This window comes from Neltuma alba, unplaced genomic scaffold (assembly GCF_004799145.2).
Source record: "Neltuma alba isolate B1F8T4 unplaced genomic scaffold, ASM479914v2 tig00010855_pilon, whole genome shotgun sequence".
NCBI classification, from domain to species: domain Eukaryota; kingdom Viridiplantae; phylum Streptophyta; class Magnoliopsida; order Fabales; family Fabaceae; genus Neltuma; species Neltuma alba.
In genome coordinates, this window is record NW_021635649.1 from 103,521 (window position 1) to 367,328 (window position 263,808).

Here is a 263,808-nt window from a genome sequence, read left to right on the forward strand (position 1 = left end):
AGACATCCTCTAAATGTCTCATAGCTGATAAAAATGAACAAGCCATAAGTGCTTCTTGTTTTTTATAAAAAGAAACAGAGTAATTTTTTTTTCTATACTCTTCCTACTAATTATATATATTAAGGGGTTTATCATAAAAAAACTAAATACCTAAATTAACTAATTTTTTAAATTTCTCTAAATTAGCTATCTTGTTCCTACATTTAAAGGAAAATATCCACGCACACATTGAATTATGGTAATTAATCAACTTGAACATATTCCTCTCCTGATGTGGCTTTCTCTGGAGACACTCAACTAGCTAGGCAACAGTTAAATAAATGCATATACAGGATGTCAACCACTGATATGAATAATTAGATTCTGAATTGATAAGCTTCCTTTTCTACAGTTTGAATAGTACATGCAGATATATATGGAGAAGGGAATCTGGAATACATGGGGCAACATTAATTAATTGCAATATGGGATTCCTTAATTCTGTTTGTGACAGTGACTCGTAGAATCAATCTCTATATAAAGCCCACTTCTTCAGCTTGATCTTCTCACAAGTTGCAGTGAGAAAACAATATAGTTATTCCAAGAAAGACATTAAAGCTCTGCATGCAAGTTCATCAAAGGCTTCCAATATTGTGAAATATTGGAGCCTTTGAGAGAACTTGAGGAGCTTTCCAACCAACAACTCACAAACACATACCTCTGCTTCTGATTCTGATGCGTGCGTGCGTGAGCTATATGATCTTTCCTTCTATATATTCTGTTAATCATGAACAACACTTAGATTTATACACAAACATACACTTAGTTGTAGTTTACTTATATACAAAAAATTATATATTTTAATTTCATTGGGTTCAGAATATGCGTGTGCGTGTGGATATAAGTACGTCTATCAGGTGATTGCTAGTTTTATTTTGTGAATCAGATTATGAGTTAGATCTCTTCAGGTAAGTTAACTTCAAGATGGTTATATTTGAAACCTCACATATACATATACATATACATATACATATACATATATAAATTTGTCTTATACTGTTGGGGAAAAAAGAAAAAGAAAAGGGGAAAAAAGCACAAATTGAAGATCAGTTGCTTTGATTTTCAGCGCTTTTATGAATACAATATTGTTTATGGCACTGTGATGAACTTTTTCACATTTTATGGTTGTTTCTGTTGCTTAAGAATCGATTGCTATGCAAATTTGATATTTGGATAATTGGGAAGATGCTGCAGAGCAATGATATGTAATGAGCCATGCCAGAATATAGTACGTAGGAGATGATTTGCTGAAGACAAATTGCTCCAATTCCACATTGTTAAATATATTTTTTATATTTGAATTTATGATGCCAACTAGACATAAAGTTTCTTGGTGGCAACTCCAATTGATGCCAAGTAGGCATTCTTCGGTCAACTAATAGACAAAGTTAGTATTTATTAACTTTTGAGTTGCATTGCACTATTTTTTTTTAGTTTAAGAGAGACATTGCAAAACGCAATAGATTAGGATACTCAATGAGTTTAAGAGAGACATAAAGTCAATGGCTAATTACTCTAGTGGCAATACCACCCATCATATTTAGATAAGGTCTCGAATTCAAGCCTGATGTTGACATACTTGTGCACGCACGGGGTTTAATTGTGTTATATATATATATATATATATATATATATATAAAGAAATCACAAAGACTAAAGCGCACTTCAATCCTTAACATAACGATGCATTTACTATAAAAGATCTGATAATTTAAGTCATCATTGCAAAAGAGTGAAAAAGCTGCGATGTCCATTGTGAAAATTATCCTTCTGTGTGTGTGTGTGTGTGTGTGTGTAAAGTTTACGATGGTAACCCTTATGAAGAATGATAAGTGTTTTTATAAACATATCTAGTTTAAGCGGCAAAAATCCTCAATTTTGCCAGTAACTATTGGCACCCTAACATAAGTATGGTGCGTAAGTACTTTCAAACCCTTAAAAAAAAGGTGCAACCTTTCTCAATCAGTAACCTTAGCGTCATGTCCATTAAGCAGAAGCTACTGGTCCCTTTTGCTATGCCACATACAAATAGGATAGGGGGATAAAATATCCATAGAATATAAGAGTTAGTTTAACATTTAATTAGGTTCTAATTGATAGCCAGAGTTCTAGCAGTCGGCAACTATTTTTTTAAGGATTTTTTTAGGTCTAGTAATGTGATTAATAAGTTTTTTAATACTATTAACAAGTTTGGTATAGCAATTAACAAGAGGGTTTTAAGAAAATTCAAAAAATGATATTTTTACAACTTTGATAACATAGTTAATAAGTTCTATAACACTATTAACAAGTACGATATAACATTTAACAACAATTTTTTTGAGAAATTGAAAAGGTGGTATTTTTACAACTTCAGTAACCCAGTTAACAAGTCATATAACAATATTAACAACTCTCATAATGCTATTAACAACTCTAATAACAAATCATGTAATGATATTAACAACTTTCATAATCATAGTAACTACCTAATAAATGAAAAAAATTTGTTATACAACCTTTATAGGGAGCTAATATTAAAAACATCAACCTTTATAGGGAAATTTTGTTAATGGGACTATGAGAGTTATTAATATCATTACATGACTTGTTAACCGCCTTATCAACGTTGTAAAAATGCCAATTTTTCAATTTTCTGAAAAACCTGTTGTTAACTTATGTACCGAACTTGCTAACAATGTTATTGAAGTCATAAAATACCCTTTTTTAATTTCTTGGAAAACATGTTGTTAACTGATATACCAAACTTATTAATAGCGTTAAAAAACTTATTAATCACATTACTGGACTTACAAAAATTCTCAAAAAAATAAATGTCATCGTCAGAGCTCCGATGACCGATCGTTGGCTAGCCACCGAAGATCCGGTGATGGCGGCCCACCTAAACTCTAGTGGTTGCTGCTAGTACCGAAGCTCGAGAACTAATTGGCGATGAGGGTGATTGATGGCTTTTGTTAATCTATATATATATATATATATAAAGGACAATATGGTCATATCAGTAAATTTGCAAATCCCAATTTGGTCACCTATACATAAACTAGAAATTTACTTATTTAGATGACTATTTGGGGATTTTAAAATTTGCAAATAAATTTTTGTCATTTTTTTCTTTAATTTGGTTCTAAATATAAGACCTCAATTAATTTTTTCTTTCATATTTTTTTTTTTAAAGATAGTCCTCATAGTAGTCACATAAGTTAAATGTTTATCAAATAGTAGTTATAGCTAATATACATTATTAGCAAGAGTATTTTAAGAAAGGCAACACATTTATTACAAATAACTAACTTAACTCATTTTTAATCTACTAAAATATGTCAACTAGCTGTTATGTTAAAGATTGGTTGTAGTATATCACAAGTACATATACACATTTTTCAAAAACATTATCTGGAAGCTACCCCAACCTAGTTTGAATCCCTCCCTTCTTCTCTCCCCTCTCTCTCTCTCTAGTCGCAAGCTATGAAGGATGCATGGCAAAATAAAATGTTCTACTTAGGGTTTCTGCTAGTAAGGACAAATTTAAACACATGTATTCTGCATTTGTACTCGGATCAAATAAAATTTCAATATAGTCAACATTTGCTAACGTATGCCTTTTCTTTGAACTGAGATTTCCGCACCATTTTTCATAATTAAGGGCAAAATTACGCCGTAGTGTGGTACTTTATATTGTATCCCTTTTAAACGTAGCATATCATGTGGGACTCATATCTCTTGCTTAATGAATATACCTAGTTAAGGGATCGGTGAAGGGATTGCTTTGTTTTTTTTTTTTTTTGCAAGAATTATAATGAGGTTTTAAGGGGAAAAAAATAATCACCAATACGTAAGTTCAAACAATAAATGAACAGTTGTCATTTATTATTCTGAAACTTGTCATTACAAATTGCTTTGTTATTATTGAAAATTTTTAGTAATTTATTCTTTTATCTAGGACTTCATAGCAATTCTCTCTTGTTTTTTTAGGATCCAAGGATACTTTTGCATCATATTTAAGGATGTCATATAGCTCTCACAAAATACGTACTACTTAAGGGTTTTTTTTTTTGGGGTATATGTATCATTAATTCAATGATAAAACTATCGCAAAGATGTAATCGCAAATATTCCCAATTTTTTATTCAAAAAATTTGTAATTTTCCGCACAAAATTTCTAACACACGCGCACACACACAGAATGTCTAGCGCATAACACATAGCTTGTGGAGGAAATAATATTATTCATTCCTTGCAGATAGTGAATCTATTGATAAATTTTACATTTTATGTTGATATTAATATATATTAATGTTAATAAAAAAATTATTTTTAGATTTCTGAGCATAAATATATACGAAGGATTAATTGAAACTGTCGAATATTGAGAATAAAATGGTAACTGCACATAAAATAATATTGAGAAAATAAAAGACGAAGATAAGAACTAAAAGGATGAAATAACCCCCAATACTCTCCACCATTTACAAGTACATAAAGAGGCATGAAGATAAATAAGCTAACAATAATATTAAAGTTTAGATTTTTCTTTTAATGTACTCAATTAAGATTTAATTAAATTTTTAAATAGGATTACAATACGTAAGTGACATGCCCTGAACTTATTTAGTCTAAGTTAATCTCTGTATTATCCTTTGACAGTTTGACCAACAACCAAATACTACTCCCTTTTGATGTAGTATTTCATATAGGCATATAACTGGACATCAAATCCCTGATAATATGTTTAAGTAGTAATGATCTAATTACTATCTAGCTGCTTAATATATATAATATTCATTTTTTAGTTTAATTTTTTCATTGAAGTAAATTTTATACTACCTCCGGTCCTTAATATAAAAGTTAGTAAGCTAATTAGAGTGAATAAAAAAAAATTACTCAAGTCAATTATTTGTAATAAACAGGTGTTATCTTTCCTAAAATACATTTGCTAATCATATGTATTAGCTAAAAATATCATTTGATAAAACCTTTAATATGTGTAGCTATTACAAGGACTATTTTGAAAAACAGATAAATATGAGAATCAAAATCAATTTGGGTCTTATATTTAAAACTAAATTGAATATCAAACTAGTTTTTATATTAAGTATCAAAGGTAGTATTAAGAATTTGAGGTAGTATTTGCTAATTCCTAATCTTGTTGCATGCTGCTAAAACCATATCCTAATTTTAAATAGGAATTTTTATTTCGGATGCTTCTTTTTTATGGGCTCCATTTAATTTGTTGTAATTCTTCATCGATATTTGATATATTCTCTTCTTTAAACGCCTGGAATCTAAGCTTATAGCTTTTGTCGACCGGACTTTCCAGCTTACCGTCACCCATAGCCTGTTCGATTTCGTCTCTTCGCAATCTACAAAAATTAAATTTAAATAATCAACTGGCTCCAAGAAATTGTTCAAGATATTTTTTTAAAAAAAACACACTTCAATTGATGAGAACATAAATCATACACTGCCGTCCATTTCTAATTATATATAGGAATTTGTCAGAAAATCCATTGCAAAAAAAAATTGCAACTCATTTATATTATTTATTTATTTGCATAGTGCAACGCCTTTATTAATTTATGTAACAATCACAAATTCAATATAATGTGTTTCATTTCTTAAAACTCATGAAGTACATCATGAGGGCCTACTAGCTACTCAGATATAAATTTTTATAATAAATCATAGGATAAAGTACCATCATCCACGCTAATCTTATTTTCCAACTACATCCAGCCACCTGATCTTTTCTATAGTGCATTCGGCATACTGATGTTATTTTTTTTAGTGCATTCAGTACCCTAATCTTATTTTTATTTTATCAAAAACCAGATTAGGGTACTAGATGTAACTAAAAAAATAGAATCCGTGTGTTAGATACATCAAAACAATATGATAAAGGTGCTGCATACATGTAAAAAGATCGATGATGCTAAATGCACCTGAAAAATAAGAACGGGATGCTAGATGTATCTTTATCCTAAATTATATTGTTAATAAGTTATAAAGAACATGACTTACACTCAAACTCTCTGTAATATGATACCGAATTGTAACTTTAAAAAAGTCAATATATATAATGGAGCATAATATGAGTTGTGCACCATTGCAATTGGCCAACATATATTCATGAGGTACAAAAGTAATACATATATTCTCTATATGCAAATAGAGGGTATCTCAAAGACTTTGAAATGAATTAGGAAAAGAAGTCAATACCATAAAAAGTAATCCAATTAAGTTGCTCATTATTCATTTTCGTCAAAGCTACAAGTTGCTCGCTGTTTGCACTTTTTATAATGGAGTCCCTTGTCTAGCTACAACTTTCATTGGATCACTTCCAGAGTTAAGCATCCAGGACCTTTGGCTTTAATAGAGGATAACACACACACATACACACACACACTTCTAAAAGAGAAATTTTTTATATGACTATATAATTTTATCCTTAATTTATTATTGTGTTGATTTTGTTTTTATAAGGTATAATACATGCTAGATGGGGGGAACAGTTGGAAAGTTATTTAATTTTAAAGGAGAGTCAATAAAAGTTAAAGTTTTTTTTAGTTTATATGAAACATGTTGGAAGTAACTTATAAATAAAAATATAGAAGCATATATATATGTATATGTATATGAGAGTTGTGCATGATTACAGTTAACCAATATATTATTGGTGTACCGACTTGGTTATGAGCTACCATAAAATGTAATGCATATATTCTCTATATATGGGGAATCTCCAAAGACTTTGAAATTGGTTGTCGAAAGAAGTCAATATTATTTGGCACGTGGCTTAATTTCCTTGCAACATCTCAGTTGCTCATTATTCATTTTTGTCAACATGTTAAACTTTATTAAGCTTTATTTTATCATTTTATCAGAAATAAGATATTTTATTACATAAGGGTAATATGTGCTTGTAGTTTTAACTTGTGAGTACTGCTTTCCCTTTTCATAATGTTCAACGAAAAATATTATATAAGTTTGTCCATCAAAGCTATACATTTAAGCTATATTAATTCAATAAAACTATACTACTACGTGATGTCTTTTAAATAAAACATGGGAATATTTGAAACCTTTTAAGACATTAAATGTAATAGTTAGTAGGTTAGTTTGTTTTGTTCTTAAACATAAGTTTTTTATCCACTTTTTCTCTCAAATTTATAATTTTTTTCCTAAACTTTTCTTATTTATTGCACATATTAGAAAATTTTTCATTAAGAGAATAGTTTCCCACGCAAATGATTTAAAGGTGTATTTTAGGAAAATTAATATATATATTTGATAAATAGCTAATTTAACTAATTTTCTTAGTATCTATAAATTAGTTATCAAACTACTACAGCTCAGGACTGCAAAGAGTAATTAATTACACAAAATATTGCCACCTAATCACTAATAGATATTCCTTCCCTGTGTCAATATGAAGACATATCAAAAACTACAAAGAAAATAAATGTCAATAGATAATAAACGAATCTGGAAAATGTGGCAAATAGAAGATCTGTAAAAGTTAGATTCCTTTGTCACAGCCAAATCTCTGTATAGAACCCACTAGCTAGCTGGCCTCTGTTTCTCATCATCATATATGCCAATATGTTGATGAGGGATTAATTAAGCTTCCAACTTTTCTTATAGGCTCCCAGCATTATTACTATATTGGAGGTCGTTGAGGCGCCCTGAGGGACTCATTAATTAATGCAGAATAATTATTAGCAATACCATTAATTTTTTTTCCTCTGTACACATATTTGTATGACAATTATACCCTAGACAGTTATGAAATTATTAACATTGTTAAAGGGAGAACCACATTCTACCTGTTCATTTATCCAGAATGAAACTTATTTTATATCAAAATTCATAGAGAGAGCAACTGAGGGACTTATTGAAAGTAAAACCCTTAAATATAATTGAATAACTACCATGTAATATAAAACTAAGGACCTGTTTGGTTCAATCCCATTGCAATATGCAATGATAAAAAAAGATTGCTCTAGTAAATAGGATTGCACATTTTTTCGGTAATATCCATTTATAAGGGAGACCCTATGAATACTCATTAAGACTTGCAATTCTTTATAAAATGTCTATTTTATCCTCAATAACTTATATGAAAAGACAATATTTGCCCTTCAAAAATAAATCTCATTTATCCACAAATCCCTCGCGACGAGTTGCAACTTCATCTGATGAAACGTCCTCCTAATCCCTAATTGTCCCTTGCACGCTGGGTCTGTGTCCTTGCAATTCTTTACTCGGATGTTGTTCACATCAAATTATCGCTACCAAGAGAGCGTATTTCGTGTAATTCAGCTGTGTTCAATGGAGCCTACCTCCTAAATCAAGAACCTAAACCCTACTCTCTAAACCAAGCACAATTATGACTGAATTTCTATAGGTGAATGTCTGCAATTTGGATTTTAAAAACAATGTCATACGAAAATCTAAACTTTCTGCAAATATATTTTTTTGGGTTCCAATGCAATAGGCATTATGTTTCAGGAACTAATCATATCTAAATCGATTTAATTCAATAGCTTTCTTCAATACTCATTAATTTAATAAACACTAAGAACTTGGGGCGCTGAATAATGAAATCTTCAATCATGGCGTGCCACATCAGTATTGCACTATAGACTTGATGGAGGACCAAGACCTAGAGGAGAAACATAAGCGCCACAATTTAAAAACGAGGACGATGAGGAGAATCATAATGAGGACGAAATAGTCTTTCTATTATATATTAATTTTAAATTATTATTAAAATTAACTGATTGCACCTCTCTTGAAAAAAACATACCAAACGCCGTTATTGTAATTCATATTGCATTGCATTCCCATTGCATTGCACCTCACCTCACCTCAAGATCTAATGGGGTTAAACCAAACGGGGTCCTAAAGAAACATCATTAATAAACACTGCTCCCTCCTAGCCTTAATAATTTATGAGATAAATAATTAATTTGCAAAGATTAAAAAATTTAGTTAATTTAGTTGTCTTTAAAAAAACGTGTGTTAGTTTTCCTAAAATAATTTTTTCAATCATTTTGTATCGGAACCATACCTCTTAATAAGAATCACCTTAATATATGTGTATGTCCGATTAATATGGATAATTTAGAGAAAAATTTATACATTTAGAAGACAGTAAATTGAAGCTTTTACCCCAAAAAAAAAATTAAAGTCATATATTTAAAACCAAAACAAACCCTCTAAAAGGAAATAATTTCTTTGATGAAATTGAATAATCCATGTTAAGCCTCAACTTATAAGCATATTTGCAGCTAACTGTTAATTAACATGCACAAGTGTCATGCATTGCAGGTTTTTGCATACTAATTAAATAATCATTTTTAATTTGATGGGTCTTTAGGATTATAAAATAATTTAAACTTTGCTTGTGCAAAATTGAAAGGATCAATTTACAAATAATCTTTGGGGACTCTCACCTCCTTCGATTATAAAATATTTATAACTAACCTAATATCATGCATAATATTTATACACACTAAATGATCATTTACCATGTGGGCCTTTTGAGATTCACAATTTATAGATATAGCATAATATTTAATTTAAAAGTCTCAACAAGCAATAAATGATCCTTAGCTTTAGAGAATATTTCTCCCTAAATTTAATTTCCCCTTGCACAATGTACAACAAGGTCACCAACCTGTTCAAGTTAATTTTTCTGGATATTGGTATAAAGCTCTTCAAGACAAAGAACGAGAAAAGGGGGGGGGGGGAACTTCAAGCCTCTGTATATATGATCTCTAATTATTATTCCTTTTCTTTTTCCGAAGATAAAGACGAATCACAATCGATAATGGAGATCCCAAATCTGGAAAATGAGGAATCATACAATACTTGATTTGTAATTAATGAGCTGTTGATTGATTTTCAACAGAAAAAGAAAACTTTGGGAGCAATCCACAAATATTTGAACGAATGGCTGAATTAATATTTTAAATGTATTAATCAGTATTCATAATAATATTATTACTTATTACTCAATAGGGTTTTCCCCACCCTATTTTGGCCAAAATGTAGAGTTGTTTCTATATTTAGTTATATATTTATAAAATGTTTATATAATATAAAGAAAAATTCAATATTGCAATGAATCAAACCAATTAAATAAAGATCCTCCAATTCTAAAAATAATTCCAAAGTTGATTTATAATTTCCTGCCACGCCTTTGTTTTTCGAAAAAGGAAAAGACAGTATCTTATCCGTTTTGACAATCACGTATGTCTATATATATTTCAAGGAACAAGACACTAAGCCAGTAGTAGCAGTTTAAGGTTAATTGGTCAGATCAAAATCAATTCAGGATTAATAATATAATTTAATTAAAAATAACAAAATACAACAATATTAATCATTACTAATAACAAAATATAAAGAAATATAATAATAGTTTGATCGTAACAATAACAAAGTACAAAAACATTGAAAATTTTAATCTTTACAATTTATCAATAGCTAAAATTAATAATAATTGATACCAAAATCATGCTTAATTGAAAAACTTGAGATAATCATAGATAAAAAAACTTGATCATATATTCATATTTATATATTTCAAAAATAGCTTTACCCGGACAAAAATAGCTTTCTACGCCTACATTCTATATGTACATCGATTATAGAGCAATCAATGTAGAAAATATGATCAGGATATTTTTATAAATAAAATTTGTGAATTTTTATATTGGTTCAAAAATGAGTGTATTATTTTTTTTTTTTTAAGATAGTTTTATGGGTTGAATGGGTTGGCTCATTTAACCAACTTGATGAGTTAGCTAGGTTTTGATTTTCAACCCACCAAAAGATGAGTTAGAAGACTCAGCACAATTAACCCTACAAATTGTGAAAGGTCAGCCTGGTTATAAGTATCTTTAATGAAATCACATAAAAAATATTTTAATTTTTTTTGGGCAACAACAAACTATATTAATTTTATAATAGGAAGTCCATCTAATCTCTAAGACATACACACAGTCACATACACATTTACTCCCTCTAGTTCTTAATGTGAGAGTTATTTAATTTATTTTGGTAGATAAAAAATAAAATAAAATAATTAATTATAACAAATGTGAAGAGATGGTCTCCCTAAAATATTCTCATATAAAAAAAAAAGATAAATATAAGAAATAAAGCAGATTAAATTTTTATCTTATATTTAGAATTAAATTAACACTCAAATTAAGAACAGAAGGAAATGTAAATATATATATATATATATATATATATTCCCTCTATGATTCAGTGATAAGGACAAATCAATAAAACTAGAATTAAGCCAAATGCCACTAGATAAACGAATATAATATGGAAAATGAGGCAAATGTAGGATGATTCGAGACTTTGTAAGATATCATAGGATTAGATTCCTTCGTCATATCAATACCTCTATATAAAGCCCACAAGCCAATGTTATATTGAGAGATAACATTAATAAGAATACTAATAGTGGATTAATTAATAAGCTTTCAAGTTCTTTCAAGGGCTTCCAATATTATATTGGAAGCCTTTGAAAGAATTTGATGAGGAGCTTATATTTGGTTATATTTATTAGGAGATAGCCTCTGTTTCTCATCGCATTGTCAGAGAGAACAATAATCAATTACGAGTACAAATTAGAGGTGGGATTATTAAGCTTCTAAGCTCCTTCAAAGGCTTCCAATATTGTTATATTGAAAGCCTTTGATGGAACTAGTGGAGCTTACAAATGGTGTTTTCAAAAGTTAGATTGCTTTTGTTACTTTATTGTAAATACTACGTTAAAGTTAGCCATTATGTGACATTTTTCTGACCATTGAAGTATTATTGGGCATTATATATGAGCACTTCTTTTAACAAAAATTTGAATCCTAGTTTGACATGTTGTTAGGAATTACTCTTCCGGTCTAAATATAATATTTTTATACTAATATATATAAAAATCTTATATTAAGAATTAGAGGAGTAGTATTCTTCATGAAACTTAACGGGGTAAAAAAAGATCGAAGCTCTATTATTTGCGGATTGCCCCTAATCATAAGGACTGATAGACCTAAAGTTTTTGGCCCATAGTAGTGTTGCAGCGCAGTCCAGGCCCAATACAGAAAATTGGGATTCAAGCAGAATGACAATTGAGTCCTTCTGACCTTTTATTTTATTTTGGAAAATAATATTGAAGACCTGTTTAATAGGGGGCTTGGAATAAAAACCTAGTTTGATCTTTGTCGCTCTGATGAACTACACGAAACGCAGAAGCGGCCTTGAACTACTCGGAGAGGAGAGTTCAACGTGGTGTTGGCCGACGACGACGGGGAAGCCACCGAGGAAGTCGTTCGGGGAAGTTTTCGGTTCGCGAAGTCGGTTCACTCTTGCCGTTGACGCTTAAACCACAAGGTTCATGCTCTGTTCTTCTTGTCCTCCCTTTTCCTGTATCTACCGATATCACTAGGTTTCACTATTATTTTTAATTTTACGTTTTGTGTTGAATGCTGGGTTGAGTATGTAGGTAAAAGAGTTACTGTGCTGTGTATGGGAAAATCATAGTAAACTGAGTTTTTTTTTTTGTTTTGGCTTTTTTATTCCTCCTCCGCAAATGAAAGCCAAAATTTCTGTATGGTTTGTTTACTTATGTATATTTATCGTTTTAGACGTCGGTTTATTTTTATAAACATTTTATGTATCTGGTTTGCTCTTTTCGTTGCCCGCTATGATAATCTCCTCCATTGTATAAAAAAAAAAATGATAATCTCCTCCTAAGGTTTATGCTTCTTTTTACATATATAAAGAAATAAAGTCGGTTTGTCAAGTTTTTTTTGGCATTTCAAAATTCCGCAAGTATACTTGCGTATCCGTGGTAATTAACTTGGAAGGTTTATAATTTTTTTCTTCTGGAAAAATGGATTGATTCTATAATTTGATTTTTTTTATGCTTATAGATGTTTAATAAAATTTACATGTTTCTCCAAAATTACAGGTCACCAGGTAATTGTAGTTGTTTCGTCAACCATGGAGGAGAGTGCTAAGCACTCAAATAATGGTGATGGCAAGAAAGAGTAAGTTTCATCAACCACTGAGATTGATGGCATTGAAAACTGAAATTTATGAGTACTTAAATTTTTTGATTCCCTCACACATATATGGGGAAATGATTGGAGCTTTCTAGGGTTAATTTCTAGATTCTTTACTTTGATTTCAGGGACGCACCTCAGCTCTCTGCATTATTGAAAGAAATGAAAGAAGGACTTGATGCTGTAAGAAGAAAAATTCAATCTTTAACTGTCAAGGTATGGAAGCATCTGTATTGAGAAAAGAAGCTTATTTTTTAGTGCCTTTTTTCCTTGGATGCTTTTAATCTCTTTCACTTTATCACAAAATTGATAATGCTATCATTTTGGAGTGAACATATTCGTTCTTCCTCAACTTATTTTTCTTGGTACTTTTTCTACCTGTGCCCCTTTGTCATGTCTAAAGAAATGATTTGGTTCCTTGCCTCGTGTATCAGGTCAAACAAAAGGAATACCCTACTGCAGATGGATTTAGCTATCTTGAAGCTAAAAATTTGCTGCTCCTGAACTATTGTCAGTCCCTTGTCTATTATTTGCTCCGAAAGGCTAAAGGCTTCTCAATAGAAGAGCATCCTGTTGTGCGAAGTATTGTGGAGATAAGGTTATTTTTGGAAAAGGTTGGTTCAATTCTATCTCTTACACTTGAAGGTCATCTAGGGATAAATATTCTGGTTTTGACAAATTCCACATCCTCATCTACTGCAGATTCGGCCAATTGACAAAAAACAACAATACCAAATCCAAAAGTTAACAAAGGCTAGTGAGAATGTGAAGGGAAATGATATTCCAAGTGAGGAGCCAGTTGCACCCAATAAGAGTGAGGATGTATCAAAATATCGGCCAAACCCTGACATGCTTGTTAGCAAGTTAGACAACACATCGCAAGTGAGTGAATTCATTAATAGAGTTCAGTAATGGTGATATTATAAGAAGCTGGACATCCTGTTTTTTTCCTCTGACATAGTAACTTCATTCTTTAGGATGGTGATGCTGTGTATCGTCCTGTAAAAATTGCTCCTACTTCTATGGAGTTAGATAAAACGTCAAAGCAAGAACGAAATGCACTGAGAAGGGAAAAAGAGATTCTGAAGCAAGCTAAGCAGAGTGATTATATCAGGTCATTGATGAATGACATGGAGGATCGGCCTGAAGAGGTAACCTAATATTTTATTTTGAGGTTTGAATGATAATGATTCAATGAGTTTAGTTGCTGTATTGTTTTGGCTGCATATTGCACAGGTCAGAGATTTCATGGGAGCTAGCAGAGAAGTTGAAAACCATGTTGCCAGGATGGAGGAGCGTGCCCGGCAGGAGGAGGAGCTCTTCACTCGAGTTCCACTTTCAAAGATGGAAAGGAAAAGAGATAAATACTTGAAGAAATCAAGAAATGGGTATGAAAATTGCCTAGATTGCACTCTTATTATTGAAGCACACATAAAAATGTGTTGATTTTGTGAAGATATTTTTATTCAAGCATTTTCCCCCCTTATTGTTAACTGTCAATTTCAATGTTAATTGTTAACTACATTCCAGGTTGCAAGGTCTGACAGAGAGTTTCTTTGACGAAATCAAAACATTGCCCTTTGGAGATAAAAGTGGAGACCAAATCACGGTCTCTAGTAATGATGGTAGAAGGAAAGGTGGACTGAAAAAGCGAAAGGCATGCAACTTATACTTACTTTTTAAAACTCAATTTAATTGTTTCTTGATCCACGATTTATGCTTTATCTTTATTTGTTCATTCGTTGTCCCATCTGAATGGATTTAACAATGCTATAGCCTATATTTGTTTTTGGTTGTCTGAACATTCACCCCACCTTCTGTAATATTTTTGTTCTCTAGATGTCAGGGTGAGTCGATTGTCTCCTGTTATGGTCCTTTGAGAAGTATGTATGGAAACTCATTAGGCTTGGTCAAAATCACGTTTTGATTAGAGTCATGTTGGAGTAGTGTAGGGCTTGTTTAGATTAACCTTGGGAAAAGTGACTTTTATCTCAATTAACTTCTGCAAATTCAAGTTAGAGTAAAAATCAATTAATAATTATGCACTTTATATTTGTATAGGTTTTTGTAAACAATCAGTTAGACAGTAGCTTGTTTAAATGAAATACTGAAAAGTCAGTTTTAGAAAGTTAAAATCGAAGAAAAGTCAAAAGTCAGAAAAAATTGCTTCAAGTTCAAATTTGCTCTTGAGCGAAAAGTCAGTGCCATGCCAGACATCACCTCAAGTAGCTTTCTTTTTAAATCTCACGAGTCAGTTTGTAGCCTTCCAGTGGGATGCCGATTGCAAAAGTTGCCACTGGTTTCCAGCATTGAAACTTGATTAAACCTTATCAATTAGGGTTTGGGGATTGACATTTTTGGCTTCTTTGCAGAGGAGACATTGAAGCTTGTTTTCACCTCAAGGAAGTGGATGGCGTGCCTCTTGCCCATATTTCGCCTTACCATTTTGGATCATTTTGTTTCTCTGATGTATTCTTTCCTTTGTTAGTCAATAGAATTTGTTGGTGATATTTAGTCCTTGTCATCAAATTTTCAATATAATGTCTTCTTTATGATGTAATCTTTGATCAAATTCTTTTATCTCAAAATTCATTGATCATTGATTATCGGAGCTAATCCAATAGTATGATACAAAAATTTCTGAGGTGTTATTGCTTTTCCTAATTGCTAATTAAGCATGATTCTGCTTGGTCATTGAGATTGAACGAGTTTATGTTTTGAAGATGAAACCCGTCATTGATCTAGTGTAAGGTTTATTCGTATAATGTCGTCGTATATATAATAAATATAATGATAAAGCTAATACATTTTAGTTTTATTTATTAAAAAATTATATGTAAATTGAAGAAGTTATAACTGGTAAATTCTGTTAATATCTAGATTTAAATAATTTTCATCTACGATCACATATTGAACTCAAAATCATTTATTAAATTTTCATTAACTAAAGGGTTAATTAATCCGCAAGTTTTTATAGTTTTAATTAATTTTGAATCAGGTTTTATAGTTTTTTTTCCTTTTATCAGGTTCTTATACTTTTACTTTTTTTTATTTAGGTTCTTGTATTTATTTTTCTTTTAATTAAGTCCTTATAATTTCACTAAATTTTTAATCAAGTCTATGTAGTTTTAATTTTTATTTAATACTTAAATATAAGCTTAATTAAATAGATTAATACTGAAATAGAAAATATTAATAATTAAATTAAATTAATAATTATGTAATAAAAAAGGAAAATTTTTTAGAACAATTAATTTTTTTGCTGAAAAAATTAAAATCATTACAATAATTCAATATCTTTAGAATATTATTGTTTATAAACTAATATTAAATAATATATACTATTTTATGTTTATATAATAGTACTATTAGAATTTATAAAATAAAGAATAAAAAATTCAGGGACTTAATTAAAAATAAGGTGAACTTATAAGAACTTGATAAAAAGAAAAATAAATACAAAGACCTAATTAAAAACAGGTGAAAGTATAAGGACCTGATAAAAAGAAAAAAAATTATAAGGACCTGATTCAAAATTAGTTGAAACTATAAGGAGGTGTGGATAATTATCCCTTAACTAAATATATGACATTGGCTTTAATCCAATTTCGTTACGTATTTAGTTTCATTGAAAGGCGCCTGTGATACTTTGTACATTAATTTTTTAATGTGATTTAAACTCTTTAAAAACAGACGGAAAAAAAAAAAAGAAAGATGCATATGGGCATGTGGCCTGGGTATGATTATCCGTATAATGTACCGAAGCCCAAATGAATTGTGCGCGCGCGCGCATTATAATCAAAGGAAAATGAATTAGATGAAAATTTTGAGTTCAAAACAACAACAATAACAAGCCTTATCCCATTAGGTGGGGTCGGTTACATGAATCATACAACGTCATTGTGCTCTATCAACAACCCAGTCCTTAGATATGTTATTGACCAGGAGATCTCGTTTAATGATCTCATTAAGCATTCTTCCCAGTCTTCCTCTGCCCCTTTTCATAGGACTCCATATTGTCTGATCTAGCCTTCTCACCAAGGCCTCCAATGGCCTTTTTTGTACATGTCCAAACTATCTTAAGCGATTTTCAATCATTTTCTCTTGGATAGGTGTCACATCGACTCTTGCTCTGAAATTTTCATTTCGAATCCTATCTTTTCTTGTATGACCACACATCCATCTCAACATCCTCATTTCTGCTACCCCAACTTTGTGCTCTTGTTTTCCCTTTATTACCCAACATTCACTACCATACAACATAACTGGTCTTATAACAATCTGATAAAATTTTCCCTTAAGCTTCTCAAGTAGCTTCTTATCTCAAATAACTCAAATAGCCTTCCTCCACTTTAACCAGCCAGCTTGTATTCTATGAGAAATGTCTCCATCAATTTTTCCATCCTCATGTATAATGGATCCTAGGTATTTAAACTATGATACTTGAGGAATGATTTGATCCCCCATCTTCACCTCCAAATCCCCATTGCCTTGCCTTCCCTAAAATTACAATGCATATATTCTGTTTTGTTCCTACTTAAGCGGAAACTTTTCGACTCCAAAATCCTTCTCCATAACTCCGATCTAGTGTTAATCTCTTCTTTTATTCCACCATGAGAACTATGTCATCCGCGACGAACATGGACTTAGGGATTCTTTCTTGAATAGGTTAGGTTAGAACATCCAGAACAATATTAAACAAGTACGGACTCAAAGAAGATCCCTAATGTAGGCCAATCTTAATGGAAAAGTCCTTTGTCTCACCTCCAGACATTCTTACACTAGTAGTTACCCCCTTATACATATCTTGTATGGCTTTAATATAAGCAACCCGTACGCCTTTCTTTTCCAAAGCCTTCAACATTACTTCTCTTGGCACACGATCATAAGCTTTTTCCAAGTCAATAAAAACTATATGTAAATCCCTTCTTTTACTTCTATATCTTTCTATTAACCCTCTTAGTAAATAGATTCCTTCCGTTGTGGATCTCCGTGGCATAAATCCAAATTGGTTTTCCGAAATAGAAGTCTCCAACCTCAACCTCTATTACATCACTTTTTCCCACAACTTCATTGTATGACTCATAAGTTTTATCCCTCTGTAGCTTGCACAGTTTTGAATGTCTCCTTTATTCTTGTAAATAGGAACTAAAATGCTTTTCCTCCAATCATCCGGCATATTTTTAGAGCGTAAAATTTTAGTAAAAAGCTTAGTTAGCCATACCTCACCCTCATCGCCCAAACATTTCCAAACTTCAATAGGGATACCATCAGACCCAACGGCTTTACCATTGTCCATTTTCTTTAGAGCTACCTTAACCTCTCTGATACGGATCCTATGATAAAAAGTCAAATTCTGGTCATCTTCGTTGTCTTGAGTCGCATAATTGCTTTCCTCATTAAACAACTTGTAAAAGTAAGCCTCCCATCTATCATTAATATCACCATCAGTAACTAGCACTTTACCATCTTCATCCTTTATACACTTTACTTGGTCCAGATCTCTCTTTTTCCTCTCCCTTTGCTTCGCAATCTTGTAAATATTTCTTTTTCCCGTCTTTGTTCCTAACTCTTGATAAAACCCCTCATAAGCTTTAATACGTGCTTCACTCACTGCTCTCTTCGTCTCTTTTTAAGCCAACTGATACTTTTTCTGGTTTTCTATACTATTGCACAAATGTATAGCCTTAAAACAATCTCTTTTCTATCTGAGTTTCTCTTGCATACTCTTATCCCATCACCAAGTCTCCTTATCTCTCTGACCAGGACCTTTGGATTTTTTCAAAATTTGTTTAACTACCATACGAACCCTTATAGCTATCTCTTTCCACATTATGTTTGCATTTTCTTGCAACTCCCAAATCCCTTCCTCCAAAAAGGTCTTTTGAATAACTCCTGCTTCTCACCCTTTAACTGCCACCACTTAACCCTGGGTTTTACCACTTGATGGTACTTTTGCCTGGTACTCTTAAAACATACATCAATGATAAGTACTCTATATTGGGCAGTCACCCCATCTCCAAGAATCACTTTGCAATTAGTACACAATCTTCTGTCTAGATTCTTAACCAAAAAGAAATCAATCTATGATTTTGAGGCACTACTCTTGTACATGATTAAATGCTCCTCTCGCTTCTCAAAACAAGTATTGACAATCTTAAGATTGTATGCAAGAAAAAAGTCAAGAATATATTGTCTTCCACTATTAAGCTCCCCAAAACCAAAACCAAAACCATCATGAGCCCCGCCAAATTATCCTGCTTCCTTAACGACATATCCATTAAGATCCCCACCGATAAAATTTTTTTCTTCGAGTGGTGTGCTTTGAACCAACCCCTCCATATCTTTCCAAAACTTATCTTTAAGGTGTGCCTCTGCCCTAACCTGAGGTGCATAGATACTAATGATATTGATAGTATCCTTTCCAACAATTACTCTTAAAGATATTATTCTGTCCTCAACCCTTTTAACCTCTACCACATTTTTTTTTCCATGTTCCATCAGCGATGATACTAACACCATTCCTTGCACTCACCTTTCCTGTGTACCAAAGTTTATACTCTCCAAGTTCCTTGGCAACTTCTCCAGTCCATTTGGTTTCTTGGAGGCACAAGATATTAATCCTTCTGTCTCTCATAACTCGTACTACCTCCATAGATTTCTCATTCAGCATCCCAATATTCTAAGTATCAAATATAATCTTGGTCTCATGAACTAACTTCTTTAGCCACCTCCGTCCAAGAGAGTGCGGTAGCCCTCGCTTATTTAACACTACATTCGGACGACGATGCAACGGCTCTAGCTCACTTTTCACTGTACTCGAGCCATACAGCTCGTGACTTCTAAGCAACGATCTAGCATTAGCATAATTACTTTATTGATCCATGTTCATGAGATTCGACGGGTTTTTATGTTGGCTGTCGAGGACCTAACATAACCCTCCTCCTTTATCCAGGCTTGGAACCGGCTATACAATATAGGCAGAATTTTTGAATTCAAAAGAAATATTAAAAAAATAACATAAGAATATTAATCACAATTAGTAAAAAATTTGAGCTCTCTAAAATGTTAATATAAAAATTAATATGAAGATATTCATGATAAAATCATAAAAATGGTATTAAATTAAGATTAGCACCACACACACGAGAGGCAAGAATTATATTATTTAGAGCTGATTGAAAACAAGGATTTCATCATTTAGGTCCCCTTTATTTTACATTTTTAGTGAAAATATACTTATGCTTATTTTTGTAGAAAGAGTGCTTATAAAAATTTTATGATGTTTATATAAGTTTTTGAAAAAAAAAACTAAGAAAATAAGATAGGGAACATATGAAAATATTATAAAATTAAAAAATTATTAAATGTTATGAATATTATGTGGATGTTTATTTACTCCTTCCTCTTCATCTCCACCAAGTAACTTCTACTACCTCCACCATCCGTTACTTCTCCACTATCCATTACTCCTCCACTATCTATTCACTCTTGTAACTCACCTCCATTTATATTCATGGGATTGATTATTCACTATTTATCATTTAAGGACAATTGTAACCTATATGTAAGACTTTGCCTATAAATAGGGCAAGTCATTTGTGTTGTAGTGCAAGTGAAGAAATACAAAAGTTCCCCCATTCTCTTGTCTTCATATTTATCTATTCTACTTTTGTGGTTTCATTTTGGATCCATTTCATAACACGTTATCAGCACGAGACTCTACTATCTGAGTTTATGGCTTCTAGATGATACACATGAATGTTCTGTTCATTGACTAAAGATAGTTTGATCTAAGTAGTTTGGTAAGATTTTTCTAATTTATTTCATTGTATTGATATGTGAAAATTTTTATTTCTGTTTCTTACTTTTCTCATATTTTCATGATTCTACTATGCTTATACTCATTGATTTGCTATGAGGTTTATTTTTATCAATGATATTACTATATATGATTATCATCTCTAATATTAATTAATTATTGTCTTAGAAAGTAAAATGTTAAACATATAAATAAATGGCTAATAGTCATTGTACTCTTGATTTTGTGATTAGATGGCTAGAAGCCACATCATGTTTTGATGATTATTTGATAAAAGACCATCTCGTGGTAGTAATAAATGGCATGGCAAGATTGTCATAATTTGATAATCTATATCAAAAGTCCTAAAAATTAATGGATTAAAAAAATTAAACAATACAAAAGAACTTCTTAGTTTTGAAAATTTTGTTATGGTCCTGAAGACTAATATTTGAAAAAAAATGATAGTATGATATTGAAGGCAGGGAATATATCCATAAGAGTGATAAAAAGTATAATTATATTGTATCATTGAAACTGATAACTAAAAAGGCAATAATCTTGGGGCTTGACTATTGAATCATAACAAAAGAATTAATAATAACCCTATGATCAATATGATAAAATTATGAACAAATGTTATAATATGACCAAAAGTCATATAGACAAATATGTATCAATTCATTGAAAAGCAAAGGTTAAAAAAAATGGTTGTGGAATCAAAAAGACCATGTGATATTATGAAAATATCGAAGGTAATTCTAATGCCTGAAGACAATAAGTTGTGAAGAAAGATAGATGCCCAAAGTATATATAAAAATAGAAAACATATAAGTATATGCCTAGAAGGCTATATGTATAATGTTTAATTTTTATCAGTCTTTAAATTTATTGTGATTTGTGAGAAACAATTGTTATAAGAATTTGATATTGTGATATTGGTAAGTGTGTGATATAAAACTAAATAGATCAAATAGACCCAAAAGTTACTAGTTATATTTTGTATATTTATATCTTATTTATATGATCTGATTTAATATTAGTTTTGAATATTTTAAATGTCTATAGTACCTTGATTAATATTAAAAAGTTTTAAACTTTAAGTCTTATTTGTACTTTATTTTTAAAAGTTCATTTTAAATGTTTTTCATCATTTTTGTGTGTTGTCTATGTGTATTGCAAGTTAAATTTGTGATACTCATAATTATTTGTTATTATGTTAATAATATATTAAAATAGAGTTGTTTTTCATATTCCTCTTAAATTATATAGTTCCTGAAGAACTAGATGTAGTAGTATTAATATAATTCTAGAAGAACTAATACTAATTTTTTTATGAGCAAATAAAGTATTGATAGTGAAAAATATAACCCATAAATCTACATTACAGCTTTGGTTCTCCAAAGAATGTAAATGTTATAGTACAATTGGATTAAAGTCCGTAACTATATATGAACTAGGAAGTACTTGGGCTTCCAAGCGAAAGATAGGTTATTGGCTTTAACCTATTACATGCTAGCAACTATTTATGAAATATATAAATAAAGGAATCATGTTTGAATGAGTCAATCTTGAGAGGAAAAACTATTGGAATACAAGTATGAGTTGATATTGGATATATTTTTAATATCAATTTTATAAATAGATATCATCAATCATATATTATATTGAAAAATTTATTGTTGGTAATGAAACATGGTACAGTAAACCAGCATTTTACTGATATAATTAGATTTATTATTGGCATGACTTGTTTGATCATCTTAAACTATATGATGCAACAAATTATTGAAGATTGTGTATTGATATCCATTGAAGAACCAGAAGATTCTTCCGAATAGCCAATATTTTTAAGAATTCGTATGTGCTGCTTGTTCTCAAAGAAAATTGATTATAAAATATCACTAGTTATGTTTTGTTTTCGAATGGATCACTACATTTCTGGAAATATATATGGACCCATTTAGAAGCGCATAAGTCATACAAGTATTCAATATTTGATAGATGCATCTATATAAAATGGTAAGATGTGTGATTGATATTAATTTGCAACCTGAAGTTTGCAAGATTATTTAGATAAATATTTCCGGACTATGTGATTACTAAAACTTGATTTTAAAGATGCTAGTAAATTTATATATCGGGCTTTTAATGTTGAAAAGCCTGCTTAACAAATTGATCTAGCAAAATCATTTGTTCATGCCTCCGTGAATAGCTTGATCAATATTTATGAGAACAAATTTTTTTCATTTTAGTGTTGGCATATTTGATTTAATATATTGCAGCACTTATAGACATCAAGGCAACAAAAAGAATCTGGCTCCTGAACCAAAGCCAATTTTATTGGGAGAATTTTGTTGCCTTGATGTTTATAAGTGCTGCAATATATTAAATCAAATATGCCAACACTAAAATGAAAAAAATTTGTTCTCATAAATATTGATCAAACTATTCACGGAGACATGAACAAATGATTTTGCTAGATCAATTTGTTAAGCAGGCTTTTCAACATTAAAAGCCCGATATATAAATTCACATCTTGTGAATTTATATATCGGGCTTTTAATGTTGAAAAGCCTTCTTAACAAATTGATCTAGCCTGCTTAACAAATTGATTTAGCAAAATCATTTGTTAATGCCTCTGTGAATAGCTTGATCAATATTTATGAGAACAAATTTTTTTTATTTTAGTGCTTTCATGTTGGTGATGAACTATATCTTACTAGTAAATTAACTACAAATGATATATCAAGTCATATGTGACTAGCAAGATATATAAGTGCACCGATTGTACTAACATATGGTACTTCTTGACCAAATAGTTCTTCATCAACTTCTCAAAGTCTAAAAAGATATTTATTCACCTCCACAAATCTCACAACGAAGTACATAATGAATATGATTTATCTATATAAAACACTTTAAGACCTTTCTTGTATTAATTATTTGATACACAAAAATTTTCATTTCTCAGGTATTCAATTTGCAATCTGTGACAAAACTTTGTTATTCCCAAATTCTTCATTTCAAATTCTTTTTTTAAGCAATCTATAGCTTTTGTAAGCTCTTCAGGAGTCTTTCCAATTCCTTTATTTCAAATTCTTTCTTTAAGCAATCCTTAGCTTTTGTAAGCTCTTCAGGAGTTCCAATAATATGTATGTCATTAACATAAATAGCAATTATAGCAAACTTATTTTCATATCTTTTTATAAAAATACATGGGCAAGTTGGATAATTTTTATATCATTTCTTCAACCGATTTACTTAGTCGGTTATACTACATACGCCCTGATCGCTTTAATTCTTATAAAAACTTATTTATCTTAATTAAGTATTGTTCTCAAAAACTTGAATTGTATGCTTTTGGCAAGTGAAATCCTTCAGGGAATTTCATATATTTTGATCCAGCACTATAAAATAAATGATACATACTAAAATTATTTTAATCTTCGTAATATTTCATATACTAACAGATTTTTTTATATATGCTCCTAGCATATTTTGGATCCTTCAAGAATTATCATGTAAATTTCACTATTAATGATCCTAATCCATGAGTCATAATAATTTCTAATAGGTGCATTTCATAACTGCCAGACTATTCAAATATGTAAAATTATATCCACCACAAATTAATATGTCTCATCATAATTATTTGTGAAAATATCTATTTTCACATAAACGTCTATATATTCTATAGAAACTTTATATTTCATGTGTTGGAACTACAGACCCATTTTCACATATCGAAATAATATTTTCATCACGTCTTTTTCCTTTTCCTTTTCTTTTTGGCCAAATTTATATCTACTTTATATGATAGATCTATGTGTAAGATCCTCTTTTTGTCACGTGATATTCTTATAAAAATTATTGTCGATAACTTTACCTTTTTGGTTCCATATTTTCTTTTGTGACATAACTTGTTGAGATCTCTTTCTTCCTTGTCAGGTACCTGAACCTCTTCTGGAGTTTTACAATTAGTTATATCTTGACACTCTTCTAGAGTACATGCCTCCTCAATACAACTTCTAAGTTGTATACTCCTCTTTATTCAAGATATTTATATTAGAACCGATTAACCTCTCATGCTTCTGGCATGTCTTAATATTTATAATAATTAGAGTATTTTCAGCTGGAATAAGAGATTTAAAAATTTTCATTCAAGTCAATAAAATATTTTGTAGAATTTCATGAATGCATTGATGAACTTCTGGTCCATACTGATATATATGAAAATCTGTATTTGATAGTAATAATGCATTCCATGCATTCTCTTTTCTAGCTACTTAATTTCGCCCCCTCATGTTAGAAAAATTTTGTCGAATAACAGTCAACTAATTATGCAGTATAAGTCTCCTAAATCCATTTGTTTCTTTTAAGAACATTGTTTTGTTCCATTTAGAGACAAACAAGAAGAAGGAGGTTCTTACCCAACATATGTCTCAACTTTCTATTAATATCCATCTATGTGTATTGTGGTGGATTGATAGGAATAAATATTGCACATTTCAATTTTTTAATGAGTATTGTATTTCATAATGGTGGTGGATTTACTTCGCAAGCTTTCAACGTGTATTGTATGTCTCTTGGGATTGATGTTGAACATCCTGTAGCATATGTTCATACACAAAATAGACTTGCAGAATCATTAATTAAACGACTACAATTAATTGCAAGACCATTACTGATGAGATCAAATCTCCCAAATTCTGCTTGGGGACATGCAATTTTGCATGCAGCAACATTAATTCGTATCAGGCCAACAAATTATCTCAAGTCTTCCCCTTTACAATTGGTTTTTGGTCAGGAACCGAATATTTCCCATCTAAGAATTTTTGAAAGTGCAGTATATGTTCCTATTGCTCCACCACAACGTACTAAGATAGGTCCCCAAAGAAGGATGGGAATATATGTTGGATATGAATCTCCTTCTATAATAAGATATCCAGAACCATCAATAGGAGATTTATTTACGGCTCGATTTGCCGATTGTCATTTTGATGAATCAAAATTTCTAACATTAAGGGGAGAAAAGAAGCAGTTGGAAAAAGAGATTAGTTGGAAGAAACTTTCATTATCTCAACTTGATCCTCGTACAAAACAATGTGAACTAGAAGTTCAAAAGATACTTCATTTACAAAGGTTAGCTAATCAGTTGCCAGACGCTTTTACTGACCCAAAGAAAGTGACCAAATCACATGTTGGATCTACTAATGCTCCTATTAGAATTGATGTCCCTATTGGACAACCTGCTATTGTAAATGAATCTAAAGCACACATGAAGCGTGACAGGCCTATTGGTTCTAAAGATAAAAATCCTCAAAAGAGAAAAGGAGCTAAAAATGTAGATGGCCAAGTCGAGGATAATCAAGAAAAAATAGTAATTCAAGAGAAGTCATTAAATAATGCTAATGTCTCAATTTCAAAAGAAACTCAGGTACCTCAAATGTGCGAAAATGATGAGATCTCAATAAATTATGTTATGAATGAAATACGATAGGATTGAAATGAAGTCAACGTTGACGATATTTTTGCGTATAATATAGCGCTTGGTGTGATGAATGATGATGATGATCATGAACCAAAGTCTATTAGTGAGTGTAAACAAAGAAAAGATTGGCCAAAATGGAAAGACGCAATTGAGGCTGAATTGAATTCACTGGAAAAGCAGAAAGTGTTTGGACCTATAGTCCATACACTTGCAGATATAAAACCAGTCAGATACAAATGGGTTTTTGTGCGAAAGCAAAATGAAAATGGTGAAATTGTAAAACATAAGGCACGGCTTGTTGCCCAAGGATTTACACAAAGAACTGGTATTTATTTTGAAGAAACATACTTACCAGTGGTGGATATAACTACTTTCTGATATTTAATTAGTCTAGCAGTAAAAGAAGGACTCGATTTGCATCTGATGGATGTTGTTACAGCCTATTTATACAGATCACTTGACAATGATATTTATATGAAACTCCCTGAAGGATTCAAGTTGCCGGAAGCATACAATCCAAGTTCTCGAGAGCAATACTCAATTAAGTTAAATAAATCTCTATATGAATTGAAACAATCAGGGCGTATGTGGTATAACTGTTTAAGCAAATATCTGTTGGATGAGGGATACAAGAATGATCCAATTTGCTCATGTATTTTTATGAAAAGATCTGAAAATGAGTTTGTTATAATTGCAGTTTATGTTGATGACATAAATATCATTGAAACTCCTGAAGAGCTTACAAAAGCTATGGGTTGCTTAAAGAAAGAATTTGAAATGAAGGACTTGGGAAGAACAAAATTTTGTCTTGGATTTGCAAATTGAATATTCAAGAAATAGGATCTTTTTGTATCAAGAAACCTATACAAGAAAGGTCTTAAAGCGTTTTTATATGGATAAATCACATCTATTATGTACTCCGATGGTCGTAAGATCTTTGGAGAAAGATAAAGATCTTTTAGACCTCAAGAAAATGATAAAGAACTACTTGGTCTAAAAGTATCATACCTTAGTGCAATTAGTGCACTCATGTATCTTGCTAGTCACATACGACCTAATATATCATTTGTTGTTAACCTACTAGTAAGATATAGTTCTTCATCAACACGAAGACATTGGAATGGAGTTAAGCACGTTCTTCGTTACCTCAGGGGTACTATAGACATGGGGTTATTTTACTCAAATGTACCCAAAACTGACCTCATTGGTTATGCAGATGCTGGATTCTTGTCTGATCCACGTGTGGGTAGATCACAAACAAGCTATTTGTTTACATATGGTGGTACAGTCATTTCATGGCGTTCTATGAAACAAACCATATCAACCACATCATTTAATCATGCAGAAATTCTTGCAATACATGAAGCAAGTAGAGAATGTGTGTGGTTAAGATCGATAATACATCACATACGAACCACTTGTGGCTTGGCTTCCAGCAAAATGATCCCAACAATTCTGTATGAAAATAATACTGCATGTATTGCGCAACCAAAAGAAGGGTACATCAAAGGAGATAGAACAAAACATATTTCACCAAAATTCTTCTTCACTCATGATCTTCAAAAGAATGGTGAAATCAATGTCCGGAAAATCCGTTCCAATGAAAACACTAAAATAAATGTTGTAAATTCCTTTTTGATCCATATGTTGGTAATTCCAGATGAAGTATTTCATAATGTTCAAAAGATGGCGAAATATATATCTAGCAAATCCGTTCCAATGAAAATCTGGCAGATTTGTTCACCAAGTCACTTCCTTATATGATATTTGAAAAGCTTATTCATGGTATCAGATATCGTAGATTCAGAGATATCAATTGATGTTACCAAGAGAAGGAGTTAACACATGATGTACTCTTTTTTCCTTGACTATGGTTTTTATCCCACTGGGTTTTTCCTAGTAAGGTCTTTAATGAGACAGCACTTGATAGTATATCGATAAATGTGTACTCTATTTCTTCCTCTAGGTTTTTATCCCACAGGATTTTTCCTAGTTGAAGTTTTTTAACGAGGCACATATTTGTATAATGGACATCTAAGGGGGAGTGTTATGAATATTATGTAGATGTCCATTTACCCCTTTCTCTTCATCTCCACCAAGTAACTTCTACTAACTCCACCAACTGTTACTCCTCCACTATCTATTCACTCTTGTAACTCATCTCCATTCACATTCATAGAATTAATTATCCACTATTTGTCATTTAAGGACAATTATAACCTATGTGTAAGACTTTGCCTATAAATAGGGCAAGTCATTTGTGTTGTAGTGCAAGGGAAGAAATATAAAAGTTCTCTCATTCTCTTGTCTTCATCTTTCTCTATTCTACTTTTATGGTTTTATTTTGAATCCATTTCATAACATTAAATAATAAATCAGATTCCTCAACCAAAGGGCTGAAGTGGAAATGCTTCATCTCTCTAGACCTCATCCTTCTAGTCTCTATTGTCTTCCTTAATCCCTATTTTAAAAGCTAGACTAGATATAAAATCAAAAAGATGAATGGCTTGCATTTTTTATAATTCAACCAATAAGATTGACGGTCCAACCAGTAATGTAATAATTAAACAAGAAAATACTATGTGTACATATAATACAACAATATAAGAAATAAAATTTAAAAAGATTAAACAACACATATATACAAAATAAACAAATTACACCAACAAACATATTACATAAAAAACTATGATTCTATTCAATTTTGAGTAAGGTCCTTATATTTTTTCATTAGATTCTCTTTAATTTTTAAGTTATAGCCATTAGTTCATATACTCGTAATCTATTAAAAGGGAGATTAAGAGGCATATAGGTTTTCATAAAATACAAAATAAAAAAGAGATTTTTCAGACCACAAAAATAAAAGGCTTATTTGGTTTCTTGTTGTGAAAACAATTTTTTGTTTTTAAAAGCAGAAAAACAAAAAAACTTGTTTGGTAATTTATTTTTACTTAATTGTTTTAAAAGCCAAAAAACAATAACATGTTTTTAAAAACTAAAAAAATCAAAACAAATGTTTTCTTGTTTTTGTTTTCAAAAGTTTTGAGAAATCTTCTCCTCTTCTCACATACTATATACCACCTATTACTACTAGCCACAACTATTACCTACCAAATGTAATTTTTTATGATTTTTTTAAACATAATTTTTTAAATTTATTATCCAAACAAATTCTTCTGTTTTTTTTTCAAAAATTTTTCTAAAAAATAATTTGATAAAATTGTTTTGAGAACAGTTATGGATAAAATGATTGCCTTGAATATACAATTTGTAAGTTGGTTGACTTTGATTTTATTATGTAGTGACAGTGATCTAGGTATAATTTGAATGAAAGTCATCATGTCCCTAGTCACTAGTAGATTAATTTTTTGAAAGTAATTTTATAATGTTTGAGATAAATATATGATATGGGTTTTATTTCGATATGCATGAAAGTACTATTTTTAAGTGCTTGGAGGGTTCTCAAACTCCCAATAACAATGTTTTCCTTACAAAGTTTTCTCTCTATCCTTAATTTAAGAGCTACTTAATTGATGATTATAATAGAAAAAACTATAAGAATTTAATTAAAAAATTATAAGGACGTGATGAACTATAATGATAGGTGAATAATTTTTTTAAGATTTAATTATTTTCTAATTGCAAAATATTATTTATTTGATAATTATGAAATGGGAGGTAGAATAATTTACGGATGATAAATAGATAATATATAGATTGTAATTGAAAAACTAAATTTGATTTTTTTAGCTAACTGCAAAACTAAATTTGTGGCTGATAGAAACAATAATATGCTCCATCCAATCTTTAATATAAGAGTTAGTTAACTAATTTAAGTATATTAAGAAAATTAGTTAAATTAGTTATTTATAATAAACAAGTATTGTCTTTTCTAAATGGGAAAACCATTTTGAAGGTACCTAAACTTTTCTTCAATTTTTAATTTGGTACCTATACTTTTTTTGCTTTTTTAAAAATCCTTTAACTTTCCTCCGTTTATGCCGTTAGCCCTCATACTTTAGAAAACGCACTCAAGGGCTAACAGAAAGATACACAGCGTTAAAAGAGAAAAGGAAGAGGGAAAAACTTGAAGACGTAAACGCACAAACCATTTGAAAAAAGAGCATCATCTCCCCTGTTCTTAGATGACGAAGACAGCGCCATTGATAACCTGCTAGGGCTGCAACGCAATCTCTATTCCATTGAGTAAGGAGTTCGATTAGTGTACAACACAAAGTATTTTCATTATATTCTCTAATTTATTTTTATCTTGTATGAATGCGCTGGGTCTCTGTTCTTCCATCTTTTCATGAGGTATGTCTTCCTTTATGTGTGTGCTTCCTATAATGGGTTCCTTCTTCGTTGTTCTAACTCATTATTGCCATTTAGGTTTAAATATGAGTGTGTTTAAAGCATAAAAAAAAAAGACTGAAGATGATCACTCACATGATATTTTGTCTGCCGAGGACAGTGATGAAGCATAATTAGAGGATGATTATTTTCATCATTTTATCAAGGGTGATGTAGTTGAAGATGTTGGGCAAGGTAGTGGGGGTTCTTTTAATATCTCTAAAAATCAACTTGAGTGTTTAAAGATAGTTCCTGCGCCTAGGCAATTGGAAGATATGGTGTCTGATTTGGAAGATGATGAACTGTATGAAGACTATGTGTCAGACGAGGAAGAAAATAAAAAACTGAGAAAGAATATAAAGTACAATCCTACTATGATGTCTAAAGATTTTGAATTTAAGCTTGGAATGGAATTTACTTCAATTGAAGAGTTTAAGAAAGCTGTGAAGGAGTACTGCCTCATCCATGGATATGATATTAAGTTTTTGAGAAATGAGAAACATAGATGTCAAATTATATGTAAAAAGAAATGTGGTTGGTTAATATTTGCTAGTAGAGTTGGTGACTCATTGACATATATGTTGAAAACGTACAACCCAAAGCATTATTGCGGAATAACATTTGCTTCAAGGTTGGCTTCATCTGAGTGGATTGCAGAAAAGATAGTACCACATGTGAAGATGAATAAAAATATGAAGTTGGCAGATGTGGTTTCAACTATAAGAGAAGGTTATATGGCCCAACCATCAATTAATAAGGCATATAGAGCTAGGAAGCTAGCAAGGGAAATGGTTGAGGGAGATCACACAGAAGAATATCATGTGTTGAGGGACTATTGTAATGAAATTAAGGAAAGGATGCCCGGATCTACATTTTGCCTTGTTACTGATAGGCCATATGTAGACCAACCACTTGTATTTAGAAGATTGTATTAATGTCTTGAACCAATAAAAAGAGGTTTTAAGTCAGCATGTAGGCCAATCATTGGGTTGGATGGATGCTTTTTGAAGGGCCAATTTGGAGGTATATTGTTAGTGGCTGTAGCTCGTGATCCTAATGATCAATATTTTCCATTAGCTGTGGCTGTGGTTGAAAGCGAAAATAGGGATTCTTGGACTTGGTTCTTGCAAAACTTACTTGAGGATATTGGGAGCATGGCTGAAAAAAGATGGGTATTTATTTCAGACCAACAAAAGGTAAATATTAGTTATCTTTTAGGGATTTTGATTGTATGTAAATACCAAAAATCATGTTCAGATTAGATTTAGTTTACATGAATAATTTATATCAATAATAATAACTTGTGTGTAGAATAAGGAGTAAGCAGAGGCATCAGATTTTGTGCAGGTGTGTGAAGCAACGTGTATTACATAATATCTTTTAATTTAAAATTATCTGTGTTTGCTCCCATTGATTTTACTGATTATATGTTTTACTTTCATGGGTTAGTTCAAACATTCGAACACTTGCTTGAAGGTGCTGAACATAGATATTGTGTGAGGCACTTGTATGCCAACATAAAATCAAGATATGAAGGTGGAACTATAATAAGAGATCTGGTTATACGTGCAGCAAAGGCAACTTATAAGAGAGCATGGGAAGAACAAATGATGCAACTGAAAAATGTCTCTAAAGAGGCATATGATCACTTGATGAGTTTTAAACCATCTTGTTGGACCAAGTCTCATTTTTCAGAGTACTCAAAATGTGATATGATTATGAATAACATATCAGAGTCTTTTAATGGTAGATTATTGGAGGCAAGAGAACTTTCAATTATTAGTTTGCTTGATTGGATTAGAGCTTATTTGATGACAAGATTTGTAGAAAATTGTCTTAAAGCAGCAAAGTATCGTGATAAGGGGAGAGTATGTCCTCGACCTCGTAAAAGGCTTGACAAAGAAGTTGAAGGGTCCAAAAAATGGATAGCAATAGAGGCTAGAAATGACCTCTTTGAAGTATCGTGTAACTCTCATCGTTTCTCAGTTGATCTAAAACTCAGGAGTTGTGAATGCAATTGCTGGCAATTGACTGGAATTCCATGCAGGTATTTGTTTAGGTTACTCCCTAATTTCATGGTTATCATTATCAACATTAACAATATCCTATCATGTCTTGCAGACATGCTGTTTCTTGTATTTATGCTAAGCAACAAGATCCTCACAACTATGTTGATGCCTATTTGACTATAGAAAAGTACGTTGATTGCTATTCTCTTGTGCTGCAACCTATAAATGGAAAAGATATGTGGGTTAGAACAAATTTGGAACCCATTGATCCTCCAGTATACCATAAACGTCCTGGCAGGCCAACCAAAAAGCGAAAAAAGGAGAAAGATGAGCCACTACCTAAAAACAAGCTTAGAAGAAGCAATATAACTCTTAAGTGTAAGCTTTGTGGGAAAAAGGGACATAATCGAAGAACTTGTACTGAAGCACTCAAGCAAGCTTTGAATGCTAGCTCACAGGCTACTTGTAGCTCACAGCCTGCATGTAGCTTAGAAGGTGGAATTAGCCATCCTTAGTGCATTGATGGAAATGTAATCTTTTTGGACATATAGGCATAGTAAATGACTTGGGTAAATGTATTTTGTTGTTTTTGGATGTAGCTTTAGATCCCAAGTAGTACTTGATGGTTCTGCCTTTTTTTGTAAATGATTTGGGTATTATTTAGGATATGTTACAATCCCAAGTACTCTGTTGGATCTCTAGCCTTCAGCAAATGACTCCTTTTTTGTTGTATGCAATTTATGATTATTATATGGACATGTTAAGTGATTTTGTAAACAGAATGTGGCCCCAATCAAAATGATAAATCAGTAACAAAATGATTATTATATGTTCTGACAAAGTTAAAATCAAAATGTTTTTTAATCTTGTCCATGTTTATACATAAGGAGCAAAATGAGACAGCAAGTTGTTATTATAAATCAGTAGAAATATTATATTATGGTTGGTTCAGAAACTTTATTAGTTTCGTCCCTTTGTATCAGCAACAGAATGTCACAACAAGGTATTATATTATGATTGTGGTCCCAATCTTGTTTAATTCCATTATTTAGAAACTTTATATGAGGAACACAGCGTGACAGCAAGAAAAAAACTGTTTCATTCCATTACATCCACAAAGCCAATCTTCATTTCATAATAAATTTTCCTTCAATATAGCATAAATGGTTCAGAAAATTCACTCACATTATGTCACAGTACAAAATGCTCACTACATTTCATAAAATTCTCATCACAGTACAACAAATACACTAGAAGACAACTTCCCACTATCCTACAAATTCCAAAGGGCTGTTGCTTTATTGACATAACTTCTCTGATGGGATCTCCCAATTGTAACAGCAACCAGACAGTGAATACCTTCACTGTTTTGCAATGAATGTGCAATGGATGGTTCTCAACACCTAGTGCGCGGAAAAAAAGGCATGATTAAGGTTGATAAATCCTTGAACAACATGTGCTATATAATATATACATTATACTCAATAATTTGTCAGGGCATTAACATTATCAAAAAGTTTTACTGTAGATTCCGTAAAAACAACTGCAATAATCACACAAGAGTCCAAACCCCATAATTTCTGCTCAGAATTTGCTTTCGGATAAGGAAAAAAATAAAATTTTCATTGAGCAAGGAGACTTGCAACAATGGGAACAAACTTGGAGTAGCACTTTAAAGAGCACAATAATAACTAGCCTTATAATAGTATCAACAGACACAGGTCGAATAAGATGATTCTTAAAATCAAGGTTGACTGCTTTCTAAGCATTTTCATCCCCTATTCACATTTAAATACTTACATGCAGCTGGAAATATAGGTTCAAGCTAACAAACTAAAATTTAAAAGAAAAAAATTAAAGCAAAATCAACTGACCGAAGAACTTCTAAGACTTTTGAGATTGATCAATTCTATATTCTAACAATTGAAGATTCTATATGTTGATTAACAGTTGTGGCAAAAGGAGAATCAAATCGCATAAAAAGACAAATTGCATGATCTCACCCATTCCAATAGAAGCCACTTTCTCACAAAAGAGAGAAGCAAATTGCATGGGCTAGTAGAAGTCGAAACAGAGAACCCTTGCTCCCTCTCCAAGTCCATCGAAGAAAATCGCATAGTCCATCGAAGAAAATATCTTTGCGTAAGGTTTTGATTCCTCTCCAAGTCGTGTTGCGGATTGGACCCCTACATCTGTCGAAAACCCCCTCTGCGTTGAAGTTCAGTTTTGAACAAGAAATCCCATTTTAACAGTGTTAGTTCCTCCGTTGGCCCTTGATTGTGTTTTCTGAAGTATGAGGGCTAACGGCATAAACAGAGGAAAGTTAAAGGATTTTTAAAAAAGCAAAAAAAGTATAGGTACCAAATTAAAAATTGAAGAAAAGTTTAGGTACCTTCAAAATAGTTTTTCCTTTCTAAAATACCCTTGCTAATCAAATATATTAGCTAGAACTACCATTACTATAAGAACTATCTTCAGAAAAAATGAATAAATATGATAAATAAAGTGGATTGGTGTCTTATATTTAGGACCAAATTGAAAGTCAAATTAGCTCTTATATTAAGGACCATAGATACTACTGTGACATCCCAAATTTTAGGTCTAAAAATACTAGAATTAGGCTAAAATGAGAAGACTACCAAACCCCTTTTGGCAAAGGTCTCAAAGATTTCCTGGAGGGATAGAGGGATTCCCAAGGACTAAATCGCAAAATAAAAGTTTTCTGGGACTGAGAAAAGAGGAAGATGGAGACTCCAGTGAAGTCTCGAGACCTAGAAAAGAGAAGTGGAGATAAATGTAGGCCAAAGATTACATTAGAGACCTCAATGAGGTGAATTATGAGGTTAAGTCGAATTATGGGCAAAATCGTAATTTTATAAAGTTTCGGGTCAGTAAGGGCAAAAACAGAAATCATGTCCAAAAATTCCAGAAAAAATCTAGAAAATGGGAAATGGCATCTCAAGGCCTATATATAAAGAAAAATAACAAAAATGCCCTTGCATTGACTTTAAATAAATTTTAAAGATTATGGCTTGTTTTTAGGTATAAAACTAGATTTAATTATTTGAGCCATGAAGAGACTCAGAAATGTAAGTAAAAATGAGGATTTATGAGTTAAGAGGCTACAAAAAATTATAAAATTAGTCTCATCCCCAGAAGGCCAGCGGACCAGTTATGCCGAAAAAGAGCAATTTACGGGAAATTTAAAAAGAAATGCCTATGGATTGAGTTATAGCTCGAGAAAATTCACAGATTTTTTTTCATAATTTAAGAAATTTTATGATATTTTTGGATGAATTTTTGGAGCTCTGGATTGAATAAAATAATCTAATCAAATATTAAATAATTTTTGTCCCTTAAAAGGAGACAAAACCAAAGAAAATATCTAAAGGCGATCATGACAGTGATGAGTCGTCAAATGCAATCATAACACCTTTGAGTCAGCGTGTTGGATCAATAGGAGATATTTATGGACAACATAAAAATCAGAACGCAGTACGGGTACATTTTAGACAATAATGTCTACCCATTATAGTAAAATCTCTACTGTGTGACTCAATAAGGCTACTAGCCTGTCAGTAGAGCTAATTATTTTCTTCTATGCTCCTCTAAGATAACGCCATATGTGTACTTAATTAAGATGAGAAAATGGTGCCAGAACATGTCCCAGTAGTACAAGGTAAGTCAAGATCCCAAAAAGTACCTGATACGGTGCAGAATGGCAAAATAACTGGAGAAATACCAAAGGGCTATAATTTGTACGAATTTTATATTAATTCTCTCCCTATTTTAATGCTATAATGATGAAGGGACATGGATGAAACAAGTGTATGGTTGGATGAATAACACGTGTATGGTTGGATATAAAACACGTGTACTGTCGGATTAATGACATGTGGCTTGATGATGTAAGCATGATGTCATAGGACACATGTCATCACAAGATAAAAAGAGAAAATGGACGGTCAAGTTTAAGCCACGTATTTTTAAGATCAACGGCCAAGATTCAATCTTGTTTTCTATAAATATCCCTCCCCTCCCCTTATTTCGTCCATAGCTCTTGAAACCTTGGAAAACTCTTGCAAAATGAATTCTAGAGAGAGAAAGAAGAAGGAGAGAGAAAGCCAAGTGATCCCATGTAAAATCAAGCTCCAAAACAAGATATGTTCATGGTTTTTGATGTAGTTTTCACTATCCTTGTTGTTATTGAGCTTAGCTACAGATTTTCATAGTTTTTGGGAGCTTGAAACCCTAAGAGAACATGCTGCACGAAATTGTTAAGTGTGGGAGAAGATGAAATTGATGTTAGAATAATGTTTAAAGGCTTAAAAAGAATAAGAATTAAGTGGTTCTAGCTTTGTATTAATTGAATTCCATGAGTTTGGAACCAAAGAGGATGCCACGGTCTGATAGGTTCTTGTACCTAGGATATGATTTTGATGATTTTGATACTTCTAATGTGTTTAAATGAAAAATTGTGCGGGGATAAGATGAAATAATGAAGTTGAAAGCATTGAAATCAAAACTGAAATTTAAGTGGCAGACTTTGGTTTTGGCCTAGAACCAAGAGAAGGAGTCGAATTTTCATGAATCTAAACTCATATGTGGATTTCTTGGATAAAATTGTGTAGAATTGGCCTAAAGGAAAAATTGTTACAAAACTAGAACACTACGTTATAAATTAAAGAAAAGAGATTAAGTTTAAGGACACAAGTCTTCCACATTGTGTAGTTCTTGATCCTAGTGAGTAATATGACCCTTATAGCTATGATTAGGACCTCGAGACATTCAAGATAAGGTTTGGATGTGGTTGACCAAAAGCTACATGGTTGGTAAGCTTAGGGATCAAGTGAAAGAGCAAGAGAAAACTTATGATGCAAGGTAGTGAACTTACCTTTCTTGTGTACTTGATGTGATGCTTGTGTGTTAATGTGCATTATGTTGTTTGATGATGATATGAGATGCTAATGCTAGTATGATGCTCTGTTTCATTAATGTTTTCCATGGCCATGCATGTTTATGTGAAACATTGAACATGAGAAAATGTTATGAGCAAGCATGAACTAGATTAATTAAGCATATTATACACTTACATACATCTTGCATTCATAAATGGCAATGTTTGCTACTGAAATTCTCTCGAATCTCATTCTCCCTTGACCAATTATAATAGTTGATAATGATCAAGCAAATGATGCATGAAGGGAAAGTAAGGAAAGAGGAAAACAACTGAAGAAAGTTATCATATTACATTGCATAGATTGTATACTAATGCATGTGACATTGATGGTATGTGATGATAAGTGCTGAGGATGGCTTGTATAATTGGCTATGATGCTATATAGGAATAGTTTATGGATTGATGGAATGGTATTATGCAAGAAAAAAATTAATTATGAATTATTAATGAAGGTTAGGGAGATAAAGCATTTTTAAAGGAGCCACAAATTAATAACAGAGTGGACGTGACGCAAACAATTGATTCTGCCCATGAAATTTGGTATGATTAAAGTACACATTCTGAACTTTAAAACAAGTGGCATATCACTTAAAAATGGATGTGTGTGCTAAGAGTTATGCTTGATCAAAGTTAGGGCAGAGAAACTAGATTATACAGTTTTGACCAAATGAACAATAAACTGTACAAATTGACAAGGGTTAAGTCCAGTTTTATATTTTTTCCCTATAGAGAACTGGAAGAACTTCAAATAATATTTGAAGCACCTTAATATAATTTTTCTATAATTAGTTATGCATTTTTAAAGTTGGATCAAAAACTTAAAATTTTACCAGTGAACAGTAACCCAGGAACCAATTGCAAATTTTCAATCTACGGACTTGTTTCGTGAATCGCTTGAATCGTAACGCTTTTAAAAGTGTACTTTGAGGGGTTAAAGAAATGATGTTTCAACTATCTCGGATCATAATTATAAGAGCTAGTTAACTAATTTGAAGAGATTAAGAAAATAAATTAAATTAGTTATTTGTAATAAATAGGTGCCGTCTTTCTAAAATATCCTTACTAATCAAGTGTATTGGCTAGAGCTATTCTACTAACTTGGAAAAAAAATACATAAATACGACATACAAAATGGATTGAAAATCTTATATTTAGAACTAAAATAAAAGTCAATCAACGTCTTATATTAAGAACTGAAGGTAGTATTATTTAATTATTTATTACTACCTTCATTTCTTAATATAAGAACTCGTTTGAATTTTATTTTAGTTCTAAATATAAAACATCAATTTACTTTATCTTTTATATTTATTCTTTTTTTTTTCAAAGTAGTCCTTATAATAATAATTGTAACCAATATACTTGATTAAAAATTATATTTTTAAAAAAATAACATCAGTTTATTATAAATAACTAATATAATTATTTTTTAATTTATTTAAATTAATAAATTAGTTTTTATATTAAGGACAAAAAATATATGGATAAATTTGCACCCTCCATTTACGCGTGTCAGCGGCCGCTTCCGTCATCCCTCCATTGCCCAGCAAAACGGCGCGGACAGGCAGCAGACGGGGAGCGAGGGGAGACACTTTCTCCCTTTTCTTCCGAGACTCAAATCCGGACTAATCCTTCCCGACCTCGACCTCGACCTCGTATAGTCCTGGTTCCCTTCCTTCATTGACCTCGGTCTTGGCTTTTCAGGTGCTTCACTTGCTACGCTGTCACTTCTCAGCTTTGAAATCTAAATTGTTAAATTTGATTTGTTAATTTGCGTTGGTTGATACTTGCATTGATAGATAACTGTGAAATATGATTCTGGATTTCATTGTGAAGCTTGTTTATTAAAATTACAGTGAACTGAAGATTGAGCCAAACCAATCAGTTATATATGTTTCGTTCGATTAAAATTAGAGCAAGTTAAAAATTGAGTGAATTACGATGTATGATATATCAAATAAAGTTTATATTTCAGTTGGCGTGTTTCTTCCTATGTGTTGTGTCGGGGTTATTGCTGATGAACATCTGGAGATTATTTGAGAAGTTTTTGCTGATGATTATTTGAGAATTAGATTGCTGGCTTGAGAATCATAATTAAAAAAACGGAAAAAAAATTAGAAGGGGCCAATTTTGCTGGCTAGCTAACCAGCCCATATTTATAGCGTGCTAGCTTTCCTTCTTATGCTTAAAGCTTACATATAAACAAACGTTGTTTTCTGAAAAATAAAATAGAAACTTTCATTTAACATGAGTTACTGTTGCTAGGTATTCATTAACTTTTTGATTTGCCAAAGAACAAAGGTCTGAATATTTGTGGGAGAAAGTGGATGTATTTATTATGCTTTTTTCCTAATTTCATTGTAGCCTAATACTATCCCCATTTTAAGTTTATCCTCAATTTGTGCATGCATCCGGTTTCTGGAGCTTTGTTGATTTACACTGAATTTTGATCTACATTGTAGTTACCCTCCTCTCTTTTTGATTCTTGATTTGTGTTACTATTATCACGTGGATTGAGCAACTGTACAGCAATGAACTCCTGTTTTGCTCAAGAACCTTACTCTGTCACTTTGCAACATTCAGAACTGGAACTAACACCTGCTTTCTTTTTTAACGGTTGACACCACTGCAGATGGAAAATAGATTTGCTGAGGAACTTTACTCGGAAAGTTTGCTACTTTCAAGATCGGAACTAACACCTAGTGCCAGGAATCAACAAAATAATTCAAACGGTAAGAATTTGTCATGTTGAGTATATATGGAGCTTCTGTTACTGTATGCCTTAAATAGATTTGTTTAGTCTACCTGGTAAGTACAATATGATTTAGAAGATATCTGAAATATATTGTCTGTTAATGAAGAAAGCGTTGATGAAACATTGTTGTTCCTTAACATATTTAACAGAGAAAGTATGACCTTATATATGGCCATTCCTCTCTAATTGGACAAACCATAGAGTACCATAAACGGCTCATGGCCACTAAGTTTTGTCATTCTTTTTATTACCTAATCGTATAGAGTGGATTTGTGGACACTGATTCAAAGTACCATAATACACCCAATATCAGCCAAGAATACCAAAGAGCTTATTTCCCAGCTAACACTCTGCTGGATAGTGAAGAAATAAATGGGCGAAGTTTCTGACTCATCCCTACATTCACGCAAGTAGGGGGAAGAGTGCCATATGGGACCTTCAAACCTATAACATGTCATTTTTGTTTATCCCATTGAGTACAAAAATACAACCTCTAATGCCAGTGGCCTCCTTAGAACAATTGACCCCAGAGCTTAGAAGGTTGTTTTCTTGTACTCATTTATGTACTTTTGGGTTTTTTTTTTTTGGGGGGGGGGGGTTTCCCCTGTAGACGAATTTGTATGGAACTGAAAGTAATTGTTAAGAGAAAATGCATCAGAAGGGTCAAGATTCCAAGATCTCGAATCATGAATAAAGAAATAATAGAATCAATTAAAGACATGAGAAATTCCATCAGGAAAGCTACTCTCATTTGACCCCAACAATGTTCAAATTCGGATTAGCGATTCTGGATACCACAGTCATCACCAAAACAGACATGAGTGACTAAAGCTTACTACTCTATCATTCAAATGTATTTAGAAAAAATTGGAAATTCCAAGAAGATTTCGTAATTTCGCTTCATGTTTTTCATATTGTAGTGGACAGCAATTTCTTTCTCTATATATTCGGATGGAGGTCAAACTTCCCAAATATTCTTAACCAATAGTAGAGTTGTCTTGTAACTTTATGGAATGGATGAATGGAGCCACAGAAATCCCTGCTTTGAGTTATGTCTAACATTGAACTAACTGATAATAACGAGTGGCAGCTATCAAATCATCTAAATAAACATATCGGTTCGATGTAAAGATAGCCTCTGTAAGTGCCATTATTTTTTCAACTCTTTAACTATTATCGGAAATTAGAAATGTTTTTGTCTTCTGTGACCATATTTATTTTGTTCTATATGACTATATAGTTGAGCGTTATGATGCATTGACATTTTTCAACCATGCTTATTTTTTGAGATATGTAATTGCATGCTATGCTTTTAGATAGTGATGGCTATGATTTGAGCCATGAAGACGGGTCTCTGTCAGATGGTTTGGTTGAGGAGTTAGATAAATCATCAGAATTGGACAGGGAATGGCAGAGGCGGCATGACCAATTCCATGCTGTGAGTTTAGAGTCCTTTATTTTAGAATGTTTCCCTCTATAAAGTAATTTACTGTTAATTTTTATTATCTGTGATGCAATGTAGTTTGGATATCGTGATGGTATCGCGGCTGGGAAGGAAGCTTCTTCACAGGAGGGATTTAATATCGGTTTTAAACAATCAGTCCTTGCTGGTTACAGATGGGGACTTGTGAGAGGTGTTACCAGGTATTATGAAAGGGAATACTTTAAAGGAGATATGCAGTATCTTTAGATTTGTCTTTGTAATAGGCTTATTTGTTTATACTACTTCCGGTCCTTAATATAAGAGCTAATTTGATTTTCAATTTGGTCCTAAATATAAGACTCCAGTTTATTTTGTCTCTAATATTTATCCATTTTTTTAAAGTAGTTATATATATTAAATGTTCAATCAAATAGTAGTTTTAGCTAATATATGATTAGTAAAGATATTTTAGGAAAGATAATACCTAATTATTACAAATAATTAATTTAACAAACTTTCTTAATCTACTCAAATTAGTCAACTAGCTCTTATATTAAGGACCAGAGGTAGTATTTTTTAATAGTCTGATTTGATCTCTAACATTTCCTCGTTTTTCTTGTCTGCTTGCTATTTGCATCCTGTGAAGCGCGTTTGCTTACCTTCCAGAAGAATTGAAAGAAAAATTAGTGGAGGCACATGATAAGAGAAATGAATTACAAAGGTTTTATGAATCTGTGCATTTGCTGTCAACAAATGATGCTCTTAAATCGTTTCATGAAGATTTCATGGTCAAAGGAACTTCAGAACCAGGGAAGAATGTGGAAATGGTTCAGAACAAAACTGATTTGCAGGAGCAAACATCAGATTGCTCTCAGCTTGGGAGTTACCTTGGACAACTTAGATCTCTTATTCCTGAAAATTCTGCAATTGAGATGCATTTACCTGAACCCAAATAGATGGCTGTCTACCTTCCTAGATGAACAGTCTAGACCAGAATGCATTTGCCTGAAAATGCTTGAATTTAGCCTCCAATAGGATTAGATACCAGATAGTTATATAAGGAAAAAATTGTTTATTCTAGATTTCTACTTCATCTTCTGCTCTTTGGGGAGAGAGATGTATTTTATCGTTTATTGAATATTACATTTGAGCTCAAGAATGGAATCAGCATTTCTATATGCTCTGCCTCTAAATGTATTTGAAATTTTTGTTTTTGGGTCAAACTAAATGTATTTGAAATTAAAGAAACAGAGCAATGAGTGAGTCCTTTTTTTTTTTTTTTGAAAGTCCTCCATTGGCTTATTTATGTTTAGAAGTGTCAAATTAAATTAAAGCAGGTGAGTTGGATTTGATAAATTTATTCAGGCGTGTTCATTTGTGATAAGTGATATGATTTCCCATCTCATGCCTTATCAAATGACACTGAATTTCTAAGTATTGAAATGGAGCATCTCCCTATTCGCTAATTATAATAATAAAGAAAATAAAGTTAGAGTTCTTTATATTCTCAAAGTTTTCCCATCAAAGCATAATAGATGTCATTTTTTATTAAAAATATGATAGGTGTATGTATGCAAATATTATTATGAATAAAATCGAAAAATATGAGACAAACCCATCTATGCTGTCCCTACAAATTATATGTTCTATATAAAAGAAGTTATTTAACTATATTCATTGCTATATTTTGAATAAAATCGCACTCTTAAAGGAAAAAAGGGAATTAAAAATAAAATAATATTCAACTTAATTTACCAAAATAGGGACTGTTACTACTGAGTTCCGCAAAGAAGGATAATTGTAGAAGGTAAAAATTTTGTTTTATTTCGGTGAAGGAAAAGCAATATTCTCTTGATCTTAGCCAAAAGGCCGTGAAAGGTATAGCAATATTCTCCTAACATTGCACACTATTTTCTTCTTCCATTGTTTGTTGAGATCATGATGCAATACTTTTTATTTTGAGATTATATAAGAGTAATTAATGTCATATTTAAAAAAAAGTTAAAACATAAATTTGTTCCGAAAGTTTTCATTCAAAAACACTCGGCACTAATGGTTAACCATCAATATTACTTTTTAAAGGTAGAGAATAATATTACTATAATTTTAAATTTTTAAGACAAATTTGCACTTAAAAAATTTTCAGATGGTCAGCGTTTCTGATGGAAAATTTTTCGGAAAAATTTGTTTATGAAAGAAAAGACTAGGAGCAGAGATAGTTGATTTCAGGCTGACCAAACCAAAGAACAAATTTAATTTCACCAACAAAAAGTAGAATTATAAGCGGTGCAAATAAAACCAATATTATGAGGCATAAAATCTTAACAAGCCATGTAGTTTATTATTATCTTGATATTTAATGATTCATTTTTATAACTTATAATTAAAAGTTTTTACTACTCTTGGTCCTAACTATAAGAGCTAGTTGATTAATTTGAGAAGATTAAAATAAAAAATTAAGTTAGTTATTTGTAATAAATAGATGTTGTATTTCTTAAAATATCCTTACTAATCAAATGTATCGGCTAAAACTACTATTATTACTAGGACCACTTTGAGAAAAAATATATAAATATAAGAGACAAATTATATATAAATATAAGAAACAAATTGGATTAGAGTCTTATATTTAAGACCAAAATAAAAATCAAACAAGATCTTATATTAAAGATCAGAGCTAGTGTTTTGCAATATTTTGTTTCTAAATTCCTTCTAAAAGAAAAAAAAAGTCAGAATTAAAAGGAAAACAATGAAATATAAGCTTAATTAAGTCAGATCTGAATCCAAACATTATTTCAAGGTTTGCCGAAGCGACCATTATTGTTACTATTATTAGAATAATTAGAATGTTTTGTCTATGTAGGTGTACAATGAAAATGATAAAAGTTCAGCATTTAAAATTTATTCCATTCCCAAGCATTAAAAAAATAATCGTAGTTTTCATTATCAATGTCACTCGTCAATATAAATATCGGGGTACCCAGGAATACGAGTTGAAATTAGAAAATGTTTCAACTGATCAATGACAATTTTTTCCTCCTTCATAAAGAATTAAATCTGAGCAAATAATCAAATACATGAATGCATAATTTCTGTACAGAAATTGCTGTGTATGATGCAGCAGGCTATGGTACAAACCACCAAAACAAGAAGACAGCAAAACTCCCTGACAAACCAAAGCTGTTTGCGAGCCATATGCTTAACCTGGAAACATATTAACATAAAGGTGGAGGAGCTCTTAGATTATGATGATGAAAGAATAACAATGCGTGGGTTAAGGGTTTATATATCAGATGGAAGACAATTCTTGAAGTAGCCAGACAACATCTCTTATTCTTTATTTTTCATAACAAAATATTCAGGTGGAGTTGAGTTCCAGAGGCTAGGACACACATCAAAGTACAAAAAGTGCTTATTGAGGTACAACACATCATATTCTTTAGTATAAAAAATTAACTTTTGACCTGGGCCCAATTTCTTTCTTTCTTTTTTTCTTTTTAATTACATTGAATTGGGCTTTGTATTATTCAGACCCTTTCGACCAAGTAATTTCAATGCAATGCAGCCATGAAAATGATCAAATATAATTTGTGAGTTAAGGTGCAAATTTGCTCTGAAAGTTTTCACTAAGGAGCATTGGACACCCAGAATTCTTTTTGGGTGTAAATTTGCCCAAGAAGTTTAAAATCATAATAATGTTACCTCCTATCATTAAAAATGTTAACGGTCAAAGAGGCAATAGTGCAACGATTTTAAACCTTTGAGCCAAATTTGCACTTGAAGCTGCCTAATACTCCTAAGTGAAAACTTTCATAACAAATTTGTACCTTAATCCTAATTTATTCAAAGAGCAACAGAGAGAGAAGAAAAAGATTGGTATAAAGAAAGGAAGTGGGTCTCATACAAAGTTACATGTTTTTTCATCATTGTTTCTGTCCAAATATATGATACTGATTGTCAATCATCCAATATGAGCAGATTTTACAGCTCAATATATTTAGCATAAAATGAATGTTCTAGCAATTATTCATTCTTTGACTTTCTTAACTGCGGAGAAGTCCATAATGATAAACCAGTTTAAAAAAAAAAAAATCTCTTTTACGAAGATTTTTCCAATGATGGATCTATGCAGGCATTTATCATTATGATTCTATCTCTGCATTTATGACAGATTACAAATAATTACATTGGTATCGATTAATAAGAAAACACGACTAACAGACTAAGAGCCTTTCATTTTCAATTGAGCTTCATACGGATATATCCAAGTATTTAATTAATTACCTTCCTCAAAACAAATTTGTATAACTGCAAACTTACCTCATGATAATATGACAAGTCCAAGGTACAAAGATGCACATAGGAATGCAAAAGATATCATCCCCCTGTAAACGGAATGCATAAAATAAACTTACAATAACGAAAGGGCAAAATGATATAAAGGCTAATCAGTTTATTCACAGTGATAAGCCTCTTGTTTTATTAACGCACTTCCGCCCAGCTTTTGCAAACAATGAAAGTGGAATTTAACAAGACGTGGGTGTTTATATCAGCTTATTTTAAGTGATTCTGTGTTGTATTAGTTATGTGCAAGGAGTTTTGTTTCATATAGTGCAACAGAGATTTTTTTTAAAAAAAATTTTATTAATTGATTCTGGTGTATTGCCTCAATATTCAATCATAACAGCAGAGAGTGACAAAATAAAGAGTGCTCCAAGCATATGTGCATTTGGGTGTGTCTGTGTGTCGTCTTCTGCTTCTGCATTCATGCATTTTCCAATTCTACAAAGCTTACCATATAACTCCCCATCCGCACCCTGTACAACAGGGGCAAACCTCAGCGAATTTCTCAGCATCACTGGAATTTACTCTTCGAGATATTAAGTCATCATAAATATCTACACCAGACAAATTTCAATAGAAATGAAGTCAGAAACTTGGTTAAAAGAAACGGCATGTGGCACGGGTGAATGAAAAATTACCATAAACTGAGAACAAACTGTTCATCACACCTGAAATTAACCAAGTTATGGTTTAGTCACCTTTTGTTTCTTTCATGGAAATTACACGATTATGCATTGTCAACCAGAAGCATATTGAAATCACTTTCACAAAGATATAAAGAGAACAAGAACTTACCAATAAAGAGAATGACATAGCGAAGGATACGAACAGTTGTTTTCTCTTGCAGAACCCAAATTATGGCAATAAAGAAAATAAACCCTGTGATTTAGTTGTAAATAAGTAATATCAGGAATCATGTGAGTTTAATTTTTCCTTTTGTTCCATTGAAAGTGATCACAGAATACACACCAATACAGAGTCCTCGAAGTGTCCACTGTTTTTAGTCAAGAGTTCATAGCAAGACACCCAAAAGGAATAGAAGTCAGCCCCACAAATAGAATAGATTAGGAGGAAAAACAATTTGTATATCTGCATCTATAACTGCCTTACATTCTTAGCAATGAAGAGCACAACAACCAGAGCAACAATAAAACAACCAGCAGCAATTCTTGCAGTGAGAAGATTTGTCGAAGCAAGTATGAAAGCCATCCCCCAAAATGAAGAACCAAGATCTAGTTGCAAAACCATTTACAGAAACTGTGAGTGCATCAGAAGAAGCTATTATCAAAATTTAGTCAGAGCAATAAAATGGGCCGCACCCATGTATAGAACACGCATATGTTTCCAATTTACATGACTTGTGGACAAATTTCTGAATTTTCAAATCTTAACTAAGTTAGGGATTTGTTTTGACTAAGATACTTGTAACCTACTTGAATTTGATTTGTTAAAAGCTCATATTTATGTTGGCTGATATGTTAAAATGAATAAATCTAAACAACACAGTAGGGTTATCTAACTAACTAAATGAGCCGGGCATGAAAAATTAATGCTCAGCTTGTTAAGCTCACAGGCCACTTAGTAATTAATTGATATATATTAGACAAATTTGAGCTCGCTAGTTTTCAAATGAGCTCAGCTCAGATCAATTACAAATCCAGGTAAGGAATTGCTTCTCAATTAACCTCAAAATGTTTGCTTTTGCCATGTTATATCATATAAATAAAGAAGCCATTTAGCACAACATGAAGTACTAATCAGTGTTAACAGAAAATGAGAAGGGAGATGCATTACATCCGGCAGGAAGAATCACCCAGTATATGCCTCCACGTGTCTGTGTCAGCCCTCCCTCATTTGCATGAACCTGCATTCCCTCTACCTGTTGGCATCAAACTGACATGAATCAGCAAACAGAAGAGGATGATATAACTATGAAGAAGCATAAAGCAGAATCAAATTTCTAAAATTCCTGAGCCTCAATAAGGCCAATAGCGACCCTGCCAGCCTTCCTAAATTGTAGACTTCTAATGTAGCTGAATACATAAGTAACCGTATTAGATACAAGTTCACTTCATTGAAGGCATGCTGCATTAAATGCATTAGGTATTTAGGATCGGATATGAGTAAGATATGCAATTCACTAAATGACAAGATTTGCAATGACAATGATCCTCGAAAGATTTAAAAGCAGTTAAGATACTATGAACAAGAAAATGAGATCCAGAAAATCCGTCAGTGATAACTTATAAGCTGCATCAATGAAAGTGATAATTTAAGCAATTATTGTTGTTTCAGTTCTTCTAATTTGCTAATAAAGTGGCAACACAATCACCTCCTGAGAAAGAAAGTTATATAATGTCATGGCTGTACTTTAAAAAGAACCAGCTTGCAAAATATTTACCTTAAAGCGCATTAAAGTGAAGGAATAGGTTCATCCTTCATAACTAGCTAACCCAGTGAAATACAATTTCCATCTTTACATCACATTACCTGTTCCTTGTTAAAATGAGTTAATGGGTGAATACTAATTAAAAAGGAATAGGTTAATCATTCATAACTAGCCAACCCAGTGAAATAACTTTTCCATCTTTACATCACATTACCCCTTCCTTGTTAAAATGAGCTAATCGGTGAATAATAATTAAAACAGTTGGAAATGCAATAAATTATATCATCATATGAACATTGGAAGTTCAATATCTCCAGTCAATTTAGTTTCCAGAAGCAACATGCTTGACCAAATATGATCCATAAGAGCATCAATGACCAAAGAATTTGTTGGATTTCTCACAGTATCAAATTGGTAAGCCATAACCCATTTCCAATTTCACATGATAGCATTCCATTTATGTCATGGTTAAATACAAGCAGAAACTTGTAAGCCTCGGATGTCATATAGTTAAACACTCATAAAAAATAATTCTAAAAGAAAAACATTCAAACTTTATAAATTGTATTACCAAGGAACAAGAAGTTTGGACATTGACAGCATTACCTGACCGCAAGTGAGCTTGCAGGCAATTGCATGACTTGCTTCATGCAGAAACACAGTGATGAGCTTAAAAGGTGTAAGTAGTATAGTCCTCCATAGCTATAACCACCAGAACAAAGAATGTGCATTAGATGACCAGTTGCAGACAGACCAACTTGACCAATTGATGAGTGTGACATACAAATTGCCTGAAAATTTTCTTTATGGACCAAAAGCTACTTAGATATGATATGGGGGGGGGGGGAGTTTGTATTAAATCAAACAAAGGACTTCCTTCGGAAATATTTCTTTTGATTAGCGCATCCCAGCAGACTAATTTTGATCCCATCCATAAAGCAGCAAGTTCACACAAGACTACTTTAGAAATAAGTCAGGCACTTCAATGACATATATCTACAATCGTTTCCTATTTAACCATATGATTCTCTCAAGAAAAGTTTCTACTAAAGGAGATCTAGGATGTATGGCAGATGAATAGATAAAAATTTGTCATGGCAAAAGCATTTGATTGCATCTTCACTCCTGAGCATCTCACATTCATCTTGCTTTCCACACGTATTGTGCCTGTTGAACGTGCCAAACACTAAAATTACGCTTGCACAGTCTGGATTTTGTCTTATGTTCATTTTAAGCTGTTTTCAACTCTATGCATAGCCTATGGTCAATTTAAACCAACATTCAAGTAAAATTACTCAGAATATAAAGCTTCATTACAACAGAAGGAACAAGATGAAAACGTGATGTTGGATGGAAAAACTCGGAAGGCGAACTTATCATGAATTGTGAACTGAATCTCATAAAAACTCGGAAGAAGAATAATGGACCCCAGTTGAACTAAATCGTTGTTTGAACAATCGAGGATAATCGACTTAAGTTCAAGAGAAACGTTAGCAGTAATCCTAAATTGAGTTGCTTTTCATTCATGAGGACTAAGAAAGAAATGCGTACCGCAAGGATGACAACGGTGAAGGCTCCCACACAGGCCAAGAACACGACCTGGTCGTGCTGGCAACAGTTCTTGAGTTCCCAATTCGCCATTGACGGCGAGTATTAGCTCAAATACAACTTAATCGAAAGGCGAAGAAACGGCGGAAATCAGAATCTGCAGAATCTCAACCCAATAAACAAAATTGAATCTGTGTTGTAAAGCTTTTCTTTTGGCCGCCAGGAAAGCGAGAGAGAAAGTGGGTAGAAACTAGAGACTGAAAAGACCAATTTGAAAAAGTAAATAAAAAAGGAAGACAAAAAAAAAATGGACAAAAGGGCAAAAGAACAAAGAAGGCGTTGGCCAATCCAACGCGTAGGAGAAGGCGAACTGGCCAATCGTGTTTCTTGTTGGAACGTTATTCTTTGGATTTTGAATTTTCCATATGATCTTCTATGGCAGTATGTTGGACCTTGTCATCATTGAAATAATCTGTTTGTTTACTAAAGCCAAAGCGTTTCTCACCACCCAACCTCCGCAGTTTTCTAGACTGGGCAATTTGTTTTCGAATTCACCGATATTATAAATAATTAATTTATAAATATTAAAAAATTTAGTTAAATTAGTTATTTATAATACTATTTCAGATCTTAATTATAAGATCTCATTTATAAATTATAAATAGAGTCTCATAATTAGGATCGGAGGGAACATATATGTGTGGGTGTTATTAAAACATCATCTTTAATCATATGTATTAAAGTTATAATGTCATTAATATAAAAGTTAGTTAACTAATTTAAATAAATTAAGGTAGTTTGTTAAATTAGTTATTTGTAATATATTTAGAACCAAATTAAATGTCAAATTAGTTCTTATATTAAGGATCGGAAATAATAATCGACAAAAATTTTCTTAATATACGCAATCAATAAGCATACTTTAAAAAGATAAGGGAGAATGACAGAAAAAGAAACAGAAAATTACAAATCCTAAATCAAGTTTGATAGCACAATTTTATTTGGTATTAACAAGTTTAAATTTGTAAATGATAACAAATTTTTATTGACATTTCTTATTTGGCATTTACAAAATTCTAACTTCTTTTTTTGTCATTATTCCAAAAAATAATTATAAATTTAAAAAATCAAGTAGATTGAAATTTTATATTTAAAATTAAAATAATTTTCTCATATAGTTATTGCATTTACAACAGGAGGAAGTAGTTTTCTTGGTAGATTTTTTTTTTGTCAACCATAATTTTTTTGGGTAGATTGCGCATTGTTTTACTATAGTTTTTAAGTGAGATGGGGCGTAGGCCTTAATTATGATTAGAGCCGTTGAAGAATTTTGAATTTTACCCAAAAAACTATGGTTTTATAACTTTGAATTTTGAAACTGGACGTTGGGTCATTTTGAGCTACCTGAACCTCATTTTCCTTCAATAAACTCCTCAGTCTCTCTATCAGTCTAAGTAATTGAGGGGATCAAGTTATCGTTCCCTCTCTCCCTTTCTCCCCTAATTTTCTATTTTTAATGGATACTGCTATCCTATTTATAAAGTAGAGAGAAGATTTTTTAATCTATTTATAAGTTATATCATTAATTTTTAGTATAAATATACTATTTTATCTTGTAGATTGTTATTTTTTTTCAAAAGTATATATATTGTTAAATTTTAAGGTCGAGTTAATGAGATTTAAGATTTTTTTAAATTCTACTAAACCATGTTAAAAATGATTTTTAAATAGGACAGATGGGTAGTGAATAGATTTCTATGATTGTTTAGCTGTTACAACTATTTGTGTGCTTCTAGAACTAAATTATACTGGAATCCCCTGTGCCCTTCGTGTTGCTTGCTTGCTTAGCATTTAAGGACAAGTTCAAAACAGAAGTGGCTTGCAAATAAAGGAAGGAAAAAGTAAGGATACTTGAGCAAGAGAAAGGAAAAAGCCTATAGGTAAAAAAATTAGGAGGAAAGAAAATGAAAGAAGAGAAACTAAATAAAAAAATAAAATTGAAAAAAAAGGTTACTATCCTTCTTATTTTGGATGGAGGAGAGAAAATAGAGAGAAAATGAATAAATATATAAATAATTAAAATATCTTTATTCCATATTAAAATATATTATGCTTAAAATCAAATTAAATATCACAACGAAAAAATCATATTAACATTAACTTCGTCAAATAATTTAAAATCAAATTATTTGGAAAAGACATATTATCATGTTATTATATTTTGAAAACTAAAAATCGGTTAGTATAATATGATTTCTGTTACGGTTAGTATTTATAAAAAGTCATTTTTAAAAATTAAAACTTGTTTAAATAATTAATAAAAAAGTATACTTAGATGTAAGATGGCTAAAAATGACATGACATTTATCAAATAGTAGCATGTGAGATTATATGTTCTTACTGTGATAAAAGTAAAAAAAAAATCTAAAATTATTATAATAAAATAAAAATAAATTTTTTATAAAATTATAAAATAAAAATATTTGTTAACGTGAGAGAAGAGAGATAAGGGTAAATCTTGTAGATATAATTTTAAATGAGCATTAAATGCAATCTTAATGGTCAACGTGCCCAATATGAGCTCTCTGATTTTTTTTTTTTTGGTGAAGATATGAGCTCTCTAATTCTAACGCTGATGCAAACGCCCATTCCCCAGTTCCCTAGGCATGTTGAGTCGCACCCATGCTGATCCAAGCATTGCCAACATCAATGACATGATTTTATGAAGTAGTCATGAATAAAATTAAAAGGAAAAACTTACATGAAAGGCAATGCGAATTTGATAAGATGATTCACATCCCACAAGGAAAGGCAAATAAAGTGTGACTTTTTTATTTTATTTTTTTCTCTATATGTGAAAAGAAAAGACTAGGAAAATAAAATAGATCCCACGTTTCATTTTATCTTTTACTTTTCTTTCTTCTCACTTTTCCTCACATCCAAAATCGGGAGAAAAAAAAAACTCATTTCTCTCCTATCTTTGTCCTTAATTCCCCCCGCCCTTCCTGTTCACTCTCTATCCAAATAAGAGGTTAGTTCTCTTATCTTTAGGGCCTGTTTGGCAAACAGAAAAAAAAAATAAAAATATATTATTAACAAATTTATTTTTTTAAATTGAAATATATTATAAAATCTATCTATTATATAATTATCATATTAACTTTTATCCTTTTTAGTAATTTGTACATATAAAAAATACTTATGATAGCAATTATCCAAACACTCTCACTTTATCAAAATCACTTTTTCATAAAATTTATACTTCCAAAATCTATTCTCAAAAATAATTTTTTTCTAGAAGTTATTCTTCAAACCATGATTTGGTTTTATCGAAACATCTTTTTACTTTTCAATCATTATATCCATTCTCATTAAGAAGCATTTTGGAAGCAATCATTAAAAAAAAAAATTATGGGTTTGCTAGTTTGTTTGGATTTTTGTTTTGAAAACAATTTTTTGTCTGTTAAAAAAAACTGTTTGGTATTTTTTTAAATTAGTTGTTTTAAATAAAACAGTTTTCTGTTCTTAAAAACTAAAAACCCAAAATAATTTTTAAATGTTTTCTTATTTTTGTTTTTTTAAAAAATTTTAAAAAAAACTTTTTTCTCTTCTCACCTACTGCCGACCACTAAAATTAAAGTTTGCAACTGACTTTTACAAATTAAAATTAATTAAAATTAAGATAAAAGTAATTTGATATCTGTTTAGATAAGCTTTCACTAAAAAAAAAATAGTTTTACGAAAATTTATTCAAATGATATATTGAACCGTCAAATGATATTTGGAACCATCAGTTTTAGAAGTTCAAATATTAAAAAAAAAACAGAAAAAGTTACTTCAATTTTAAACGACTTTTGGATTTCAAATCATTTATGTATTGAAAATCAGATCAATTAATAAATTAGTCCAGACAATGATTTAAAGGTTAATTTTTCAACTAAGTCAAACCGGTCATCCAGAATAATATAATTTAATTTTAATATACAAAAATAATCATATATAATTCTAAAAGAGTGATATTTAAATAAAAATATGTTAATTCACAAGTAAATAAAATATTCATTTATAAACCACATATAATTCAACTTAAAAGAATTAATAAATCACAAATACAGTGGATTGCTATTTTTTAAACTGAAAACCATATTGTTTTAAGCTCAATAATAAAAGAAAAAAAATATAAATTCAACTCAGTTGATCAGTTCAAAACTCATAATCAAACCAATCATGACACTAGTTCATTAATTTATTGGTTTGACAAGTCAAATCAAATTGAGTTTTCATACTAGCCTCAAAATCATCAGAAACATGCTCGAAAACCCATTGGAAAACATATCTTTGTAACTTTTGAGGCAAGGCTACTCTCTTTATTTTGGTTAAAAGTAGTTTTGATGACTAAAGGAATGTTTGGGTAATCTCAAAATCACTTTTCAGAAACACTTTTCCGTAAATTGAGAAAAATTCCTTTACATATTTACTTCATATACAGCAAAAATACTTTTAAAATTATGATTTTATTTTTACCCTTACACTCCCTAAATGATGTAAGACAAGGTAGGAAAAAAGGGTAAGAGGGAAAGAGAAGAGGAAGAAAGAGACTAGAGGAGGAAGGACAGCAAGAAAGGAGGAAAAAATTAGAAAAATAAAAGAAGAGAACTCAAGGTGAAACTCAATAATATGTTTATTCAAATCACAAAATATACAAAGCAAACGAGTTGAGATGCCATTTATAGACCTCAATTTAACCCTAAGAATTAATGATAGAAAACTCTAAAATCCTAGAGTTGGATGCAAATAACAATTAAAAGATAACAATCAAATTAAAATTAAAGCCAAATATTTCCTAACAATGATAAACATCCCTAATATCTGGAAATCCTCATCAACCATGATTTCATATCCCACCATTTATTCCCTACTTGAAGAACTTGGCTCCTGACGAGTTAAAATAGAGACACAAATATGGGGAGGGAGTGGTGGGATTCTGTATGGTGCTTCGATCCGAAAATCCCTTCTAGTAAGTAAGATTAGAGCTGGGAATTAGGGCCGGCCCTTCAGAGTTGGCGGGCTTAAAAGGACCAGCCTTCCAGGGTTGAAATTTTAAAAATACCCCAATTTGCTAGGCCCGGCTCTTAAGCTACAGGGGCAAGGCCGGCCCCGACTTTTGACCCGTTTAAGAAAAAATACTATTTTTTATATTTATCATATTTTTTTATAAAAATATAAAAATAAACCAATGAAATTATTAATAAAAGACATAAATATGAATAAAATTAAGTCACAAATATAAAATATCATCATATATAAATATTCATCAACATCTAAGAACATCTAAAACATTCATTAACAACATAACAACATCTAAAAGTTTTATCTATAATGCAATTGTGCAATAAATAAACATTATCATTAATCTTTTGAAACTTCATCATCACTATAATTAATTACTTTTCTTCATAAGTATGCTTTTCTTTCGTAACAAAAATATCAATTTTTTCTTCTTTATAAGAATTTTATTTTTAAATTCTGCAATCTAACTATTATTTTACTTTAATGTGAGAAACATTGTTGTTGAAACTCATGAATTTCTAATTCAAATTATAGAATCACAAGTTATATAAGTATAAAAATATTTTATTATCAAATATATATATATATATATATATAGTTTAAAAATATCAACGCATATAATATAAATCAAATCATTATTAAAGTCCAAATTAACCCATCTTTTAAAAATTTAATTGGATAAATTATTGTCTAAAACTAAACGCCGTTTCACATTAATATTATATAAAAAAATTTAAAAAATAAAAAAATTATAAAAGGGTTTAAAAGGGCTGGCCCACGGCCCTCCAGGGCCGGCCCTTTTAAGCCCTCGGCCCTTTAGGGCCAGCCCTCTAAGGCTTATTTCTCATTTTAAAAGAAAAATATTAAGTCCGACCCTCATAATTTCAGGCCCTAAACGGGCCGGCCCGACGAGCTTGGCCCGTTTTCCCGGCTTTAAGTAAGATAACGAGAGAGAAAACCACGGGAAGCATGAGTAGCTTGAGTAAAGCCCAATACAATACTTCGGTATGGAAATCCTCTCCAACATGCCAGGCATCAAAACAGAGAATCATTGAGGAGATGACAAACTTGATCATTGAGTGTCCGGAAAGCCCTTCTAATAGACAAGAGTCTCATGGAGTGGCCCAATAAGTAGTGGATCAACCTTAGGAGGTACAACTTACAGAGGAGGTAGAGCTGCCATGTGATTAAGCCGATCCTGCATCGTAGGGCCACTTCAATTCCATCAGCAGGCTCCACAAGTGCTGGTAGTGCTTCAATAGGATTTAGGATTTGATCTTCTGGATTTGAAGATGGAACCTCAGCTTTCGTCAATTATTTGTTTTTTGCGATGGATTTTCGCTTTTCTTTTTCAACTCATTGATTTGACCTCGTATACACTCAAAAAGCTTAGTTATTATGAAATCCAAATGTTGGCATTCTTTAATAGCCTCACCGTCTTCTGCAGCCTTGGACCCCATATTGATCAAAATCTTCCTATTGACAGCAATTGGTATATTTATATTGTTGTTGCTCAGCATACCTTATATTGATGATATGGGCGTTCCTCATATTTATAGCACTGGTAGTTTTTATAGTCATGTCGATGCTAGGTATGTTGGGATAGGGTGCTATATTTATGTTGACATTTTTTATACATGCATCCTCTAAGACTATAATTATAACTGAACAACATACTTATTAGGAATTTAAGGGTAGTTCTAGAAACCTTAAAAAAAGTTTCCAAGTTGGCCCCACCTGTAAGGTAAAAACCCTATTTAACAAGCTTAATCCTTAGAAAACTCCACACCTCCACATAGATTACACTTAAGTGAAGTATTTATAGTAGCCTTAGTGGGTTCGAAAACCTCACAAGGAAACCGTTAGAAACTTGAACTAGCCTAGGGTAAATTTGATTTGGCCAAAGTGGCAAGTGGATAGTTTAGGGTAAGGCAAGTAATTAGCCAAGGCAATAAATAATATAAATTAAAAAAATGAAAATAAAAAGAAATAAAATTCAAAATTGGAGAAAATGATTTTTTTTTTCTTTTTGGCCTTCGATTTTTTTTGCTTTGCCTTTTTCTTCTTTTGTTCACTATCTTTGTTTCTTGGTTTTTTTTTTTTTTTTGCTTTTTTAAACTGTTTTCCTCTAATAACGAAAATGAAATCAACAAAATGAGAAAATGGTCACCCAAATAACAGTTTTGGATGATAATCTTCAAGAAACTTTAGTTTAAAAGTTCTTCCGTGTGATAATTCATTATTGGAGGAAGATTCAAAATGGAAGAGACCACACAAAACAATGTGGAACATGAAAGGCTTGTATGTGAGCAAGGGGAAAGAGGGAAGGGGAAATGGAAGAGAGAGACTAGAGGAGGGAGAACAACAAGAAAGGAGGGAGAAATTAGAAGAATGAAAGGAGAAGAGAACTCAGGGGTGGAGAAACTCAATAATGTATTTATTTAAATCATGAGGCACATGAAGCAAATGAGTTGAGGTGCTATTTATAGATCTCAACCTAACCCTAAAAATGAATGATAGAAAACTTTAGAATCTCATACTTGAATGTAAATAACAATTAAAAGATAACAATCAAATTAAAATTAAAGCCAAATATTCTCTAATAATAATAAAATCCTGAATATCTGAAAATTTTAATAAACCATGACTCCATATCTCATTACTGAGATTTCATACAAACTGAGACAAAACCCTTTCACATATTTATCTTGAACTTTATGAAATCACTTCTAAAGCTATTATTTGATTTTTACCTAAACAACCCATAAATTTCTCTTTGTTAAATCAAAATCACAATCAATATGTGTTGGCAAACCCAAGACCTTGCTCGGGTTGGGTTCATACGTTAATGGGTTCAAAATAATAAGGATAGTGAGGACAAAACAACATCTTTTTTTTTTTTGACCAGGGGTGAGGACAAAACTTAAAAAATTACAGTACCCATTTGTAAATTTGTATGAAGCTGACTGCATCAGAGGTCAGAACCACGTTGCATTGCCAGCATTATCCGCCGGGCCACCCATGAGCGTCTAAAGCGCAAACTCCAAACGATATTTGTTTGGATTCAAGGGACTTAATCTGAGCCATTAACTTTAAAATGATCATGGCCGTCAACTTTTATGGGGATTTAGGGATTTTTTTTCTCATATGCACGACTTGCAATTTGGTATTTGGAATTTGAATTAACTTCTTCAAAGATGTCTTTAGATTAACAGTCATTTAACTTTTACAAATATGAATTAGGATAAAAGTCAGTTAGTGTAATATGATTTATATTTGGATTGACGTTTAAGCTGACAGGTTGAAACTTATTTGAATGATTAACGGAAAAGTAAGTTTAGATGTAAAATGATTAAAAATGACATAAATTTTATTAAATAATACATATTTATATTAAATGTTTCTAATGTGATAATTACTGGAGAATAATTAAAATTATTGAAATTGAAAATTTTTGAACTAAGTAATTTTTCGGTTAAAAACGATGTAGTTAAATATTTTGTTTTATGTTACTTTCATTTCATTTCTTTTATTTCTTCTTTTTATTTGTTTCTTTTCTTTTCCTCTATCACATACCATGTCAATTGAGAATTTAATTGAGAATTTAAGTGTGTGTTTGGAATGCCGTTAGTAGAGATAAATATACATGGGAAAGTATGAAACCTGAGTTAGTGACTTATTTAATGGTGATGCATTGTTTGGATTCAAGTCAGAGGAAACGGGCTTAAAGCCATGGTGAAGCAAAAGCCAAAATTTTTGGGTATGTTTATATTTTATTTTTTTTGGAGCAAGGGTATGTTTAGATTTATAGTGACAAAACTTCTTTTATTTTATCTGACTTTTGCAAAAATTAATTAGGATAAAAGTTAATTAGTGTAATATGATTTATATTTGAATTGATTTTTTTATTATAAAAATCAATTTGCTAAATTAAAACTTGTTTGAATGAATAATGAAAAAGTAAGTTTATATATGAAATAAATAAAAAAGCCACGAATTTTATAACATATATCTCATATATATAATCTGATAAATTTGGGAAAAATAATCAATTAAAATACAAATTAAAAAATAAAAAGAGTTAATACGTATTTATAATGTTATTTATATAATGTGATAATTCCAATATCAATATTAAAATTAAAATTATGAAAATAAAAATGATTTATGCATTATTGTGAAAATTTTTAAAATATTAAAATACTTAAATTTTAGAAAAATTTGCAATATGAGTGTACAAAATTTGCAAAGCCCTACTACTCCGTGTGTATAAAAATTTATCAATTTTTCTCATCAATTAAATTTCTAATGACAACTTTTTCCCAATTTTCTCTGAATTTTATTATTTGATTTTTTATGTTTCTTTAGATATTTTCTTTACATCTAATATGCAAAATTGCTAAGTATAAAATTGTACTAAAAATATTTTAGGGTACTGAAACATTTTTTTCATATGTGTCTAGCACCTTAAATTATATTTTAGTGCATCCAACATCCGAAATTGTTATGTATAAATTTGCACTATAAAATATTTTAGGGTGTTAGATGTACTTCAAAAATATTTCTAAATGTTGGATGTATCTAAAAAAATATTTTAAGATATTAGATGTACTTTAACTTTTTTTATTTTTTTTCATTAAAGTAAAGTAGGACTCACTTTAACATTCTTCTTTTTCATCTCATTAGTCATTATTTTTCTCCCTCTCCTTTTCTCTTTCTACATTGGCTTTTGAGTTAATCCTAATGTGTAAGAGGAGTTTTATTTTAAGTAAAAAAATTTTTTTTTTTTTTTGGAAAAATCATTCTTGAGGCACCTATAATTTCTTTCGATTTTTAATTTGCTGCCTATAAATTTTTTATTTATAATAAATCATTTATTGTTTTTTAGCACAATTATTAAAACAAAGTTATAAAAAAATGCGCAAGCTTTTTATTTTAAAGCATTCCCAAAACGACGTCGGTTTGGAGAGACTTTAGGGACACTGTACCGAATCTATCATTCCAACATCACAGCCTTAATCGCACTCGTCATCGGAGCCGCCTCGCAGCGTAACAACGGCAGCACGAATCAGTACGGAGCTTCAGTTCCATTGGCAGATTCTCTGATAGATTGTGTTGTCCATTTTCGGGCTGTTCCAAAGAAAATCTCATCTCAAGTATCTCTTCGAAGTGACTGCTTGACGGGATAAGGAAGATTTTAAATGTAATAGTGTTGTTGTTTGGGTTAAACGGAATGGCAATGAGAATTCAGGTTGGGTTTATTTGGCGGCGTCTTTCTGGGGCGCTTACACTGTATGAATCAATCTCTTCGACATCACATCCAAGTTTTCAGCTTCGGAGTTCAATCTTTCGACCCTCGATCTCCGCCATTCTTCGCTCCTACACTACCGGTGCGTTTTCTTTCTTTCTTTCTTTGTTTTTTTTTTTTTTTTTCAGTTAACTCGGCGCTAACATTCTACTACTGTACTCTGACATTAGATAGGTAGACTAATCTATATTTTATGACGTTAAAGGTGTACTTGAACAGATTGGAAGTAGTTTCATTTTCCTGTTACTAGAAAACATGGTTAGTAGGCAATGACTGACCACTTTGATATGAGGAGAAGCCTGAAACACGGTGTAGAATTTGTTATAAGGAAAATCTTGCAATTTTGTAATTCATTCTATATTTATTTCATTTTGAACAGAAATACTTCCTCCAATATCTACGGACCTTCTAAAGATAATGGAACAAAGACTGTCAGCCATTGAGCACAGGAATGATTGTCTTCAGAATTTTCTAAACCAGGTGATCCTTTTTACTGTTTTCTTCAGTGTGTCGTACTCTCATTTCCATTGAGCACACATCTTTGCACCGCCCTCCTCACGTGTGTAAATAATCTTGGACGTCACTATTTTTTGTCTTTTGTTCAATTTTTGTTGTTTATTGAAGACAGCCAGAAGCATCACCAACGGAGTATGCCAGAGCTAATAAGGAACTTCGGAAGCTAAGTGGTTCCATGGCCCTTATCAATGAATTGAGAGCCAAACAGAAGGTAATGAGTTAATTGATGCAGACCCTTCGTACATTATATTAATTCGAAAGTTCAAAAAGGAAGTAGTATAACTAAGACATGAAACTGCATTTAGTTTATGATCTCTTAAAAATGTTTTAATGTACTGATAACAGAGGTTTGCTTTCATTGGATAGGAACCACTGAATTTTGTCGCTAAGGTGTGAAACAGACCTAAGTGTTTATTTTAATGAGTTAATTTTGAAAGTCTGCTATTTTTAACTTCATGATGAGAGTGTAGCCATGGGGCTTCCGAGAAGCCATACAGATTTTTCCTTTAGGCAGTTCTGCATGTCATTTGCTTATCTGTTGTAGAAGTGTACCTTTCCATCATGCACTAGTTACTATGGTTTTCAGTGTTTTTTTTTTTTTTTTGCCCCCTTTTTAATCTGATACAGGCTCCTCACTATCTGCAGGAAATAGATGGCTTGAAGTCATTATTGGCTGAATCTTCTGAAGATAAAGAGATGGTTAAGATGGCAACAGAAGAACTGGGCCAGGCCCTGGAAGAAGAAACAGGACTGCAAAAGTTGGTACTCAAGTCATTACTTCCCAGAGATGATGCTGATGAAAGGGACTGTATTTTGGAGGTGAGAGCAGGTAAAGTATCCCTGTTGGAAATGAACATCTCATATTGATGCTTATCAAACAGCCACTTCAACTTTTCTTATTTTGCTAAGGTGTCTATCCATATTGTATTTCCACCCTTCCCATTTCTCTGCATTTGTTTTTTTATCATTTTTCTAGACTAAGATGTTTCATCAGGTACTGGCGGGGAGGAGGCTTCCTTATTTGCAATGGACATCTTTAAAATGTAAGATTGTATGTGTTTCTTGGAACTAGCTGGAAACTGTTTGCTAAAGCTTTCTGACGAGGATATCGTGTGATGCAAAATAGGTATGAGAAGTATGCTCACAAAAAAGGTTGGAGGTTTGAAGTAGTTGATGTAGCTCAATCTGATCTAAAAGGATACAAGGTACATATTCGTCCTTCACTTTTGGTTATACTGTGTTGCATCGGTGGTTGATACTAAAATTGAATGTCCGCATATATAGCTGATATATTTTCTGTTTGGACCTCAAACTCTTAGGAGGCTAGTGCGGCAATTGCAGGAGCTGGCGTTTTTGGGAAACTTAAATTTGAGAGTGGAATTCACAGAGTGCAGGTTTAGTTATTACCTGTTATGTACAAGTTGTGACTAGTTTCATAAATTACTGACAATTTCGTTTAACAGCGTGTTCCTGTGACAGAAAAGTCAGGACGTGTCCACACCAGTGCTGTTTCTGTGGCCATTCTCCCTCAAGCTGATGAGGTGATTTTCTTACAGATCAATGCATCATGGTGTTGGGAAAAAAATAATAAGAGAAAAACAAGTGCGCTAGTACTGTGTATTGTGGTATTTTGAGACATTTTCCTTTATAAATAACAAAAGTTGACACCATTTTCTACTTAAGCTGTATCTTCTCTCTCTCTCTCTCGGTTCTGTTTAATTGGATTATGAAATTTATTATTTTGTATGTTCGCTTTGATACAATACACATTCCCTCTCTTTTTGCAGTATCTTACATTATAACGCGCCTTTGCCTTATGTAGGTTGATGTTCAATTGAAGAATGAAGACTTAAGAATTGATACCTATAGGTCCGGTGGTTCAGGTGGTCAGCATGCAAATACAACCAACAGTGCTGTTAGAGTAACTCACATCCCAACTGGGATGGTCGTGGCTATACAAGATGAGCGTTCCCAACATATGGTGAATATTGCTATAAGTTTTACAAAAATTACTAGTTGCCAGTCTTCATTTTTGTTTCAGTCCTAGGTTTAATTGAAGATAAAAGAATAAGCACGGGAAGTGATATTTCCCTTGATTGAATTTTTAATCTTGTTTATTGGCCTTATCAGTTACTTCTCCCTTGTCTGTATTTGGTAGCCAAAAGGGCAGTATAGATGTTGAGTTGTATGCTGTGCATGTTCTGTTTTTAACAATTTCACTTGGTCGAGTAAGCTTAGAGTGTAATTAGGAATACGCTTCTTGCTCATCTATGGCATTCGTTTAGAAAGTTTGCTTATGGCATGTTTACATTGTGTTCCGAAGGCTTTCTCAAATTTTGTTCATAGACCCACCTCCAGAGAGTCAATTGAAGGGGAGAATCTTTTTTTAAGATTTTATTTTTCACAGGTCTATTTTCCCTTTTCCAAACCATGTCTCCTTTGTCACCTAAAATGCAATGCAATGAAAAAGAGAACAGAATTGAAAAAGGGTGATGTTTTACATGGAAAATGGCACTTATAATCCTGGATTGAAAAATGTTTATGAAAAGTTGAGTGATAATAACAAGGACATACTATCTTCCCACCATTTGTGGCAAAAAGGGTTGGACCATGTGCAATTCCAGGACTTAACGGAAGGGAAGTCTAAGGATTACCATTTAGCTTGATAATCATCGCTGATTTTGTGTTTGCTGTAGTTAAAATTATTATGAAAATATACATCCTGACATTTGATTAGCAGATTTGGTTGATTATAATTACTGATAATGTCATTTTTCCCGTTTATATATGTTCTATATGTATTTTTTCTCCTATATTTATTGTCCTTATTCTTAATTTACATTCTATATTTGCCTTGCCGTGTCTGCTTAGAACAAAGCCAAAGCACTGAAGGTACTGTGTGCAAAGCTATATGAATTGGAAAGGTCCAGACTTCAAAGCAGTCGATCAAAAATTCGATCAGAGCAGGTGCGAAGAGATTTTCTCGCTAGCACTGTCAATCTTTAGACCATTATTATTGTTCTGTAAGTTCACATGAGCCTTGTGAAACTGGACAGATTGGTAGTGGGGACAGGTCTGAACGCATCCGAACGTACAACTTTCCTCAAGGCCGTGTAACCGATCACAGAGTCGGCATTACTCACCACTCCATTGATGATGTGATGCAAGGTGAGAATTTGGATGTCTTCATTGATGCTCTTCTGTTGCGGCAAGAAATGGATGCCATTGCGTCTTTCAGTTCTTCCCAGTAATGCCTGTGGAATCAGTTGCTTCTTGATGAGATCTTGTTTTGTCAATTCACCATTTACGGACCCTATTGAAGTTTATTGCTTCTGGTGATGTGCAATAAAGATGTTTCAAAGTGTAAACAGGAAAGCAAAAAGGGAGTCTTCTCATATAGAACCTAGCTCCACATTCATGTAGAAGGTGCATTCAAAGTAGAAATAGGAGGGGAACAGATCAAGCAGCAAGCCCTATGCATACTAATTATAAGATTTGGCTTTGGGCCTCAAATACAATCATGCTGTCTTGGGTCACTCTCTTTTCTTTTCTCTTGGTTTTTTTTCTTTCTTTTTTTAAATTTTAATTTTAATGGCAGGCTGCTTAGGTGGGGATTGAACCTTACATCTGGTACCACAAAGAGCAGATCTTCTGCATGTAGTTGATCACAATTGTTACCCACACTTTATTAACACAATGATATCATGCGTGGTTCAACTTGATTTTTCTATCTATAAATTTTGAACCCTTCACATTTTCTGTTTATAAAAAAAATTTCAAATATAATATATTTTATCCAATTATTAGTCTATGTATGGTTTTTTGGCAACATAATATTCTTCTGGTTTTTAATATAAGACCTATTTAACTAATTTGATTTGATTAATGAAGTTAGGTAAGTTAATTAATTATAAGAAATAAAATATTTTTTTTAAAATTTTATAATCATTTTTCTTGGTATCCTTCTTTTTTCTCATACTTGATCATAGTTAAAAGAGTATCAATAGAAGTAATTTAGAAAAAATTATTCTTATATTTAGAAGGAAGATTAACTCAATAATTAGGTCACACGTTAAGAATCAGGAGTAATATATATATTTACAACTTTATTAAGTTTTACTTTTTCGAATGAATTATATAATGATCTCTTCAAGAAGTAACTGATTTTCTTGGCATTACTTTAAAGATGACATAATGATCTCTTTAAATGAAAAGTAAATTCTAATAGCTTTTTGAATTTCGTTTAAATTGTACAATATTTGAGGAATGGCTTTCCACAGTTAATGAATAATTCAGCCTATCATAAATTTGAATAACACAACTCTATGTTGGAATTTAGTAATAAGTAGAATATAAATTGTCTGATTTTAATTTTTATCTTTATATACTAGATAATAATTTGCGAAGTTTTTATTTGCAAGACAACCAAATAGTACAATACTATATCATAGGAAATATTTACTAAAATACTGCACTTAAAATCATTCACAATTAGAACAAGTCAAAATTTATATACAAATGGCTCATATTAAGAACAACTCACTTTTATCATTCGGTTGCTAACACGAGAGTGATTATTACTTTTTTTTGTGGCACAAAATTATTACTTTAAATTATTGAGTATTACTAAAAAATATTCTTAATAAAAATGTAAAATAATTTTTTAGGTAATTTTGTTCTTAAAAATATTCTCTTAGCTTGACTTTCTAGCTTTCTCTTGAGCTGCTCCTTCTCGATGGAATAAAATATGTGCAAACATTAACAAATTTTGGTGACCCCTTCACGCTTCAGCGCTTCACTCTTATTTTGAAAAAAAAAAAAATGGAAAGCGGCTGAATACATGGGATGCGCCGCAGCATTTAACGACGTCGTTCCTCGGGGCGCCGGAGCCCGGAATGTGGACGCCCTCTCCACTCCAATCGCGCCCTCCTCGCCAACAATCTGTTCGCCGTCGCCTCTGTTCTTCGGCCTCAAACCAGTGACCTACACTCTACTATGATCGAACCAGTGACGCAGTCGCCGTCATCTCTTCTGTCTGTCCTCACTCCCTTGGCGTCCAGCGTTCGAAGTGTTTAAGGTTTGTTTTAGTCACCCATTCGCATCGAGCTTTGTTAACCTGTCATCTTTGCGCGGTGCAAGGGCTTTAGCCCGAGCCTGGAAGCTTTAGTCGAACCCAAAGTCTGGGTGATAATTGTCGAGGTTCTTCTCTTTGCTTGTTCATATTACTTTTGGAGCTTGGACATTTCTATGTATAGCCTACCCAAAAGAAAGACCCAACCGAGCCGAACCGATAAACGGAATGCTCACTCGGTCATTTTAACCCAAGCTGCAACGCACCGTTTTCAGTTTCCTTCTCTTCCTTGAGTACTTCATTTTTTCAGTTTGCACTTGGCAGTTCGTTCCTCCAAGGTGGTTTGGCTTCCTCGTACATCGACTTGTTCTCTTCTCCATCGATTTGCAGCGTCGCTAGGCCGTGGTCTCGTTTCTACTTGGAACTGGAAGGTGAGAATGCAGTGACTATTCTTCAGTTTTGGACTTTTGATTTGTGACTATTTTGTTCTGGTATGCAATGCGATTTTGGGGATTGGGATGCTAATTTTAGTTGGTTTTTCGCTAGGGTGTTTGTCGTTGCTTCCGAGTACCAACTTTGGCCTATGAGTGTGTCTGTTCCAAACTGGTTCCTCGAGTTAGCCAGTCAAGTATGGGTGTCATATTCTCCTACACCTCCGTCTTCGTTTTCATTTATATATTCGTCCTCTTCCTTCATAGAGCTAGTAATTTTTTGTTCCATCTCTTCTCTCAACACCTCACTGTTCATTCTTTTAGGTGCCCCCTACTTCCTCTCTGATCCCAATCACTTTACTTCTTTTTTTCTTCCTTTTTTCTAAAAACATGTACCAACTTTCTGCATAATATAAAGTTTTATTGGAAGTTGATTTCTTTTGAATATAAGGGTCTATAGTACATGCCAGTGGGTATTTATTGTTGTCTTATGTTTTACTGCAGTTTCCTGGATCAGTGTTAACCGCCAGTTGCCCTTTCCAATCCGTCTTTGGCCATGCCACCTTCCCTCATTCCATCCAAATTCGTCTTTGACTTGTGTACCCTCAAAATTTAGCTTACCTGCCTCTGAAGCTTCTGTGTTTTGAGACCAGTCTTCAATAATCCGTGCAGTTAATTCACTAACACACCTTATGGAGATTCTGAGCCTATGTCAATATTCATAAACCCTCTCTGCTCTACCTTTCTTTGCACTGGCCAAGCTATGCGCAAACCGAAGGACTCAAGGAAGAGAAGGGAATTGAAAACGGTGCAGTCTTATACATATTGATATTGATTTTAATGATAGGATTGATTATTTATATTTATACATATTGATATTTATTTTCTTAACAGATCCTAAGTGTTCATTCATGGAAAGTCCTTGTTATTCATTTTAATTAGGCACATCACAAGCTCAGATCCCTTTTTATTCTTCTATTGGTCTCTAGAGATGAAGATTTGGGTTCTTTGTTTGAAAATGTTGCCTTTGTCCGTTGTCTGGGGTGTAGGGTGCATTTATGCTTTTCTCCCTCCGATCTTTGCCATTCTTCCACTGCCTTCAGCTGTGTTTGGTCTATTCTACTCCAACTGCGTTTTCTTCTTCACGTGTGCGTGTGCGCGTAGGTTTAGGGTTTAGTTCTTGTTCCAACTCCTATCCCAAAATCTCACTGTTCATTCTTTTAGAGGTTCCGCTTGCTCTCTCTTTGTTCCCTATCAGTTTACTTCTGTTTTTCTTCCCTTTCTTAATATGTACCAACTTTCTGCATAATATAAACTTATATTGAAAGTTGATTTCTTTTGAATAGAAGAGTCTACTATATGCCTGTGGGTATTGATTTGTTGTGTTATGTCTTACTGCAGTTTTCCGGGTCTGTGTTAGCTGTCGTTTAAGGTTTAAAGTCTTCTTAGTGCATGCTAACCCCGCTATCAAATCCATTGATGGGTTCAACAAACTGCTCAAATGCAAAGAAGAGGAAGAAGACCCACCAATCTCCAGAGGCTGTGTTCCAATTTGAGCTCAATTCTTGTTCCAAAAACAAGGATTTGAGTGGTGCAGTCGCCCTATATGAATCTGCAATTTCACAGAAAATAAGAATTAGTCAACATCACTTCAATGCTTTACTCTACCTTTGTTCCAATTCTGTCACTGATACATCACTCAAAGACTTATCTCTGGATTATGGGTTTCGCATTTTTGATCATATGTTGGCTCTTGGTATCAATCCCAATGAGGCTTCAATCACAGCTGTTGCTAGGCTAGCTGCAGCAAAAGGAGATGGAGACCATGCCTTTGAATTGGTTAAGAGCATGGGAAAGTACAGTGTTGCTCCTCGATTGCGAACGTTTGATCCGGCTTTGTTCTGCTTTTGTGATCATTTGGAGGCTGATAAAGCCTATCAAGTTGAGAAAGAAATGGGTGCAGCGGGAGTAAGTTTGGAGGAGCAAGAGCTTGCAGCGCTTTTGAAGGTCAGTGCAAAGAAAGGTAGAGCAGAGAAAGTCTATGAATATTTACATAAACTCAGAAGCTCCATAAGGTGTGTTAGTGAATCAACTGCACGAATTATTGAAGACTGGTTTCAAAGCATTGAAGCTTCAGAGGTGGGTGAGCTAAATTTTGATGCTAGAAAAGTCAAAGATGAAATTGGACGGAATGGGGGAGGGTGGCATGGCCAAGGATGGATTGGAAAGGGCAATTGGGCTGTGCACAAAACTGATATTGATGCAAATGGACGTTGTTGCTGTTGTCATGAGCAATTGGCTTGTGTTGACATTGATGATGATGAAACAGAGAAATTCGCTCAGTCTATTGCTGCTCTGGCAGTGGAACGAGAAGCCAAGGCAAATTTTAGTGAGTTTCAGGTGAGTGAACTCCTGCTTGCAATTTCTCCCTTGTGTGTAAGACGATGCTAGATGTGGTAAATCTTTTCTGGAAATGAAGTTATCTGACTTTACGTCCCAACATGTTCTCTACTTGGTTTGGGTGGTTCTCTTCATTTGTCTTTCTGGCGTCTTCTATTTTAGGGCTGGCTCATGGAACATGCAGGCTTTGAAGCTATAGTGGACGGGGCAAACGTTGGGCTTTTCCAACAAAATTTTGCAGAGGGTGGATTTAGCATTTCTCAGGTTCGTTGAATAATTAATGAGGATCCTCTCACAACCTCTCTCTTTTCTTTTTTCTCCAAAAGAAAAGATATAATATCAGCTTTAGCTCATACATTAATGAATTATGTACTAATTCTGTTTATGTTCCCCGTTTTATATTCGTTCAGCTTGATGACGTTGTGAAGAAACTATATGATAGTAATAAAAAGAAATGGCCGCTAGTTATCCTGCACAACAAACGTATGAGAGGGCTTATAGAAAACCAGTCTAGCAGAAAGTTGGTTGAGGAGTGGAGGGATAATGGAGCTCTTTATACGACACCAAATGGCTCTAATGATGATTGGTAATTGCCCAATCAATGTCATGTGAAATGTCTTCATCTTTTTATGCGAGAAGCACATTTTTATTTCTCAAATTATCCGAATCTTTGTTCAACTTTTTTTATTATTCATCATATATTGTTTTTCTTTAGTTCTTGAAGGCACTAATTCACATATGTGGTCGAATTTGGGTTTGAATCTTTTGATCACTGTTATGTTTGATCTCTATACGTGTGGGTTTCAGGTATTGGCTCTATGCTGCTGTAAAATTAAGGTGTTTGCTTGTGACAAATGATGAAATGCGTGACCACATCTTTGAACTCATAGGAAGTAGCTTTTTTAACCAGTGGAAAGAAAGACATCAAGTGAGTTCCTTCTAAAATTACTCATAACATCATGACAGTTTTTGTTCTAATCTAATGATTGAATATGCATATTTGATTCTTTTATGGAACGGGGGAAACAGATGGAATTATGTTTAGTTTATTATTTCCATTTACATAAATAGAATATGATTGACATAGTAACTCATGTAGCTGTAAATTTGGTTTTTTTTTTTTTTCCCCCTCGGAAGAATTTTCTTAAATTGCTACTGTGGTGGGGTTAAGGCTATGTGGGGGAACATGCTGGTAAATGTGCCCATTATGGGTCTCAGTTATTATTTATACTTAAATAATTTTTAGGTGGCTCTTGGGCATTCTCGTGTCCAAAACCATTGCACTTTTCTCAAGCTGATTATATTTATTTTTACATACAGGTTCACTACACATTTGTTAAAGGAAACCTTAAACTCCTGATGCCTCCATCATATTCATGTGTCATCCAGGTAATATGTTATCTGGCACTCTGTGTTGTGCGTCAGCCAGGGGTTTTCAATATGTTGGGGTTTGATATGACGTTTGCTATTAGCTCTTTAGAAAACGAGAGGAGGAGATTTGCACTATTATCCGGAGCTCTGATTTTTTTTTCATTACATGCTTAAGTGCCTTTTTCTAAATAGCTACTAGTGTGGGGTGGTGCATGCTTCTTCCATTAAGACATTATATTTCAAAGGAAAAGTGTTCTTTCTGCGATGATGATTGTACTTATCGTTAGCATGAGAGCTGTACTTTTAAAAAAAAGAAAAAAAAAACAAAAGAAAAGAAAAACACTTGAGAGTTGTCATTTGATGCTGGCCGAAATAATGACCTTAACTCTATAAGTCCAAGCCAGCGTCTCTTTTTTTGAGTCCCAGTTTTGGGTAATTTAATCTGTTCGTAGTGTATGGACGGTTAAATTTCATCATTGTTGGGTATTCATGATTGTCATGCAGAAGATGACCATGAAATCCCATCTTTAGATCTGGCGGTCGAGAACTGTTAGTTTTGGGACAAACCTGAATTTATTTATTTATTTTGGGTTCAGGAATCAGAAAAAGGATTATGGCATGTACCAGTTGTAACAAGCAATAACAGTGAGGAATCCTCGAGAATTTGGCTTTGCATTACGCGGCCAAGTGCCGATGCTTCCAATGACGACAAGACTAGTGAAGATGGTAATCTCTGTCATCATAGTAACTCGTAAGATCATCGTAGCGAGTCAGAGGAATCTGCAAATAATGGCATTCACTACTCAGATTTCTCTCTAGTTGGAAAGGATCAGACAGTTACCCAATGAATCTTTTCTTTCAATGAGCCATTATTTGACATGCACGCAATAGGCCCTTGTGTCTGGGAGTTGTTTTTGTGGCCATAAAACAAGATGTTTCATGATATGAACTGGACGGCCACATTATATGCTTCATGGGTATCTGGTTTCTGCACTTCTGACGCTCGTGAAACTTGGAATCACAGATTTTGGAATAAGGTAGAAATTAGAATTTGTATGTTGAAATCCCTGTCTATTGGGGGAATATTTTAGTAGTTGGTGATCTGGGAGAGTGAAAGTAGGTATTGGGTTCTCATGTCATTTTTCTTTTTAATTATTTTTTGGGCTTTTCTTTTTAATTATTGTGTTTAAGTGGCCGAATGGTCACTCCCAGTAAATGTAACTGAATAGTAATTTTTTGGGTTTTGATTCATTAACTTATTAGTAGGGGCTAGCTCCTAAACCATGCATTCGGTCTCGCTGGTCACAATCTGTTTCAATTGAGTCAATTTTCTCAAATGCCAATTAGCATCAGTTAATATCTTGATTTTTTGTATAGCTGTAATGAAATCACTCGATTGGGTAAATTTGCTTGCTCCACTTGGAACTCCCCAAACGGAATTTTGGACCTTAAAAGCTAGTTGTAGCCTCAAAAAAATGCATGTTCGACATTTGACATGATTTTGGGTAACAAAGACTTTTTGAAAGGCGCGTTAAATTGAACCAGCTCGTTTTTTTAAAAAAAAAAAAAAGAGAAGAAAAAAAGAGATTTGAATCTTTTGAAACTAATCTTTAACATTTTGTTTTAAAAGAAAGAAAACAAAAGAAAATTTGATTGTCTTGTAAATAAGTACTTTACATATTTTTATCTAGTATTAAAAAATAAAAGTCAAAATCAGACTATTTAAATTTCATTTAAATAATGTAAAGTTGATAGTTTCTACTTCTTAATAAATTTCAACATAAAGTTGTGTTGTTTAAATTTATGATAAGCTGAATTATTCGTTAACCGTGGATAGCCATTCCTCAAATATTATAAAATTTAAACGAAATTACAAGTGTTATAATTTTCTTTTTATGTCAAAACATGATTACATAATTTAATGAAATTGTAAAAATGTGCATTACTTTATAGTAGTATAACATATAGTCATATGCTACTTTCAATCTTCAATATAAGAAATAATTAATTAATTTGAGTATATTAAGAAAATTAGTTAAATTAGTTATTTGTAATAAATAGGTATTGTCTTCCCCAAAATATCTTTGATAATCATATGTATTAGTTAAAACTACTATTTGATGAAATATTTAATATGTGTAACTATTACAAGGATTATATTAAAAAATAGATAAATATGAGAGATAAAGTGAATTAAGGTTTTATATTTAAAACCAAATTAAATGTCAAACTACCACATATAAAAAACAGGACGTAATTTATTGCTAAATTTATTAAAAGAAAAAATTTATGCACTTTATTTTTAAGTTAGCATTATTAAATATGTTAAGGTACATCTAGTACCCTGAAATATTTTTTAGGTGCAGTATATTTTCTGTCTTGGTGCTGGATGCACTGAAAAAATATTTTTGGATGTTGGCCACACCGACAAAAATATTTAAGGGTGTTGAATGCATCAAAAAATATTTCAAGATGCTGGATACACCATAAAATATTTTAGGGTACTGCATGCAACCAAGAAAATACTTCGAGGTGTTGGTTGCACTTAAAGCCTTATTAAAAAGTGGTGGCTTAATGAATGTTACCACAAAACTATCAAAAGTTAGACCGATTGTTTATATGTAGTAATGTACATAATTACATATACATGTATGTATATTACTATGTAGGGTAAGGAGTTAATTTATAATTCACAAGATAGTAATTCAAATCTCACTGTCAATATGAAGACCTTATTAGTGGACAATCTATAAGTATCTCTATGAATACTTTTTGAATCTGAAAACATGCCTTGACCCGCTTAACTCACAAAACTTTCTCATGCCAAAAAATATATATTTGATTTTTTATTTAAAAAAAGAAAAAAAAAAGTGGAGGGTTTAAAATTTATAGATAGAAAAATTAGGTTGAGGAGTTATCTTTTATTAGGCTCAACAATATTTAAACCTAATTGGAAAATAAATTCAGCAACATCAATAAGCCTATATATTAACCAACATCCAAGGTGTACTAGAAAGTGACTAGAAACGAAAAGGCTATAGAAACAGATGCTCTTCATGTAAAGTTCATAAGTTGATTCACATGGGCATCTCTCTTTTACTTCAATCACAGTCGCTAGTTTTGTTCCCCAATCACTTTGGGACTGTCCCCTCCTCCTTTTCCTTCCCTCTTCCTACCTGTAAGCCACCATCTCCCCTCCATGCACGTATCCCCTTTTGTCCCCGGTCTTCTTCAATGCAAGATAAAATATTATATATACACTCTGCACTCCCTCCAGTTCTATGCCACTTCAATGCTAAATATAAGTCATTTGTAGAGAGGAATTTTAGTTTTAAATATAAGTCACTTATAGTATATTTAATATTTATTTTCTAATTTTATCTTTATTTAATTTTCATTGAAAAAAGATAAAGAAGAAAAATGAGAGTGATTCGTAAATGTAGAGAAAGAAAGAAAACTTTAATGAGGATAAAATTAAATTTTTTTATCCATTTAATGTACTTGTTAGTGTGCGAGAATATGTTACAAGTGGCTTAGATTAAGAATTAGATAAGCAACAAATAATCAACATGTATATCAAAATATTAGTTAAAATTTGTTAAAAATAATAAATGTGTAAGAAATATAATTGTTTTCAAATATATCCTTATTTAGTAAGGATGATGAATGAGAGAGATAATGGGTGGGAAAAGAGATGAAAAAGAATCAGTCAGAAAAAGAGACGAAAAGGGCATGCAATTACTTGGGAATAAAAACGAATTAATACATTGAATATTTCGCACATACAAAGTGTTATTTATATATATAACCAACCCTTTGTAAGAGAATGTTGCTTATATAGGATCTGAAGGAGTATAATATGTATATATACAAATATATACACACATATATATGAAGCTGAGTTTTTTTAATTTTTATCCAAAAAGATAGAATTATCATGATGGCAAAACATCTTTTTGATTAAGGAGAATGCCAATCTGTATTTAAAATAAAGGACCCACAAATTCTTGAGTCTTCTTCACTCACTTAGGAATGGGATTTTGCTTTTGCTCTGCGACAGACACAAAATTAGAAACTATTAAGAAAAAGCTGCAATCAGTGGGGACGATGACAAGATTTAATGATGGGGTATCTTGTTATATTATTGGTTCATCTAGATTTGACTCTGGATTTTTCTGACACAAAATCATCTCTAAGGTCCACATTTTCAAATTTTGGATTAATAATTGCTTGGATTTTGATTTATATGTAAATATTAAAATTATTGTTAATTCTTTTAAGAATTATCTAGCCGACGCTACTAATTAATCTAGATTCGAGTCGCGATAACTTTCATATTCAATGAAGGGAAGCTCTTCTCACATATTTTTAATTATATATAAGACTCAAATTCATGACTTTAATTACTACAAACTAGATTTTATAATTAAATTTACATCACAAGTTAGATCCTATAATAATAGGCATCCTTTTTTATATACGTTTTTTTAATCTTGTAAGGAATGAAATAAAATTAGAGTGGAATTTGTATAAATACCTCTATTTTATGTGGGAAAACTGCCAAAAAAGATCGCCGAAATAAAAAAATTACAAATAAGAACCCATAACAATATTAGTATGGGTTTTGACAGTAATAATATGGGTTTTGATAATAATTTTTACAAACCGATCTCTATATGCAATTTTTCCATTTCAACGGTTTTTTTTTTTTGCCATTTTCCCATTTTATGTTTGGATTGGGGGTTTTACGATTTGCATTTAAATTTGGGCCAAATCTATTGTTTAAGTAAATAAAGCTTTATGGATTTAGATTTAGATTTGATCCAACTAAATTTTATTATAATTTTTTAAAATTTCAAATACTTACTCTAACTTGATTATTTCAAATGTGAATTATGATCTTTTTTTTTTTTTTTACCTTTATTTCTTGCCTAGACCAGAACGCTCCCTCACACCTTTAATCCCTCTTGGGCCTACTCGCTTACTCACTCTTAATGCAACATTGAGAGTTAGATATGACAATGACAAAAAAATTTTAATCATATGGCAAGTGGCTTAAGATGTTTGGATATGAAACCATTTTAAATTTCAAAAGGTGTGAGAAAGAGATGACAAGTATGTGGTGCTTGTTTCTTGTGGTCCCTCATTTTGACCTAAAATAAATGTATGAATAATCAACAAAATTCATTTTAAGAAAAGGTTGATCCAATAATTGTTTCTTAGGAATTCTCTAAGCGCATATTCATGTATTTAAAATAATAGCGGCCTATTAAGAACTTTTAGTTCAAGCGGCAACCCGAGAGATTATAGGATATAACCCTAAAATGAGTATGTAGGGGGTGTCTGTCGTACAAGGTTAAGCTAAGCTAGAGTGTGGATCTTTTTTAACAAAAAAAGACAAATTGATCTATAGATTTATAAAATAGATAATCCGAGGTTTAGGCCCAAAAATTAATTCATATTTAGTTACTATTACTCTTAGCTGGAACTAATTTAAAAAAAAAATAGCCATATTTTCCTTAACAATAATGCACAAGAAAAACATAACTATGAATTTTTTTTTTAAATTATACGGAAAAAATTTATATTTTATATGCTCCTTCTTATGAAATACAAGTCCCATCTTGGGAATATTCTTTGTTATCATGTATAAGTCATTTTGCATAATAACAAAAATATTTACTAGTAATATTTTCCTTTTAAAAACACTCAATTATTGAACTTAACTTCGAATTTTCATGGATTTGTTGGTTTTTCCGTGCATGACTAAATACTATATCAATTATGTAAGACAGGAAAGAAAAACATTTTCCGGACATCAACTTTTAATTATATTTATTGGTCTATGTGTATCAATATGGGTGTGTATGTGACATATATTTGATAATATATAGAGGGAGTAAAATATAAAAGAGGAAAATATTGGATATTATGGAAACGCAAACGGCCCATATATACTACTCTAATTAAATGTGTGAAGAACAAAATTATATGAGGTCCAATAAAATATATGAAAGAAATACTGAAAAAAAAGAAAATAATTGCATGGAACTTGAAAATAACTATGCCATTTATCCATGATAGATAAGATTTTATGTTTTATATTAAAATTCATAATTTAGTACATTATTAAAAAGCATTGTCGAAGAAAATGAAAAAGCACACCTTCCCATACCTACCGCTAAATCAAAAAGTTTATGAGCAATATCAATATCATTTGATGTGAAATATCCACTAAGAAATGGAAATAAAGTTGACAATTTAGTTAGGAAAAATAAAGTATCCCCACTTTAAGAAGTATGTAAGTGCATGAATAATTTTGAAGACATATCATCCTCATAGCGATAGAGAAAAACATTGCCTATTTATTAATAAAACACAAATATAACAAAATTATTCATCACTACTCATTTACTATTTATTAGATTGATTTTTATAGATACCAAAAACACTTTTTTTTTCATGAAATTGAAATCTCTACCTAACGTACGGGCAAAAATTTTGCTTTGACTACTATACTAAAAAAAATCCACTTGACTTCATATACAAAGAAAGATTCTTAAATGATATTCTGATGAAAAAAAACAGAAAATAGCAAGAAAAAATTATTAATATATAATGAATGTGACATGGAACAAATATTTGGTAGTACATTGTTAGATTACAACAAAGCCATGTGCGCAAGTGAAATGAAGCATTTGAACAACCAACATGGTGTCATGAAAATAGAATAAAAGCTTTGCTTTTATAAATATCAAAACATTTAAAGCAAAATCATGTACTCCGTTCTTAAACGATAAGATTTTAATGCACCCACGAGTGTTCATGAGATTAGGTGTCCGGACTATTTTGATATGGTCGAAAATATGGGGTGTCATTTTAATTTTGATTGCTCACAGATATTTTTTTTGTTGAAGAGATACGATTGGTATTAAATGTGAGCGTCTTTCTTCTACTAAAGATCTGAATCTTGATTCATCATGTTAGGAAGAACTAACCTTTTCATTAAATTTGACTTTCATTTGTGTCTATCATTTTATTTTAGATGGTACCAGAAGAGAATTTCTCAACTTCTTATCTCCATAGTTGGATCAATTTTTAATGGTTGGGATTCAATATTTTATAATAATATTATTATAATAGTAAATGGTGAAAAATATATTACTAAAATTGAAAACATTAAAATTTGATCTAAATAATTAGAACTGCAGAGGATAAAATGTAAAAAAGTTAAAATATTTTAATAAAAATATATACTTGTGAACTAGTTAGATAAATTAAAACAATTTATATTTATTTATATATTTTTATTATTTAAAATTATAATGATATTGTTATAAATATTAAATCTCAACCCATTAGAAATTGATCTTATCATAAAGATAAGAAGTGGAAAGGTTGTAGCATTGGACCAAAGTAATACTCGACTTGATTTCACCTATAAGCACTTCTAATTGCAATTATAATCTTCACATTTCTTAATTAGTACTATCTCCTGTTCTTACTATAAGGGCTAGTTGACTAATTTGAATGAATTAAGAAAATTTGTCAAATTATTTATTTATAATAAATATGGGCTATCTTTCCTAAAATACCCCTGCTAATCAAATGCATTAGCTTTAACATTTGATGAAATATTTAATATGTACAATTACTATAAAGACTATTTTGAAAAAAATAAATAAATATAAAAAACAAAGTGAATTGGAGTCTTATATTTAGAACAAAATTAAAAGTCAAACTAATTATTATATTATGAATTGGAGGCAATATATATATACACGAATTAATTAATAATTAACTCAGTAATATCTTTCTATTGAATCTTTGGTCATTTGCAAAAATGATGCGTATAAATATTTTTGTAAAACTCAATCGGACTTGCTCCAATTTTGTCATTAATAAATTATTTTATAAATTTATGTTCTAAGATTCTTTTGGACCCTATTAAACTAATTTATATTGGCAAGCACCATTTTATCTGGTGATCAGAACTTTTCACTTTGCTTAATTACACTGAAGTTCAATAATCTCTTTTACTAATAAATTCTTAGAATTCTTATGTTAATGAATATTTGGCGTTTCCTTTCCTTAGAAGTTACTACCCTTTTCATAGATAGTTTAACATTGTACATAATCAAATAAGAATTAAACACAGTGGATTAGGGATGAAAGTGCGAATTTTAAATATCATAACAATATAATTAATTTTAACAAAACATTCAATTATTCCCTTGGAATACTTCTCTTAATTTTTATATAATTCGTCCTACATATAGTCAAGTCAAACTACATTAAATATATCCTATCTCATATAACTTCCCGATAACAGGTGGTTTGATTTTTTAAAAAAAGAAGGAAATAAATAAAAAGAATACAATTTGATTGATCACCAGAAATATTTAGAATGATACAAATTTGATTGAAACGATTATGGCAATAAGGATAACTTAACATGAAATTTGCATCACAAACATCAAATCCTTCAATTGTCTATTATGTGGATGAAATTAAACTTATTTAGCTCTAATTTCAAAAGCCAACATGACTAACCTCAATTATATATATGGGTGCATTATCATCTTTGTCCTCATTATATGGAAGGTCATTTCATTTTGAAAAAAGCTTAAACAATTAACACAATTATCATTAAAGCAATACTTTCATGTACATCTTAAATAGTGATACTTTTCTGGGAATGAATTATGTCACTGTGAAAACTAGTAATGATCAAATTTTTGTGAAAAAAAAGTATAATAGTTACCCACAAATGTAAAGTTACTGCCTTGATTAAAATTTTAGGCCATTTATTTTTAGTTTTGAATTCATTAAAATATAAAACATATAAACATTACTTTTGTTATCTGTTGTCTTTTATAACATCACTGAATCAATAAAAATATTAGACAAGGATCTTTTTTTTTTTTTTTCAGAGTTACATATCTATCAAATTGTATAGATGAAATTTAAATAAGTCTAATTTTTGGCCAAATTTAAATAAGCCAAATAACTAACAAGCCTAATCAAAAATTAATATTAATAGTCAATCCTACGATAGATCTTTTTTTATATAAAAATAACCACAGGTATTCACTTATTGAAGAAATTTCCATTCAGGATACCGTCAATATAAAATTTAGCTGCAAAGCACTCTGACTCTATCACTTTATATTTCCCAAAGCCAAAAAAAAAAAAAAGAATTTATACACAGATGCATATATACAAACACATATACATTTATATATTACTCCCTCCAATACTTAATATAAGAGTTAGTTGACTAATTTTTGAGTAGATTAAAAAAATTAGCTAAGTTAGTTATTTGTAATAAATAAGTGTTATTTTACATAAAACACTCTTGCTAATCATGCATCATTTGATTAAATATTTATCATGTGTAATTACTATAAGGATTACCTTGAAAAAAGTGAGTAAATATAAGAGATAAAGTATATTAAAATTTTATATTTAAAATTAAATTAAAAATTAAGTTAACTCTTATATTAAATACAGGAGGTAGTATTATTTATGGGTATTCAACTTGCCCAACAACCTTCTTATTAGATACATGCATCATGTTTGGCATTAACAATAGAATATAACAAAAAATGAATAAATAATTATATCCATGTCAGATCATTTATATAAATAAAATATAATTTAGTAGACGTACACTCTTTTCCAATTCATTGCTTTTGTTTCCCACTTTTATTGAATCTTTTTTAGCAGCATGCCCGGATGCATATCTTCTTGTCGGTATTTTTTATTTGCAAAAATAGATTATTCGACTTTAATGTAACAAATTAAAGCCATTTGTTTTTACTTTTTCATTCGCTTAAAGCTAATTTTTTATTATTACTATCTGGTCAATTTATTAGAAAAGTATTGTTTGCAACTTTTTCAGTATTTGGCATTTAAAAATTGTGGGGGTTTAAGAAAATCTATTTTTGAATGATAATATAAGGAAATTTTCTTTGCACTTTACATATTTCGAAGTTCGAACATTTATCTGCCATTAATAAAGGATGCTCCCCATTTTTTAAAAAGAAGGTAATTTTTCAATTTTTTTTAATTCTTGATAAATATTTGTGGCCAAAAAATTATATTAATATATATACTTATTAAATATTTTTCAAACGTAACTTCTTTTTAAAATACTTTTTTAAAATTTTATTAGTAATAACTAATTTTAGAATAAATATATATTCATGGAAAATCTAAATCTATAAAGGCGCCTAAAAACTAAAACTCATAACTCATGCCTATCTTTAACTTCAATTACTCTTTTTTTTTAAAAGAAAAAAAAGACTAAAAAGTATATCACGATTGAAATGCCAACGTGTTGCATTGATGCCCCAAAGAAATGTAAAATTAAACTATTCGATTTTTATTATAATTCACAAAATATTTATAGTCATTTTTTAGTAATGAATATTTTTATCTAGTGACCATGATATTACTATTTATTTATTTTTCTCTGTCTACTTTTGGTCCTTCAGATGTTTGAGTTCACAACAAACCAAAGATCTTTACATTTTACTGAAACTTGCTTACTATGAATTGTCTTTTACCATTCAATACAAGAAACAAAAAACTGTTATAAAACGAGGAGAAATAAGAAAACTAGAAAGTAAAAAGGAAAATAGGAGATTGATAAGACAATGGCTTTTTTTTTCCCATTCATGTTGTTTCATAATACAAATGTCTTATGCGTTGCCTCTATTTATAAGCCCCAAACATTAAAGTCCTATATTAGGGTTATAAAGGAATAAAGAATATCATAATGGCATTAACAGTGAGAAACTCCTCCTAAGTTATTCATTGGGGAGGTTATATACTTTATGACACTTGAAGGTGATAAATCCTATGAGAATTCTAAGCGTTAAGGGTTATAGGCATCCACTCATGTAATATTCATAGTACTCCCACTTAAATGTCCATAACGAATATTATGTCTTATTAAAACCTTACCAAAAAAACCCATTAGGACAAAAACTTAATGAAGGAAAAAGAATACACTATTTATTTCCCTTAATGATAATGTCATTTTATTTCTTTAAATCTGCATATTCCAATACTATTACTAACTTCTCAAATGGTCTAGTCGGTAGTGTCTTGGTAAGCAAATTAGCAAAGCTGTCACAACACGAATTTGCTGAACATCTATATCACCACTTTTTAAAAGATTATGAGTAAAAAAGAACTTTAGATAAATATGTTTTGTTCTATCATCTTTGATGTATCTTCCTTTTAATTGAGCTATGCATGTTGTATTGTCTTCATATAACATTGTTGGAATCTTTTGTTTTGAGGCAAAACCACACATTTTTTAAATATATTAAATCACCGATCTCAACCAAAGACATTCTCAACTAGTCTTATGAATTGCAATTATTTCCGCATGATTTGATGAGGTAGCTAATAAAGTTTGTTTTCTTGAACACCACGAGATAGCTATACCCCCACAAATAAATAAATATCCTGTTTGAGACTTGCATTTATGTTGATATGATAAAAATCTTGCATCTACACAGCTAATTAATTGTGATTCTAATTCATTAGAGTAAAATAATCCCATATCAATTGTCCCTCAGAGATATTGAAATATATGTTTAATTCTATTCTTGTTAAGAAAGAACTAGATTTTGCCAATAAACTAACAACAAATGCAATATGAGGTCTTGTTGAATTAACAAGATACACTAATGCACTTGTAACACTAAGATATGGTACTTCAAGACCAAAGAGTTCTTCCTCATCCTCTTAAGGGTGAAAAGAATCTTTATCCTTATCAAGCGATCTTACAACTATAGGAGTAGGTAATGGATGTGCTTTATCCATATAAAATTGTTTTAATGCTTTTTTAGTATAAGTTGATTGATAGAGGAAAATTTCATTTGCTAAATGCTCAATTTGTAAGCCAAGACGGCAATTATAACAAACTCTGATCTATTTCTTTTGGCTAAAGTATACATTTGATCTTTTAATTTTATGTAAAGTTTCAATTTAATCCTTTAACTTCAAAAAGTATATTTTTAGTCCTTTAATCCTAAAATTATTAGTCTTAAATGATGTTTTTTTGTAACAATCATGGCTGTTTTGAAAATTAAATTTAATATTATAGCATTTAATAATGTTTTATCAACATTCAATAGTTCAATATCATCGTTTTTTGTTAATAGTTCTATAGTTAGATGACTAAGAGTTTACTTTTTATAGTTACAAGACCAAAATAAAACCTTATATAAAATTAAAAGACTAAAAGTATACTTTACTCTTTCTTTTTATAAAAATAAATAGACAAATTGGATCATTTTTATAACCTTCTTTCAACAAATATTCACTAAGTCAGTTATACTACATTCTTCCATATTGTTTTAATCCATATAAGGATTTATGCAAACAAATTGCATAATTTTCTCAAGAATTTTTATATGTTTCTAGCAATTTAAATCCTTCAAGAATTTTCATATAAATTTTAGCATATAAAGAACCATACAAATATGCTGTAATAACATCAATGAGACACATTTCAAATTTTCTATAAATTGCCAAACTAATTATATATCTTAAAGTGATTGCATCCATTATAGGAGAATAGGTCTCTTCATAATCAATTCCAGGTCTTTATGAAAACCCTTGTGCTACAAGCCATGCTTTATATCTAACGATCTCATTTTTCTCATTTCGTTTGTGCACAAAGACCCACATGTACCCAACTGGTTTTACACCATTTGGTATGTGGACTACAGGTCCAAAAACTTCACGTTTTGAAAGTAAATTTAACTCTATTTGAATTGCATTTTTATATTTTGGCCAATCATCTCTATGTGTACATTATTCAACTGATCTAGGTTCAAGATCCTCATGTTGATTAATTATTTCAACAACAACATTATATGAAAAAAATGTTGTCAACAACTATACTTTCTTGGTTCTCTTTTTTTTTTAATAATATAACTTATCGAGATCTCTTTATTATTTTTAAGTACCTAGGCCTCTTTTGAGGTCTTTTGATTAGTTATGTTTCAGTCCTCTCCTATAAGACTTGCCTCTTCAATTTGACCTTCATGACCATCATGATTATTTGCTCTTTTTCTCTTTCTAGGAGTTTTATCTTTGGAACTAATTAGTCTACAGAGATTTCAAGCGTGGTTTGGTGTCACTTGCACTTTCTAACTATCCTGCTAGGACTTGAATTCTAATTGGAGCATTTTTAGTTGGAATGTGAGATTGGGTAGTTCTCTTAGGGTTAGTAAATGCATCTGACAATTGATTTGTAATATTTTACAAATAAATTATGTTTTGAACTTCAAGCTCATATTGTTGTGTATGAGGATCTAGATGAGATAATGATAATGCTCTTCGTATGATTTCTTGATCTAGCTGCTTATTATCTCCCCCTAATACTAGGAAAATTGTCTCATCAAAATGAAAATTGTCAAAACATGCCATAAACAAATCTCTTGTTAATGGTTATAAATACTTAATTATAGAAAGAGATTCGTAACTAACATATATCCCTAACCTTCTTTGAGGTTCTATCTTTGTGTGTTGTAATGGAGCAATAAGAACAAATGCCGCACATCTAAAAATTCTAAAGTGAAAAATATTTGGCTCTTGTAACAGGGAGAATTCATGATAACTTGTTAACCTGATGCGTATAATTGATGTTGCATGTAAAATTACATGTCCCCAATCTAAAATGGAAAGTTTTGTTCTCAAAGGCATTAGTCTAGCAATCACTTAGAGATGCTTAATGAATGACTCTGCTAAGCCATTTTGAGAGTGGACATAAGCAACCAATTTTTCTATCATTATTCTAGTTGCCATGTAATAATCATTAAAAACTTGAGATGAAAACTCACTAGCATTATCAAGATGAATTGACTTAATTGTATGGTCTGGAACTATGCTTTTAATCGAATTATTTGAGCAAGTAATCTAGCAAATGCTAAATTACATGTAAATAACAAACACACATAGGATCATCTTATAGATGCATTTATTAAAACCATAAAATATCCAAATGGTTCAGATTATGGATGGATAGGTTCACATATATCCCAGTGGATACGCTTTAGAAATGCTGGAGATCAACCCCTACTTTTGTTAATGAAGGCCTTGTAATTAATTTTCCTTGAAAATAAGCAACACATTAAAAATCTTTAAATTAAAGAATCTCCTGACCCTTCAATAGGTGTCCATGTGAATTTTTAATAATTCTTTATATCATAATCAATCCGAGATGGCCCAACTGGTCATACCAAACAATAAATATATTTTTGTTAGTAAACTTCTGGTTTACTATAACATTTGTTTCAATTATACTAATATTTGTATAGTACAAATCAAAAAATAATGTTGGTAATTTTTTCATGACACATTTTTTTTCTATTTCTTATCATTGTAACATATAGATATTTAATGTTCTTCTCATTTATAGTCTCAACATGATATCTGTTTTGGCAGATATCTTTAAAACTTAATAAATTTCTTTGAGACTTAGAGGAATATGAAGCATCATTGATAACAAATTTTGGTTCTTTGGGTAATATTATAATTGCTCTTCCAAAACTTTCAATTATTTTTGCATTACCCACTATAGTATTGATACTTGCACTATTCGGTGTAAGATGAGAAAAATATTTTTTTTTTATTTTTGAGTATGGTGTATGTTGTAACACTATCTATGAGTCATATATCTTCATTCTTATGCCCAACAAAAGAAAGAGAAACATTCTTATTCTTCGCCAAAAGAAAAGAAATGTATTAACATAAATTCCAAATACATCATGAGCAATAATGCTCTTAAAAGAAGAAAATGAAGTAAACATAAATAAAGCATATACTAAATTAAAAAGCATAATTAAGGCAAAATAAAACATTTTCTTTATCCAAACTCTTCTAATCATAATTCTCAAAGAAATTAGCCACCTTCATATGTGTCATAGCATCAAGGCCATTAAAATCATCTAGCTTATTGATATTATAATTCTTGTATGCAAAATTTGCCTCCACATCATCAGTTTGAAAAGTCAAATTTGCTTCCATATTATTTGAACTCTTTTTTATGGAGGCCTGATAAAGTTTTGCTAGATGCTCAAGTGTACGATAGGTACGTGACTAATGTCCTTTCATACCACACTAGTAACATTGGTTTTCAATAACTTTTGAAGGGCAAGAATCTCCTTTTTGCCCATCACCGAATTTCTTCTTTTAGTGGATATTTGGGTTATAATTGTTACTTCCACAACCATAATAACAGTAATTAATGCGTCCCCTACCACGGCCATGACCATGACCACATCTACGCACATGATAATTATTACACACAGTCACATTCGTTTCAAGGAATGAAGCTGATCCAATGGGATGAATCTCATGATTTTTCATCAATAGCTTATTATTTTATTTAGCCACAAGAAGACATGGGATTAATTCCTTTTCACAATACTAATGTTGTAGGAGCACATTTGAAACATGAAAAGTTAAAAAGGTTTTTTTTTTTTAATAAGTCCTCTTCTGTTATTTTCTCACCATATAATTTCAATTGAAAACTTATTTGGAAAACTACTGAATTATATTTGGTTATAGTTTTAAAATCTTAGAGCCTGAAATGCATCCATTTATAACAAGCTTTAGGCAAAATTGTCATTTTTTGATGATCATATCTTTCTTTTAAATTATTCCACAATTCTAACGAATCTTTCACCATTACATATTTAGCTTTCAACCCTTTATGCAAATGGTGGCATAAGAAAATCATGGCCTTAACCTTTTCTTGGCTAGTTGCTTTATTTCCAGGTAAAATAGTATTTCCTAGGCCTTTGACATCTAGGTAGATTTTAGCATCTAAGATCCAAGATAAATAATTTTTTTATGATATCAAGGGTTGTAAACTCGAGTTTGGTAAGATTTACCGTGGATCAAACTAAAATGATAATGACAAAGATAAGAATTACAATAAAATTGATGAATACTGAACCATAATAAATAAAATATTAGGATTCAAAAGTCACTTATAAATAAATTATTCCTTCAAAATTATAAACAAAAATAAATAAATAAATAAATAAATAAATAAATAAAGCATGAAGAATAACAAATAGACATATATGTGGATGGAAGAGATAAACAACACAAATAATTAGTCACAATAACTAATATAGGGACAATGTATATGATATATATAGAAGGAAGGGGGAAAAAGCAATAATATAAATAAATATATAAATATTGCAATAAACTAACTAATATGCATTTATCATATATAAATACTAACAATTTCAATTAAAAACAAAGATAATGTTACAGTGAAATAAATTAAATAAATACAAATTTATAATATAAATAATAAGTAAACCTATACTCACATATAATACTATTAGGCAATTATTATAAACAAATTATATAAACAACATACATAAATAACATAAATAAATATAAACAAATATAATGAGGGAAAAGAAAATATAAATAGTATAAATTATATACATATATATATATATATGAGAATTAGTAAAAAAAAACAATATAAAACAACATAGATACCAAGTAGAGATGATACATAAATTATATCAATTAAAAAAACATAAATAACATAATATAAAACACAAAGGGAGAAAAATAAAATAACATAATATAACATAAATAAAAGATAAAAAATGTAATGTAATGAAAAACTTAAAATGTATATAGAATAACATTATATAATATAAAACATGATAAGTAAGAAAGTATATAATACAAAATTAATATGTAACAAATGTATAGAAGATTAAGATTATATATGATGATGATTGAATAAGGAGATAATTGGATAATGAGAAGAATACATTATCTTACGAAATATCAAATTTTCATAGTAAGGTTGTGCTGATAAGATGTTATAAGTCAGGAAGAAATAAGGAAACTAGAGAGTAACAAGGAAAACAGGAGATATAAAAGACAATGGTTTTTTTCTCATTCGCTTTGTTTCATAGTACAAATGTCGTATGCATGACCTTTATTTATAAGCTCTCAAATATTGAAGTTCTCTACTAGGGTTATAAAGGAATAAAGAATATCATAATGGTATTAACAATAAGAAACTCCTCCCTAGTCATTTATTGAGGAGATTATGTAGTTTATAACACTTGAAGGTAAGAATCCTATGGGAATTCTAAAAGAGTTATGGGTATCCACTCATGCAATATTCATAGTAAGAAGCATGTAAATTGTATTTTCATCCTAACTCCAATCCAAAGTTCATATATAAATTGCTAAAGCAATATAAATAGAGTAACTTACATCAACGACCCTTCTATTTTATCTCAATTATAGAAACCTTCCCTCTATTTTAAAAACATATATAAACCTCCCTTACAATTAAAATAGATGTTACACTAACCTCGTTTCTATATTTAATATTCAATTTTCATCCACCCAAATAGCTAGTTGGCCGTTGAGTTTGACTTAAAATTTGTTTTAATCAAAATGTCACTTTTTAACTTAATAATTATTTAGACATTTATTTTTTAAAAATGTTTTTATAAAATCAAAAATAATTCTAATACATATATTTTTAAAATTTCTAATATGTTATAAAATTTATTAATTTTGATATATATCAAAAAAATTTATAATTTTAATATTTTATCATATTCATTAGAAATTATTTACTTTGATTTCTTTTAAATTGTAAGAATAGTCTTTGTTTATTGTATAAGTTTAAAAATTTTTATAAATTATTTAAATTTATAATTCAAAATTTTTGAGCACATCTTTGTTACAAAAATTTATAAACATGTTTAGTCAAAGTATATATATTTATTGAAAAAATTAGTTAAGTTTTTATATGTTTGCCTTAAATGAATGAAATTTATCTAACCGTAAAAATATAACTTAGGAATTTATTAGAATGAAGAGCAAAATAATAAGTAAAATTTATTTTAATATAAATTTCAGTTAAAAATAATGTTTTTAGAATCTTTTTAGATATTCCTAAATGTGTTAACTTATTAGATTAAACTATATATTTTTAAAATACAAGAGATATCTGTGTAATTGATACAAATTAAAAGGATAGTCAGAGTATTTTACTCATATAAATAAGCCTTCTATAGTTAATTTATAGACTAACTTAGTACAATACCTTATATACTTTAATAATAAAATTCCTAAAAAGAAAAGTATAATTTTTTTAAAATAATGATATTATATAAATCAATCAATCAACATATCGTTGGCGAAAAATCAATCAATCAATATAAAATTTAAATGAAGCCACGTGATTCATAATTCAACAATAACTAATTGATTTTTTTTAAGTTTTATTTAAATTCATTCTTAATAGATTTCACAATTCATATAATAATTTCATAATAATGTTTTTTTTCCCAAAATGTTGGATTTTGGATAAGCATGGATAGTTTTTTTCAACTCAAATTAAGTTAGTGATGGATACAAACTATTTACCCAAAGCAAGTTGTTAAAAGTTCAAATCTCAGTGTTTGTATAGCAATTTAATTGTGAATAGGTTTTTTTTCCCCCCTGTAATTCATGTATTCATTATCCTTTTATGAAGAGTTCAAACTCACAACTCCACATAGAAAAAAAGGTGAAAAAAAAATATTTGGTGTCATTGACTATATAAGACCCAATTGTAAAAAGTTTACTCTTACACTTAATAGTTGGATTAATTTTTTTTTTAAAAGGCATGGTTAGGTTTTCTTCTTGGACTAAAATAAAGCATTGGTATAATTTAAAATTTTATAAAATAAATTGTGAGAAATATAAGATTTTTTAGTAAAATAGATTTTGTGAAAAAAAAATTGTTAGACAATGTTTTCCTAACTAATATCAAAATCATGGTTTTCTTATATAACCAAAAAAATTTGGTCAAAAAAAATATAACGAAAAAAAAGAAAGATCGTGAAAAGTGTTTGGGAACCTTATATGAAAAGTATAATTTTAGTGAAAAATATTAATTAATAAAAGATTTTGAGTATTTGAGTTGTTTTTCCCCCTAAAACTACAGTTCTCTCTCCATGGTTTTTGCTAATTTTTGAAAACGCGAGGACGTTGTTAGTTATTAACCTAATCCCGTCATAATCCTGTCTCTCCTCGCACGTTGCTTCATCTCTTTCTGTACTTCTCCAACAAGCCAGCTTAAATCAACAGCAAACACATCACTCAGTGGTGGGTTAAGGCTAACTCCCAAGGTCTCCATCATCTTCCTTCATTTTCCTGCAACCCCATCGGCCATTTTCATTCTCACACCTTTCCGCGTCCTCCTCCTCTTTGGACCACTTAAAGTTGCAGGCTTGTTCTTGATTGATTTTCAAGTGTCAGACTCACCAAGAGAAAGAAAGACAGAGAACTCAATTCCTTCTCTCTCTGTTTTTTTTTTTTTAACTTTCTGAAATGCAATTCCTTTCTTTTACGTTATTCCTATTTCCTGACTTCTCTCTGACGTCCCTTTTATTCTAGCCTACCTTTTGCTACCCTGTTTCAAGCCATTCTATTCAACAGTACAATCAATCCATCCTCTGCTTTTTTTCTGTACTGTTTTTTCTCTTCAAATCTGGGTGTGGGTCTGTGTGGTTCCTAGTTTTTCCCAAAGATTGATCGAAATGGCAGTCGAACTTTGCTCTGAGAATTGTGGGGCTTCTACAATGAGTCCGAGAATTTCGTTCTCGCATGATTTCTCTCAATCAGATGTTATCCCAGTTGAGCAAACCCCTTTTAGATCAAACTCCTCTGGTTTGAACTCCAGCTTTGATTTTGATGTTTGTGTTCGTGAGAGCTTGGAGCAAGAGTCATCTTCAGCGGATGAGCTCTTCTCTGATGGCAAAATGATTCCCACTGAGATCAAGAAGAAGAAGAAGAAGAAAGACCAATCACCACTTCATCAAACCGTCCCACCCACTGAAACTGTTCGTGAAAATGCCTCAACCAGGAAAACAATCAGGAACGAAAGCCTCAGAGAGCTCAAGCAGCAGCAACCTGTAGTGAATACTGATGAAGTTGATGAGAAGCAGAGTTCTAATTCTAATAATACTAACAAGTCGTTCTGGGGATTCAAAAGAAGTAGCAGTTGTGGCAGTGGTGGCTATGGAAGAAGCTTATGTCCTTTGCCACTTTTATCAAGAAGCAATTCGACTGGTTCTGCTCCTACCCCAAGTGCTAAGAGGATGCCACTTTCAAAGGAAGGTCCCAACATGAAGCAAAATCCTCACAAGCATACTCCCACAAGGCCTTATCAAAAGCCTCCATTGAAGAAAATCCATGGATCTTATGTCCATAATGGCGTTAGAGTCAACCCTGTTATCAATGTTCCTTCTGCAAATTTATTCGGCTTGGGTTCAATCTTCTCCAGCAACAAGGATAAGTCCAAGAAGAAGTGATCCACAGAAAGTTTCCATAAGGGGTATGTTTAAATTGAGGAGAATGATTCAATTTTAACATTTCCTTTAACTGTTATTCTCCTCAGTCTAAACATATCCAGATAAGTATATATCTAAATAAGAACAATTTGATTCCTCTTTCCTGTCTCTCAAGTCTTCTTGAGCGAAAAAAACTAGCCTGAATCTGCAAATTAACAATGTTGCTTGTACTTTCGGTGTGGATTTGAGTTTGACTATGATGTTGTTAGGAAAATTAGGTAAAGTTTTAGAGAGGTAAAGAAAAAGGTATGAAATTTGCAGGATCAAGAAGACAGAGAGAGAGAGAGGGGGAGGGAGATGAAAGAAGCGCAGGAATGATATAATGCAGGCACATGGTTTGGGGCACAAAAAGACAGGTAATGGTAGCTTTCATGGCTGTCCCTTGCTTGTTTGTTTGTTGTTGTACCTTTGTTATTTGGTCAGACAATGTGTAAATACATTGATTTTGGTTCAGGTTTTTTTTTTTCCCCCCTTTTTATTATTTGCTTGTTCTTGTTCTTCTTCTCTTCTCATGCCTGCTGATGCTGCAGTCTCTGAAACATGAGACTGATAGAGAAGAAAGAAGCTTCTTTTGTGCAATTTTATGATGAAAGAGATTGGTTTGTTCATGTTCATCTTCTGCATTTGATCGGTGGCGTTTGTCCTTTATTGATCGATTCTATAATATATTCTCTTCTGTGAGATATCTATCTTCTTGTTAGCCGGGAATGTAACTCTGGCCATATTAGAAATAAGTTGTAACCTTTTTTCATATTTTCAAAAAAAAAAAATCATATGTTAATGATTTTTTTTTAAAATTTACAATACAATTTCTATTTTTTTTAGGTACACATTTTGTTAATGAAATGATTGACTACAGAAAAATTATGTGTACATATGTAAAGTTTTGAGAGAATTTATAGCAAAGCCTTTTTTCCTCAAAAAAAAGAGAAACAAGAAGCTTCAAAATTTAAGGTATTATATGCAATTAAACTACTTTAAGGTGAGAAACTTTTTTAAACTAAAAATTATGTTGATTGGAACAAAATATAACTAGGTAAATTCAAAAGGACAACAGTAAATAAAATAAAGATGAACCCCAAAGCAAACCGCATTCATGTGATTTGTAAATGGAAAGTTATAAAAAAAATATTATTCCTAATTATAAATTTATTTATATATTAATATATATATGAAAACTATGTATTATAACATTAATACCTATAATCAAATAAAAATATAACCCTTTGAGAAATTAAAATTTATAATTTGAAATTTGAGAAATCAAATCTAAAATGAAAATAAATTTTAAAAACTAAAAATTATATTAATCTTTAATAAGACCATGAGTATAGTTAATTTCTTATTTGTTGGGGAAAAAAAAGTGAAATTCTTATTTACCTGGCTCACCGTTCTAGACTGGAGTCCCTGGAGCCCTGGTCTCCTGGACAGTACGGGGAAGATGGATTCAGTCCATAAATGCATGTTTTTTCTGCAGTTTCATAAATGAAATGGGAAGTACTCCTTGCATTTGATTCATCGAATGCTCCAAACAATTAATTGAAGTTAAAAAATTTACAAGTAGTTCCTTAACTTTTACATTTTCACCGTATAACTAACTCTAATTTATGAGTTGGTAAAAACAAACTACTCCTCCGGTTTTTAATGCAGAATCTAATTGTTAAATTAGTTTTGATCTTAAATATAAGATTCATTTATCATATTTATCAATTTTTTTAAATTATCCATATGGATATTCCTTCAACCATAATCAAATAGAAGAGGAAGAGGGAATATTAATAAAGATGATTATGGTATTTTAGGAAAAACGTATCACATTTCTTATAATTAACTAACTTATCTAACTTCATTAATCTAATTAAATGAGTCTTATATTAAAGACCGAAAGAGTATAATTTATGCTTTTATGATAAAACAGAGTGATATTTTATATTAATAGTTAGTTGTCCTAGTCGCAGCATCAACAATAATGACGCCTGTGATATTTGGATGAGAGTAATATTTATTGGAACGATCTTTAAAACTATAATTATTTGTATAGATCAAATATTAAAATATAAATATAAAACTATTAAATTATTCTTAATTAACTAAATCCATATATTTTCTTTAATTACACCTCCATTGAATTTTTTTTATAAATCTTTATACTAAAATTCTTTGTAATCTTTTTTTTCATAATTATTTGCAACAAAAATTTATTGAAATCAAATTAAAATTATTTATTGTTAATCCAAAATATTTTATATACCTAAACACAAGATAAAATGAAATTATTCATCTACATAAACCATACGAACAACAGTTAATTTTTATTTTTGTCTTTCTTCAGATTTCAATGGAAATTCCTCTTTTTCAAATATCTCTTTTTTTTTAACCTTTTTTTTATAAATTTTTTTGCTGTATATATATGTTATAAATATATTTAAGTTTAAATAAACATATTTATATGTAAAATACTATAAATTGATTTTTTGAGTTGAAATAAATATTGATGTTTAAAGTATTTAAATTATATTTTTTTATGTTTAAAGTGTGATGCTTGGACTCTTTGATAATTAAATTGTCTGATTTAGTTGCATAAAATATATATTTAGGTATATAAGATATTTTGGATTAATAGTAAATAATATTGATTTTATTTCAATAAATTTTGTTGCAAATAATTATGAGAAAAAGATTATAAAGAATTTTGATAAAAAATTAAGGAGATTATGAAAAAATATATGCAACTGAAATGTAATAACAGGAAATGTAGAGATTTGGTTAAGGTTATTTAATAGTTTTATATTTATATTTTAGTTTTTTGTCCTTATAAATAATTATAGTTTTCAGGATCCTTCCTAATAAATATTGTGCAGAGATAAATGCTATTACAATATCTCACAAATCATAAATGCCTTTGAAGTGAAATTTCAAACTCGTTACATATAAAAATAGACTCAAAAAGCTTTTCGATAATGTCTATCCCAAAAAAAAATGTTTTCATATGAAATAAGATATGATTTTTTAAATTTAGTTCCAAACCTGGTGAAAAAAATATTTCTGACCCTTGCTCAATATTTCAATCATTATTTTGAAAATTACAAAGCATGCTTTTAACTAAAAAAGTTTGGGATCAACGGGCATCTAAATTTTGAATTATTTTACCCCTTAAGAAATGGCGTCAACTCTGTTAACTTGGGGGAATCAATTGCTCCATTTTTAATATATGATAGGGAAAATTTCACCATTAAATATTTAAGGATATTGGATGCACATAAAAAATAAATCAGAGTATTAAGTGCATCTTAATCCTAAAACTTATTTTATATATATTGATATATTGATGAAATTCCTTTTCTACTATGAGATATGTTGAGGTGAGCTTCAATGGACTTGGACTTGATTTCATTTCACTACCTTTTTCTTCACTATGTTGTCCTCATCATATTATATTTTATTAGAATAACTTAATTTATATTTTTAAAATTATCAAATTTAATAATAAGTTCAATATAATATACTATAAACACTATAATTTATAGGTTATATTTTATTAGAATAATTTAATTTATATTTATAAAATTATCAAATTTAATAATAAGTTCAATATAATATACTATAACCTATAAATTATAGTGATTACACTACCAACTCGGAAGAAAAAAGTATCCTTTGTGTGTGTGAGTGAGAGGGAGGGAGATAGTAATGGATATTGATATTAATTGATACTAATTGGTTTAAAATAGGTTAAGTTATGTCATTGTTACCAATACTCTTTTTGATGTCGAACCAAGATTCTCTCATGATCCTTGTTTTCCTTTTCTTCTTAAAAACCCTTCTCCACCCTAAATCCAAGAAATGGATAGTTTATATGTAATATTTTACCAAATTATTATTAAAATATTTTATAAACTGCTGGCCAAAAAAATATTTTATATAGAATTGTTCATATTAAATTTTAATAGTTTAAAATTTAAATTTTATATTTTAATAATATTATAATGGTTTAAATTTTATTATTCATATTTTAATAATATTATAATAATACTTTTTAAACTATTATATCTGAACCATCTTTAATCTAAGAGAGAAGAAAAGATTTTGAGAGGAAGAGGAAAAAGAGAATTTTATCACTGAAAAAAGCAAAGAGAATTTTGAGAGCATCTGAATCCCTTTGATGCTTTCTCTTCTTAATTTTCTTTCAAGTTGACATAAAATTATTTATTATATTTTCACAGGTATTAAATATATGAACTAGATAATTAATTTAAAATTATTTAAATTAGTTATTTATAATAAATATGTGTTATTTTTAAATATTTCTTTAATCATTACCCCATTGGTATAAATCCCTTTTAATACATGCCATCAATATCAATTTAAGAGACGAAACAAATAATTGGGTAAATTACTTAACAAACCCATACATTTAGAATGAGAGCAAATATAACAATAAATTACACAAAAACATAATCTAAAAACACACTTACCTCCGTGTAACATTAGAATCTCAATTCACAAAGCACTTAATTTTATGGTTTGCAATTATTTAAAGTTGGGCTTTTGAACTCCAACGAAGTGTCCTCAGGCTTAACCGTACCTTTCCTAATAGAGATTCAAATCTTGATTCACCATATTGTGATAGATTAACTCCTTTCGCTAAACTTAACCCATGTTGGCTATTGCTTTTTTTTTTTTTTTAAACATTGTGCTAGCCCAGTTTGCGGTATAGTTCTTTTCTCTTTGGGCTTTTGATTGGGTCTTTTCTGACGTTTAGTGGATTCCTTCCCTTGTTAGCATTTTTGTTCCTTTTTCTTACCCATACTTTCTTTTTTTTAAAAAAAAAAGACGATTACCTTTCTTGGAGTTCAAAGTAGAATTAGTTGGCTCCTTGGGCTTTTCAGAGGGCTGAAGGTAATTAGCTTCTTCATGCAACAGATTATTTGAAGTTCAGAATGTGTTTTGACTTTAAGAAATAAAAAGTACCACTTAAACCTCTGACTTTGAGGAAAAAAAATTGACTCTTCTAGTTGCATTTGAAGGTTTCATTGGAGCTGGCCCGTTTGGTCGCGTGATGAAGAGATGCTAGAAACCTAAATATCTAACATATTACCAACAGTATTGGGTCTTGCAGAAGAGGTTAGTCTCACACAACGTGCCGAACCAAAGTTCGAATTCCCTTTGTAAGAGGTGCCTATATTTAGTGCTCGATAGTACTTCGAATAAGATTGCTTCCAATAGAAAGATATCTATACTTCGGCAAATAAATATCTAACACATTTTTTTGGAGAAAAATTGTCAAATTTTTCTTATTAGAAAATTAATCATTCAATGGTATATAAATCAAGTCTTTCAAGAGGGTGTAACTCATTTTCAATTACATGCAACCTATCTTCAATTATACGGAAATGTCTTTCGTTTTACATATAGTCATAGATAAGTTACACTTAGTTCAAAAAGAATTTTATCTGTTGAATATATGTTGTATTTAGGTCATTAAATTAATTCTAGGCACCTTTGCACAATTAAGTTTTTAATCATAAACCTTTGACCAAACCTTCCCATATCTCCTATGTAATTCATCCAACAATGTGATTCATAAATAAATTTTTATTCATGGGAAATATTTTATTATTAAATAGATAGTCAAAATTATTTATAAAATGCCGCACTTAAACTCGTGAATATAAAATTGTTTACATGTAAAGACGCACGTAGTATGTAAAAATACATTAGATGTTAAAAATTCATTACAAAAGTTAATCTCTTTTATTTTTACTAAACACATGTATCATTTTATTAGAAGCAATCTGTTCGAGATGCAGTTGGATACTAAATACGAAATATATATATATTATATATTTGTAATCATTACCAAGGTATAAATATTTTTTCTGTTTTCAATTTGTATCTAAGAACTTACACGACTATTCACGTATAAAAAAATCATCTTTTTTTTTTCAAAAAAAAATTCTATCCTTGTTTTTTGTTTTTCATTTCATTCCACAAACCAAACAATTAAAGGAGGCCATAAGATAGGAGTTCAGTGCCGCTGCATGAAGGCAGTCAATCTCCTTACCGGAAATGACATTACGAGACACCCCCCACCCCCCACTTCTAACTTTTTAAAGACATATAATAATCACAAAGCTTGCCGTCTTCTGAACAGAGATTAGAGTGTGCAGAGAAGCTAAAACTTGCCCTAATACATTATATCAAAAGCCTAAACCTGATAAAAGATTGATTTAATTAAGGGTTAAGACATAAACTTGTTTAGGAAGTTTTTGTTTAGGATCCATGTTTGTCTTGAAAGTTTTTTCGAGTTCAACATCGCTCGGAAATTTCAAAACATAGCAACGTCAATCTACATTGTTAAAAACGTTGACTTAAAATATTAATATTGAGCGTTTTATGTTTTTAATGATAAGGGGCAATCTTGAACTAAAAAAAACTTCTAAGAAAACATTACTGCTAAGTAAAGGCTTTTAAAATAAATTTACAACTTAACCCTTTAATTAATAAGAATTTGACCCATAGAATTCAAATTCTATTGCCCATGTAAAGACTTTATTAGCAAGTAATCTATAAGTGATTTTGTAAGCATTTTTTAGCTTATAGATTTTATTAGCAAGTGATCTATAAGTGACTTTATAAACATTTTTTAGTTTATACTTACATGATAAGTCCTCAATATCCAATTCTCCTCTTTTGCCCATAACAAAAAGAAGCCTCAGGAATTGCCTTTTACTTTTTTTATTATTAGTTATAGTCCTTATCCTTTTTAGGGGCGTTTCAAGTGCTTTTTGAGGCCAGAAAATTGATAGAAAGGGATATTCACTCCATAACACTTTGTGAATGACCGTCTCAATGCGGCCAATCTCCCTGTCAGATTTGACAGTACGAGAACACCCTTTTGAAGACATAATCACAAAGCTTGCCGTCTTTTGAATAGAGATTAGACTCTTCATGTTAACTTTGTATGTGCGAAGATAACCTAACAGTTACCTCGATAGATGAGATCAAAAGCCTTGTAGCAAATGCCACCAAGAGTTCATTTAATTGGCAAGGCATCGACTCATAAATTATAACTTTATAAGATTATGAGTATGAATCTCTCTACTGATATGAAGGGTTTATTAGTAGGCGATTTGTAAGTGTCTCTAAAAGTGTTATTTAAGTTTGGAGATATATCTGGACCCTGATGAACTCTGAAACCCAACTCGTTTAAGATTTTTTTGGTAAAAAAAAAAAAAGCCTTATGACAAATAAAGATCAATTCAGTTAGTAAGATTTTTTTTTTTAAAGTGAAAGTTAGTAAGGATTTAACTCATAATTCATAGAATAGTGAGTTTGAATACCGTTGAGTAATCCAATAAAAAAAGTTTTGAGACCTGATTTAAAATTGAAAAAAATTATAAAAGCTTTCAGATTAATTTGTTTTTGACAAAAAAAAAAAGAAGGCCCCGTGGATTGCCGTTTTTGGGAGTGGGGTGGGATTTAAGAGCTTTTTGAGATTTGCAAAATGATTGAAACGGTTGTTCACTCCCTAACACTTTGTGATTGATGCCTTTTTACAATGATATAGATCTTCATTTTAAAAAATTTATTTAAATTCTTTTCGACATTTATTGACTCGTAGAGATTTATGAGATTTAAGTCCACAGCCTTATTCCCTTACATTGAAATTGAAACAAAGGAAAATTCACGTTGTACGAAGTATAAAACCAAAAAAAAAAACAGAGAGAGAGAAAGTGAATTTACTGTAATTCTTTAAAGAAGTATACCAAATTCAGAGGAATGTGTATCTTACTTCTTCTTCACTCCTTATTTTTTTAATCTGAGAATAAGACGATCCAAAACTGAGCAGACAGTTCAGAAAATCAGAATTCAGATTCATAATTAAGATTAATTTAATTTTTAAATGCTGTTTTTTTTGGGTTGTCCAATTTTCACCGATCCTCATCAACACAACTTTGTTCAGTCAGTATAGAAAAAGAAGCATATTCTCTGTCTCAAAGCTGCAATATTTTTTTTAAAATAAAAAGTTTGTTTGTCATCCCAAATTTGGTCCCCCTCTCTTCTTGCAAAGATTTTTTTTTTTGGCCCTAAACAAAGGCTATAGAGATGATAAATTAGAGATAAGATCTCTGCAAGCAATTATGGAAAAAAAAAATAGAGATAAGGCCCTAAACATTTTTCTCATGATTTGCAGAGTTTTCAGTTTTTGAAACAAAATGTTACAAAATAGAAATAAGATCTCTGCAAGCAATTATGCAGTAAAAAAGAAAATAGACATTAGAAAAGTTTTACACAAATAGATGGTTGAATGACTTTTTTGAATTCGCAGATTAAAAAAATTGATAAAATACATGGTATTTTTTTTTAAACAATAAAGGAGCGGCCTTTTTTTTTTTTTTAATAGATTTGTTCCCCATATAGTGGTTAAAAAATCAAATCCTCCTGTTTACGCCAATTTGATTGTTGTTCAGATGACATCTTAATTTTGAGTAAAACTACAATTTTGTCTCTGATATTATTTTTCAAGTATACTCAGCATCTCATTTATTAGCGGCGCTCTTTCACTCATGGTCTATTTTATTGGATGTAATTTTACCCGTTACTAAACATATACATAAACATATGATCACATCAAAAATAAAAAAATATAATTAAAATTGTATTATTAAAAAGATCAGAATACCAAATATATCTAAGAAATAGAATAAGAGATAAAGTTACTCATCTGCTTCTTAATATAGGAACCAATTGTTGAGTTGGTTTTGATCCTAAATATAAGATTTATTTCTCATATTTATTATTTTTTTTCTAAATTATCCATATATATACTTCCTCAATCATAACAAGTAAAAGAGGAAGATGAGTATTAAGAAAGATGATTATAATATTTTAAGAAAAACGTGTCATATTTTTTATAATTAACCAACTTATAATTAACTAACTTACTTAACTTTCTTAATTTAATCAAATTAGTTAAATGTGTCTTATATTAAAGACCGGAGGAGCATATATTTATAGTTTAATTTAAGAGTCTTGTAAGTGGGCATGAGGTGTCATATTCTGTCCAGGGTCTCAAGTGATAGTTTCCTTAAAATTGTGATAATTGCACTTTGTGGAGGGAGCAGAGCATGTGGTGGCTTCGTATGACTGGGGGAACATGATTTTGCCTCTCTTAAGGTGCCCCACCCAATGTTTACCCATTTGGGTGAAACTCCCAGAGGCAATCGTATCTATCAAAATCTGCATGTTTGGTTCTTCGTTTTTCCCCATTCCATCTCAATTTTTAATAAAAGAAATTGGGAAAATGACCCCTTATTAAAAAATTTACCACTGAGGAGATCTAAATCAAAATATATACTAATATTCTTGTGATAAAATTTGTAAAATATCAGTGTTTTTTGTATATAAAAATTTATCAAGTGCTTCTTATAAAACAAATTTGGTAGATAGAGGTTTTTTTCCTTTTGACCAAAAAAAAAAAGAGGTTTTTTTCCCTCCTATTATTTTCTTTTCTTTTTGTGCCCCAACCAAGGCATTATTATGCTTTCACAGAAGAATCATCTGTCACAACGAAGCTTATCTCACCTAGACAAGATTAGCTGCACAAACCATATGTTCTCATTTTATTCTATTAATAACTAAATTTTAAAATAAGTTGTTAATCAAAAAATCTTATTCAATGAATTTTTTGAGTTCTCTTCAATTTTCATCTAACTATTTTTAGAAGAGTCTATATTGTGGGATTTACTATCTTTACCATCTTTCCAAATGATCTTTGTAAATTTACATACTATTTTAAACAATTTTCTACCATTATTTCTTAAGAGAAATCATGCTAATTATTCTTAATATATGTTCATAATGAATCTTATCTTCTTTTGTAGTATGTATTCATATCAACATCTTCATATTTTTTTATACTCCAAATTTTTGCTCTTATTGACTCTTTAAGGCTCAACATTCACACCATATAACATTTAAGAATAATTTGTTTTATAAAAGTAGAAATTTATAACATAAAACAAAGTTGGGTCTCATTATCAAACACACAAACCGAACAATATAAATATAACCTAACAAAACAAAGAACGAACTTCTCAATTAAAAAAATACACCGCTAAAATAAAATCAGGTAGTGATTGAGAAATAATATCAAAGATAAAATTGCACTTTTACATAATAAAAAAAGTATTATCATTAAATAACACTAATGAATTGAAAAGAAGAAATATTATGCAGAAAAACAAATTAATTCCCCCCTGGGGGAAAACCAAGCACGTGACATGTCCTTATTCTCTCAATGCCACTTGAGGGATGAAAATGAATTACCTTTAGGTGATAAAATAAAGTGACCTAATAAGAAAAGGAATCTGAGGAGCGTCAAGAAGGTAATAATAAAAAGGGGATGAGTTCCCCTTTTTGAAGGAGATATTTGAGGTAATAAATCAAAAGGGTTTGGCCCCAACAAGTAAAAGAAGAATAGAGGCACATGAGCTGAAAAGGAAAGGAGAATAATCTTAAAAGTGAAAAAATGATGCAACTTTATTCTTGAAGTGGCTCAACCAAGCTAAAAAGGGAACTTGCATTCTAATAACTACAGATTCACCTGCTCAGCTGAGATGTGACCTCCCTATCTCTCTTTGCCCATCTCCTTTTTTCTCAGTTCTTGCTAATGCTGGTTTTGTTAATATAAGAAAAAATTGGGAAAAAAAAAATCTCCTATTAAAATTTTTATTAATGACAGGGGCTTGATAAATTTTCATATAGGGAAAGTATTGGTACTCTGATAATTTTGTACCTATAAAATACCCGTACTTTGATTTAAGTTTTTTTTATTAATAAAATTTTAATAGGAGATTTTTTTCTCAATTGTTTTAATATAAATGGGCCTAATGATTATGCAAATGGATCCAAGTTTTGTCCTTCCCATTTCATCCCATGTGAAGGAATTGGTCTTTTAATTAATAAAGATAAAAAATGAATTTTTTTTGACAAATTTAACAATTTAACAATTTTTTTTTTAAAGATGTGTAAGATATTTGGGGAATAATGGGATGTTGGAGGTATTAGAATTAGCTTAGTATCCATTAATTTTATCCTTCAGCATGTCGAAGGCATTAATTTGGTCATCATTTTGGATATGTAGTTTTAATACTCTTCCTGTTCTAAATGTAAAACCCTTATATTCAGTAGTACAAGGGTCTTACATTTAGGACCGGAAGAGTAGCTGTATTTTAAAGGTTTTTATCTTCTACCTTACAAACTTTTTAATAAATGGGTGTCTAATGTGTCCTGTTATTTCATACGAGCTTTATGTATTTTTAATGGATACAATTTCATACGGGCTTTATGTATTTCTCTCTCTCTATAATTTAAATATACAATTTGGCTATCTTTTTAAAAAAAGAAATACTTTATAAAATCAATAAAATGTCATAATCTTCATAAATTATAATTACTGTAACTTATTTGAAATTTTATTGAAGGTACAATGCACATAAATAGTTTACCTTATAATATAATGGATGAGATGCAAAATGATGAAGTAGGCTGGCCTGTGGTCGGACCACCTTGGTCCCTAGACCTCGCCGGACGCTGTTATTTTTGGGTGGGGACCAGGCCCCACCTAATCTGGCTAGGTTGCATCCAGCGGTCCAAGCCACAGTGCAAAAATGACAACCAAGCACTAGTTTTCAAGCCATTGAATTTGAATTTTTGAGGCAGATAATAATAATTAAAAAGAAATTTAGTAAAAATACTTTTTTAGACATTTTATTGAACTAATGAAACTTAATGCTACTCATTTTTAGCTGCTGTAACTCTCTATTAGCTATGTGCAATTTATCTTTAAATGTGTTTAAGAGTATTCAAAATTAAACTTATTTATACATAACTAAAAATATGTTGCATATAGTTAAATAAGAATTGTATCCAGTAATTTAGGTTCTTGTAGGTAATAAATTAGGTGAATTTTTAACCAAGTTATCCTAATAATAATAAGAGTGAGTGAAATCTCTTTGAAAAAAAGTATCATATACATTTTTATAATTTTTATTCTACTTTAATTTTCCTCAACAAATTTTGATTTTTGAAGCTTTCAAGGGTAACAAAATTAATTTTTTTGCTATTTTATAATTATTTTTTTATTCTTATTGATGCTGATTATTTATTTTAAAATATATAATCATATTTTGACCCAATTATTAGTTAATTTGAAAAATTAATGTTGTGCTTATTATAACAAGTTAACAACAATGAGGCAAAGGGAATTGCATAGGAAAACATGGGAAATAATTTTTTTACAATACTTATTAGGTTATTATGTTAATGTTATTATTATTATTCAATACATTCTATTTTCTTTATTATTTTTGAATAAGAAAACTAAAACTATTCGTTTTAATTTTTGTAATAATAGTGAGATTAAGAAACCAAATAATTTATTTCATTTAATGTGAGCATTATGTTTATTTATTTTGAAAAATCACTACATTCTACTATTCGAAGACCAAAATTGTGGAAGATGACAAACAAAACATTTATTGGGGCATTGAGGCACGATAAACAAAAAAAAATATATTAGTAGCAGTTTGGAAACTGTAGATAAAGTAAAATGTTAAAATATGCAGCAAACATCAGCTAAATTACAAAGTGCCTCTAATTCACGTGATCTTTACCTATTTTTCAACTGTTTCCAATATTTTATTATTTTATTTTTTTGTCTTATTTCCATTGGGTTACTTTAATTTCATAACCCTCGTTGAGCCCAGCAGATGATAATAATAAAATCCTATTCGCCCCACCGCATTCATGCATGCATTCTTTTTTTTTTTTTTTTTAATATTAATGACTTGCTCAATATGTGCATGTTTGGACGAATCAGGTTTCAACAACATTTGGGATACAATATACTACCTCCGGTCCTAATTATAAGACCTAGTTGATTAATTTGGAGAGATTAAGGAATTTAGTTAAGTTAGTTATTTGTAATGAATAAGTGTTGTTTTTCCTAAAATATCCTTACTAATTAAATTTGTTATCTAAAACTACCATTATTAAAAGACTATCTTGAAAAAAAAATAGATAAATGTGAGAGACTAAGTAGATTGGGATCTTATATTTAAGACCAAAATAAAAGTCAAACAAGGTCTTATATTAAGGACCGGAAGTAGTATATCCTATTTTTAAAATATTATTATTTAATTATAAACCAAAATGAAAAAAATGTGACATGCGATTTTTTTTTTTGCCACCATGCGACTCATCATTATGGGTGATTAAATAATCTGATATAATATAATAGATATATGAAATTTGACATAAATATTGTGAAAAGACTCATAAATCAGTTTGAATAAAAGAAAATTAATTGGATAAAAGAATAATATGCTTGACATGATTTTTGAAGGCAACTTAAAAAAAGTTTTTACTCAAAATCACTTTAAAGTTAAACTAATAAGTGTTCTACTTTTGTTTCACTTAGCATTTTTAAATATTGTTTTCATGTGCATTTATCTAGGCTTCAAAGTATTTTATAATTTATTTGGTGTTTTTAAGTATTTTTTCAAATGCGTCAAGTATTATAAAACATTTTGTGATGTGACTCTGGATTTAAAATATTAAGACGTTAGGTATGTTCAGAAAAGTATTTTAGACTGCTAGATAAATCACAAAATATATTAAGATATTAAATACACCTGAAAATATATTTTGAGGTGTTACCGTGAAAATTTTTTTGCATCTTAAATATCTCTAAAAAAAAGACTTGAGAATATTAAATGAAAGCTAACTCTTGTTTCTTTCGCAGTATTTCCGTGTCCTGACTATGTGCTTGAATATACTTCATGCAATGCATGAGGTTAAAAACTAGTTATTCCTTAGATATCAACATTAGTAAATAGTAACTACAGGTTAAATGGGCATCCTCTCAACAAAAACCTTAGTAACTTTCAGGAATATTTAGGCATGAGAATCTAAATCTAAGTATAACGACATTTATCATTATGATGATCTAAATAATTATAGGCTATATGATTATTTAATACTACTATTTAATTTGCCTGACATCATTCAAACTAAATAATTATTTAAACAGGATTGGGCTTGGCCGAAGGAAATTACATCCAGTAGCTAAATTTGAAGAAATATTATAACTAATAATTTTCTAACTCAATAGGAGTAATCAGGGGTTTATTATAAAATATTGACAAATTATAGTTAAAATTTTAAAATATAATATGGTTTTTTTCCAACATAATTTGCTTATATTTTATTACTTTTATAGTTATTTTAATTAAATAATATTTTTTTTAATAAATCCTTATTGACAAATAATGAAATACTACCTTATGTCCTTAATATAGAATCTCATTTGATTTTTATTTTGATCTTAAATATAAGATTCTAATATATTTTGTCTCTAATTTTTATGTATTTTTTTAAGATAGTCCTTCTAACAATAATAATTCTAGGCAATACCCTTGATTAGTAAGAATATTTTTAGAAAAAACACATATTTATGATAACTAACTAACTTAATTTCTTTTCTTAATATTTTTAAATTAGTTAACTAATTTTTATAATTAGGATAAGAGGAAGTAGTTTTTTCTATATAACTGGAAAATCAGTTTTAAACTTAAAAATGACGGTGCCTTTGTTTGAGTAAAGTCTAAGAATTTAATACTTAAATTAAATCATATCTATCTGCTGTTGAGTTGACCAATGCTTCGATGGGCGTGGGTGTCCATTTTGTCTCTATACGTTAATCCTTCACACACGCGCTTCATTGCACGCGCTGACACCCGCACTATCTCACTCCGGCTAGGCTCCAATAGATGGCGCCACAAGCAGAGAAGAGTCATAAAAAGCTTCGTTCCGCTGGCAATGGCAGAGTCTCGAGCTGAATCTCTGTCTCGGGGTTCGAAAAAAATTACATCGAATTGTATGATTCTCAATTATCCCAGTGTTATTTTTTGGCATAGCTTTCGATGCTTTTGATTTTGGCGTCCACTCCTCACAAGGGGGGCTTCTTTGTTGCTTTGTACCGAAAACGCTATCTGTCTTTTGCTTGTGGAACTATAGAAAGAAAGCGTGACGGGTCTGTTATGTTCTGTTCTTTGTGAGTGAGTGGGTCCGTTCTTTCCCGCTCAAGTGTTGCTTTCTGCTACAGGCTATCGTGGGGGACTCAGGGATTTTGCAGGGTGTTACATGTCTTTTGTGCATGACATTATTGTACGGAGTTTCCCTTGGTGATTTAGTTGTTTGGAGTCCTGAGGTTTGGAAATGGGGCGCAATTTGGGGTAAAAAATGTTAGGTTTGAGTTTTGGAGTTGGTTTGGGAAGAACGAAAGATGGGTTTTCGTATATCTCTTTTGATAATGTAGAGCAGGAAGTTTTCTGGTTTAGATGACTTTTGGTTTGTGCATTGTGAGATTTCTGGAGCTTTATAACAAATCTAGTTATTATCAAGGAAGGTGACTGCTTCTCGTGCTAGTAAGTGTTTCCGAAATGAATGATTCTTCCGGAAAGACCTCTTCTTGTTTGGCAATCACTGAGAAAAAGAAGAAGCAAAGACCCGGAGGTTGCATTGGCCTTTTCTTTCAGCTATTTGATTGGAATGGAAAGCTCGCAAAGAAGAAGCTCTTCTCTAAGAAACTTTTGCCTCCTGGTTAGTCTCTTCGTAGTTGGCGTGAATTGCATTTCTTCATTCCATCATCTTCTTCTTATCCTCTCGCGTTTTTTTGGTCTCTTGCTGGTTTTACTGGGTATGTACTTCTTATTTTCTCGAAAGTGCTGATAAATTGTTTGATCTTTGGTTTTGAATTATCAGCTCGGGCAAAACAAGCTTCTAAGAAGTTTAAAGGAGACGAAAAAATGCCAAATTCCAAGCTCCACTTGGTAAGTGCTGAAAGAATGGTAAATGCGAAATTTCGTGTTTGATTTTTCTTGGTCTTTGTGTTGCCTTTTGTTTTGTTTTCTCTAGTGCTGAACACATTGTGATTGGTTATTTTCGGATTATAGATTGCCAATGAAAATAGAGGAGGCTTCCCAAGTGCCAAAAAAAGTGGAAATCGGAGCTTAGATTTAGAACCAAAGCATGATATGCGAGTCCCTGGTCTGGTGGCTAGGCTGATGGGTCTAGAATCTATTCCAACTGCTCAGCGAGACAAGTCTGAGAAAGCTTCCTGTTCTGGTTCTTGTGGTAATGTGAAGGATGAATCTCGGGGTAATCATTGCGAGTCAGACAGACAAGTTGGTAATTTGGAAATGAGAATTGCGAGACATGATTCAAGACCTCAAAAGCTTCAGAAAACGGGGACATATGAGAGAAAGGCAATGGCTAAGTTTGGAGCCGAAGCCCTGCAAATTAAGAGTGTTTTCTCGCGAGCAAGAAAGCATAATAATAGTTATCACCACCACCCAAAGCTTGCTTCTCACTTGAAGGGTCCTAAAATTAATTCGGGAAAGAATACGTCTCGAAGCTCGAGGTTAATAGGAGCAGCAACTAAGATTTTGGAACCTGGGCTGCAAGCTACAAGCAGAGCAAAATGCTCTCTTACATATCCAAGTTCCACATATGCTCCTAAGATTGACGTGGCGGCAGATAGAGTAATGTCTAAGTCAGCAAATGTACAGAGCCAATCTAGGTATGATGCAAATGCATCCAAGCCTTTGATGGGATCAGGGGGAAAGGCCTCTTGCAAGAACTGTGGTAATGTGCTTGATGTAGTTGACCGCAATCTCGATGCTGAGGAGCATCCGACTGTTCCTTTAGCTACCTATTCAGAAGTGATTACTACCTCTTGTTTGGCAGCAGAACAGAGGAACGTTAGATCACTCATGACCCCTCATGAACACGACAGTGATGTGGTTCTTCTAAGACCTCAACGACATATCGCATCAAATATTGTAGAAGATGGAAGAAGTAATGCACAGAGGAAGGTCAGATCACTTATGACCCCTCATGAACAGGATAGTGACAGTAATGCACAGTCTGGTCATGAACTTTCTACCAGAAAAATGCCTCCGCCCCATGAAGTTCCTGTACCATGGAATTCATTACCCCAACCATGCAGCACCCTAGAGCATGATGCATCTTCTGTTTCCTTCAGGCATAAATCTCAAACACAAGAACAGATTATAAGCAGTGAAAGAACTTCACCTGGATCTAAAGTAAGTAGGACTAAAGACTTTGTTGCTTTGAACAGAAGCCTCAGTGGCCGAAGCAGATTGAGGTCTCCTAATAAAATCGAAACTTCAAAGTTTGACCTAGAAAGGAAACCTTGTAATAGGCAGGTTGATTCCTTGCCTCGTGTGAGGACAATGGAACGAAAAAGAAGGATTCCGAGTATTGCACTAGTTGAAAGTACAGCTTCTGTCAATTCAGCTGTCATGAAACAGAGAAATGCTCGATGTGATGCACTGGGTGGAAAAGGGAGGGACATCAGTGCTTCTTCCTTTGACAGTATTAATGTTAAATTGAAACAAGGAAGTCAGGGAAAATCATACAAGTCTCCTGACAAGGTCAATGACGTAGTTTCATTTGCATTTAATTCCCCATTGAAGCACAAGACTGGAATGACCACCAAAAAGGATGAGACATGCAGCAAGAATGAGATAAGTACATATTCCCAGCAAGCTTTACAGTTGACGGGAGATGTTTTAGCTGCTTTTCTGGAACAGAAATTGAGGGAATTGACTACTCAAGAAGATGAGAGGTTGCCTATTGGTGGTCCACCGAAAAAATCACCTGCCATGATTCTTCAGGAGCTGATATCTGCTCTAAGTGCAGAGCAGCTGACCTGTCATTATGGTCATATCGTCAATGTCAACAAGGGTTTCCATGTATGTCTTCTCTTTCTGTTGCTATGCTGTGGTTGTTATGGGCTTGTTTAGCTTTTATCCAGTTGCCTCATTTTCATTTTGCGCACATTTTATTTAAAAAAAAAAATTTACACAATGCTCCTATATTAATATGTCAACCTTATCACATAAAGTCTGCAACTTATTTGAACATGATAAACTATAAGCATCAATGAGGAGTGTTAATAGTGGTATGCTTGTATAAGTCTTGATAAAATGTGTGCATATGTATATCAAGATATAAAGTCAACTGTGTTCATAAATCATCTCTAATGTGCCTTCATTATAGTACACGTCAAATGCTGTGGGAAAATTTTCGCAGCTCACTATAAATATTTGGAGAGAATTATGAATACATGGGTGGCTTTGCCTTTGATGAAATCGATGGTCATGAGTATTTAAATGGCATCAGCTAGTGCTTGGTGTGTGCACAAGTAAATCATATATGCTGTTCTCTCTTGTTGAACAACATAGCTGAATCATATAAGAACCTAACCTGGAAAGTGAGGGTACAAATCCAGTACTAATTGATGCTATCAGCTTTATCAACTGGAAGATATTATTGATAGTGTCTTCAGTTGGTGATTGCAAGGATGTTGAGCATAATTTGATCCATGAAATAATGCATACATATCAATGATACCTTGCCATTAAAGACTGCAGTAAGGATGTATAATCATATATCTATTGATTTCATATGGTATGCTTTTGATGTTAGGAAATCAAATGCCTTATCTTCATGTATATGTCAGGTTGAATATATGAGTTATTTTTGTCTTGTCTGATGTAATCTCTTATCAGTCATTAACACACGGAATAGCCAAATTTAATCTGTAGCTTTCTGAATAATCTTCCTGGTAACATCACCTGTTACGTGGCAATATTAGGGAGAGTTACTGGTCTGACTTGATTAGTGAATTGAACACAAATGTTACTCTGTTCTTCCTAACATCGCCTGTGCTATTTGATTGGTTGCTTTGGAATGTATAGCTGAAGAAGAATTGAAGAGCTTTTAAATATTAAATGGATTTTTTTTTTTCAGTACCAGTTTCACTGCCCGTGTTTGTTCACTTCTCGATTGATTTTCAAATAACGCATTTTCTGATGAATTTCTTTCCTTGTGTAAATAATGCCATCTTCTTCAACCACAGCTCAGCAATAGGATCTCTTTATTGCGTTTAATCGCTAAATTGAGTGACACTTCTCATATTTTTGTATGATGAGGCCATATTTATGATGTATTAGAACTTAATGAAGTTGATGATTGGGCTAGTTTACTTGTCAAATTATTTGAATGAGCCCAGCATTGCTATCCTTGATTAATGAGTACTGAATTGGCTTGAATTTTGAGAAATTTTTCCCTTTTTCATTGTTTTCTTTCCTTCCTAAAAGATTTATAGCCGCATCAGTCAGCAACTATGCTTGACACCATCTTCTGTTTCTACTCTGATCAGGGTGGAGCACAAGGGGGAAGTTTAGTGGGAGCCTCGTGCAATGTTAATCATCTTTGCCCTGGATCTGTTCTGGAAGCTTCATTTTCTTCCAGTAGTCTGGATGAAAGCTCAGGTATATAAATTTTTATTTTTGTTCCTTAGATTTGAATTTCTAATTTTCATCTGCTTAACCTCATTTTTTCTCGGTCATCAGTGTAATTCCTCTGTTGATGGATCTTATCCTTTATCTTATTCCAGGGCACGATCTTCACACAGAGTCTATGAACTACTCATATGATCAGTTGGAATATGATTCTCAGCTTGTAGATTCTGTAGCACCATTGGACAAGGGGAAGATAGGTAGTGAGTTATTGCATGTGATTGTTAATCAAATTTCTATGATATTACAAAGTCTTAGCTCATTTGGGATAACAATGAGGAGAGGCAAGCCTGACCATGTGAAAGATGTTATTCTGGATGCTGAGTTGTTGTTCGGAAGTACCACCACTACACACAGTGAAGACAGTATGCCACATCTTTTTGTTTCTCGCTTTCTCCTTGATGAACTGGACACCATGGCTGACGATGATGCCCTGTGGATTGATTTTAACGGCTCTGTGGGTTGCCGGGATTCCAAAGAGAGAAGCCAATTCAAGGGATTTCTCTTTGACAGTGTTGTAGAGTATCTAGAATCAAATTGTTGCACATATTGTAATTGTGGATTCAGGACATGGACCAAGCTGCCTTTATCCATGAATGCTGGCATGTTGGTTCAAGAGGTCAAGAGGGTGGTCAAGAAGTGGGCATGCATGGCTGTGATGATACCAGATGAAATAATAGAATGGGAGATGAGCCACTCCAGAGGGAAATGGACTGATTTTGATGTCGAAGCATTCGAGGCTGGTGTTGAAATCGATGGGGAGATACTTCAAATTTTAGTTGATGAAATTGTTAAAGACCTTGTAGATTGTGGAGGGATGTTATTTGAATCTTTACCCAGATGTTCCTGCTGAAATCCTCTCTGGTTTTTGTCCTTGTATAAATGGAAAGATGGTATTTGTAATTGGGCCACGTTGACCAAGGTTATTGACTGTGATCTTACCTAAAATGGCCCCATATATAGTCTTTTGATTGTTGTCCTAAGCATATTTTCATTCATATCAGCATTATCTTTCAATAATCGATTCTTATCCTTTGCTTCACTTTTGTGTTGTAATGCTGAAGAATTGGCAAACCAATTTGGCTTTTGGAGACGATTCTAATTGTAATGTAATTTATGGGGTTAATGCCATCATAAGATGAAGATAAAGTAAGTCCTTACATATTAGTAAGATTTTGTAGATATTCAAAACTTCCTCCTACCATTTATAAAGCATTTTTAGGAGGACTACCTAATCCTTATTAGAAGGCACCAGAGGAAGTATTAATTACAGAACTGTCTGACTCTTTATGTAAACTCTCCAATAAGTGAAAAAGAACTTATATCGAGGAACAGGAGGTATATATATATATATATATATATATATATATATATTGAATGAAAAGAGGACAACAGGTAAAAAATTACAAAAGTACAACGCAGAAACAATCAAGTCCTATTCTGCTTCCCATCCATCTCAGAAACGTCGGGTGGAGGGCAATCAAAAAGGTAAAAATTGCCATTTATCCTATGAGCATGATTCGCTAAAGAGTCTGCTAAAGGGATCGAGTCCCTTTCTACATGACAAAAAGTAGTATGCCGGTCTTTATTAACAGGAGGAATATATTAGATTTACCATTCTCTCTTGCCTTCACAATTTATTTGTTAGTAATGCCACATAAATACAAATAAATAATGTCTAGGAAACAAATTACTATCTCATGTACTTAATATAAGACTCAGTTTATTAATTTAAGGAGATTAAAAAAGTTAAAAAAATCATTTAATTATAATAAATCTGGTATTAAAAGAATTTTGATAACTCACCAACGTTTAATTCTCAAAAAACACACTTATTAATACAGTGAAACACACACACACACACGCACACACAGAGATCACTTCATCATCAGCTTGGATTGCCAGAACATCTGGTACATTGGCATGCACAAAACAAATATCTCCTATATAATAACAGATGTTATGAATATAAATGCTCAATCCATAGGTGTACAAATTATAGCTGTACGGATACAGACCACTGTAAATTCCCCAAGCAAAGTGAAAAAATTGAAGATTTTGAAAGAATCTAAAACACCATAAAGCAGATCAAATAACTATCGCCATTCATCAGTGACCAGAGCTCTCATCAGCAGCAACCCATTCATCATCCCAACAAGGACCAAATCCAAATTCAACAAACCATAATCAATATTGTCTGTAACCAAAAACATTCTTCCCGTTTCCCACCACTCTGCCACCGCCATAACCATTGCTCCTTCCTCCTCTGGCTTCGCCGTTAATGGCGTTCGCAGCGTACGAAGACAAACTCTTCAGTTCATCGATGTTCGCATAGCTCTTTCTGGCCATCAGAACCCTTCCATTACCACCTTTCTTCTCCCCTGCGCTCGCCGACTTGCTCCCTCTCGAATTTGACAAAACCCCATTATTCGCCTTAGAGAAGCTCTTGGCCGGCGGCGTCATCTCCGGCAACGAGGGAAGCGTGTTCGTCGGCTTCCGGTTCTCTTTCCGCAACGCCGCAGAGAAATCCGGCACCGATTGAGCAAGAACAGAGGACCCTTTTCGTCCAGAAGCCAAGTTAGTCTGGAATTTGACCTGTTTTCTCGGTGGGGTTGCTCGTTTCGGTTCCTCATCTTCTTCGAAGGCTCTCGCATACTTCCTTCGCAGTTTCGCTTCCCTCAGTTCGGCGTAGGCTTCGTATCTGGGACCTCGCTCCATGATGAAGCTATCGGCGGAGGTGAGTTTGAGAGGAACAGGGCAATCGGAGTTCGAATTCTGATTGAGGATCAGAGAAATGGGGTCGAGGGCGTGGAAGAGAGCTCGAAGAGAGGGGTTTGATTCGTGGGATTGTTGCCGTTGCAGAGAGACGTTAATCTCTGCCATTCTTGATGGATTTGAAGCTTTTTTGTATGTGGCAGAGAGATTTAACAGGTCTGGTACTTTTTGTGATTTGCTCAGAAGTAGCAGGAAGGTGTGAAGATTTTGCAACGGTCTAATGAATCGTCAATTCAACGAGGGAGAGAAAGGGGCTTTTCCCAAGGTTTACGTTGCAACGTTCCAATTGGAGGTGGGTCCCATTGTTAGAATCTAAGGAGTCTTTATTAACTGTTTAATTATTTTATTGGGTTTACTAGCACCAATGTCAATTTTTTTTTTTTTGAGTGGAAAGGAGAAATTTATTACTCAGGAAAAAAGGTACAAGAAACAAAGATTACAATAGGAGGCAAAAAGAGCCAAACAAAATGCCTAACTTAAACATCTAAGAGACTCGTTAGCATGGCTTATATGCTGAGTTAACGCAATAGCTTCATTAAGAATGCTATGACATCGGACACTTCCATTTGCAAGGACCACAATATTCCTTGCCTTCCAAAATTTTCAGCATAAGATTGCAAACAAAATGTTCCAGGAAGGTTTGCGCTCGTCTTTCCTGAGGTTCGTTATGAACCAATCTTTTAGTGGTTGGGTACTAAAGCGATGTAGTTCCGAACGTGGAATGAGCATCTTCCAGCAGGATTGGGCGACGTTGCAAAGTCTAAGGACATGATTCAGATCTTCAGGTCCGTTATCACATATTTCACAAGAGTTACTTGAAGCCATATGCCTCCGCACTCTTTCGCAGTTAGTGAGGAGCTTATCATTGAGAGCAAGCCAGAGAAAAGTCCTTATCCTCTGTGGACCAGGCCACTTCCAGACAGACTCCCATGTGTTGCTTTCTTCAGACCAGTCTTCTTCTTTAAGGAGTCTATAGGCTGAGCTTACAGTGAATTCCTTTCTGTTTGTGAGGTTCCAGTGACATTTATCAGGTTCAGCGTCGTCTGAAGGGGGTTTAGAATTAAGCACCTGAGTGACTATGTTTGAAGGAAGCTTGTTGGAGAACTCGGTGCTCCTCCAATTTCCGGAATTATCGATGTAGTCAACAATGGCTTTATCCAAGTCCTCCGCAGATATGGGGCTGAAAGCTAGAAGTTTTAAAGGTCCCAAATCGCCTACCCAGTGATCGGACCAGAATCTAATAAGTTTGCCATTACCAAGGCTCCATTTGACGCCCAGAGAGAGGTCACCCCAGGTTGCATTAAGGCATCTCCATAGATGAGAGACGTTCCGAGTCTTAATTTTGTGGTGTAACCCGGTTGCCCAGTTATATTTTGCCTTCATGACTTTGACCCAAAGCAGGTCCTGTTGGCTAATGAAAGTGTAAGCTAGCTTCATGAGGAAAGCTTCATTCTGCTTTTTGATGTCCTTAAGACCGCACCCGCCACACATCTTTGGTTGGCACATGGTTTCCCACTTCACGAGTCGGGTGCTTCTTCTGCTCGCTGTATCCCCCCATATAAATTTCCTAGTCAGCAATTGGAGTTTATCACAGATTGAAGCAGGGAGTCGGGTAGTTTGCATAGTGTAGAGAGGGATTGATGACAAGACTGATTGAGCAAGGGTTATTCTGCCAGCTAGGGAGAGTGAGCTAGCTTTCCATCCCGAGAGCTTGTGTTGAACCTTGTCAATGATGTACTAATAGGTGTCACTGGTTATTCGTTTATGCAGAAACGGGACACCTAGGTACTTACCTAGATTATCCGTTCGTTGGTATCCCAGTTTATTGCAAATGGAGTGGGCTTCTTGTAAGCTGACATTTTTTGAGAAATAGACTCTGGTTTTCGAGGCACTTACTTTGTGACCTGAAGAAACGCAGAAATCTTGGAGCAGTCTTTGCACAAGGTTCACCTGCGAGGGTTTAGTAGAGCAGAAAAGAATTAGGTCATCAGCGAAAAAAAGATGGGACAACGGGGGTCCTTCTTTCCCAAGCTGAATCGGTTGCCAATTGCCATGATTCACTTCCAAATCAATAGCCTGCGATAATCTTTCCATGCAGAGGACGAATATATATGGGGAAAGTGGGTCCCCTTGTCTAATGCCTCGTTGGGGGGAGAAGGGCTCAGAAGGTCTCCCATTCCATAGCACTTGCATAGAGGAGGAGGATATGCATTTCATTATTAATGTTATCATCGAGCTGGGCAGCCTTGCATCCTGGAGTGTATCTAGAATGAAGTCCCAGCGCAGCCGGTCAAAGGCTTTTTCTAGGTCAACCTTGATGGCCATCCAGCCAACCTTACCCGTCTTCGTTCTCATGGAATGTACAACTTCCTGAGCAATTATTATATTGTCTGTGATGCTTCTTCCATGGATGAAACTGGATTGGTAGGGGAGTGTGAGGACCGGCATGATGTGCTTAAGTCTAGTAGCCAATATCTTCGTAACAATCTTGTACACAGTAGTGCATAAACTGATAGGCCTGAATTCCTTAATTGATTGAGGATACTCCACCTTCGGAATGAGTGCAATCAGTGTTTGATTAAATCTGTGGTCGATGTCGCCCCCTTCAAAGATAGTTTTAATTTCCTTGAAAACTGAGTCTCCAACAATGTTCCATTGAGTTTGGAAGAACATTGCGTGGAGGCCATCCACTCCAGGTGATTTAAGGGGATGCATATCGAAAAGGGCTTTTTTGGTTTCCTCCTTTGTAACCGGCGAGTCTAGGATGGGAATAGATGAGTTCATGAAATGGGGAAAAAGTCCTGCGTAATTGAAGGCCGTTCCTTAGGGTTGCTCCAAAGCATACAAGTTTTTGAAGTATTGACTTGCGAGGGAGCGGAGTGTTTCCTGATCTGCTTCCCAGGTCCCTTCTCCTGTTTTCAACATGGCGATCTTTTTTCCCCTTCGACGGATAACCGCTTTCATATGGTAGTAATGGGTATTCCGGTCTCCATTCTGTATCCATTGACTTCTTGATTTTTGCACCCAGAGGAGCTCCTCCCGTAAGCATATATTTTCATATTCCGTCACCAGGGAGAATTCAAGGTCGAGAAGGTGGGATGATAGGGGGTTACTTTCGAGGGCCTTCTGGACACCTGCCAGGCGACGCTGTAAAGTCCGTTTTTGCTTGCCAATCATCCCAAAAACTTCCATGTTCCAATTCTGAGCCTTTTTTCTAAAATTTTCAATATTGTCTGCAAGCACTAGCTCGTTATTCCAGTTCCGTTCCACCAGTCTGCTGAAGTCTGAATGCAATGTCCAGGAAGCAAGGAAACGAAAGGGGGCTGGCCCAATTTGTTTTTCACCATTCGCCTTTATAAGGATAGGCCTGTGATCGCTCTGTATCCGTGGAAGGTGCATCACTAGTGTGTTGGGTTTAGAAGTAATCCAATGGTTATTGCATAGTGCTCTATCTAGGCGGACCATCAAAGCCCCTCTCTACCAGGTATATTTTGGGCCAACGTAGCCCAAATCTACAAGCCCCCTAGATCGGATGAAATGTTGGAAGGAGTTACAACCAGCCTGCCTCCTCCGACTTCCTCCTCTACGCTCGTCGCTACACAGAGTGGCATTGAAATCACCAGCAATTAGCCACGGCACATTCTTTTCAATAGGTTGGGGTAGGTCTCGCCAGAGCCTTTCTCTCACAGTTGGGTTGGGGCTACCATAGATAGCTGAAAAGAGATAACTTCCAGAACTGTTGACTTCATGAATTCTGGAGTGGATAAATTGCTTATGATTGCTCAAAACCTGAACTATGACAGTGTCCTTCCAAAGAAGCCAGATTCCCCCTGAGAAACCTTGCGCTTCGATTCTGTGAGAATTAGGATAGCCTATGCTCCGAACGACCTGGTCTGCTTTAGTTCCAGAGATTCTTGGTTCCAAAAGGGCCACAACGTCAGGCCTGTATCCCTGTAAGAGTGATTTCAAAACAGCCAAAAACTTGGGGGCTGCTGCCCCCTGACAGTTCCACACAAAAAACGATAAATTCATGAGACAAAAAACTAGTGCTCCATATCGGAGCAATCTGGTACCTTATCTTCTTCAAATCCAGTTTCAATAGCTTCGGCAAAATGTGCTTCATCATCGGATCCGATGTGTGCATCCAGAGCCTCCGCTAAGGCATTTGTGAGTTCCTCTGAGGGTGCTCCCCTTGCATCCTTGTAAACTGATTTTAAATTATGGACCCTTACACTTGGATTTACTTTGAACCCCATTTTGGAGGGACTCTTGTCAGGTGGCTTGGGTCGAAGGTTCTCCTTGCCCAGGCCAATCAAGTGGGTTGGATGGTCCGTATCAAGACCATGGTTCGTCTGGGTTGGGCCACTTTCGGGCCCAAATGATTGGTTAGGCTCTCCAAGGGAGATAACTGTATTTTTAGAGGGATCGAGTGCTGTAGGTAGTCTTGTTTCCTTATATGCGTTGGTCTCGAACAGTGAATCACCTTTAGGGTGGACTGATGGTGACTTGGCGGGAACTTGGTGGGCAGCTTTAGGGTTCTTTGGGGGTCTTGACTTGATGGGAACACTCTTTTTTTTCTCTTTTGGTTCATTGCGAGTTATCTCTGGTGTTGTACCTTTGCTAGCACCCGTACTTATATTGCCTTCTTCAGGATTATCTGCTGTATCCGAGGTAGATAGTAGGCCAAATCTGTTCCCTGTTGTCTGCTGTAAGTCTGCCGCCTCTTTTCGATGTCCTCTGCTACTCCTCCAAGATCGAGAGGGGACTTTCATCCAGTCCCCAAAAAGTTGCTGTTCACGCGCTGGGCTCACGCGCTCTAGGGGAGCGGTTGCTGAGGGTGGGGGAATCTGTTCAGGTGCATGGCCTGGTTCGCCGTGAGTAGGAGCAATCGGCGTTTGGTTCTGTAGTTTGATCGAGCAGCTTGTCTCCAGATGACCGTATCTTCCGCAGCAGTAGCAAATAGTGGGGAAACCTTCATATTCCACGTACTGGGTAATACCATCAAGATTTATCTTTGATATAAGAGGCTTGGTAAGATCGAGTTTGACCGCGAGTCTAGCGAATCTCGCTTTGTCAACGTCTTCAGTGTTGTAATCAATCTTGATGACCTGTCCAATAACTTCTCCGATGGCTCTTAGGACACTCTTATGGTAGTAGTGATAGGGTAGTCCAGGAAGACGTACCCATCCAAAAACTTGTTTTATCTCCAGGTTGAGCGGCGAGAAAGAGGATTCCCATGGGTGCACCGTGAGATAATGCCCGAGAACAACCCACGGTTCCCCCAGCATAGCGTTGTGGTAATCGAAGTCATTCTCAAACTTGACCATATAGCAACCTCCATCAAGTTCCGTGAGCTTAATGCCCCCAGTTGGCCTCCAAAGCTTGATAAGCTTACCATACAGCACATCCTGCCTAACAAAACGCCCAAGCAGTTTGACTACCACTGCTAGTCTCATGCACCCTGCCATAATGTCTTTCACTCTCTGCGAGAAGGTGATGGATGGGATTAGTCCTGAAGTATCTATCTGCACGTCCTGGTCTTCCAGAGTAAGATCGAACTTTTTTGGTTGTTGTATGTACTCAGTCCCTGTTCCCCCATTAACTAGGGTATCCTTGAACGTCGGCTTGTGGCCCTTCGAGTCCTCGTTCTTGTCCTCTCCTTGCTCTGTCATCGGTTCCTCAGCAGGTTCTTCCACAAAAAGCTGCTTCTGCACAGAGGGAGCAATGGCTTCGTCCGTGTCCATTTCTTCTTCCGGTGCTGCGTTCTCCTTACGCCTAACTTTCTTTGAGTTCCGTTGGTCCTCTGACCGTGGCGTGCGTTCTCCTTTAGCCATGAGTGCTACGTTCACCGTCTGCTCCATGGTGAGGGAGTCAATGATTTTGCCTTATGAGTGGAGGTCGCGTCAGCCCCGCTCCGGAGAGGGGGCTGTAATGTCACACGATAGCCCCCGCTGCGGCGGCAGCGGAGGAGGAAAGTTCAGAAGGGACCTGTTGCAGTGGGCAACAGGAAGGATCGCACACTTCCCAAGAGGGAGGTTCTCTCTCTAACAGTCCTTCTCTCTTACTCTTTATAATACCAATGTCAATTAATATAACTATTAATATAAACTATTTTCTGGCCAAAAAAACACACAATTATTAATATATTATCATAATCAATTATCAATTATTAATGCCAAATATAAGATTTATAAATTATAATAAATCTCAACTTTTACTATTGTTAAGTATAATTATGTGTTCTGGCAAAAACAAACAATTATGTGAATATTTAATTATCTATGGAGCTATACAAATGAATCCCAAAATTCATAATTTGTTTTTTATACAACCGGAAAAATCCTACGATTCATAAATAGTATAGCCATGTGGGAAAAAAAAACTATTGAGGGAATTGCTTTTACATTGTCATATCCCAAATAATAAAAATAAGATGTTGCTCTAAAAAGATTTACACCAAGTTTTTTTTGGCCTTCAAAAAGATTTACACCAAGTTGAACCGTTATACACTTGTACTAAAGACGTATTTGGCTTGGCATCAAGGACAAGGTGAGGGAAAGCACATGATAAATACAATAATTATTATATGATTATAATCCTTAATCAGAAAAGTACAAGGATTTTTAATTAGATTATGCCATTATTTTAAGGAAAAATTACATATGGTCCCAAGCGACAAACCTTATTAACAAAGATCAAAAACATTTTTTTTCCAAAAATAATCACTTCAAATACATTTGGTAACTCCTAAAGACCTCACAAATTAACCCCTTCTATTAAGACAAATATCTATTGATCCTACTTATGTTATATTATTTTAGTGAAATAAGGAATAAATTAACAGCAAAAAAAGTCATTTACACGACTATAAAACTTTAAGAGGTTTTATTATAAAAATTTTAAAATTTTTAAAAATTATCCACACATAAGCAAAAATTTAATATACACATTTTCTTACTTGTCTGGTATCAGTATCCGATGATCTTTTTCCATGTAAAAGAATTTGAACTTTTGCAATCTTTTAAAAAAAATGTGTTAATTTCAGAGTTCATCATTCACCAACAATTCATCACTCAAGAAAACAAAAATATAACAAATCTATTTCATTTTAAGGTTATGTAATTTTTCTCAATAGCCAAGTAAAAATATATATTTCTTTTTAACAAAGCTGATAATCATACCCAAATCAAACTAGCCAAAACAACTAAAAGATTTTCGACCAATCTCTCTCTGTAATGTGAGTTATAAAATTTTGGAAAAATTACTGTAGAGTCTCAAGCAAGAGATTTTATCACTGTAAAGTCCCTGAAAATGCTAAAATAAATCTGAAGTCCCAAGGGATTTAATTGTGAAGGATTTCAATTGTGCAATCACAAAATTACCCTTATTCATTTGAAAGAAAACATTAGAGGAAAATGTGGGGGTTTCTTTTGCATTCGCATAGCTCCGTCGCATCTCGCCTCTCTCCCTATTACCTCTCACCTCTTTGATTGTGATATTCTGCTCTGCTCCTCGCTTCTATGACTCCGTCTCTACCTCACACTTATTGCTTCCCATTGTCACTCCTAACCTCCCTGTTTTTTACTTCTCATTCTGTGGGTTATAAAATGACGCTTTGTTTTTTGCTAATTAATGCTCTGTTTCTGCTGAAAATGAATGAATGTGATAGTTTTTTATTGTTATAACTCTTGTAATGTGATGGTTAAATATGTTGTTCATGAATACATTGAAGGTTGTCAATCTAACTGTATGACTTGTCAACGACAAGTGATTGTGATAGGTTGATATGAAGGATGGTAAGTTTAAGCAGGAAGTATTTGTTCTGTTACATCCATATAAGGAGACAAATTATTAATGATGTAGAAGGTAAAATGCAATATATTGGAGGTGGTGTGAGAACAAGAATGATTAAGGAAGGCACAGCATATGAAGAATTTAAAATAATGGTAACATCAATTGTGGGGAAAAAAAGTAATGGAATGGTTATAAACTTCACAATAACCTTGCATGAGTGTATATTTGTAGACCTTGTAGATAATGGAGGAGTGGAACATTTAATTAACTTCAATGGTGACAGCAACCATGTATATATAGGAGAAAATAGAGACGAAAATTCACAACTAACAAAGAATGTTCCAATAGAAGAGCAACATGTGTGAGTTGTATTATTTAAATTTTAAAGTAGTGTTGCATGTTGTCAATTGTTCTGTTTAAATTGTTATTGCAGTGGTCGAAGGTTGTCATTAATAATCCCATGACTTGTCCTGTTATGCAGAATGAAAGACTTGTTCAGAAGTTCAGATGTATTGTCTATGTCTCCATCCAATGTGTTCAGTGAAGAACCACTATCATTACCATGTGGTTCACAAATGATGTCAACCCCAATTTTAAAAATGAATTCCAAAAAGTGGAAGCATTTTGTGAATGCATGTAACAGTATTATTTTGTAAATGCCATTACATACACATCAAGTTCTCGGTCATTATGTACACATGCAACCCACCTGCTTTTTTGAGTGGGTTGTAAATTTGGTATTGTTACATTATACATATATATATATATAAAGTGGTAAATGACATCTAAAAGTAATATGATATAATATCATATTTTTATTTTGTTGTACTTGTCAATAGATTGTCATGGACTTGTTATCACATGCTGTGGAGGTTGTCATTGGCAGTCTGAATTAAGTTACTGATATAACATGACAATTTCATGTACTTCTAGTGTTTTATGATTTCTTAACACGTGATTTTAGTGTTAAAGTTGCGATATGATATTATTTGGTTATAATTTGATGTCATGTGAAGGTTGTGCTATCCCATAAAGTCAGTTATAAGCAACACTGCCGAGGTTGTCAATAGATTCCCCTTGTGTTGTTAACACTTACCGTTAAGGTTGTCAATGAATCCCTGTAATAAAGTTCTACTGTAATCAATTGGGTTCACTTAAAACTGTTAATGACTTGAAAAAGCTTCCCATTTTATTGTTAAATTTGTTCTCTATGATAATAATACTATTTGGTTCGAGGCTGTGCTATCCCACAAAGTCAGTTGTCAGTGACACTGCTGATGTTATCAACAGATTCCTCTTGGCTTGTTAACACTTGCTGTTGAGGTTGTCAATAGATTTCTGTAATAAAATTCTGCTATAATCCAATTGGGTTCACTTAAAGTTATTAATGACTTGAAAGAGCTTCCTATTTTATTGTTAAAATCGTTATATATGATAACAATACTATTTGGTTAGAAGCTGTGCTATCCCACAGAGTCAGTTGTTAGTGACACTGCCAAGGTTATCAACGACTTCTGCTTGAGTTGTCAACACTTGTTGTTAAGGTTGTCAATGAATTTGTACAATAAAATTTTGCTGTAATCCAATTTGGTTCACTTAAAATTATTAATGACTTGAAAGAGCTTCCCATTTTATTGTTAAAGTGGCTATAAGTGATAATAATACTATCTGATTAGAGGCTGTGCCATCCTACAGAGTTAGTTGTTAGCGACACTATCGAGGTTGTTAACAGATTCCTCTTGGGTTGTGAATACTCGCTATTAAGGTTATCAATAGATTTCTGTATTAAAATTTTGTTGTAATTAAATTGGGTTTACTTAAAGCTATTAATGACTTGAAAGAGCTTTCCATTTTATTATTAAATTTGTTATATATGATAATAATATTATTTGGTTAGAGGCTGTGCTATTCCACAGAGTCAGTTGTTAGCGACAATGTCAAAGTTGTCAACGACTTCTTCTCGGGTTGTCAATACTCGCTATTGAGGTTGTCAATGAATCTAGCAGAGAAGACTGTGATATATATTTGTCATGTCATCATAGCTAGCATTTGTTTTTTCAGTATTAATAGCCGTATCATTTCTAGACATGATAAGGATATTAAAGAAAAACTTTATAACCATTAAACAATGTCAATACACATTAACTTAACTTTATATTTAGCTGTCATTATATTATCCAATAAAAAAGCAAAATGCTATATATGCTACCATCTCTAACATATTGTATTTCACCTTCTACACTATTAATAAATTGTCTCCATATATGGAGGTAACAGAATAAATACTTCCCGCTTGAGCTTAACATCCTTCATATCAACTTGTCACAATCACTTGTCATTGACAAATCATGCAGTTAGATTGACAACCTTCAATATAGCAATTAACAACACATTTAACCATCGCATTACAAGGATTATAACAATAAAAAACTGTCATATTCATTCATTTTCAACAGAAACAAAGCATCCATTAGCAAAAAACAAAGCATCATTTTATAACCCACAGAATGAGAAGCGAAAAACAGGGAAGTTAGTAGTGACAATGAGAAGCAATAGGTGTGAGGCAAAGATGGAGTCATAGAGGCGAGGAGTATAGTAGAATATCACAGTCAAAGAGGTGAGAGGTGATAAGGAGAGAGGCGAGAGGCGAGAGGCGAGAGGCGACGGAGCTGTGCGAATAAAAAAGAAACCCTCACATTTTCTTTCAAATAAATGAGGGTAGTTTTGTGATTGCTCAATTGAAATCTTTCACAATTAAGTCCCTTAGGACTTCAGATTTATTTTAGAATTTCCAGGGACTTTACAGTGATAAAATCTCTTGCTTGGGACTTTACAGTAATTTTTCCTAAAATTTTAACAAAGCTGATTAGCAGAAGACTCAAAAACATTATGGATAAGGTGGTAGGAAGGCATCAATGTAGCTTTATCACTGGGAGACAGAGTAGTGACAACATTATTATTGCTCAAGAGATCATTTATTATATGAAACGAAAGACTGGTAATAAAGGATGGTTTGCAATCAAGGTGGGCTTGGAAAAGTTTAAGAGGCTTTATTATAGAAATTTTAAAATTTTAAAAATTATCTACACATAAGCTAAAATTCAATATACAAGCTTTCTCACTTGTTTGGCATCAGTATCAGATGATCTTTTTTTATATAAAAGAATTTGAACTTTCTCAATCTTTTAAGAAAATAAGTGTTAATTTCAGAGTTCATCACTCACCAATGATTCATCACTCAAGAGAACGAAAATATAACAAGTCTATCTATTTTAATTTAAGGTTATGTAATTTTTCTCAATGGCCAGGTAAAAAATGTGTGTCTGTGTGTTTTTTTTTAACAAAGCTAATACTCATACCCAAATTAGACCAACCAAAACAACTAAAAGATTTTCGACCTATCTCTCTTTGTAATGTGAGTTATAAAATTTTAACAAAATTGATTAGGATAAGACTCAAAAACATTATGGATAAGGTGGTAGGGAGGCATTAATGTAGTTTTATCACAGGGAGACAGAGTAGTGACAACATTATCATTACTCAAAAGGTCATTCACTCTATGAGACAAAAGACAGGTAATAGAGGATGGTTTGCAATCAACGTTGACTTGGAAAAGACGAATGATAGACTGGAGTGGCCCTTCATTCTTGGTACTCTCAAGTTAGTGGGCATTGATGATAAACTATGTAGACTAATTATGGTGTGTATTACTAGTGTTTCCTTCTGAGTTCTTGAGAATAGAGAACCTATTGATGAATTCCAAGCTTCTTCAGGTATCAGAGAGGGTGATCCTATCTCTCCTTACATCTCTATTTGGCTATATCTACTAGGATATATGGGTCTTAAGATGCCAAAAACTCTTTAACCCCATGAGCAGTGATGAGTACTAGACCAACAAGTCCAGTTTCCTTAGGGCCTATTAGGATCGAGATCTCATAAATAACTAAGTTTTATGGTAATTTTTTAGGAGAAGTTAAAGTGCATAGCAGATCCCAGGGTGACTTCATCAAGTTAGAAGTAGATGGTTCAGTCTTATCTAATGAAGATAGTGGATGTAGGGGAATTGCCAAGGACAAAAATGACAATTGGATAACTGGTTTCAAGTGCAAACTCACTAAGGTTCCACCAACCATAACAGAATTAATTAGAATCATACATGGCCTAAACCTTTGTTGGGCCAAAGGGTATAGGAACATTGTTTTGTTTTTCAACTATATAAAAGCCTTGAACCTACATACTAGAAGTTGTGTTAGTTCTCATCCATTCAGAGACATGGTTGAGGATGCTAGATTATTGTTACATAGGGATTGGCATGTTCTTATTAACGATACCTTTGGGAGCATTTAGATTTTTTTTTTTTAGCTAAATCTTCACACATAATGGTAGAAAATTTTTGTACGCTTACCTTTAGAGTAAGAGGAGGAGGTTGATGAAGGGGTTTAGGACTTCGTTTTATTGTATTGTCTTCCTTTTTTTTCTAATAAAGTTTCTATTAAAAAAATGTAATTTTCATAAAAGATATTGAGAGGATGGAAGATTCTACTAGACCTTTGACCTGGAAAGATAAAACATAAAATTGTTGGGAAACTGGTAAAATGGATTGGGTGTGGATACAGACTAGCCAGTGGCGGTGCTAGTTGGTCCAAGGGGATTTGGTGGGCCATTTTTTTTATTAAAAAAACTATGATTATTGGTGTGGGTTAGACTCAATTTAAAATGTTAAAATTAGACTTAGAGTTTTGAACTTGAGTAGTGGGTTATGATAAAATAATATGAGAATTAATTTATAATTTACTAAGATATTTTAGAAAAGCCAATATATATTTTCTTATAAATAATTAATTTAACTAATTTTCTTATCCAAATTAATTAAGTAGATCTTTTACACACACACACATACAACTATCACATGTTTATTTAATCTTATAAAAGTGTGTGTAGTAGAACAACAAATAGATAAAAATAAAAGATGGACAATGCTCTTTATATAACTATATATGTATATATAAAGTGTTTAATTGCATATGTAATTATATGAATGGGACAATGTGCATGTGAAATTTGAGGGTCAACATCCTCCAACTATTTTATATAATATATTGAGAACTGCATGAAAAATTTTTTTATTTAAAACAAAAAAGTGGGCCAACCTGCAGGCTAGACTGTGGTGGAGCATGCCTAAAGTGATATGGGCTAAAGTAGCCCACACCATGGTGAGTTGGGCTTGCGGCCTTGACCATATTACCAATAGTATATGAAATACGGCCAGCCTACAGGGCTGCGAGCTTAAACGGGCAAGACTTGCAAGGCCAAAATTTGAGAAATGTCTCATTTTGTTAAGCCCAACACTTAAACTGATGGGCTTAGGGCTATCCAATAGGTTTTTGGCCCGTTTAAGAAAAAATCTAATTTTTTAAAAAAATATTTTTCACATGTTTTATCCAAAAAAGTGAAAATAAAACAATGGAATTACTAATAAAAGGCATAAAGATGAATAAAATGAAGTCACAAATACAAAAATCATATCTAAATATCCATCAATATCCAAGAACATCTAAAACATCAATTAACAACAAGAAAACATCCAAAAATTCTATCAACGGTACAAATGTGTAATAGATAAACACTATCATTAATTTTTTTGAAACTTCATCATCACTATTATTAGGGGTGTGCATGAGGCCCGCATGCCCAATAAGCCCGCCCGAGCCCGCAAGAAAAATGCCCAGCCCAACCCAATAAAAAGCTGCCCAAGCAAAAATGGGCATCTTCGGGCCGGGCTGATTCACGGGCAGGGCAGGGCCGCGGGCAGGGTATGCTGCCCTGCCCATTTGGCCCTGCCCGAAAAAAATATAATTATATATATAAGATAATATTATTTCAAGCAATTATCTCTTTTATTTTAGCTAAAAAAAATAGGTAAAATTAGAAAAAATGAAAGGAACATAAAAATTATAATTATATAAAAGAGCTAAATATCAAAATATAAGATTCAATATGCTAAATTACTCCAAGTCAAATGTTCTTCTTTTTCTCTTACATCCAATTTTTTAAAACAAAAAAATAAAATAAAACCACCTTTCAAATTTTGTGCTTTCACATGATTATAAGAATCCACCAACTATATGGATAAACTAAGAAATTGAAATACTGATTTAGCTTAATTATTAAATATTCTAATTATTAAATATATTTTTTTTACCTCCCATAAGAAATCAAAAGCTAAAGAATAAGACTACATAGGCCTTATATATATATATATATATATATATATGAGTGATAGACTCATTCGTGATAATTTTTTTCCTCTCATTTGTCTCAAAACATGATAATTGATTTTTTTTTTTTTACATATGACATAGGGCATTGTGTCATTACGCTGGGCAGAAAAGCCCGCCCTGCCCAGCCCGCCCTTGCCCTGCCCAAAATGGTTAGGGCTTCTACTGGGCAGGGCCGGGCAACGGGCTGCAAAACGCAGCCCACTCATCTTTCGGGCTGGGCATCGGGCAAGGGGCTTGCCCTGCCCAGCCCTGCCCATGTGCAGCCCTAACTATTATTAGTTGCTCTTCTTCATGAGTATGCTCTTCTTTAGTAACAAAAATATCAAATTTTTCTTCTTCATAAAAATTTTACTTTTAAATTTTATAGTATATCTATTATTTTATTTTAGTTTGAGATGTATCGTTATTAAAACTCATAAATTTCTAATTCAAATTATAGAATCACAATTATATAAATATAAAAATACTCTCTTATCAAATATATATATCGTTTATAAATATCAACACATATTGATAAACCCTTTTTGTGCAGTGAATTCTTGGCTTAATTGGTAGATCAAACAGCAATTTTGTGATCTAAATGTAATTGTTCTCTGGGAAAGAAATAAAAAAAATATCATAACTGATCAAGTTAAGAACCAAGTGTCATATTTTTAGCACTTTTGGGCTGTGAACCAATTACTCCTTTAATTTGTTTTATCAGGCCCAGCCCAAAAGCGATAGGAGGGAGATAGTGAATAGTGGAGTGCGGCATTTTGAAGGAACCGGAGGGAAAGAGCACTCTGTTATGAACCGTTGGAAGAGATTTGGAGACAGCTCATCTCATCTTCACTACCTTAGATTTGCTTAGAACAGATCATCACCACACGGGATTCATTTCTTCCGTCTTCCATACACTTCCACTCTTGATCTGATCATCATCAACTCCTCCCTGCAATCACTTCGCTTCTGCAGCCTCCAATCTTTTCTCATTCTCTTCCACTCAATCTCCATCACTTCCACTATGACCGAAGCATTCTTCAGTTCTCTTGTGGTGCGAAGTCAAAATATGCGTGGCTGATCTCTATTGGTCTTCCTCGAAGTGTAGCCGAGCCTGAGTCTCCGATTTGGTAGGGAGCTGTCTTCATTCCTTAGTTCTATTCTAGATTTGTATTTTGAATTGGACGAGTTGTACGTTTCATCTTATGATTTCAGGATCTGAATTGGATTGTTATTCTGCTGGAACTAACGAAATGTGTTTGAGAATCGTAGAGTAATAATTCATTTGCAAGTCGAGTTGAGTTTGCCTCATTTGTTTTTTGGTAGAATCAATTTTAGTGTTGATTTAAATTCTATGATTGATTCGAATGATGTCCAAGATAATGTACGGTTGTGCTTCTCATAGAGCTACTAAATTATTACTATGCTTATGAATTTCAACTGAATTGAGTCCATACTTGTTATTAGACTGCTACGGTTTTAGAGTTTGATTGATGAGGGAGCTAGCGAGTTGTTAGCTCATACTTTTGATTCAGTGAGTGAGCTCCAATTCTTAAGGGTATGTTTGGCTCAATGAGAGGAAGGGGAGGGAAAGGATTTTAATGGAGGGAATGAGAGGAGAGGAGAATAGAAGGATTTTAATATTATCTTGTTTGGATTTATAAAAAAAGAGGAGAGTAGAGGAGAAAATATTTTAATATGGATAATTTTGCTCTTATTTTATTTAAGATATAGGCATAATGGTCACAACATGACAAAATATAGACATAATAGTCACAAGATGACAAAATATGAATATAATGGTCACAACATAACAAAATATTGCCATTTCCTTCTAAATCCTCCCAATTTTGGAGGGGAGGTTGAGGAGGGAAGGGGAGGAAAAAATTTTAAAATTTTCCCTCCTCTTCTAAAACTTGTGTGTTGCCAAATAAGAGGAAATGATTAAAATCCCTCCCTCTCTCCCTACGAGTGTGGAATTATTGTCCAATTATTATAATATAAATCAAATTATTATTAAATTATTATTAAAGTCCAAATTAACCTATTTTTTAGATTTAATTGAAAAAATTATTGTCCAAAACCAAATAAATCAAACTATTTTGTGGAATTTAATTCCAAAATGATAATAAAACTAAATATTTGAATTATCATTAATAACGTAAAGGAATTAATAATATTAAAATTATATTAAAAAAAAGTTTTTTTTAAAAAAAAAGACCTAAATGGGCCGGCCCGTTTAAATTCTCGACCCTACAAGACCAACCCTGTTAAGCCATTTTCTATTTGAAGAGAAAAATTCCTAGTCCGGCCCTCACACTCGGCTTGCTTTTCTTGCTCTAGTTACCTACTAACTGGGGATATACAAGAAGGATGCCAATGCCATCTGTCTTGAAAATGATTGGTTATGCATTTGATAGAAGAGTTGATTTCAGCTAAAACATTTGAGGAAAAAAAATTTAAACTTTGTGGTACTTATACTTCTGCCCCAAATTGAATCTATTGACATGCTGATTGAAGCCATTGAAAACTAAGGTTCTTACAGCTTCAACGCCTTGGTCCAATGCATCATCAATCTGTTAATTTAAAGCAACGAAACCAAAGTAAAATAAACAAGAGTGACGGAAAAAAAAAAAAAAAAACGATCTGCAGCACTCAAACAGTACCGACAAATCAATCATAAATTAATCAAATTTAGGGACAATCACCGGCAGTTTCAAAGAAAAAATATAATACTAAAAAAAATCCAATGACGAGTAAGTAACATGTACTTTATTGTCATTTCTCGTACTAAACTCATCATTCAATTGTTATAAGGCTTTTGGGTAGGTAAGCACATTCCTTTTTGTTGGGACCACACGGGGATTTTCCCTAAAATCTACAGGAATCCAAGCTATGCATAATATATAGGAAGTATGGATCACAGTGCTCAGGACAGAATCCGTGTTTAGTTTGATGTAAGAGATCAATATTTTTCTTTCTGCAAAGATGTTACCTTCCTTCTATGAAAATAGACTCTCAGCTTATTTAAAAGATGAGCAAAAAGGGTGTTCGTCTTTAATCCAGACTGTTCATATGCGAAATGAAATCCGATGCAAAATGTATCAAGTGTAAAATGGATATTTTGTTAGATAAATTATGTTGCTATGAAGTAGTTACATTTTGTTATGTAAATGCTCTCAGACTCACTGTATATATATCTCCTTTGATCAATAATAAGATAAGTCATTTTTCCGAATATTTTTTTGACCGAAATTTTTCCGAATATTCAGTTTCAAAATGAAAAAGTCTTTTAATTGCCAAGTTAAAAAATGATTATTAAAACTTAATAAGAACAAAAAACCCGCAATCTTACACTATCCATATAAAATCTTGACTGCCCAAATCTTATCTCCAAGATAAACACAATGTATCACCTGTTTACGCTCAACTGAACTGAAGCGTTGTAGAAGGTAAGCTTTCATGTCCATGTTTCCAGGGGGATTACCAATTCCTACAAATACAGCATCTGTTAAATCCAATACTGCTGTAATTGATATGAATGCAGCATTTTTCAGTAATAGAACACAAGGAATTTACCGATGCAAAGTCGAGGAAATGCACGAGAGCCATCCAAATGCCCAATTACATTCTTAACTCTGTAACAATCTAACACAGGTTACATAACTCTCATGGTATGATTTGCTGGTGGTTTATGGCGAGTATAGAAAAATATATTGCTACTGATATCTAAAATAACTTACTGTCAGAATGGTTTTGGCGTGATGCTTAGGGTAAATTTTGTTTATTAGATAGAGACCTAGGAGCCTCACAAAGTAAAGAAAGCAATAAAACCTCCTTTTAGAATCTTCGGTGTTTCTCTACAACCACTACATACCAAATCTTCACCATCAAAAGGGTAAAGTTCCTTCATCCAGTAATATAAGTCCCAATTTTGAAAACCACAAAACCCAAGGAAATACTAAAATTTATGAGATACGTAAAACTTTGTTCTTTTCTTTCCATTCTTACCCTCAAGTAAGTGCCATGGGAAAAGAGTGCATATTTAAATATCAAGGGTGAGATAGGTAATTCAGATTTTTCATAAGAGGTATTTTTTGAAACATGCACTGATTACATCTGAAAATTCCCATCGGGACTTATATTTTGAGACCAAAAAAAAGGCTGAAAATTGGGCCCTATTTTAAGGGACAAAGGAAGCATTTAGTTTTGACAAATTAGAGAGGACAAGAAATTGTTATAAAACATGTTAGAGGCAATTTAACATTACCCATTGTGATGGCCATGTCCTGCTTTAGGTTGGAGCCTTAAAATACCATTTGGAAGGCTCATCTCATCATAAACCTATATTGAAAATACCACAAACTTGTTAACCGTCACTATTTTATCAAACATTACTTTGAGCGTAGCAAGGTACAGAAAAACATACTAGTAAAATATGGCGCAAGGGTACTTTATAGTATGCAGCAAGTGGTCCGACCTTCAAGTACAGCACAAAGAAGATTATTACGTCAGGCACAGAAATTCACCTAAAAAGCCACAGAACAAATATTCTTCATATGATGAGAAATAAGACACATTATGTGATGGAAAACAAACCGATTCCCCACAAAAGTTCATGTATGTTTGAGGCTTTGCCAACAAAATTGGTACTTCTCCTATTGAGCCTGTACTGATCACAAGAAGAAATCTGAATCAGTAAATTGGGAGGTAATAAGAGGAAAGAAACTATAAACACACACACATAATGGAAGTAAGTAATGCACCTATTCCAATCAAGGCTTTTGATTGAATTGTGTTCATCAAAACCCCTTCTGCCTTGGAAATTCTGTCAACCATTTCAAATCCAACCTAATAGAAAGAAAATTATAAGAACAGACACATATAAGTACAACAGAACAAGCAGCATCACATATTGGTTAACACTTACATTGTGCCTAGTGCCATGGTATTTATTTCCAGGGTTACCCAAGCCAACTAAGAGCCATGGTGTATATTCCACTTTAGCTCCATTGTTGTTTTCCGGCACTGAAGAAGGAACTGAGCACCTTGTTGCAACTGAATGCTTTGTTATGTAACGAGGAAAATGCAGTTTGCCTGGATAGGTTACACAAAAGCTTGGGGCAGATGCTGCATACAACATTGACCTACCCTAAAATGAAAAATACAAATGATGATAAAAAAAATCACTTGATCAAATAGTTCAAATTCCTCTAAATTACACCACACTGAGACATTCCAAACTGAGAAAACTGAGTAATGCATAAGGGAAAATAAAGTTTGTGGAAGCATATGGGGCAGAAATCTCCAACTACTGCTCCCTTTTTCAATCCCCAACCTACCGGAAACTTCAACAACTAAGATTAGTTTTGGGCAAAAGTATAGACTTATGTCTCTTTAAGTTTAAGGTGAACTTAATTTCAACCCAAATGTTTTATTTCTTTCACTCAAGGCCTATTTTACTAAAAAAATTTCAAACTTGTCCTGAACCCTGCTCGATCATAAACACAAAGAATTTGATTATTCAGATCCTATGTAGCAAATCAGTAAGTTCCACCAAGCTACATTGTTTTCAATTTCTTACCGCACCAGAAACAGAACTTCCTAAATTTAACTTCAGGATTGTCAACATGGCCTTCCTTCTTCATCCCAGAGTTTCCCTGACCATCAGCTTACCTTGGAATTGATTTTTATCTCTCATAGATTCGTCACATAAAACAGATTGGATTGTTCAGTTGGATAAGTTTCTCACTCCTGTGAAGCTAAAAGATCCTCATTTATTTTACATTTATATCTAAATTCCCAGCTTGCTGATTTGAACCATCATTGAGCAGAATAAGAAGCAAGTAGCTGGTAACCTGAACACAAATCATATTTTGATTTTCAGGATATACCTCTGAAAAATATTTCCAGCAACCCATGCATCCTCCAAAGGCTGCCATTGTTGTCAGCAATTTGTAATACTTCAGATCCACCACTTACTCCATTATATTTAGTTGGAAATGGTTTTACATGGGCTTAAATTAAAAATGGCGTAGTTTTATTATTTCATTCATTTTAACCTCTTTAAATGTACAAACTTCAAAGGGAAGATTGGAAATGAAGAAAGTTGGGGCTACGCTAGAAGAGAGTCAAGAATATGTTAGGAAGCATGGACGCTAAGACAGTCAGGACACGACAGTAAAATAGGAACAAAAACTTCAAGTGTTCATATGCAAATTAATGAGCCGTTTTATGTCTATGAAATTATAACTAAAACTGCGACACAACCAAAATTTGAATTCTCTGACACGTATTGAAAACTTTCGTTTTCTGAAGTCTCCATGCCTAACAGCTTCCTGCACATTCACTCAGGATTTGCTTATCCTTTAGAGCTTTCAACATGCTCTTGCTCGGATATGAAACATTGCCAAATAAGCCATCTCGAATTTTTACTACCTCCAATAAGCAGGTTGTTTTCAAGAAACAGAACCTCAACGAAAGAAGAGTTTAGGGATTTCGAGACAACAGCGGTAGATGCAGGTAAGATTCGATAGTGATATGCTATGCAACAGAGATTAGTTTTAAATTCTCAAAATTCCCCACAATTTACCCTCAGCAAATCCTATGGGTGCCGCGTGTTAAGAACGAAAGGACGGAGACTGAAGCGAAAAAGAAAAGGAAGATGCTAACCTGAAATGGAAGATGCAAAGTTGCAGCTTCTGAAGCTTCCTTGGCTTTCCTGGTCTATTTCGTAGGATGATAAGTCTGAGAAATTGGGTAGAAGGATTAACTTCAAGCGAACCAGAGGAGCGTGGGAGTTCAGAAGTACCTGGGAAGAGAAAAATCTGTTGTGGCAAAATCGGTGCGGCGCTTTAAAGTTTAAATATCTTACGTATTATTATAATAATTAATACTAAAAAAAATTAAATTAGTTGTTTGTAATAAATAGGTGTTATCTTTTTTAAAATATCATTGCTAATCAAGTATATTATTGGCTAGAACTACTATTATTAGAATGATTATTTTAAAAAAAATAAATAAATATGAAAAACAAAGTGAATTGGGGTGTTATAATTAGAACCAAAATAAAAGTTAAATAAGAATTTATATTAAAAACTAGAGGTAGTATTTGATTTTTTTTTGTGAGAATTACAATCCGATCTTAAGGCAAGCATTTAATTACTTCAAATTGATTGACAAATAAAGAATAAATAATGACAAGTTTTATAATAATAAAAAAGATAACATGTTTAGGCTATTCACTTATTTTCAAGATTTTTTTATAATTAAATTTTTTTTAGAAAATATTTAAAAAAATTATAATTGAATTTTCAAAACCCTAAAAGATCATTTAAATTTGCAAAATTCTAAACAAGTTATAATGACTAAATTGAAATTTTGACATATTTGTTGAATTTACAATTTTACCTTTTAATTTTTTAAAAAAATCTCAAAGTCACAATCACTAGCAACCGGTGCTGAAGCTTCGGCCGTCGGCTTTTTTTGTTTGAATTTTTTAACATTCGCAACTTGATTACCAACTCTTATAACAATATTCACAATTCTATTAATACTCCTCCGGTCCTTATTATAAGACCCAATTTGACTTTTTATTTGGTCCTAATTATAAGACCCAATCCATTTTATCTCTTATATTTATGTATTTTTTTCAAAGATAATCCTTCTAATAATGATAGTTTTAGCCAATATACTTAATTAGCAAGGATATTTTAGGAATAACAACACTTATTTATTATAAATAATCAACTTAACTTACTTCCTTAATCTCCTCAAATAAGTCAATTGGGTCTTATAATTAGGACCGGAGGAGTATTATTTATCATGTGTTTTCTAGGTTTTTAACCGAGATTTTTTTTAATATTTGTAACATTATTGATACCTCGTGTTTTTCAGGGTTTTAAGCTAGAAATTTTTTAACATTTGTAATATGATTATTGACAATTCATATAATGTCATTCATAATTCTATTAACACTATTAACTATTTTATATTATATATTTTTAAACTTAGAGAAATTCTTTGACCAAAAAAAATTGGAAAAATTAATGAATGGTTAACCTGATGAAATTTTTTTTAACATTAATAACGCGTGGTTAATAACTCTTTTTGAGTCTCACAGCTCGATTCACGTTATATGACATGTTTTTAAATTAATATTACTAATTTACTCTATGTTTTAATTTAATTGAATAAGTGAATATTGGGGTGACTGATGATGGTACTTGAGGTTTTTCTTAAAAAAATAATAATAATAAGAGCAACATTGTAAATTTATTAACATTTTAAAATTTCAGTTTAGTTATTATAACTTATTTATATTTTTGTAAATTCAAGTGAAATTTTGAAGTTTTAGAAATTCAACCACCAATTTCTTTTAGAATTTTTTTGATAAGTCCCTTTTTTTGGGAATTTTCCTTTTTTTTCACGTTAAGAAAGTTAAAAATTGATACTAGCAATGATGATACTAACTACGGATTCTTTTGCCAGGTAGAATTAAGTGGAAAATACTTAATTAAGCAAGATTAATGGTTTGAACTTTATAAATGTTAAAAAAAATCGTTATTAGAGATATTACAATTGGGCTTAAAAATAAGAATAACAAATTTTCAATTATAAAAATCTGATATTTTTTCTTTAATAAGTCTGTTTCTTATCAATCAGCTTTAATATTATTTTTGAGAAATTAATGAGTTGGTTTGGCACTGATGTACTTTTTTTTTTTTTTTTTGGTTCTTATCACTATGATAATGCAGTCATGCAATAAGAATTTAAACCAACCCAACATGTTAATTCAAATAGGGATCAGTTGCACCGGTAAACATGTTTTAAGAGACCACTAATTCCAACCATACAGGTCACCGGTAAACATGTTATATTTAATAGAATCGACCCCTTTTTAATTTTTTTAGAAAGGAATTTCAAATAGGGATAAATGAGTCATTTGTCTTGGCTGAAAAATTACGCATGTAAGAGTTAACAAATAAATTGTATATGAGAGAAGAGACCACTAAAGTAAAAAAATTAAAATCGTTCACCTCATGAACAACTTCACTTTTTCGACGTCACATTCAAAAAACAGTTCTTTGAGTGAACGAGTTCTGCATAAGTTTAAAGGGGTGTTTGGATACCCTGAAAAGTGATTCTCAGAAGTACTTTCTGTAAATCGAGATAAACTCCTCCACATATTTACCTCGTAGACCATAAAATCACTTTTGAAATCATAGTTTGGTTTCTATCCAAACACCTCCTAAAATTGTTCCTCTAGTGAACAATCGGCATTTTGAAAAATAATTCCCATCATATAGCATTTGGTTTAGGGTAATGTCAAAGGAAACATTGAAAAGGCCTAATGACATTAAAAACAAAAGATCAAGTACATCATAAGGGTAATGTCAAAGGAAACATTGAAAAGAAATTAGGGTGTGTTTAGATAAGTGATGACAAAACTGGCTTTTATTTCATCTGATTTTTGTAAACGTGGGTTAAAGTAGAAGTTAATTAGTGTAATATGATTTATATTTAGATTAACTTTTATAAAAGTCAGTTAATAAATTAAAACTTGTTTGGATAAATAATAAAAAAGCAAGTTCAGATATAAAATGATTGAAAATGGTACCACATTCTCCAAACTAATTTGCTTGATTTATAAATTTATTTGTAATCTAGTAATATATATACATATTTTAGAGAGATCATGTAAGATACGATATAATCAAATAATTTATTTAGCTTTTATAATCTCTTCAAATCCACTAGGTCTTATATTGAGGATTTAACACAGCATATCACATGTATATAATTTGATAAATTTAGAAAAAATAATAAATGAAAAATAATTAAATTATTACCGGAAAAAAATCATATTATTAGATTAAGATAAGACTCACTTATATACTCTTATTATTCTCTTCATTTTCATTGTTTCTCTCTCTGCGTTAGACACGGAGAAAGTTAAAATCCCACCCAAACAACCTTCAGTCTGGAAACAAGTCTCAAACTTGCGTTTCACAGGGTCCCAGACACTTTTCCTCGTCGAAATGGCAATCCCAACACGCTGTCAGTAATTACAAATGAGGGAGAATTAACTACAACTACATTAAAAATAATAAACAAAGGAAGAAAGGCCGAAATATCTTCCGAAAAAACATTTCCTGTGCCTATCCTTTTATTAGCCACTCCACTTGAGCACATTGTTTAATTGACGCCAAGAGTTTGTAGTAATGTGGTTCCAAGAGAAAATAGTGAGGATTTAATGATTCAAGAAAGAATGAGGAGGTGTTTTGATATAAACCAAACCATGGTTTCAGAAGTGCTTTTACGGATTAATAAGTAAATATGTGGAGGAGGTTACCTCGTTTTGCGGAAAAGTGATTCTGAAACCATGGTTAGGGGTGTTTGGAAAACCAAAAACCATGGTTTCAGAAATACTTTTCCGCAAACGAGGTAATCTCCTCCATATATTTACTTCGTAATCCATAAAAGCATTTCTGAAACCATGGTTTGGTTTCTATCCAAACACCTCCTTGGTTTTGCCAAACACCCCTGAAACGAAGACACTTCTAAAATGATCATCCCTCGCTTCAAGCCCATTGAACATATTGGAGAGGCTGACCTTGAAAACACGCCCACTAATATCACAGAAGAACACACGTCTTGCTTTCGGCTGTATGTAGTATTATGACCCAACCATTAGAATTAATGATTGGGTTCAGATGCAGCAAAAAATAGCTAGGAGCCAAATGTGAATTAACCAGATTATGAGTGAAGGCTAAATTAGAGAAGGACAATAAATTCTTGATCTCTCCTGCGACATTGAGAGGATTTGAGATACTCTTCTCATGTCATCGAAGCCTATGTTTCTCTTCCTCCACATTCATGCGTATTTGGTACTTAATTAATTTAGATTCATATGTCATTGGATTCTAAATAGATATACCTCCTTTAACATAACTTTTATTCAAAAAGTTAAAATTATGCTTTTGTTTCAGAAATATTCAATTTTTTTACGCGATCTAATTATCATTCATACATTAGCCATTCTATTATTGTTAATACAGCACGCTACTAAAGTTTGAGACTAGTAATATGCAGATTTTCATCAACTCAAGTTCATGAGGCACTTGAATCAGCTGATCAGCTCTTAGATAGTGATCATTTTTTGCCTCATAAATCCTCGCTGGTATTTTTGTGTCAACGTGAAGTCAAGAAAAACTTTCACATAGGGGCAGTTAGTATCTCCCCATGGTGATCCAAGTCCTTTCTGACGAATATCCAATTCAAAATCTTCCATCTTATACACATTATAAATACAAAAAAAGGGTACAAGAACATGGACAATTACAGTATGGTAGGATACCATAAATCCAAGGACATGGACAATTGTTTCCTTCATATGCGTTCCACATGCAACACCATCACTTTTATAAGCTCTATGGCTTCCATCAAAGCTCTAACTTCAAGGATTCCTCAGTTCAGTTCCATGGTGATATGTCTACATGTTACATGTTGGATTTCCTTTCCCATCTCTCCTTAGTATCAAGCCTACAAATGTGACAACAACAATTATTGTGAACAGATCACATGAAGTATAGAAAATCCAAGCCATACACAAATCAAACAGATAAATTATTAGAAATTGATAAGGGTCCTAAGCAGTGCATGGAGTTAGAGAAACGAATTGTACTGAACATGGCTCATAATAGTAGGGCAGGAAGACATCCAATGCAATAACCGTTTTAGAAGCCTTTCTAAGTGATTTGAAAAATTCAGTGCGGTAAATGAAAACTGTAGGAGAGAATTATACTTAAGGAATTTAACTATACAATCCAGTTAAAATTTGTGATGTATAACTTTCTCAAAGGTACAGTTTTCGTCCTTACAAGTTTCATCTTCTCACTAAATATTTTAGTTCCTAAATAAAAAAGCCCTAAAACCCCTGCTGCATGGACACAGTAGAGCAAACGCCAGACTATATGAGATAACATGTCCAACAATTTCAGAGAGCATATGAAAAGTTATGAAACACGCAGCGCATGTCGAAGCGTTAATGAAACATAGCCAGACACATTTCATGTATTTCAGCAGACTCTTATCCGCCATATGTTTCCTTTCAATTAGGACGTGTCTGGGAAGTTCTCCATACCAATTACCATTAGTTTTTCTTTGGAAACTCAATAGGCACCTTACATGTGCATTTACGTGCATCAAGAACATGAATAGTAATGCTAGAACAAGCATATTTAATTCTAATCATCGAGAAATGAGTGCTAATTGATAAAAGGGGGAAATCAACCAGGTCAAGTAATACCCACCCCCAATGCAACTTCTGTCGCTTCTTTGATGTGTGATTCATAGATACATTATCCTGCTCCAAGGAGGATTCCTTTTTGTTATCATAGACTTCACAATTCAAAAGACTTGGCTCCTTGCTATCAACATTTGAAACTTCAGAGTCCTGGATGCTGAAGTCATGGACTTTAGATGTTTTGGTATGATCTGCAAGACACGAAATTTCAGATGAACGTTGGAAGTTAAATAATATTTAAAAAGTAATAATAATAACCTCAACTATAAAATAACCAGAATAACCTTTGCCTTTTGCATTATTCTTTGACTTTGACTTTATCTGTAAGCGCCTCTTGTGCAGTTCCTATGACATTTAAATTTTCAGACACTATCAGTGAGGATAGTAATAAACATGTAAGTAACTACATAAATATAGGGGTAGAATTGATTTACATTAAGCCCCAAAAAAAATGACAAAGAAAATAATGTTCAAGCACCGACTAAATCTTCCCAGCAGTGAATACCCAGATTCGTAATCAAAATTTGCATGTTGCGCTCAGACATTCAACATTATAGTTTTAAAGTCAATAACAGGAATCTAGCTATACAACAGCAACAGCTACTTAGCGGAGACAGAAGCAAGAAACAGCCATTTCCACCCTCCATGTCAACCAGTGAACTCGAATTCTTTTTAATCTAGGCCTTTTATCCAAGAGAATTATGAAGGAACAGAGAATTATTCTGTGGAACAGACTGTTAAGACTTGTTGGGTGGCATGGACTTTGCCTCAACACTAGGAAGCAGTTTATCCTCATATGATTATAAGGTTTTGGCAAGAAAAAGAAAATGTTCAAGGAAATGCGTTCAGACTAGATACAACAGAGAAGAGTTTTCTGGTTTATTTGGCCGGAAAAGAAGCTGAACTCTCGAAGGACATCTATCTACCCTAACATTTGTTGGTTAAGATGGTTTCTACGGCCCAACTTTGACAGGTTTTAAGGGAAATCTCTCTTATTCGTATGCAAAGAGAATGACTAACCTTGCATAATGCCTAAGCTATTGTTGCCTTTTTCTGTTCTTTTCTTCTTCGGATCCTTGTTTTCCTTGTTATCATGTAGGATAATTTATCCTGCCACAAATTTTGTACCTTTCAGTTCAGGAGTACAGCTAATATTTCTCTTGCAGCAAACTAAGGGTCTATTGCATATGCTTTTTTAGCCCACAACAAAAACCCTCTTGGAAGTTCCATCAAACTATTGGAAGCCGAAAACTCATTAACGCCTCTAACAGATCATTGCAATGAAATGGATACATGTCGCACTCAATTTCAATATAAACATCAGCACGAAAGTAATTTTTTTCTGCAAATATGGAAATATTCTTTCCTTTCTTTGTCGCCATTATCCCACAGCAGCAAGATGCATAAAATTCTCCAAATTTTCAAATGATGGAAATTCTGAAAGGCAGACGTACTAGACGAAACTAGCCACATCACAGAAACATCGCGCCTAATTATTAATTAAAAAAAGAAAAAGAAAAAGCAAAGAGTCATGAGAAAGAAACTAGAGTACTCGGAATTTTAAAAGCTGCTCGGAAGTGAGTCCTCTGGCTGCGAAATTGGGCCGTAGACAAGGCGTTGATGCGATTGCTGCTTCTCTTCTCCGATCCTCTTCTTCCTTTTCCATAGCCAAGTATTCCCACCGTCCCCGACTCCGTCGGAAAAGTTCGTCGCCGACACATAACAGCAAATATCGGGGGGAAATGGAAAAACAAACTTATGGAACGACGTCGTCTTAAAGTTCGCTGTTTTCCCTTTTCCCCTTATTTAAATAAGTAAGAATTAAATAAAAAATTATAAATTCACAAAATTCAAATTAGGGAAAATGACGGAAAAAGGACGGTTGAAATTTGAAATGACAAAATGGGTATACAAATAACTGAAATGACCAAATGGGTATGGGGTATCAATCTGGAATTTTGTCAATTCAGTAGAAAGACTAAAATACCCTCAACCTCTCTGAAGATATGAACTGCAAAGAAAACAATAATATACCAGAAGAGAGAGAGGCTGAGAAGACGAAGCTAGAGCAAGGGTGGAAATCTGGAAAGAGGGAAAAGGTAAGCAATTTTTCCGTTAAAACGCTAGTATCACCCGATTTCTTTGTTGCTGCATGCTCGAATGGGGATGGATCTGTGAGTGTAGAGGGTTTGGATGAATAATTTGACCAGGACGAGAGAGTGACGCGTCGGAAATGGAAAAATGGTGACAAACAGTAAGCATGAAGTGGTCAGTGTTGTTAAATTCATTACTGAAATTGTAAAATCCTATATTTAAGTTGTCAATGGAGTAAGTGGGTGTGTGTATTTTTTGGGTGTTTCGAAAGATAAATGAAATTGATTATTGGGTAACTAAAATATTGATTTATGCTTCTTTGTTGCAGGTTAGCAGGCTTTGATGACATCTGATATTGGGTCTAACATTGAGGAGTAATTTTTTGGTGTAAATAGAATAACTTTTGAACCCTTAATTTTTTGGGAGAATAGTTGATAGAGAGGTTATCCTTTTTGTAAATGATGTTAACTGGGTAGGATATGTTTGTAATCTGAATGACAAGGAAACATTAGGTGGTGGTTTAATCTTAATGTTAACTTGTCATTTGAATACAAGTTATGTAACTTCTGTCATAGGCGTACTGGTTTTTGGTAAATATTATCACTTCAGTAGTCAATTCCATTATACATGTAGTAAAGTCTGAATGTTAATATAAACATATCATGATGTTCTTCAGGTGTACTTGTATGCTATTTTGTCAACACATTTTTACCATTTGCTTAATTCCTCTAAGGGAGATGGCGGAAGTTGCCAATGGGCATGACCGGAGTGGTTAATTTGATTACAAATGTTGTTACTCACATTACAAATGTTGTTATTATCATTATCGGGGTAGTGAGTGGCTATGGCATGTCATCTTACAAGCATGTGTGTGTGTTCATTGCTGCTGGGGCTATTAATGCTTGAGGTTGCAGGATTCAAGTTTTGGAAATTTAGAAGTTGATATAATAGTGTTCAGAGACTGTTTAATGAATCTGAATTATATATTAGCATGTTCTGAAAGTGAAAATAATTTACAGATTATATATTATTGCTAGTTGAAATGTTTTGAAGGTTAAAAGCTAATTCAATACTTGTAAAATATTTGTATATATATGAGTATATGGGTTATTGCTTGTGAATTGATGCTTGTGAAATTAAAGTATCGAGGCATAAAACTGATTTTCCTTTCTTTTTTTTTTTAAAAAAACTGTTGGTTTGAGGATTGAAGAGCTAGAGATTAAAAACTGATTTGGACATAATGATTTATGTCTCTAAGTGCTGAATTATGATTGTGCTGTTTGAATCAGATTGTTTTACAACCTGTGAGCTCAAAGTAGGAGCTGAAAAATCAGTTTCAAGTTACTGAATTATGCATTCGTGTGGTGGCTAGTGAATCATGACCTTAATTCAAGACATGACAAAGCATTGAGCTTGTTTTCATCAAATGAAGCCACCACACTGACCAAAAGACAACATCTGTGGTAGTAGTAAAAATTACGTAAATTAAACATATAGTATTTGTGAAAGTAGTGTTCAGATATTGTCAAAATACTTGACTTATGGTTGTAGGTTGTAAGTTATGATATTTGTTGGCTTAATTTAAATCTTTTTTGGAATAATTTCACTAAACAAGTAATGATAATTACAACATGCATAATGAAAGTTGTAACTTCTGTCATGGCATTTGCAACTCAATTATTTGTACCCCAAATTACATCTATTTGGACCCAAATTTCACTACACACATAATGGGATTAACAACATTCGTAATGCAAGTGACCACTTCCGTATTACCATTTGCAACTCGTTTATTTTAAACCAAAGTAACATGTATTTGGAGCCAATTTCACTACTCCAATAATGATAATGACAACATTTATAATATGAATTACAATTTTTGTAATGAGAGTTATCATCTCGCTATTGTTATTTGCAACTCGTTTATTTCAAACCCAAGTAATATATATTTGGAGCTAATTTCACACTCCTGATAATGATAATGACAAAATTTGTAATGTGAATTACAATTTTCGTAATGAGAGTTACAATTTCGCTATTACCATTTGCAACTGGTTAATGTGAAATGAATTTAACATGTATTTGGAGCCAATTTTACTACCCTAATAATGATAATGATAATATTTGTAACGTGAATTACAACTTTTGCAATAAGAGTTACTATCTCGCTATTGCCATTTGTTAACTCATTTCTTTCAAACCCAAATAACATATATTTTCAGCCAATTTTACTACCCCGATAATGATAATAATAACATTTGTAATGTGAATAACAACATTTGTAATCAAATTAACCACTTCGGTCATGCCCATTGGCAACTTCCTCCATCTCCCTTAGAGGAATTAAGCAAATGGTAAAAATGTGTTGACAAAATAGTATACAAGTACACCTGAAGAACATCATGATATGTTTATATTAACATTCAGACTTTACTACATGTATAATGGAATTGACTACTGAAGTGATAATATTTACCAAAAACCAGTACGCCTATGACAGAAGTTACATAACTTGTATTCAAATGACAAGTTAACATTAAGATTAAACCACCACCTAATGTTTCCTTGTCATTCAGATTACAAACATATCCTACCCAGTTAACATCATTTACAAAAAGGATAACCTCTCTATCAACTATTCTCCCAAAAAATTAAGGGTTCAAAAGTTATTCTATTTACACCAAAAATTACTCCTCAATGTTAGACCCAATGTCAGATGTCATCAAAGCCTGCTAACCTGCAACAAAGAAGCATAAATCAATATTTTAGTTACCCAATAATCAATTTCATTTATCTTTCGAAACACCCAAAAAATACACACACCCACTTACTCCATTGACAACTTAAATATAGGATTTTACAATTTCAGTAATGAATTTAACAACATTGACCACCTCATGCTTACTGTTTGTCACCATTTTTCCATTTCCGACGCGTCACTCTCTCGTCCTGGTCAAATTATTCATCCAAACCCTCTACACTCACAGATCCATCCCCATTCGAGCATGCAGCAACAAAGAAATCGGGTGATACTAGCGTTTTAACGGAAAAATTGCTTACCTTTTCCCTCTTTCCAGATTTCCACCCTTGCTCTAGCTTCGTCTTCTCAGCCTCTCTCTCTTCTGGTATATTATTGTTTTCTTTGCAGTTCATATCTTCAGAGAGGTTGAGGGTATTTTAGTCTTTCTACTGAATTGACAAAATTCCAGATTGATACCCCATACCCATTTGGTCATTTCAGTTATTTATATACCCATTTTGTCATTTCAAATTTCAACCGTCCTTTTTCTGTCATTTTCCCTTCAAATTAACTAGATTTAAGGAGTGTTTGAATAGAAATCAAATTATGATTTTAGAAGTATTTTTACGATATACGAAATAAATATATAAAGAAGTTTGTCTCATTTTATAAAAAATATTTTTTAAAAATACTTTTATATGTATTCCAACACCCTTTTAGGGGGTGTTTGGCAAAAAATTTGCCAAACACCTCCATTTTTTTTAAAACCAAGGTTTTGGTCAAAACCAAGGTTTTGCCCAACAAAACCTTGGTTTCAGATAAGCAGGCGGAGGGACAATTCTACGGAGGGAACAGGCACGCGGGGGGGGGACTCATTCAGCACGCTGGGGGGGTATACTATTCAGCTCAGGGGTACAATTATTTGGCAAAATAAATCATTTTTTTAAAAACATATTTATTTATTTTACTAATATATATACACACTAATTTCTTATTATTTATATTATTTATGCCATATTTATTATGTTGTCAAAATATATATTATTAATAAATTTATTACTTCAGATAAACATATATTATGAAATATATATTATATGTAATTATCATTTAAATTTATGTCCTTTTTAGTAATTTTTACATATCAAAAAGCACTTCTGACAATAATTATCCAAACACTCTCACTTTATCAGAATCACTTTTCCAGAAAATCTATTCTTTCAAAATCTATTCTCTCCAAAATCTATTCTCCAGAAGCTATTCTGCAAACCATGGTTTTGCTTCATCCAAACACCCCCTTAGTTCTGCATTGGGTAAGGGGGAAGGAAAGAAGAAAAATAAAGGAAACAACAATTATTGCTCGAGCTGGAAGAGATCAAGATTCTCTGTACTCCAAGTCGAAAGGGATCTCAAGCTAAATATTCTTATATCCTGGTCCTCCAGCATAATTCAACCTAATATAAATGTGCTTATATGAAGAATTTGGTATGATTCGGGCGACAATGATTCTATCTATGTGTCCAATATTTCTTTCCTATTAATTAAAATTTAATTCACATATAAACTCATATAATTATACAAGTTTATAGTTCAATTCCATTGCAAACTTACAATGACAATCATGATTATATGTCAAATAGATTAGGGTTTGGTTGCTTTTTTAGTATGATAATAATCTTTACATTAGTAACAATGATTACCAAAAGTTTGATAATTCACATTCATACCTCCCCCATGAACTTCTAACTCACATGATACTCCTCCCTTCCTCTCATAGAAGAGGTTGTGGGTTAATGAGTGTGTATGTAAGGGTGCGTTGGTCCCCCTCACTCTTATATTGGGTGGGGGGGTGTTGAAGTGCCTAAGTATTTTAAAAAAAAAAAAAACTATTCATTGCTACAATTCATAATCTAAATTAATTTTGATGTTTCAACGAGCATAAATGTAAATCATTTGTAATTTATTATAGTATAAAAAGAATACAATAAAGTAATAAAATTTTTCATATTTATCTTTATCAACCACCAAAAAAAAATTTTCTCTCTGCATTTATAAATTATTTTCACATCAATCTTCTCTTTCTCTCTTTTCAATGAAAAATAATTAAGGGTAAAATTAAAAAACCATTATTATCTTTTGCTTTTAACATAAGAGCTAGATGGTAAATTTGTAAATATTAAAAAAATTAATTAAATTAGTTGTTTGTAATAAATACGTATTGACCTTCCTAAAATATTCTTATTAATTATGTATATTGGATATTTGATAAAAATTTCTTGACATATGCACAGTGCAATCATCATAAGGATTATGAAATACTACTTCCGGTCCTTAATATAAGACTCTGTTTGACTTTTATTTTGGTCTTAAATATAAGACCCCAATTTATTTTGTCTCTCATATTTACTCAATTTTCTCTAAGATAGTCCTTCTAATAATTAAGTTCTAGTTAATACACTTGATTAGCAAGGATATTTTAGGAAAGACAACACCTATTTAGGACAAATAACTAACTCAACTTACTTCCTTAATCTCCTCAAATTAGTTAATTGGCTCTTATAATTAGGACTAGAGGTAATACTTGGGGTAAAATAGATAAATATGAGAGACAAAATATATGGAAGTCTTATATTTAACATGAAATTGAATTTGTAACTAGATTTTATATTTAGAATTAAAGGTAGTAACAAGTATCTAAGTGATTTAGATTTATTAAATAAAAAAAAATTTCCCGACAAGTGGCTTATAATAAGAAAGGTGTGCGCCTCTGTATGTATCACTTGCTCCATCTGTTGGAAACTGCAAGATCAACTCACGGGTCGAAATCTAGTTATGCAATTAAAAAATAATTACTACTTTTTAATATTAGGCTCGAAAAGCCATTATCCTCGTTTTCGATGTATTAATTTAATCCGCCAAAGAGTCTTTTTGTTGGCCTAATATAATTATCAATTTGTATAATATACCAACATAATACCACAAATAATTTCAAAGCTACTAATTATTTATTGTCAAGGTTGGCTCTATTTACACGAATATTGAATTCACACTAATTAACAACGTCAAGTCTAGTTAAGGACTAGTAATTCTTAATATAAAACATTAAGGTCTGAATTTATACTGGGTGGTATGTTTAAATTAATTGCAACGTCATGTCTTAAATAGGATTATTTTAAAAAGAAATTGAATTCACATTTTTTATATTACTTCCGACTCTAATCATAAGAGCTAGTTGACTAATTTGAGAAAATTAAGGAAAGAAGTTAAGTTAGTTATTTGTAATAAATATGTGTTTTCTTTTCTAAAATATTCTTGTTAATTAAGTATATTGGCTATAACTACTATTGTTAGAAGAATTATTTTGAAAAAAAATGCAAAAATATAAAAGACAAAATAGATTGGAGTCTTATATTTATGACTAAAATAAAAGTCAAACAAAGTCTTATATTAAGGACCGGAGGTAGTAATATATATATGTATATGTATCACATTTTCAGTGATTAAATTAACTATTGATGACAATCTCAATTCCCTCCCGGGGGGGAGTTAGCTCTAAATCAAGACCTTTTTGCTAGAATTGATGAAATTGTATTTTTAAGAGAAAACTTAATTTTAAAAAAAATCCAAAGTTAGTAATGAATTGAAGTTGCTTTTTTGTTTTAATTTAAACTCTGAATCATTATCTTTGACAAAAAATTAAGGTGGGTTAAATATTGGAGGTTAACAATGACTAGGTAAAATATTTATTTTATTTTAAGCAAATTTTTATTGTTTAAATGATCATTTAATTTTTTTTTTATGAATATGAAAAGTAATTTTTATTATATCTAACTATTGCGAACAATTAAGTTACTAAAAATTATTCAAAATGAAACATTATTTTATTATTACCCAGAATTACAAGAAATATAAATTATCATTCATACTTTTTAAAATTTTTTACTCAACCTTTTTGTTTTTTATTTCGCCACTACTCAATCTTTTTGATGTACTATTGATATTGATGTTTGAATTTACCGCTTTAAAATAATACTAATCTGACATCATAAATGTCAAGTGAAAAAATTATTTTTATATAAAATTTAATTTTTAAAAAATGCTGATATTCTTTTTTCATCTATTTTGGGTTTTCAATTAAAATTCAAGTTATTCCCCGCTGGGCCTCTTTAAATAAATACTCCAATATGAGTTGCAATTTGGAAAATTCAGGTAAAAATTGAAAGCTTTAGGTGGAAAAATTTGCAACGGTGAGAAAATTTACACTCACGTTTGACACCATTGGGTTAGTTGGTATTTCTTGCCGTCCTAAATTTGAAAATTATATACTTTACAAAAATTTAAAAAAAGTAGTAAAATTATTAATTTATATGAAATATTAGTTATTTTTCCTCCAATCAAATATTCTCGTGCGTAATTTTTATTATAAAATATTCTTTAATTATTTATATTGAAATTACTTTTATTAATAAAAACCTTTTAAATATGCGCAAGCAATCGAATTTGTTTAAAGAAAATCATAAACTTTTATTAAAATCACTTGGTATAGTTTATAAAAAAAAATAACTTAGTATGAAAAAATATTATTGTATTAAAAAGAAAAGAGTAGTATTTAAAAAATAAAAAAGGAATTTCACGAAAAAAGGTAAACCTATATGTTTGGTTCTCTTGTATAAAAAATTGTATTAGTTTCTTAAGTTTATAAAATATATTTTCAGTTTCTTAATTTAAACACTGCTGATTATATTTACAGAAAATGATTATTTAACCAGTTTAAATGGTGAATTTATAATTAAATAGTGACAGAAACATACTTAAATTTGATTATTTCGATATAAAATTTTGTATTTTAAAATTAAAATAAACTCAATATATTTTAAAATTATTTTAACTGTTAAATGACTTTTTTTCCAACGTTTTTTTTGGCCAAGTGAAATGATTAAAATTTAAGTATGCTTTATTAATACTTAATTGCAAAGTCTACCATTTTTAATTTCTTAAGTCAACATTTTCTTTTATAAGATTAACAGTATTAAAATTAAAGGAGTAAAACTATACTTTATAAATTTAAGAAAATAAAAAAATTCAAATTTAGAGGACAAATATATTTTTTTTGGATCATGAAGAGGATCAAATATTACTTTAGGTAATAAAAAATAAAAAAAAGTTCACCAACTTTAACAAAAATAAAAAGAAGGGGAAATTTCGTCTAAGGATCTGTTTGGGTGCTCCAAAACCGTGGTTTCAGAAGTACTTTTCCGCAAAACGAGGTAACCTCCTCCACATATTTACTTCGTAATCCGTAAAAACACTTCTAAAACCATGGTTTTGTTTTTATCCAAACACTCCCTAAGAACCGCAGTACAGAATTAATTTTAGAAAGCCCTCAAAATTTTTTGAAACTTCACTGCAGGATCAAGATATTAATTTCACAAAAAAAATGATGTTATTGCCCCTCATAATAAAAGTAGGAGAGTTCATTTGTAAGTGGGACTAGACAATTTACAACATATATATATTTACAACTGGAATTAGTCCCTTTACTACCTGAAGAAGGTGTCCGTGAGTGAACAAGTATGAGAAAATCTATTTGTAAGTGGGACTAGATAAATTGGAACAAATATACATTTATTTACAACTAAAATTAGTCTATTTACATGTTACCTTCTTCACTTGAAGGTGTCTGTGAGTGAACAAGTGTGGGAGAGTTCATTTGCAGGTGAAATTAGACAATTTGTAACATACATACTTTTATTTATAGCTGGCATTAGTTCATTTACATGTCACTCTATAATAAGTATTATAAGGAGTAATAACGTTATTTTTTTTTATAGAATTAATATCAGTTTGTCTTTTTAGTCCTGGAGAGTGAAGTTTTATAAAGTTTTGAGAACTTTTTGAATTAATTCTGTACTGTTGTTCTTAAAATTTTCCTGAAAAGAGTCTAAGAAATCTAAGATCTGGTACGGTCGCCCACAAAAGCGACGTGTATTATTTTTGGGTATTTCACAACTCACCGCTTCACCATCTGATTCATTGATTCATTCTCTATGCTACTGAGCTTAATGGCGCCTCCCCTGGACGGCTCAGGCGACTATCGTCAACTCTTCGTCGACGATGCAGACTTCTACAACCGCTTCCTCCTTGGCTCTCTCTTGCCTGATTGCACGTGGGTCTCACTCCCTCGCTTCTTCCAGACATGGCTTCGCAACTACATTGGGGGAGTCCTCGTTTACCTCCTCTCTGGCTTCTTCTGGTGCTTCTACATCTATTACTTGAAGCGCAATGTTTATGTTCCTACAGGTATTTCATTTTTTTCGGGTTTATTCCAGCTTTCTCTTCTCGTCAATGTCTGCCTTGACATTCCTCATCATCATCTTCTTCTTCTATTTCTGTTGTTTTGCGGCGAAGGTGCCATAGTTGTGATGAGTTTGTTTGTTGGTTCTTAATCTGAATCCTTCTGTCATTATACGGCGCTATGAGCTTTTTCTTTGTCGTTTCTTTTTATTTAGTTCTGCCCTTCTAGGCTGAAAATCTCAAGTTCAATGAGGTGTTGGTTTCTTGTGGGCTAATTTTATGTGGTTTTTCTTGTTCTGCTCTTATCTGGCTCTGATGCTATCTACCATAAATTTCACCTTTTCTTTCACTTAGAGTAGTTTATTTCGTTTTCGTATCTGTCTATTTCCTTTTTGAAATTTATGGCACTAATATCTTTTGGTCAATATCCTGGATCTGTATTCTTGCCTTTTCTTTCTGCTCTTGGTTGCTCGTTAAAAGTATGATTGAGTTATGGTTCTCTGTTTGTATGCCATTAGATTACAACAATAGTTTGGTTTTGTGAGGTTTCTCTTCTCTGGTCGGTGTAAATGGTCTCTTCTTTGGAATTTGGCAATATAAGGCTACACAGGGACTAGTTCCTGGATTTTCCCTTTTAAATATGCGCGTAAGGTTTTAATTAGTGGGATTACTGACATCTTTCAACCGCCATTAAGTTATCATTGATATGCCTATCCTATTTAACCGTGGCAAGTTTTTCAATAACTGGTGATAAAGATACAGGGATTTATTTTTGTTTTAATCATTTTCTGTACAGCTTCAAGCAATTGTTAATGTAAATCTGTTCCTGCTCAGGGCAAACTCATTGAACCAATCATCATGCATGTCCCTGTGAAGGAGATATACTATTTGTTGGGCTTCTACTATGATAGATTATCAAGTTTCACAAGAGGATTTCATTAGACTACTCTGTAACAGTAATTTGGCCATAAAAGGGCAGTTTCAAGTTGGTTGGCACTTTGCCCATTGTGGGTAGGTGGCTAGTTGAAACATAGATTATCCTCTACTGACACTTGGACACATTCACATAGTTACGTTTCATCATTCTTAACCAGATAAGCGACATCAATATGTCTGTATTTCTGATGTAAAACAAATTAACTTTTCTGCATGCTTACCAGTGGAAGGATGAAGAAATCTCTTGCAACAATGATGGAAAATAACTTAAAAATACTTTTCACCTGTACTCGGTTGGCTCTAGATTCCTTTAAGTTTGCATTGTCTGCTTATATCAAATCTTAACCAACCATGCCATTTCTAGGCACTGTTTTTGTGTTTGTTTGAGTGTATGGTTGTCTGTTTATTTTAAAATTTCAGGATCTAATATATGGAAAGCCATTTTATTGCAGATGCCATTCCCTCTCGTAAATCCATGCTCTTGCAAATATCTGTTGCGATGAAAGCAATGCCTTGGTACTGTGTGCTTCCTACTATTTCTGAGTACTTGGCAGAAATTGGCTGGACAAAGTGTTTTCCAAGATTAAATAATATCAGCTGGACTGCCTTCCTTGCATATTTAGCCATTTACCAAATTTTCGTGGAGTTTGGCATTTATTGGGTGCATAGAGAGTTGCATGACATAAAACCGCTTTATAAGTATCTCCATGCTACTCATCACATCTACAACAAGCAGAACACTCTTTCCCCATTTGCTGGTAAGAACATGATGTTTTCAACTTATTACTTCTCGTTTTGGGCAGGTAGTGGGAAGATATGGAAGTTCCTTCTATGTTGTTGCTAGACTCCGGTTTTTGTTTTCTAGTTCAACTTCAAATTAGCTGGAATATGGTGAAGCAAATTATTGTCTTGTTACACACACATATCCATTTGAAAATTTTGGGTGTACTCTCTCTCTTAAACATTCTTTAGCTCAGAATCTTCTTCCTTCTCTTCTAAACGTTAACTCACCCACACAAGTATATTTTGAGCCGCACACAAGTACACAACCCAAACATGTGTCAGCTAAATTGTCACTAACATTAGTCAGTTTAGTCTGCTAGGTCCATATGATTTCACAAGAGGGAGGGCTGACTGATTATTTTGTTCCCTGAATTTCAGGTTTGGCTTTTCACCCTCTTGATGGGATCCTTCAGGCATTGCCACATAGCCTTGCTTTGTTCATCATTCCAGTTCATTTAACTACACACTTAGCGGCTATATTCATTGAGGCCATTTGGACTGCGAATATACATGACTGCATTCATGCCAACTTGTGGCCTGTTATGGGTGCTGGATACCACACCATTCATCATACTACGTATCGTCATAACTACGGCCATTTTACCATTTGGATGGATTGGATGTTTGGAACTCTACGAGACCCCATGGATGATGGAGGTAAGGTGATGTGATGATTTTGACTGTCATCAATCGCCTAACTGCTGCCTTAGTCTATAGTGGGAGAAATCCTTAGGTAGATTCAGCTCACAATAAGTTTGGTACAAATTAATCCTGAATGAACATAACAAGCATTTCAATGTTTTCTAATGCTTGAATGTTCACCAATCATTTCTTTGGTCTGTCAATATTTTTTAGAATGGGTCGACGTAGAAATTTCTCCTTCTTAGGTATTTCTGTTGTATTCTTGGAATCTTGTTCTTCTCTTTTGAAGCATAAGGATGTTCTTTTTGTTCACTATATTTCTGCTTTTTGAAGCATCCATTACAGGGTGACCATAGGGATTAGAAAGGCAAAATCAAGTGCGTGTTTGGATTCACGGTCTCAGATTTATTTGATACTGTGTAAATGAATATCACTGGAGTTTCATTTTCAGGTTTTCCCTCAGTATCTGAGGCAACCCCCTTAAGTACACTAAAGCTTAGAAAGAAATAGAGAATGGTAGGTCCTTCTTCTATTATCGCAAATGGGGCGTACTATTTACTTTCCATGTCTCTCTACATTTAGTTGAGGTACACTTTCAAATGGGGGTTTAAGTGGTTTATGCCGAAGACCGTGAAATAATTAATGCTCGTGCAAGAAAGAAAAGAGAATATTCTGTCATCCCCATGGTTGCACGTGATAGGACCACAGGTAATGAACATCACTTATTTCAAACCTCGACTTCGTTAGTTCTTATTCCTCCCCCTCAAAACAAAACAAAACAAAAGCATGTGGCCAACACCTGCACGAGCCTAACGAATGAGCTGCAAGTTGCTTGATAATTGCTTGCTGGACTGACTTATGTGGAATATTTTGGGCGTGGCTTTTGTCTTCGCCCTCCGTGTGACAACCCCTTTCCTTCCCTTGTCTGTTTCTAAAGTTTAAATTATTTTTTTAACAAATATATTATATTTTTTAATATTAAAGACAAAAGTGTCGTTCTAATAAACTTTTTATTTTTAGGTGAATATCGTTCTAATAAACTTTTATTTCAAAATAAATATTAGAAGAGAAGATTTTTTTTTGTACAAGAAAAGTAGATCTTATGAGAAAACTTACCCCATGTTTGTATGGAGAGAAAATGGGAGAGGAAAGAAAATGAAGAAGGAAAATGGAAGAAGAGATGAGCTTTTTTCTGTTTGGATGAGGGGAGAAAAGTGAAAGGAAAGAAAAATAGGGGAGAAATGGGATGTGGGATCTATTTTATTTTCTCCCCAACTTTTCTCTCCATATATGGAGAGAAAATGAGAAGAAAACTCATATTTCCTATATGCCCTCCTCAAATATAATCAGTAATATCACATTCTGCCTTTAATGCAAGTTTTTTTTTCCTTTAAATTTTACTTATGACTACTTCATAATTTAACAAAATTATCTCATTATATTGTGGCCAAAATCAAAAGCTACAAATGAACTCTATTCTTTTACATTCAGTGAACAATGCAGGAAATTCGCATAAATTAATATATATATATATATATAATTTCTTCATCTCTTTCAGCCTTTATATTAAATTTTTACTATTGATCAATAATCTTAAATAATACGTAATTTATTTATATCATTTTATTATGTTTGATTTTAAAAAAATATCTGCTTTTTTTTTTTTAATTTTACCTTTAAAAAGAATATTTTTTACTAAATTATTTGGTTTTTACAATATAATCACATGGTAATAAATTTTTTTCAAATAATTTGATTTTAAATTATTTAATGATATTAACACTAATATGATTTTTTTATTATGATATTTAATTTAATTTATAACATGATATATTTTGATATAAGAATAAGGGTATTTTAGTCATTCACATATTTGTTTATTTTTTTTCTTTTTATTTTCTCTCGTCTATCCAAATATAAAGGAAAATAATATTTTCTTTTTATTTTTCTCTTCTTTCTATTTTTTCTCTTTCTATTTTCTTTCCTCCAAATTTTTTTTTTCTATCCAAATGGAGCATTAAAGGCACTATTTCTAAGAAAATTGAGTCTTCGATATAATGACCCAAGCAATTGAAGTTTATTTACTTTTGGGAAAAAGACAAACAAATGCTAACTGAATTTCAGAATGACCAGAACGTTCGTCCAATTTGCAAAATGCCATTTTGGTCTCAAGAGACCAAATTGGCATTATTATATCAAATGAAAAGACCAAATTGCCCTTCCTTTTAAATATTGTTTTAAAAGTATCACAGCTCCTACTGGCCGGCCGGTCACTAGAGCTCCGGCGGCGGCAGTCACCGGAGCTCTGCGACCGGCTGGCAATTGGTCACCGGAGCTCCCTCGGTCAAAATTTTTTTTTTGAAAATTTTTACAATTTCAGTATAACGGTTAACAACTTTTGTAATGCTATTAACAACTTCAGTATAGCAATTAACAACAGGTTTTTTGAAAAATTCAACAAGCTCCGGTGACCGGAAATAATTTTTTTGAAAATTTTTACAACTTCAATATAACCGTTAACAACTTTTATAATGCTATTAACAACTTCAGTATAGCAATTAACAACAGATTTTGTGAAAATTCAACAAGCTCCGGTGACCGGAAACAATTGTTTTGAAAATTTTTACAACTTTAGTATAACGGTTAACAACTTTTGTAATGCTATTAACAACTTCAATATAGCAATTAACAACAGGTTTTTTTAGAAAATTCAACAACCTCTGGTGACCGGAAACAATTTTTTGAAAATTTTTACAATTTCAATATAACCGTTAACAACTTTTATAATGCTATTAACAATTTTAGTATAGCAATTAAAAACATGTTTTATGGAAAATTTAACAAGCTCTGGTAACTGGAAACAACTGTTTTGAAATTTTTACTACTTCAGTATAACGGTTAACAACTTTTGTAACTCTATTAACAATTTCAGTATAGCGGTTAACAACAGGTTTTTGAGTTTGTTAATGGCATTACTGAAGTTATAAAAATGCCACTTTTTGCATTTTTCGAAAAACTTATTGTTAACTACTATATCGAAGTTGTTAACCGTTATACTGAAGTTGTAAAAATTTTCAAAAAAAACGTAATTGTTAACGTTATACTGAAGTTGAAAATTTTTACAATTTCAGTATAACGGTTAACAACTTTTATAATGCTATTAACAACTTCAGTATAGCAATTAACAACATATTTTCTAGAAAATTCAACAAGCTCCAGTGACCGGAAACAATTTTTTTGAAAATTTTTACAACTTCAGTATAACGGTTAACAACTTTTATAATGCTATTAACAACTTCATTATAGCAATTAACAACAGGTTTTCTGAAAAATTTAACAAGCTCCGGTGAGCAGAAACAATTTTTTTGAAAATGTTTACAATTTCAGTATAACGGTTAACAACTTTTGTAACTCTATTAACAACTTTAGTATAGCGGTTAACAACAGGTTTTTGAATTTGTTAATGGCATTACTGAAGTTATAAAAAATCCACTTTTTGAATTTTTCGAAAAATTTGTTGTTAACTGCTATATAGAAGTTGTTAACCGTTATACTGAAATTGTAAAAATTTTCAAAAAAACGTAATTGTTAACGTTATACTAAAGTTGAAAATTTTTACAACTTCAGTATAATGGTTAACAACTTTTATAATGCTATTAACAACTTCAATATAGCAATTAACAACAGGTTTTCTGAAAAATTCAACAAGCTCTGGTGACTGGAAATAATTTTTTTGAAAATTTTTACAACTTCAGTATAACGGTTAATAACTTTTGTAACTCTATTAACAACTTTAGTATAGCGGTTAACAACAGGTTTTTGAGTTTGTTAAAGGCATTACTGAAGTTATAAAAATGCCACTTTTTGAATTTTTTGAAAAACCCGTTGTTAAACGCTATACTGAAATTGTTAATAGAGTTACAAAAGTTGTTAACCGTTATACTGAAGTTGTAAAAATTTTCAAAAAAATTGTTTCCGGTCACCGGAGCTTGTTGAATTTTTCAGAAAACATGTTGTTAATTGCTATATTGAAGTTGTTATGTTAATAGCATTACAAAAGTTGTTAACCGTTATACTGAAATTGTAAAAATTTTCAAAAAAAATTGTTTCCAGGCACCGGAGCTTGTTGAATTTTTCAGAAAACATGTTGCTAATTACTATACTGAAGTTGTTAATAGCATTATAAAAGTTGTTAACTGTTATATCGAAATTGTAAAAATTTTCAAAAACATTGTTTCCAGTCACCGGAGCTTGTTGAATTTCCCAAAAAACCTGTTGTTAATTGCTATACTGAAGTTGTTAATAGCATTACAAAAGTTGTTAACCGTTATACTGAAGTTGTAAAAATTTTCAAAAAAATTGTTTCCGATCATCTGAGCTTGTTGAATTTTCCAGAAAACATGTTGTTAATTGCTATATTGAAGTTGTTAATAGCATAATAAATGTTTTTAACTGTTATATCGAAGTTGTAAAAATTTCCAAAAAAATTGTTTCCGGTCATCGGAGCTTGTTGAATTTCCCAAAAAACTTGTTGTTAATTACTATACTGAAGTTATTAATAGCATTACAAAAATTGTTAACCGTTATATTGAAGTTGTAAAAATTTTCAAAAAAAATTTTCTGACCGACAGAGCTCCGGTGACCAATTGTCGGCCAGTAGGAGCTGTGATACTTTAAAAACAATATTTAAAAGGAAGGGCAATTTAGTCTTTTCATTTGATATAATAATGCCAATTTGATCTCTTGAGACCAAAATGGCATTTTGCAAATTGGACGGACATTCTGGTCATTCTGAAATTCAGTTAGCATTTTTCTGTCTTTTTCCCTTTACTTTTCCCCCCCCCAAAAAAATGGAATTGGATTCTCTCTACTACCCTTTCCTTCCTCTTCCTCTCCACCACCCCCCTTTTCTCTTCACAACCATTGGATCAAAACTCCAATGGTCCAGATTTAATATTTTATAACATTTTATAAAAATAAATATTATAATAAAAAATAGATAAATAAATTTAAACTGTTAAAATCTAATCTGAACAGTTCATAACTACAGACTGTTATTATAGAATAAATTTTTTTTAATTTTTTTTATTACAATTGTAAACTGTTCAGACCAGATTTTAATAGTTTAAATTTATTTATTTATTTTTTTAATAACATTATTTTTATAAGATGTTAAATCTGGACCATTAAAATTTTGATCCAATGGTTGTGAAGAGAAAAAAAAGATAGTGGAGGGGAAGAGGATGGGAAGGCAGCGGAGAGAATCAAAGTCCTAAAAAAACTTTCTCTCCGCACTCATTCAATGCCTCTCATTCAGTAAATCAAGGCTATGAAAGCGAGATTGGAATTAGAACCGCATACTTGGTGTGTTTGGTAGCTAAGAATTCGATTCCTCGCGGAATCCACTTCCATCCGCATATATCGATGGAATTGGGTTTCACGCTCCTACCCATGGAACTAGTCCTGTTCCATTGCAACTCAAATATATGGATCATTTTGCCCTTTTTAACAGACGCAGTAATGGTAGTGAGCAAGGATGATAGAGGATGGCATGAGGACGATAGCAAAGGCAGCAATAGACAGCGCGTTGCTCTTTGATCTAATTTTCTGTGATGGCAACAAGGTCGTCTCCTTTTTCGATTTGCATTTGATTTCCGAACGTCAACATTTTCTTCTCTCTTTTCAATGTGTTTTTCTTCCAAGGGCAAAGTGAATGGCGGATGGCAGACACCATATTCTCCCTCTTCGATCTATGAGCTTTTCATTATCTTCTCCTTTTCCCTCTTCGATCTTCGATTTCTTCTACCTGTGTCCCCTCCATTTCTGCTACCTGTGTTTATGATGGGTGACTCTGTATCTTGATATTTCATTTGTTGATGTTATTCTATGGTGGCCGTCAATAGTTTCTATGGAGGGTGATGGGGTGGTTGGGGGCTGTTTTGGATAGAGACCAGGGTTATTTTGGAAATGGCATATTGTAATTTCATATTTAAAATTAACATAGCAATTAAAAATTATACTACCGGTCTTTTAAGACTTTGTTTGATTTTTATTTTAGTCCTAAATATAAGATCCCAATTCACTGTCTTTTATATTTATATATTTTTTTCCTAAGATAATCCTTCTAACAATGGTAGTTCTAGCTAATACTTTTGATTAGTAAGAATATTTTAGGAAAGATAATACTCCTCCGGTCCTTAATATAGGACTCAATTCTTGGGTTGGTTTTGGTCCTAAATATAAGACTCATTTTTTATATTTATCAATTTTCTCTAAATTACTCCTATAGATACTCCTTCAATCATAATCAAATAGAATTGTGAATACCCGCCCAGGAGTGTCTTTTGTTCTTTCAAATGCTTTTTGGATGAAATTCTGGAAAATTCAAACCCTGCCCAGAATCCTTCATTTTATTTGGAGGTGTTGTTCTAAAGTAGTACCGACAAGGGAGAGATTATTCTACCGTCACTGTTCTGTCAACCCCCTTTGTCCTATTTGCTTTGAAGAACCTGAAAGCTTGGAACATCTTCTATTCTTTTGCTCTTGGGTTAGATGCATCTGGTTTGGCTGTCAATTATCCCTCCTCATTGACAAAGCCAAGATCTTATCTTTTGAATCTTGGTTTTTTGATGTCATTTGTAATCATACGGACCTGCATGACAGTGATGTGTCTTTGTTGGTTTGGCTGATCTGGTATATTTGGAAGGAGAGGAATGATGTTGTCTTTAATTCTAAAGTCCCTGACCCTTTTAATGTTCTTTCTAAAGCTCGGTCAGGAGTTAATGAATATTGGACTAATTGGGCAGATAATCCACCACCTGAAGACAATCTTGCCACCACCTGAGCTGAAGGATGGTCGGCTCCCCCATCTGGTTGGATTAAGCTCAATTGTGATGGCTCGTTTCTGGCTGCTGATAGCTCCGTCGCAATTGGCATTATATGCCGAGATAGCTCTGGTTCTTTCTTATGGGGCTATGGTGAAAATGTGAACACTGAATCAGCCTTCCTCTCTGAATTACTAGCTGTTAGAAAATCGATCTTATTATGTGCGGATCTTGACCTTGAAGCAATCATAATCGAGACTGATAATGCTGATCTTCACGCTTGTTTAACAGCAAAAACGTCCTCCAGGTGTGAATGGTCTGGTTGGCACTTGCTTAAGGAAACTCTAGATTTGGCTGCATCACGTCCTAGGCTCTCTTTCTCTTTCTCTCGTAGAGAAGGGAATTGTGCTGCTGATTCCCTAGCAGTCTCTGTTCGTCAGAAGGTGTGCCCGTTTGGGTGGGTGTTCACACCACCACTTTCTTTGGCTTCGGCTCTTTCCCGTGATGCTGCAAGATCTAGGTGCTTTTTCGATTTGTTTGATGGTGCTGACCAAGACCGTGAAGGAGTTGGCTGATTTTTGTTCTGTCCTTTCTTTCTTTTTTTTGTTTCTTGTCTTCGTTTTGCTATTGCTTTTCCTGCCTTTGTACTGGTTCTTGACTTTCCGCTTTTAATGAATCTCTTCTTCGGTCAAAAAAAAATCATAATCAAATAGAAGAGGGAGATGGGGTATTAAAAAAGATGATTATGGTGTTTTAGGAAAAATGTGTTACCTTTCTTATAATTAACTAACTTACCTAACTTCCTTAATCTAATCAAATTAGTTAAATGGGTCTTATATTAAGGACAGGAGGAGTACCTATTTATTATAAATAATTAATTTAACTTCTTTTCTTAATCTCTTTGAAATAGTCAATTAGTTTTTATAATTAGGACAGGAGGAAGTATCATACTTCTATGACCATCCCAAACGCTTTTATTTCCACTTCCTCTTGTCGCAAAAACACTTGCTCATGTCAAATGGAGCAAGTGATCCCATAGTCTAAAACTTCTAAAACTTTTAGTCGTCGATACTATGGCCCCTGTTTGGATCTTTGTTTGGAAGAAGTAACGTGTCTAGAAAACTGTACAATGGGAATTGGTGGGTCATTTGAAGATAAATGCTTGTTTGGGTGGGTTTTTTTTCTCAAATTAGCTTCTAGAGAAAAAGCCCACTACGTTGTAACGCTGGGATTTGCTGCATTCAGCGGTGAGAAAAGCCCATTTGAGCATTTAATGGGGCATCATCCCCATCAGAATTTTGAAACACCACATTTGCCGTTCTCTCTCTTCTCCCTTACGTCAATTGTCCCTCTTTTTACAAGGCCAATGAACCCGACGTGGTTTTACTACATTTCCCCCTTTTTCTCCTCACTTTATTATACTTTCAAAATTACCACTTTAGCTCTAAATGTAAGGTACTTGTGGAGAGAAATTTGGACTTGAAATGTAAGTCATCTATAATATATTTAATACTTACTTTTTAATTTTATTTTTATTTAATTGTCATTATTTTTTTTACCAGCATTTAATTGTCATTAAAAATAAAGAAAAAAAAGGAAGAGATATGATAATGATTTATAAATATAGAAGAATATAGCTTTAGTTTTAAATTGAATGATTTTTAATTTATATTCATGTTACTCCATTAAATATTTAATTAAATAAAATATATTTTTAAAATTTTCTCAATAATAAATGTTTTTATTTTTATACTTTTTTTTTAATTATTTTTTAATAATTGTCACATTATAAACATATAAAATTTTGTGATTTAATAAATTTTATGTCCTTTTCAATAAGGACTTTTTAATATAAGCAATAAATAGGAATTAGGGATACTCTGAAAAAATTATTAATTTTGAGAGATTAAATGAATTGAACTATTTTTAAGACAAAAATAAAATTCTTATCTAACTCCTATATTAAGAATGGAAATAATATACACTTATTATTATTAATAAAATTTCGTTTCATGGAAAATATTCAATATAATTATTTAACAATATATATCTTTTATTCTATTTTTGGCCCAAACTAATTTTTATTTTATTTAGAGTTAATATAAATTTTGATTTTGATCCCTCAAATTTCAAACTATAAGTTTTGGTTCCTTAAAGGACAAAATGATTTACGTTTTTATTAGATTATAAGGCCAACGTTTTATATAAAAAAGAAATTTGAAGGGTCAAAGTTTATGTTTTAAAATTTGAGAAATCAAAACTAAAGGGGTGTTTGGATAGAAACCAAACCATGATTTCAGAAGTGCTTTTACGGATTACGAAATAAATATGTGAAGGAAATTATCTCGTTTTGCAGAAAAATGCTTCTGAAACTATGGTTTTGGGTTTCCCAAACACCCCTTAAAATAAAAACAAAACCAAAGTTTATATTATCTTTTGTATTTAAGCACTAATTTTTCCTGCTAATTTTCGCCCCTCCTACCTTGATAGAATAAGCTTCACGAAAGAGAGAGAGAGAGGCGATCCAACCCGAAATTATCAACTGCAAAATGTGATAAGAGCTGGAAGTATCAGCCATAGTCCCATCTTCGTCTTCGGTTCTGCGCGCGAAACAGGCAAAGAACGCTCACGTCTTATTCATGCCTGCCATGATCTTCCTTTCTCTTCTTCCTCAGCTATCTGGTAATCCTAACATCACATTTTACTCCCTCTCATTCCCATATTCTTCCACCACTACATCCTTTTCTCCCCAGCCTCCTCCCAAAAACACCGTCAAAAATCACCCTTTCAGCCTTTTCCCAATTGCCTCGGCAGAGAACCCGAATTCCCCTGTCTCGCCTGAGTCTAAGTCCCATCCTGGTGCTCCCATCAAAGCCCCCACGCCTCCGTGGATGAAGGGTCCTCTGCTTGTTGAGCCTCATGAAGTTCTTGACCTTTCTAAGCCCAATGCCAAGAAGAGATTCAATAAGAGCGAGGTGGAACAATCTGACAAGGCTTTGACTGCGAAGGAAAGTGGCGTCAGAGGGAAGAAGGCTATGAAGAAAATTGTCCAAGGCATTGAAAAACTTCAGAAGGGTCAGAATTACTCAACTGATACGCAGATGGGTCCTGCGCAAGCTGAAATTGAGGATACTTTAGAACAATTCGAAAAAGACGGCGATTTCGGAACTCGGGGTAGGATGCCATGGGAGAAAGATGAGAGGATTCAGTTTCGGAGGACGAAAAAGGAGAAGGCCGTGACTACTGCGGATTTGACTCTTGATAAGGCATTGCTAAGGAGATTAAGAACTGATGCTGCTAGAGTGAGAACTTGGGTGAAGGTTAAGAAAGCTGGTGTTACTCAAGCTGTTGTTGATGAAATTAAACGCATTTGGACTAGAAGTGAGCTTGCCATGGTTAAATTTGATATCCCATTGTGCCGGAATATGGATAGAGCTCGAGAAATTGTCGAGGTTAGGCTTGTGAATAATGTTCTCTATTTGCATTTTCGAAGCGATACGTTTCAAAAGTTGGTTTTTAAAATATGTTTTAGTTCTATGTGAACATGCGGCCATATTGAACTGAATTTAAGGATCAATATGTGCTGCGTACCTTGAATGAACTGCGGAGATGGGAATCGTCAGGGTAATTCCTCGTCTTTAAAATCTTACAATAGTAACCTGATTTATTTAACTGAGTTTTAGAGGTGAAAGACAAAATTGAACTAATCCGAGATGTCTAATGGCGAGAAACGATATCATGTCATATATTCCTTTGACTTGTAGATCATACATCTGTTTCTAGTTTACTTATCCGATGTGTTTGTCCTTATTTCCTATGTGAATAGTTTAAGACTGGAGGCTTGGTTGTCGGGAGTAAGAAAGATACGCTTGTCATTTACCGAGGCCAAAATCATCAGATCACTCCTAAAGTTTCAGGAAAGATTTATACAAGATACTATCACATTCAAAACGCAAACCATCACGGAATCAATTTGTTGCAGTCAGAAACCAAGGACAATCTTTACGAGTTTGACTTCCATCAAAGTGGTGCTCATGACATGTTGAGGTGGAAAGCTGGTAGTGGAGACTTTGCAGTAACTGATATCCATAACGAAGAAGATGTGAATTGCCAAACTGTGACTGGATCCTTGTATGAGAGGGAAACTGATAGGTTACTGGATGGCTTAGGACCCCGCTTCATTGATTGGTGGATGCACAAGCCACTTCCAGTAGATGGTGACTTACTTCCAGAAGTGGTTCCTGGATTTGAGCCTCCATTTAGGCTTTCTCCACCTTATGCTAATTCAAAACTGACGGATAATGAACTTACGTACTTTAGGAGGCTTGCTCACCCTTTGCCGGTCCATTTTGTTCTTGGTACTCTCCCGCTTGATGTAATCTATCCGCTTACTTTTATTATTTCTTTATTTGTTTGCATTCTAGGCTCTTTTTTTCCCCCCTATTTTTTTAACCTGAGAAATGATAATATGTAACATTTTCTCTTTCTTTCTGGATTTGACGATTTTATGCAATCTATGCGGGACATTTACTAGTATGACCTAGCTTAAAGAAGAAATGTCTTATCTTTTTATTCTGGGGTAGTTTTATTTTTGTGCATTACTTATTGTCTGCCCATATCTCTTATGGAATTCTGTTTCAAGCCTATGATAGTTAATAATAGTAATGCCTCATAGTATACTAACATACCCTAGTTTGAAATTTGAATGTAATTCTCTCAGCTATTGTTGTTTTTTTCCCCCCCAGCAGAAACCTTGCGGAAAATGCCACGGGTTTTGTTTGATGTTATAAATTAGAAATTCATGAGTTAGCTACCTCTTTCTTGTTCAGACTTCAGGCCAGAATATGTTATTCTCTAGAGAAGTATTGCGTTACAGGCCACAGGCTATAGAGTCACTTTGTATTAGCACAGGCACGGCCACCTACACATATTCATATTTTTGGTGTTTGCATCGGTTTGTTTTATATGTGGATATCTGTTGTATAAGCTAGTAATTTGTTAATATCATGTGTATATACATTCTGAAAAGCTTAAAAGTAAATTTAAGTAGATCAATTCTTTAGTAACCTAATTTTTTCCAAGTTAGTAAATTTATTTTTTAGTGCATAGGACATCATAATGTATTGTGTTTAGAAGCATCAGATTCAGGAGCCATCCAGCCAGATTAATTTTTGAGTTTGTTGCTATATGGAGATCAAATACAAAGATATATTCATGCGTTTTTTTTTTTTTGGCCTGAGATATATTCATTTCACTTCACTGCATAAGAATTAGTTACTTAAGTTTGTTTCTAGTTCTAAATCTATGACTTTTCGTGTCATTTCAAATTCACACCTGAATAAACTCAGTTACAAATTGAAAACCTTAGTTAAAAACTTAATTAAATGGAAATTAGATACTGTTACAAATTGAAAACCTTAATGGAAATTAAGTTACTTATACCATGGCAAGGTGAAGGAGTCCATGTAACAGTATCTAACTGCTTCTGCTGGGGAAAGAACAGTGAATCTAATCAATATTTTTATTGATAGAAAATTTTGATTGGTTGGTTATAAATTGTTCTTTTAATTGGTTGGTTATTAATTGATCCGAAGCCTAGCCAGAAGTGTATGTGGGGTACCTCCTTTCTTGCTTATCATTGCATAAATAAGGTTAATGAATAATGCTTCTCTATTTTATGAAGGTAGGAACAGAAGACTACAGGGCTTGGCTTCTGCAATTTTGAAGTTGTGGGAAAAGAGCCTTATAGCAAAAATTGCTGTGAAGTATGGAGTTCTTAATACTGACAATGAAAAAATGGCCAGTGAGCTGAAGGTAAGTTGCATAGAAGTTTTTTTGTGATCTGCATCTGTGACCAAGACATTCCAAGTTTTAGTCGTTCTGTCCTTCTGTATATTAAAGCTTGACTCTTTGGATTGAATTAAATGAATTATTCTCACCAACCTTCAAGGTAGAGCTTGACACTTTCGCTGTCCTCACTTGCAAATTAGCCTTCTCACGTGCTGTTGGGCAATTTATGAGACTGGAATGTGAATATCAAAGCCAATCATGGTTGGGCGTATAATGGTTTCACTTTGAATCTTGTAACTGAAAACCAAGCTAAACTTTCTTGTTGTCGAACTGTAAAATGCTCCTCCATAGCTCGTATGCATGTTCAATGTGTTGGTTCTGGTTCATGTATGTTGGAATAAGTTTTCTTAACATTGTTATCTGCAATGCAGCGTCTTACAGGAGGAACCCTGTTGCTGCGTAATAAGTTTTATATAATACTTTATAGGGGCAAGGACTTCCTTCCTAGAAGAGTTACAGCTTTGGTGGAAAAGAGAGAAGAAGAGCTTAACGGCTGTCAACTTCACGAAGAAGTTTCACGGCTGAAAGCAGTTGAGGCTTTTTCACCAATTGATGAACCACAGCAGAACACTAGTACAAGTGGTACCTTATCAGAGTTCAAGAAAATCCAAAGAACGATTTGGTATGCCAAAAACGTCCATGAAGATGTAAATGTTCAACTGGAAGCTGAAATAGTCAGATTGGAGAGGGAATTGAAAAGGGGAGAGCGCCAACTATTCATAGTATGACACGACCTATCGTCTTTTTCATTTTAAGTTGGAATTATACAAATATTTTGTGAACTATCTTTGTCGACTCTGCAGCTTAATAAGAAAATAGAGAACTCAACAAAGGAATTATCAAAGTTAAATGCTGCTTTTACACCTTCTGAGAAGGACTCAGACCTGGAAATAATGACAGAGGAAGAGAGACAATGTTTCCAGAAGATAGGACTGAAGATGCGCAGTTGCTTAGTGCTTGGTAAATAAATTGTACTTCTCACATTTTGTTTCCTTTATAGGCTGCTCTTCCCCTCTCTGTGCTGTTTTCGCCCCCCCCCCCCCCCAATCTAATCCAGAGTAGCGATTATATATATCAAAGTCTGCTTTTTGTCAAATGGGTTATAGAAGACAAATAAAGACAAATATATATTATTTCACTTGCTTGTGAGCCAGCAGCCCTCATTGAAACATCCAAACGGGCATATCCTGATGTGGCTACAATTGCAAAGTACAGTTACTGATGCAGTTTTTTGTTACAGCTTCTCCATGAAGTCTTTTATTGTTGGAAATATCTTTGTTTTTATTTTTTCTGGCCCTTAGAAATTCTATTAAACGGTGACTGCAGGCAGGCGTGGGATCTTTGATGGTGTATTGGAGGGCATACATCAGCACTGGAAGCACAGAGAAGTAGTAAAGATCATTACAATGCAGAGAGTGTTTGGGCAGGTCATCAACACAGCAATATCTCTCGAGGCAGAAAGTGGTGGGGTTCTAGTTTCTGTTGATAAATTAAAAGAAGGCCATGCAATAATTATTTACCGTGGAAAAAACTATAGACGGCCTTCAGAAAGGGGGACAAAAAATCTTCTAACGAAAAGAGAAGCATTGCGTAGATCTATTGAAATGCAGAGAATTGGAGTAAGTGATTTTTTCCCTTGTGCTTCTAGCATTCTCCTAGTTTCTAGAGACAACTGTAAACATTTCTTTCTATGTATTTGCTTCTGCTTGTATTCACTTCTCCCAGTGGGTCTGATTTACTTATTATTCTCAGTCATTGAAGTTTTTTGCACATCAAAGACAGCAGAGAATCGCAGATTTGAAGCTCAAACTGGTAAATACAAGGTTTTCTGTTTTTGCTTGAAATTAGATCATGTTAACAAAATTAATAAATCTTAAATATGTGTAGTTGTTCTTTCTGTTTGACAAGAAAACTTGACTTCAACTTGAATTTTGCAGGCAGATCTCCAGCAGAGAAAGGAAGTTGAGCAGAGGCATAAAGAAAATTAATATACAAATTTACACATCCCACTGGTTTGCTCTTAATTTGTCTGCAAATTCTGGGGGACAAGAAATAGGAAAATTTCTCCAAGCATCAGTGTATAGCATATTTTTGCGAGTGAGTATCTTGAATTAATCACTGTTTGAGTCCTACAAAGAGGAAAAATTCAATATCTGGAATCAACTGTGATAGAATCCACTGCTCAAATATACTATTAAGAGATGAAAAATCTAGCCAGAGTGTAAGTCTAAGCAACAGAATTTTTTGAGGAAAAAATTAATAATCGAAATATCTAACCGCATCTATTGTTAATCACTAAATAAATTTTTTTTAAAAAATTTAGTCTGCATGTTACATCATAAAGACTTGGAATTCTGATTTAAAATATTTTATTTATTACACAGAAAATATTATTATTAAATATTGTAGGTGACTGATCCAAGAGTTAGGGGTCAACATTTACACGAGGATCAATAGCCCTCATATTTGTACGACAATTCTCAGCATCCATGCTAAGCCTGAATGTCATGATTGTATTTAAAGCGTCTAGATTTGATATAAAGTATCTAAATTCAATAAATACTTGTACATGTACTTCTTTTATTACTCTAACTAGATACTCTAATATAACAAGGATGCAGTGTCTTTAGAAAAAGGGATTTATATTTGAAGGCATCCTGCATACGAAAGCAGATGTAGGACTAATGAGTGAAAGGACGGAACATAGAAAATGCAACTTAAATCATTAATTGACCAAGTATATATTAGCGAGTTAGCTGCAAAAGTTTTCAAGACGAAAAATAGAACAGTTGGAAATCATTTAGACAATGCTGCTTATATTTATGAACAAATAGAAAGGGAAGCAGTTGATGGAAATTATCTATGAATTCTACCAATACAATTCAAAGTTGAATTGTCCTCAGCAGTTCGTAGAGTATATGCGCTATCTGATTATTGAATTTGTTTGAATCATTTCTTCGGATGATCCATTTGACAATTGTATAACGGGTGATTTTGTAGGATATTCAAGGGATGGCTTTCGAGGAACTGTTAAGGATTGAAGGGGTCCTCCTAACATTTCTACCACTTTACTCATAGCTGGTCTATCTGATGGATTTGTTTGAACACACCATAGACTCACTAAAGTCATCTTCCTTACCACCTCATCATCTTCCTCTGTGATTACTAAAGAACTAGCCGGATGCTTTCCATGTTCAAGATCCTTATAAATCCAATCTGGAAAATACAGCTCATCGGTCTGTGATCCTCCACTGTCATAGTTCTTCCTTCCTCCAACCATTTCAAGGACCAAAATGCCATAGCTATAAATGTCTGCTTTGTGAGAAACACCACCAAATGCTCTACTGAATATTTCTGGTGCAATGAACCCTATTGTTCCTCTTGTGCCTAGTATTGATACAGTACTCTCTTTTGACATAATTTAGCCAATCCAAAATCAGATATTTTTGGGGAAAATTCTTCATCCAAGAGAATGTTTTGGGGTTTGATATCAAGGTGCAAAATTCTCGTGTTACAACCCCGATGCAAGTACTCAAGCCCACGAGCAATGCCAATAGCAACCTGGTACAATACCTTCCACTGCAAAGTACAGAAAGCATTTGGAGATCCCCTTTGATAGATGAAATTATCCAAGGAACCGTTTGACAGGTATTCATAGATTAACACTCTTGTTCCTTTCATAACAAAATCCCAGGAGAGTGACTATGTTGATATGGGAGGTTCTGCTGATACTTGCAACTTCATTTATAAGTTCTCCTCCACTTCCTTTAGATTCCCTTGTTACTTTAACTGCGACAGGACGACCATCAGGTAGGCTTGCTTTGTATACAACACCATACCCTCCTTCGCCCAATTTGTTTGAAAATGATTTTGTCATTCTTTTCACTTCTGAATAACTGTATTTCTTTGGTGCCAGAGAGCCCCAGTTTCTCATGAAGGATTGAAGATTGTGATCATGATTTGCTCTTCTCGCTTTGAATATATAAATCATCAAAATCGAGATTAGAGCAAGTCCACCTACACCTGCTGAAATGGCTGCATTTGTAGAACATAACTTCTTAAAATCTTTGAAATATTAATTGCGGAAGCTATTAAAATCGAAGTTGCTCTCTTTATTACCTATAGCAAGTCGCCAACCCAGCTTCTCAGTTCATCCTGCAATTAGAACTCTGTTTAGCCTTAAATTGACAGAGTGATTTTGGAATTTACAAGTGACGGACATAATCGTTTATATGTAGACCCATAGGGCTAAGGAGAGTCTATCATGATATCTTTCGAAATCAAGAAACTAATATCCTGCTTCTTAATATAAGATTTAGATAATTAATTTGTGAATATTAAGAAAATTAGTTAGGCTAGTTATTTATAATAAATGAGTGTTGTTTTTCATAAAATATCCTTATTAATCATGTGCATTATAAAATTACCATTTAATAAAAACCCTTTAACATGTACAATCATTATATTTAGGACCAAATTGAATTTACAACTAGCTCTTATATTAAGAATCAGAATCTGGAGGTAGTTATATAATAATTCCAAATAAAAAATGGAGTTATCAGGTTGTTTAGAATAAACCCAAAAAAAAAAAAAACAAAGAGAGAGGTTACAACTGAGCATAATTACAATATGATAACTCTTGAAACAAAAACATTAGGAAAAATCCCAACAAAATATCTTTGAATTTCAAAATTTTAACTTAATCTTGTTTATTTCATTTTAATAACAAATTACAACATTTAAAAAAATAAATGATAACACATTTTTGTAGTTATTTCTGATTTTGGATTTTGAAATTTTAAAGGTATTTTGCTGATATTGTTTCAAAAATTAATTAAAGGCGTATATGCCAAGTGCTAATACAATGAAAGTGAGTGAAATATCCTTCACACTAAATGATATTATATTTTATCACGATGTGCTTCGTAGATTGGTATGAATTATATCCATGGGATCGGAATTGGAAAGTTTTCAGATCCTAAGGAGTGAGAAGTGGAATTAGACGGATATGACTTGAGAATGAATATTCTCAAATGAAAAATGACAATTGTTTAATCATGAGGAAATAGGACCTAAATATAGTTATGTAAGTTGACTTGGGGTCAAAGAAGGTTGCCCATATTTTAAAACTAATGTGAACAACCAATGATAGCCTGGCACTTACCAAATAATGTCTATCTACCGCCAGCAAATACTCTAAACAGGACTTCTTATATTTTCTAAGATGAAGTTGGTGTGTATGAAAATTAAGTAAATTAAGCCAATCAAGGAGAAACATGTAGGTTGAGTTTCATTATAATTTGGCATAAACATGTCTCATTAGTGCCAGTGTCCACGTAAACCGAAGAGAAAAACCAAAGCGGTTTTTTCTAGCTTTTCCTAGAGATGAACCACAATCAGATGGTTGTTGCAGAAGTCAGGAATCGTTCTTGAGGAATATGAATCAACTATGTATGGAGTTATATATAAACTAAACTATGTTTTCCCTTTGGCATGGCTTCTTGGCTAAAGGCTATCAAGGTCCTATCTGCAGAAAAGAGCAGGGGACATGTGGGCAAAGTCTGTAACTATCTAAAAGCAATAACTGACGAGGATATGAATAAGCCAGTATTATCTGAAATAACCCATTGAAACTCAAGGCATGTTCATCAATCTATGTTCACAGAAGTCATTAACTGCTGAAACTTCAATCTATGAAGTAGCAGTACGTCAAAAACAGACTTGTGCGGAGACAACTCTTCAAATTACACAACATTACATGATTTGTCGTGTAGCAATTCTTTATTGTGTATCTGTGCACTTCATAGATTGGTATGAATTACTAGAACACTGGTACTTACTTGGTCTACATGCAGATGGAACAGGTCCGTGTTTGCAATAGCAAGTGAATTCACTTGAGCTTGTGTTATAACCGCATTGCCCACCAGAGTTTTGACAATCAGAGCACGGAGAATGATTTGCCTGCCATACCAATTTAAAGCCTTTATCAATAGCAGTCTTCATATTTTCCACACCTGAATCTTCCTCTAAAATTCTGGCTTGTGACTCCAAAATTGGAACAATGATGGTAGATCTGCAGGCCCATGTTTCTTCGATTTCAGAGTTCCCATCAATATCTCGGACCTCCAGAAGGAAATAGTCAACTATTTCGGTGCTATTTATACTGCAATTAAACTGAGTGGGGCGGATATACGGGAGAGAAAATGGAGGGGAAGGACAATCGTAGTACAGTGTCAGGTCATGAGAGTCCAAACTATAAAGAAATTGAGATCTATGGAATTGTTGCTCAAATAGGTTGGACAAGTATTATTCCAGAAGTCAGTTCTCACAATACTAAGACTATAATCAGAATAACTGACTTCAAGGACTCGATAGCTCTCGGACTTGATGGTGATTTCTCCATATTCACCATCGCAATCTAGTTCAAATTTTGGGTGGCCACAATAGTCTGGCCTTTCCCATCCCCAGAAAGGATAGTCAAGGTTCTTGAGATTTGCACAATCAAATGAAGAACTGCAGGATGCCTCATAATCAGCACAGAAGCAAATTGGAATTTGATACAGGGTAGTCGAAATGATAAAAAACAAAACGCAGAGGCTGAAATGAAGTTGCATCTTGAGAAAGAAACCCAGGATGGGAGGCAGAGGTGGGGCTTCAATTGCACAGTAGATCTAAACAGATAGTGAAGATGGAATTAATTCTCATGAGTTGGAAAATTGGAAGGATTCAGCTTGTGATTGGCTAATTTAAGTCACCTAGCAAGTAAGAATTTCCCCTTGCCAGCAACTACAGTAATCAGAGAGAGGAAATTCTGGACCTTATTATTAGAGGGAATGAGTACAACGTACGTGTTGCCAATAGGTTTTCTAATTTCAGCCCTTGCTTGCTCTCTCACTATCTCTGTATTATAATATTTTAAATATCATTTTGTCTTTTATGTGAAAAAAATTAGTCAATACGCATTATATGCACCAGTCAAAATATATAACATTTTCAATTTCAACTAGCTGAGCGGGTTTAACTTTTGCTTCATCATGGACAAGCAACAACACTGAAAAATTCCACCGGATCGTCCTTCAGGCGCCTGAGCTTGGATTAATTGCGCATACGTAAAATTTTGAAATATTTGTATCCATGTTTATTCAAGGGTCATTGACCCTCATATTTGTATGAACAAACAGAAAGGAAAGCAATAGTTGGCAATTATCCATGAATCTTCCGAGACAATTCGAAGTTAAATTGTCTTTGGCAGTAGGTAGAGTATACAAGTCAACTGCTTATTGAAACTGTATGAATCATGTCTTCGGAAGATGCATTTGACAATTGTATAACTGCTGATAATTTTGTAGGATATTCAAGGGATGGCTTTGGAGGAACCATTAAGGATTGAAGGGGTCCTTCTAACATTTCTACCACTTTACTCATAGCTGGTCTATCTGATGGATTTGTTTGAACACACCATAGACTCACTAAAGTCATCTTCCTTACCACTTCATCATCTTCCTCTGTGATTACTAAAGAACTAGCCGGATGCTTACCATGTTCAAGATCCTTATAAATCCAATCTGGAAAATACTGCTCATCAGTTTGTGATCCTCCACTGTCGTAGTTCTTCCTTCCTCCAACCATTTCAAGGACCAACATGCCATAGCTATAAACATGTGCTTTGTGGGAAACACCACCAAATGCTCTACTGAATATTTCTGGTGCAATGAACCCTATTGTTCCTCTTGTGCCTAGTATTGACACAATACTCTCCTTCTTTTGACATAATTTAGCCAATCCAAAATCAGATATTTTTGGAAAAAATTTTTTATCTAAGAGAATGTTTTGGGGTTTGATATCAAGATGCAAAATTCTCGTGTTACAACCCCTATGCAAGTACTCCAGTCCACGAGCAATGCCAATAGCAACTTGGTACAATACCTTCCACTCCAAAGTACAGAAAGCATTTGGAGATCCTCTTTGATAGATGAAATTATCCAAGGAACAGTTTGACAGGTATTCATAGATTAGTACTCTTTTGTTCCTTTCATAACAAAATCCCAGGAGAGTGACTATGTTGACGTGGGAGGTTCTGCTGATGCTTGCAACTTCATTTATAAATTCTTCTCCACTTCCTTTAGATTCCCTTATTACTTTAACTGCCGCTGGACGACCATCAGGTAGGCTGGCTTTGTATACAACACCATACCCTCCTTCGCCCAATTTGTCTGAAAATGATTTTGTCATTCTTTTCACTTCTGAGTAACTATATTGCCTTGGTGCCAAAGAGCCATAGTTTCTCATGAAGGATTTAAGATTGTGATCATGATATGCTCTTCTCTCTATGAATAATTTCCCATTTTCTATTCTGAAACGCTTCTTGCAAATATAAATAATCAAAATTGAGATTAGAGCAAGTCCACCAACTCCTGTTGAAATGCCTGCATTTGTAAAACATAATAACTTCAAATCTTTGAAATGTTAGTCGTGGGAGCAATCAAAACGAGAGCGTTACTATGTTTATTACCTGTAGAAACTCGCAAACCCAGCTTCTCAGTTGATCCTGCAAGTAGAACATTGATTTCGAACAAATAATTACTACTTGCTTGATCAGCAGAAAATCATTACAAATTTCACATTATATCACATTACATTTATTCTGCGGTAGCAGAGATGTTTCTTATCCTGTTAAACCATCGTAGCTACAATATTTACTCGTGGAATTATCTTATAAAGATGTGCACTTTTCAGAGACACACAAGAATGTGAAACAAATACATTTAAATGAAGAAAAAGAATGTTATTAGCAGGGAAAATGTGAAAACCTTAACGGGGCTTGATTCTGGCAAATTGCCGGGAAGCTGAAGTGTTCTATCTCTTTCTCACTCTCTCTCTACACACACACGCACACTCTAAAACATCATTAAAAGTTTAATTCTCTTGCAAAGCAATAGCAGACCCGTCGTATTTGGCTTGTATAGTGTTAAAAGGAAGAAGAATCAACAGGGTTGATACTTGATAACAGGGCATGTATACTAGAAAATGCAGATATAAATTATGTTCTGCATCAAACATTTATCACAGGGACATGTCCCATATCCATGGTTCTATACCTGACGTTTTACCAGGACATGAAGTCTTTTGGGGTCCATCTTTGCAAAAGCAGGAGAATTGTCCATCATAGCCGCACTGGCCACCAGATTGAGAGCATGTGTTGCAATCCTCGGTATTTACCATCCATTGCAACCCAAACTCATCTCGTAATACATCTTGTATAGCAGCTTGAACTCGACCAAAGTTCGCTTCATATATCGGCATAATAACACTTTCGCAATCACTGAAATACCATGGTCCGGGAAGGTAGTAGACTGTTATATTTGTATCATCGTCGGCTCCCTTGCAGTTTGTATCTTGACTATTTGACAGAAAGGGAGGAGAACTAGGACAATCGTAGACAAAGGTCACATTAGTAAGCCCATCATCTACATACTTGAACGGTGTTTGATCAAATGTGTTGTTTTTGTAATCAGTTTGACAGATATATAGTGTCAAAATAATCATCCCTAGCCACTACAAGAGTCTGCGTAGTCCATTCCAAATGAAGAATCTGGTATTTGAGGGACCGTATGGTAATTTTTGGGATATTGGCTTCGCAAGTGAGGTTGAAATCAGGAAGACCACAAGAATTTGCTCTTTCTCCTCCCCAAAATGGATAAGTGAGGTTTTGGACGCTTCCGCAGATAAAAGAGCTACTTGAACAGTTTGTATACTGATCATCATCCGCACCAAGAGATGTTGGAATATGGATAGAGATCAACAAAGGAACCAAAAGGAAGAACATAGAGGATGGATTGAGGGGTGGTTTCATGTTGGAAACAAACTATGAGATAATTGAGAAGAACAAGATGCAGCGTGAAAAGAATATGAGATGAGATTGATGAATCTGCGTTGTATAATGAATTAGAATTTCGTCATTTTCATCTAGCATGCAGATATGTATGGTTCTGAAAACGAAGAAAAAGTGCACATTATTTTGAAGTTTCCTCTGAATTTTAATCAAACTGCCAATTCGGATAGATAATGCAAGCCACACACTTTGCATCATGCACATAAACAAATTAAACTAGATTGACCTTTACTTTTATTAAACAAATAATTTGGACAGAGTCTTAACTGACTAATTAAATATACAAAAAGAAAAGGAAACTGTGGAATAGCATAGGGCCGGATTGAACATTCCCATATACTGCTATACAAAATTAGCATTTTGGAAAATTTTTATTGGCTTCTCCATTCTTTTGCACAAGGATTCTATGTTCCGAATATATGATTCATGCAACCAGATGGGGTTAACCCCCTCTGGTGACTTTGCCAGGAATTCCAGAAATGTTGAGAAAGTAAATTAAATGAAGCTTAAAGAAGGATGATTGTGATGAAAGAAACAAGCTTTGTTAGCAATATTCTATTGAAAGAGTAACGAGGACTAATTCGTTGATAGCATTGTAACAATATTTTAATCCGTATGCCTTATCTAGACAATAAGTCAGTAAAAAGGGGCAAAGTTGATAGATTGTATACAAAATGCATGTAATCCAATAAATTAAAAATTATGATGGAAACATGATAATGACAACAAACTAAAATAGTCAGAGACTCTGCTTGGGGATTGAACACAGCAAGAGTAGCAGAAAAATGACGTGGAAATTAAAATGGGGTTAAAGTGTTACTCAAGAGCATGGGTCACCCAAAAGCTTTTTTGGATACATTTTGTCTTGAAAATTTAAAATTATAGTAATATTGGCCCATACCATTCAAAAGTTAATGTTGACTATCAAAATAGTGATATTAACTATTAATATTTTTAATAATAAGGGATAACATTATTATGATTTTAAACTTCCCAAACAAATTTGTGTCCAAAAAAGCTTCTGGGCACCCAAAGTTCGTAAGTGAAAAGTTTTGGGAAATATTTACGCCTTAACTCATTAAAATATACCAAAACTGAGTCCACAATTCCTTTTTTTTTTTTTTTAACAGAAAACTAAGTCCACAATTCAAAAGAAAGCGAAGATAGAAAGACCTTGCAGCTAGTGAGTATCAGCCATGTGAGAAACAAAACTGAACTTTAAGCAATTCCCTCTTTTTTTGGCTTACTCATTGTCTTGTTTCTTTTTCTACTTTGTAGAGCTCTCATTTTACTTTCGTTATAACATTTTGCCTTGTTACAAAGAGGGGGAAAAAAAAGATACTACTATTTACAGATAATAACATATCAGAAATGAAAGATTTATTTGCAATTATTCATGGATTTAATAAAAACTCAAATATAGCAGATAGGAAAAGGGAAAGATTCATCAGTTACCAAAAAAAAAAAAAACGCGGTTGGCATCATGTTACGTACCTGAAGTTCCCTGAGGCTGAGGCGTTGAGTTGCCTCTTCTGTTATAGCAGGTAGTCTTATTGGAACCCCAATCATAGCCACAGACTCCCCCTCTTTTCTGACACTCATCACACTCTACAATTCCAGGTATCCATTTTATCTCAAATCCATCATTAAGCATCCTTTGCACTATGCTTAAAACCCGGAGATCAGCCAATGACGTAGGAGCTTTAACAGGAACAACCACGCTTGTAGAGCACAACACAGAAATTTCAGGAACGTTATCCGGCAGTACATAGCCATATGAATGATCAAACCAATCTTTGGGACAAATAAATCGTAGGGGGTTTACTAAAGGGATTGACGGCGGACAACCATAAAAAAGGGTGAGATTTTTTGTTTCAGGCACGTTTTCAAACAACTGAGGGTCAAGGCTTGTGTTGAGAAGCTGATTTGGGCATAAGTTTTGGCCGTAGTCGAATCTAGCGATTGTCATAATATGTTGGTCGGGATCGGCATTCAAAACCAGGTATGAGACACTTCGGATAGTTATGAAGGTCGAACCTGCGGAACAATGAAGATACAATTCAGGATAGCCACAACCTTCTGGACGGCCCTGTCCCCAGAAAGGAAACCCAACGTTTTTAATGTTCCCGCAATTGTATAGAGTACTGCAAGCTGTATAATTACCGTACGTGATCGAATACGAAGGACTCTGAAGGAATAATGAAAGGGTTATACATGAAAGAAGAAACCGGGAGGTGAAGAAGGAAGACATTGACGAAGAAATGAATTGCAGAGAGAGAGAGAAGAATTCCTGTTTGGGTGAAAGTGAGTGACATATTCAACCATAAGGAATGATTTATGATGGCAAGGGAGGGAATGGAAATTTGACCTGGTAAACTCTTAACGGTTTATCACTTGCTTTCAGGTCAATTTCCTAACCAACGAAAGTCAAACTCTCACTGCTGCATAAGATTCAAAGGTTTTACTTATTGCATACTTGGCCATGTCCAAAATTCTAAGGCCATTTATTTATTTATTTATCCACTTCATTAATCCAGGCTTTATAGAGTGTTTCTCTGGTAATTTATCCATATTTCTTTTCGTATTAGAAGCGATGGACTAGGTTTTGATTAAGACAGTTTAGCAGCTGCAGCTTGACCAAGGTTTGCTTCTTATATCAGCATAATAATAGCACTTCTGCAACAACATAAATACAACCCAGGCTGAGGCATTAAACGGCATTGGAAAGAGGCACAGCCTTAAGGCCGTTTGATTTGATCAAATATGTTGTTTTTGTAATCAGTTGTACAAATAGTGTCAAAATGATCATCCCTAGCCACTATAAGAGTCTGTGAAGTCCAGTCCAATTGAAGAAGCTGATATTTGAGGGACCGTATTGTAATATTGGGATATTGGCTTCGCAAGTGAGCCGGAAATCAGGAAGACCACAATGATTTGCTCTTTCTCCTCCCCAAAAGGAATAAGTGAGTTTTTGTATGCTTCCGCAGCTAAAAGAGCTACTTGGACACTCTGCATACCGATCATTATCCGGCAGATATCAACAAAGGAACCAAAAGAAAGAGCATGGAGAATGGATTAAGGAGTGGTTTCACGGTGGGATTAAACTATGAATCCTGGAAAGAATATACTAGTTCCGGTTTTTAATATAAAAGCTAAATTAAAAGTTGAATTTAATTCTAAATATAAGACTTTTATTGATGTTGTCTCTCAAACTTATAATTTTTCTCTAACATATCCCTATTTATTACAAAGAATTTCATCAAGAGATAGTTCTAATACGCATGATTAGAGAATGTGATTTAGAAAAGTCAGCATATATTTTGTTACAAATAACGTAATTTTAACTAATTTTTTTAATCTTATCAATTTAGTTATTTAATAGAGAATGTGATTTAGAAAAGTCAGCATATATTTTGTTACAAATAACGTAATTTTAACTAATTTTTTTAATCTTATCAATTTAGTTATTTAATTTTTATATTAAGGACAAGATGATGAAGCTGCGTTTTATAAGCTAATGAATTAGAATTTTGTCTTTTTGATTTGTAGCTTGAAGCCATGGATAGTTTCTCGTAATTCGTACCCAGTAGCCAATTTGGATGGAACAAAGAAGCATGTTTTAGCATATATATTGCGTCATGCACACGATGATCTTGGATTTTCGAATTCAAAAGAAATAAAAATATACGGTTGAATAGAAGTTTCCTAGGTGACTTTCAAGGACCTGCTCAAAGACAGGGCAAATAGAACACGCAAACTAGGTGAAAAATCTGTTAGAGGATTTCATTCTGAAATCTTGTATGGTCATCAATTTTTTTTTTTAAAAAAGTCCATCCATGAACCTTAATTGCGGTGGCTTCAGAGTTGCTAATTGTCCGCACAAATTTCTTAAGATGTTTAATGAATTCTGGGTGAAGCTCTAGATTACATCATATTGTCCCACCACCACTCTCACAAGGGTACAAGGGTTGCACCACCACTCTAGATGTTTAATTTGTCTGCAAATTTTGGGGGACAAGAAATAGGAAAACTTCTACAAGCATCAATGTATAGCACATTTTTGCGAGTAAGTATCTCGAATTAATTACTGTTTGAGTCCTACAAAGAGGAAAATTTTCAATATCTGGAATCAACTGTGATAGAACCCATTGCTCAAATATACTATTAAAGTCTAAGCAGCAGAATTTTTTGAGGAAAAATTTAATAATCGAACTATCTAACTGCATCTATTGTTGAATCACTAAATAAATTTTTTTAAAAAATTTGGTCTGCATATTACATCATAAAGGCTAGGAATTCTGATTTAGAATATTTTATTTATTACACAGAAAATGTTATTATTAAATATTGTAGGTGACTGATCCAAGAGTTTGGGGTCAACATTTACACGAGGATCAATAGCCCTCAGATTTGTACGACAATTCTCAGCATCCGTACTAAGCCTGAAGGTCATGATTGTATTTAAAGCGTCTAGATTTTGGTATAAAGTACTCTTCTTGTCCTTAATATAAGACCCATTTAACTAATTTGATTAAATTAAGGAAGTTAGGTAAGTTAGTTAATTATAAGAACAGTGACACATTTTTCCTAAAACACCATAATCATTTTTCTTAATACCCTATCTCCTTCTTCTACTTGATTATGGTTGAGGGAGTATCTATAGGGGTAATTTAGAGAAAATTGATAAATATGATAAATGAGTTTTATATTTAGGACCAAAATCAATTCAAGAATTGAGTCCTATATTAAGGACCGGAGGAGTATCTAAATTCAATAAATACTTGTACATGTACTTCTTTTATTACTCTAACTAGATACTCTTAGGGAGTGTTTGGATGAAACCAAATTATGGTTTGGAGAATAGCTTTTGGAGAATAGATTCTGGAAAAAATAGATTTTGTGAAAAAGTGATTCTGAGCAGTGAGAGTGTTTGGATAGTTGTTGTCATAAATACTTTTTACATGTACAAATTATTAAAAAAATAAGTTAATATGATAATTATATAAAACATTGATTGTATGATATATTTAATTTGAAGGAATAAAATTATTAATAATATATTTTTTACCAACATATAAAATGATGTAATTAATAAATAATTAATATGTGTATATTTATTTATAAGATATAAGATTAAATATGTTTATAAAAAATTAATTAAGGGGTGTTAAAGTCATATTATTGTTGATATTTATTCTAATAGATACAATCATACTCTCCAATTTGAACCAGAAGCAGAATGGATTCACTTCTTCCAAAACCATAGTTTCAGATAATTTGTGCTTGTTTGGGTTGTTTTTTTTTCCAAACCATGGTTTGGGTCTCCAAACCATAGTTTGGCCTGCTATCGCCTTAATATAATAAGGAGGCAGTGTCTTTAGAAAAAGGGATTTAGTCACCAAAAAAAAGAAAAAGAAAAAGGGATTTATATTTGAAGGCATCCTACATACGAAAGCAGATGTAGGACTCATGAGTGAAAGGACGGAACATAGAAAATGCAACTTGAATCATTAATTGACCAAGTATATATTAGCGAGTTAGCTGCAAAAGTTTTCAAGACGAAAAATAGAACAGTTGGAAGTCATTTAGACAATGCTGCTTATATTTATGAACAAATAGAAAGGGAAGCAGTTGATGGAAATTATCTATGAATTCTACCAAGACAATTCAAAGTTGAATTGTCCTCAGCAGTTCGTAGAGTATATGCGCTACTGATTATTGAATTTGTTGGAATCATTTCTTCGGATGATCCATTTGACAATTGTATAACGGGTGATTTTGTAGGATATTCAAGGGATGGCTTTCGAGGAACTGTTAAGGATTGAAGGGGTCCTCCTAACATTTCTACCACTTTACTCATAGCTGGTCTATCTGATGGATTTGTTTGAACACACCATAGACTCACTAAAGTCATCTTCCTTACCACCTCATCATCTTCCTTTGTGATTACTAAAGAACTAGCCGGATGCTTTCCATGTTCAAGATCCTTATAAATCCAATCTGGAAAATACAGCTCATCGGTCTGTGATCCTCCACTGTCGTAGTTCTTCCTTCCTCCAACCATTTCAAGGGCCAACATGCCATAGCTATAAACGTCTGCTTTGTGAGAAATACCACCAAATGCTCTACTGAATATTTCTGGTGCAATGAACCCTATTGTTCCTCGTGTGCCTAGTATTGATACAGTACTCTCTTTCTTTTGACATAATTTAGCCAATCCAAAATCACATATTTTTGGGAAAAATTCATCATCCAAGAGAATGTTTTGGGGTTTGATATCAAGATGCAAAATTCTCGTGTTACAACCCTGATGCAAGTACTCAAGCCCACGAGCAATGCCAATAGCAACCTGGTACAATACCTTCCACTCCAAAGTACAGAAAGCATTTGGAGATCCTCTTTGATAGATGAAATTATCCAAGGAACCGTTTGACAGGTATTCATAGATTAACACTCTTTTGTTCCTTTCATAACAAAATCCCAGGAGAGTGACTATGTTGATATGGGAGGTTCTGCTGATACTTGCAACTTCATTTATAAATTCTCCTCCACTTCCCTTAGATTCCCTTGTTACTTTAACTGCGACAGGACGATCATCAGGTAGGCTTGCTTTGTATACAACACCATACCCTCCTTCGCCCAATTTGTCTGAAAATGATTTTTTCCATTCTTTTCACTTCTGAATAACTGTATTTCTTTGGTGCCAGAGAGCCCAAGTTTCTCATGAAGGATTGAAGATTGTGATCATGATTTGCTCTTCTCGCTTTGAATATATAAATCATCGAAATCGAGATTAGAGCAAGTCCACCTACACCTGCTGAAATGGCTGCATTTGTAGAACATAACTTCTTAAAATCTTTGAAATATTAATTGCGGAAGCTATTAAAATCAAAGTTGCTCTCTTTATTACCTATAGCAAGTCGCCAACCCAGGTTCTCAGCTGATCCTGCAATTAGAACTCTGTTCAGCCTTAAATTGACAGAGTGATTTTGGAATTTACAAGTGACGGACATAATCATTTACATGTAGATCCATAGGGCTAAGGAGAGTCTATCATGATATCTTTCGAAATCAAGAAACTAATATCCTGCTTCTTAATATAAGATTTAAATAATTAATTTGTGAATATTAAGAAAATTAGTTAGACTAGTTATTTGTAATAAATGAGTATTGTTTTTCATAAAATATCCTCATTAATCATGTGCATTATAAAATTACCATTTAATGAAAACCCTTTAACATGTACAATCATTATATTTAGGACCAAATTGAATTTACAACTAGTTCTTATATTAAGAATTAGAATCTGGAGGTAGTTATATAATAATTCCAAATAAAAAAAATGGAATTATCAGGTTGTTTAGAATAAACCCAAAAAAAAAAAATAGAGAGAGAGGTTACAACTAAGCATAATTACAATATGATAACTCTTGAAACAAAAAGGTTAGGAAAAATCCCAACAAAATATCTTTGAATTTCCAAATTTTAACTTAATCTTGTTTACTTCATTTTAATAACAAATGATAACATTTGAAAAATAAATGACAACACATTTTTATAGTTATTCCTGATTTTGGATTTTGAAATTTTAAACGTATTTTTCTGATATTTTTTCAAAAATTAATTAAAGACGTATATGCCAAGTGCCAACACAATGAAAGTGAGTGAAATATCCTTCACACTAAATGAGATTACATCTTATCATGATGTGCTTCGTAGATTGGTATGAATTATATGCACGGGATCGGAATTGGAATGTTTTCAGATCCTAAGGAGTGAGAAGTGGAATTAGACGGATATGACTTGAGAATGAATATTCTCAAATGAAAAATGACAATTGTTGAATCATGAGGAAATAGGACCTAAATGTAGTTATGTAAGTTTACTTGGGGTCAAAGAAGGTTGCCCATATTTTAAAACTGATGTGAACAACCCATGATAGCCTGGCACTTACCTAATAATGTCTATCTACCGCCAGCAAATACTCTAAACAGGACTTCTTATATTTTCTAAGATGAAGTTGGTGTGCATGAAAATTAAGTAGATTAAGCCCATCAAGGAGAAACATGTAGGTTGAGTTTCATCGTAATTTGGCTCAAACATGTCTCATTAGCGCCAGTGTCCACGTAAACCGAAGAGAAAAACCAAAGCGGTTTTTTCTAGCTTTTCCTGGAGATGAACCACAATCAGATGGTTGTTGCAGAAGTCAGGAATCGTTCCTGAGGAATATGAATCAACTATGTATGGAGTTATATATAAACTAAACTATGTTTTCCCTTTGGCATGGCTTCCTGGCTAAAGGCTATCAAGGTCCTATCTGCAGAAAAGAGCAGGGGACATGTGGGCAAAGTCTGTAACTATCTAAAAGCAGTAACTGACGAGGATACGAATAAGCCAGTATTATCTGAAATAATCCATTGAAACTCAGGGCATGTTCATCAATCTATGTTCACAGAAGTCATTAATTGCTGAAACTTCAATCTATGAAGTAGCAGTACGTCAAAAACAGACTTGTGCGGAGACAACTCTTCAAATTACACAACATTACATGTTTTGTCGTGTAGCAATTCTTTATTGTGTATCTGTGCACTTCATAGATTGGTATGAATTACTAGAACACTGGTACTTACTTGGTCTACATGCAGATGGAACAGGTCCGTGTTTGCAATAGCAAGTGAATTCACTTGAGCTTGTGTTATAACCGCATTGCCCACCAGAGTTTCGACAATCAGAGCACGGAGAATGATTTGCCTGCCATACCAATTTAAAGCCTTTATCAATAGCAGTCTTCATATTTTCCACACTTGAATCTTCCTCTAAAATTCTGGCTTGTGACTCCAAAATTGGAACAATGATGGTAGATCTGCAGGCCCATGCTTCTTCGATTTCAGAGTTCCCATCAATATCTCGGACCTCCAGAAGGAAATAGTCAACTATTTTGGTGCTATTTATACTGCAATTAAACTGAGTGGGGCGGATATGCGGGAGAGAAAACGGAGGGGAAGGACAATCGTAGTACAGTCTCAGGTCATGAGAGTCCAAACTAAAATTAAAGAGAGTGAGATCTATGGAATTGTTCCTCAAATAGGTTGGACAAGTATTATTCCAGAAGTCAGTTCTCACAACTCTAAGACTATAATCAGAATAACTGACTTCAAGAACTCGATAGCTCTCGGACTTGATGGTGATTTCTGCATATCCAGCATCGCAATCTAGTTCAAATTTTGGGTGGCCACAATAGTCTGGCCTTTCCGATCCCCAGAAAGGATAGTCAAGGTTCTTGAGATTTGCACAATCAAATGAAGAACTGCAGGATGCCTCATAATCAGCACAGAAGCAAATTGGAATTTGATACAGGGCAGCCGAAATGATAAAAAACAAAAGGCAGAGGCTGAAATGAAATTGCATCTTGAGAAAGAAACCGAGGATGGGAGGCAGAGGTTGGGCGTCAATTGCACAGAAGGCCTGAACAGATAGTGAAGATGGAATTAATTTTCATGAGTTGGAAAATTGGAAGGATTCAGCTTGTGATTGGCCAATTTAAGTCACCTAGCAAGTAAGAATTTCCCCTTGCCAGAAACCACAGTAATCAGAGAGAACAACTTCTGGTAATTTCAGCCCTTAGTCTCTCTGTATTATAGTAGTTTAAATACCATTTTGTCTTCTATGTGAAAAGAAAATTAGTCAATACGTGTTATATGCACGAGTCAAAATATACAACATTTTCAATTTCAACCAGCTGAGTGGGTTTGACTTTTGCTTCGTCATGGACGAGCAACAACACCAAAAAATTCCACCGAATTGTCCTTCAGATGCCTTAGCTTGGGTTAATTGCACATGCGTAAAATTTTGAAATATTTGGATCCACGTTTATTCAAGGGTCATTGACCCTCATATTTGTATGAACAAACAGAAAGGAAAGCAATAGTTGGCAATTATCCATGAATCTTCCAAGACAATTCAAAGTTAAACTGTCTTTAGCAGTAGGTAGAGTCTACAAGTCAACTGCTTATTGAAACTGTCTGAATCACGTCTTCTGAAGATGCATTTGACAATTGTATAACTACTGATGATTTGGTAGGATATTCAAGGGATGGCTTTGGAGGAACCGTTAAGGATTGAAGGGGTCCTTCTAACATTTCTACCACTTTACTCATAGCTGGTCTATCTGATGGATTGGTTTGAACACACCATAGACTCACTAAAGTCATCTTCCTTACCACCTCATCATCTTCCTCTGTGATTACTAAAGAACTAGCGGGATGCTTTCCATGTTCAAGATCCTTATAAATCCAATCTGGAAAATACTGCTCATCAGTTTGTGATCCTCCACTGTCGTAGTTCTTCCTTCCTCCAACCATTTCAAGGACCAACATGCCATAGCTATAAACATCTGCTTTGTGAGAAACACCACCGAATGCTCTACTGAATATTTCTGGTGCAATGAACCCTATTGTTCCTCTTGTGCCTAGTATTGATACAGTATTCTCTTTCTTTTGACATAATTTGGCCAATCCAAAATCAGATATTTTTGGGGAAAATTCTTCATCCAAGAGAATGTTTTGGGGTTTGATATCAAGATGCAAAATTCTCGTGTTACAACCCCGATGCAAGTACTCCAGTCCACGAGCAATGCCAATAGCAACTTGGTACAATACCTTCCACTCCAAGGTACAGAAAGCATTTGGAGATCCTCTGTGATAGATGAAATTATCCAAAGAACCGTGTGACAGGAATTCATAGATTAGTACTCTTTTGTTCCTTTCATAACAAAATCCCAGGAGAGTGACTATGTTAACATGGGAGGTTCTGCTGATGCTTGCAACTTCATTTATAAATTCTTCTCCACTTCCTTTAGATTCCCTTATTACCTTAACTGCCGCTAGACGACCATCAGGTAGGCTGGCTTTGTATACAACACCATACCCTCCTTCGCCCAATTTGTCTGAAAATGATTTTGTCATTCTTTTCACTTCTGAGTAACTATATTGCCTTGGTGCCAAAGAGACATAGTTTCTCATGAAGGATTTAAGATTGTGATCATGATATGCTCTTCTCTCTATGAATAATTTCCCATTTTCTATTCTGAAACGCTTCTTGCAAATATAAATAATCAAAATTGAGATTAGAGCAAGTCCACCAACTCCTGTTGAAATGCCTGCATTTGTAAAACATAATAACTTCAAATCTTTGAAATGTTAGTCGTGGGAGCAATCAAAACGAGAGCGTTACTATTTTTATTACCTGTAGAAACTCGCGAACCCAGCTTCTCAGTTGATCCTGCAAGTAGAACATTGATTTCGAACAAATAATTACTACTTGCTTGATCAGCAGAAAATCATTACAAATTTCACATTATATCATATTACATTTATTCTGCGGTAGCAGAGATGTTTCTTATCCTGTTAAACCATCGTAGCTACAACATTTACTCGTGGAATTATCTTATAAAGATGTGCACTTTTCAGGGACACAAAAGAATGTGAAACAAATACATTTAAATGAAGAAAAAGAATGTTATTAGCAGGGAAAATGTGAAAACCTTAACGGGGGCTTTATTCTGGCAAATTGCCGAGAAGCTGAAGTGTTCTATCTCTTTCTCACTCTCTCTCTACACACACGCACACTCTAAAACATCATTAAAAGTTTAATTCTCTTGCAAAGCAATAGCAGACCCGTCCTATTTGGCTTGTATGGTGTTAAAGGGAAGAAGAATCAACAGGGTTGATACTTGATAACAGGGCATATATACTAGAAAATACAGATGTAAATTATGTTCTGCATCAAACATTTATCACAGGGACATGTCCCATATCCATGGTTCTATACCTGACGTTTTACCAGGGAATGAAGTTTTTTGGGTCCATCTTTGCAAAAGCAGGAGAATTGTCCATCATAGCCGCACTGGCCACCAGATTGAGAGCATGAGTTGCAATCCTCGGTATTTACCATCCATTGCAACTCAAACTCATCTCGTAATACATCTTGTCTAGCATGATATCTTTGGAAATCAAGAAACTACTACCCTACTTCTTAATATAAGAGCTAGATAATTAATTTGTGAATATTAACAAAATTAGTTAAATTAGTTATTTATAACAAATGAATGTTGTTTTTCATAAAATGTCCTTATTAATAATGTGCATTATAAAATTACCATTTAATGAAAATCTCTTATCATGTGCAATCACTATATTTAAGACCAAATTGAATCTATTACTGGCTTTTATATTAAGGATTGGAATTTGGAGGTAGTTATATAATAATTCCAAATAAAAAATGAAGTTATCAGGTTGTTTAGAATAAGCCCAAAAAAAAAAGACAATTGAGTATAATTACAGCGAGAACTCCGAAACAAAAAAGTTAGAAAAAAATCCCAACAAAATATCTTCAAATTTCAAAATTTTAACTCAAATTTATTTACTTCATTTTAATAACAAATGACAACATTTGAAAAGTAAATAACATATTTTTGGAGTCATTGGGATTTTGATTTTAAAAGTATTTTTTTGGTATTGTTTTCAAAAAGATTACTTAATTTAAGGCATATATGCCAAGTGTTAACACAATAAAAGCAAGTGAAATATCCTTCACACTGAATGAGATTACATCTTATCACAGTGTACTTCGTAGGGATCGAAATTGGAAGATTTTTCAGATCTTAAAGAGTGAGAGAAGTAGAATTATATAGAGATGACTTGAGAATGAACATTCTCAGATGAAAAATGACAATTGCTTAATCATGAGAAAATAGGACCTAAAATGTAATTATGTAAGTTGACTTGGGATCAAAGCAGGTTGCCAATATTTTAAAACTGATGTGAGGAACCCATGATAGCCTGGCACTTACCTAATAATGTCTATCTACCGCCAGCAAATACTCTAAACAGGACTTCTTATATTTTCTAAGATGAAGTTGGTGTGTATGAAAATTAAGTAAATTAAGCCAATCAAGGAGAAACATGCAGGTTGAGTTTCATTGTAATTTGGCATGAACATGTCTCATTAGCGCCAGTGTCCACGTAAACCGAAGAGAAAAAACTAAAGCGGCTTTTTCTAGCTTTTCCTGGAGATGAACCACAATTAGACGGTTGTGGCAGAAGTCAGGAATCGTTCTTGAGGGATATGAATCAACTATGTATGGAGATATATATAAACTAAACTATGTTTTCCCTTTGGCATCGCTCCCTGGCTAAAAGCAATGACTGACGAAGATATGGATAAGCCAGTATTATCTGAAATAACCCATTGAAACTCAAGGCATGTTCATCAATCTATGTTCACAGGAGTCATTAATTGCTGAAACTTCAATCTATGAAGTACCAGTACGTCAAAAACAGACTTGTGCGGAGACAACTCTTCAAATTACACAACATTACATGTTTTGTCATGTCGCAATTCTTTATTGTGTATCTGTGCACTTCATAGATTGGTATGAATTACTAAACACTGGTACTTACTTGATCCACAGGCAGATGGAACAGTTCCGTCTTTACAATAGCAAGTGAATTCACCCGAGTTTGTGTTATAACCGCATTGCCCACCAGAGTTTCGACAACCAGAGCATAGAGTATTATTTGCCTCCCATGCCAATTTAAAGCCATTATCAATAGCAGTCTTCACATTTCCCACACTTGAATCTTCCTCTAAAATTCTGGCTTGTGACTCCAAAATTGGAACAATGATAGTAGATCTGCAGGACCCTGTTACTTCGATTTTAGAGGTCCCATCAATATCTCGGACCGCCAGAAGGAAATAGTCAGCTATGTTTGTACTATTTATACTGCAATTAAACTGAGTGGGGCGGATATACGGGAGAGAAAATGGCGGGGAAGGACAATCGTAGTACAGTGTCAGGTCATGAGAGTCCAAACTAAAATTAAAGAGAGTGAGATCTATGGAATTGTTCCTCAAATAGGTTGGACAAGTATTATTCCAGAAGTCAGTTCTCACAACTCTAAGACTATAATCAGAATAACTGACTTCAAGAACTCGATAGCTCTCGGACTTGATGGTGATTTCTGCATATCCATCATCGCAATCTAGTTCAAATTTTGGGTGGCCACAATAGTCTGGTCTTTCCGATCCCCAGAAAGGATAGCCAAGGTGTTTGAGATTTGCACAATCAAATGAAGAACTGCAGGATGCCTCATAATCAGCACAGGAGCAAATTGGAATTCGATATAGGGTAATCGAAACGATAAAAAACAAAAGGCAGAGGCTGAAATGAAGTTGCATCCTGGAGAAAGAAACAGAAGTTGGAAGACACAGAGGTTTGGCTATTGCACAGAATATCTAAACAGATGGTGAAAATATAATTAATTCACATGAATCGGAATATTTGAAGGAGTCAGCTTATGATTGGCAAAGATTTTCGTAGGGACTATTGAAAGGTACTGATCCCCAGCCAACGCAAAGTTAGGTCACCTGGCTAAGAAGTTCTCTCGAGCTTTTAGCGGGAAATGAGGACCCGTTTGGAATAGCTTATAAGTAGTTTATAAGCTACTTTGCAATAGTGATTTATGGAATACGAGGTAAATATGTGAGAAGAGTTTTGTCTCAGTTCATGTGAAACGTGTTTATAGGGAATTTCTACCGCTCTGCCAAATAGAGCCTGAATAAATCAAACATATTAATTAAATATGAAATATAAAATTTAGATACTTCTGGAAATTGGTCAATTGTACTTAATTACAAAAGTCTTGGTCGTCTATCAAGCAAAGGTTGCCTTCTATTCTCTCATGGTAGGACCAAATTAAGTCATGTCGTCTTAGTGCATTTGGAATTTTCCATTCAAAGTGCGGTAGAGTAAACCAGAGAGCATGAATTCAACAAGAACTGTAGAAGATTGGACTCTTAGACGTATCCAACCATTGATTATGACTTGAGTGGAGTTTTTGCCCCCAACTATAGGTATCTTATTATCGGAGGAAATTTTATTCAAGGCATTATCAGGTACTAAATATGAGTACCTTTCTCAACAGGGATTCAAATCTTGAATCATAATATTGTGAAAAATAAATCCCTTCTACTAAACCCAATATCTGTTGGTGACCACAGAGAAATTGTTGATAACAAGTTGTTATGATCCTAGAGGGACTGAGATTGGGCTCAGATTGTGGCCCAAAGGAGAGCCCAAGCCAAGGCTAGGATGGCAAGGTGAGAATGGGTCCGATAAGACAGCATTCTAAGGACGAGATTGGTTATAGAAGGAGTCAAAAGAATCATGGTCCAAGTTCGTATGAAATATTGAAAATGAGGAGTAAAGATTAAGATCCGGATCAAAAAAACTCATTAAAAGTATTTAATATGAAGGAATTGTTTGTTATTTAGGATTGCCCTCATGGTATTCTCCTATTCTACCTATATGGATTTACCCAATTTCAAGTGACAATTAATCCCTCATACTAAATTTTTTTCCATCACAATCATAATCCTTACCCGTGATTTTTAATGTTTCTTACCAAATGGGATGTATGTGATCTTCCCTCTAATTGAATTTCCCTCTGTTTTCATCTTTCTGTTTTCATCCTTTCGCCATTTCTATCTCCCATATCCTATTTTGGGCAATCTCTATTCTGGACATTGTCCTTGTTACAGACACTGCCATATTTGCTCGAGTATCTGAAATATAAAACCATGGCTGCATTTTCAGTTCATTTGCCTTCTGCCTTGAGATACACACACATATGAGATCGATCATTACACTACTCTTCTTATAGAAACAATAATCTCTTTATCACTAATACTTGATACGACCTGTATATATACTTGCATAATCATAGGTTTACACAATTTTGAGCCTATCACACTACATTGTGATAGTAAAACTACTAATGCTGATGAATTTTTTTATCTTCTTAACTTCATCTTTTACAATATGGATATGGTGCATGCTAATAATCTCAAATCATTCTTCATTCGCTGAAGGCATGAGGTTAAGACTTCAGCGTGATAACAGATAGATAGGAACAATTCCCATAAACCCTATTGAAATGCTAGCTACGTGATCTATGAATTCAAAATGATGGGATTATTGATAACTATGTCTTCGATGTTTAGCATCTCGTTAGGCATCTCCTTTGCATGAATCACATCATTCTTCTTATTATAAATGAAGTGAAGTGATCTGCACATTTTCCAGTACGCATCTTTGATATCCCCTGGAATTGCACTCGACATAACTCTGATAAAGAACCTTTTTAATATGGATCACTGGACATGGTCAAAAAGTCGAGCCTGCTTATGCCAAAATATTCTCCAACCACTGTAAGCCACCATCTCGCTTGTTGTGAATGAGCACATCAAAAGTCAAAGAGTGAGACGCGTCTAATGGTTTTTTTTCTTTTTGGAAATAAACTTTATAAATCTTATTTCCGAATAATTCACCTGAGCTTGAATTTTCGAGGAATGATTCCAACTATAAATTTAAAATGTCTCTAGACGGTGTTGGAAAGAGACATTTAAATCTTCTAGGAAAATAATTTAGTTCTCCATAACAGCAGAATACTTCTTTAGGTAATCTGACGTGGACTGAAATCGCATTCGGACTCTCACACTGATGTGAGAGCTTAATGAACAGAAGGGAGGCTCTGCTTCATATGATGCCAAAAATTGGAACGCGGAGCGTTTCCGTGTGTTCTGATTTCTGCCTAATTATGATGAAGTTGGAAAACTTAAAGGGGCCTTGATTCTGCAAAATTGCCAGGAAGCCGTCTCTGTTTGTGTGTGTGTGTGTGTCTGTGTGTATCCTAAAAGTCAAACATCATCAAAATTTTACGTCTCTTGCAAAGCAATTGCAGACCCTTCCTATTTGACTGCTATGTTGTTAAAGGGAAGAGGATTCAACGGGGTTGATACTTGATAAAAGTAAACCCCATGACAAGCCAGGCAATCCACACTAAAAGATCTGCCACACCATTCATGTTCTTTAAAAGGTGCTAATAACTCTCTTCCAAGGCCTTTCTTTGGTAATTGGCATGAATGATGATCCATTAAGGCAATTAAGAGAGCGTTAAGATACAGACTTTATCAGCCCTATTAACGAGTTGTTTGGGGACCTAGGCACAACTATCCGGCAGGTATACTTGAAAATACAGAAATAAGTTCTGTTTTGTATCAGACATAAAATGAGACCTCAATTAGTGCCATGACACATTTATGATAGGTTGTGTCCCATGTCCATGGTTCTAGGCTACAAATAAACAAGGGATTCTGGAAAAATAATCAGATACCTGACGTTTTATCAGGACATGAAGTTTTTTGGGGTCCACCAGAAGCGAGAGAATTGTCCATCATGGCCGCACTGGCCACCAGATTGAGATCATGTGCTGCAATCGTCGGTATTTACCATCCATTGCAACCCAAACCCATCTCGTAATACATCCTGTATAGCAACTTGAACTCGACCAAGGTTTGCTTCATACATCGGAATGATAACACTTTTGCAGTCCCTTATATACCATGGTCCGGGAAGGTAGTAGACTGTTATGTCTGTATCATCATCATGAACTCCCTTGCACTTTGTATCCAAAGGATTCGGTGGAAATAGAGGAGAACTATAAGCAGGACAATCGTAGAGAAAGGTCACATTAGGAAGCCCGTCATCTACATGCTTGAACGGTGTTTGATCAAATGTGTTGTTCTTGTAATCAGTTGGACTGATAGTGTCAAAATAATCATCCCTAGCCACTACAAGAGTCTCTGTAGTCCATTCCAAATGAGGAATCCGGTATTTGAGGGACCGTATGGTAATTTTTGTGATACTGGCTTCGCAAGTGAGGTTGAAATCAGGAAGACCACAATAATTTGCTCTTTCTCCTCCCCAAGAGGGATAAGTAAGGTTTTGTATGCTTCAGCAGCTAAAAGAGCTACTTGAACAGTTTGTATACAAATCATCATCCGCACCCAGAGATGCTGGAGTATTGGCAGAGATCAACAAAAGAACCAATAGAAAGAACATGGAGTATGGGTTGAGGGGAGTTTTCATGTGTGAAAGAAACAATGAGAGAGAATCAGGAAGATAGATGAGATGGTCAAACTGATGAATTTGCAATGTGGGAAATGAATGCCTTTGGAAAAGTTTAGATTTTGAAGTTTCCTCATCAAATGCCAATTCGGATAGATAATATAAGTCACATTCTTTGCATCATGCACATAAACAAATAAAACTAGATTGACCTTTACTTTTATTAAACAAATAATTCGGACACAGTCTTAATCGACTGATTAAATACACAAAAAGAAAAGGAAACTGTGGAATAGCATAGGGGGGATTGAGCATTCCCACCTGCTATACAAAATTAGCATTTTGGAAAATTTTATTTTAAAGATTTACATTTACTGTGGCTTTTCCATTCTTTTGCACAAGGATTATATTTTCCGAATATACTACCTCCGCTCCTAATTATAAGAGCTAATTGACTAATTGAGGAGATTAAAAAAGTTAAGTTAGTTATTTATAATAAATATGTACTGTCTTTTCTAAAATATTTTTGTTAATCAATTATATTAGTTAGAATTACCATTGTTAGAAGAACTACCTTGGAAAAAAATATATAAATATGAAAGACAAAGTGAATTAGAGTCTTATATTTAGAACCAAAATAAAATCAAACAAGGTCTTATATTATTTTGGCCAAAAAAACAAGGTCTTATATTAAAGACTAGAAATAGTATGATTCATGCAGTGATATGGGAATAACCCCGTCTGGTGACTTTGCCAGGAATTCCAGAAATGTTGAGAAAGTAAATTAAATAAAACTAAAAGAAGGATGATTGTGATGAAAGAACCACACTTTGTTAGTGATATTCTATTAAAGTAGCAACGAGGACTAATTCGTTGATAGCATTGTAACAATTTTTTAATCCATATGCCTTATCCAGACAATAAGTCACTGAAAAGGGGCCTACAAGGAACAAAGTTTATAGATTCTATATAGAATGCATGTAATACAATAAATTAAAAATTATGATGCAAACATGATGATGACAACAAGGTAAAAGAGTCAGAGACTCCGTTTGGGGATTGAACAAAGTCAGTGATTCTGTTTAGGGATTGAACAAAGCAAGAGTAGCAGAAAAATGATGTGGAAATTAAAATAGGATTAAGGTGTTACTTAACAGCATTATGCACCTAGAAGATTTTTTTTTAGTGCAATTTGCCTTAAAAATTTAAAATCATAATAATATTACCGCATACAATTATAGGATTAACGCTGATATTTAAAATAGTGATATTGATCATTAATATTTTAATGATAAAGGACAATATTGGTATGATTTTAAACTTTCCGGACAGATTTGCGGCCACAAAAGCTTTCAAGCACCCAACACTCTTGAGTGAAAATTTTTGAGATATAGTTGCACCTTAACTCATTAAAATATACTAAAACTGAGTCCACAATTCTTTTTTTTTTTTTCTTTTCACTGAAAACTGAGTCCACAATTCAAAAGAAAGCGAAAATAGAAAGACCCAGCAGCTAATTAGTATAAACCATGTGAGAAACAAAACTGAACTTTAAGCAATTCCCTCTTTTTTTGGCTTACTCATTTATGTTCCTGACTTCCTGTCTTGTTTTTTTTTCCTACTTAGAACTCTTATTTTACTTTCATTATAAAATTTTGCCTTGTTATTAAAAAAGAAAAGATAGTACTACTTATAGAAAATAACACATCAGAAATGAAAGATTTATTTGCAATTATTCAAGGATTTAATTAAAAAAATCAAATATAAAAGATAAGAAAAGGGAAAGATTCATCAGTTACCAAAAAAAAAAAAAACGCAGTTGGCATCATGTTACGTACCTGCAGTTCCCTGAAGCTGAGGCGTTGACTTCAAGAACTCGATAGCTCTCAGACTTGATGGTGATTTCTGCATATTCACCATCTCAATCTAGTTCAAATTTTGGGTGGCCACAATAGTCTGGTCTTTCCGAATCCCCAGAAAGGATAGCCAATGTGTTTGAGATTTGCACAATCAAATGATGAAATGCAGGATGCCCCATAATCAGCACAGAAGCAAATTGGAATTTGATACAGGGTAGTCGAAATGATAAAAAACAAAACGCAGAGCCTGAAATGAAGTTGCATCTCGAGAAAGAAACAGAGGATGGAAGGCAGAGGTTTGGCTTCAATTGCACGGTAGACCTGAACGGATAGTGAAGATGGAATTAATTCTCATGAGTTGGAAAATTGGAAGGATTCAGCTTGTGATTGGCTAATTTAAGTCACCTAGCAAGTAAGAATTTCCCCCTGCCAGAAACTACAGTAATGAGAGAGGAGAAATTCTGGACCTTATTATTAGAAGGAGTGAGTACAACCAGTTCGGAACTTCTCCTCTTCACTTCCCATTCTCTTCCCTTCTCTTCTTCTCTTCTTTTTTTTCAACTGTTAAATTAATATATTTTAATAGTTTAGATTTTAATTTTTTATAAACTATTTATAAAAGAAATTTTAAAAACATTTAGTGTACTTGCAAATCATTAAAATTAAATTTTAATATAGTTTATAATTTATAATTTATTTATTTTTATAATTTAATATTTTAATAATAGTTTTAAAAAAATTTAAATCTGAACCGTTAAAATATTAATCTAACAGTTAAAAAAGAAAAAAAAGCAAGAGGATAGGAAGGGAAGAGGAGAGGTTCTGAACTGGAGTACAACGTACGTATTGCCAATAGGTTTTCTAATTTCAGCCCTTGATCTCCCACTATCTTTCTATTATAATAGTTTAAAAATCATTTTGTCTTTTATGTAAAAAAAAAAAAAAGTCAATACGTGTTATCTTTCACATTATGATATGCACGAGTCAAAATATATAATATTTTCAACCAGCTGAGTGGATTTGACTTTTACTTCTTCACGGACGAGCAAAAACACCGAAGAATTCCACCAGATCATCCTTCAAATGCCTTAGCGTAAAATTTTGAAATATTCGCATCAACGTTTATTCAAGGGTCATTGACCCACATACTTGCATGAACAAACATAAAGGAAAGCAATAGTTAGCAATTATCCATGAATCTTCCAAGACAATTCAAAGTTAAATTGTCTTTGGCAGTAGGTAGAGTAGACAAGTCAACTGCTTATTGAAACTGTATGAATCATGTCTTCGGAAGATGCATTTGACAATTGTATAACTGCTGATGATTTTGTAGGATATTCAAGGGATGGCTTTGGAGGAACCGTTAAGGATTGAAGGGGTCCTTCTAACATTTCTACCACTTTACTCATAGCTGGTCTATCTGATGGATTTGTCTGAACACACCATAGACTCACTAAAGTCATCTTCTTTACCGCCTCATCATCTTCCTCTGTGATTACTAAAGAACTAGCTGGATGCTTACCATGCTCAAGATCCTTATAAATCCAATCTGGAAAATATTGCTCATCAGCTTGTGATCCTCCACTGTCGTAGTTCTTCCTTCCTCCGACCATTTCAAGGACCAACATGCCATAGCTATAAACATCTGCTTTGTGAGAAACACCGCCAAATGCTCTACTGAATATTTCTGGTGCAATGAACCCTATTGTTCCTCTTGTGCCTAGTATTGACACAATACTCTCCTTCTTTTGACATAATTTAGCCAATCCAAAATCGGATATTTTTGGGGAAAATTCTTCATCCAAGAGAATGTTTTGGGGTTTGATATCAAGATGCAAAATTCTTGTGTTACAACCCCGATGCAAGTACTCCAGTCCACGAGCAATGCCAATAGCAACCTGGTACAATACCTTCCACTCCAAAGCACAGAGAGCGTTTGAAGACCCTCTTTGATAGATGAAATTATCCAAGGAACCGTTTGACAGGTATTCATAGATTAATACTCTTTTGTTCCTTTCATAACAAAATCCTAGGAGAGTGACTATGTTGATATGGGAGGTTCTGCTGATACTTGCAACTTCATTTATAAATTCTCCTCCACTTCCTTTAGATTCCCTTATTACTTTAACTGCGACAGGACGACCATCAGGTAGGCTTGCTTTGTATACAACGCCATACCCTCCTTCGCCCAATTTGTTTGAAAATGATTTTGTCATTCTTTTCACTTCTGAATAACTGTATTTCTTTGGTGCCAAAGAGCCCCAGTTTCTCATGAAGGATTGAAGATCGTGATCATGATTTGCTCTTCTCTCTTTGAATATATAAATAATCAAAATCGAGATTAGAGCAAGTCCACCTACTCCTGCTGAAATCGCTGCATTTGTAGAACATAACTTCTTAAAATCTTTGAAATACTAATTGTGGAAGCTATCAAAATCAAAGTTGCTCTCTTTATTACCTATAGCAAGTCGCCAACCCAGCTTAGTTGATCCTGCAATTAGAACTGTGTTCAGCCTTAAATTGACACAATGATTTTGGAATTTACAAGTGACAGACATAATCATTTATATGTAGACCCATAGGGCTAAGAAGAGTCTATCATGATATCTTTGGAAATCAAGAAATTACTACCTTGCTCCTTAATATAAAAGCTAGATAATTAATTTTTGAATGTTAAGAAAGTTAGTTATTTCTAACAAATGAGTGTTTTTTTTAATATAAAATATCCTTATTAATCATGTGCATTATAAAATTACCATTTAATGAAAATCTCTTAACATGTGCAATCACTATATTTAAGACCAAATTAAATCTACAATTAGCTTTTATATTAAGAATCGGAATCTGGAGGTAGTTATATAATAATTCCAAATAAAAAATGGAGTCATTAGGTTGTTTAGAATAAATAAAAAAAAAACATAAAGAGAGGTTACAACTGAGTATAATTATAATTTGAGAACTCTGAAACAAGAAGGTGAGGAAAAATCCAAACAAAATATCTTTGAATTTCAAAATTTTAACTCAATCTTGTTTACTTCATTTTAATAACAAATAACAATACATTTTTGTAGTCATTCATGATTTGGGATTTTGAAATTTTAGAGCTATTTTTTTAGTATGTTTTCAAAAAGATCAATTAATTTAAGGCGTATATGCCAAGTGCCAACACAATGAAAGCGAATGAAATATCCTTCGCACTAAATGAGATTACATCTTATCACGATACGCTTTGTAGATTGGTATGAATTATATGCACGGGATCGGAATTATAAGGTTTTTCAGATCCTAAAGAATGAGAGAAGTGGGAATTAGACGGAGATGACCTGAGAATGAACATCCTCACATGAAAAATGACAATTGTTTAATCACGAGGAAATATGACCTAAATGTAATTATGTAAGTTGACTTGGGGTCAAAGTAGGCGGCCTATATTTTAAAACTGGTGTGAACAACCCATGATAGCCTGGCACTTACCTAACAATGTCTACCTACCGCCAGCAAATACTCTAAACAGGACTTCTTATGTTTTCTAAGATGAAGTTGGTGTGTATGGAAATTAAGTAAATTAAGCCAGTCAAGGAGAAACATGTAGGTTGAGTTTCATTGTAAATTGGCATAAACATGTCTCATTAGTGCCAGTGTCCACGTAAACCGAAGAGAAAAAAGTAAAGCGGCTTTTTCTAGCTTTGTCTGGAGATGAACCACAATCAGATGGTTGTCGCAGAAGTCAGGAATCATTATCGGAGAATATGAATCAACTTTGTATGGAGTTATATATAAACTAAACTAAATTTTCCCTTTGGATTGGCTTCCTGGCTAAAGGCTATCGAGGTCCTATCTGCAGAAAAGAGCAGGGGAGATGTGGGCAAAGTCTGTAACTATCTAAAAGCAATAACTGACGAGGATATGAATAAGCCAGTATTATCTGAAATAAGCTATTGAAACTCAAGGCATGTTCATCAATCTACGGTCACAGAAGTCATTAATTTCTTAAACTTCAAAATATGAAGTACCAGAACGTCAAAAACAGACTTGTCCGGAGACAACTCTTCAAATTACACGACATTACATGTTTTGTCGTGTCGCAGTTCTTTATCCTGTATCTGTGCACTGCATATATTGGTATGAATTACTAGAACACTGGTACTTACTTGATCCACATGCAGATGGAACAGTTCCGTCTTTGCAATAGCAAGTGAATTCACCTGAGTTTGTGTTATAACCGCATTGCCCACCGGAGTTTCGACAAGCAGAGCACAGAGTATTATTTGCCTCCCATGCCAATTTAAAGCCTTTATGAATAGCAGTCTTCATATTTTCCACACTTGAATCTTTCTCTAAAATTCTGGCTTGTGACCCCAAAATTGGAACAATGATAGTAGATCTGCAGGCCCCTGTTTGTTCGATTTCAGAGGTCCCATAACCTCCGCCCGCCAGAAGGAAATAGTCAACTATTTCGGTGCTATTTATACTGCAATTAAACCGAGTGGGGCGCATATACGGGAGAGAAAATGGAGGGGAAGGACAATCGTAGTATAGTGTCAGGTCACGAGAGTCCAAACTATAATTAAAGAAAGTGAGATCTATGGAATTGTTCCTCAAATAGATTGGACAAGTATTATTCCAGAAGTCAGTTCTCACAACTCTAAGACTATAATCAGCATAATTGACTTCAAGAACTCGATAGCTCTCGGACTTGATGGTGATTTCTGCATATTCACCATCGCAATCTAGTTCAAATTTTGGGTGGCCACAATAGTCTGGTCTTTCCGATCCCCAGAAAGGATAGCCCAGGTGTTTGAGATTTGCACAATCAAATGAAGAACGGCAGGATGCCTCATACTCAGCACAGAAGCAAATTGGAATTCGATATAGGGTAATCGAAATGATTAAAAAGGAAACGGAGACGCTGAAACGAAGTTGCATCCTGGAGAAAGAAACAGAAGTTGGAAGACACAGAGGTTTGGCTATTGCACAGAATATCTAAACAGATGGTGAAAATAGAATTAATTCACATGAATTGGAATATTTGAAGGATTCAGCTTGTGATTGGCAAAGATTTTCGTAGGGACTATTGAAAGGTACTGATCCCCAGCTATGCAAATTTAGGTCACCTGGCTAAGAAGTTTCCTGGGGCTTTCAGTAGGGAATGAATATAACATAACTCTGATAAAGAACGTTTTTAACATGGATCACTGGACATGGTCAAAGAGTCCAGTCAAAAAGTCGAGCCTAGTTATGCCAAAATATTCTTTAACCACTCTAAGCCACTTTCTTGCTTGTTATGAATGAGCAAATGCACACCAAAAGTCAGAGTGAGACGCGTTTATTGGTTTTTTTTTTTTTTGGGGATAAACTTTACAAATCTGATTTCCGAATGATTCACCTGCGCTTGAATTTTCGAGGAATGATTCCAACTATAAATTTAGACGGTGTTGGAAAGAGACATTTAAATCTTTAGGGAAAAAATTTAGTTCTCCATGACACCAGAATACTTCTTTAGGTAATCTGACGTGGACTGAAATCGCATTCGGACTCTCACACTGATGTGATAGCTTAATGAACAGAAAGGAGGTTCTGCTTCGCACGATGCCAAAAATTGGAACGCGGGACGTTTCCGCGTGTTCTAATTGCTGCCTAATTATGATGAAGTTGGAAAACTTAAAGGGGCCTTGATTCTGCAAAATTGCCAGGAAGCTGTCTCTGTTTGTGTGTGTGTGTGTGTGTGTGAGTGTGTATCCTAAAAGTCAAACATCATCAAAATTTTACGTCTCTTGCAAAGCAATTGTAGACCCTTCCTATTTGACTGCTATGTTGTTAAAGGGAAGAAGAATCAACAGGGTTAATACTTGATAACAGTACACCCCATGGCAAGCCAGGCAATCCGCACTAAAAGATCTGCTACGCCATTCATGTTCTTTAAAAGGTGCTAATCACTCTCTTCCAAGGCCGTTCTTTGGTAATTGGCATGAATGATGATCCATTAAGGAAATAAGTTCTGTTTTGTATCAGACATAAAATGAGACTTCAATTAGTGCCATGACACATTTATGATAAGGTTATGTCCCATGTCCATGGTTCTAGGCTACAAATAAACACGGGATTCTGAAAAAATAAGAAGATACCTGACGTTTTACCAGGACATGAAGTTTTTTGGGCTCCATCAGAAGCGAGAGAATTGTCCATCATAGCCGCACTGGCCACCAGATTGAGATCATGTGGTGCAATCCTCAGTATTTACCATCCATTGCAACCCAAACCCATCTCGTAAGACATCCTGTATAGCACTTTTGCAATCGCTTAGATACCATGGTTCGGGATGGTAGTAGACTGTTATATTTGTATCATCGTCGGCTCCCTTGCAGTTTGTATCTTGACTATTTGACAGAAATGGAGGAGAACTAGAACAATCGCAGACAAAGGTCACATTAGTAAGCCCATCATCTACATACTTGAACGGTGTTTGATCAAATGTGTTGTTTTTGTAATCAGTTTGACAGGTAGTGTCAAAATAATCATCCCTGGCCACTACAAGAGTCTGTGCAGTCCATTCCAAATGACGAATCCGGTATCTGAGGGACCGTATGGTAATTTTTGTGATACTGGCTTCGCAAGTGAGGTTGAAATCAGGAAGACCACAATAATTTGCTCTTTCTCCTCCCCAAAATGGATAAGTAAGGTTTTGTATGCTTCCGCAGCTAAAAGAGCTACTTGAACAGTCTGTATACAAATCATCATCCGCACCCAGAGATGTTGGAATATTGACAGAGATCAACAAAGGTACCCAAAGAGAGAACATGGAGTATGGGTTGAGGGGAGTTTTCATGTGGGAAAGAAACAATGAGAGAGAATCAGGAAGATAGATGAGATGATCAAACTGATGAATTTGCAATGTGGGAAATGAATGCCTTTGGAAAAGTTTAGATTTTGAAGTTTCCTCTGAATTTTAATCAAAATGCCAATTCGGATAGATAATATAAGTCACACACTTTGCGTCATGCACATAAACAAATTAAATTGGATTGACCTTTACTTTTATTGAACAAATAATTTGGACACAGTCTTAATTGGCGAATTAAATATGCAAAAAGAAAAGGAAACTGTGGAATCGCATAGGGCGGGATTGAGCATTCCCATCTACTGCTATACAAAATTAGCATTTTGGAAAATTTTGATTTTATAGAGTTACATTTACAGTGGCTTTTCCATCCTTTTGCACAAGGATTCTATGTTCCTAATATATAATTAATGCAGCCATATGGGGATAAACCCCTCTGGTGACTTTGCCAGGAATTCCAGAAATGTTGAAAAAGTAGATTAAATGAAACTTAAAGAAGGATGATTGTGATGAAAGAAACAAACTTTGTGAGCAATATTCTATTGAAGTAGTAACGAGGACTAATTCGTTGATAGCATTGCAACAATTTTTTAATCCGTATGCTTTATCCAGACAACAAGTCAGTAAAAAGGGGGGAACAAAGTTGATAGATTGTACATGGAATGCATGTAATACAATAAATTTTTATGATAATGACAACAAACTAAAATAGTCAGAGACTCTGTTAAGGGATTGAACAAAGCAAGAGTAGCAGAAAAATGACGTGGAAATTAAAATAGGGTTAAAGTGTTATTTAAGAGTATTGGGCATCCAAAAGTTTTTTGGATACAGTTTGTCAAAAAATTTAAAATCATAATAATATTGGCTTGTACAGTTAAAATAATAATCTTAACCAATGTGGATTGAGTTTAACAGAAAGGGCTAGTCTCTCACAATGTAGTGAACTAAGATTCGAATCCTCAGAGGGAGAGGTCCCCACATTTAATATCTGACAGTATCTCGAATAGGCTTACCTTCAATAAGAGGATGCCTATGTTTTAGCCCCAAAAAAAAATAATATTAATATTAATATTAAGCATTAATAATTCTAATGATAAGGGATAATATTGCTATGATTTTAAATTTCTTGAATAAATTTGTGTTCGAAAAAGCTTTTGGGCACCCAACACTCGTGAGTGAAAATTTTTAGAATATATTTGCACTTTGACTCATTAAAAGATACTAAAACTGAGTTCACAATTCTTTTTTTTTTTTTTACTGAGAACTGAGTCCACAATTCAAAAGAAAGGGAAAATAGAAAGATCTAGCAACTAGTTAGTATCAACCATATGAGCATTGTTGTCAAACTGACGAGTTGACACTTCGAATTTAATGTTTTTACATTTTCAGCTAACAAAATCGTATCGATTCACTTTTAAATTTGTGATAATTATAAACTCGGTAAACTTACGAGTTTATTTATCGAGTTTATTGTTTTTACGTTTTTAGCTCACAAAATCGTATTAACTTATTCTTAAACTCGTGCTAAATTTTTTGATTTGATTATGTTTAGTGACTTCATATATGAATTTTATAAAAATTTCTTTGTTGAATGTGATAAATTATGAACATTGATGAGTATAATTTTAATTATTTAAATTTAAAATGGATTTAAATGAAATTGTTCTCATTTTTTATATATTAATTTGATTATATACTTTTAATATCAATCTATTAATAAAAGTAAACTCTTACGAATTTATTATCTGAGTTCATAATCCCAGTTTATATCATTATCACGAGTTTGTTTAAACTCGTAAGTTTGACAACCTTTTGCATGTGAGATACAAAACTGAACTTTAAACAATCCCTCTGTTTTTTGCTTACTCATTTATGTTCTTGTCTTGTTTCTTTTTGTACTTAGAACTCTCATTTTACTTTCGTTATAACATTTTGCCTCGTTAAAAAAAAAAGAAAAGATAATACTACTTCGATTCTAGATATAAGACTCTTATACACAACTCTTATACTAATGTGTATAAGGGTCTTATATTTAGGACTAGAAGAGTACTACTTATAGAAAATAACATATCAGAAATGAAAGATTTATTTGCAATTATTAGTGGATTTAATAAAAAATCAAATATAATAGATAGGAAAAGGGAAAGATTCATCAGTTACCCCAAAAAAGAAAAAACGCAGTTGGCATCATGTTACGTACCTGAAGTTCCCTGAGGCTGAGGGGTTGACTTTAAGAACTCGATAGCTCTCAGACTTGATGGTGATTCTGCATATTCACCATCGCAATCTAGTTCAAATTTTGGGTGGCCACAATAGTCTGGTCTTTCCGAATCCCCAGAAAGGATAGCCAATGTGTTTGAGATTTGCACAATCAAATAATGAAATGCAGGATGCCCCATAATCAGCACAGAAGCAAATTGGAATTTGATACGGGGTAGTCGAAATGATAAAAAACAAAACGCAAAGGCAGAGGTTTGGCTTCAATTGCACAGGAGACCTAAGCAGATAGTGAAGATGGAATTAATTCTCACGAGTTGGAAAATTGGAATGATTCAGCTTGTGATTGGCTAATTTAAGTCACCTAGCAAGTAAGAATTTCCCCCTGCCAGAAACTACAGTAATGAGAGAGAAGAAATTCTGGACCTGATTACTAGATCGTAATCTCTCCTCTTTCCTTCCTATTCTCTTCCTTCTTTTTTATAAATAGTTTATAAAAAATTAAAATCTAAACCATTAAAATATGTACTGCAAATCATTAAAATTAAATTTTAATATGGTTTATAATTTATAATTTATTTATTTTTATAATTTAATATTTTAATAATAGTTTTAAAAAGATTTAAATCTGAACCATTACAATATTAATCTAACGGTTAAAAAAGAAAAGAAAAGAAGAGGATAAGAAGGGAAGAAGAAAGGTTCCGGAGTACAGCGTACGTATTGCCAATAGGTTTTCTAATTGCAGCCCTTAGTCTCTCACTATCTCAGTATTATAATAGTTTAAATATCGTTTTGTCTTTTATGTTGAAAAAAAATAGTCAATACGCGTTATCTTTCACATTATGATATGCACGAGTCAAAATATATAACATTTTCAACCAGCTGAGTGGATTTGACTTTTGCTTCCTCATGGATGAGCCAAAACACTGAAGAATTCCACCGGATCATCCTTCAGATGCCTTAGTGTAAAATTTTGAAATATTCGCATCAACGTTTATTCAAGGGTCATTGACCCACATATTTGCATGAACAAACAAGGGTCATTGACCCACATATTTGCATGAACAAACATAAAGGAAAGCAATAGTTGGCAATTATCCATGAATCTTCCAAGACAATTCAAAGTTAAATTGTCTTTGACAGTAGGTAGAGTATACAAGTCAACTGCTTATTGAAACTGTCTGAATCATGTCTTCAGAAGATGCATTTGACAATTGTATAACTGCTGATGATTTTGTAGGATATTCAAGGGATGGCTTTGGAGGAACCGTTAAGGATTGAAGGGGTCCTTCTAACATTTCTACCACTTTGCTCATAGCTGGTCTATCTGATGGATTTGTCTGAACACACCATAGACTCACTAGAGTCATCTTCTTTACCACCTCATCATCTTCCTCTGTGATTACTAAAGAACTAGCTGGATGCTTACCATGTTCAAGATCCTTATAAATCCAATCCGGAAAATACTGCTCATCAGCTTGTGATCCTCCACTGTCGTAGTTCTTCCTTCCTCCGACCATTTCAAGGACCAACATGCCATAGCTATAAACATCTGCTTTGTAAGAAACACCGCCAAATGCTCTACTGAATATTTCTGGTGCAATGAACCCTATTGTTCCTCTTGTGCCTAGTATTGACACAATACTCTCCTTCTTTTGACATAATTTAGCCAATCCAAAATCAGATATTTTTGGGGAAAATTCTTCATCCAAGAGAATGTTTTGGGGTTTGATATCAAGATGCAAAATTCTTGTGTTACAACCCCGATGCAAGTACTCCAGTCCACGAGCAATGCCAATAGCAACCTGGTACAATAACTTCCACTCCAAAGCACAGAGAGCGTTTGAAGACCCTCTCTGATAGATGAAATTATCCAAGGAACCGTTTGACAGGTATTCGTAGATTAACACTCTTTTGTTCCTTTCATGACAAAATCCCAGGAGAGTGACTATGTTGACATGGGAGGTTCTGCTGATGCTCGCAACTTCATTTATAAATTCTTCTCCACTTCCTTTAGATTCCCTTATTACTTTAACTGCCACTGGACAACCATCAGGTAGGCTGGCTTTGTATACAACACCATACCCTCCTTCGCCCAATTTGTTTGAAAATGATTTTGTCATTCTTTTCACTTCTGCATAACCATATTTCTTTGGCGCCAAAGAGCCATAGTTTCTCATGAAGGATTTAACATTGTGATCATGATATGCTCTTCTCTCTGTGAATAATTTCCCATTTTCTGTTCCGAAACGCTTCTTGCAAATATAAATAATCAAAATCGAGATTAGAGCAAGTCCACCAACTCCTGTTGAAATGCCTACATTTGTAAAACATAATAACTTAAAATCTTTGAAATGTTAGTCGTGGGAGCAATCAAAAGAGAGCGTTACTATGTTTATTACCTATAGCAACTCGCGAACCTAGCTTCCCAGTTGATCCTGCAAATAGAACATTGATTTCGAACAAATAATTACTGCTTGCTTGACAGCAGAAAATTATTACAAATTTGACATTATATCACATTACATTTGTTCTGCGGCAGCATAGATTTTTTCTTATCCTGTTAAACTATCGTAGCTACAACATTTACTTGTGGAATTATTTTATAAAAATGTGCACTTTTCAGAGATACACAAAAGAATGTGAAAAAAAATATATTTAAATGAAGAGAAAGAACGTTATATAGCAGGGAAGATGTGAAAACCTTAACGGGGGCTTGATTCTGCCAAATTGCCGGGAAGCTGAAATGTTTTATCTCTTTCTCACTCTCTCTCTCTCTCTACACACACGCACTCTCTCTCTCTCTAAAACATCATTAAAATTTTAATTATCTTGCAAAGCAATAGCAGACCCGTCCTATTTGGCTTGTATGGTGTTAAAGGGAAGAAGAATCAACAGGGTTCATACTTGATAACAGGGCATGTATACTAGAAAATACAGAAATAAATTATGTTCTGCATCAATCATTTATCACAGGGACATGTTCCATATCCATGGTTCTATACCTGACGTTTTACCAGGACATGAAGTTTTTTGGGGTCCATCTTTACAAAAGCAGGAGAATTGTCCATCATAGCCGCACTGGCCACCAGATTGAGAGCATGTGTTGCAATCCTCGGTATTTACCATCCATTGCAACCCAAACCCATCTCGTAATACATCCTGTACAGCAGCTTGAACTCGACCAAGGTTCGCTTCATATATCGGCATAATAACACTTTTGCAATCACTTATATACCATGGTCCTAGAAGGTAGTAGACTGTTATATTTGTATGATCATCAGCTTCCTTGCACTTTGCATCGAAAGGATTTGATGGAAATGGGGGAGAACTATAAGAACCACAATCGTAGAGAAAGGTCACATTAGTAAGCCCATCGTCTACATACTTGAACGATGTTTGATCAAATGTGTTGTTTTTGTAATCATTTGGACAAATAGTGTCAAAATAATCATCCCTAGCCACTACAAGAGTCTGTGTAGTCCATTCCAAACGAAGAATACGGTATTTGAGGGACCGTATGGTAATTTTTGGGATATTGGCTTCGCAAGTGAGGTTGAAATCAGGAAGACCACAATAATTTGCTCTCTCTCCTCCCCAGAATGGATAAGTGAGGTCTTGTATGCTTCCGCAGCTAAAAGTGGTACTTAAGCAGTTTGTATACCAATCATCATCCACACCAATAGAAGATGAAATATGGACAGAGATCACCAAAGGAACCAAAAGGAAGAACACGGAGGATGGATTGAGGGGTGGTTTCATGTTGGAAACAAAATATGAGATAATGGAGAAGAACGAGATGCAGCGTGAAAAGAATATGAGATGAGATTGGTAGAGCCGCGTTGTATGAGTTAATGAATTAGAACTTCGTCATTTTCATCTAGCATGCAGCCAAGGATAGTTCTGAAAACGAAGGCCTTTGAAAATTTCCACAGTTGAAGTTTCCAGGAAATTTGTACCAGATGGACAATTTGGATGGATGAAAGAAACATATATATTGCATCATGCACAATAATTTTGAAACTTTGACTTCAAAGTAAATAAAAATATATGGTTCGAAAGAAGCTTCAATGGGTCAAGTCCTATGTGACTTTAAGGACCTACTCAAAGACACAGAGGAAATGGAACAGGATACTAGGTGAAAAAAAGAAGGAAAAAAAAAAATTCTTTGTTAGAGGATTTAATTTGAAACCTTGATATGGTCATCAAGTTAAAAAAGTCAATGAATCTTAATTAAAATGGTTTGTATGCTGCCGCAACCAAAAGAGCTACTTGAGCAGTTCATGCGCCGACCATCATCCGCACCAAGAGATGTTGGGATATTGGCAGAGATCAACAAAGGAACCAAAGGAAAGAAGATGGAGTATGGGTTGAGAGGAGTTTTCAATCATGTGGGAAAGAAACAATGAGAGAATCAGAAGATAGATGAGATGACCAAACTAGTGAATTTTCAATGTGGGAAATGAATGCCTTTGAAAAAGTCCAGATTTTGAAGTTTCCTCTGAATTTTAATCAAAACGACAATTCGCATGGATAATACAAGTCACACACGTTGCATCATGCGCATAAACAAATAAAACTAGATTGACGTTTACTTTGATTAAACAAATAATTTGGACACAGTCTTAATTAACTAATTAAATATACAAAAAGAAAAGGAAACTGTGGAATAGCATAGGGCGGGATTGAGCATTCCCATCTACTGCCATGCAAAATTAGCATTTTGGAAAATTTTATTTTAAAGATTCGCATTTACAGTGGCTTTTCCATTCTCTTGCACAAGGATTATATTTTCCCAATATACCACCTCCAGTCCTAATCATAATTGAGGAGATTAAAAAAATAAGTTAAATAGTTATTTGTAATAAATATGTGCTGTCTTTTTTAAAATATCCTTACTAATCAAATATATTGACTAGAATTATCATTGTTAGAAAAACTACCTTGAAAAAAAAATATAAGTGGATTAGAGTCTTATATTTAGGACTAAAATAAAATCGAACAATATCTTATATTAAGGATTATTCATGCAGTGATATGGGAATAACCCTGTCTGGTGACTTTGCCAGGAATTCTAGAAATGTTGAGAAAGTAAATTAAATGAAACTAAAAGAAGGATGATTGTGATGAAAGAAACAAACTTTGTTAGCAACATTCTATTGAAATAGCAACGAGGACTAATTCGTTGATAGCATTGTGACAATTTTTTAATCCCTGTGCCTTATCCAGACAATAAGTCAGTAAAAAGGGGCCTACAAGGAACGAAGTTTATAGATTGTATATAGAATGCATGTAATACAATAAATTAAAAATTATGATGCAAACATGATAATGACAACAAACTAAAAGAGTCAGAGACTCTGTTTAGGGATTGAACAAAGCAAGAGTAGCAGAAAAATGATGCGGAAATTAAAATAGGATTAAGGTGTTACTTAAGAGCATTAGGCACCTAGAAGATTTTTTCAGTGCAATTTGCCTTAAAAATTTAAAACCATAATAATATTACCGCATACAGTTATAAAACTCAATGTTAAAAAAACTGGATCGGACCGACTGGTTTAAACTGGGAATCGGTGAACCGGCCATTTGTTCGGTCTGGTTCACCTCTTGAACGGGAAAGAATTTAAACCGGTGGTGAACTGGTTAAACCGGTGCAATCCGGTCAAAACCCGGATAATCGTTAGGTTTGGTGGGTTACCCGATTCACTTTGTGGGAGAGAGAAAAACGCAGAGCTCAAAAAAAAGAAAGGGAGTCAGTGAGTCACTGGAAAAGAAAAGGAGAGGGGGAAGAGAAGGAGAAAGAAGCACTCCGATGAGGATCAACGCAGCTAGAAAGCGGTGAATCAAGTACTCCAAGCAAAAGTTGATGAAGAATTTCCATATTGGTTCCAACAAGAAAAATGCCTCGGTACTTAACGTGAAGAAGCTAGATGAAAAAACCAAGTCCACTGCTCTAGAGAAGATATTGACAGAGGTAAGGGTAGCTATACAAAAGGCTAGATCGGAGAAGATGAGCAATGGGCTCTGGGCATGAAACTCACGCAATTAGAAAGATAAACTCGTGCAACAGGAAAAGAGGAAAGTTGAAGCAATGATGGCTAATTTGTAGCTATGAGGCTATGACATGTCTTGCATCATTTTAGGTTTTTTAATTATTATTATTTTGAAAGTGCAGCACGTGATCTCTGATCTCTCCTCCTTTAATCCTTTACATAAAAATAAAATATTAATATGACACATTCTTTTATGAATTTATTAGTTCTTTTATAATATGTAATATTTTTACTATTTAATATGGTAATTCTTAAATATTATTTTATTTTTAATTATAAATGGTTTGAATCCGATTCAATCCTGATCTGACCCATTAACCCTTAACCTATTGTTTCAACCGGTTTAGTGACCAGTCCGATTTTTTGTACATTAATAAAACTAACACTGACATTTAAAATAGTAACATTGATTATTAATATTTTAATGATAAGGGACAACGTTGGTATGATTTTAAACGTTCCGAACAAATTTGTGATCACAAAAGCTTTCAGGCAACCAACACTCCTAAATAAAAATTTTTGAGATATAGTTGCACCTTAACTCATTAACTCATTAAAATATACTAAAACTGAGTCCATAATTCTTTTTTTTTTTATTATTGAAAACTGAGTCCACAATTCAAAAGCAAGTGATAAACCATGTGAGAAACAAAACTGAACTTTAAGCAATTTTCTCTTTTTCTGGCTTACTCATTTATGTTCCTGTCTTGCTTTTTTTTTTCTACTTAGAACTCTCATTTTACTTTCGTTATAACATTTTGCCTTGTTATAAGAAAAGAAAAGATAATACTACTTATAGAAAATAACATATCAGAAATGACAGATTTATTTTCAATTATTCATGGAGTTAATAAAAAGTCAAATATAACAGATAGGAAAAGGGAAAGATTCATCAGTTACCCAAAAAAAAAAAAAAAAAGCAGTTGGCATCATGTTACGTACCTGAAGTCCCCTGAGGCTGAGGAGTCCACTGAGGCTGAGACGCTGAGTTGCCTTTTCTGTAATAGCAGGAAATCTTATTTGAATCCCAATCATAGCCACAGACTCCCCCTCTTATCTGACACTTATCACAATCTACAGTTCCAGCTATCCATTTTATTTCAAACCCATCACTAAGCCACTTTTGCACTATGCCTAAAACCTGAAGATCAACCAATGACGTAGGAGTTTTAACAGGAACAACCACGCTTGTAGAGCATAACGCAGAAATTTCAGGAATATTATCCGACAGTAGATAGGCGAATGGATTATGGAACCCATCTTTGGGACAATAAAATAGTAGGGGGTTTAGTGAAGGGATTGACGGACAACCATATAAAAGGGTAAAATTTTTTGTTTCCGGCACGTTCTCAAACAACTGAAGGTCAAGGCTTGCGTTGAGAAGCTGATTTGGGCATAAGCTTTGTGTCAAGTCGAATCTAACGATACTCAGAATTTGTTGCTCTGGTTTGGCATCCAATACCAAGTATGTGACGTTTTGGATTGTTATGAAGGTCAAACCGTCAGAACAATTGAGATACAAATCAGGATAGCCACAACTTTCTCGACGGCCTTGTCCCCAGAAAGGAAACCCGACGTTTTTAATCTTCCCGCAATTGTACAGAGTACTGCAAGCTGCATAATAATCGTCGGTGACCGCATACGAAGGAGTCTGAAGGAATAACGCAAGTGTTACGCATGAAAGAAGAAAACGGGGGGTGAAGAAGGAAGACATTGACGAAGAAATGAACGGCAGTGAGAGAGAAAAATTTCCGTTTGGGTGAAAGTAAGTGACCCATTCAACTATAAGAAATGATTTATGATGGCAAGGGAGGGAATGGAAATGTGACCTTCGGAATTTTTTAAAGGCTTATCACTTCCTTTGAGGTCAATAACCAACGAAAATCAGACTCAATATTATCTTTATTTCTTTTCTCATTAGAAGCAATGGACTGGGTTTTGATTAAGATAGTTTATGTCACATCCATTATAGCAGCTGCAGTTTGACCAGGGTTTGCTTCTCATATCAGCATAGTGACACTTCTGCAATAACTTAAAATACAATCCAGGCTGAAGCATTAAAGAGCATTGGAAAGAGGCACAGCCTTAAGCCCGTTTGATTTGATCAAATGTGTTGTGTTTGTAATCAGTTGGACAGGTAGTGTCAAAATGATCATCCCCAGCCACTATAAGAGTCTGTAAAGTCCAGTTCAATTGAAGAAGCTGATATTTGAGGGGCGGTATTGCAATATTGGGATATTGGCTTCGCAAGTGAGGTTGAAATCAGGAAGACCACAATAATTTTCTCTTTCTCCTCCCCAAAAGGGATAAGTGAGGTTTTGTATGCTTCCGCAGTATAAAGAACTACTTGAGCAATTTATATACTGACCATCATCCGCATCGAGAGATGTTGGAATATGATAGAGATCAACAAAGGAAGGATGGATTAAGGCGGTTTCATGGTGGGATTAAACTATGAAGCCTAAAAAGAACATACCGGCTCTGATATTTAATATAAAAGCTAGATAAAAAGTTAAATTTAGTTTTGAATATAAGACCTTCATTGATATTATCTTTCAAACTTAAAATTTTTCTCTAACGTATCCCTATTTATTGTAAGGGTTTCCACCAAGGGACAGTTCCAATGAGCATGATTAAATATGGTAGTTTAGGGAAGTAAACATTATTTTGTTACAAATAACCTATTTTTAACTAATTGTTTTAATCTCCTTAATTTAGTCATTTAGCTCTTATAATAAGGTCTAGATGATAAAGCCACGTTTAGAATTTTGTCTTTTCATCTAGCATGAAGCCATGATAGCTCCTCGTAATTTGTACCCGGTGGCCAATTTGGATGGATGACAGAAGCATGTTTTAGCATATATATTGCATCATGCACACAATGATTTTGGATTTTCCACTTCAAAAGAAATAAAAATACTCCTCCAGCCCTTAATATATGATTGAATTGTTAAGTTAATTTTGGTCTTAAATATAAAACATGTTTCTCATTTTTGTCAATTTTTCCTAAATTACCCTTATGGATACTCCCTCAACCATAATCAAGTAAGTGAGGGAAGAAGGATATTAAGAAAAATGATTATAGTATTTTAAAAAAACATGTCATATTTCTTATAATTAACTAACTTACCTAATTTCCTTAATCTAATCAAATTAGTTAAATAGATCTTATATCAAGGACTGAAGGAGCATATAGTTGAATAGAAGCTTCACTTGGTTAAGTCCTAGGTGACTTTTCAGGACCAGGTCAAAGACATGGGGGAACTGCAACATGTAAACTAGGTGAAAAATCTCTGTTAGAGGATTTCATTCTGAAACCTTATACAGTCATCAAGTTTTTTTTTTTTTTGGGGGGGGGGGGGGAGAGTCCATGCATGATCCTTAATTTGCAGTGGCTTTAGAATTGCTGTTGTCCGTACAAATTTCTTAAGATGTTTAATGTATTCGGCGTAAAGCTCTAGATTACATTATATTGTCCCACCACCACTCTCATAAGGGTACAAGGGTTCATATTTTTGCAGGAAGAGAAAACTTTAATTCGTAGAGTGGATATGAACTTAGAAATATCATTACCTTTTAAGTTGCGAATAATGCCATTTTCTCTAACTGTTATCAAGAGTTAAGGGCCTTATCATTTATTTTTTAAGAAAAAACAACCAAGAGTTGAGGGCAATATTCATTGCAAGATGTTTAGACATGGGCAATCATTACATGCCACTTTGTCTTGAGTTAGAAACAATAATGGTTTAAAAATTCAACACCCTTCCAGTTTTATTTATAAGACATTTCTAATATTTTTTTACACAAATCGAGAAAAATCTTAAACTACATTAATTCTTCTTTAAAATATAACAACTTTTTAATTTTAATCACATTTAATATATACATCTTTCAAGAAAATAACTATGTATGCTGTAATAAATAAAAGACAAAATAGTATATTTATGCTAAAAATTTAATAAAGTGACTTGCAAATAGAACAAAAAAAACTTGTCTCTTTGTCTTAAAAATAGAACAAGAAAAATACACGATTGTGACAAGCAATCACTTTGCAATAACAGAGAACATGGATGGTTTACCAGGAAGATGTGCTACTTCCCATTCCCAGATAACTATATCGTTGTCCAATGCTCTTTCTTTTGTGTGTATTGATTATTTCCAAATCAAAAGTAGCTGTTTGTAAGGAAGAGATATGAACTACCAAAATTAAAACCAGAATCTCGAAAACATTACACGCATCCATCTTCAGCAGTGCATTGACTAGTAGCATTACCTTTCCCATCTAACTGATCACTTATTGGTGCATGAAATGGGAGTGCTTAAAAATGGACTCAGCAATGGCAGCGAATAATGATGATAAAATTAATGAAACAATGTTCTACTGCTGATGGTTCCAATTAAAAGGAGTCTCCTTTCTAATAAGATGGGCCAGTCTCAATGAAGTCAGTTCAGAAAACATACAGACTCGCCGGAATAACAAACAATCACTAAATTATCACAAAACTATGGAAAACCAAAATGGCTCTGAATCTTATGAGGCATTCCCAATGAATGGTGGAGATGGCCAGCATAGTTATGTTCAAAATTCCTCCTACAAGGTTCTTCTTCTTCTTGTGACTCCAGTTTTTAAAATTTTGTTCAGACTGAATTTCTTTGTCCAGCAACTCGAAAGTTAGTCCCCAAGCGGCCCTTGATATGCTTAAAATCTTAATCTTTTGGTGTTTGCTAGAACAGTATGTTTGTTTATATTCTCGTATTTAAATCATATCTAAATCATAAGTTTCTTCATACAATGCTAATCAAGTTAAGTTGATCTTGTTTGGCAGAGAAGAGGAACAGATATTGCCAAAAACATCGTCAAAGAGACCATTCTTGAGAAGCTCCACCTGGAAACACTATTGCATAATTCTTTTCATACTTTCCGCATAGCAGATTTGGGATGTTCAGTTGGACCTAACACATTTTTAACACAATTCTTGAGAAGCTCCGCCGGGACGTCCTGTCCCTCTTTTTTGGTTTTTGGCCTTTTTAGATTTTGGGTTTTATTTTTTATTGGGCCTGTTTTAAATTTCTTCTTGATTTTTTGCTTTTGGGCCTAAGCCTACTGTAAAACACATGTCCATCCTCTAATTGAACCCTGGCACACTCGCTTCGAGTTAAATAAAAACTAATTACACTGAGCAGAGTCCATTCCGATCGAATTCCCTCCCCAGATCTTCATTTAACTAATTTCCTAATTGGTCCATTCTTTCGTTTTTTTTTTTTTTTTTGGGAACATGGAAGAATCAAATCAAATCAAAGTTCGAAGGAAACTACCAGGTCGAACCCACGCTCACAGACTAATTAGAGCTGGCGTCGGAGACACAGGGTGACTGAGGAGGCAAACGTTGCAATCAGAGAATCAGCAGAGCGAAGCCGCAGGAGGGAATTCAGAGCTGCCGGAGATTATTACTTGCACTTTCGACGATCATTTCTGCAGAAAAATGAGCCTCTGGTGCTGATTATTATGAGTTTCGACGTGAAGGGGGAGAGTGACCGGAACGCGAGTCTCCCGGGGAGATTAAGGAGGGTTTTCACGGCAATGAATGACTCAGATCAGAGCTGGCCCAAGAAAATGGCAGACCAGCTACGGCGTCGCGGCAGGGAGAGTCACGAGCTGGTGAGGAGGACTTCGGACAGTGACGAAATCTGGAGGCTGGAGAATTCGCGAGAGGCCGAGATCTGGACAGGAATGGCCGAATGGTATTAGAAAAATTATTGGCAGAGCTGGCGAGAAGGAGTGAGGAGTGAGGAGTGAGTCTGGAGACTGCCGAGAGGGAGATGGAAAAGGAATGGTAATAGGGCACCTGTAATTTTCTTTGTATTTTATTTATTTGCAATTTTTTTTAAAAATTACATACCCCAGGACGGAACAGGTCCGGCGTCCCGTCCCACACAGTATTTTGTCTGATTTGTTTTATTTTGAAAATTTCTTTTGTCCCGACTCGTCTCAAGGTAATCGGAATTGGGACTAAAGGTGGAAACAAGTCAGGCCAGGCCTCACCCTTAATAGACCTGGCCTGTGGTAAGGCCTGTTGGCCTGAGTCTGGCCTGCAGCTTGTGAAAGCCCTTTTAATCGACCGGAGTCTGGCCTGTAATCAGACCCGGCCTGGCCTATGACTTGTTAATAAGCCTGTTTTTTTTAACAAATTAAACACACATAAATCAATTCAAAATTACAATAATTCAACCTAATTGATCTAAAATACAAAAAAAAAAAAAGAAATTATCAAATTAACATAATTTGTAAAACATGTCCCATTATGCCCAAAAAAAAATCTAATATGAAAAATTATTAGAAAACATAATTTCACTCTGATATAAAAATATCACTTCATCCCATATCTAGTATAAAAATTAGTTGATGACTAGATCTAGTTTAAAATATGAAACATCCTTAATCCCTTTTATATTTTAAATTTATCATTTATTCAAACTAATTTACTAACAAAATGATATTTGATCCTTTTGTTACACATGGTTGTTTTAAAAAAAAATGTTACAGTTATGCTAATTTATTTATTTATTTAAATTAATCAAGTAACTATTATAATAAGAATTAGATTGAGCACACATATATACAGTCTAAAATATAATAGGTCAATTCTATATATATATATATATATATATATTCTATATGAGATTAATATGAAAAGCATGGATCAAATAAATGAATGATGCTTTTATTTTTATTTTTTAATGCACTTATGTTTTTTTTCTCTGTTCAAATATGTATTATTATACATACATCAATTATTTTTGTTATAGAGAATGGAAATGAAATGAAGCATGCAATAGGCTTTAGATATCATGTTTATGTGGATGGAGTTTTCTCAATTAATCAATCAGAATAGCAGATTCTCTCCTATCAATTTATAATTTTAACCTAAAAAAAAAAAAAGATAACAGGCCTAGACTGCCTGACAGGCCTAACAAACTTACTATCAGGCCTGAGCCTGATTTGATATCTAAATAGGTCAGGCCAAGCCAGGCCACAAGCCCCTGGCCTATTTCCACCCCTAATCGGGACGGACCTATTAAACGGAATAATTTGAACACCCCTACATGATTCTTATCATTCTCTGCGTCCCACCTAATTCCTTGAACAAATTTGAAGCTTGTGTGAATATCATGGGCAACCTTCTTGTGGAGATGGTTAATAAGGTAAGTAATAAACACTTGCTCTCTATATTCATGTCTGTAGGTTTCTGACATGATTAATGATCATATTAACTTATTTTGAAAATGAATTAAGGGCTTAATAAGTGAAGAACTGGTAGATTGATTCAACATTTCCATCTACATTCCAGCATCAGAAGAGTTAAAGGAAATGATTAAGAAGAATGGGAATTTCGAAATTGAGAAATCAGAATTGCTATTTCGTCTATTTAGTGATAAGCATCAACCAGACGCTCGTAGTTCTAGTATGCACTTGAGAGCTGTGTAGGAAGGAGTTTTCAAGGAACAATTTGAGCAAGAGATTGTGGATGACATTTTTGCACAGTTTGAGAAGAAATTGGCATCAGGATTCAGCTTCCTTATAGACTCAAGATACAAGGACTTGGGAGAATTATTTATCATCAAGCGCAATTAAGGACTGTGACGCAGATTAAACAGTTCTCTTGAAGTCTTTGTTCAATTCTCGGATAAGGTGGTAAAGTTGTTAATCTTGGATTGTGATTTGACAAAATTCATAGCAAACTTGTATTTCACATTTCTATCTCAACGCATGATCGTGATAAAGTTTCTCATAAGACTTCACATGGCATTATTATAGTGATACTACTTCCGGTTCTTAATATAAGAACTAATTTGATTTTTAATTTAATCCTAAATATAAGATCCCAATCTACTTTGTCTCTCATATTTATCCATTTTTTTCAAACTAGTCCTTGTTGTAATTGTACATGTTAAATGTTTCATCAAATGGTAGTTCTAGCTAACACACATGATTAGTAAAGTTGTTTTGAGGAAGACAATACATATTTATTTATTACAAATAGTTAACTTAACAAATTTCTTTAATCTACTCAAATTAGTCAACTAATTTTTATATTAAAGACTAAAAGTAGTACTTTAGCAGGAGTACTGTTTCAATGCCAATGTGTTCCTTGAGAGTGTTGAGACTGGCTTGCCTTTTTTAAACACACAACCTCATTTGCAGTTTCCACTTTCCAGGCATGGTATACTCCCTTTGGTCCTCAATATGGGGTGTCTCTTGGGGGGGGGGGGTTCTTGGTACCTACTATACTAAACACTACAAACTAGATATTATATTTAGAATCCGAGATAGCAATATAAGTCACGTGGTAGGTCATTAATGAATTTTTTTTCAAATATTATCCCTATTACAGTTTACTAGAAGACTTGATGTTTAATATAATATTTTTCAATATTCTTAAATATAAGCAAAATTAGAACGATGTTTTAATTTCTTACAAAGTTAATGAGTCAACCATGTCTCTTTGGTTCTGGTAGAGGGGAGGAAATATCTTCGATAATTCATATAAATATATATTCAATTGTTTGTGAGACTAAAATACGAACAACTCCATTAAAGCTTAGACTTGCCATGACTCCCAATTTGAACGTACAACAGTAATGATGATTATAATGCCAAAGGATATAGAATGTTGATATGGTGCTCATGTTACTGGCAGCCCAAAACAATTTTTCTTCACTCTTTTGGTGGTTTACAGTTATAACGCAGTTGTTTGTAGTCTCCAAAAGTTGCTTTCTATTATATAGTTTGCCAAGTTGATCATAGTAAAGAAAGGGTTGTATATATATGGCGAAAAATCAGCTGAAACACAAGAGAAAAGACAACAATTGCTAGGTGACATTGGTATATTACTGTATTTTGTTTTAATCAATTAACAAAAAGGAAGAAACTGCACTTGTGGGAGGGGGACAAATAACGATGTTACTGTTATTCCCAAATAATACCAGAACATTAATCTTTTAATCGTTATATGTTTTACTCATTTATAACTCAATCTTTAAATTTTAAATCAGTATAACTCAGTTCCTATAATTTTAACCATTTCAAACTCTAGTCCTTATATTTTTTTAAAAAAATTAAATTATACACTTTACGAAGGTTAATTAGGGAATAAAGTTTTAAATGGTCAAAACTATATGGATTGAATTACATTGAGTCAAAGTTCAAGCATTAATTTACAATCGAATTAAATTTTAAGAATCAAGTTATAACCAAATCAAAATTATAAGGGATCAAAAATTAATTTTCATTTGAAAATAAAGTTGATCGATAACACATGAAAGAGCATTGGAATGGTTGTTATTTCCACGCATTTTTGGTTGAGTATCCGTATATTATTTTTCTATCCTAAAGAATCTTAGTTTATGCTCACATATGTGAAACTAACAGTACAAGAAAACGATGCACAAATTTCACACACGCACACACATATGTATATATGTTCACAGGGACACATTTCTAGTTCTATTGTCTTGAACAGTCAATATCAGCGCATCTGTTACCTTTCACACTATAATATGGATGAGTAGTCCGCTTTGTAAGTCAATGGTGAAACTGAAAATGGAGAGCCAGTCTCAGTGAAAATTATGAAGCAACCAAGTAAATTCAGAAATCAGACTGGGAATAACTCTCGGTAGGAGAGTATTTTTCCCTCCCAAAATGGTGTAACTTTCATTAGACCCAAGCTACAACTTCTTGTGTAAGTATCAGAACTCATTCTACTTTGTTTTTAATATTTATTTATTTATTTTAAGTAATTCATATGTTGATTGCACATGTTAAAAAGTTTTCATTAAGAAGTTGTTTTAATACATATAATTAATAGGAGTATTTTAGAGAAGATAAAAATCTATTTATTACAAATAATTAATTTCATTGTTTACTTAGTATATGCAAATTAGTTATATAGTTCCTGTATTAAAGACTGAAGGTAGTTTAGTAAGATCTCATGACAAGAGTCTAATAACACTAAAATATGATTTAAGAAACTCTACCATCAAGGTAATAAAACTTAATTCAGGTTGATTTGATTAAGAATTTTGAACAGGTTGACTAGGTTAGATTTTATTTTATTTTTTTTCCTTTTTAGGCTTGAAATGACATCATTTTGAGTTTAAAAAAACAAAAATAATCCGTCAAATTTATGTTTTAATAACTCTGTTTTGCTGGATTATGTGTAATTTATACATGAATGTTCCATACACTTATGAATTGATCATTTTTATTTAAATATTATTTTAATAATGACCAGTCTAATGTTGGGCTAATCCCAATTTCAACTGGACCCTTGAATTACTGCCCCGGTCATTTTATGAACTGGTCCGATCTTCAATACTTCCTCTACTAGGCTAACAGATCAGCGTCTTTGCCAGAAATCCGGAAACCATTAACAAGCATATTAATTCAAGTACTTTGCATAAATAAAACAAAAATTTAGCTCCTAATATTCCATTGGGCAAGCTTTATAACATTTTTAATTGTCAAACCTCATGGAATGAAAAAAGCCAGTATGTTTACAAAGAAAAAAGAAAATGATAGATTGTAGATTGAATGCGTGGTAAACAACAAAGTAAATTATGACATGGTTTGTATATGAGACCACCAAATGAAGCCTTCTTTTACCCTAAAAGTACCAACATCATGGTCAGTGCTCATCTGAGATTTTCTGGTCTGTCTTATTAAGACTTCCCAAGGCAGCTGTCTAAACTGGTTATAGAAGCTAATGGAAGATAAATAGCCAACATAAACCATCTATAAACCTTGAATAGTATGATTTGCTCTAAGATCCATGTAATGTATGAAACCCCATATCTAATTCAATAAGAAAACAAACTTCGGTAGAAGATACGATATTGCTCACATTTAGGAGCACACCAGGTAAGGAAGATTAATATTAACCAAGGATTTCATCAATACATTAACAAGTCAAATTGAATGGCAGATGATTTCTTATGTCCCCTCAGCAGAACCTAATGGGGGTACCTATTTCTTTATACTCAATCCTCCTGAAAATATACATGAGACAATTTTAAAATTTACAGAACAAATTGAACTTAATAATTGCATTTAGATCCAGCTGTTCGTATTACAGAACATACAGATACACATTACTCAATCATTTAACATACATACAGCAGGGTTATGGACCTAAAGCGGGAGAAAAATAACACTGAAATCTCACTCGATATATTCATTTAGAATTGGTATATGATTCCTCGAGGACGGGGGAATTAGAATACCTGCCAAGTATTACTTGTAGATAATTTATTCTGGATATGGTTTGTATAAGAAACTACCAAATTAGGCCTTTTTTCCTCCTAAACCTATCAACATGGTCAGTGCTCATTCGAGATTTTTCTGGTTTGTTTGATATTTTAGACTTCTCAAGACTGCTATCTAAACTGTTTCGAGAAGCTTCTGGAAGATCAGCTGCCAATTCAATTGTGTCTGAAGTTCCACCTTCAGAATCCTTGCAAGCTTTGGTTTGATTCTCAGTTTTTTCTGCTGTATCTTTCTGAGAACCATTTGCGGCTGATTTAGAATTGCTAATTGTCTGTACAAATTTCTTTAGATGTTTAATGAATTCTGGGTAAAGCTCTAGATTACAATGTCCCCCACCACTTACCCATAAGGGTTCATACTTTTCCTTGCAAAGCTCCCAAAGCTGCTTCCCATGGGAACAATCCACAACTTCATCTGTTGTCCCCTGAACATAAAAACAAAAGACTGTTATCTTCACTAGTTTATAATTATAACAAAGCCTCGAGAGAAAAAGGATATGCACGGAAAATGAAGAGAAAATAATATGGGGAAGAAGCCAGCAAATGGTATTATTGGAAGAACAAATCTAGGACAGCATCCTAACCTAATGGACAATTAAGCATGCTCTGCTATGACTCTAGTTCAGAACTTACTTTAAACATTAATAAGGCATGGAACCTAGTGTTTCAATTAGTTGATAACTGAAAGGATACCTGCTACGTAAAAATCGTTGATCTAAAAGAAACACCAAAACTTATTTGCCACGCACAAGGATGAGAGGGCTACTTACATGTATAACCAAAACAGGACAGTTCACCATGCCAATTTTGTCAATATTCTGAATGGAAAAACAAATTGCATAAGTCCCCATCTTAGGAATAAAACAGACTGGAACATATTCAACGTGAATAGTCTACCTTGTAAATATCGAACCAGTATGTTCGTTTTACAGGATACAGTACCCTCAGCCCAGACAAAATTGGACTGTGCAAGACAACACCTCTCAGCCCAGGTAACCGTGAAGCAAGATCAACTGTGGGACCACTCCCAACAGATTGACCATACAATATCAACTGTTCATCTTTCACACCATATTTCTCTTTTAAGCATTTATAAGCAGCATCAATATCTGCGTATGTATTATATTCAGTCGGCTGTTTCAACAGAAAGGATAGCTGTTAACTTACAGGTAAGAATGTAAACAAGCTTCTTGTTGTCGTTGCAAAATAAACAGAAAATACAATAGTCAGACAGTACAATATTCCTTTAATCAAAATATGGTAAAGCAACAACTGGGTAGAACCACAGATCTATCATCCAGCTTCCACAGATTGTCCCCCCACCAAAGGAGTTAATTATGAACCCAAAGAAATGTCAATGGTGAAGAAAAAGAAGCTTCTATTAAAGCAGCTTAGCCACTGCAGATCCCAAAAAAGTTTTCGTGATTATTAAGATAATATCCACAAATGAGATGACCCTCAAAATTACGAAGGCTCATCATATAAAGGGGGTTAAAGCATATAAGTATGCATTTTGTCCCTTTCATTTTAAGACGAAAGTATTAAAGCAAATGTCAGCGACTCTTGTTTGGTTACTGACAGCTCTGACATAATACTTAACATCCCAAATAGACATTAAAAAATGTATTTTGCAAAAGAATCATTCTGCAAATGACTTTCTTGACCGAATGCAAGAATGTGGTGGTATTGTCCACTGATTAAAATTAAGAGTAAGGAATCAATCCAAGGCAGGTCAACAATAGGTAAATGACTATTTATACTGTCAGGCTTTCCTTGGCCAGCTAGCCCCAGAGACACTTTTAAGGTTTTAAAAAACCTCCAAGTCAAATTTGTAGGTTTCCGCATTTCTGCAAAACCAAAGATTGCAGGATGATGACTTAATAATTGAGAAAATAGGGAATCTCAAGTTGGTAGAAACAAAAAGCCTTCTGCAGACTGGGCTGTGAGTAGTGAAGACACATTATGAAGATAGAAATACAGGGGAATAGGAACAAGAGACAAACAAGAAAACGAATCATATATATTACCGCCAAAGACAATTAATCTCCAAAGATTGAAATTTTAGTATATAATCTCTAAATAATAGCAACCATAGATGATACACTTTTTTCAGGTCAATAGATACAAACTTATTACTGGGATAGCCCTAGTAGGGATAGGAAACCATATTTAATATGAAAATTAATCAAATCAAATCCACAATTACTAGAATCTTAAGTTCCCAATAAGAATCCTAACTGCCAAATTATTAACATCTTGGCCTTCATTATGGATTTACCAATCAAAGGAAGACACAATGAGGAAGAAAATGATAAAATAATAATGTAAAAAACAAAGGATGAATAGAAAACTGTTATAACTCATAACAAATCGGCTTATAAGAGAACATGCAAAAAGAGTTTAATTTCAAACAAAGTATATTAAATAGTCATGAAGAACACTGATAATAATTCTGTCTAAAGATCTAATATACGGAGTATATTTTAAAGGCACCGAAAAGTTGAGGAACCTACCTTTCCTGTTGACTGTCCATAGCCAGAGTAATCGTAACTGCAGAAATAGCAATATGAAGAGTAGTAAATAATCTAAAGGGAAGGAAAAATTAGCACTAGTGATTATATGGTGCTTCAGAATATATGATACATCTAAAAAATGGCATTTGAAAGTAAATCCCCAAATGTATTTCTCATTTGAAATAAAAGGATGCCACATGAGAACATCTTTTCCAACCAAGTAAATTAATCAACCTCTGAAGTTTGGCCAAATTACCCTTAATACCCCTTTTGTTAGACAAGTTACCTTTGGTACCCGACATTTTGTCATATTTTGCAGAAAACTGCCCTCCAATGTATTTTTTGTTGAGAAATGTTTACTTTTTGCATAACGGGACTGTGATTTTATTTTTAATATGATCATAAAGACAGAAAAGTTGCTGTTAAGCTCTAACATGGGACTATGATTTTATCCTTAATATGATAGTAAAAACATTCGAGTAATTTTATTTTTGGCAAAAATGTATATTGTATAGAAAGTTAACTTTACTGACAGAACATGACTTGGAAGTTTATTCTAGTTTTTAAAGCAAAAGGGGTATCATGAGAAATCCAGCAAAACTTTTAAGAGGTTAGTCTAATTTAAGCTTCCCAATGTTATTATTTAAAGAAATTGTAGACAAATATATATTTTGGAGCATTAAACTAGGTCCTCCAAATCTAAATAAAATGACTTAAAGAGGATGGAAAATGAGCAAAACAAGAATAAAATTTGCAAGCTTTGCAGTTGCTCCCTACAATTGATATCACAGACAAGAATATGCAATGTCACAAATATACAGATCAAAGTCAATATACTCATGATACATGCATTCAGGCCCTGTTTGGATAAACGCAGGAGGGAAAGGGAGGGGGTTTTGGGTACTTGGTAAGTCAATTACTAATGTCATCCAATACAAGATTAGTAAATAAGATCCCTGAAGGATGAGCGCCTGCAGTATCCAGGGCACCCAGAATCACTTATTAATCATGACTGCATGTGAAGTTGCATGCTCAGTTGGATACGAAGTAGTAACCCATACATTTTTCCTATCATTTTCTGTGGTTTGATATACAAGTTTAAGCATAGTTAAATAGTTTGATGTAGAGGATCACAGCAGTAATTATTATCACGCATTGCATACAATGATAAATTGTCACAGATTATGCATTTTCAACATAGAAAGATATTTTTGAGATTAAAATTTTACTGTTTTCGTTAAAATAATCCATTTGTTCACAGTCCTGCCTTAAAACAGAACCACTTTTTTCTGTTAACATGCAAGATAGACCACTGAATTTGTCACATCAGAAAAGAAAACGTGTGCGGTTGAATTGAAATATACCCCCAAGGGGTATCTTCTTACTTGTTCAAGTACTAAATTCAAATGGCCACTTCAACATACATATACAGTCTACCCGAAAAAAGTGGGTTCCATCAAGCTCAACGATTAGGAAAAAGGGGTTCTGCTGAAACAAACAAAGCACCAACTTATCCTTAATGACATATTGTATATCAATTTGTTATTGGCTCTAATTTAACCAGGCTTTCAAGGGCATGCACTGATTATTTTAATGTGACAAAGTAGCCTGTCAAGGGAAAATTTTGCTTAACACATCAAATTAGTCCTAAAAAGCCATCTCTTCAGCAGATTGGTTTGGCCATTCAAAAGAACTTCTTTAAAATGCCGTTGAAAACAATTGTTTAAATGTGACTTATCGGTTTATGGGGCTAAAAAAATTAAATCCCAAAAACCAAATTGAGACGAGAAATGCTTGCAAGGATGTTCTATTAAAACATAAAAACACACACAAAACTATCCATGATACTGCTAAAATAGCACGCCACTAAAATGGTCATTTTTGTCAACTTCATCTCTCCTCTAGTAACCATAGTCCAAATTTGTCCCATCTCCTTTACAAATTTATCCATTTCTTTGTTTTCAGATTTAGTGAAACATAATAGAAATATAATGACAAATACACTTGACAATTAATGAACAACCTCGATCTTCCATACCATATAACAATATAGGATGTTCAACTAGTTAATTTCATGTAATGAGAGCACCTATAAACCCATCAACCACTAACATTAACAGCAAAAAATATCTAAACAAGAAGTTAATAACATAGCAAAATATAAGCAAATCAAAGAGGCACCAGCTAGACTCTTTCCTTGCATATTCATTTAATCCAACAGCACAAACTTCATGAGAAGGGAAACCAAAATGATCTGCCAATACCAACAGTTACACTATCTAAACAGAAGCAGCCCAACGCTCCTAGCAAGTAAGATTCCACGATCTGTTTATAAGAAGGCAACTGAACTTCCAATGTCAGACCCAAGTTCAAGTAGACGAGGTAATCCTTGACTTTCACACAGTTCATAGCTTCTGTAATTATCTGTACCAGCAACACGGAGACAGTAAATACTTCAATCTTTCACAATATTGCCCCAGTTTATCATTTATCTGAGGATCCTAGAAACCTTCACCCTACTTCTTTCATTAGCAGAGAAATCAAACACGTTATTTCGAACTCAAGCCACGGAAGTAACGTTACAAGCTGGAGGAACCCGTCATCCAAAAAATAAAGTGGAGAAACCGATAAATCCAAGCGTAATTACGGGATGTACGCTTTTCCAAGGCCATTCGAGCACAGTATGATATTCAAGACATCATTAAAGAGTGAAATTTCAAAACGAAGCAATCAAGCTACTTGGTTTTTTCAGAAGCATCTATCCACGAATCACCCAAGAAATATTATCCTAGTTCTTCCAATCTAGAGTAAAAACTAACGGGTAGTCAGATATTGAGACAGAGAAAGCGAGCTTAAAACTCAACATCAAAGAGAAGTACCCCATCACATTAAGACGAAGCCTATTGCTCAATTCGACAAAGAGCTCGAACATCTGACCCAAATCAGCGGCATTCCCATGCGAGTAAAGCATAGTACCAGTCGGCTTGCGATGCTTGACATAAACAGCCACGATTTCATTGCCTCGACGAGTTCGAAGCTGAAGCACGTCAACGTTGTCCTTCCTGGGAACCTCAGGAATAGATAATCGACCGTCAACTTCACTGTCAGCGATCACGGTGTAAGAAGGAGGGTTAGGCGGAAAGAAGGCGAACTTGGCGGCAATTGACGAAGTAACTCCGCCCATATCTTCTTCTAGAGACACATAGACAGAATACCCCTCAATCCTCACCCTCTTCTTCGATGGAAAAAAGAAACTACGTAGACACAAAGAAGAAGAAGAAGAGGAGGAGGAGGAGCAGGGATAAAAAGAGAAGAAGGAGAGAGATGTGACGGTGACGGCAGCGATGGAGGAGAGGAGGGCGGCGCGTGGAGTTTGGTAAGGGAGTGAGAGGGGAAGTGGATTTCGATGTGGAGATCAACTTTTGCAATGGAAGAGTCATAGATTTCAATTGTGGTTTGATAGTGTCCTCAATCATATAAATACGTGAATTGAAATTGAAATATTTACTGTTTCAATTCCTTTTTCCAAAGTAGATTACTAGCTGAACAGGAAGATGCGGGTTGATCCGTGTTAGTTAGTGAGTAACTGAATATATTCTTTGTACCATCCCTTACTTCAATCCAAGAAGAAGAGTACCGTTTGGTTCAAAAAATCAGCCTTTTATTTTTCGCCAGAGTAAAATCACAGTCAACACAATGAAATACTCCACTTGTTATAAAGAGAAAACTTTCAACTAATTCACACTAAGGACAAGAAGTAACCCACTGAGTCTGTCTTAAATGAATAAAAAATTTTAACTTTACCTCTTATTAATGAGACTGTGTAAAAAAGAGAGGGAGAAACAAAAAGATATATTTAAATAGTAGTTGTATGAGCAAAATTGATAAAGAAGGATTAATGAATTCTTCAAATGACTTGTATTAAGGATAAAAAAAATTCTTACAAAAGGGATCTTATAATAAGAACCAGAAATCGTATGTGTCAAGAAACGTAATGTAATAGAGTTATGATTATTAAACATTTGTTTGGTTTACCATCATCAAGGAATCATGAAATGAAAATTTATGTTTTATCTAAACAATGAAAATAATTGTGAACTGATATCAAAGATGAAAATGGAAGGTAATTGTTTAAATGCTGATTCATAGATTATATAAATGCATATACATTGATTCATGCAAGTCTGAATTCAAATTACATAACTTTATTATGTAATATTATCCCATCCTTAATATAAGATCTCGTTTAACTTTTTTTGTTGTCCTAAATATAAGACATCAATTCACTTTGTCTCTCATATTTATCTATTTTTTCTCAAGATAGTCCTGCTAATAATGGTAGTTCTAACTAATAAATTTGATTAGTAAGGATATTTTAAGAAAGACAACACTTATTTATTACAAATAACTAATTTAACTTATTTTCTTCATCTACTCAAATTAGTCAACTAACTCTTATATTTAGAACCGAAGGTAGTATAAATGAAGTGGTTTATTGTAATATGTTGTAATGATGATTGTGTTAGATTATTTTATTGTGCTAATCAAATATCATTGCAGAACCAAGAATGCATCTTATTGTAGGTAAAATTTAACCAAAAATGTCAAAGTTTTGAACTTGTAAATGAGAAACATTTCCAGCTTTTTTTTTGTCAAAAAGTAAATAAATAATTTAAACCATTTTTAAAAGAACTCAAGTTTTAAATTTTTAACTTAAATAGAATAGAATTAAAGTACAAATTTATCATAAAAATTTTAAGTGTTAAGCAACCCGACCGTTTGTTTGGGTTCAATAGTATCCCAAAAATATAAAAGTGTTGGAATGTTAAAAATATTAATTGCCAATGTCAATATTCTAACAATTAATGTTAGTTTTTTTAACAGTAAACGACAAAATTACAATGTCTTTAAACTTCTAAATCAACATTGAACCTCAAAACAACTTGCGGGTATATAGCACTCTTAAGTAAAAATTTTCATAACAAATTTATGTCTTAACATAATAAAATATCTTACATATGATATGTTCATAGATAATGAAATGTGATTTACAGCACTCTATTTATTTATGTAATGGATAATTTTAAGAGGTGATATGAGTGAATGAAGGGTATATGAGAATTTAGGCTTCGAACTCTTTTAAGTAACCAAATACATTTAGTCGTAATATATATATTTGGTAAGTTTGTGTTATCTAATTTTTTTTTATGGAAAAAATGCCAATGATACCACATTTTAAAAATATTTACTGATTATTATTCTTGGAAAATTAAATGTTGGGCGAATCTAGCCAGCTCGAATTTAATTAGTCACTTCTTACAGGCAAAATGACATAATCCAAAACGAGGGGGGAAAGAAGAGTTTATCACTAGCTTTTAATATTGATTATCTTTCTTTAAATTAAATTGACGGTTCGACAAAGGTTCATTTAATTGTATTTCATTTTCATGACAAGATATTGTAAATTTAAGTCAAGTATTTTTTTTTTTTAACCGACAATTTTAAGTCAAGCATGTTCTTCTAGAATCAGTAGGAATAGAATCCTACAGCACTATGCATTGGATAAAGAATTAATGTCAAGTTTGAAAGACATTTGTCTAAGTGACTGAAAATATTCAAATTATAAATTCAAAATTGTGAATATTTGCATATAATTTTAATCAACATTTAGTATAAAAACAAGACAACTTTTTTCTTTTGGAACAAAAAAACATTTGGTATGAAACAAAATGACGTTCAGATCAAATGCATGTTCATGTTATATAAATTCTCTCAATTGAAGATGAAAAAATGGTGAAATTCATTTTTATATTTCTAAAGACTCGGTTATCTCTTTAAAACCACTCTTCCAAAAGAAAAAAAAAAAAGCAAAATTATTTCAACAAAGAAAAACGATATTTGAGTCCCTTATAAGATTTTTTTTTTTGGCCAGAGTCCCTTATAAGGGACTCAGTTATTTTCTTAAGATGTAAATATCATCATCAAATATTTTGCTAGAAGCAGCAAACATTGTAAACTTTTTTTGAATATAAAAGTACACATAAAATTTTTAAAATGGTTTAAAAATTTCATAACAGTTAAGTTAACTAATATTGATCATTTTAACAAACATATCAAGTTATCAACTAAGAAAATGGTACAAAAATATATATAAAATTTTCAAAATAATAAAAAAATCATATGTAGTTTTCAAAATGATACAAAAATAACCAAATATATATATGAATTTTTCAATGGTTATAATATTCTTGCATCATTTTGAAAATTTCATATATATTTTTACATTATTTTCTTGGTCTACATTTCTACTAAACGCTCAATATTGATTGACTTAATAGCCATGACATTTTTAGGCTATCTTAAAAAATTTTATTTTTACTTAGACTAAAAAAAAGTTTGTGATGTTATATTTGCATTTTTATCGTTTTCTATACTTTTTTTCACATGACTTCAATTGTGACCTTATATTAAAAGCACAAGAATTTGCTCCCTAGGAGTGGAAAGGAAACATCCTTGTTGGGCCCCAGCCCGCAATTTAGAAGATCCGGATAGAATTTGGCGGGCCCACATAGAGACCTGAGCAAGTATTAGGTTTAATGGAATGAGCTAGTTTCTCACAATAAGACTCAAAAGTTCAGATGTCTAATGAAAGAATGTTTATATTTAGTGTCTGTTAGTACCTTTGAATAAAATTGTTTCATATCTATGTGCAGCAAAGAAAAAAAAAAAAAAGAGTGGAGTCTAACCCGGAAACGGCATCGCGTTTGGGGGTTGAGGGGGCCCACTTGAGGGGGTGACGTGTACAGAAAATGTTGACGTGTCAGGGGCTAATGCAATGTTTGCTTGGCGGGTAGGAAAGAAAGAGATGGGAGAGAGGGCATGTGAGGTGTTTTCGGTTAGTGGAATTGTGGGGGCATTTCCCATGTGTGATTACCTTCTTTGGCTCTCGTTTTTACGCCGCACGACTCCCACGCTCACTCATTCTCCACGCGCCACCACTTTTTCACATTGCAAATTTACAATTATTTCTTCTTCTTAACTGCTTCTCTTCTGATTTCCTTTACAAGGTACAAAGAATGAAACAATATATAAATTATTAATTTTTTATATAAATACACGATTTTATGTTTTATTTATTATTGAATAAATTGAATGGGAGTAAAGTTAAAAAGTTAACCAAATTAATAAAATTTAATATTTCTTTTGGTTTTGGTGAAATATGTTAAAGGTGCCTTGTAAATAGAAAATAAAAATATTTTTAAGAAAATTATTTTTTTCTAATTTGATCTTTTAAATTTTGTTTTAAGCTCTTCCATCATATATCAAATTAAGATTTCTGTGTTTGCTATTGGTACTACGATCATATTTTTACTTCTTTAGCATAAAATATATTTGACTGGGATTTGTTAAATGAACAACACTATTTATTTATAATTAATGAATAGTATAACTCGTTATAATTTTTATATTTTATATAAATTGTTATTCTACGTGTATGTGTGTGTGTAGATAAATGTAATACATGAATCACACACATCATTTAGCAATTAGCATGCTATATATATATAGTTCCTAAGGCATGAACAATGAGGATCAATATAAGTTTTAGTTGGACCAAATTTTTATATTTATAGAACTAAAATTTAATATAAAATTCTTCATTCATTTTCATGTTTGATAATAACGTTTCAATAATTTTAAAAGGAAATTTATAAGTCACAACTACTCTCTCTGGTCCTAAATATAAGTTCTATTTTATACACTATAAAATATATCTTATATTTAGAACCAAAAGAATAAAATATAAAAAAATATAATTATAATATAAGTTGGGCGAATTTGAAAAAATATAATTAATTTTTTTAGATCTAATTATAATTTGTCATAAATGTGAAAAGATCACATTGACCCTTCAATTTTAAACACGTTTAGTTGTAAAGAAAAAAAATGTATAGATTTATGTTTCTTGCATTTAACTGGATTTATTTGAGGACTAAACATAAGCTAAGTGATTAGGCTTAATTAGTAGTCCTACAAATTTTTTATGTCCTTCTTTCTTAAACTCTCATTCATCTTATTTTAAAGCTCTTTTATTTTATTGCTCCACTTTTCCACTCTTTTATTGTTTTAGATGGGAAAATTTTTTTAATTAAATATGTAAGTAATAATAATTAGATATTACAAGTAGAATAAAACCCATAATTTTTCTATTTATAAGAAGAGCTTTCATGCCATTAGAAAAGGGTTTTGACAAAAATTTTAAAAACACCTAATTCACCTCACTTTTTTTTTAATAAACACGAGTATTTTTTTTATTGGAGATGGTTTTACTAGAAAATAAATTACATCAATTCTTATCTCAATATACTTTAATTTCATTTTAAATCTAAACCAAATAATATTAATAGAAAATTAATCTTAAGATATGCAAGGAATATATAAATCCCAGCCACTATTTTTAAGATGTAACATAATGATCCTTTAACCCAATAACTTATAAGATGACCAAGATAATTACATGGTCCTTCTTCACACGTAGTGTTAAATCTCTGGGCTTATTGGTCATAAAATTTTCAATTTATAACATTACATTAAAGCATGTGATTAACACGCTCTTGTATTTGTATATATGTTTGCTTTATGCACAATTATAGGTATATCATCCTTGTCCACTTGTATGGTATTGATATATAATGTATAATGACTTGAGTCACAATTAGTGATTCAAAATATTACTTTCAATATTTGTCATATTTCGCTCTAGGCATCAAAGCGATATCAGACATATCGTTATTTTCCATCACTACTAGTTCCACACTGCTCTGATACCAAGAGCAAAATAAGGAAAATATTAAAAATAATATTGAGTAACTAGTTGTGGCTTATGTCATGCATTATATAAATCCTGAAGCACTCAAGCAGAATTTAATCAACAATAATGCAATTATACTTGTAGATTGATGATGAGAGCCTTTGTCGTTCGCCTTGGGGTTCCCAATCAAAAATAAATCCAAGCAATACAATATAGTGCAAAACTCGGGTCGTTTCATTTTGAGAAGCCTTTAATTAAAATCCTAAGCAACTAAGTATCAAAAACAAAGAACTGAGTTGGAAAGGGATTGATTTTCTTTTTAACTAACTAATTGGCAAAATTTAAAAGGATGTAAAATGAGTAAATAATTTTTGGATTTTTAGTTTATAAAATGGATATGAATGAAATAAACAAAGAGAATTAACAAGTGACAGCAAATGGAAAAGCAATCCTCTAGCACAATGATTAAGGCTATCATTACTTCAATTAATTTGGGAGTTAGCTAAATTCAAAAGACTCTAAGGGCCACCCCTTAGACTCGGTTTAATTAGAATAATCAACACCAAGCCACCTTGCATATTAATTATTCACAATTAAACTGTTTCAGCACAATTAGCCAAAAGAGAATCAAAGAAAAGCAATTAACATTTTTAGTCCAATAACCAAGCCACCTTGAATTACCACTGAATGTTCACAATAATTTCAAAACATAGTCTGACCCAGTACAATGTAAAGAAATTAAAGCGAATCACAGCATAATGTTAAATGCTAATCAAAGATTCCAATAACTACAACCAATCTCAATACAAATATAAATCATCACAGCCCATTCAAACATTATAAAATTTATTCTAAGACCTAGAAATCATAATTATAATGAAAGAAGTAAAGATTAGAAGAGTTGAAACTCCCCTTTGAAGCTCTAAGTTCAAGCCATAACTATTGCTCTAGAGAATTGGAGGATTTAGCTACTCTTAACCATCACAACCACAGCTCCAACAAACCAATTCGGTTCAGCCATGAAGAACAAAGAAGATGAATGCTGGGGGTATGATTTCACTGTGGAAGCTCACGCTGAATCCTCTTCCTTCACGCCACTGGTTTGCTATTTCTATTCGTGCCTCTCGCCTCTCAACTCATGGGCCGCGTCTTTGGTCTTCGCCGCCTCCAGCTCTTTCCGTGTTCAGCTCCTTTTTTTTTCCTCCCGCGTGTGTGTTGCTCTCCGAAGATGATGGATGATTAATTGGGTATTAGGTTATTAGTGGGGTGGGGCAAAACGTTCCTTCTTTTTAATTATCTTTTTATTTTATTTTATTTTATTTTATTTTCTTTTTAATTTTCATTTTTATTTCTTCCAAAACCTGTAAACAAAATTCAAGGATAAGGTAGCATTAATTGTCCTCAAAAATCAATTAATCAAAATTAAACCAAAATATGACAATTTTGCCCCTATAAAATAATAATTCAAAATAAAATATATTAAAGTCAATTACCAATCAATTAAGGCCAAAAAGACTAATTAAGTTAACAAAACCCATATAAAAGATATCAAAATATATAAAAATAATTGAGTTTGTCAACTCCCCCACACTTAGCCTTTTGCACTCCTGGGCAAAACATCATTAAAGAAGAATCCAATAGAGACACTCAATGCAAGCAAACACAAAACTAACTAAGCATGAATGTGCAATTAACTCAAGCAACCTTTATTCCTAATCAATCAACAATTGTAGAATACTTCAGTGCAAAGAAATTAACACTTGAAACATAACAGGATAAAAGAAGAGAAACATAATAGAGCTCACATAGGGTACAAGTGTTTCACTCATCTCTCAAATAGGAAAAATTTCACTCAATCCACCTAGATTAGCACTTACCATAAGCTTGTAGAAATTCTAATATCTCCACCACTAACATACCTTAGACTTATGATCAAGGGGACTTGAAGGGCTGTAATGTTGGAAAGCAAGGTCAAATGAATGAAAGGAACTAGCAAGTGAAATACATGAGTAATAAAGTATCAACTCAAAGTGAGTTTAAGTACAATCATAAAAGAACACCAAAGTGCAGATTTTAAAATTTTGAAACAGAAATTCTTGCTCTTCAAACCACCATTAAATGTCTTATTTCAAATTTATTCTTTTGTTGCAACTTATTTTCTCTTCTTTGTTTTTTTCTTTTTCTTTTTCTTTTTTTTTTGCTTTTCTTTTTTTCTTCTTTTTTCTCTCTCTCTCTCTGTGTTTTTTTTGGCATCCAAACCCAAGAAGGCAGAGATATAGACTTTAATGATGTACTTTTCAAAATGAAAAACCAAATAACTCATGCAAAACACCTGCTTAAAAAAAATGAATGGAATGAAAGTGAAGGCTCAAAGGGGTGAATAAAGGTTGAATGAAGTGGTTTGTGTTTGGGTAAAGGTTTAGAAATGAATGCCCCTATCATCTTCACAAACCTAGGTATTAATGCAGCTTTGAAAAAGAATCTAGACAAGTTCTAGAGGTTAACCAAAACTAGATGAAAATCACACAAGATGAGAAAATATATGGCTCAACAATCCTTCCATCAAGGCTTTCTCCAAGATGTTTCCTCCTTAAGGATCAAGCTATGAAACAAGGTCAATAACACTGCACCAAAGACATTCTACTATGCTAACCAACTAAGAACAGGAATCACTCAGATCAATGCAATCAAACTCAGCCGTGCAATATTCACAAGCATTGTGCAAAAAGATTTTAAAAGAGATGCCCAAAGATTACAAAAATCAAAATTCAGCAACAGAGAAAACAGCAACTCGCCCATACAGCAGTGCGAACACTGAGGCGAATAAAAACAGGAGGACACAGAAACCAACAATAAAATTCCTAAGCAAGAATTACTCTCAAATCATGCGATGCAATTCAGAAATCAACCAATAAGGCAAAGAAGAGAGCAATTATAGCAGCAATACTTAGGAAACAGGAGCAAATCCAAAGGCAAAGTTTTTTTTTTTTGAAAACAAATTCTAACAAAACATTACACTTACTCCCCCACACTTAATCCTTGCATTGTCCTCAATGCAAGCTTAGACTAAAGATATGAACAATTAGAAGCTCAAAATGTCCAAGGACAAGGTAGGAAAAGTACTGCATGCAACTAATAACAAACAATAAAACAAAACACCAACACCCTTTTACTACTGGCTATGTCCCTCCCCTACAATTATCTCACAAAACAAGCAAGTAATTCAAAAGATAAGAGTTAAGGAAGGAAAGGGACAACCTTTAGAACGAAATCTTTTCAAACTCTTGTAGGAGAAGTTCTCATCCCGAATGAGAAACATATATCCCTTCAGTGTGCTCACTTCTCCATTGACATTTCTTGGTGATGAGGGTTCCTGCAAGGGAAACATTGAACAAGCAGCAGTATCTAGTCCAAAAAGAAAAACTTGGAAAGATCTAGAGTGGCATAGGTATATCTGAGTGGCAAAATCTTCCAAGTAAATATCACATCCAAGAAAGTCAATAGGATTCCTTTCTATAGGAATCAAATAATCTGGAATATTTTCAAAAATGTCTTGTGTATGCAAAGCGAAAAATGAAGAATCCAACTGACAGTTGTTGGAGTACATCACATCACTTTTACTAACACAAGAGGTGGATGAAAAAAGAGTGGAAGAAGAAGAAGATTCATGCAGAATATGATTATGCAATGCAATATTATTATTTACATAGCTAGCTAAGTCAGGAGGTAAATCACAAGACAAAATTTGTTGAAAAGACTCATCTACATGCATAATTTTGTCAGTCAAAATTTCAGAGTCTTTCTCAACAACACTAGAAGCTACTAAATCAAAGGAATTATCATGCAATTGGTTCTCAAGGCAATGATCATTCTCACATTTGTCATCAATAATTGCACTCAAACAAGATTTAGCAACCTTAATGTTCTCATACTTATCAATAACAGTACTTTCAACACTAGGAAGAGAAACATGGTTGGCATGTGAATCATCACACAAAACAGCATCTTCATCCAAATCACTACCACTAAGAGCAACAAGATGAGTATTAGCATGTTCAAAAACATGAGGGGATTCACAGACCATTTCTTCATCCACCTCAATATCACTCATATTATCAAAAGCTTCAACAGGAATAGTAGTTATAGCACAAGAATCAATCTCCTCAAGAAGAGGATCAATATTACCTGATGTCAGGCACAAGTCCTTATGAGTTTATAGATGCTCTTGCTTCATCTCAGCTTCTTGTATGAGTAAATCTGGGCACTTTGGTTCATCCTTCCCATTCTCGTATTCAATTTAAGCTATATCACTCAAGATCTTCTTCAATGCACTCTTACATTCTCCTAACTCTTCCTCTGATTCCTTTGAAATTCCAAATATCCGTGCTTCTTCAAGTAATCCATGATAGTATGAATTTAAGCAATCATAAGCTTCTCTTAAAAATTGTATCTGGTCCTTCTTAGGAATAGTAAGAAATGGGTCAGATTCATTGAATTGATGTTTATGAGATTGGTAGAGAGAATGATACTTGGATTGGGATGAGGGTTGGTGGTAGTATTGATATGGAAAAGGAGATGGTTCTTGGTGGTATGTATACGGTGGAGATATATGATTAAAGTATGGTTGGTGAGGTTCGAGTGATGGGTTAGGTGATTGATGTGGAGGATGGTTCATCCAAGAAGGGTCATGGGTAGAGAGGTGATTAGGCATTTGAGACTCTAGCTGAGCTTGGAAGGAGTCCAACTGTTGTAACAACTCTTCAATCTCTTGAGAGCATGTTGAATTAGAAGATGTTTCATTCCATGTACTATTTCATGAAAAAAAGTGAGAGTGCGAGGGTAGATCATGATTGCTATTAAACCAAGCCATGAGTCACACAATCAATTCCTAACAAAAGCCAATCTAAAGAAACTCAAAGCAATCCTAAAAAACTAGAAAAATCAAAAAATTAACACAAAAACACACAAACAGAAAAATCTGAAAAAATTCCAAAAAAGAAAGAAAATTAGAAAAAGTAGGGAAAACGTTTGAATTTGGCCAAAATATGCTAGGGCTAATACTATAGCTATTAGTCTTGCTTAAAATGCCCAAAACCTTTAGAATACCAATTTTCAGAATTTTCTGGGTGAAAAAATTTTTTTAGTTCCAGCAAACTGATTTTTTTTTTAAAACACAAAATTTTGCCAAATTTTGGATGTAGATCCAACATTATGATGCAAAGACATGCAAGTGTCTATATCTATATGCAAAACAAAGAAAAATCAAGATATTTGGTTGTATTTTTTTAAAAATTTTTTTGATGCAAATGAAAGAAATGCAATGAAAAACTATGAACCAATGCAAACTACCTAAAGATGCTAAAACTAACTACATGCAAAAACTAAAAAGCTCAAAGACCAAGTCAACCAAAGATTGACACTTAGTTACTTGGGAACCATTTTTTTTTTACTCCCCGGCAACGACGCCACTTGATGATGAGAGCCTTTGTCGTTCGCTTTGGAGTTCCCAATCAAAAATAAATCCAAGCAATGCAATATAGTGCAAAACTCGGATCGTTTCACTTTGAGGAGCTTTTAATTGAAATCCTAAGCAACTAAGTATCAAAAACAAAGAATTGAGTTGGAAAGGGATTGATTTTCTTTTTAACTAACTAATTGGCAAAATTTAAAAGGATGTAAAATGAGTAAATAATTTTTGGATTTTTAGTTTATAAAATGGATATGAATGAAATAAACAAAGAGAATTAACAAGTGACAGCAAATGGAAAAGCAATCCTCTAGCACAATGATTAAGGCTATCATTACTTCAATTAATTTGGGAGTTAGCTAAATTCAAAAGACTCTAAGGGCCACCCCTTAGACTCGGTTTAATTAGAATAATCAACACCAAGCCACCTTGCATATTAATTATTCACAATTAAACTGTTTCAGCACAATTAGCCAAAAAGAGAATCAAAGAAAAGCAATTAACATTTTTAGTCCAATAACCAAGCCACCTTGAATTACCACTGAATGTTCACAATAATTTCAAAACATAGTCTGACCCAGTACAATGTAAAGAAATTAAAGCTAATCACAGCATAATGTTAAATGCTAATCAAAGATTCCAATAACTACAACCAATCTCAATACAAATATAAATCATCACAGCCCATTCAAACATTATAAAATTCATTCTAAGACCTAGAAATCACAATTATAATGAAAGAAGTAAAGATTAGAAGAGTTGAAACTCCCCTTTGAAGCTCTAAGTTCAAGCCATAACTATTGCTCTAGAGAATTGGAGGATTTAGCTACTCTTAACCATCACAACCACAGCTCCAACAAACCAATTCGGTTCAGCCATGAAGAACAAAGAAGATGAATGCTGGGGGTGTGATTTCACTGTGGAAGCTCACGCTAAATCCTTTTCCTTCACGCCGCTAGTTTGCTATTTCTATTCGTGCCTCTCGCCTCTCAACTCATGGGTCGCGTCTTTGGTCTTCGCCGCCTCCAGCTCTTTCCGTGTTCAGCTCCTTTTTTTTTTCCTCCCGCGTGTGTGTTGCTCTCCGAAGATGATGGATGATTAATTGGGTATTAGGTTATTAGTGGGGTGGGGCAAAACGCAACGTTTTGCCCCCTTCTTTTTAATTATCTTTTTATTTTATTTTATTTTATTTTATTTTCTTTTTAATTTTCATTTTTATTTCTTCCAAAAACCTGTAAACAAAATTCAAGGATAAGGTAGCATTAATTGTCCTCAAAAATCAATTAATCAAAATTAAACCAAAATATGACAATTTTGCCCCTATAAAATAATAATTCAAAATAAAATATATTAAAGTCAATTACCAATCAATTAAGGCCAAAAAGACTAATTAAGTTAACAAAACCCATATAAAAGATATCAAAATATATAAAAATAATTGAGTTTGTCATAGATATTTTGATGTGCATGGTAGAATAGGATGATGAGACTAAACACTACTAAAAAAAAGTCATTTTCATATGTTCTGGAGGCTCTTTTTCGTCTGTTTAAAAGGAGACGTGAACAAAGGAGACATAGATAGAAGTTAGATATACGTCTGTTACTAACAAACGAATATAGGGTATCATATTTGTCTGTTCAATATGAACAGACAAATATATGAAATCATATTCGTTTGTTGAAGAACAGATGAATATGATACCGTATATTCATCTGTTTATATTGAACAGACGAATATCTCAAGAAAAAAACGTTTTTTGCATGCAAGATTGCCCGTTTTCTTTACAGAAAACCCTGAATTCACCTGTTTATACTAAACAGATGAATATCTCAAGAAAAAAAAATGTTTTCTGCATGCGAAATTGCTCATTTTCTTTATAGAAAACCCTGGAAGATGGAACCAAAACAGAGTACAAGTTGAATTCAACCAAAACAATAGTAACCTAGCAGAGCCAGACCCATTCCATACAAAAAGAATCCATAATCCTAATAACATTCCAATCATATGTTTTAACAATCAAAATAACCCTACACATGCATGATACAATAAATTTCAGTACCATCTAACCCTTTTAATCTCATTTATCATTTTGAGAATAGAACTCTTGAAGTTATCCTACCAAATGATCTCAAATAGCATCAATCTCTTCATCAGTGTAGTAATTGTCATCATTAAAAGTCTGTAAGTAATAAGAAGATTGAATTCATCAAGATTCTAAATTTAAAAAAACAACAACAATTCAATAGGAAAAAGCAACTAATCATAATTAAACTGATTATTACCATCTCAAAATTTTTAATATATCCAGAGTCAATAATTTCGTACATGAAACAGATAATATAATATCTGCACTTTGTACTTCCTAGTTGTAGATGACACTATAAAATCAAAATGAGTAGGAAAGATGAATATGTATATATATATATATAGTTAATGACATGAAAGAATTGAAAATGAAAACACTTACTTTTGGTTTGTGCCAAACAGTCTTACCATTTTTTCCCTCGCGATTCCCACCCCGTATATAATATGTCTTTAAAGACCTATGATGAAACAAAAATGATTAGACATTAGAACAACTTAATGAAATAGGAAAACTAAATATATGATGACAAAACTTACATGGTGAAGACACATTTCATTTCACTACTTAGGGACGCCCCACTGAATCAAACCAGTAAATGACATTATCTCTGGGACAAGAAATGCACAGCGACCAATGTCCATTGAAATATAAAAAGAAAGGAAACTAGTAAAGATTCATAAAAAAATTAAATATATAAATATACAAATATAGATATAAGTTGCTTACTTTTCAATGATTGGAGCAAAATAACAAGGTAAGTCAGTGTCTGTAATGGTATTATCCATGTATCTCATCTGCCTATCAATGATATTTTTTAAAGGTTGCAAAGTGGCTAGATGCATGAATCCATACAAGTGTCCCTTTCCTGTAGAAGCGCACAAGTTGTGAAAGTAGCTATCATCCTCAATTTGATATGAAGCAAAAATTAGTTCACACATATAAGTTAAAAATGAGTAATTAGAAAATATAAATTATAAAATAGAATTACATTATTGCTAGTTGAATCCATGCAATGTCTAGCTGATCCAGGGATAGAAAGTCCTTAAGATCCTTCTGGTCCAATCCAAAATGATATGTCGTTTGCTCCCCCACAATCCCAATAGGCATTTGTATATTGACTTTGTTAACTGATTCGTAAATGTCATACAGTTGTGCCAAACAAGAAAATTTAGTAGCATCTTCAACGTCCTAATAGAAAGATACAATAAATATAAGTAACATAAGTAGTATATAAAAGAGAAATCAGAAAATGGTAGTGTGTTTTGTACCATGGGAGATATGACGTCAATGAGTTTTTTAAGCCATAAAATGAAATATCATTTGGCTTGGTTTAGCTTGCTAACCTCGTTACTAGGGAACGGCACGTCTACATCTACCTCCTCCTCTTGAACAGCCATAACCATCACCTTGACCGAGTTCACTGGAATTTTTTGATGATGAATTTTAGACCCTTGTGTGTATTTAATGGCATTGGCAATAGCACACATACTTGGGTCATCTAAATAAAGAACACAAGGTTCTCCACCATTTAGTGTGAGACTAGGGTCAAACAAAGCTGATAGTACTTGTGGATTGAAACTCCCTTTTGTGCTTCTATAGGCTGGAAAATTCTAAGTGCATGGTCCAAATAAAAGAATGGAATTAAATGGAAATAATGTTGGCAAAATTCAAAACAAATTAATTAAGTTATGATTAATTTTATACCCAAGGTGTACATTCTCGTTGTTGAAATTGCCTAATTTGCATGCTTGAGACCAAAGATCGCATTTCCTCCCGAATCTCAGACATAAGCTCATTTTTGAAGAATTGACAAACCTCATCACTTGTCATAATCTCTTAGCAAACTTGTTCTGAAAGTTTGTCCATCAAGTCAGCACTTGGGACACTTCTTTCTATAGAGCTTTGTGAACTGGAACCAAAGAATTGGGTTAAACCAACTGTCTTTGATAACCCTCTCACTCTACTAGGATGGTCTAACTTCCCAATTGTAGCTATTAGGATGTCCATCTTTCCACTCGATGTAAAAGAACCTTGACTGCTTTGCTCCTCAAATGTATCCTATAACGTACAAGTAATAAATGATAGTAACTACAATTTCAAAAGAATGTGAACACTATTTTAATTTAATTGTTTTAATTTAAATACTTAAAATTTTTCCAGCAATGTCAGCAAGAGTCTGATTGATATATTCACCTTTCTTCATCCTTGCATGCTCCCACGTTCTATGTCGAGAAGGAGGAGGGGGGTTTGAACAACAATGCTAGGATCTAACTTTGTAGCTTTTTGCATTCTTTTCAAATCAGCTTTTATGATCTCTTGTTGTGATTTTCTATAAACCCCACGAGACATGTAATGCTGGTATAAATTTTTAGATTGTTTGTCTTTATTTTGAGCACTTAATTTGTATAGAAAACAAGCAAAAATGAAGTTAGTTCAATGAAATAAAACTAGTTTATATGGACATATCCACTGAGTAGAAGTTTACCTGAAATCCAGGATCTAGTCATGACGCCACAAATTTTCTCCAAATGTCTTCGTCAAGAAATGAGTAAATATCACATGGGTTTTCATCCTTTTTAGCCCCTTGAATGTAAGTATGAGTGAGAATTGTCTTAAAATCTTTCCATCGCTCGCGTACTTGGTCTAGCCAACGCTTTTTCATCTTAGCAGTGGGAGGGATATTATAGGTTTGCTACAAAGTTCATATATAATGAATGAAATTAGAGTATTTAATAGCAAGAATTATTATTTGAAAGTATAAGGATTAAAAAGTTACATACCAACATATCTTGCCAAATCACATCCTTTGTTTTAGATGGTACTTCTTTCGAGTTAGAATACAAAATGTTCACTTTGCTTTGGCCTAGAAGGCCTACGTAACTTATGAACCTATCTGCGTCTGAACCAACTGGATTCATATCATCATCAAAGTCCACATGCTTCCTCTGAATTTGCCCGTGAAGTACTGCTAGCTCTAGCATTCTTGTGGTGCCTCTACCCCTTTTTCTAATAGGTTCATCGTTCACTTGATCTTTACCAGAATCATCCATGTTTCTATCATCACCCTCCATGTCTTGTTAATAAACTAGAATAAAATAGGTAAGTCAACTGTAATGAAATCAATGAAAAAATTAACAAAGGTAAACACAAAATTCTATTATAGTGCATAACTTTTTTGTTAGGGTCTTATATTATGCATTTTTACATATTTTTTCACAATGATCATCTCTAATAACATATTCGTCATCATCTACCAATTCTACTTTATTCGTTGTATGTGGATTTATAATGAAAGGTGGTGTCTCATTAATGTTCAAAATTGGATCATTGTCCTTTTGTTTTTTATCTTGAAGCATAATTGACAATTTGGTATTTGTAGGATCTATGACATAAAGTACTTTTTTTGCTTGGTTGGCTAAAATAACTGGCTCATCTGTATAACTAACCCTATGAAGATCAATTAAGATAAATCCAAATTTCTGATCTATTTGAACACCATTATTGCTGACCTACTTACACTTGAAGATAAGAACCTTGAAGTTGGTATAACTTACGTCCCATATCTCTTTAATTACACCATAATAGGTCATGGATGCCAATTTAGGGTTTTTATCTTTGGTGCTAGAGAAATACGTCGCTTCAATTACTACCATTACCCCACTGTTCTGTATAGTACTTTTCTCATCTTGACCTTTTGTGTAGAAGGAATACCTATTTATATCATATTCACTCTAAGTGCTGACATTGAATCGAGGCCTCCAACCTAACCATTTTATTGTGTCAAAAACATTTGTTGCCCTCTAAACCTTTTCCTTGAACCACACAATAAATGTCTTGTTACACTCATTAGCTATCTGTTTATTGCTTTTCTTTAGATATTTGTCCTTTAAACTCTTCTTATGGTTATCTAAGTACGATTGAACTTCTTTCATATTATTTAAAATGTATAAGTGTGCTTAGAATAGTTGTTCACAGCCAATACTCTTCACTTTGAGCCCTCAAGTTTTGTTTTCCAATTCATCTAATTTTTCTGTGTCAATGAATTTGCTACATATAGAATTGAAAAAAATACATAGTCTAGTTATTATGTTTCTCACATCATCTTTTATAATACCTCAAATAGCCACTGGTAATAGTTGTTGCATCAATACATGGTAATCATGAGATTTCATTCCAACTAACTTGAAATCGTCCATCGAGACAAGCCTTTTCACATTAGAAGAATAACCTTGTGACACCTTAATGTTATGCAAACATCAGCACAAGCTTGTTTTCTCTGCTTTAGATTATGTGTGTGTTGTTGGCTCCAAATAAGCCCTCTTACCACCCTCTTTTAGTTATGGATGTAACCGTTCTCTTATTCCCATTTCAGCCAAGTCTAGTCTCACATTGATTTTATCCTTAGTTTTTCCTAGTATGTGCAAAAGAGTATCAATAAGGCTATCACAAATGTTTTTCTCCACATGCATCACATCGAGAATGTGTCTAACATCAAGATTACACCACTATGGGAGATCAAAGAAAATGGACCTTTTTTTCCAAATGTTCTTTTTATCACCTATAATCCTCTTATTCTTACCAAAGACGACATCAATTCTTTCTATCTTACGACAAACTTCCTCTCCAATTAATAGCTTCAAAGCCATTCTATATTCTGGTGAGCTGTTAAAAATCTTTTTCAATCTACGGTATGGGTGGAACCGATCAAGAAACCTCATGTGACCAAAATAAACCATTTTCCTTCCATGCTTAAGTTAGTGGTAGTGTGTGTTCGCTTCACATATAGGACACGCTTTATGTCTCTTTATACTGTATCCTAACAAGTTTTCATAGGCAGGAAAGTCATTTATCGTCAAGAAGATCATTGCATGAAGCTTAAAAAGGACTCTTACTTATGTGCATCAAACACATCCACACATTTCTCCCATAATTTCTTCAAGTCTTTAATCAAAGGTGCCAAGTAAAGGTTGATATTGTTTCCCAGCTGTTTTGGTCCCCAAAATCATCATAGACAACGTCATATACTTGCACTTTATGCATAACTAGGGAATTAAGTTGTAAATCACCAACAAAACTGGCCATGCACTATGTGTGCTATTGAAAGTACCATAAGGATTAATTTCTTCTGTACAAAGCCTAAAACGAAGGTTTCTTAGCTTACTATCAAATTTTGGATACATTTCGTCTATTTTCTTCCATTGAGGAGAATCGACAGGGTACCTGAGATGTTTTTCATTTGATATTTTCTCATCAAAATGCCATGTTAACTTTTTTGTCTTTATTGCATTAGCAAACAAATGTTTGAATCATGATATTATTGGAAGATATCATAGTATCTTCAAAGGTTGCCCTTTACTTGTCTCATTACCATCACCATCACTACCTATGTTCTTCTTCACTTTATATCGTGAAGATTTGCATTTTGGATACTCACTAAGTTCAGCATACTCTTCTCTATATAATATATAATCATTAGGACAAGCGTGTATCTTTTCATATCCCATCCCCATCTAAGACAATATTTTCTTTGCCTCATACACACTATTTGGAAAAACATTATCGGCTAGAAGCATATCACCTAACAATTGAAGTAACTCCATAAAACTTTTATCCATCCACCCATTAGTTGCCTTCAAATTGAATAACTTTAATAACAGTTGTCAACCATGTATACGTAGAACACCCAGGATATAAAGCTATTTCTGCATCGCTTTGCAAGCTGTCATTTATATTTGATCGTGCAAAGAACCCCATTCTAGCATCATGAATCATATCACCCATTCTATCATTCAATCCACCCATAATTCCTCTTCTTCAACCAACGGCATTGTTCCTCTTTCACCATACCATATCCATCTTGTATATCGAAGATTTATCTCCTCACAAAATAAGTGATTCATTATACCATCAATAGTCAATCATCTCTCGTTCAAACAATTAACACAAGGGCAAAAATGCTTTCCACTTTTGTCATAAGCATTCCTTTTAGTAAATTCAATAAATTCTTCTATCCCATTCTCATACTCTTTACTTGTTCTAAAAGCACTCATCCAATTACGATCCATTCTGTCAATATATAAGTAATTCTAAATAATATTAAACATTTTATAAACAAAGAAATAAATTTTGTTAATTACATAGTTAGTATTTTAACATAAACATTTATTTTATGTATTAATAACATTGATCATGTTTGCACAATTTATCTAAAGATGAACAACTTGGTGCCTTGATCTTGAAATTTTGTATGACACCATAATCAAATTTTTATTCATTTTTAACAAATAAAATTTATCATCCAAAAATTTTTTTACAATAAATGAAGCATGTTTTTTTCCTATTTAAACTCACTAATTTATTTAATGTAATCATTATTAATTGGTTCTAGCTCTAATCCATATAATTCATGCACATAGCCATTTCATCAAACACCTAAACTTTAACAATAAAATCTTTAAAACCACTCCTTCTTCATAATTCATGGCTATAATAATTTTTTTAAAAAACCCAAATAACATAAAATCTCAAAACTCAATTCCATTCCATTGGTTATACATAGAGGCATTTCATCAAACATCTAAATTGCAATACAATCACAAACCTCCTAATTCTAACTGGTTCAACTACAGCAACACAAGCAATATATACCATCAATTAATCCTTCAACCTAGAAAAGATATCTAGCTTACCTATGAAGGGAAAAATGAAATTGAAGGAGGAGTTGCAGACTACCCACATACGGTGAGCTGATCTGGGAACAGAAAAGGAACAAAATGTGAGCAAAGAAGGAGAAAGAGTGGAAGAAAATGTGAAATGGGGGAGGGGAGAGTGTTGACCTTAAGCTTGAAATTTGGGGTGCAAGCTAGAAAATGAAAGGACAAAGCACCAAATTAGCCTTGTTGGAAGCTGAAGGCCGTTGGGGGGGTCTCTGCGAAATTAATGGTTAGGGGGGAGCTGGCCACTGGGGGGGCTAAATGCGAAATTAATGGTTAGGAGCGAGCTAGCTCGGGGGAGTTGAAGAGCGTTGGGGTAGGGGTGAGTTGCAAAATGGTGTGGGGGAGGGGGGAGCTGAAGGCCACCGTTTTTGGGGGGGTGGAGGGGGGAGCTTGGGGAGGCAGCTGGCACTGAGGGAAGGGGAAGTTGAAGGTAGGGGAGCGAGCTAAAGGTAGCAACGAATGAAATAGGAAGGGGGAGCTGACGGTAGGGGGAATGTGGGGGCTGGCGGTAGGGTGGGGTTTGCCAAATGGGGGTGGGGGAAGCTGAAGGTTGGGAGAACTTGAGGTGGGGGTAAAGCTGAAGGTGCTATCAGCAAAAATTTGGGGGGAGGGGGGAGAAGGAGCTAGAGGGAATGAGTTATGAGAGCCCGAGGGGAAGCTAGGCCCTAAAACAAGGCCCATATTCGTCTTGTGACCAGACGGGTATATGGACCCATACTCGTTTGTTAAGGCCCAACAGACAAGTATGGAGCCATATATTCCTCTGCTTGGCTTAACCAGACGAATATATCACCCATTTTTCCTCTGTTTTCAATTTCAGATGAAAATAAGGGATGAAAATGGACATTTTTGTGGTAGTGAAATTTGGATAATAATTTGAATATTTGAGAATTTTTCTTTCATTAGATTTTGAATTTTATCAAGGCTTTCTAAAAATTTTCAGGCAGAAGTATGATATTTAGATTAGTCATTTAAGAAAACCAGAACATATATTTGATACAAGAATAGATATAACATCATTTGCATATACAACTAGGCACATCAAATTGGTTGAATAGTTTTCTTCATAAAACTTCTCCAGTTCTTTGTTTTTTGTCAAACTTTCAAAGTCTCGAAGTTCTTTGTACAAGTCACTTGTTTTGAAAAAGTCACACTTATTTTGAAAGCATTACATTATGACCACATCAAGATGAAGATAATAGTTACTAAACTTTTATCAAATATTACAGCTTAGTATGGACAAAAAAATTCTTTGATAAACTAAAATAAAATTAAGTATGATGATATGAAATTTTAAGTAGTCATATCAAAAAAGCATCATTATGATGTAAAGTATAACTCACATATAAGTGAACATAATTGTGCTTTTAAAATTTCAAGTTAAAATTATATAGAAAAATCACAACAAAATCACAATATTTTTTAGATCCTCACGTATCATTTAGAATTATCTCACAGTTGGTTCAGGAAATCAACAAACATAAATGTGAGATAGAAAGAAATAAAGAAACATAAATTTTGCATAACCGTTTCCATCAATAAAATTAAATATAAATTTTTCAAGGTGTAAAATAGGGAAACGCCATATAGGATCTAATTTAGGGTATCTTGTGCCTTTTCGTATTAGATGTTAAGGGCAACAAAGACATTTAAAATATTATAAGGGATGGTAATTCCCCTTTGTTGGGGGGGGGGGGTTTATAAATGATGATTAGCAAATTTTTGGTAGTCATTATTGCGATGATAGTTCTATTACCAAATTAAAAAGTAACCAAACACCCCTCCTCATGGTAATGCAATTCTAATTATCATCACACATATGTAATGGAGTTGAACCAAATGGACTCAAAGACCATGAAGAGATATTATCTAAAGAATTTAGTTTATTGAATAAGTGAGCTCTAGGAACTTCGGATTCTCTTTTTCTCCAGTCTACTTAATAAAGAATTCGTAACACATTTATTAGGATCCGACCAGAATGGTTGAAAAGTGGATATTGATATTTGAAATTGAGTAGACTTGACCTGCATTTGCCTAAAAGTTGCCTCTATTATATTTCCATTCATGCCAAAATACTTAGAACCTCTCGTTCCTTCAAGGATCCTCTAAACACCTGTTCGAAGGTGATTAAGACGCGCACAATTATATCAAAGCTAGGTCACCGGACAGGATCAACAGAAAATATAAATAAATACTACCTCCTGTTATTAGTATAAGAGCTAATTGAATATTCAATTTAGTCATAAACATAAGACTTTAATATATGTTATGTTTAATATTTATCTGTTTCGCCCTCTAGTAATCCATAATTATTTATAATGATTGCACATATTACAAATTTTTCATAAAAATAATAATTTCAATGGACATGATTAATAGTGGTATTTTAGAGAAAATAACACCCACTTTTACAAATAACTAACTTAATTAATTTTTTTAATATTTATAAATTAATTATTTAGTTCTTATACTAAGAATATGAGGTAGTAATAAACTATTAAAATTAAAGATATTAAACAGAAACTAGTTCCTTGATATCTTGTTTATTTATTACTTCTTTGACTCAACCTCCCTTTTGATACCGACAGTTGGTTTCCCTAACCTAATGATAATATATTGAGCCTGTTTGTTTTATTGACTTCAAAAGCTTACCTAATTACCCACCTTAATTAATTAATTGGTTAGTTGGTTATATATATTTTTTATTACATTAATTAGTTATCCACATTTCCTGATTTTGAAGAGATGCGTGAATTTTAAAATCTGTTTTATTTAGTTTCGTTAATAATTTTTTCTATTTATTAATTTGGTAAATTTTGTTAGATGACGTGTTCTCTCATTGTTTTGCACAAATGCTTTCGGGAAAAAATTAAACTGAATGTACTTATTTGTTTTTTAGCAAGTGAATGTATCTATATTAAAAAAAAATGAACATAACAAACAAAAATTAGGATTTAAAAATTTGCTTAAAAATTTTGGTTTCACAATGGAGATCCCATGAGTTTTTTCTTCTTCTTTTTTTATCCCCTGCTATGAGATCTAAAAAGATTTTATATCTATTAATATACATTAGCATTACATTATACCAACAATGCAACCAAAAAGAAAAAAAGAAAAGCCTTTGGCTGGCCCAGATTGGTCAGCTTAGGCATTTTCCCTTTTTGTTTCAAGCAAGTTTAAGCAACCAACTGCAGAAGAAAAATACTATTGTAACCAAAAAATAAAAAAAGAAGAAGAAAAGATAGTATTACCAACAGAGTTAGTACCAGTGAAAAGAGTTAATCTCTTGCAATGTGATGAAGTGAAATTTGAATTCTTATTAAGAGAGGTGCTCACATTTAGTAACATATAGTACTTCAAACTGGACTATCTCTAATAAAAAAAAATACATGTGCTTAGCAAAAAAAAATAATAATATTGGCTTTTCGTCTAAATTTAATCTTCACATTTAATTTAATTTTATAAAAGCCAGACTTATGAATAGTATTTTTTTGCTACAAGGCTTATGAATAGTGATTTCATTTTGACAGGTTTTAATTGTATTGGCTTACTTGTACCTAGTGAAAATAATAATGATATGGGCCTTTTTTTAATCTAAATTTAATCTTTATATTTAATTTAATTTAATAAAAGTCAGGCTTATGAATAGTACTACCTCCGGCCTTAATTATAAGACCTTGTTTGTAGACTACAAACAAGGTCTTATAATTACTACTAGAGTTTTTTTTTTTTAAATTTGTGCAAGGCTTATGAATAGTATTTTCATTTTGACAGATTTTAATTGTATTGGCCTATTTTTCGTCCCTTTCTTAGTTTTTTTTGGTGTCATTCTATTTCTTTATTAACTTTAATAATGTAAGACGCAAACTTTTTTTTTTGTTTTCTTATTCTCAAAGCATTTTTATGAAATTATTTTTTTGAACAAATTTTAGAAACAAAATACAAAAAACGTTGTTTGGATAATAATTTCACAAAAATCACATTTGAAAAAAAAACATAAAATATCATACTTGGAAGGTAGTAGTTGTCACTAATAATAATTGGTGGCGGGTAATAGGTGAGAAGAGAAAAATATTTATCTAATTTTTCAAAATAAAAAAAAACAAAATACAAAAACAAAAACAAAAGAAAAACATGTAGAAGTAGTTTTAGTTTTTTAGTTTTTAAAAACTTATTACTTTTTTTGTTTTTGAAAACAATCAACTAAAAACAAATTATCAAACAAGAACTTTTGTTTTTCTGTTTTTAAAAACAAAAAATTCTTAAAAAAAACCGAAGAAGCCCATAATCACCAAAAAATCATTATAAGAAGTGAGTAATATAGATTTGTTGTGATTTTCTACACCAAAATTTACCATTGCATATAGTCCAGTTATTGTAAGATTTGTTTTTGTAATTACATTCATTTTTTAAGACTTCATAGTTATATTTTCTACTTTTTTCGGACTCTGGGCAAACTGCATGAGGCTAGGAGCATGCATGTGGTTAGATTTTCACTTCAATTTATGAAGGGGAATGGTTTCCACGTGGATCGTCCGAATCTAACATGAACCATCTAGATTTAAACTTTTAATTTTGTTTCTTTTAAAAAATTATTTTAATGTGTGTAAAATCTAGAATGAAAATAAAATCTTAATTAAGAAATTTTTTTAAAAAATATTTTTTATTTAAAAATTATCAGTTACAAATTTTAAAACCAAATGATTGAAATTATATTTAGACGGTGCATATACCAAAGCGATGAGCATCATGGTACTCATTATGGTACTAAGCATCTAAACATGTTCTGCTTATAAAGGATGCCCCATTAATATTCCTCACCTATATAGGGTTTATATCAAAGGTGTTGAAATACTTTAAAAGTATTCACGAAGAAGCTAACAAAACCTAAATTTTTTTTTGGCTCTTATATGTCTTGGAAGTTTTATTTCATAACATTTTCTTCCTCAACCATTATTCACTGTTAAGTTTGGCCATTAAAGACACTAGCCAAATTGCATAATTTAACCGTCAAACTTAACCGCGGATAATTTCTAGGGTATTTTTTTATACAAAAATAAACTTTCAGGACATATAAGAGCAAAAAAAAATCCCTTATATCAATGATCTATTACTAATCTATTAATAGGTCCAACAGTGCTTAATTTTCTAACTGCTTCTGCCTGTCTCTTTATACAAAGACTAGATATCAATAAGGGTTGGATCTAACTGAAGAAGTTAGTATCTTACAACATGACCAACTAATATTCAAATTCTTGTTGATAGAGATGCTTACACTTAGTACCCGATAATGTTTCAAACAAGATTGTCTTTAATAAGAGAATACTTATGTGTAAAGGAAAAAAAAACTAGATGTTCATGTTTATCTCGACATCCAGAGATCTTCACATTAATCATTAATGTCTTAAACATAGCTATTATGTGAGTATCTATGAATGAAAGTTATGGTTAAAAAGCATAAGTTATTTCCATTATGATTTTCTAAAAAAAATGAAAGATTTTTTGGTTAAAATATTTTTTTATAATAAAAATCTATCCGTCACTTTTAAAGCAAAAATATGATAATCAAAAGGTAACAAAATTTTATAAATAGGAAAATAGAAAGGAAAATATAACTGGTTTGGTGACAATAGTGGAACAAATAAATGCGATTGGGTTTGGTCAAACAATTAGGTAAAAGTTGATAAAAAGCTAAAACAAGTAAACAACCTCAAAGGAACCTTAAGTTCAAAAGGCAAATCATTGAAAATTGTTTGATTAAGAATTAAAATTAAGTTATTTTTGCTTTATCACCTTTGAATTCCATTCTTAGGTTCAACAAACAAATGGTATATCAAACATTGTATTGATTTTTGAATTTAAATATAACTGAAACCTCATTTCAAAAATAAGGCATATTATGGAAGATCTAATATTTAGAAAAATTAGTCTGCATCTCCTCATACTTGTTTGAGGAGCGAGGCTGAGAGCAGTCGACGGCCAAGGTTGAAGTCTTGAAGAGCAATAGCCCAGAACAGAGAGCCAATACTGATTGCTGAGAGAGGCTGAGTGAGCACGAGAGCATTGAAGAGGAGACAAGTGTGATGATTGATGAAAAAGAAAATAATTTAAAAAGAAACAATACACACATTTACCTGCACAAAATAAGGCAATATATTTTTTTCCAATATATATATTTATATAAAATATCCCAAGACAGGATTGCCATGATCGGGACCAGACGGGGACAGGTCGGCTGAGACAAGATATGATGAACACCTCTAATATTAAGCATGGTTGTCCATAACCTTCTAAGAGTTGTTTTTTGGGATTCCACACTTAAAGCCATGTAACTTACAACATGAATGGTTTTTTGGGAGTTTTCTATGATTAGTAATTATAACTTCCTAATTTTATATGTCCCACAATTATGCAGATTGATTTCTTGTTGTAATTCTTGAAAAAGAATTTAAAGACTTATACACTATAAGTAGTACGCATGCACAAGTGATTTTAAACTTGAAATGAATAAAAGATCACTCCGTGTTTCTCCTTCAATTCTCTCTTATCTTCTCCATCTCTCTCATCAATTTCTCATGCATTTAAAAAGTAGCAAATTTAAAAAATTAAAAATTTCTTAACTCCCTAAATGTTCTTCTTTATGAGTGTGTGTTAGATAAATCAGTCTTGTATTTAAAATGGTGGAAATAAAGTATAGGTTCACAGTCCTACCTTAAAGCCATCCATTTGAAAAATAAGTATGTTATTCATTCATACACTGGTGTCATTCCAAGTACCATCTCATTGTCTAAGTCAAACATTGAATCAAAGTGAGTTCAAAAGTGATACAATGGGGGGCTTGACCTGTTTAGGGATGTATAAGTCGAGAGTAAATTTAATATTTTACTCCAAAAAAATTAACAATTAAAATCTCACCCATCCTTAATATAATAAGAGTTAGATAATTATTATTTGAATATAATACCATTTCTAATTATGGGCAATCAAACTATCCTTTGCAAAAAAATCTTTTATTATGTACTATCTCTGGCATGGTTGTTCAACTCGCGAGTTTAAACAAATTCGTGATAATGATATAAACTCGAATCATAAACTCGGATCGTAAACTCATAAGACTTTATTTTTATTAATAAACTAGTACTAAAAGTATATAATCAAATAATTAATATATAAAAAATGAGAAAAGTTTTATTTAAATATATTTTAAATTTAAATAATTGAAATTATATCCAACAATATTCATAATTTATCAGATTCAACAAAAATTTTTTTTATTAAATTCATATATAAAGGCACAAAGCATAATTAAATCCAAAAATTTAACACGAGTTTAAAAATGATTTGACACGATCTTGTAAGTTAAAAGGGGAGAACTTTATAAATAAAATTGTAAGTTTAATTGAGTTTACAGTTATCATGAGTTTAAAAGTGAATCGACATGATTTTAATAGCTAAAAACGTAAAAACGTTAAATTCAGAGAGTCAACTTGTTAGCTTAACAATAGTGATCTCTGTTCTTTAATATAAAAGCCAAATCGTTAATATGAAGATATTAAAGAAATTAGTTAATTTAGTTATTTGTTACGAATAAGTGTTAATTTTTCTAAACTATTATCTTTAATCATGTGCATTAAAATATCTTTTGATAGGAACTTCTTATTGTCAATAAGGATATTTTGAGGGAAAAAAAAAGATAACGTAGATTGAACTCTTGTATTTAAAATCAAATCTAACCCTCTAACTAGCTCTTATATTAAGGATCAAATGTAGGAAAATCAACAAAAATATTTTAGAAAAAAATTATAAATTTAGGATTAGACCTTATATTTCCAAGTAAAGGGAATCTTTCATCTAATTTTTAGATTTAAGACAGCAAATAGTAGTATGGTATCAGGGCAAATTCAAGGAAACATTAATTTGGACACAAATATTTAAGGTCAATTCAATTTTTAATGTTTGATTTTAAAAAAAGTATTGCGATATACTACTAATTAAGTATTAAGTAATAATTAAATATGTGATCGTTATTTACCAGTTTATGAATAAATAAATCAAATCAATAAGTGAAGGTTTCTAATTACGTACAACTATTCTGGTTTTAAAAAAAAAAAAAAAGCGGATAACTACATCTGACCCATGAACATAATTTTGGGGGGTGGCCGAAAACAAAAAAGAACACCAGTCTAGTGAAATATAATTAAGGAAGTTATCCCTATTTAAAATTTTGTTATCATTTCATAGAGTTAAAAGTTATTACTTATTACTATTTCTTCAATTCAGATAACCGTTTATCTTTTTTTTTTTTTTTGGATGAAAGATAACCGTTTATCTTTAAGCCTCTAACATAACTTAAAATTTTTTAAAAAATAAGTGTCATTACTTAATATTTTAGGGTAAAAATACATCTAGCAGCCTGATTTAATTCCCAGATATATCCAGTACCCTGATCTTTTTTGTCGTATATCTAGCACCTGATCATATTTTTTTGGTGCATTCAGCACCTCAATATTATTTTTTTAGTTACAATCACTGTTGTCAAACTAGCGAGTTGATTCTTCTAGTTTAACATTTTTCTAACAAAATTGTATCGATTTACTCTTAAATTCGTGATAACTTTAAACTTGATTAAACTTACGAGTTCATTTATCGAGGTTGTTATTTTTACGTTTTAAACTTACAAAATCATGTTAACTCGCTCTTAAACTTGTTTTAAATTTTTGGATTTGATTATATTTAGTAACTTCATATATGAATTTTATAGAAATTTCTTTATTGAATGTGATAAATTATGAATATTGATGAATATAATTTCAATTATTTAAATTTAAAATATATTTAAATGAAATAGTTCTCATTTTTTATATATTAATTATTTGATTATATATTTTTAATACTAGTTTATTAATAAAAATAAACTCTTAGGAGTTCACAATCCGAGTTTACATTATTCTCACAAGTTTGTTTAAACTTGCGAGTTTGGCAACCTTGGTTACAACCAGCATTCTAAAGATTAGGATGCCATTATTAAAATAATAAAGGTTACTATAATTTTTGATCATTTAAGTTTTTATTCATCTTGGTTTTAGTTTTTCAAGTTTCTGACTATAAGTTTTTATCTTCAAGTTTCTTTTTATTTAAAAGCTTAGATTATTTTGTCTATTAGGAAATCAAAACTTATGATTTAAAATTTAAAGGATGAAAATCAAAATGATAGCAAAAAAGACCAAATATTATATTAACACAAATAATAATTAATATTTTATTGTTAATTTTATATAATTAAAATTGTTATTTACTCTTCTGATTCTAAATATAAAATTTTTATACATATAATTGTGATATTAGTGAATACAAATGTTTTATATTTAAAACGGGAAGCATATTAAAATAAAATCATCATACAATTACTCGCCGCCTTTTTTCGATAATTTTCCAGTTTGTCAGGGCTAGAGCTCTAATCTTGGGTAGCGGCCGTCGGCTAGCAAATCTTTTCAAATAAAGGTCGTTAGGTAATTTGACGAAAAGTTACTTCTAAAGTCTCCAGAGGCCTCATTGTCGTTAAGCCATTCCGGGGCCCTTTAAGGCCATGTTTGTGATTGTGTAAAAAATTATTTATAAGTACATTTTATATAATGATTTTTTTACACACACACATATATCTTATTTTATAGTTATTCTGAATAGACTCTAACTTTCTATTTGGACGGGAAGAAAAATTGAGAGGAAAAAAAATAAGAGAAGAGAAAATTAGAGATAAAATATTATCATCTCTCATGTTTTGATAGACAAGAAAAAAACAAAAAGAAAAGAAAATGAGTAAATATATGAATGACTAAAATACTTTTTTTATTATATCAAAATATATTTTGATTAAAATCAAATTAAATATCATAATAAAAAACCATATTTACATTAACATAATCATATAATTTAAAATCAAATTATTTGATAAAGATTTATTATCATGTTATTATATTTTAATATCAAATAATTTTCTTAAAAAAAACATTTTGTGTAATGTAATGCTAAAAAAACCAAAACAATAACTCTACTTGTTTTTCCTTTCAGTTCATTTTAGAAGGATTTTTGCAATTTTAGTTATTTTATTTTTCAATCAAGCAAACACAGAAGAAAGACTTGACAATAATAAATAAAGTAAAAAAAGTGAAAAAAAAATAAATGGTATTATTTTGGTTGAAAAACATATGTAAGGGTAGAGAGGAAACATATGTTTTCTTCTCATTTTCTCTCCATATATGGAGAGAAAAGTTAAGAGAAAATGAGCTATGGGACTCATTTTATTTCTTTCCAACTTTTCTTTTCTCTCACTTTTCTTCCCTCATCCAAACAAGGGAAAAACCACTTCTCTCCCTATTTCCCTTCCTAGTTTTCCTTCCTTCCTCATTTTCTCTCCATCCAAACATAACATAAATTTGCTTATTTCAATTCTTAAGGTTGCCTCAAGAGTTTTTTTTTTTTTTTGAATTAAGATATAGCTTTATTCTAGAAATTTTTATTTAGGAGCAATATTGTCTAGAAAGTTTTTTTTGAATTGAAAGTTATTATCAAAGTATTAAAATGAAGCAATATTTTTTTTCACAGTAAATATTTTTAACAATCAAGAGTGGAGGTTAATTTTTTAGCCGTCTTAAGCACACACTTTTAGCCTTCTAAATTTGTATGAAGTTTTCGCTTAGCTTATTAATTTTAAAAAAGCATCTTTTTAGTTTGTCTCTTTTGCCTTTATTATATTGTTTTAAGTCTTAACTACTTTATGAATGAGGATAGAGCCGGCGTTGAATATTTATTAACGTTTAGACTTTTTTTAAATATTATATCTATGATGTTTATTTAAAAATTTATTTACCAATGTTACTTACAATATAATATAATACTCCTTGTGCGTGTGTAAATAGGTTGGTAGCTTTGGAGACGCAAGCATGTTTACAGGTCAAAAGTAGCATTGTCACTTGCTTTTTATTAATGTTATGTTTTTTTTTTGGGGGGCTTTTGTCAGCATTGTGCTTTTACTGACTGTGCTCCATTATTGAGTGAGCCAGCGATCAAACTTCAAGGGATTCCTCTAAATTTTTTAATACCCATTTATATACTTCTTTGCTTTTTAATATAAAACCTATTTAGTTAATTTAATTAAATTAAAAAAATTAGATAAATTAATTAATTATAAGAAAAGTGACATATTTTTCTTAAAATACTATAATCATCTTTCTTAATACCCCTCTATCTTTTCTACTTGATTTTGGTTGAGGAAGTATCCATAAAGGTAATTTAGAGAAAATTGATAAATATGAGAAATGGGTTTTATATTTATAATCAAAACCAACACAAGAATTAGGTCCTATATTAAAAAACAGGGGAATACTACCTTGGCTTTTAAATATAGTTAATTTAATATTTAATTTAATGATAAATATAAAATTCTAATTTATTTTAACTTTTATATTTGTTCATTTTTTTCTCAAAGTAGTTCTAACAGTGCATTGCAGGTATCAAATAGTTTATATTATAATGCATATAATTAACAAAAATATCTTTAAGAAGATAATATTGATTTATTACAAATAACTAACTTAATTAATTTTCTCAATATTTATAAATTAGTTATATAGTTCTTGTATTCAAGATGGTATTATTAAAATTAATATTACACTATAGTAGTAATCTGTTCAAAATAAATCTCTCATAGTTTATAGTTTGTGATGGGTATTGATTTCTATATTTTTTTGCATATATGATTAAATATTTAATTTTTGTTGCCAAATAAATATTTGATATTACGTGGGATGCTACCAATTACATATTTATACTTAAATATTGTCTTGCATTGGCCCCATAAAGAGGATAATAAAAGTTCGAATTTTGAAAAGTACACTTATTAGAAAGATTTTAATCCTAATAATTTCTGTCTGATGAAAATTAATCTTAAATATAAAGTGAGTTAAGGATACTCTGAATTATATTAAAAAAAATTGTCTCGCATGAAATAAAGTTAGCACTTCTCTTGTCATATTTTTCCGTAAATTCATAAGATTTTGAACTTAAACTTTAGTATGATTCGTTTTTACTTGACTTGATTGCTACTCTATTCAGTTAAACTATTTTGATTGTCTCTTGTTTGCATTTTTTGCCTTTTTCTTCATAACAACAAATGAGAAGGCCCTTCCGTTAATTTTATTTTTTTTTCATTTTTAATTTCAAATTAAATAGCCACTTGAGTTAGACCTTTTAACACAATAATATCACCGTTGTTACTTGTAATTAATTTGATCTCACATATTGAAAAAAAATGGGTTTTATATAATTATTGTCGCTGCTTATATAGTTTTATGAAATTTGATTTAAGTTTATATATAAGGACCAAAACCGAATCCCGCTAATGTACAAGAACTATTTGTTAAACTCAAATCAAAGAAATTATGAAACTATAAAGACTAAAATCAACCATTTGAAACTATAAAAGTTAAAATCAAAAGTTGACGAAATCATAAAAGCTAACAATGATATTAATCTTTAAAAAAATACATTGTGAGTGAAAAGCCATTCCCGCATATGTAGTTCCAACTTACCCAGCTCTTCTTATGGAGTACAAATAATCTAATTTTTTTTTCAATAAAATAGTTTATTTCTAGGGGGAAAAACAAATAAAGACCATTGAAATTGTAAAATTTAATTCACATAATCCCAGATAAAGAACCAACCCAAATTGAAAATTTGAAATTGAAATAAATTGACAAATATGCCCCCCAGTCGTAAAAAGAAAATAAGTAAACAACCCCCCGCTGAAGACCTACAGGTGGCCAACACCCTAGCCACCCCCACTGGGCAACAGAGCTCTGTTATTGACCGCAAGCAAGGTGGCTATCGGCATGAGGATTTTCATTTAAAAGTAAAGTTGATGGGATTTGATTGTCCAACTAGTTGCATGTCAAAATTAAGAATGACTATTAAGCCAACAAGTTGTGTTAATATTGTAGTGCATTCCAAACACTTCACCTAAAAATAACAAGTTTTAAATGTAAAATGATGAGTCTCGAGTTGAGATTTTTTAACCCATAACATGTGAATGGAATGGTAATTGATTCCATAGGAAGTACAACCTTCTCTTCTACAACACGCATCCAACTATTAATAATGCCACCCTCAAGATTCAAAACAAACAAAATGTATCTAAATTTTGGTTGGTACACACAAACACACTCCTTGAACAGATCCTAAAAATAATGTTTTCCCCCCTTAAAAAGTCTTATGATTGTCATTTTGGCCTCACACGTTGTCCCTATGCAACCAAAACAAAAACAAGAATAATTTTTAAAAAATAAGACAAACACAATGATAAAAGGGCAGGGCATGCCTCTTGTTGATGTCCCTATTTAGAGACTTATTCAAATATATCTATAATGCATTATTATCTTCAAGCATTATGCTCAACAACATCATCATCATTTTAGCAACTCCCTTAATTAGTTTAATAATAATCCCAACAAAAATATTTTAAAAGTACACACATCCATCCCATTCAAATAAAATCCATTCACAAGTGCTACCCCCGGTTCTTAATATAATACCTTATTTGATTTTTATTTTGATCCTAAATATAAGACCTCAATTCACTTTGTCTCTCATATTTATACATTTTTTTTTCAAAGTAGCCCTTCTAACAATAATAGTTCTAGTTAATATATTTGATTAGCAAGGATATTTTAAGAAAGACAACACATATTTAGGACAAATAACTAACTCAACTTACTTCCTTAATGTTCTTAAATTAGTCAACTGGCTCTTATAATTAGGACTGGAGGTAGTATTGATTTTTCGTACCATGGGGCCCACTCCCATCAAGAGGTCCCACTTCATACAAGTGCCAAACAATTATTATACTCTTCCTATTCTAAATATAAGATCCATTTTATAATGTAAATGGATTTTATATTTAGGGTCAGAAAAATATTTTTTTTATGTCTTAGTCCATACAAATTCTTTACTCAACGTAGCACAAAGGACACACAATGCCACACTACACATAATACTCTCTTTAGTCTTAGGTTAGGTATAAGTCTTATATAACTAATTTGTAGTTAATAAAAAATTTAAGTAAATCAATTATTTATAAAAAAAAAATACATGTTTTCTCTAAAATATCACATGTGCAATTTAATAGGAAGGATTTAGGGAAAAAAATCATGAATTTGGGAAACAAAATAAATTGGTAAATTACATCCAAGATCAAAACAGATATTTCTATCTCATCTTATATTTAGGATTGAGAGAAGTACATCTTTAATCTACAAACTTTTTTTTAATCTAGAATTAATAGATTCAGGGATTCAAAATATTACGTGATCAATTTATTCAGTTTGAAATGGATTTAAGAAAATTTATTTGGACAAATTTCCAAGTTGGTGAAAACTCTGCACATAAAGAAAGATGATGCTGGCCAAGTGACAGAGGCAAACTCCACCAAGATTACACCTTTATCATCTCTTATCGCTATCTCGGAGGATTCCTTCAGACTTTTCGCTTTTATTATCTTCTTCTTCCTTTTTTTTTTTTTTAAATTTATCAATATCTCAGTTTTAGTCATTTATAAAACACTCCAGCTTAATTTTTTTTTCCATTATCAACAAGAGGCTCATGTCAATTATAAGAGACTTAGGCCTTATTCTGTTCTTAATTTCTTTAGAATAGTTTTATAAAATTATATCTCAGAAGAATTTCTGACAGAAAAATAAAATTTGTTTAGATGATTGTTTTTTTAAAAAAAGCACATTTAAGAAATTTTTTTTTAAAATTGTTTGTAGAAAGTGATCTTAAATCAAATCTGGTGTTCACTGAGTAGACTGGAGAGTAGAGACAGCTTATAGGGCAAGTAATGATCCAACTAACATGCTGAAAATCTTGTCACACAAAAAATAAATAATTGAGATACGCACACTCAAATATTGAAAGCACATTATTGATTATTGATTCGTTGAACCTGAATAGGTACAGCTTTCTGGAAAGCTTCATAGTTCCATCACACCCTTTATCTTATTATCCCTCATCCAAGCCATTCTTTTTTCTGTACCCTAATAAAAATTTAAAAATAAATGAGTAAATAAATCCCTCATCACTACCATACATTATGTGTTAATTAATGCTACATGTATGTTTTATTTTATTAACAAGTCTCATAATTGACCTTTTTTTTGGCAAGATCATGATTGTCAAATTGATAATGACAAATCATATATTGTAATTCATTTAATCCTACTTAATTTTTTTAATATGATGGGAATTGAAAAATGTTGTGAAGAAAAACACTATACTCGTTCATGAATTCTATATGCCAATAATTTATTTATGCTAATGTCGTCCGTTATTTTCAGTGTGCGGAGTGGATTGTGGTTTTGTTTCGTGATTTTTTGCGTTTAGATCTGTGCTTTGTACGGTTGTCGTCCTATGGGGTTTTCTTAATCTTCTGAATGTCGTTTCTCTGTTTGCAATGCAATAAATTTGGAGATTTGGATACAATGAGAGGAGCTAGTTTCTCGCATAAAAAACTAAAGTTTGAATTCTTATTATTAAAAATACCTATATTTAGTGTCTAATAATTCTTTAAATAAGATTTTTTTTCTAATAAAAAGATACTTATGCTTAGCTAAAAAAATTCCATACATCAAAAAGGTTGGGCTAAGATAAGTTGTTAGCCTCTCACAACAAACTAAAGTTCAAACTAAAGTTCACATTTAATATACCATAATATGAGAACAATATTGCTTTTAATAGGATGATACATGTGCTTCGCAAAAAAGTCCATTTGATCAAAAATAATTTTTTAATTGAATCAAAATCTTCCTTGGAAAACAAATAAATGACCTTATTTGATAAAAATTTCATCCCAAAATTTGCAAAATTAGATTAAATGACTGTAATCGAAATGAATAAATTAAATCAGTTGAAAATACTCCCTCCGGTTTTATAAGACTATGACCTATTTTATAGGCTTTATTTTAGATTTGCCTTAACATTAAATGTATTTTTTTATTGTTACCTCCCAGTTATTTCTCTCTTATCACATTTCTCCACATATTTTCTTTCATCCTGTTTTTCATTTATTATAAAAACATATTTAAAAATAAAAATATATTTGTAAACTATTTAATATTTTTAATTAATTTTATTTGTTATCAATAAATTAGACAAAAAGAAGCATTAGATACCCCATGCAAATACTACAAAATGCCAAAAACAAGCTCCCAGTCCTGTGAATGAGACAAAAAGGGGGTGAAAACTTCTACATTTTCTCCATTTTCTCACTTCAGAATATTCTTATTTTGTTTTTTTCAAAGTTTTTCACCCATTCAATAAAATAACTAATTAAAAATTATATACCTATGGGGCATTTAATCACGATTCTCGAAAACGATGAGCACAGTCAAGAAACCCGTTAAGATTTATTTAGAAAAATAAAAATAGAAAAAGTTCAAAAATCCAGATCCACAAACCGCTACAGGCTAC

General features: G+C 32.7%; 20 protein-coding genes and 2 pseudogenes across 26 annotated transcripts; 8 read left to right on the forward strand and 14 right to left on the reverse strand.

The window, feature by feature from the left end:
- The first annotated feature begins 12,283 nt into the window (after nt 1-12,283).
- On the forward strand, nt 12,284-15,534 carry LOC114759491 (neuroguidin). Its single transcript, XM_028948668.1, has 9 exons — nt 12,284-12,447; nt 13,028-13,106; nt 13,250-13,337; nt 13,556-13,735; nt 13,824-14,003; nt 14,099-14,272; nt 14,358-14,509; nt 14,652-14,778; nt 15,494-15,534. The coding sequence occupies exons 2-9, from the start codon at nt 13,060-13,062 to the stop codon at nt 15,503-15,505; spliced, it is 960 nt and encodes a 319-aa protein (XP_028804501.1). The 5' UTR covers nt 12,284-12,447; nt 13,028-13,059; the 3' UTR covers nt 15,506-15,534.
- Nucleotides 15,535-39,297: 23,763 nt separating this feature from the next.
- On the forward strand, nt 39,298-43,157 carry LOC114759492 (uncharacterized). Its single transcript, XM_028948669.1, has 5 exons — nt 39,298-39,439; nt 40,368-40,467; nt 41,807-41,928; nt 42,013-42,134; nt 42,560-43,157. The coding sequence occupies exons 2-5, from the start codon at nt 40,368-40,370 to the stop codon at nt 42,867-42,869; spliced, it is 654 nt and encodes a 217-aa protein (XP_028804502.1). The 5' UTR covers nt 39,298-39,439; the 3' UTR covers nt 42,870-43,157.
- A 1,646-nt stretch (nt 43,158-44,803) lies between these two features.
- Nucleotides 44,804-50,522, reverse strand: LOC114759477 (uncharacterized). The gene is made up of 10 exons (XM_028948656.1): nt 50,198-50,522; nt 49,253-49,348; nt 48,052-48,136; nt 47,368-47,489; nt 47,227-47,251; nt 47,053-47,136; nt 46,896-46,925; nt 46,709-46,811; nt 46,234-46,298; nt 44,804-45,117 (listed from the first exon to the last, which is right to left on the reverse strand). Exons 1-9 carry the CDS (start codon nt 50,285-50,287, stop codon nt 46,235-46,237), a joined length of 699 nt encoding a protein of 232 aa, XP_028804489.1. The 5' UTR covers nt 50,288-50,522; the 3' UTR covers nt 44,804-45,117; nt 46,234.
- A 9,789-nt stretch (nt 50,523-60,311) lies between these two features.
- On the forward strand, nt 60,312-64,780 carry LOC114759490 (peptide chain release factor 1). The gene is made up of 11 exons (XM_028948667.1): nt 60,312-60,654; nt 60,952-61,052; nt 61,201-61,299; nt 61,734-61,917; nt 62,083-62,131; nt 62,215-62,293; nt 62,408-62,482; nt 62,552-62,629; nt 62,911-63,069; nt 63,960-64,055; nt 64,145-64,780. The coding sequence occupies exons 1-11, from the start codon at nt 60,498-60,500 to the stop codon at nt 64,337-64,339; spliced, it is 1,272 nt and encodes a 423-aa protein (XP_028804500.1). The 5' UTR covers nt 60,312-60,497; the 3' UTR covers nt 64,340-64,780.
- Nucleotides 64,781-65,920: 1,140 nt separating this feature from the next.
- Nucleotides 65,921-71,704, forward strand: LOC114759488 (proteinaceous RNase P 2). Of its 2 annotated transcripts, none has more exons than XM_028948665.1 (8): nt 65,921-66,590; nt 67,095-67,398; nt 67,992-68,990; nt 69,153-69,254; nt 69,401-69,576; nt 69,798-69,918; nt 70,311-70,379; nt 70,958-71,704. In XM_028948665.1, exons 3-8 carry the CDS (start codon nt 68,043-68,045, stop codon nt 71,114-71,116), a joined length of 1,575 nt encoding a protein of 524 aa, XP_028804498.1. In that variant the 5' UTR covers nt 65,921-66,590; nt 67,095-67,398; nt 67,992-68,042; the 3' UTR covers nt 71,117-71,704. The 2 variants fall into 2 exon arrangements, with proteins under 2 accessions (XP_028804498.1, XP_028804499.1); XM_028948666.1 differs by lacking the exon at nt 67,095-67,398 and having other exon boundaries at nt 65,921-66,287; nt 66,484-66,590.
- Nucleotides 71,705-89,569: 17,865 nt separating this feature from the next.
- LOC114759495 (uncharacterized) lies at nt 89,570-91,005 on the forward strand. The gene has a single exon (XM_028948673.1). It carries the CDS (start codon nt 89,978-89,980, stop codon nt 90,749-90,751), a length of 774 nt encoding a protein of 257 aa, XP_028804506.1. The 5' UTR covers nt 89,570-89,977; the 3' UTR covers nt 90,752-91,005.
- A 14,671-nt stretch (nt 91,006-105,676) lies between these two features.
- LOC114759469 (uncharacterized) lies at nt 105,677-111,233 on the forward strand. Its single transcript, XM_028948646.1, has 5 exons — nt 105,677-106,459; nt 106,622-106,689; nt 106,813-108,636; nt 110,109-110,220; nt 110,346-111,233. Exons 1-5 carry the CDS (start codon nt 106,300-106,302, stop codon nt 111,098-111,100), a joined length of 2,919 nt encoding a protein of 972 aa, XP_028804479.1. The 5' UTR covers nt 105,677-106,299; the 3' UTR covers nt 111,101-111,233.
- An 891-nt stretch (nt 111,234-112,124) lies between these two features.
- LOC114759496 (uncharacterized) lies at nt 112,125-113,210 on the reverse strand. Its single transcript, XM_028948674.1, has one exon. The coding sequence runs from the start codon at nt 113,128-113,130 to the stop codon at nt 112,435-112,437; it is 696 nt and encodes a 231-aa protein (XP_028804507.1). The 5' UTR covers nt 113,131-113,210; the 3' UTR covers nt 112,125-112,434.
- Nucleotides 113,211-113,625: 415 nt separating this feature from the next.
- LOC114759480 (uncharacterized) lies at nt 113,626-116,487 on the reverse strand. Its single transcript, XM_028948658.1, has 3 exons — nt 115,887-116,487; nt 114,919-115,781; nt 113,626-114,759 (listed from the first exon to the last, which is right to left on the reverse strand). Exons 1-3 carry the CDS (start codon nt 116,485-116,487, stop codon nt 113,626-113,628), a joined length of 2,598 nt encoding a protein of 865 aa, XP_028804491.1.
- Nucleotides 116,488-129,448: 12,961 nt separating this feature from the next.
- Nucleotides 129,449-133,838, reverse strand: LOC114759493 (chloroplastic group IIB intron splicing facilitator CRS2-B, chloroplastic). 2 transcript variants are annotated; one of them, XM_028948671.1, is made up of 9 exons: nt 133,749-133,838; nt 132,007-132,223; nt 131,843-131,927; nt 131,676-131,743; nt 131,506-131,556; nt 131,347-131,420; nt 130,656-130,714; nt 130,493-130,569; nt 129,449-129,652 (listed from the first exon to the last, which is right to left on the reverse strand). In XM_028948671.1, the coding sequence occupies exons 2-9, from the start codon at nt 132,217-132,219 to the stop codon at nt 129,536-129,538; spliced, it is 744 nt and encodes a 247-aa protein (XP_028804504.1). In that variant the 5' UTR covers nt 132,220-132,223; nt 133,749-133,838; the 3' UTR covers nt 129,449-129,535. The 2 variants fall into 2 exon arrangements, with proteins under 2 accessions (XP_028804504.1, XP_028804503.1); XM_028948670.1 differs by having other exon boundaries at nt 132,007-132,228.
- A 4,453-nt stretch (nt 133,839-138,291) lies between these two features.
- Nucleotides 138,292-141,079, reverse strand: LOC114759501 (uncharacterized). The gene is made up of 4 exons (XM_028948677.1): nt 140,936-141,079; nt 139,668-139,728; nt 139,391-139,574; nt 138,292-138,620 (listed from the first exon to the last, which is right to left on the reverse strand). Exons 1-4 carry the CDS (start codon nt 141,047-141,049, stop codon nt 138,578-138,580), a joined length of 402 nt encoding a protein of 133 aa, XP_028804510.1. The 5' UTR covers nt 141,050-141,079; the 3' UTR covers nt 138,292-138,577.
- Nucleotides 141,080-150,272: 9,193 nt separating this feature from the next.
- LOC114759497 (delta(7)-sterol-C5(6)-desaturase-like) lies at nt 150,273-153,237 on the forward strand. Its single transcript, XM_028948675.1, has 3 exons — nt 150,273-150,514; nt 151,897-152,202; nt 152,606-153,237. The coding sequence occupies exons 1-3, from the start codon at nt 150,277-150,279 to the stop codon at nt 152,896-152,898; spliced, it is 837 nt and encodes a 278-aa protein (XP_028804508.1). The 5' UTR covers nt 150,273-150,276; the 3' UTR covers nt 152,899-153,237.
- Nucleotides 153,238-162,246: 9,009 nt separating this feature from the next.
- Nucleotides 162,247-185,560, forward strand: LOC114759470 (chloroplastic group IIA intron splicing facilitator CRS1, chloroplastic). Of its 4 annotated transcripts, none has more exons than XR_003741921.1 (9): nt 162,247-163,145; nt 163,520-164,051; nt 165,377-165,507; nt 165,915-166,265; nt 166,347-166,503; nt 166,870-167,162; nt 167,296-167,355; nt 167,481-167,640; nt 185,517-185,560. XR_003741921.1 is itself a non-coding variant. In XM_028948647.1 (8 exons), the coding sequence occupies exons 1-8, from the start codon at nt 162,333-162,335 to the stop codon at nt 167,529-167,531; spliced, it is 2,388 nt and encodes a 795-aa protein (XP_028804480.1). In that variant the 5' UTR covers nt 162,247-162,332; the 3' UTR covers nt 167,532-167,642. The 4 variants fall into 4 exon arrangements, 1 of the variants encoding a protein (XP_028804480.1); XR_003741920.1 differs by lacking the exon at nt 185,517-185,560 and adding an exon at nt 172,893-172,918; XR_003741919.1 differs by lacking the exon at nt 185,517-185,560 and adding an exon at nt 168,544-168,627.
- Nucleotides 168,467-171,955, reverse strand: LOC114759481 (LEAF RUST 10 DISEASE-RESISTANCE LOCUS RECEPTOR-LIKE PROTEIN KINASE-like 2.1; annotated as a pseudogene).
- LOC114759474 (LEAF RUST 10 DISEASE-RESISTANCE LOCUS RECEPTOR-LIKE PROTEIN KINASE-like 2.5) lies at nt 172,724-184,401 on the reverse strand. The gene is made up of 2 exons (XM_028948653.1): nt 184,066-184,401; nt 172,724-174,091 (listed from the first exon to the last, which is right to left on the reverse strand). Exon 2 carries the CDS (start codon nt 173,830-173,832, stop codon nt 172,813-172,815), a length of 1,020 nt encoding a protein of 339 aa, XP_028804486.1. The 5' UTR covers nt 173,833-174,091; nt 184,066-184,401; the 3' UTR covers nt 172,724-172,812.
- LOC114759482 (LEAF RUST 10 DISEASE-RESISTANCE LOCUS RECEPTOR-LIKE PROTEIN KINASE-like 2.7) lies at nt 174,607-178,459 on the reverse strand. Its single transcript, XM_028948660.1, has 3 exons — nt 178,307-178,459; nt 176,930-177,623; nt 174,607-175,010 (listed from the first exon to the last, which is right to left on the reverse strand). The coding sequence occupies exons 1-3, from the start codon at nt 178,457-178,459 to the stop codon at nt 174,607-174,609; spliced, it is 1,251 nt and encodes a 416-aa protein (XP_028804493.1).
- LOC114759483 (LEAF RUST 10 DISEASE-RESISTANCE LOCUS RECEPTOR-LIKE PROTEIN KINASE-like 2.1) lies at nt 181,077-184,843 on the reverse strand (annotated as a pseudogene).
- Nucleotides 185,305-204,499, reverse strand: LOC114759484 (LEAF RUST 10 DISEASE-RESISTANCE LOCUS RECEPTOR-LIKE PROTEIN KINASE-like 2.5). The gene is made up of 3 exons (XM_028948661.1): nt 204,301-204,499; nt 186,680-186,715; nt 185,305-186,593 (listed from the first exon to the last, which is right to left on the reverse strand). Exons 1-3 carry the CDS (start codon nt 204,497-204,499, stop codon nt 185,437-185,439), a joined length of 1,392 nt encoding a protein of 463 aa, XP_028804494.1. The 3' UTR covers nt 185,305-185,436.
- Nucleotides 196,463-197,666, reverse strand: LOC114759476 (LEAF RUST 10 DISEASE-RESISTANCE LOCUS RECEPTOR-LIKE PROTEIN KINASE-like 2.5). Its single transcript, XM_028948655.1, has one exon. The coding sequence runs from the start codon at nt 197,533-197,535 to the stop codon at nt 196,516-196,518; it is 1,020 nt and encodes a 339-aa protein (XP_028804488.1). The 5' UTR covers nt 197,536-197,666; the 3' UTR covers nt 196,463-196,515.
- Nucleotides 199,296-200,353, reverse strand: LOC114759475 (LEAF RUST 10 DISEASE-RESISTANCE LOCUS RECEPTOR-LIKE PROTEIN KINASE-like 2.1). The gene has a single exon (XM_028948654.1). The coding sequence runs from the start codon at nt 200,186-200,188 to the stop codon at nt 199,355-199,357; it is 834 nt and encodes a 277-aa protein (XP_028804487.1). The 5' UTR covers nt 200,189-200,353; the 3' UTR covers nt 199,296-199,354.
- Nucleotides 204,500-205,393: 894 nt separating the features above from the next.
- Nucleotides 205,394-208,082, reverse strand: LOC114759485 (LEAF RUST 10 DISEASE-RESISTANCE LOCUS RECEPTOR-LIKE PROTEIN KINASE-like 2.1). The gene is made up of 3 exons (XM_028948662.1): nt 207,326-208,082; nt 206,723-206,758; nt 205,394-206,637 (listed from the first exon to the last, which is right to left on the reverse strand). Exons 1-3 carry the CDS (start codon nt 208,080-208,082, stop codon nt 205,481-205,483), a joined length of 1,950 nt encoding a protein of 649 aa, XP_028804495.1. The 3' UTR covers nt 205,394-205,480.
- Nucleotides 208,083-221,434: 13,352 nt separating this feature from the next.
- On the reverse strand, nt 221,435-227,660 carry LOC114759473 (alpha/beta hydrolase domain-containing protein 17B-like). 2 transcript variants are annotated; one of them, XM_028948651.1, is made up of 5 exons: nt 227,088-227,658; nt 224,209-224,245; nt 222,593-222,829; nt 222,466-222,513; nt 221,435-222,120 (listed from the first exon to the last, which is right to left on the reverse strand). In XM_028948651.1, exons 1-5 carry the CDS (start codon nt 227,390-227,392, stop codon nt 221,707-221,709), a joined length of 1,041 nt encoding a protein of 346 aa, XP_028804484.1. In that variant the 5' UTR covers nt 227,393-227,658; the 3' UTR covers nt 221,435-221,706. The 2 variants fall into 2 exon arrangements, with proteins under 2 accessions (XP_028804484.1, XP_028804485.1); XM_028948652.1 differs by having other exon boundaries at nt 222,036-222,110; nt 227,088-227,660.
- Between the last annotated feature and the right edge of the window lie 36,148 nt (nt 227,661-263,808).

Bases quoted from the DNA above. Each gene is read 5' to 3' on its own strand.
- LOC114759491 (XM_028948668.1), top strand. From the start codon at position 13,060: ATGGAGGAGAGTGCTAAGCACTCAAATAATGGTGATGGCAAGAAAGA. The intron at 14,004-14,098 runs GTGAGTGAATTC...TTCATTCTTTAG, and splicing joins AGTTAGACAACACATCGCAA to GATGGTGATGCTGTGTATCG. The intron at 14,510-14,651 runs GTATGAAAATTG...ACTACATTCCAG, and splicing joins TTGAAGAAATCAAGAAATGG to GTTGCAAGGTCTGACAGAGA.
- LOC114759480 (XM_028948658.1), bottom strand. From the start codon at position 116,487: ATGGTCCGCCTAGATAGAGCACTATGCAATAACCATTGGATTACTTCT. The intron at 115,782-115,886 runs GTCAATACTTCA...TTCCCATCCTAG, and splicing joins AACACTCCGCTCCCTCGCAA to ACTCGCCGGTTACAAAGGAG. The intron at 114,760-114,918 runs GTAAGTGCCTCG...GACACCTATTAG, and splicing joins GCGTTTCTTCAGGTCACAAA to TACATCATTGACAAGGTTCA.
- LOC114759476 (XM_028948655.1), bottom strand. From the start codon at position 197,535: ATGAGAAACTGGGGCTCTTTGGCACCAAAGAAATACAGTTATTCAGAA.
- LOC114759497 (XM_028948675.1), top strand. From the start codon at position 150,277: ATGGCGCCTCCCCTGGACGGCTCAGGCGACTATCGTCAACTCTTCGTC. The intron at 150,515-151,896 runs GTATTTCATTTT...ATTTTATTGCAG, and splicing joins CAATGTTTATGTTCCTACAG to ATGCCATTCCCTCTCGTAAA. The intron at 152,203-152,605 runs GTAAGAACATGA...CCTGAATTTCAG, and splicing joins CACTCTTTCCCCATTTGCTG to GTTTGGCTTTTCACCCTCTT.
- LOC114759501 (XM_028948677.1), bottom strand. From the start codon at position 141,049: ATGGAAAAGGAAGAAGAGGATCGGAGAAGAGAAGCAGCAATCGCATCA. The intron at 139,729-140,935 runs GTACTCTAGTTT...TAAATGTCATAG, and splicing joins AGCAGCTTTTAAAATTCCGA to GAACTGCACAAGAGGCGCTT. The intron at 139,575-139,667 runs GTTATTCTGGTT...CGTGTCTTGCAG, and splicing joins GAATAATGCAAAAGGCAAAG to ATCATACCAAAACATCTAAA.
- LOC114759484 (XM_028948661.1), bottom strand. From the start codon at position 204,499: ATGGGGCATCCTGCATTTCATTATTTGATTGTGCAAATCTCAAACACA. The intron at 186,716-204,300 runs GTACGTAACATG...TTCTACTTGCAG, and splicing joins TCAGCCTCAGGGAACTTCAG to GATCAACTGAGAAGCTGGGT. The intron at 186,594-186,679 runs GTAATAAAAATA...TTACAAATGCAG, and splicing joins GGGTTCGCGAGTTTCTACAG to GCATTTCAACAGGAGTTGGT.
- LOC114759488 (XM_028948665.1), top strand. From the start codon at position 68,043: ATGCTAACCCCGCTATCAAATCCATTGATGGGTTCAACAAACTGCTCA. The intron at 69,577-69,797 runs GTAATTGCCCAA...TGTGGGTTTCAG, and splicing joins AATGGCTCTAATGATGATTG to GTATTGGCTCTATGCTGCTG. The intron at 70,380-70,957 runs GTAATATGTTAT...TTTTGGGTTCAG, and splicing joins CATATTCATGTGTCATCCAG to GAATCAGAAAAAGGATTATG.
- LOC114759473 (XM_028948651.1), bottom strand. From the start codon at position 227,392: ATGGGCGGAGTTACTTCGTCAATTGCCGCCAAGTTCGCCTTCTTTCCG. The intron at 222,514-222,592 runs GTAGACTATTCA...TTTTCCATTCAG, and splicing joins ACTGGTTCGATATTTACAAG to AATATTGACAAAATTGGCAT. The intron at 222,121-222,465 runs GTAAGTAGCCCT...TTTTATGTTCAG, and splicing joins GTCCTGTTTTGGTTATACAT to GGGACAACAGATGAAGTTGT.
- LOC114759474 (XM_028948653.1), bottom strand. From the start codon at position 173,832: ATGAGAAACTATGGCTCTTTGGCACCAAGGCAATATAGTTACTCAGAA.
- LOC114759469 (XM_028948646.1), top strand. From the start codon at position 106,300: ATGAATGATTCTTCCGGAAAGACCTCTTCTTGTTTGGCAATCACTGAG. The intron at 106,690-106,812 runs GTAAGTGCTGAA...TTCGGATTATAG, and splicing joins CAAATTCCAAGCTCCACTTG to ATTGCCAATGAAAATAGAGG. The intron at 110,221-110,345 runs GTATATAAATTT...ATCTTATTCCAG, and splicing joins TAGTCTGGATGAAAGCTCAG to GGCACGATCTTCACACAGAG.
- LOC114759493 (XM_028948671.1), bottom strand. From the start codon at position 132,219: ATGTTGTATGCAGCATCTGCCCCAAGCTTTTGTGTAACCTATCCAGGC. The intron at 131,421-131,505 runs GTATGTTTTTCT...TTTTCAATATAG, and splicing joins CCTTGCGCCATATTTTACTA to GTTTATGATGAGATGAGCCT. The intron at 129,653-130,492 runs GTGATACATTGT...TTAAATTAACAG, and splicing joins GTTCAGTTGAGCGTAAACAG to ATTGATGATGCATTGGACCA.
- LOC114759482 (XM_028948660.1), bottom strand. From the start codon at position 178,459: ATGATCGGTATGCAGAGTGTCCAAGTAGCTCTTTTAGCTGCGGAAGCA. The intron at 177,624-178,306 runs GTCCCTCAAATA...TTATTCCTTCAG, and splicing joins TATCCCAATATTACAATACG to AGTCCTTCGTATTCGATCAC. The intron at 175,011-176,929 runs GTACGTAACATG...TCAAGTATGTAG, and splicing joins TCAGCCTCAGGGAACTTCAG to ATGATGGGCTTACTAATGTG.
- LOC114759492 (XM_028948669.1), top strand. From the start codon at position 40,368: ATGGAAAATAGATTTGCTGAGGAACTTTACTCGGAAAGTTTGCTACTT. The intron at 41,929-42,012 runs GTGAGTTTAGAG...GATGCAATGTAG, and splicing joins GGCATGACCAATTCCATGCT to TTTGGATATCGTGATGGTAT. The intron at 42,135-42,559 runs GTATTATGAAAG...CATCCTGTGAAG, and splicing joins CTTGTGAGAGGTGTTACCAG to CGCGTTTGCTTACCTTCCAG.
- LOC114759475 (XM_028948654.1), bottom strand. From the start codon at position 200,188: ATGCAACTTCGTTTCAGCGTCTCCGTTTCCTTTTTAATCATTTCGATT.
- LOC114759485 (XM_028948662.1), bottom strand. From the start codon at position 208,082: ATGAAACCACCCCTCAATCCATCCTCCGTGTTCTTCCTTTTGGTTCCT. The intron at 206,759-207,325 runs GTATAGAACCAT...TTCTATTTGCAG, and splicing joins ATGTCCTGGTAAAACGTCAG to GATCAACTGGGAAGCTAGGT. The intron at 206,638-206,722 runs GTAATAAACATA...TTACAAATGTAG, and splicing joins AGGTTCGCGAGTTGCTATAG to GCATTTCAACAGGAGTTGGT.
- LOC114759477 (XM_028948656.1), bottom strand. From the start codon at position 50,287: ATGGCGAATTGGGAACTCAAGAACTGTTGCCAGCACGACCAGGTCGTG. The intron at 47,252-47,367 runs GTAAGGCAGTTA...GACTAAAAACAG, and splicing joins TGCTCTTCATTGCTAAGAAT to TGGACACTTCGAGGACTCTG. The intron at 46,926-47,052 runs GTAAGTTCTTGT...GGTTAATTTCAG, and splicing joins CTATGTCATTCTCTTTATTG to GTGTGATGAACAGTTTGTTC.
- LOC114759470 (XM_028948647.1), top strand. From the start codon at position 162,333: ATGCCTGCCATGATCTTCCTTTCTCTTCTTCCTCAGCTATCTGGTAAT. The intron at 165,508-165,914 runs GTAAGTTGCATA...TCTGCAATGCAG, and splicing joins AAATGGCCAGTGAGCTGAAG to CGTCTTACAGGAGGAACCCT. The intron at 167,356-167,480 runs GTAAATACAAGG...TGAATTTTGCAG, and splicing joins CAGATTTGAAGCTCAAACTG to GCAGATCTCCAGCAGAGAAA.
- LOC114759496 (XM_028948674.1), bottom strand. From the start codon at position 113,130: ATGGCAGAGATTAACGTCTCTCTGCAACGGCAACAATCCCACGAATCA.
- LOC114759490 (XM_028948667.1), top strand. From the start codon at position 60,498: ATGGCAATGAGAATTCAGGTTGGGTTTATTTGGCGGCGTCTTTCTGGG. The intron at 62,294-62,407 runs GTACATATTCGT...TCAAACTCTTAG, and splicing joins CTGATCTAAAAGGATACAAG to GAGGCTAGTGCGGCAATTGC. The intron at 62,483-62,551 runs GTTTAGTTATTA...TTCGTTTAACAG, and splicing joins GTGGAATTCACAGAGTGCAG to CGTGTTCCTGTGACAGAAAA.
- LOC114759495 (XM_028948673.1), top strand. From the start codon at position 89,978: ATGGCAGTCGAACTTTGCTCTGAGAATTGTGGGGCTTCTACAATGAGT.